This window comes from Nycticebus coucang, chromosome 1 (genome assembly GCF_027406575.1).
Source record: "Nycticebus coucang isolate mNycCou1 chromosome 1, mNycCou1.pri, whole genome shotgun sequence".
In the NCBI taxonomy this organism is placed as follows: Eukaryota; Metazoa; Chordata; class Mammalia; order Primates; family Lorisidae; genus Nycticebus; species Nycticebus coucang.
In genome coordinates this window covers 192,180,340-192,468,697 of record NC_069780.1, presented here as the reverse complement: position 1 = coordinate 192,468,697, position 288,358 = coordinate 192,180,340, and the positions used below count along the sequence as shown (strand labels likewise).

General features: G+C 45.0%; 1 protein-coding gene across 2 annotated transcripts; it reads left to right on the top strand.

Moving 5' to 3' along the window:
* The first annotated feature begins 107,635 nt into the window (after positions 1-107,635).
* ADAMTS16 (ADAM metallopeptidase with thrombospondin type 1 motif 16) lies at positions 107,636-249,720 on the top strand. Of its 2 annotated transcripts, XR_008380568.1 has the most exons (24): positions 107,636-107,804; positions 107,925-108,018; positions 115,883-116,208; positions 142,375-142,636; positions 145,545-145,744; positions 146,458-146,541; positions 149,233-149,392; positions 150,989-151,094; positions 167,672-167,809; positions 181,444-181,597; positions 184,129-184,224; positions 189,872-190,020; positions 191,141-191,313; positions 193,004-193,134; positions 194,955-195,078; positions 195,617-195,861; positions 197,964-198,102; positions 207,691-207,817; positions 242,260-242,461; positions 242,559-242,753; positions 243,776-244,000; positions 247,670-247,817; positions 248,527-248,780; positions 249,547-249,720. XR_008380568.1 is itself a non-coding variant. In XM_053593313.1 (23 exons), exons 1-23 carry the CDS (start codon positions 107,724-107,726, stop codon positions 248,640-248,642), a joined length of 3,675 nt encoding a protein of 1,224 aa, XP_053449288.1. In that variant the 5' UTR covers positions 107,636-107,723; the 3' UTR covers positions 248,643-249,720. The 2 variants fall into 2 exon arrangements, 1 of the variants encoding a protein (XP_053449288.1); XM_053593313.1 differs by having other exon boundaries at positions 248,527-249,720.
* Positions 249,721-288,358: the final 38,638 nt, after the last annotated feature.

Below are 288,358 nucleotides of genomic sequence, written 5' to 3'. Positions count from 1 at the left end.
GTAAGCTCGACTTGATCTTGTCGTAACTCTGGAGTAGAAAGTGGCTCCTGCGTAGTCCTGTAGTGGTTTACAGCGGTCGCATCGTGTTGAAGCCCCCTGCCCCTGGGAGGAGACGTGTCACCCTCCGCTGTGGCATTGTCCTCTCTCAAGACGCCCACTCCTGGGATCTCAGCACTCGGGGCCATGATCCCTGGTTATGGTGTCCTGGTCACACGCGGAGCAGCACCAGGTCACAGGGGCTCAGGGTAACACTCCCCTTACTGTCGGTAATTGTGGTTTATTTCCTTGATAGACAGAAGTTGGAAAGATTGTTCTCACTAAGAACGAGGAAAGGTTTCTGCAGCTGTAAAATCTAACTACAACAGCAAAATGCAAGAGATAAAACAGAGTTTTTCTTGAGTCTAAATATGTTCCTACCTGAAAGTTGGCCCAGGAACTCTGCTTCCCTGTCACCCTGCCAGCTCACACTGTGACTGTCACCCTGCCAGCTCACACTGTGACTGTCACCGGTGCCCAGCTCCGTGGGAAGGTTCCGTACATACCCAGAATGGGGACGGTGATGATGAAGAAGATGTCTTTTATTTTAAAGTTGATGATGATACTTGGCCTGGGATCGAAATAACCCACATGGGTTTAAGCCTAAGAAAGGAGGCCTTTCAGTGCAGGGTTGAGCAAAGCGGGCGAGTTGGAACAAGGCACTGTGTGGAGAGTCTGGGGGGCAGTCAGCATGGGGGTGGGCAGTTAAATGGAGAAGGGACTAATTATCATACACGGGGCTTTCCAGAGGTTGGAATGAGGGGGACAAAAACACAAACATGTGTCACAAGTCGAGTGACAGAGCTAGTGTCCTGCAGAAGTCAGCAGGTGCACGTGCTCACGCCTGTTCCCTGCATCTCCCTCTGATGTCGAGCCATTCTGCTGCTCCCAAATGCTCCTACTCACAGAAGTCTCACTTATTCACGGAGAGCCCTGAGGACAAAGAGGCAGCCTTTGCTTTGGGGTCTGTGTGAGGTGCTGAGAAACGCACAGGAGGCAGGCTGCCACGTGAGGAGCACTCAGCAGCCCTGGGTCCTCACACCTGCACATTCTCAACAAACGTCTCTTTTCAGGACTGGCCTTTGGTCCTTAGGAAGTAAGCTCGGAGCCTTCAAAATGTTCTGCCTAATGTCTGAGGCCTTGGACCCTGTGGCACCCATTGGAATAGACAGTTTATGCTAACAACGTGATTTATGCTGAGAGCTTAATTTTACTCTGAGAGCTGGATTCTGAGTATCTGCAGTTGGTCATATAAATGCCTCAGGTCTACAGGACAGAGCCCGGATGAGAACCGCAGATACCAAGGCTCAGGTGAGCTTCCCTGTTTGACAACACTTGACACTTTTGAGAATTAAGTGAGTTCATGGACACTACCGGAAGAGCGCACCTGGAGCTTGCTCTTGCTGAGCCCGGACACTTTTTTCCCTTTTTGATGTTTTTAATTCCAAACCCTTTACTTCAATGAACTAAAACCGTGAGTATAACAGCTTCCCTGAGTTTGAATCATTGTAAATGACAATGGTCTTGGGAACTGGAGAATTGAAAAGATGCCTTCGTTTAAGGCAGTGGTTCTCAACCTTCCTAATGCCGCGACACTTTAATACAATTCCCCATGTTGTGGTGACCCCCACACATGAGAAGCGGCATCTCGGTTCCCAAGACCATCAGAAATATGTGTTTTCTGATGGTTTTAGGCAGTCCCTGTGAAAAGAGAAAGGGTCATTTGACCCCCAGAGGTGTTGTGACCCACAGGTTGAGAACCACTGGTTTAAGGTAAAAAAAAAAAGAGAGAGAGAGATGGATATTTGGAAATCCTAGGGGCAACTGGCAAGAGAATTGGTTTCTGCTGTGTGGAAGTTTAAGCTTTCTTTTTTATTTTTCCCAAAAATGAAAGATGAAGCTGGGTATATCAGCTCATGCCTGTAATCCCTGCACTTTGGGGAGCCATGGCAGGAGGATTATTTGAGACAAGGAGTTTGAGACAAGCCTAACCAACATAGCAAGACCCAGCCTCTATACACAATAAAAAACAGGTGTGGTGTGCACCTGTAGTCTCAGCTGCTTTGGAGCCTGCGGTAGGAGGATCATGAGCTTCACTGGGCTGTGACCACACCACTGAATTCCAGCCTGGGTAACAGAGCAAGACCCTGTATCTTTAAAAATTAATAATAATAATAATCTCATACAAGGGATGATGGGAGTAGAAATTGTTTCATGTAATCACCCCTTTCTCATTTTTTGGTCTAGATTTTTCGTCACTTATCCAATTTTATTTTTATTTTGTCTTGTTATGTTGACAATAGTTTTGTTAGTTGTCTTAAAACATTGAGGATAAGTTGACTAATCAAGGTTTAAAATTACTGTCTTGACAGAGACCTTGTCACCCCAAATCAGATAAACATGACACAAGAACCCATGACTCAACCTAGTCACACGCAGCCACTGCCACAACGTGCTTCCAAAAACCCAGGAAATTCCAGAGTGATGGAAAGACAGCAGTGCAAACTCTGTCTGGCACCTTATTTTTCTCTCCAGTTTGAGGATGAGCTGGATCTGTCACCTACACCAGGGGGTTTACCCCCTTCATGGTCCGGAATGATGACACACTGTGTGGTCTCAGGGAATGTCCTTACCCAAATGAGGGCAAGTACGTGGATTCCAGAGTGGACTGTCCCAGACTTGCTGGGTGCTGCAGGTTGGGGGGCGCCCCTCTGTGCACCCATGGCTCTCCTGAACAGGCAAACACAGGGCAGGTTTGCAGAGTCCCGGGACCATTGCCGGTTCTTGAGAACCTGTCTTTCATTTGCAGTAAATGCTAATGTGGTTGTGCCTTATGAATCATTCCTTTGAAGTCACCCTAGTACTTTTTGTGTTGCTTTTATATAAATGGATGACTATATGCTGTTATTTATAGTATGTAACAAATCTATGTTGTAAGAGTCTGTTTGCTCCCTTGTTGAGCACACTGTTTAGTCTGAAAATTTGTAGGACAAACTGTTGCATCAGGATAAAATGTCCTTGCAACCAGCCCAGGGTTGAGAAGTGTCTTACAGGTCTGACTCACTGATGCAGCCTTGAAAAAATTGTGGAGCGTTGTGCAGATGGGGCAGATGGCGACCAGCCTGCTCTTCACTCTCCAGACACGATTCCAGCCGGGCGCACACCTGAGTCGGTTTCCCGTAAGACGTGGTTGATGATTCAGTGTGGTCCCCTCATAGATCAGAGGCAGATGCTCCACTGGAAAATATGTCTTGTTTGCAAAAGGCCCAGAAAATCAAGGCAGTTCTCACAGAAACAGAGAATTGCTTATAAATACATTTAAGAAAAATATGGGCTTAGATGGCCTTTACAATTTATTTTTTAGTAGAACACTTTTAAAACTCCATTAGGGCTTCAAACATCTACTCACTTTTGCCAAACTCAATAGGGGGCTTTCTGTGCCACTCTGCAGCAAGGTTTAAATTCACTTCTTTTTTTTCTCCTTTAATTGCAGGAATGAAATTACTCAAGAATAAATTATGTGGATTGGTGGTAGCTATTTCTGAGTAGGGAAATCACCCTACATTTCCTTACAACAGATTTGCTAATCTTAGGTGATTTAGCAATGAGTGTTTATCAAAACCCAATTTACAATCACCAAAATGTGTTTTGCCCAGCAACCCAGGAATGGATTAACAAGCTGTGGTATGTGTATACCATGGAATACTATTCAGCCATAAAAAAGATGGAGACTTTACGTTTTTTGTATTAACCTGGATGATGTTAGAACTTGCCATCTTTAGATAGAGGTAGAGTTTACCATCTTTATTGCTTAAATTTTGGCTTCCCAAAATAAATCAGACATATAGGAAAATGACATCAAATTTAATAGAAAAATGTAGCATGCTTCCATGTGGTTATCTTTGTTTATATTAATTTGCACTAACTGGCCTCCCTCTTCTGCCCACTGACTCCTCCCAAAGAGAGACTGAGTGAATTATTTGATTGGCCAATTTAGAAGTAGGTCCTAACCTATTTACCATTTTGTTCTTTATTCTGTTTGGAAAACTTCTAAAATAGCATCTATTCTCTGTATCATTAATTTTCAAGAGCAGGAGGAGGGTGACGTTTTCAGTTCATCCAATAACTGGTTGGGTTCAACTCAGAACTATTGAACAAGAAGCCCATTTTTTTTTTTTTTTTTTTTTTTTTTTGCAGAGATGGAAGCTGTTCTGTGCAACCAGCCTCATTAGTATAAAGACAGCTATTTTGTTTTCCATCTTTTCAACTTCTCCCCCTACCCATTAATGAATTCCAAAAGCAGGAACAGGGAAGATATTCATTAACTCTTTCAAAATCCTAACAACAGTTTCAGTGAACACATCTCCTTTAACCTACCCAGGCCAGAATCCGGCATCCCTTGCTGGAAACATCAAGCAAAGGAGATGTAAGAGCAAGTGGCTCTTCTTGATCTTTGCAGGGGAAAGGTGGATGTTATTGTGCACTCAAATCTGAGCTGCGTCGCCTTCACTCTGCCTGTGCACACAGGGGACAGGTGGCCCAACCCTCTGAACCCACCCTTGATTCTTGAAAACCAAGGACTTGGCGTCATAGATTCAAAAGTTTCTAGAAGTTTTAACTTTTCTTGATGTTTTTACCTTTTTTGTCTTAAGGAATGAACATCTGGTAGATCACTGCACCAACAGTCATAGCCTCCTCTTGAGCTGAGGAGCGTTCACTGCAGGAGGAAGATGTGGGCAGGAAGGGTAAAGGGCTAGACCACAGTTAAGGGCAACTCTGAGCCAGAAGTGTCATTCTATTTTCTTAGGTATCTAGCCCAAAGACTTCATACTTGAAGAGAAAAATATATATATATAGTTTAAAAAAAAAAAAAAAAAACACCTAGCAAGTTATCATTTTGACCAATTTCTGTGTAAGGAAAACTGATGCCTGTTCTCAGGATCTCAGGATGCCAGTTCCAAAAGCAGGAACAGGAAAGGTATATATTAACTCTTTCAAAATCCTAACAACAGTTTCAGTGTCAAGTAGAAGAATCTCCTGTTGGCGTCCAGCCCGTGTATCCAGTTGGTGTCCAGCCCCCGTATCTGGACAATGGTATTCTAGGTCCTGCCATCTTAGAGGAGCTTGGAAATTCAAATGTAAGATTGAATTGAATGCTAACAGTTATGCTTGAGGTTCTAAGAAAGGAATCTAGAGCTTTTTTGATTTTCTAAAAGAAAATGATTTACCTATGGTAAAATCATCCACCCCCAACACCCCTGCCAAGCATTATCCATGTGCTATTCCCTGGAGATTAGATATATTAGTTTATATGGGGGAAAATGATCCTTGTAGATGTGACTAAGGTAAGAATTTCAAGTTGGGGAGATTATCATGGATTATCTGGAGGGGCCTAAAGGCCACCGCAGGCATCGTCACAGGATGGAGGTAACATACTGATAGGAGTGGAGGAGGTGACATGATCATGGGGCCAGAGTGGAGCGATGTGGCCACAAGCCCAGGAGTGCGACCTCCACCAGGAGCTGAAAAGGCCGAGTGGATCCTTCCCTGGAGCCTCTGGAGGGAGCCCAGCCCCGCCGATGCCTTGATGTTGGTCCAGTGAAACTTACTTCCCACTTCTGGCCTTGAGAAGACAGAGAATAAATTTGGGGTTCTAGCAAGCCAAGTTTATGCCAATTTATTATGACTGCAATAGGAAATTAATATGTAAATTCACTGATTCAGGGTGATGCATGTCCCCTGCGTCCTGCTTAGACATCCAGGGTCAGCTCAGGGCCTCCATTCTACACTGACAGCTGCACACATACCCGGTTCCCGCTGCTCAGGGGCATCCTCTAAACCCACAGTTATCACTTGTTAAAATTGAAATGAAATAAGTTTAGTTTTGACAGACTTTGAAATAAATGGAATTGGTTAAAGTGAATAAGGTAAAAACTATATGATTTTTTAAAAAACTACTCCTTTTTTCAAAACTCCTAATACTTGCAGATAATATTGTGTGTATTGTATGTTTATGGGCATACAATATACATGTACATATATATATAATTTTTTTCCAAAATGGTAAGATGCTGTAATTTATCTTTCACTAGAAATTTCTATTAATTTTTTTAAATGTCCTCTACTTCCCACACATCCTTTTACATCCATTGCAGCCTATGTAGCAAAAATGAGAGATGAAAATCTTTTTTTAGCCATAGAGATCCTTTCAGTCATTGCCTTGGTCTGTTCAGCTGCTGTAAGGGAATGCCATGGACTGGGTGGTTTATACATAACCAAAATTTATTTTTCACAGTTCTCAGGCCTGGGAAGTCCAGGATCACGGCACGAACACATCTGGTGTCTGGTGAGGCCTCTTCCTGTTCCCAAATGGCAAAAGGGGAGAACTCAGGTCTCTTTTGGACACTTGTCCCATTCTTACGGGCTCTGTCCCCATGAGCTCATCTTCTCCCGAAGGTCTCACCTGCTAACACAATCACCCTGGGGGTCAGGATTTCAACATAGGAATTTTGGTGAGTACAAAAACCTTCAGTCCCTAACAATTATTATGATATTTTTACATGCATTCCTTCTAAATTGTTTCGGTATCACATATCATATACTATTTTTTCAAAGATTTTTATGAGTTGCTGTTCTTATTTTATTTGATTATTAACCTTGTGGAAATGTATGTGCTAAGTAGCAAAGCATCAGAATGCACAAAGTAAAACCTCTAGAAAAATAATAAAAAGCCATAAAACTGAAAATCCCAGTGTGAAACTGGAATAAATCAGCAATACCAATGGCTGATAATGTAACTGTGTACTTGAAAAAATAAACAAAATAACTGAAAATGATTAGAGTCCAGTGAGAACGTCAGTGAAGTGAATCTATGCAAAATCAATTTATAAAAGTCAGGGTTTTCATTAGGAAACAAAGCTTAAAAAAATCTTTAATTCAAAATATCTACTAAGATATAAATTATATTAAGTGTGACCACATCTCTCAACATTTTACTCAGGAATATGAAAAATGAGAACTTAATTTGCTTAGAAATGTTTCCAAAGGTAAAATTTTTAAACTATAGTCTGCTCTAATCCACATAATTGCTGAACAGAAAACAGACAAATGTTTATTTCCTCAATAAGCTTCAGAACATTCTCTGAAGCAAATATCACTAATTTGTGCAAATTGTTGACTAATACGCTAAATCTTTTCCATACCTGAGCACGTGTTTTTTTTTAATATGTAGATAGTGGTTTCTCCCTGTCTTTTTTTTTTTTTTCTGAAAAATTCTGGTTGCCTTTTCCTTTGTGCTGTGTAGAAATGTTTAAGTCTCTATCCTCATCCCAACCGGCATCCCTAAACAGAATCCTGATGTTTGGACGCCTAGAGATTTCAGGGTCACTTTTTTCTGGTTTTATTTTATTTTATTTTTTTATTATTAAATCATAGCTGTGTACATTAATGCGATCATGGGGCACCATACACTGGTTTTATAGACCATTTGACACATTTTCATCACACGGGTTAACATAGCCTTCCTGGCATTTTCTTACTTATTGTGTTAAGACATTTATATTCTACATTTACTAAGTTTCACATGTACCCTTGTAAGATGCACCACAGGTGTAATCCCACCAATCACCCTCCCTCTGCCCATCCTCCCCCCTCCATCCCCTCTCCCCCTTCCCCCATTCTTAGGTTTTAACTGGGTTATAGCTTTCATATGAAAGCCACAAATTAGTTTCATAGTAGGGCTGAGTACATTGGATACTTTTTCTTCCATTCTTGAGATACTTTACTAAGAAGAATATGTTCCAGCTCCATCCATGTAAACATGAAAGAGGTAAAGTCTCCATCTTTCTTTAAGGCTGCATAATATTCCATGGTGCACACAATTTATTAATCCATTTGTGGATCCATGGGCACTTGGGCTTTTTCCATGACTTAGCAATTATGAATTGGGCTGCAAAAAACATTCTGGTACAAATATTTTTGTTATAATGTGATTTTTGGTCTTTTGGGTATATACCTAGTAGAGGAATTAAAGAATTGAATGGCAGATCCATTTTTAGATCTCTAAGTGTTCTCCAAACGTCTTTCCAAAAGGAATGCATTAATTTGCATTCCCACCAGCAGTGTATAAGTATTGCCTTTAATCCATATCCACACCAACATCTCTGGTCTTGGGACTTTATGATTTGGACTAATCTTACTGGAGTTAAATGGTATCTCAAAGTAGTTTTGATTTGCATTTCTCTGATGACTAAAGATGCTGATCATTTTTTCATATATCTGTAGGCCATGCACTTGTCTTCTTCAGAGAAGTTTCTCTTAAATCCCTTTCCCAGCCTGCAATGGGATCACTTGTTCTTTTCTTGCTTATATGTTTGAGTTCTCTGTGGATTCTGGTTATTAAACCTTTGTCAGAGACATAACCTGCAAATATCTTCTCCCATTCTGAGGGCTGTCTGCTTGCTTTACTTACTGTGTTCTTGGCTGTGCAGAAGCTTTTTAATTTGATCAGATCCCAGTAATGTATTTTTGAAGTTGCTTCAATTGCCCGGGGTGTCTTTCTCATGAAATACTCACCCAGACCAATTCCTTCAAGGGTTTTCCCTACACTCTCTTCTAGTATTTTTATAGTTTCATGTCTTAAGTTTAAATCTTTGATCCAATGAGAATCTATCTTAGATAATGGTGAAAGATGTGGGTCCAGTTTCAGTCTTCTGCAGGTTGCCAGCCAGTTCACCCAGCACCATTTGTTAAATAGGGAATCTTTTCCCCATTGAATGTTTTTAATTGGCTTGTCAAAGATCAAATAACAGTAAGTAGCTGGACTCATGTCTTGGTTCTCTATTCTGTTCCAGACATCTACTTCTCCATTTTTTGTGCCAGTACCATATTGTTTTGATCACTATCGATTTATATTATAGTCTGAAGTCAGGTAGCATGATTCCTCCTGCATTGTTTTTATTTCTGAGTAATGTCTTGGCTATTCGAGGTTTTTTCTGATTCCATATAAAATGAACTATTATTTTTTTAACATCTTTAAAGTATGCAGTGGAGCTTTAATAGGGATTGCATTAAAATTGTATATTGCTTTGGGTAGTATGGACATTTTAACAATGTTGATTCTTCCCAGCAATGAGCATGGTATGTTTTTCCATTTGTTAACATTTTCAGCTATTTCTTTTCTTAGAGTTTCATAGTTCTGTTTATAGAGATCTTTCATGTCCTTTGTTGGATAAACTCCCAAATATTTCATCTTCTTTGGCACTACTGTGAACCAAATAGTGTCCTTAACTGTTTTTTTCAGTTTGACTATTGTAGGTATATATAAAGGCTACCTATTTATGAATGTTGATTTTGTAATCTGAGATGCTGCTGTATTCCTTGATCACTTCTAAGAGTTTTATAGTAGAATCCCTTGTGTTTTCCAGATATACAATCATATCATCTGCGAAGAGCAAAAGTTTGATCTCTTCTGACCCTATATGGATACCCTTGATTGCCTTTTCTTCCCTAATTGCAATGGCTAAAACTTCCATTACAATGTTAAAGAGCAGTGGAGACAATGGGCAGCCTTGTCTGATTCCTGATCTGAGTGGAAATGATTTCAATTTAATTCCATTCAATATGATATTGGCTGTGGGTTTGCTGTAGATGGCCTCTTATCAGTTTAAGAAATGTCCCTTCTATACCAATTTTCTTAAGTGCTCTGATCATGAAGGGATGCTGGATATTATCAAAAGCTTTTTCGGCATCAATTGAGAGAATCGTATGGTCTTTGTTTTTTAATTTGTTTATGTGCTGAATTATACTTATAGATTTACGGATATTGAACCAGCCTTGAGACCCTGGGATAAAACCGACTTGGTCATGATGTATAATTTGTTTCATGTGTTGCTGGATTCTGTTTGTTAGGATCTTGTTGAATATTTTTGCATCTATATTCATTAGTGATATTGGTCTATAATTTTCTTTTCTTGTTGGGTCTTTTCCTGGTTTGGGGATCAGGGTGATTTTTGCTTCATAGAATGTGTTGGGTAGTCTTCCTTCTTTTTCTACCTTTTGGAACAGGTTGAGTAATATAAGTACTAGTTCCCCTTTAAAGGTTTGGTAGAATTCTGATGTGAAACCATCTGGTCCTGGGCTTTTCTTTTTAGGGAGATTTCGTATGGTTGATGCTATTTCAGAACTTGATATTGGCCCTGTTCAACATTTCCACTTGATTCTGGCTAAATCTTGGAAGGTGACGTGCTTCCAAGTATTGGTCAATTTCCTTCAGATTTTCATATTTCTGAGAATAAAGTTTCTTGTAATATTCATTAAGGATTTTTTGAATTTCTGAGCAGTCTGTTGTTATTTCGTCTTTGTCATTTCTGATTTATGACATTAGAGATTTTACTCTTTTTTTCTGATTAGGTTAGCCAGAGGTTTATCTATTTTATTGACCTTTACAAAAAACCAACTTTTTGATTTATTGATCTAGTGTATAATTCTTTGTTTTCAATTTCATTTAATTCTGCTCTAATTTGGGTTATTTCTTTTCATCTACTGGGTTTGGGGTTGGAATGTTCTTCCTTTTCCAGTTGCTTGAGATGTCCAATTAAGTTGTTAACTTACTGTCTTTCCGTTCTCTTGAGGAAGGCTTAAGTGCTATAAATTTCCCTCTTAGGACTGCCTTTGCAGTGTCCCAGAGGTTCTGATAATTCATGTCTTCATTGTTGTTTTGTTCAAAAAATTTGGTAATTTCCTTCTTAATCTCATCTCTGACCCAGCTATCATTCAGCATAAGGTTATTTAACTTCCATGTTTTTGTATGAGTATGCAGATTCCTGTTGTTACTGAGTTCAACTTTTATTCCATGGTGGTCCGAGAAGATGCACGGAATAATTTTTATTCCTTTAAATTTACTGAGGTTAAACTTGTGACCTAAGATGTGATCAATTTTGGAGTATGTTCTGTGCGCTGATGAGAACTATGTGTATTCAGTTTTGTTGAGATGAAATGTTCTGTAGATGTCTGCTAAATCCATATGTTGGATGGTTAGGTTTAAATCTAAAATTTCTTTTCTCAGCTTCTTATTGGAGGATCTATCCAACACTGCCAAAGGAGTGTTGAAATCTCCAACTATTATGGAACTGGAGGAAATCAAGTTGCTCATGTCTGTTAGAGTTTCTCTTATAAATTGAGGCACATTCTGGTTGGGTGCATAAATATTAATAATTGAGATCTCATCATACTGAGTATTACCCTTAACAAATATGAAGTGACCATTCTTATCCTTCCTTACTTTTTTTGGTTTAAAACCTATTGTGTCTGCAAACAGAATTGTAGCACCTGCTTTTTTATGATTACCATTCGCCTGAAATATGGATGACCATTCTTTCACCCTGAGTTTATATATATCTTTTAAGGTAAGATGTGACTCTTGTAAGCAGCAAATATCTGGCCTGAGTTTTTGTATCCAATAAGCTAACCTGTGCCTCTTTAGAGGACACTTTAAGCCATTCACATTAATGGAGAATATTGATAAATCTGGTAAAATTTGGGGTATCGAGTTTTTCGATGTCACCAGTGGACATTTTTAATCCTTTTGCCATTGTGGAAGTTGGAGTTTGATCAAAAGTTTCTGAATGAGTTTACTTTTGTGGTAGAGGATTGGGCTGGTCTTTATGGATGATATGTCTGAGAATATCCTGAAGAAATGGTTTTGTTATGGCAAATTTCTTCAACATATGCATGTCATTAAAGTATTTAATTTCTCCATCATAAATGAAACTCAGTTTATCTGGATACAGGATCCGGGGTTGAAAGTTATTTTGCTTTAGGAGATTAAAAGTCGATGACCACCCTCTTTGCTTGAAAAGTTTCAGCAGAGAGATATGCAGTCATTCTTATATTCTTCCCTTTGTAGCGAATGAATTTCTTACGTCTGGCTGCTTTGAGAATTTTCTCCTTCATATTAACTTCAGTGAAGTTAATTATGATATGCCTGGGGGATATCTTATTCAGATTGAGTCGTGCTCGGGTTCTGAAACTGTCTGCTATCTGAATTTCAGAATCTCTTGGCATGTCTGGAAAATTCTCTTTCATAATTTCATGGAGAAGGGCCTCTGTGCCTTGCGAGGCCACTTCATCACTTTCAGGGATTCCAATGAGGTGGATATTAGCCTTCTTCAAATTATCCCAGAGCTCTCTGAGAGAATGATCCATTTTTGTTCTCCATTTCTCTTCCTCTTTGAGAGTTTGGGAGTGTTCAAAAGCTTTGTCTTCAATGTCAGAAATCCTTTCTTCTGCTTGCTCCACTCTGTTACTGAGGGATTCTACTGTATTTTTCTGATCTTTGAGGGCTGCAAATTCTTCTTTCAGTGCATCAAAATCTTTGGTGGTTTTGTCTTTAAATTCGTTAAATTCTTGAGACAACTTTTGAATTTCTCCTCGAATTTCTAATTCTGACTTTTGAATTGCCCTTCGAATTTCTAATTCCAAAGTTTCCTCCATTCTATTAATCTTGTTTACAATCCAAATTCTGAATTCGATTTCTGACATCTCGGCCAGCTGTTTATGAATGGGATCTTCAGTTACATCTGCCATATATTTCCTTGGGGGGGTTGATCTATTATGGTTATTCATGTTACCAGAGTTTTTCCGCTGATTCTGCCCCATGATTATTTTACACCATTTGACTTTTCCCCTGGAGCTTTGTCAAGGACCCTTACAGTGCTTTGGCCTGAGAAATTGGGGACCTGTTTGGTGTGGTGGGGCTAAATGATTCTGTCTTGTTTTCAGTTGGTCTCTGTCTTACCCTAGTGAAACAGTTACTCTGGGTTGAAGTCTCAGCTGTGGAGAAATACCAGCAATTAAGTCACCCCGCCCCCCACAGGCAACAACTAGAAAAGGAAAATCAAACCTTCCTACAACCACACACTCAGGACACCACTTGAATAGTCCTCAAGCAATTGGCTCAGTTCAAAAGGTCCAAATCAATTGTCTCAGAGGGTGACTTTTTTTTATCCTTTTAACTGCATGCAATCTGGCATCCTGTTTCCCATAAATGCCATGTCTGTGTTTTATGGGATTTTGAAAAAGTTTAAGAATGTATGTTGGACTTAGCACAGCCTACTAACTGTGAGTTGGAAGGGGCCTGAGGAAAGTGGGAAGGCCGAGAGAGCCAGGGCTGATTCATGGTGTGTGTACACTTCACACACCCCGAGGGGGGACAGCTCTCTGCCAGCAGACTTGAACCGAATTCTTAGACAATCCCAGGATGCCAAAAAGTGTCATCCAGTCTTCCTAAAGAAGCCATGAATTGGACGTCAGTGTCTTTCAGCTAAAAGTAGAGTTTGTATCTGACCATCAGGTCTCCTTAGGCAACTTGTAATCCAATCAAGACTCCTAAGAAAGGAAAACACTGAAGCCTGGGTGTTCTGAGTGGAGAATTTTAGGCCAAGTCAGATTTCACAGAGCAGTTACAAGGGCTCAGGTGTAGTCTCCCCTATCACTCAGTCCACTCTCTGGTTCCACACTTTTGGGGCAGTGTGCGCCCAGCCTGGTTGCCCTGCTCAAACACGGCTCTGCGTGGGGCCAGCACACATAGATCCCCCCAGACACTCCTGCTGTGTCCAGTGCCCTTATGACACATCAATCCCCACAGACACTCCTGCTGTGTCCAGCACCCTCTCGACATATCGACTCCCGCCCTTGACACTCCCGCGGTATCTGGCACCTTCTCTGTTTCATGGCCTTTTATTTCCAAGCTAAAAACTGAAGCTCTTTCCCACACCCTGCACAGGTCGTCCATTTTTAGCCTAAAGAGAGGAAGAAGGGGTTTTACTCCCGACCTCACTGTGTTAATGCCAAACATGCTTGTGCTACTTAGGGGAAGAGAAGTTAATTCTGTCCTGTAAATGTCGTTCAAACAAAAATGGACTCAACTTCACTCTTCAAGACTGAGGGAAGAAACCAGATGAGCATCAGACCAGGAGTGAGTCCACAACCTGCTCCATTTGCCACGTGCTGGGATTTCTGGTTCTTCATTTCCTTTTTTTTTAATCTAGACACCTTTCTAATGTGCTTTCCTCAGGACTGTGTTCAAGACAATTGATTCCCTGGGTGTGCCTGAGCTCATAAAATAGTAGAAGGCCCAGAAGCTTTCAAAGAAATTACAAGTAACTAAAAATGTAGTTCTGAAACTTGCATTTAAAAAATATAGACATGTGAGCATTCAGTGTGAATTTACCTTCTAACATGAGGGAAATAATCACCAATGTTAGATGAAGGATGGCAGAGAGGGCGGGAGAAGTTCCCCCTGTCTGCTGGTCCTTCAGCTGTTGTGTGACAGTGCAGGGGTGTCCCTGCTCTTCAAAAGGAGGGCGCTGCCTCCTGGCTGTGCTGTGTGGCTTTCAGACATCCCACAGAGTTAATAACAAAGTCAGGACATAACTGAAGGGCTCTCTAACTCCTAATCCTTGACCATGGAAAACCACTACACCATGAAGAGGTCTAACTCTGCTGGTGGCCAAGGGGACATTCTGTCATTCACATACACACCCATTCAACATTTATTCCATAGAGACTTCCCAGGTATCTGTTACATATAAGGCATGTGGCTGAGCATTAGAAAACGTTTCCTACCTCTTCTGGACACATAGCACATATTCCTCAAACATTAAGTACCTCATCCCAGGGCTGGGATGAGTGCTGAAGAGATGGAGCTCTTGCTCCCATGGAACATGGGCACTGCTGAGAGGACGATGGAGGCATAAAAAAGTCAATGAAATTGTGTCAGGGAGAGCCAAGTGTTATAAAAATACCAAGCAGGTCAGAGGGTGCCTAGGGAAGGGGTCAGCTGGCCTGACCCATGTCAGGAGAGGACACCACAGGAGCCCTGCAGATCTGGTTCCTCCCACAGGAGCCCAGACGGTAACAACGCAGCAGAAGAGACCAACACATAAAGTGGTCTCAGGCTGTGACAGGTCACCCTGCAGGAAAACCAGGAGTAGGGCAGGGTGGTGCAGGAAGGGCTGCCTGCACAGACGGAGGAGCAGGACAGCGCCAAGCAGCTGAGCACCTGTAGCCCAGATGGACCCAGCCACTCCCATGGAGGAAGGTGCAGCCTACCAGAGTCGGCTTCAACAGTACTGGACAAACACGGGGAGCCACTGGGCCTGTCCAAATATGTGAGAGAAGCCAGCATGGGTGTGGACGATGGCACACAGGCAGGGAGCCAGGGGGCCCCAGGATAGAGCTGAAGATCTGGGTCTGCACCCTACCAGCAGCCCTGGGCTCACCCTGCGATCCTGGGCCCACCCTGCAGCCCTGGGCCCACCCTGCGATCCTGGGCCCACCCTTCAGCCTTGGGCCCAGGTGAATGTTCAGGTCTATCCTAAGGCAGATGAGAAGCCAGGGAAGGGCTTTCGTGGGGACAGCAGGGAAGGGTTTGAGTGGGAACGACAGGGAAGGGCTTGAGTGGGGATGGCAGGGAAGGGCTTTAGTCGTGAAGGCAGGGAAGGGCTTGAGTGGGGATGGCAGGGAAGGGCTTTAGTCGTGAAGGCAGAGAAGGGCTTTAGTCGTGAAGGCAGGGAAGGGCTTTAGTGGGGATGGCAGGAAAGGGCTTTAGTGGGAATGGCAGGGAAGGGTTTAAGTGGGGACGGGAGGCAAGGGTTTTAGTGGGGACAGCACAATCTCACCCATGTTGGAGAAGGTTGCTGCCACTGCCTGGAGCCTAGAGAGAGAAAAAGGGTAGGTCAGGGAAGTTAGGCCCCGAGCAATGGTCTGCAGAGGGTTGAGATTGTTGTGATCGGGGACAGAGGGGAAGAGGTCATGGGTATGTAGTGTGCTTGAGGTGGGGTTGACAGGACAGGTCAGAGCATGGATGGAGCATGTGAAGTGAGTCAGCAGGGCTTTCGATGAAGACAGGAGAGACTTCAGGGGTCAAATTATTTGGGGAATGTGTCAACTTCACTGAGAAATGAGAAGTCTGGAACAGAGGTAGGCCCGTGAATGGGATCTGGAGAAAGTGACTTCCAAGCTCTTTCCCGCCCCCATCACGTCTTCCGGGTCGTCACGCAGCTGTACTCTGAGACTTCCCTGTCTCTGACAAGGTCTCTGTCCTGTCACTCTGGGACCTCCTGTCCCAGAACTTGAGCCTGATGGCTCCTTCAGCCCTGCTGTTTGGGTGACGACACAGCGCTGCTCTATCTGGGACCCACCCAGGGCTGAACAGTAGTAGACTTGACCCTTCTCTGTTCCTCTGAACAGTTTAAGGGCTGTCACTGCCTCCGCCTCCCCTCCGGCATCCTCCGGCCACATGCCCTGACCGTGGCTTTATGACTGTGCTTTGTTTAATACTCTCCAAAGGAGGGATCCAGAACTAAAGTCACACCTGCTAAGGGGGCCAGCGAGTCATCAGGTATTAATCCAGCCCCAGGCCACACCACCGTCAGGCCCCCACATCACACCCACAATTCCATCTACTCTACTCAGCCGAGCACTCCTCATTCACACCCCACTCTGTAAGCCAGCGCTCTGCAGTTCTGCTTTAAAGGGATTGGTTTGAGAGCCCACATCATCTCGGCTACATTCAGAAGCTCTCACAACTGACATCGCAACTGCACTTTGGTTTTGTTGGTTACAAAACATTAACAAACTCAGCTCTTAGTGCTGGGCCTATGGTTAGAGCTGCATCTGTAGACAGTGGTGACCCAGCTTCACCCAGGTTGGTGCTGTCCTTGTGCAGGGGTTGGAGGCCCAGGCAGGACATGGAGCTCCTTTGCAGAGTAAGTTTATAGTGTAGGTCACATGGGAAGCGTGCCGTCCTCCAGGGAAGCCACCCCACGCACTGTGCTTGATCACTGGAGACCAGATTTTAAATCCTGGCCTGAAAGTTCAGAGCTTTATACTGTAGGACTGGAAAGTCATGGAACACAGTATGAAAGAAGAATCTGGAAAGCCTAATGGGTGGAAAGCTTGAGGACGAGCTGAAGATAACACACTTTACTTCTTATAAGCTGAGGAAATCAGTCAATTGGGGATAAACTTGAGTTCCACCATGGGTAAGATGAGAATGAGAATCACGATATGCTTTCAGCAGAAAATGAATTCAGCATCATATCACTTTCGTGTTTCTCCAAAGGAAGACAGCAATTCAAAAGACGTTTTGAACAAAATTATCCCAGTTTGACGTGAGTGTGAGCAAGGTGACACAGTGCAGTGGCCTGGCATCTTGTCACCTTATCATTTCTGTTGATCAATTATTCCTCAGCCTTGAGTAACATGAAATTCATGAGATGACGGGGTTCATATGGACGTCTGGTGTGCACTTCACAAGTCAGAGTGTTATCCCAACCACTCACCTAACATGAGACATAAAGGGAAAGTGTACTCAAACTGGTTGTTTGTGTGTCTATGTGACACACAGTAACATAAGTGAAATGAAAAATAATTTATTTTTACCTTTAAAGATTTCTCTTAATGCCCAACAAAGGATCTGCCTGGGTAACTGCAGGAGCATTTTAATTAATGTAACAAATGAGATCGAAGTATAACTCCTGCTGGACAGGAGACAGTCGCTGTCAGGCAACTGTGAAAACATCCGTAACTTCAGCTAATCAGAGTAACTCAAGCGTGTCTTGTTTTCAGTCCCAGGGAATTCTTGAAGCCCACACTATGGACACAAGTGGCTTAGCTGAAAAGAAAATTTGCCAATATGCAGATTGGCCTGTAATTACCAAACAGAACTAGTCAACTGTCTCTAATAGGTACGGTCTTATTTAACAACCACTCCCAGTCTATAAAAGAACCATAGAATCATTTTGTAACCACAGTGACTTGAGATAGAACTTCAACCTCTTTTCTCCTTCATTACAGTGGGCTAAATAGTATCATCCAAAAAAGATATGTGAGCATCTTACAAGGGTATATGTGAATCCTAGTAAATATGGAATGTAAAGGTCTTAGCAAAATAACTAAGAAAATGCTACAAAAGCTATGTTAACTAATATGATGAAAATGTGTCAAACGATCTATGAACCAAGTGTATGGTGCCCCACGATCATACTAAAGTACACAGCTATGGTTTAATAAAAATAAAATAAATTAAATAAATAAATAAATAAATAAATTTTAAAAAAAGGAAAAAAAAAAAGATATGTGAGTTCACTCTTATTTAGAAATACACTTTCCATTTCAACCAGCATGATAGGAAGTTCCCTTTGCTTTAACCTTACAAGAAATATAACCTTGAATCAACAAAAAAAAAAAAAAAAGAAATACACTTTCCATTCTTGAGACACTTTACTAAGAAGAATATGTTCTTCTTAGTAAAGTGTCTCAAGAATGGAAGAAAAAGTACCCAATGTACTCACACTTATTATGAAACTAATTTAGGACCTTCACATGAAAGCTATAACCCAGTTACAACCTAAGAATAGGGGAAAGGGGGAAAGGGTGGGGAGGGAGGGGAGGGAGGGGGGAGATGGGTAGAGGGAAGGGGATTGATAGGATTACACCTGTGGTGCATCTTACAAGGGTATATGTGAAACTTAGTAAATGTGGAATGTAATTGTCTTAGCAAAATAAGAAAATGCCAGGAAGGCTATGTTAACTAGTGTGATGAAAATGTGTCAAACGGTCTGTGAACCAAGTGTATGGTGCCCCATGATCATATTAATGTACACAGCTATGATTTAATAAAAAAAAAATAGAAATACACTTTCGCAGACTTAATCAAGTTAAAATGAGGTCAGACTGGATTAAGTAGACCCCAAATCCAGTGACTGCTGTTCTTATAAAGAGAAGAATCACAAAGACACACACAAGGAAGAAGGCTGTCTTTTTATTCACCGTTCCAACTTTCTTCTACCTGTTCAACCCCCATTATTTGTAAACCAAATAAATACTCTCAGCTTTATTCCTCAGTGCTGGGTCCTGAAATCTTACACCAAGCACTGCTAAGTCAGGTGCTGAATAAGAAGGAGGCTGAGTCCAGACAGAGCTGCTGCCTCTTCCCCCATGGTTCACTCTGGCTACACATTCTTCACTCTGAGGATTTATGGATCTGAATGATCTTTTTTGTTTGTTGTTTGTTTGTTCAGGGAGGCTTGGATTGCTTAGTTCAGGGTGTCAGCCCAGGAAATCTTCCTAGCTTCCATTACTCCCTGGCGATGTAAACTTGACACTGGGAAATCTTCGTGCCTGCCTCAGCTCCCTCATGAGAAAAATGAAGCACATTTCACCCATCCCAGTGGGGTTGCTCCATCACTGCGTTCACAGGCTTACGGTCAGCACACACACCTGCCACTGATCCTTGTTAATCACACTCCAAAAAAGTGAACATAGTCTGAGTCTGTGAGCCAGGCCCCAGGGTAGAGGCCGAAGAACCCGAACTCACATGGACATCACGGGACCGTTGATGTGTGCTCACCCCAGACCAAGGGCGTGGACAGTACGCCCACCCTGCCCACTTCCTTGCCAGTATTCACTGAGCTCACGCTTTTCCAAAAGGCCAGACTGAAGAGAACAGTGAGTTCTCACCAAGAGTGAGTATTAAACTGAGGGAGATTTCACCCAGCAGCACAGCCCACAGGAGCATGTGCACTGTGGGATGTCGCCTGGCCCCAGAGTCGGGAATGTGGGATGAGACAAGGTGAAGGCAGGCACCAGGAAACCTGTGAAAGAAGCAACAGTCTGGAGAACCCAGGAAAAAATGGAGCATCCAGGAAACTCAACAGAACACAGAAGACCAGGTTAGAGGCTCGTTTCGATAGTGGAGTTATTGGGAGTGGTCCGGGAGGAGGACAGCTCCACCAGGCGTGCTCCCAGACCTAACTCAGATGACTGCCGTGCAGCTGAGAAAGGAGTTGGACTGGCTGGGATGTGTGGTCATATTTGCTTTTAATTATGTATATAAGTATTATACCTAATGACCATTACTATAACCAATCATTATATTTAATACTAAACCTTTGATAAATGCAGAAAAGTACAAGGGAAAACCTAACAATTACCCCACAGTGACACCACTTGAGGATTTAAATATTTAAATATTTAGTTATCATCTGATTCTACAAAATCAATATCATGCTATTTAAAAAACAAATTTTAAGGAAAGTTTTTCCAGGCAATGGAATCTTTTCCTACAGACCTATTTTAAATGGCCCTGAAGTGTCACACCATACACAGAGCAAGGCCTTCTCCAGGTTCCCCTATCCTGACAGAGGTGAGTCGTTTTTAGGTGTTAACACCGAAAACAACATTAAGTTGCCTGAGCTGCAAGTCGCAACACGTCTGCTCTCTGTTGCCAGGTTCCTCAGACTGTCCCCAGAGGCGACACCTGCATGCCCCAGCTGTGTTTACCAATGGACAGGACATCTTGAACTTTTCAACTTTTTAAATCTTTTCCAAGTGGGTAGGTGGAAACAGGTTTCCATTTATATTTTAAGTCTATGTCCCATTGGTCATTACTCAGATTAATCAACTTCAAGATCAATGACATTTGTATCAGTTTTATTTATTTCTGAAATTCTGAATTGCTCATTCTCAGGGGTGTGTCTTTCTTAATTATTTGTAGAAGTTCTTTGTGTTTTAAGGATGCAAACATTTACACACATACATCACATATATATCATCTGCCTTTGTATTTGATTTTGGACGATGTAACTATTAATAATTGCAAATTTCTGTAGATAAGTCTCTAAATCATTTGCCATATAGTTTCTAGTTTGGGCTTCATACTTGGCCTTCTGTAACTCAAAGTTCTAGTACATAAACTCTATTTTCTTGTTATTTTTTTCAATTTCCCAGTAAAACAGCTAATCCGTTTGCAAATCATGCCTGACTGGGGAAGAGGAGGAGACAGGAAACCTAACTTATTTTCTTCCCACCCCCCAGATTGCAATCTGTCTGGGCAGTTTTTTTTTTTCTTGTTTAAGATAAATTTTATAATTATATTTTTGAAAACATATTCCTTTAGATATTTGTAAAGAGTTACATCACAGCCATAAATTCATTTGTAAGATTTCAAATTATTAGACTTCCCTTTCAAGAATGGGGGATTTTCATCTTTATCAGTTATTTCTTGCAATCCTAATGCACAGGCTGGTCCCCTGGGAAGCAGCCTGTGAGGCAGAGATGAACACGCAGGACCTTTACTGGGGAGTGACCACAGGTCAGTGCTGTGAATGAAGGGGCGGGCGGAGCACTGGGCAGAGGGAGAAGCTGGGTTGAGGTACAGCCCCACGATCTCTGCGGAGCCCCCAGGCAGCAGACTTTGCATCTGGGATGGCCCTGAAGTGTGGTCCAAACATATCTATGAGGAGACAGAGACTTTTCCTAACACATTAACCAGTCATTGTGGGAGGGCTGCCTGAGAAGGGAGCAGGACCTTAGGCGAGGGCCTCTGTCATCCGCGGCAGCGCCTCCTGGCCCAGAGTTTCAGCAGTGGTGGAAATGGCATACTCTGCCTGGAATGGGAGTCCAGGAGGTGCAGCTGGGCATCCCAGAGGGTCCACTGCTTTGGCCCATAACATGGGCTGACTACCTGCAGGCCCTGGGGTTCTGGGAGCTGCTTCTCCTGGGGAAATTTGGCAGAGAAAAGTTAGGGAAATAAACTCTATACTCTTGGCTGCTACAGCCATCTCAAATCTACCAACAATGTGTATGGCCCCTCTGCCATCCACAGGAAGCTGCCCCCGTCTCTGGCCAGCGCCTCTGCTGGTTAGCCTGGGCCATGAGCCACGCCCATTCCGGGGGTCTGAGTCTCTTTACCACTCTCCTCTCAGGGGATGGCCGGTGCATGTGTCCATTTGTTGCCAAAAGAAAGTTCTAAGATACACCGACAAGGATTCCAGGTGTCAAGTTGATGCTCCCGGCTCAGCAGAGAGGTGGCCACACGCCCACATTTTGACGGCGAGAAAAGTTAACTGTCTAACGATGGCAAGTCCTCATCTAGGTGGTGTGCGATGTGCCCACGGTGGGCTCTCTTTTTCTCCACAGCGGGACTCTTGTCCTGACGTGATGTTGCAGGGAACCCCATACTGTAGGTCATTCATTCTGTGAGGGGTCCTCTCCTTTAGCAAAGGACATCTGAAGCCCACAGGTGGAGGCTGGAGTTTCAGGTGCAGTGAGCTCCCAGTGTGGACTGTCCCCTCTGGGCAGGTGGAGGCTGGAGTCTCAGGTGCAGTGGGCTCCTCCTGTGCGGTTTGCCCTCTGGGCAGCAGGCCTTCTAATCCATATGGACCCTACATGTCGAGACGGAAGTCACATGTTCACAAGTGGCTGATAGTCAACAATGCCACTACTACTGTAACCCAGTGATTTTATTTTACTTTTTTTGCTTTTTTTATTTTTTGAAACAGAGTCTGACTCCTTCACTGTGGGTATAGTGCCATGACATAATAGCTCACAGCAACCTGAAACTCCTAAGCTCAAGTGATACTCTTATCTCAGTCTCCTGAGTACCTGGGATGAAGGCATTCACCATGCCCAGCTACTTTTTCTGGTTTTAGTAGAGACAGGGTCTCTCTATTGCTCAGCCTGGTCTTGAACTCCTTAGCTCAAGTGGTCCACCTGCCATGGCCTCTGAGAGTGCTGCGATTACAGGTGTGAGCCACCATGCCCGGCCAGTGATTTTAACTAGTGGTCACCGAGCATGTGAAATGGTTGGTGATTTAGCACCTGCACCCCCTTTAAAGGGGAGACACCTCCTCCTCTCGGGAGGTGCTTCTGATCTAGCCCCACAGAGGCGTCTCTTTGGGCTGGCCCTTTGCTCTGGGCTGGCGGCTTCTCATGGCAGGGACTGCAGTGGGTCAGCTGTGTGGTCCTGTGCTCATGTCCCACTCCCTTTCTGTAAAGTCAGTCCTGATCTATGTGGTGTCCTCAGGAATCCTTACTGTACACTGAGCATTCTGTGAGCACCAGGGCAGGACAGAATACTGAGCTGAGATGCCAGGGTGGGAAAGTCAGGCCCACCCCCATAATAAGGAAGTAGAATGAATGGCCACCCCTTCCAGGAAGGAAGAGCTCTAACAGGGCCAAACTGGGAGCAAGTTGGACCAGCCCCGAATAAAAGCTCTAGTGTATATTCAGTGTTCTGCTTACCGGTCATGAGGGACCCCGTCCTTACATGAGGGACCCCATCTTTATGCTATGTTAATACTGTCCCCAGGATTCCCATCAGGCATTAGATCCTTAATCCTGGGGGAGCACCCATAGCAACGAGTGCTGTAGCAAGGAAGGTGCACTCAGGAGAAAATAGCCCCACAGCCGTTAGGACGGGGCTGTGAAGAGAGCTCCAAGGAACAGCACCAGGCTGAGCTGCATACACAGTGAGGGTGACCTGGGAAAGGAGCCCCACAGCCACGGCCAGGAGTCGGTGCAGAAGCCGGCACAGCCCTGGCTGGCAGAAGAACTTGGCGTGTGAGTTGGTGTGCCGAACCCATACTCAGAAACAGGTGGTTACGCACAAGGATGTGAACTCTAGGAACCTGGGGATCCCCCGCCCCATCTCAGACACCTGCCCGCCACAGTGCTGACCTGTTGTTATATTAGTGTAGACATCACGGTTTCTGAGTAGCTCTTATAATCATAATTTAAATATCTGAATAAATATTCCTTTATCTCCATAAATAAAATTGTATATTCATTGAACCATCTTTTCCTGAAGTGGACAGGTTTGTAACCATTCAGAAATAAATATCGGTGGCACCGGTGCTACACCAGAGACTGTGGCCTGGGCAGTCTTGTCTACAGAAGTCAGATGTAGGAGGTGTTGTTATCCAGAGAACAGGCAGCCCAGTCAGCACTGAGAGATTCTGTGTGCCAAATGCGGACCAAGGCAGACAATCCATCAATGTACAAGGAAATTATGCCTTTTTATGTCTCCCATTGCTCAGAATTGAAGTCAGGCGCAATATCTTAGTTTTTACTGGTGGAGAGCATACGAGAAGAAGCTATAAAATCTATTATTGCATGTTTTAATGAAACTGTGCTATAAAAATGTTGCTTGGGAGCCTCACGTATTATGCTGGTTCACATCCTCCACATCTGTAAATCTCCCATAAAAGAAACTTCTTTTAAAATTTGACTATGAAAACTCTGCAACTCCTACAACTGGATCTGTTTCCTTCTTTCTCATAATTAGAATTCTGGACATAATTTTGTGTTCCTCCCTTCATATAATATCAGGAGGCTCCTAAGACTTATTTACAATTCTCTCATGGAAATTGTGCTAACTCTTGTGATTGATGGATTACATACACCTTTTCCCAGTGTTTTTTAATTTCATTCTTATTTGACCATTTTGACTAATGTTTATTTTGTTATAAGCAGGGCCAAATGTTCTGTGGGGAGAGGTGTGACATGAACATTATACTCAAGACTCACCAACTTACTGTCTTTCCTCTGACGTCAACTGCATGGAGGATGTGAGATCATTTGCTTGCTCTCGGTAAAGGCACCGAGGCTGCTTGCTTCATCACAGCCGGGGATAAACCTACTGTGTGAACTCTCAAGTGATTTTTTTTTTAATAACTCAAAAGTCTGGGGGTATTTGTAGAGCTTCCCCATATGTGACTGTACCAATTTCAAATGATTAACTTTTTAAGTTCATAAAATCATTTAATATATATTCATTACATTTTAAGATAATCACTGTTAAACACAAGTCTATTTTTCCATATTTCCCTTTAATTAGCTCCTTTACTAATTTTATCATTCCAGTTTTTAGCTAACTCAATCTCGCCTAGGTATTTATTCAGCACATATGAAAATAATCACAGCTCAAGTCTCTCCAGTGCAGTGTTGTTAAAAAAAGAAAACACGCTGCATATTCACAAAAAACGGAAACTGGGGTTGCAGAGTCATCTCATGTAATTGCACAGCCACCAGTAACCATATTAACTGGCAAAGTTTGACATCTACGGATGTTTAAGGCAGAGTGCATATCAGACCCTGGTCTGCTTTGCTCCTACAGCATTTCCCAGCCGCACCGGCACCAGGGCTGCGGTGGTTGGGTGGGAGCTGCTGATGGGAGGAGGGGCTGAGGGGAGTGCAGTTTGTGCAGGAGGGAGGATCTGGGTCCAGGCTGCCCTCCTGCCCTAGGGCAATGTCAGCTTTACCTATTTTTGTCACTTGGATCAAATGTCAATAATTTCATAGGAATGACAGAAAACAATAAGTAAAATCCTTATATTTTCTTATTGTCAAGTTTAAAATTAGTCCTAGTGAATCATGAATAGTAGTATCCGTGAGTAAGTGCTAAAGAAAATTTTTAAAATATCTATGATAAAGACACTGTGATTTTTTATTACAGCATTCTTTTTTAATTCTACCTGTGAACCTGTCTAGCTCTTCTCCCTCTCTGCTCCTGCCACGGAGCTGTCCTGTGATGCAGCCGGCTCACCGTCAGCTGTTGGCCAACCCTCCCCCCAACCCTGCTCCCTGCCTTCAGAATTATCTTCAGAAAATGCATCTCAATTTCTATGAGACCTCTTCTTAAGAAACCATTTCTGCCTCTCCTTCAGGATGGAGTCCTGATTCCTCATTATCTTGTAAGAAATACGACCAGAATTTGGCCACAGTCAGTATTCTCAGCCCGATGCTTCTTCGTACCACCCGTGCTCTTGCTAAAACCAACAAAACGCCATTAGACGTGCGTTGGATCGCAGCTCAGCGGGGTGATGCATTCTCGCTCAGTCTGACCTCTAAAACTTATTTCTAGCTTAGAAAATAGAATACAGGATTAATCACAAGTGACAAGTGGAAAAATCATTTTCTATAAAATTATAAATTTGGAGAGCAAAAATAACAATTTTCAGAGCTTCTCTCCAGTGATATTTGGGAAGAACAATTGCCTTACCTTGCCATTGTCATCATAAATTATATTTACAGGTTTTTGGTGACTACCTCGTGTAAATTTTTATCTGTGGAAATACAACAGAATTATAAGCCAGTATAAATAATAAGCATATCCACCTGCATTACACTCTGTTCAGAAACTGAAACTGAATCCTGATGAGTATGTCATAAACCTATAAAAGTGGAACTTTCTGCAACCTAGAGCATAACACTCAGCTGTCTCTAGCCCCGTCCCTGTCTATAGCACACATTTCGCCTCGGCTTTCTTATTTTTATAAATTTGACTTTCTTTCAAGAACTAGAGAATTTCCCCACATTCTGAGATGTACCCCTGTGAGTTTTCAGCCTGATGCTCTTTGGTCAAGAGAGTTCTGTTTTCTATCCCTACCCCTTCCCCAGCGTAGAGAGCCAGTTTTCACAGAATACCAACTAGTCTGGAAATTCTTTCATAATTCTGGGATATTTGAAGAAAGTTTGTACAGTACTTTTTTTTTTCTTTTTCCCTATGGATTTTAGGGAAAAACTAACAGTGTAGGGTAGTGAGTGGGAAATTAGACTATAGCTCTGGTTGATAGAAGGAAACAAAAGTAAAAACAAAAACACTGAAGGACCCCAAAAAGAAAAGTCTGCGAACAGCTTCCAAGCCCTCTGCTTGGCAGTGCCTGTCATGTTTGTGCCCAAACAGTCCTGCTGCATTCAGGGTTTACACGAGTGGGTAGGAGTTCTTCATCCTAAAATAATCAGAGGGAAGCCTTCTGTCAAGAGCTGTTGCCCCTGATCAAATTCCCAGTCTTAGTTCATCGGCTGCACCACTCATTATGAGGCAAATTCTTCAGACTAGAGCTTCGCAGACAATTTTAATTTCTCAGCCCACAATAACTCAAATCTGTAGTCATACACTGTGGGCAGAATAGTGGTCCTCAAGGATGTGAACATCTTAATTCCTGGAGCTTGTGATTATGTAACCTTATGTGACAAAAGAGACTTTGAAGGTATGATTAAAATTAAGGACTTTTAACAAGGAGATTATCCTGGAATATTTGAGTGAGCCCTATATAATGACCTGGATCATGAAAAGCAGAGAATATTTCTCAGGCAGGGCCAGAGGGCGAGACATGATGATGGACACTGGGCCATGGAAATGCTGGGCCACAGAAATGTTGGGCCATGGAAATGCTGGGCCATGGAAATGCTGGGATCCGGAAATGCTGGGCCACAAAAATGCTGGGCCACGGAAATGCTGGGCCACGGAAATGCTGGGTCATGGAAATGCTGAGCCACGGAAATGCTGGGCCATGGAAATGCTGAGCCATGGAAATGCTGAGCCACGGAAACATTGGGCCACGGAAATGCTGGGCCACGGAAATGCTGAGCCATGGAAATGCTGAGCCACAGAAACATTGGGCCATGGAAATTCTGGGCCACGGAAATGCTGGGCCACAGAAATGCTGAGCCATGGAAATACTGGGCCATGGAAATGCTGGGCCACAGAATTGCTGAGCCATGGAAATGCTGAGCCACGGAAACATTGGGCCACGGAAATGCCAGGCCACGGAAATGCTGGGCCCAGGAGAAACTGTGTGCCGACCTGGAGGGTGACAGAAGGGGCTATAAGCCAAGGGACCTGGACCACTTCTAGAAGCTACATGAGATGTGGAGACCAATGTTGTCCTAGATGCTGGAATGGGAATGCTGGCATGAGACCCACCTCAGTCATACAAACCTGCATGGTAATAAATTTGTTTGTTTTAAGGCACTTAATTTGTTGTAATTTGTTATGGCAATAGTAGAAAAGTGATCCACTCTGATTCACTTTTTCTTTTTTAAAAATATTATTTTTGCACTAAATGTTGCTGCTATGGTCTTTTCTCCTAAGGGCCGTGCTGACCCTGGTGTGATCCCAGCTGACTTAGCTTGAAGTGACTGATGGAAACCCTGCTGGAGATACCTCCGAGGTGGGGAGGTAACCAGTTGGAAGGCAGAGTGCTCACGCCTGAGAGAGGGTGTGAGTGGAGCTGGTCACAGGGCGGGCAACATACAGATGCACATTTGATTAACATTTACCTCTCACTGGCTGCTCCGTCAGTGGGGCAGAGGCTAATCTACCATGACCTCCTGTGCTTTGGGCCGTTTGTCCTCCTCAAGCCGCATGTTGCAATTCAGCTTCCAGAGCATGGTGTTGGAGCTGGGGCCTGGAGGGAGCTGTCTGGGTCATGGGGGTGGACGCCTTGGGGATGGTATGGGGCCCTGTCAGCCGTGGTAGGTGACTTCCCACTCTCTCAAGACTGGATCGGCTCCCAGGGTGGTGAATTAGATCTTAGGGGGATAGACTTGTTCTCACAGAGTGGGCTGTCACAAAGCTAGGAGGCCCTTCAGGTCTGGTCCCTCTTTGCAAATGCCAGCTTCCCCTTTTACCCCCTCCCTCCAAGTGTTGACACAGCACAGAGCCCTCCCCAGATGCCACAGGTGCCAGGGGCTCTGCTTCTCATACAGCCTGGTGCTGTGAGTTAAATAAACACCCAGCCTCCAGTTTCCTTCCTAGCAGCACCCACAGACCAAGGCTTCCTGCTTACTCAGCTCTTGGAGAAGAGCAGACATTTTGCCAAAGTGTTCAAGAGTGGGCTCTGGACCTCTGACTGCCGCTTGGCAGTTCCCCAACTGTGTGACCAGGGCAAGTTAGTGTCCTCACCACGCCTCTGTATCCTGTCAGTGCCTTCATAAGAGACAGTTGGGAGGATTAAGTAAGTTAATATAATGGTTTAATATAATTTACTCAATTAGCATGTGCCTAATATATGCTGGGCTCTCTTCCAGGCAGGAGCCATCAGGGAGCAAAGAAGAGAACCCCGTCCTCTGTACACATATTCTAGCATGACACAAAAAATAAACATAATAAACGATAAGTAATAGAACAAAATACAGCAAAGGAAAAAGAACAGCAGCCTCTAGGGCAGCCTGTGATGCCGTAAATGTGGCAGCCAGGATCGGCCTCATGAAGAAGGACATTCTGGAAATGGTGATGAGGCGAGAGTCAGCAGGGAAATACCAGCAAGGTCATGCCAAGCAGGACCCAGTGCAAAGGCCCTGGGGCTGGACGCCGCCTGGTGGCCTGGGGGAGCAGCAGAGGGGCTGGAGCAGCTGCAGGGGAGGAAACTGGGGGATCCTGTTATGATAAGAAGGCGTGGCCAGGTCATGCAGTGTGTGACGACTGTGTCAGAAGAAGGAAGGGGAAGGGTCTCAGCAGTGAAGGGATCAGGGACATGCTGATGCCTGTAATGCTTCTGTATTTGAGGAAGATGCTGGAGGATGTTGGGGGTGTCAAGACTAAGGAACAGGGAGACCAACTCAGAGCCATCATGACGTCACAGGCCTGAGTCCTGGTGTCTCAGAACAAGACACCATTCTGAAGATAGTAAGACATTGTTACACTTCTGGATGAGTTTTTAAAATAAAACTAAAAGGATTCCCTGATGCTAAAAATATGGAATGTATGAGAAAGATAAGAGTTGAGTTGAGAACGACCCCGGGTTTTGGAGGCAGGGACATTGATAGAGCAGAGTGGCTGTCAGCAGAGAAGGGGAGGCTGGGACTGGGCTCCGTGTTGACCGTGAGGGGTGTCAGATGTGGATAAGACACCCAAATGCAGACTGAAAAGAGAGCTAGATGGATGCCTCCAGGACAGAGGGTTGTGGTACACAAGTGTGACATCACAAGAGGTATGGGAGTAGACCCGGGAGGTACGGCCTGAACTCTGAGTCATAGAGAGAGCAGAGAAAAGAAAACATTGTTATGAAAAAAAACACAGTGTTTTGTGGAATTGCGGAATCAAAGAGAAGACGTGGATGGAGAGAGAAGGGGCTGGGCACAGTGGCTCACACCAGTGATCCCCACACTTCTAGGAGGTTTTCTTGAGGCTGAGAATTTGAAACCAGCCTGGGCAACATAGCAAGATCCCATCTTATAATATGCTTTTTTACAGAGAAGAAGGGGTCAGCTGGACAAAATGCAGCTGATCCCACTGGGCTTAGTGTCCTGAGAGCCTCTGTGATGTGAACCAACACTGTTCTGGAGGAGTGGAGGTGACAAGAGCCTGGGGAAGTGGGTGAGTTGAGAAAGGAGGGGAGTAAGTGGAGTCATGAGTACTCCACTTGGCTGTTTAATTGCAAAGGGGTGCTCTGGGTGATAGCAGGGGGAGAACTCAACGACGGGGAAATGGCAGCACACAGATGATGATGATCCCGAGAGGCGAACTCAGCACTGTGGAAAAGAGCCCTGGTGTAGGTGGTGGGAACAGAGGTCAAGGGCATTGCTAGAAAAGGGTATTCCCTGGGAGCCTGTGCAGGTCACCAGGGACAGGTGTAGAGGAAAGAAAGTGGAGGTGCAGAGCTTAGGAGGAGGGACTGGGGCATTACTCCTTCACTATTCCCACTTCCCAGAGAGAGGAAGTGAGTTCAGAGCCAGGAGGACCCTGGGGAGGTGCTGGAGACCAGGGCTGGCACACGGTGGGTGACGGCAGAATGTCTAAACGTCACCCAGCCACAGGCTGGCCCCAGGAGGCAGGCAAAGCCATCTGTTGAATTATCAAAGGAATACATATTGAAATTTTTTTATGCTTTTATTTGAGACAGAGTCTCACTACGTCACAGCTCACAGCAACCTCAAACTCTTGGGCTTAAGCGATTCTCTTGCCTCAGCCTCCCAAGTAGCTGGGACGATGGGTGCCCGCCACAACACCCGGCTATTTTTTGTTGCAGTTGTCATTGTTGATTTTAGTTGACCCAGGCCGGATTCGAACCTGCCAGCCTCAGTGTATGTGGCTGGCGCCCTACTCACTGAGCTACAGGCACCACCTACATGTTGAAATTTTTGTGAGAACAGAAATATTAATTTTAATAGTTCTGTGAATGTCAGCTAAATTATTGATTAAATTAGTCAGAAAAATTTTTGAGTTTGATGTCAATAGACATTGTAAAGAATTGTGGTAATACACAATCATGCATATTTTAGCAGATAAATCTAAGTGGCAAATATGCCAATAGTCTCAAAAAAGAACACGCTAACTTTTCTCTGACCTATGTTGTAATGAAGAGGAAGTGGGGGAAAGCTCGCTCGGATGACCAAAAATGGAATGGACTTGGTGATTATGCAGAGAGCCAGGCATTTGTCACTCAAATTATTTATGAAAATAGATGAGCTATAGAAACAAAAGAGAGAGAAAGAAACAGAAGTGAACAGAGAAAGAAAAATTATAATTTTATAACAAGGAAATTTTGAACTTGAGCCAGGCAAGTTTAGAATACATAAGTGGACGGTTCATCATCACAGAACAGGCGGTAGGATTGTGGAGCTCACCCTTCCAAGATTGATGTGCAAAAAAGTAAAAATGGTTTGATGGAAATAATAAAAAACAGTCTAACAAAGGAACCTCTGGGGTCAGTGTCAGGCTGAATGAATCGGCTGTTTCATAGAGTATCCCTGGACATTTTAGTTGGCAGCAGAACCGTGGGCTTCACGGACTCAGCTCTGACTTAGGAGAGCAACTTCTCTGTGCCTGGGTTGGAATAAACATGAGCTCTCTGGGTTACAGAAATCGGGACAGAGAGTAAGGGTCACGCACTTGATGCTAATAGTGCACATATAGATACAATTGTTTTAAATAAAAATATGCAATAATTTGCTCACCTTCCTTAAAAACTCTGGGCACTTTAAACCCACCCAATGGCTGATCTTTGAATTATCCTCATGGCCTTCTCACTCAGAGCTTGCCAAGCTGAGGGACAGAAGCTGAGGCAATAAACATCTCAGGAATTATTGTGGGATTCAACCTTGTGCATGGAAAATTGGATGATGCAGGGTTCTGAGCTTGAATAACAACACTCTTGAGAAAAGCAACCAGTATGTAAAGGATGTCACAAAAATTCCCAAGCTTCTGTGGAGAAATGCCTCTGGGGAGGTTTTTCACGTTGAACTTTGGTTTATAAATGCCTTCTAAATTTGTCTATCACCCTGGGATTCTTGTGATCCACGAGAGAGGAAACGGCAGGATGCCTTCCGCTTATCTGCTGCCTGGTCAACTCAGGGACAACTGTCCTTCACCCTGACTTGGGGTCCTGCCAGGCTGGCTTCCAGAAACAGCATCGATGCTGAAGAAAATGGCTCTGCAGTTGTCAGCCTGGTTTGGATTTGCAATGTCCTCTGCACATTTGGAGTGATGGTTCCCTCGCACACGAGGTAATACAGACGTAGATACAGATGATAGATAACCATCTATGTGTCCATACATTAATTTTAAAAGAAACGTTCTAATGCATACAGGTAAATTTTTCAGGAAAGTAAAGAAAAAGAGAGAGGAGAGCAGGAGGGGAGGAAGAAATGAGAAGGGGGCATGTTGAGCTGCTCAACTGTAGTAATCACTTCATTATGTGAAGACAAATGTATCCAATCATCATGTATAATACTAAATATAGCATTTAGTATTAAAGTATTATTAGTATTAGTATTAAAGTTTTATTTAATACTTAATATAGTATTTAATACAGGGAAAAAGCAAAAAAGAGAGAAACATTTTAAACTTTAATTTTTGTTTTGAGACAGAGTCTCCCTTTCTTGTCCCCAGTAGAGTGCTGTGGCGTTACAGCTCACAGCAACCTCTAACTCTTGGGATTATGTGATTCTCTTGCCTCAGCCTCCCAAGTAGCTGGGACTACAGGTGCCCACCACAACGCCCGGCTGTTTTTTTGTTGCAGCTGTTTAGCTGTCCTGGGCAGGGTTCGAACCTAGCACCTTCGGTGTATATGGCTGGCGCCATAACCACTGTGCTACAGGCAAAACATTTTAAACTTAGATAGTACAAATAATTGGTTGAGTTTGCCTAGTAATTCAAAATATGTTTGATATTCATTCTAAAACCTGCTAAAATATTAACCTTACTACTTCTTTAGTGATGGGCTGGTTGTAGCGTTACACAATTCATTCATGAAACAAAACACTTGCATCCTCTTAATATGCTGAGTTTTAAAAAAGAGAAAAAACATTGATTTTCCAGTGGCATCAATCCATTTTGCCAGGTACTGAGCCCTGGTCTCCACAACTCATTCATAGCTGGCTCCCCACTGTCAGAACCAGGAGACTGGAGTCCTATGGAGATCACTGCTGTCATCTGAGCTCTGCTGTCACTTCCTGAGCATAAGTTGGTGATCCCCTGTTCGGGGTTTCGTTTTGTCACTGAACTTAGAATTTAAATAACTAGGATCTTGGTAATTAGTGCAGAGTCCTGTGTCTCGGAAAAAAATAAAGAGAAGATCACAGGTCACATAACAGCAGCGTATGGTGCTGCTAAAATGGAAATAACTCCCAGACTTTCATGCAACTTTCATAGGTAGGTACAAAGGATTATGTTATGAAATTACTGATTCGTTAATTCCTTATGCACATGTCTAACAAGCCAGGACAAGATCATGCACCAAGGAGATATGCATCTGTATGTACACATGTGTGTATATGCGTGTATACACATCACACATCTGTGTGTGCAGGTGTGTATATGCATGTATACACATCACACACTTGTGTGTGCACGTGTGTATATGCGTGTCTACACATCACACACCTGTGTGTGCACGTGTGTATATGCGTGTATACATGCCACACACCTGTGTGTGCATGTGTGTGTATATGCGTGTCTACACATCACACACCTGTGTGTGCACGTGTGTATATGCGTGTCTACACATCACACACCTGTGTGTGCACGTGTGTATATGCGTGTCTACACATCACACACCTGTGTGTGCACGTGTGTATATACATATCTACACACCACGCACCTGTGTGTGCATGCATGTTCGTTTCTGCCCTTTGCTCTCTCCATAAATTTATTTTGCTTAATAATCACATGATGAAATTATCAAAAAAGCTGCCCAAAGAGACTGGGTTACTCAAAAACATAGAGGCAGGTGATAAACACAAGTGACAGGAACAGACCCCTGCCCCGTGGAACCAGGTCATGCCCATGCTGAGGCCGTCAGGAGCAGCCTTGCTTTGTACCCCATGGGAAAGCAGCTTTCCAGAGAGAGGCCACTGATGGTCATTGCCTTAATGTAAACTGATGAGCAACAGCTCATCTCATTTACTCAATTCATCTCCCCATTTAATCCTCAAAAAAATCTGCACTTTGGAAGACGGGTTTGAGGCTACTCTCTGCCTCTCGGCCTGGGCCTCATCCTTGAGCAGCACCCAGCTGTGGAGTCCTATGCACACCAGCTACTTCTGTTTTCTAGGGTAAAAATTCAACAACTGAACTCATTCTGTGGGACTTCCTACATTGCACCTCCATGTTGTCAGCCCCACCTCCCTTTTAGTTAAGAAAATGTGGGGAAGATGAATTAAATCAGGCTTTGTCATTTGAAGGCCACGAGGGGCCCGATTGTTTGAGTAACTGTGATTAAGCCGGCAGGTGCCACGCGTTCCTGAGGAACCATCGTCAGTATCTAGTTTGGAGCCACCGTGGTTCTGGCTATACCAGGCCGCCAGGCTTTCCCCTGGGGGGGGAGGAGCTTCCTGTGCTCACTCCCCTCCTGTGAGCAGAACGAAGGTGGATGTCCCCATGTCTGCTCACGGGCCACCACGGGCCACCAAGGGCTGAATAAAGGGTGTGTGATAGCAACCTTTGGCTCCTCAGTTCTTTTTCAGTTTGTCCAAATCCAATGTGAACCTTTTTGGCCTCAACTATTGGAACTACAGAAACTATCATGAATTAACAACAACAAAAAAAAAATCCTGTCCATCTTTATTAATTTTTTCTCTGGCTAAAGCATAGGTAGCCTATTTTGCTATAGGTTTTGCATGAAAATTTTGATGGATGCTAATTTCTTTGAGTTTCAGCGACGGACAAGAGCTGAGAACTGGGAACTGAGACATATACACATCTCTGGTCTAATTGTGTCTATTTCTTTGAAATCCACTCTTCTCTGTTTTCTGAAAAGCTACCTTTTCAACCGCTGAGTTTGTGTTTGAAAATCTCAGTATCCTGAGAACACAAGGGGAATTGATTCAAAGTCTTTACAGACTTTGCACAGAGACCATCATTCAACTGGCTTCCTTTGTTGGGTGCCCGAATCTGATACTGCCCCGTGAAAGGAGCCCAGGGAGCTGGATTTACCTGGAACCCAGCCCCTCTCTGCCCTGCCTGTGAGAAATGATGTAAAGAAAAACCCCACCACACTCAAATCCATAATTGTTCTGGAAAGTGCTTCTCCTAAGATTTCTCCTAAGTCCTTTGTAGGCGAACCTTCCTCACCAACCAATCACCTGTTTGGGTGAGGTGAAATGATTTCCTCGAAGACAATTAACTCTTAATCCAATACAGAACAAACTCCTTCTACTGAGTTCATGACAGAAACGTTTTCAAGCCTTCCTTGTTTGTATGTCTGCAGTAGGAAGGTTTTATATTCGTCAGATTGAGGACTTTTTAAATGCTGGAATGATAGGAAACATTGATGCTCCTCACTCCAACCTTAAATCTGCGGTTTAGACATGGCCGGTAGCTGGAAATATTACCAAAGCAGATCGATTCTTTCCAGGAATTTGGCTCACGCAGGTAGAAGTTATAAAAATCTATACTGTAGGTTTAGAAAATAGATGGGTTATAAAACACCAAAAGTGATCATCAGATTCCCTGTTTATTATACCTGGTTAAAACAAAACAGGCCAGGGAAATTTTGGGAGCATCTATGTGTCAAGGAAAGACATGTTTTGTGTGGTCGCTGGAAGGAGCAGACAGGCTTATGGGGCAGAGAGGTGGAGGGCGGCACACTCTGGGTCCCACGTGCAGTGGGCAACAAAGGCAGGGTCTGCTGCACACAGAGGCCGAGGGTGAGCGTGGGGCTCTCTCGGAAGTCTTTCCCCACACCTCCGGAGAATGCTGGCTGGTGCACGCATTGCTGGTCCTCAAAGGACATCACAGATGCTGGGCTCCTGTGTCTTATTCTCCGGCCCCCTCAAGGCGCTGTACTGTCTGTGTTCCCCACGTTCTGTCAGCTGAGTGACCTCTGGGAGGTGCCCTACATTACACAGACCTGGCTTCTAAGTCCCAAGTCGGACCCACACTGATATGTGACTTGGGGCCAACTACATAAACGCTCCGTGTTTTACAAACAACCTGCAGGAAACACATTCTGTGTGCTTTTCAGCCCCCAAAGGACATCTTTCCAACAGCATATTCTGTCTCCCGAACCCAGCAGTGTCTCCCACCCCACCCTGGTGTCCCACACCTGACCTGACAGAGCCCTCTTGACCCTCCTGTGCCCATCCTCCCTCACGGTCCCATTGCTGGGCCTGGCGCTGCCCAGTAGTCACACTCGTGGTAGAAAGGAAACCATTGCATCTTTGTTTGATATATTGTGTTGAACCCAGCATATCAAAACACTATTACCTCAAGATGTGACCAACATGAGAAACCATTAGTAGCAGGTGGCTCGCTTTGTGCTGCGTCTTTGAGGTCCGGAATGTTCTCTACTTACAGCACATTTCCATGTAAACCAGCCCAGTGCTGAGGGCTCAGTGACCACAGGCAACAGTGATGAGGGCAGAGCCTCAGCGCCTGGCTGGACCTGTTACACACAGCCGCTGTCCTGTCCTCACTAGAAGGACAGCAGTTTATAGGATGTGCTAACAACTGCCACCTCCTATGGACTAACAGGATAAAATTCTCCTCCAGTGGGGAGAGGTTCCCTTACTAACACTGACAGTTTCCTCCTTTTCTCGTCTCCTGTGTCTTAGTCTCTGCTCAAATCTGACCCCAGCCCACCTGACAGCTCCCCCGTCCCTGTCCACCTCATCATCATCTGTCAGCTCCTCAGGAAGAAAAATGTCCAAGTCTCACTGCTGCCGGGCTTCATGGTCTCACCCAGTATCCCTTCTTCTTTGCGTGTCATCGTCAATTTATTATGTGCTTCCAAACCTTTGATGACAGCATGTCTTTTCCTCGTGTTGTAGTGAGCCCTATGACACCATGAGCCCTACATCATCGTGAGCCCTGTGATACCAGGAGCCTTTTGACCCCATGAACTTTACAACACCGTGCGCCCTATGACAGCATAAGCCCTATGACCCTGTGCCCTATGACAGCATAAACTTTACAAAGTTCAGACATTCTAACAACTGTCTGCATTTGCATCTGGGCATTACCCCCACCCATTCCTTTAGGACGGCAGCAGCGGGGTGGCCAAGGGGCCCGGGGCACCCACTGCTGGAGTCAAACATTGCCCAACAAGCAAGTGCTCAGTAATATTCACAGCAATTAAGAGAAAAATGGAGTAGTGTCTTTAGCACATATGGTCCCCAGGTTAGTATTGTTGTAAAGAAAAGGAAAAAGCTGCCCAAACTGCCCTAAAACTTCAATAGTCTAGATTTGTGGTCAGGAGTCTGGGGTGTTTTGCAGGTTTGGTGGAAGGAGATTCTAGAGGGTAGCCCCGGCCCAAGGGCCACTTCTTCCCCCAGGGATTTCACGTACATAGCTTGCCACCATCTCTCTTCAGGGATTTTCTGTCTCCTAGATCAAGCTTTTCTTACAACCTTATCTATTCTGAGAATAAAGCATTCAGGGACTCTATACCAAGAGGGGATCTCTTACCTCACGCTAAATCAGAAGCACGGTAAACACAAATCTTTTCCAACCTCAAAAACGTGGTCTCAGCCAACTCACAGCAACCTCAAACTCCTGGGTTCAAGCAATCCTCCTGCCTCAGCCTTCCTGGTAACTGGGACTATAGGTGCCTGCCACAGCACACACTAGTTTTTCTATTTTTAGTAGAAAAATCTTGCTCAGGCTGGTCTCAAACTCCTGACCTCAAGCAATCCACCCACTTAGGTCTCTGCGAGGCCAGATTATAGGCGTGAACACCACACCTGGACACAACAGGTTCAGACTTTAACAAAGCACTTGATTTGTGTTTGTTCTAAGTCACTCAATGAAGTTGCCAATATTGTTTTCGTTTGAAATGCAATCTGAAAGCAAATTCTATTTGATTGATTGATTGATTGACTACACGTTAATTACAGAGATCTCAGTGTTGTCTCCTGCCCCCGTGATGCCTGGTGGGAGGTGAAGGGGTGGCCAGGACATTTCCAAGCCACGTCAAGTCCACAGACACACGTTCAACCTCAGCAGCTTTTATTCAACCAGGGTGTGTGCAAGTCCTTGACTGCTCTGAGCAAAGCCACAGAGGACAGTGGACTCTGGGCTCCCTGTACGCCCGCCCCACAGGGAGCTCTGGCCCTGGACACTCATGATCAGGCCTGAGGGCCATGTGCTTCTCCCTGGGCGGTAGCATCTGACTGGTCACCCCGCAACTCTGGTCTAATGCTTCCTTGGACCCAGCAGGGAGCCGAGCAGAAGCACCTGGTCTCCAGACACTGAGGGCGGCTGCTGGCAGATGAGCAGGCAGCTGCCCAGGAAAGCAGCAGTTCATGGTCACAACTGGGTATTTCATGCAGAGAAGCGTAGGCATGATGCTATGCCAGGGAGCTCCAGGGTACAGCAAAGCCCCACAGGCAGGTGTGTGCTGATGGTTTGACCAGGAAGGAAAGAGGCTTCAGCACCTGCACCTGCCACCCTGAGGCCTGGGAGCCATGCCTGCCCCCCGGTGCCAAGAGCTCTGAGGGTGTATTGTCCAGTGCACTCTTCCCAATGGGCCTGGCAAGGCAGATACTACCATTAACCCGCACTGCAAACAAGGAACCTGGGTCCTCTGATGGATAAGTGACTTGTTAAATCCACAGCCAGTCAAAGGCAAAACTGGGATTTGAACTTAAGTTTGCTGACCACAACTCATGCTAAGACTCAGCCGCTATTCACTCTCTTACATAACACCCCCTTCACCTTTCTTTAAGCTTCCATTCAATCACCCCCTCCTCTGGGGTGGGCTTCAGTTTGCCCTGTCCAGTCTCACAGGAGAGCTTACTATGGCTACACTCTGTCCCTGATCCTGGTGCTCTGAGGAATCTGGTCTTGAAAGACAGGAGTGATGTATTTTTCCTCGAGGACCTCCAGCCGCTGGCACTGTACAGGTGACATACACTTGATGAAAGGGAGGAAAAAAAGGAAGAGTGAGGAAGGAAGAACTGGGAAAAGCAGACTTCTCCAGTCCCTTGTATGATAACCACAGCTGTCTATCTAAAAAGAATATTCATGATTTCTATTGTATAAATTGAAAAATAAAAAGACAACTCAGCATGGTCTCAATTTTCCATTGTGTGAAATGTACAGGACTTGTCCTATCACATGACTCGCAGGAAGAAAGTATCATAAACCCATCCAAGGAAGGAAAATGCCACAGGGAAATGGGTGTTTCAATCCATGGCCAGCTTCTGGAATTTTAATTACACATTAAAGAGTGACAGCCTGACATTTACATTATTTATCATCACACATTCTTTACCCTGAACCAAGATAATTAAAGTATTTACGTAAAGAAAATATTAGTCCATTTTCTAACCTACTAAAAATTTGGAATAGTCACCCCAGCACAGGGCACAGTGTCAGTAGGTACTTGGTGACTTCCTGCTGAAAGCAGGCAAATCCATGAACTATGGAACCACCAGTAAACGGGTCTCTCCTGACATCCTGTTGTATAAAAGAGCAGACACTAAGGCCTCCGAGCTGGAGATGGAAGCGGAGGACAAGGTGGTGTTGGGCTGCCGGTTACCAAATAGACACACTGAAGGAACACCCTGGACAGGGGTTTGGAAAGTGAGGAAAACCTGGAGATGCAGAAGACAGATTGAGAGATGCAAATAAACTTTTAGAAGAGGAAAGAGAGTGACGGAGCAGCAATGGTCTAAGAGTTGGTGGTTATTTTCCAGCTTAAAAAATTTATATCTTCTCTGAGGACAATTAAGGTCATGGTGGGGGTGGGGGAAAGGGAGAGCAGAGAGAGAAAGAAGGAGGGAGGGGTGGGGAAGGAAGAGCAGAGAGAGGGAAGGAGGGAGGCGGGTGGGGCCTTGGTGTGTGCCAGACCTTCTGGGGGCAAGACATGATTGTAAGAGGGACTTTACCTAACAAATGCAATCAGTGTAACCGGGTTTCCTGTACCCTCAATGAGTCTTCAACATTAAAAAAAAAATTTATATCTTCTCTAGTAAACTTGATATTAGTTCAGAGTGATTTTTTTTAAAAAAAAAAGCATATTGGGACATAAGACAGCAAAATTATGAACATCAAAGCAAAGAAAAAAGTAAAGATCATAAAAAATTAAAAAAGAAATATGTGCTAAAATAATAGACTTATCACTGATGAGATGGATGAAGAAATCAAGAAATGCAAATAACATCTTCAGAATTCTGAGGGAAACAGAATCAACACAGAATTACATGCTCATCCATAGCCATTCCAATCTATGATATAATAAAGACATGTTCAGTCTTAAAATTTTGAGTTTATTAATATTCTACATTAAAAGGAGGAGCTATATACTACTTAAAAAGGGAAAAGGCACCCCGAGACAGGGTGTGGGGTCAAAGAAACCAATCTCGGTAAAGACCTTAGTAACATGTACGTGTTATGGTGATTAAGTCTCACTTTGACTTTTGTGTATTATAAAATTGAAGTTAAAATTCTGTAGCACTTAAGCAGGCCAAGGGGGCTCTTTAGCTCACTTGATAGATAAAGGAGGCAGTGGCTTCTGGTCCTATCAGGGAAGGAGAATAAAAAGCCAAAATAATTTCAGGTATTGCTAAAAAAAATTAGAATGAACCATATTTACTAAAGCATTGATGACATCAAGGAAAACGAGAATGAAGAAGATCTGTTTAACATAGTATAAAGTAATATTAGGAAAAAGTGAGAAAATATTTTAGAAAATAAAGAAAAAAGAGAAAGAGGGAAAAAAGGAAGTAAAGAGAGGAGAAAGAATACTAGGAAGGAAGGAGGGGAAAGCCTGCTGTTAAAAATGATCATTTCTGGAATTCTTCCAACCATCCCTTTCTAGTGGTTGGTGACTTCCTCGCCTTGTGAGCTAGTGCCCTGCCCTCTCAAGGAGGAAACCACATCGCACTTCCCAGACTCTCTTGCAGCTAAGATGCAAGTGAGGACCTTGCTCCACCAGTCAGCGTGTTTGCCTGGGCATGATGAGGCTTTTCTCCAGAAGTCAGTGAACCTAAGGAGTAGATGCCTTGCAGAGTCCACTGTGGAGACGGAGGTCAGAGACCCCTCCACCAATTCCAGCCGTGGTCCCCACACCAGCAGTCCTGGTATTACCTGCAGGGCCTGCGCCCCATGGTGGAGTGTGCCTCCGGTGGGGGCAATCTTGCTGTGTCCTGCAGGTGTTGCCCCCAAGGACACCATCTCAAAGGAGGGTTCTTGGACCCTCTGTAACACACTCTGAGAGCCTCTAATATCTCTTAACAATTATTATGTTTTCTGTTTAAAGCATCAAGACTTGACTGGTAACTTATAATCAACAACCATGAATGGCTTTATGTATGGTGAAGAAAATAGTCTCACTGTAGTAATAATTGCTTCATGCAGACTTCTTGAATGGATGAGAAAAAGTAATGAAGGAAAGTTTGATGCATAATTAATAGCTACATAGATTCAAAATTATTTGTTAATTACAAAGGGAATAGTGATTTTATGATGGATTAACACAATCTTAACCAAGTTTTCGGAGTTAATGTCCTTAATAAGGGGACAAACATCAGCTCCTCCAGATCTGACACCCTGAGACGGAAACACAAGTTCTTCATTATTCCTGCCAATAAAAGGGAGGAAGGATAACCTCATGGCCAGAATTCAATCATGAGGAAACTGGCAGCAAACCCAAACTGAGGGACATCCTGCAAAGTAATTGGGATGAATTCTTAAAGTTAAAATCATAAAAGATAAAGGCTCAGGAAATTTTCTAGATTAGAGGAGACTAACTTGACGTGGCAATTAAATGCAAGCTTGAATTCTGAATTGGATCCTGGCACATAAAAAATTAATGCAGCCACTTCCAACATTATTGAGGAAATTAATAAAATTTGAATATGAACTATGGCTTAGACGAGAATATTATGTCAGTGTTATATTTCCCACTAATGCTTGGTGGCACATAAGAGCCCTTTTTCCTGCTGAGAAGATGCACCAAGGTCAGCAGAAAGGGTCTCACAGGCATATTGGTGATTTCATCTCTATTATAATTGAGAATTTTATCCAGAGAATCTTGTCCCTAATGGATACCCTGGAGGTGAGAACCAATCTTATATCCCAGTGTTGAAAATTCTTGCTCTCCCATATTTCCACTATATTCAGGTATTAAATGCCCCCTCTTCCTTCAGCTCATTTCTCTCTTGTGATGCCTTGTTGTGCTTAGCTAGCAAGAGCCAGCAGACATTCAACATTCTGCCTGCAGATTTAATTGTTCAAATCCAGAGGTTTACTAGGTGCATTTGCTGCCTCCCAAGTTACCACTCATGATGGTTTCGAAAATTGTTCCACCTCTGTGTACTCTGGCCCCATAACTCCAACCTGCTAAATGTTCCTTCCTTTCTCTGGTCCTGGCCACCACCCAGCCCCAATCCCAGGACAGGTTTGTGTTGTGCCAGCACCAGCACCACAATTCCATGTAGCAATTTTGCATACGTTACCTATTGCCATGGTAATGAGGTTTTGCAAACTACCCTAAAATGCAAGGCCTTAAAACATACGCACAGGCTGTGGCTCCTGATCAGTGGCTGGCTGGGCGGTTGTACCAGTCCCCCCTGGCATCTGTGATCAGCTGATCAAGATCGGACTGTGGCCCATGTGTGGGGTCCCCTGTCCATTGCCAGTTTATGGCGGTTTCAGCTGCAATAACATGCCTGGGCTTCCTCTGTGGCCTCCTACAGCCCTCAGTACCTGCTGCACATTTTCAGACTAAGAGAAGCAGAACACGGCAGGCTCAATCACACGAAGGGGCCCGTGGGAATTCAGATGTACTTTGAAGTCCTTGACTGACATCCTATTGGTCAAGATGAGTCAGAGTTGGATGGATGGGAAAGTTATAAAAACAAAGGAGCAATGCAAGGGGGTCCTTGTCAGGATCCTGCAGCTGCCACCTGCCCCAGAGAGTCACCTGGCTTGCAGGGAAGGTTTCATTAAAAATCAATGAGATAAGTCTGATCACAGGTAGTGTGAGGTAAATATGACATTTACATTTTAAAATTTTACTTTGTCCTCTACCTCTTTAACTGGATCACAGAATAAAATTTGCAAGAAAAAAACATGGAAAAAGCTTCCAGTCACACCCCCTCTAATTTATTCCCAACCTTATTATGGGAATTTCCCTTTAAAAAACAGGTCAGTTCATAAACGTCCCTATCTCGGAAATGTGAAAATGGCCCTTCTCTTCTCTCTTCCAAATTGATGTTAGTCCTTTTTTCACAGCCTTCAGTGACCTTCTAAATCTCATCTCAAGCTACATCCCCCCAATTAACCCCCTCCCATGGGTACCAGGAGCTACTCCTTCCAGAAAACGCCTCCTTTCCCAGAAACCTGCTAGGCATTTCCCACTAACCCTGCTGTGGCCTCTGTTCCCTGATCCCACTGTAACTGGTGAACTATGAACAATGATGTCAGGACATCTCTAAAGAAGTGTTCAGGCCACTGAAACTCTCCAGGGCACCCCAATCACAGGCCAGATGACCCCCTCTCTTCCCTGTCCTCACCTAATTTTAAGCACAGCCATGCTTTTTACTGCTGTGTTCTCCTGTGGATGAAACCCAGGGGGAGCCTGCGCGGTAGCCCCAGAATTTGACTTGCTTCCACCCCCATTAGCAAGCCAGTATGTACTTTTTGAAAGAAGAAATTGATGAAAGAGAGAGAAGGAAAGGGAGAGAGTAAAATGGAGAGGATGGAATTTGAAATTCTACAAGGTGTCAGAGCTGAAAAGCACGTAACATCGATTCTTACTAAAACAGAGGAGCTGTTACGCCACGGCCGCTGGGTTAAAACTCAGTCACTGTTACAGCAGAACGTGAGTGTGTTTGATTTGGTCATTGCAATGGCTGTTGCTTTGCTAGAGGCATCCATCTCATCACCATTCTTGGTGTCTTACTTCTGCAAAAATAAAATATATATAGAGAGAGAGGGCCTGTGTGCGTGAGCTTGTTGGGAAAGATGGCAGGAGGGAGAGAGTTTTGAGAATAAAGGTTACAATTTGGATTGGGGAGAAGTGGAAGTTTATTCGAAAGCTCTGTTTACATATATTTCACATTGATAACCATGTTACCAACCCCCCTTACTCTTGGAGATTGCTGGGGTTGGAGGAGCAGGAAAAACGATGTTACATTCAAATCCACCAAGCAATTTCAATTCTAGTAAATGTTTGAACTAGGTTTCCATTGCGCTGCGTTTCAGGTGCTTGTGTCCCTCCAAAATCCACGTTGAAACATCACCCCTACTGCAGTAGTGTTACGAGGCAGGGCCTTTAGGAGGTGACTGGGTCGAGAGGGGCTTTTCTGTCATCAATGGAATTAGTGCCTTATGAAAGGCTGCAGGGAGCTGGCTGGCCCCTTTTGCCCCTGCAGCCGGGTAAAGACACAGCTGGAGGGCATCGTCTTTGAGGCCAGTGGGCCTTCCCCAGACACCAGCTCTGCAGGCACTTTCATCTTGCACTCCCCAGCCTCAAAATTGTGAGCCATACATTTCTATTCTTTATAAATTGCTAAGTCCAAGGTATTTGCTATAGCAGTATAAAAGGCCTGAGACACACTGGGTCTTTTCTTTGTCATTACGGAGAAAAACTCTGTTAAGAGCAGTGGTGAGTGACTATCCAGAGACCTTTCCAGACCTGCTGGCTGAGGCTGGTAGGATGGCCCGGAGGAAGCGCTTTGAACCAACAGGAGCTGTGTGCTCAGGAGACACTCCCAGAAGCCTGTTAAAATGGATTTGCCCCTGGTTACACTATATCCGCCCCAGGCAGCTGGAATCAGTAACACTGTCTATGTCCCTCGCTTAGAAAAAACTGAGATGTATTCCTAGAATATCATTAACCTTGAAGTGACGTTCCCAGGCAACAAATGCCGAGGTTTCTTCGTTTCTAAAGAAGTCCACATGGTATTGACATTTTGCCTCACGTATAATGTATTTTAGGACTGGTTTTATTTCATCCTTTGTTCATGATTTAAATAGTCTGAGATCACTGTATTGGAATCTATACTGACTCATGCCTTAGACTGAGGTTTGCCCTACCTTACTCACTTGTTGGAATTGAAATTCATGCCTCTTCTCTGGGCAAAGGTTAAGATTCCTTTTCCTTCTTGTTACTTGGTTTGATTGGTGATTGGTTCGGTGGTACAGAAGCCACCTCTGGGTGCAAGCACGAGTGACGGATTTCCAAAGAACAGCAAAGGAAGCTCAGCCTCTGGGAACAGAGCTCTCTGCCCTGGCGCCACCCCAGCCCCTCCTGGACCATTAGGGATACTTCCCCCACTGCACAGAGATGACTTAGAGTTGGTGACGCTCATAGTGGAGGGGACAGTGCCTTATCATTTGTTCATGAACACAACACCGACTTCCTAAAAATGATACAGCCGCACTAGTCATGAAGTTCCAGCAATTGTTGGCTAAAACATTCATTGTGCTTGGTGGGTTTATCCTTCTCCTAAAATGGTATTTACATTTTTAGAATTGCTGTTTTAGAGGGTTTCAGGTATTTGATCTTCAAGAACCTGAAGTCCACTCTGGCCTTCACCTGTAGTGAAACATAATGGAGGGTGGTCACCTGATGGTGTCACGGAGTCAGTGAGTACACAGTGACCCAAAAGGCCAGTGGAAGAAAGGAGTGGTGTGGGCAGAAACCTTCTGTGCAGGCAGCACTGTGGGGTGGACAGGAGCTTGACTGGTGGGCAGATCCACCACCAGGTGAGCCTCACATTTTACAGCCCCCACATTTTATAAGATCCCATATTTTACAGAAGAAACAGCAATAATTGTGTCCAATTTGTCTCCTGCAAATTTGATAAAGGATAAGTCTGCAAAGATGCACATGTATTTGAGGGTATTAGATAAACTGTTCAGTGTTCTGAATTTTCGTAGTCCACAATGAATACAAACATATTTGTGTTTCACATTACTCTGATGTGGAATGCAAAAACAGTTGAAGTGACATTTCAATTTATAATACCATATCTAACCACATGAACAATATTATATAAATGGTGATTCTAAAGTGCTATGTTTTAAAAATACTTGAAGGGGTAATTTTTGAAATACTCTAGAAGTATAAGAATCCTTCCCTTTCCCAGTTTCTGGCATAAATATCAAAGCCAATGTACCCAGGAAGAGATGGTAGAATTAATAAAATCTAAGGAGGTCCCAGTTACATGCCTGAAACATGGACCTGATTTTCCAGAAGGCTGCAGAGCTGCACCCTGCTTCCCAGGAGCCCCCATCAGCAGGGAGGGCCAGTGCCTCCAAACCCTGATTTTCCCTGGTCCAGGAGCAGCTCTCGGCTGCCAGGGTCTGAGGACCAGAGCTGAGCTGAGCTGAGCCACAGAAGTTCTCCTGGGTTGTGTTTACCCAGGGTCAGGAGAGGGTGAACTTTGCTCTGTAATCAAAGGAGTGCCTTCAGTTGCCAACACTGTCATCGATTAATACGAGCAAACTTTTGAAAAGCCCTGGTGATCTAAAAAGAGGCTATGAATGTAGGTGGGAAACAAGAAAACTGAAAACATCAAATCCACCTCACGAAGCCTGCTGTCAGCATGACACAATATGAGAGAAAGCAATCACTCCGGGAAATAAAAAAGCAACTTCCAAATTTTAAAATGTAACAAAAGAAGTAAGTAACAGAATCTACCACAGAAAATTTAATTTGTGAATTTAAAAGTCAATCTGAAAGCCTTCTGTTATTTAGAGAAGTGCTGGAAAGAGCTTTTATCTTGTCAACAATTATCATTGTTTGAACGTGGCTACTTGTGTTGAGAACGATTCTGAGTTTCTGTCTGAGTCCCGCAAGAAAGGACGCTCCGATCAATTCGAGATGAATTCTGTGGCACAAATGCTGAATATTAATTAAAAAAAAATCTACTAAGGAACAAATAATATGAAAAAATAATAAAATGTGTGCCTCCATGAAATAGACCATTTTCCTGCAAAGAAACCAGAATTAGATTGGCTTTGATGTCTACAGAGAAATCTTTACATAATTCTGAGAGAAAATTATTGTAACTGCAGAATTCAATACTCAACCAACTTTCATACATATCCACCAGCAAAAAATAAGTAAGTTTAAAAATTAAATAAATAAAATGTTATATAAAATATATTCTCTAATACCTGTTCTTACAAACTAATTTCCTAAAAGTGAACCAGGTTAAAGAAATAAAGAAAGAAGAAAACAAGGAACAGAAAAGTGATAGCTGAGTGATGGGAAACAGTAAAGCGTTTGTGTGAATGGAAACGATTGCTGTGTGTATATTTTTGAAGCTTAATGCAAATATTAAGAAAACATTCTGGCATTATTCTTAAAATCTCTACCAAGAATGTTATATTATCGTAAATTTAGAGATGGTACTGTGGATAATGACAGAGTGACATTCATTCAGGGAGTATTATTTCATTCTTGATGTTCATGGAAAAGTAGAGATTCAACTCTATGTTCTTTCCGATATGTGAGTATAAAATGCAGAATGGGGAAAATATTCCAAAAGGCCTCCCAGGAGGCTGAAAGCAAAGCTTCCATTGTGGATGGGGAGGCAGAGTGGAGGCTCCAGGTGTGGGGACGGCGGGCGGCACCAGCACTCTGAGCACCACCAGCCAGCGCTCCGATGGCTTCTTTCCTTTCAGAGACTTTTTTATGCAGAATTCTTAGTCATCCATTTGGCAAAAAAACAAAACAAAACACCCCTGTCGTTGACAATTGGCATTATCCTGTCTGCGGCCCATTCTGGGATGAAATTCAATGTCCCTGTCACTTTTTAGAGTTTTTTTTTTTTAGGCATTTGCTGTTGTGAATGAAAGGGTTTCTTCTAAAATGGATGCATTACTGACCAGAGGAGAAGAGTTTGGTTTCTTCAGCTACAAAAACCATTTTCACGTACGGTCAGAAAAATGGTTGGGCTTTTTATAAACCCCCAAACAACCTTCACTTATTTGTGCAAATTAACATAGGGCTAAACTCAGAAGCCTGACCTAACAATTTGAAGTAAAATGAAGAAATAAACATGGTTGTGAATTATGAGTAAAATGAAATATTTCATTTTAATTTAACATAGAATGTATTCTACTCAATGTTAATGACACTGGGTTATATTTACAGAAACTGAATGGTAATTATACACGTTAGAAAGAGGAAATCTTCCCTTTCATTTGAGAACCCTGGGTAAATGTCCTTTAGTTGGACGAAGTCAGAAGCTGCAGACCCAAGGCAGCTGGCAGTCTGCCTAGTAACTTCTAGAGACAAAAGGAAATTACTTAATATCTAAACACCGAGAATTGGGGCTTTGGGTAAAGATGATTCCAGTCTCTGACTCCTCCGGGAACTCCTAAGTCCTTTTAGTGCACTCAGGAGGAAAATGCAGAGAGCAATGTGCACCAGGATGTTATTAAAATAATTTAAAAATACAAGCTCCAGGGAGCTACAAAGTGGGAGAGAAGTAATCGACTGATAATAAACATTTTGAAAAGCTTAACATCCAGAACAGGGAAAAATCAGTCGTATCCCTGGGAATGGAGTTGATTGAAATGAAAAACATTTAATTTTTATATTGATCAAGTGATGCTGCAGAATCTGAGAGTATTTGCTCGGCAGAGTGTACACATAATGTGTGTGCACAGACAGACATGCACAGGAGCCTTAACTAGAGAAAAGAGGGACAGAAGCAGAGGAGGCCCTCAGATGTGGGCAGCACGGGCAGAGGGGCAGCTGGACAGAACCAGACAGTGCCTGGGTCGGCTGCAGGGCTTCCAGCAATTCTGGATGAGGTCTGATGTTTCCATTTGAACTTGCTACTCTGTGACACAATATATATACTTTGCTACAATTAACTGAGTACTAGATGTTAAATAAGGCTTTTCTGGACTCAGTGGCAGCCCCAAAGAAGACGCTCAGAGCTGGGTACACAGTACATGTGGTCACCCAAAACGAGCTCTGGGAGTCCCCACTCACCAGCAGAGCATGTGGGAGAATGTTCACAATTTACAGGAAGGGAAAGAGAGAGGATTTATCGAGCAGAGTTATTGGAATGCTCTACATTCCTTCCCACCTCAAACAAACAAGGGTCTTAGAGAAAATTAGAGAGCAAAGATTATCTGCCAGATAGAGACTCATCTGGGCCCCCACTGGGGGCTTTCTGAGCTGTAAATGCTCCCTAGGAAGCCCAAGGGAGGATCTCTGTGGAAAGCATTCAGGGTGGATCTCCTGCAGGGTGTGGGGCACAAACACCGCCCCTGGACTCCCATCTAGGCCGGTGTGAACCTGGGGGATGCTGAGGGCAACCCCTGGTGGGAGGCAAGCTCTGTGCCAATGTTTGGGGCAAGACACTGATCTTTCCCCAGCCAAGTAGATGCTTCCAGAAGTCACTGGGATTGTGTCATGGTAGAAGGCCCTGCCCAGTGCACTGCCTACCAGAGGAAGCAATTCTAGCAAATAGGAGCTATGTGGTGTCCTGGAGAGGAAGCCAAGAGGTGCTACAGTTAAGCATGAGAGCCTGGCTCAGCCCTTACCAGCGAGCTGCAGGCTCAGGGTGGATGGCAGTTGTAGGAAGCATCCACTAGACCCCATAAAACAGAGTGAGCGAGGGCCAGCAGACCTGCCTGCCCTCCAGGCTACCATCACTGCAGACAGCTACCACCTCACCCAGAGGGACCGTTCCACCTCTTACCTCTTCAGCTTCCAGATCCTGGTCCCTGTTGTGGGGAAGGAGCCAGGAAGACCAGGCAGGCCGGCGTCCCCCTGCCCTGGATTCTCAGGCCTGAGCTGCCTCTTCTGCAAGGAAGGGCAGGTGTTCTGAATGTTGTGAGAGAGAGAAGCTTTGCTATAAAACTGTCTTCACTTTATAAATTGCTAAAAATAAAAATGTCCTACTGGAAGTAATAGAAAATGTGGGGAACCTGCTCGAGAGAGCGTCCAGGGGTAAGGTGCAAGACAATGGAGCTAATTTACTGGTTATAATAGAAGTAAAATGTGTCTGATGCTGTCCCCTGCAGTGGTGTCATTCACCTAGACTCCTGTGTCTGTCCTCCTGAGCTCCATGACAACGGTCCTGCCCTCAGAGAGCTGTAGGTACATCTCCTGACTATTTGGGTCCCACCTGACAATGGAAGTGCAGTTCCTACACCCATACTGGGGATCACAGGAGAAGGGCACCCCTCACCCAAAGACATGGTCCAGCCTGTGTTCACCGCACATTCAGTGGGGATGAAATGGTATGGAATCAACTAGGCTGCTCTCTAAGGAGGATGGTTTAAATACAAAGAAAAAAAAAAAGGATGAATCAATGGTTCTGAGCAAATGATGGGTGTGAGAACTGAAGGGAAGTGTGTCAAAACCACCTCCAAGAATTTGGTTTGGAGTAGCAATACCATTAAGGAAATTAGAGAAATCAGTAGGGCCTCGCTTTGAGAGGGATTTCTGAGGCCGTGTTCACATGAGTTGATTGATGCCACAGGCCTCAAGCAGATGACACAGCAGAGGTGACAGAGGTGACACAACTCTGTGTAAGAAGCTGGGACAGAAGCAGGGATTTTCTGAGTTTAGCTGTTTGTGGTAAAACACTATTACTCTCATGTAAACTGTCAAGTGTTACAAATGTTGCAAAAAAATGCTACAGGCTCAGAAAGGAGAGCTGGTGGCTTTTGGTGGGAGGAGCTGGAGCTGAGCTGAGGCTGGAGATGAAGATAGACCCAGGCTGAGCCTCTGTGGGGACCTGTGGGCAGAAGCAGCCATAGCCCCCTGGTGCCAGCTGCAGAGGCAGGAAGGCCCAGGGTCTGACAGGAGGGCACAGGACGGGCGAGTGTCCCCATGCGGGATGGGGGCGGGGACTCCTAGCTGGCACTGATTTTAGTGGATGGGTGGACCTGCCTGTGCGTGGTCCCAGTGAGGGCAGAGGGGTTGATGGGAACTAGACGATTTCCTGGAGCGTGGTAACAGCAGTGAGGCGGGCAGTAGAGGGGGATGGGGAGGAGCCCAGCTCCCGTCCAGGGGGCTCTGTGGGAGCCCACAGTGGGGGTACGTCTGGTGGGAACAGGTTGGTAGCTGGAGGAAGAAGGAACAAATTGAAAGTGGAGAAAACACTCCATTTCCAAATCATGGTGAGAAGTGCAAAAAGCCAGGGACAGGGGGACAAGGCATGGGCCTCGCATTTGATGTGACTGCAGGCAGAGCCGGACAGCAGCCCAAGGGGCTGGCCCAGGGGAGCTGGACATGCAAAGTTTAAACCAGCTCTGAGACCGGGCTTCCCAGCTTTCATCCCATGGTGGCAGCACCTGGCACCTTGGAGCAGAGTCCAGTTGCCCTGGGATCCCTCCTCGGCAGGCTGGCTCGCCTACACCAGAGATATGGGTGCTGCTGGTTGCCTGGGGACCTCACTTTGAGGACCATTGCCTTGGAAAGTACATGGCAAGAGAAAGGACTGCAGGGAAAAAAACCGAAAAGGACCAAACCAAAAAGTTCCTCACCCGCAAGAGGGGAACAAAAAAAAGAGAAAGCTCAGCCTGCTTCCCTGGGAGTTGGCCTGACCCCAGACAATGTCACCGGTGTTTTTAAAGCTCCCCAGGTGCCGTCTCCTGCATCCAGGGTTGGGAGACACTGATTAAGGAGATAAGAAAAGGAAATAATTTATTTAAAATATAAAAAAGAGGCAGATATAGACCTGCCATTCGATCCTATAATTCCTTTACTAGGTTTATACCCAGAAGACCAAAAATCACAATATAACAAAGACATCTGTAGCAGAATGTTTATTGCAGCCCAATTCATAATTGCTAAGTCATGGAAGAAGCCCAAGTGCCCATCGACCCACGAATGGACTAGCAAATTGTGGTACATGTATACCATGGAATACTGTGCAGCCTTAAAGAAAGATGGAGACTTTACCTCTTTCATGTTTACATAGATGGAGCTGGAACATATTCTTCTTAGCAAAGTATCTCAGGAATGGAAGAAAAAGTATCCAATGTACTCAGCCCTACTATGAAGCTAAATTATAGCTTTCTCATGAAGAGTATAACCCAACTATAGCACAAGACTATGAGGAAAGGGCCAAGGAAGGGGAAGGGAGGGGGGAGGTTAGGGTGAAGGGAGGGTAATGGGTGGGGCCACACCTACGGTGCATCTTAAAATGGGTACAGGTGAAACCTACTAAAGGCAGAATACAAATGTCTACATACAATAACTAAGAAAATGCCATGAAGGTTACTTTGAAAAGTTTGATGAGAATATTTCAGATTGTATATGAAACCAGCACATTGTACCCCTTGATTGAACTAATGTACACAGCTATGATTTAACAATAAAAATAAATTAATTAATTTAAAAAAATTAAAAAATAAATAAATAAACAAATAAAAGGCGCAGATGAGGAGTTTCTTGGCACTGCCCACATCTTGTTTCTTCTCTCAGGAAATGTAGTAGAAACTCCATTAGCTAACAGGTTCCAGGGGAGTTCCTGGCACTGGTGGAAAGAAATTACTATCTTGGCACCTGCAAGAGATGGACAGTGGCCGATGCTTCCAAAGCACTCATGTTCATCTCATCCTCAACCTCCTTTTCTCAGAAAGGCATCAGAACATGACGGAAATTCTGCAAGGAAGATGCCTGGTGTGGCCGTCACAATAGACTAGATAGTAAAAGCAACGCAACAATTTCCTGGACAGATACTTGGGTTTAACCTGAAGTTGAATTCAATTTGACTTTAAGAAAAATTATATTTCTTGTACTCCTATGATCATGTACTAAGAATTATTTACCTACAGGCAGGGTGGTTACTTTTTAGAGGGAGGCCTTTAAACATGACCTAGACTCCCTCATTTCAAACATGACCTAGCTTCCTCCTTTTAGAACCAAAATTGATGGCACCCTAGGCTGATAAAGTTGAGCCAAGGTCACCCAGCTAAGGAGGCAGAGCCGCGGCTGGCCGCCAGCCCGCAGCCACCCAGGTCTCACACATCTAATCTCTGTCTCTGCCAAAGGAATTTCTTTCTTTCCATCCATTTTTGGAAACAACAGAGGAAGGTTTAAGTTATATACATGCTGCTAAATGGAGTCTATGATACTAAAGTCAAGTGCACTAACGTGCACTTAAAGTCCTCTATAGTTTCACATTTCTCCTCCAACCCTTGTTTCTGGGTAAGGGCTGCTCAGAAGAAGGAAAGCAGATATTCAGGACCTCCCGGGCGACAGGGCAGTGGCCGTGTATTTGCAGCAATGGGCAGGTCTGCAGGGAGCTGGCAGGTGACAGGCCAAGCTTGGGGACAGAGGCTCCAGTCAAGCTATGTCACCAATGTCGATTCATAATTGCCACAGACAAATCACATGGATAGGAGGGTTCACAGTAGCAAGGAAACTGTGGGAGAGGGGAGGAGATCTCTGTACTTTCTGTGTAATTGTTCCATAAACTTAAAACGGCTTTTAAAAATTCAGTTTATTAATTAAAAAATGAAAAAAGTAAATCATCTATTCTGAGAAAATCATCATATAAATTGACCTACTCACCTACCGACTTCTTCAAAGGTGCTGACGTCACTGAAAATTGCTCCTCATTTGGAACTCCCTGTTCACTGCCTCACAACAGTGTCCTCTCTGCATTTTTTGCTTCCAGCCGTGTACCCGATGACTCCTATTACTACCTCCACAGAAGCTCCCGTCTGAGACCCCCAGCCTAGCCACCCCCCGGAGTGCCTGCCTGCCACAGAGCATGGAGGAGTCTGCCCTAAATAGGACAGGTGCATTTATATACATTTTTTTCAATAAATATGTTGGAAACTTGGGGGGTACTTTTAACAATTTGAAAAAACTTATAGAAAAACTGTGTAGCCTAGAAATATCAAAAAAAAATTTAAAAGTTTTGTGAATATATAAAATATCTTTAAGTCCAACTTTTATGCTGTTGGTAAAGCTTCAAGTCACCACTAGGCTATTACTAGTTCAGTTTTAGGAGGATTAAAAGTTATATGTGGATTTTAACCTGCAGGGGGGATCAGTGCCCTCACCCCCATGTTGTTTGGGGGTTAATGGTACACACTCAAACACACACACGTGCACACACATGCTTTCATCAAGGGCAATTAAACGGGATGAGCTGGGCCCCGCATGTGCTACTCGGGAACAGTACTGGGGCTCTGTATGTGACACTCCAAAGAGTCACACAGCTCACAGAGTATGGAAAGGCATATTCACTTGGGGCATTTTCAGCCTGTTCGACTGGAGTTATGAGAAAGAATTTTAAAAGGCTGCTCATACATGTTGTTTTTTATTAACCCAAACATGGTGGAAGTAGTATTTAAATTTCTACAAAATTCTGTATTTCATGTCTGATCATAGAGTTTTAGGCTCACAAGTAGGGGCTTTGGGAACCCAGCACTCGAGTGCACGCTCACAAGCTGCCCTCTCTCTTTCTCTTTTGCCAAGGAGGGATTTCTCTGTTCAGTGATGCTTTGGAAGGTTCTTTCCTCAGATGTACCCCAAGTCCACCAGAGTACTCAGTCATAGGACTCAGGAGCAAACTGCAGAGCTCGCTCCCTGGCCTGGGAGGCGAGGAGAGGAGGCGTGAGGGAGTAAATCTACAAGCTGACTGCACCATGAACATAGACAGAAATATCCAGAACACCAGCTGAGGAATAAGCCATCAACTTAAATATCAGAACTCAGAGTGAAAACAGAAAGTGCTGATGGTGAGGACAGCCCGGTGTCTTATTAGAAAGCTAGGTTGAAGCAGATGTGAAGGTGGGAAAGGCCATCCAAGTATCTAAGGAGCAGCTCTAAGCGTGTGGAAATCATGCAGGAACCTTGCAAAGCCATCCCAGGGCTGGAGGGAGAGGGACCCCAGGTGGCCCGGCCCGCGCGGCAGGTGCCTGGGGCTCCCCAGCGACCAGCGGGCTGCAGATGACCTCACTGTCAGCTGCTCTGTCTCTGCCCAAGGTTCCTTACCCACAGTAAAAGCTTCCTCAGACAGAAAGCCAGGGAGAAAGAAAGTTGTCCTTGAGAACAATGGCATTTCAGAGGGAAAGGAATCCCACCAGAGGCATGGAAACCCTGACTATTCACGGCAGACCCGGAGCTCAGTATCTCCCATGTCTGCCCGTGAGAGCCGCAGACCTGGGGGGTGGGGGGCAGGGGGCGCGCACAGTGGCCAGCATTGTGCTCCCCTGTTATCAGACACATTTTTCTGAAAGCATAAACTTTGCTGGCTACAGCTGTGCAAACTCAGAGGCATTTTTTGCTTTTTCCTGGAAGGCAATCTGTCTCCCAGTATGACAAAACTTCACAGGGCACTTTCCATCGGAACAGTGCGGCCCCTGGTACCGAGCCCAGCGTGTACGTTTGTGCTGTGTCCTCTCCCCATGTTTCCTCTGAATGCTCCCTCTCTTTCTATAGTCAGTCTAAAAAGATTTTCTCTAATTTCCTTCTTTATCGTCTCCAGCAATGCGATAATTTGCCACATTGCCTGTGATGGTGTCATTTTAATTTGAGCGTAAAGCCTGGAGGTATGAATGCCTGAGGAGAGGCAGGGCCCATGAGCAAGGCCCCCGCCTCAGCCCCCTTCTCACTTTGGTGTCTGCTGTGTGAGGCGTTTGTTACTGGACCCATCTGTGAACCTTTAATGTTAAAGCACATGCCCAAGGGAAACAATTAGTGCCACCAGAGAGAAATGGAAAACCAAAAAGGCTGTTATCAAATAAAGCATCCTCTTCCTTGGACCTGGGAACTGCACTGAGGCATTCAGACAAGTTACCTGAATGTACCACACACAGGGTGTCTCTGTGGCACATCCCAGGTGGCACCTGGGGAGGAGACGCTGTCCACGGCAGAATTGCCAGCATCTCAAACTGTCAAGCCCTTGTGTCCTCTGCCTGAGCCCTGGTCCTCTTGCTGCTCCTCACCCTGGACCCCTCAACACCCCACTCTGCTCCTCACAACTGTTTCACTAACTTGGGGAAATTATGTTTTCCTTTCCGGAACCCTTATGAATTGGCACAATTCTCCACCAAAATCCAGGAATCATTCAGTGCTTCATGCCGTTTATCCAAAACAATGGGTAAGCACACATCTTTGTTAGTCAAATGTTCTCACTAAGCCCTGTGTGTCACGGCTGTTTTCTAGAATGTCAAAGATGAGCAAACAGAAAGCCCTTCAAGGGCCACCTTGAGGCCCCAGCCCTGCGCTCCTCCACTGCCGCCTCCTTCTGTCCTGTGCGCTGTGCTGCCCTGCTCTGGTCACCCTTCCCTCCTGACTCGGGGAGATTCCTGCCCTAGAAGGGACACCTGGAGGCGTGAGGGGGCAGCTCTCCTGGGCAGCAGCAGGTGGGAGGGAGCAGGGCCCAGTGGCCCTGCCTGTCTCCGTCCCTGGGATTTGGTCTCTCCTTCAGCCCCTGGGATGCTGCTCAGCATGGAGTCTGGAGCAAAGACGTGGCAGGAACTTGGGGCCTTTAGCACCCAGGAAGGTTCCCCTCTGAGGAGCAGAGAGGATGGCTGTTGGCACTTGATCCTTTGTCGTGAAGCCCCCTCTGGATGCTGTCTCCTCCTTGTGCACAGCCCGGGGAGCCAGGAGGCCAGTGGGCAGGAGGGAGCCGCCCTGGCTGTGAGCGTGTGCCTCCCACCGAGCCCCATGGAGGTGAGGCAGTGACAGTGGTCCCAAGTGTTGCATGGCACAAAGAAACGTGGCAGGTGTGCTTACAGGAACCCAGTCAGGACGTGTTCCCAGCCTGAGTCTCCGAGGACACGCTTCTCAGGGACACGCTTCAGACCTCTGTGTACTCTGGTGCCTCCCTTGTTTCCTTCCGATGCTTTGCAGTCACAGCCACGTCCTTCAGGGTCCAGATCAGATCAGCTCCCACCAGCAGCCTCCCAGCGCCTGCCTCCTCTGTCCAGGAGGTGTGTCCCCTCCCTTCACTAACGGTGGGGACTGGGTCCCTGCCTTCTTTGTCATTCCTTCTGTGCTGTCATCCTTTTTAATGCTGCCCCTTGTCCCCTTACTGGCACTCCCCGAGCTTATGACTCTGCAGGGGATGTCATGGTCCATGCACAGTTATGCTCATATAAAGCAACTAATCTATATTTAATTAAGAGTCTGATATTTGATATCTATTCCTGACAGTGGTGTCATCTGCCACTTTTTAATATAGTTAAATGTCTTACCTTTTTTGTTAGTTGGAGATCCTGAAAATAAGTCTGTGAAGCATTACTCATATTTGCAGAGTTGATGCCAAACAGCACAGACAGGGAGGGATGGACCTCAGTAATCAGGAATGGTGGCCAGGCAGCAACTTTGCAGAACATTATGACATAATAGCACTCACCAGAAACATTTTGTGGACTTAATTGGCCCCCCTAAAGCTCTTATGTTGATCCCCTAATCTCTGATGAGACGCTATTTGGAAGTACAGCCACAAGGAGCTACATATGTAATTAGGTGTAAATGAGACCTTGAGGATGGGGTCCCCAGGACACAATTAGTGTCCTTATAAGGAGAAACTAAGAGCTTCCTCATCTCCCTGCATGTGAGGACACAGGAGCAAGAAGGTGGCCGTCTGCAGGCCTGGAAGAGAGTCCTCACCAGAAACCAGCATACTCGCAACATGACCTTGAAATTCCAGCCTCCAGAACTGTAAGGAAATAAATCTGTTGATCCTGCCCCTCCCCCACACACACCCATGTGTGGTACTTTGTCATGGCAGCCTGAGCTAACAGAAGCACCTTGCTTCTCAGAAGAGGAATTAAAGCTCTGAGGGGCTTATTAACTTGCCATACAGGCAGTGGAAGATGGGGCCAGCATTGTCATCTATTTCAGCTGACACCTATACAAACAACCAATTATGTTGAGGAGGATGGAAGCATCCAATTTCTGGATTATGTAGATAAAATCACCTGCAGTCACAGATGATCGATTTCATTTATTTACAAACTTTTAAAATTGACTTCTTAAAAAATTCTCATTCTTTCATTAAATGTTTTACATTGAAATAATATTAAATTTATAAAAAAGTTGTAAAGATACATAGAAAATACACAGAGAGCTCCTACCCCACTGCCCCTGATATCAGCAGCTTACATTTGTAGGGGCTCAGAAGATGGTACCCCAGAACACAGGGCTTTGACCTGCGGGGTGCCTTGAGCTACGGAAGTGGGCTCAGATTCAGGAGCGCTCTGATCTTGGGGTCTACTCTGAGATTTCCTTATTATTCTGAGGGAGGTTCCTCCAGAAGATGCAGTCATCTTAAGCCCTCGTATATTCTTATCCAACAGGCAGGATTAACTTACAGGGGAGAAGAATCACAGGCAGAGACTACATGAACCTTGTCTCTGGCTGTCATTTGTTCCTGGATCTATTCATCGCCCCGAATATCATCCACATTCCTCTAGAAGTGCCCGCAGCACCCACCTCCCTCTCTCCCACGAGGACGAGTGTATCATAGCACTGGGCTATCGGTGCTCGCGTCCCTGAGATGCGCCTGTGCACACAGTGAACGTATCTGCCTTTTCTCATGGTAACCTCCTCTTATCAGTCCAGCTCTCAGACCAAATAGCAAACCTCAGCAGTGGGTTTGCTTGTCCCAACACAATTATCATGTATTTATCAATAGTAAAAAAAGTAGAATAATAGGCATACAATAGAGGTATCTCAGCTGCAGGCTGCGCTCAGACCCAGCAGGCTTTCAACAGAGGAGCAGCAGCCTTTGTCCCTGAGGGACCTGAGCCAGGACGTCATGTTGCCCATGACCGGCGCCTCCTGGGCCTGCAGCCGGGGAAGTGCCAGCCCCACAGTTCTTCACGTTTTGTCTCATGGTGTCTCCTTCAGGTCCTCCATCTTGGAAGCTTTTTACTCTTTCCTTGAATTTGAATTATTTGAGGACTATGGTCATGTGTTTTGCTGAACGATGCATGAATTCTATTTGTTTGATGTCTTATGATTCTACTGGAATTATGGGTTTGGAGAGAAGATGTCACATTCACAACCCTGTCACTCCCCGACCTCCCCACACACCATCCCTCGACCGAGTCACTCCCCGACCTTCCCACACACCATCCCTCGACCCAGTCACTCCCCGACCTCCCCACACACCATCCCTCGACCCAGTCCTCCCCGAACTCCCCACACACCATCCCTCGACCCAGTCACTCCCCGACCTCCCCACACACCATCCCTCGACCCAGTCACTCCCCGACCTCCCCACACACCATCACTCGACCCAGTCCTCCCCGAACTCCCCACACACCATCCCTCGACCCAGTCACTCCCTGACCTCCCCACACACCATCCCTCGACCCAGTCACTCCCCGACCTTCCCACACACCATCCCTCGACCCAGTCACTCCCTGACCTCCCCACACACCATCCCTCGACCCAGTCACTCCGCGACCTCCCCACACACCATCCCTCGACCCAGTCACTCCCCGACCTCCCCACACACCATCCCTCGACCCAGTCCTCCCCGAACTCCCCACACACCATCCCTCGACCCAGTCACTCCCTGACCTCCCCACACACCATCCCTCGACCCAGTCACTCCCCGACCTCCCCACACACCATCCCTCGACCCAGTCGTCCCCGAACTCCCCACACACCATCCCTCGACCCAGTCACTCCCCGACCTCCCCACACACCATCCCTCGACCGAGTCACTCCCCGACCTCCCCACACACCATCCCTCGACCCAGTCACTCCCCGACCTCCCCACACACCATCCCTCGACCCAGTCACTCCCCGACCGCCCCACACACCATCCCTCGACCCAGTCACTCCCCGACCTCCCCACACACCATCCCTCGACCCAGTCACTCCCCGACCTCCCCACACACCATCCCTCGACCCAGTCACTCCCCGAACTCCCCACACACCATCCCTCGACCCAGTCATTCCCCGACCTCCCCACACACCATCCCTCGACCCAGTCACTCCCCGACCTCCCCACACACCATCCCTCGACCCAGTCACTCCCCGACCTCCCCACACACCATCCCTCGACCCAGTCGTCCCCGAACTCCCCACACACCATCCCTCGACCCAGTCACTCCCCGACCTCCCCACACACCATCCCTCGACCCAGTCACTCCCCGAACTCCCCACACACCATCCCTCGACCCAGTCACTCCCCGACCTCCCCACACACCATCCCTCGACCCAGTCACTCCCCGACCTCCCCACACACCATCCCTCGACCCAGTCACTCCCCGACCTCCCCACACACCATCCCTCGACCCAGTCATCCCCGACCTCCCCACACACCATCCCTCGATCCAGTCACTCCCCGACCTCCCCACACACCATCCCTCGACCCAGTCACTCCCCGACCTCCCCACACACCATCCCTCGACCCAGTCACTCCCCGACCTCCCCACACACCATCCCTCGACCCAGTCATCCCCGACCTCCCCACACACCATCCCTCGACCCAGTCACTCCCCGACCTCCCCACACACCATCCCTCGACCCAGTCGTCCCCGACCTCCCCACACACCATCCCTCAACCGAGTCACTCCCCGACCTCCCCACACACCATCCCTCGACCCAGTCACTCCCCGACCACCCCACACACCATCCCTCGACCCAGTCACTCCCCGACCTCCCCACACACCATCCCTCGACCCAGTCATCCCCGACCTCCCCACACACCATCCCTCAACCGAGTCACTCCCCGACCTCCCCACACACCATCCCTCGACCCAGTCACTCCCCGACCTCCCCACACACCATCCCTCGACCCAGTCACTCCCCGACCTCCCCACACTCCATCCCTCGACCCAGTCACTCCCCGACCTCCCCACACTCCATCCCTCGACCCAGTCACTCCCCGACCTCCCCACACACCATCCCTCGACCCAGTCACTCCCTGTCCTCCCTGCCCACCATCCTGTCTGCATTCTGTCTCCATGACTTGTGTGCTCTGTGTATTTCACAGGGACAGGATCATTCAGTGCCTTTGGCATCTGGCTCCCTTTCCTTAGCGTGATGGTGCCACCATCCATCTTGTTGGAATGTGGATGGGACCTTCACTGCTCTTGATGGCTGAGTAACATCCACAGGGACAGTTGAGATCCACATCCCTTGTCCACTGATGGACATGGGTGGTGTTTGCACCTGTTGGCTCTTAACAGTATTGCTGCTGCAAACGTGTGTCCAAGTTTTGTGTGAATTCTGTTTCACTTCTTTTGTGTGAGTGTTTGCTGGTTCATATATTAATTCTGTATAATTGTGGATTTTGAGACTTACATCTCACAAAATCATATTGGCCACCCAGTTTCTTGTTTTAACATGTACCTCCCAGAGGCCAGTGTCGAGGCTCTGTGGAAGGGTGAACAGGTGCTCCTTTGCCCCTATTCTGTGATCTTCCATCACTGGGAACCACCCATTGGACTCAGTACTCACTAGAGAGATGACCACGTCTGTGGAGATTAAATTAATCATACTGTGAACTTTTACTCCATGATTTTTGCCAAAGGAAGAAAAAGGCAAATGACAATACAAAGGTGTAATCGTGCCCATTTTAACAAAGTTTCTAGCAGATCTGTTGACTTTAATACTTGTCACAGAATCTGTTTTAAATACTCTATAATCACTGACATCAAAAACACCTTTCTAAGATTCATTCAATAATAATTCCTAAAGTCAATTTTGTTCCCTGCCTTTGCCCTCAGGAAAGGGTATTGATGTATACACAGGAGTTCACAGCAGTCTTTCTATTGAGATTCTGTTTGATTCCTTTTATTGCAAAGGAGGTACAAAGGAAAAGGCCATGCTGATTGAAAATTGGGTTTAAAGAGGTAACACAGAACATCAAATTACATTCAGATGTACTTACAAATTTTACTTTATGAAGTAAGTGGGCAGGAAAAGTGGGAAAACAATTCCTGATCCAAAACGACTTTTAAAACACAGTATCTATTTCTTCTTTTCTCTATATAAAGTGTAAATTATATCTTACCACTACCAAAAAACATGCACTCTCCAGCTCTAGATACGTGTATGTGTGTGTGTATGCATACCTGTACCTACATATATGTGCGGACACATAGGTGAGCTCCAATATGGCCAGCCTTGGCAGACCGATTGCAGAAAACTCTCCTGGTATACCACATCTCTGTGAAGGAAACTGTAAAGGAAACTATAAAGGGAAAATCCCATTGCTGTGGGAAGGAGTAACACGGAAGCATTGTGGAATGGCTTTACAAACAGAAGCCATGAAACCGAGTTCACCTTTACCATCCTAACTCTAGCACATTTTTACTAAAAGATAACTTCACAGACTCTGATCCCCTGCAATGGCTCTCAGGAAAGTGATTCTCTGCCCAGGAAGCCTCATGCTGGCCACAGATGCTGGGTTTCCTCTCAGGGTGCTCCAGACTCCTAAAAACCGCCGGCCCCACCTTGTACTTCTGGAACTAATTGGATCACGCAGTCTTTCCATCAAGAAACAGCTGTTGGCCCTGCCAGGAGCACCTGTGGGGGATGATACTGGAGTTTCCTGTGTAGTGTAGGACCTTGGCTGCTCATCATGATGATTAAAAACACCAAAAATGGGGCGGCGCCTGTGGCTCAGTGAGTAAGGCGCCGGCCCCATATGCTGAGGGTGGCGGGTTCAAACCCAGCCCCGGCCAAACTGCAACAAAGAAAATAGCCGGGCGCTGTGGCGGGCGCCTGTAGTCCCAGCTGTTTGGGAGGCTGAGGCAAGAGAATTGCGTAAGCCCAAGAGGTGCTGTGAGCCGTGTGATGCCACGGCACTCTACCCGAGGGTGGTACAGTGAGACTCTGTCTCTACAAAAAAAAAAAAAAAAAAAAAAAACCACCAAAAATGTTATTTTAAAATTGAGATAAATAAACCCAAAAAGGGCATATGAAATCCAATGAGAAAAAGACATGCAACAGAGTGTAACCACAGGGACAGCAAAGTGTGACCACAGAGACAGCACCAGAAGGTTGAACCCAAGGGCAGCAAGGGGCAAGCCAGCCTTTCCATGTGTGTTGTGGCCACCTTAGCGAAGGTCACTCACTTCCAAGTTTCCCCCACACAGCGGGAGCGTTGGCCCTAGAGAGAAGAGGAGTCGAGTCTTTGCCAAAAAGAAATGTGCGAACGTGAGTCAAGCATTTGTGGATGTGAGTGTTTTGATTAGCAACCTAAGTTGTGTTCTTTAATGTACTGAAAAGAAACCAGACTGCAAACGAGGTGATTCCCTTGTATTTCCTCATTCCTTAGGGGGAAGAACAAAGCAAACTGAAGCCGTGTGTGCAGCACAATCATTGCTAAGGACGACTTTACATCAAAAGGCCTTGCAGGGTAAGTCCTCTCAGGAAGGTGAGGACACCCCCCAAACTGGTCTCAGAGGTGCTGGGGAGTGGCCACGGGTAGCCAAGGTGATCAAGTCACAGAAATCCACCAGACCCCAGTACTGCCTGCCCCTCAGTGGCCTCGAGTTCAGCCCTGCAGAGCTGTCCCTGAAAGCACACTTGGTTGTGGGCGTCTTCTTCACATGCCTTTTGGGGTTCATTCACTATTTCATGAAAATTGTAGGTTTGTAAATCGTGGGCAGAACAACAAGCCACTGGGCTCGGCTGGAGAGAGATGTAGACTGCAGGCTGCCGCTAATCAGTGCCGTAGATGGGCCTTTCTGCTGGGACTGGGGTGTGGAGCTGGACATAGGTGGGCCTCACTAGGACTGCCAGGGGCTGCTACAGACATGCCAGGACCAAGCTCATCTCTTCTGTTCACTCTTCAATATTTATCTAAAATGGTGGCTTTGGAAAAATTGCATCAGTATGGTGGGTCCCATCTGGGGTGCCACTTGTTGGAGCCTGGGGATGCAGGATCTTTGGCCCGAACTGGGGCCTTCATGGAACCGGGACGCTAGGTCTCCAGCTCTGGCCACAAAACTGCATGGATGCGGACCACTGGGCCAGCTTTCTCAGGCTTAGTTTCATTCGGGTCACTGGTGCCAAGGCACCTGTAGAAGTCACAGTCAATATTGGTAGGAGTGAGCATCTCGGCAGCATCTCAGCAGCATCTCAGGAGCATCTCAGCAGCATCTCAGGAGCATCTCAGCAGCATAGCAGCATCTCAGGAGCATCTCTGCAGCATCTCAGCCACATCTCTTCAGCATTCTCAGGAGCATCTCAGCAGCATCTCAGCCACATCTCAGCAGCATCTTGGGAGCATCTCAGCAGCATCTCAGCCGCATCTCAGCAGCATCTCAGCCGCATCTCAGCAGCATCTCAGGGGCATCTCATCAGCATCTCAGCCGCATCTCAACAGCATTCTCAGCAGCAGTCTCAGGAGCATCTCAGCAGCATCTCAGCAGCATCTCAGGAGCATCTCAGCAGCATCTCAGGAGCATCTCAGCAGAATCTCAGCAGCATCTCAGCAGCATCCTGTCAGTCTTAGTTCTCAGATCCCCCGGCCACCTCTCCTGAGGTTGTTAGTAGAAGTAATACACCACAGCTGTGGAGACTGCCACGCTACCATGTACATGTTCTCGTCGCCTGCTCTGAGATGCTCTTGTGCTCCTTAATGAGAGACCAATGATGTTACATGATGCGATGTCCTGCCCCAGTCCCTTATCTCCAAGGTATTTCTCACAGTTATCTCCCACATCAGTCTTTCCAACGTTTAAACAACTTGGGGTTTTAGAAAGTTATGCTCAGGAGCTAGAGTTTCACAAGTACTCCAACACTTAAATTGAAGAGACTGAGCACAGAGGGAAAATTTAGAACATTCTCTCTCTCTTTCTCTCTCCTCCCTTCCCTGTCCCCCCCAAACAGGATGTCCATCTGTACATGTTTTAGGGGAGAGAACTATACCTATTCAGAAAAGATTCCCACAATTCTCTGTTTTGCATGTCACCCATCTGTCCATGCACCTTGGCCAGGGCTGGCAGAGCCAGTCCGCTGTCCTGGGAGTGAGGAGTCCACTCTGTGCAGGAACCGGAACCATGACACTTTCTGCACTGAAGGGAACTTGAATTCCCAACACGAGGTGGCATGGAAGCTGGAGCTGTGCTCCGTGTCACCTCTTGGTTACTCAGTGATGAGGGAAGTCACTGGAACACTAGAAACGCTACCCTGAGTCAGAAATAAGTTATGTACAGAGTGAGCTATTAACCAGGGCTGAGAGGAGGTCTAAACAACACAGGCCTCCCCAACCCCGTCAGTTCTCAAGCAAAGAATGGCATTTCTGGATCTGGCAGAAAGTGATTTCACATGAGCTGTCACTGAACATCACGCCAAAGGGAGCCCCACTTTGTGGGGCCATGTCCCATCTCCCTGCATCTTCAGTGACACTGTCATGGGCTGACAGGCTGAGTGTGAGACGTGACGTTACACACAAGAATATGCAGATGGAACTGGGGACGCTGACATTGACAAGCTGAGCACACGCAGTCCAGGGCTGGACGCTGGACGGTGCTTCAATGTCCAAGAAAACACAATGGCAGCACCCTGGTGCTGAGCTGAGTGCCAGCCACCCAGACCAGATCCCTGCAGTGGGGACAAACACCGGAAACCCATGAATTCATTCAAATGGGGATAATTTATATGAGAACACGAGGAGGAATGAAGGGACAATCTACTGCAGGTACAGTGACCACTAACTAGAGCTCAAAGGGTGCACGCCTCTTCAGTCCTTTCAGAATATCAGGGTTTCCTTAAATGTTTACTTTTTCCTCCTTCTCATCTCTTTCTTTATAAATTACTGAGTCATTCTATAACTAAGTTTCAGTCTCTCTCCTAACCAGGGAGTGACATATAGAACAGTCATTACCTCTGTCCCCAGAAGATTTGAGTTAAATATGTGACCAATGCATATTTCTCTGTCATGAAAGGTAAGTCCTGGCTGGGCATGGGAGGTGAGGGGTGGGAGTCACAGGGTCGTGGGAGGCTCCTGCACCCTGATTACAGCCCCCTCCCAGTACACGCACGCACACGCACGCACACACACACACACACACACACACACACACACACCTGCCATCTCACTGTTCAGGGTCGGCACTGCTGCTCCAGCCACTGGGTGTATTTTCCAGCCAGCAGGAAGGAGGCAGAAAAGAGCGGACGCCCCTTCAAGGAGGTCCCCTGGCCCTGCTCACATTCTACTGTTAGAACTGCTGTCCTGACTTCATCTCCCTTCAGTGGGGACTGGGGATGCAGCCTTTCTTCAGGGCTGCCCTACACCAAACAAGATTAAAAATGGGGGCTTCTGATGGCCAAGAAGAAGGAAGAGCATCTACTGGGAGACCCTTGGCCATACTCACCCTTCTCACCAGGTGAGACGATTATCCAGGTAACCCTAGAGGTGACGTTTGTCAGGGATGCAATTTCCTTTTCCGTTTGTTTCTGGGTTCCTTGCAGCTGAGACTGTGAAGTAATCCTTACTATTTTACCTTGAAATAGTATGCATGAAAGACACAGCTCAAGGCATCTCCAACCGTCACACCACCACCATCACCCCCGCATCTCTTCCAAACCACAGGGTGAAGCTAGCCCCTGAAATTCCCTTCCCTATTTAGAAACCAGACCTCCCAGAGAGAAACACATTTTCCTAAAATTTTGCTAACCAGGGAAGATTAAAACTCGTATCATGGAGAAAAAAGCTGAAAATTAAACCACATCTGAAACCCAGAGGAACTTTGAAATTTGCCGCAATCCCTTGTCTGTTCTCAGGTGCTGTGTCTGCCTCCTGGAGGGTCCGTGTTTCCTGTGGGTCATCAGCACCTGCACCCCGTCCCCGAGAGAGGAGGATGTAAGCGCTTGAACCCCCTTGGGTTATTGCAGCCATTTCCTTGCAGTACCCTCAGGGCAAGCACATTAAATAAACCTGTGTGCCTTTGTCTCCTATTTTTTTTTATTTATTTTTATTAAACTGTGTACATTAGTATGATCGTGGGGCACCATACACTTGGTTCATAGATCGTTTGACACATTTTCATCACATTAGTTAACATAGCTTTTGTAGCATTTTCTTAGTTATTTTGCTAAGACCTTTACATTCCACATTTACTAGGATTCACAACACTTAGAGATCTAAAAATAGATCTGCCATTCAATCCTGTAATCCCCCTACTGGGCATATACCCAGAAGACCAAAAATCACACCATAACAAAGATATTTGTATCAGAATATTTATTGCAGCCCTATTCATGATTGCTAAGTCATGGAAAAAGCCCAAGTGCCCATCTATCCACGAATGGATCAATAAATTGTGGTATATGTACACCATGGAATATTCTGCAGCCTTAAAGAAAGATGGAGACTTTACCTCTTTCATATTTACATGGATGGAGCTGGAACATATTCTTCTTAGTAAAGTGTCTCAAGAATGGAAGAAAAAGTACCCAATGTACTCACCCTTATTATGAAACTAATGTAGGACCTTCACATGAAAGCTATATCCCAGTTACAACCTAAGAATAGGGAGAAAGGGGAAAGGGAGGGGAGGGAGGGGGAGGGAGGGGGAAGGAGGGGGATTAATGGGATTACACCTGTGGTGCACCTTTGTCTCCTATTAATCTGCCTTTTGTCACTTGCTTTTCAGCCGAGGGCAGAGGGGGCTTCCCTGTTCCCCCTGCAGTTTTGCTGCAGTGATCAGATAAACAAAAACCAGATTATTCTTCTGCAACCCACAGTCAAAGGAACCCAGGACCTGCCAAGCCAGGGAAAAAACAAAAGTAAGAATTTCTGGGGGTGGAGCAAGATGGCAGCCGAGTAACAGCTTCCTTGCATCTGGGCACCGTGAGTCTGGGGATATAGGACTCCAGGCATCTCTGGCTGGTGGGATCTGCCTATCATCACCCCTGAGAGGATACAGGGAGTCAGCGAGAGACTTCTGGACCCCAAGAGGAGGACTAAAACAGTGGAAAACCGGCAAGTGGTCGCGTGTGTTCAATCCGCCTAAACCCGCCCGCAACTGTAAGTTCAGTAGCAGCGAGACTGCAAACCAGAAAGGCCTTACCTGTGAACTGTTTTGGTGTCTTTGGACTTGGCACTCAGCTGAACTGCCTTGGGGAGAGCCTGAGCGGGAGTGCGGAGAACTTTGGCCTTTGTCTAGGGCCCCAGTCTGAGCCGCTGAGCCAGACGGAGCTAATAGAGTTTGGCTCTGGGTCACAGGCAGACATTGTGAGCGATCTGCCCTGGCAAGCTCCGCCCTCAGGGTCGCAGAGCTGGAATTGGGTGGGAGCTGGTAACACAGCGACCAAGTAGCCTAAGGGCGGGGTCTGAGCCGCCTTGCAGCCCTAACCCTCGGGGGCAGAGGGAGACCAGTTTTGACACACAGGGTAAGTGGATAGCCACTTCAGCAGTGATTCCAGCAACAAGCACTTCCCTGAGAAAGCTTCTGCTCAGTAAGTGAACAAGTTCAAAGTGCCTTTTAAGTGGGCTGAAGAGAGATTTAGGGTGTCTACCTGCTGGGGTTCGAGAAACTAGCAGCCTCCAGTCGTATCAGAACTGTGATTAACATCTCATACCCCAGAACCACGTGTTGCCCAGACAATATTCAATTCCATATACATACTGCTTTGTTTTTGGTTGCGTGTGTGTTTTTTTTTGTTTGTTTGTTTGGTTTTTTTTTTTGGTTTGGTTGTTTTTTTTGTTTATTTTGACGTTCTAGATTGTTGTTTTGTTTTTTAAGTTCAACCTTTTCCATACAGATCCTTTTTCTTTCTCAATTTTTCTAGTTTAATTATAATTTCCCATTGCTGCCTATTTCAATAATCAGAACTTCATTTTTGTTAGTGTTTCTACCACTATTATTTGGTTTTTCCAGCCAATTTTATCCCGTAAAGTTTTCTGTTTGCTTGTTTTGTTTGTTATAGCATTTTTGTCTTTCCTCTCTACTTGGTGGAGGTGGGGTTCTGTGTCTGATCAGGTTAGCAAAGAGCTGCTGACCTCAAGGGAACCACCCCACTTGGCACCCCCAGAAGGTGTTTTTTTTTTTTTTTTTTTTAAAGTTGTATCAAAGTACCCTACTGTACACCTATATTGCTCTGTCTCCCTCTTTCTGTGCCTCTCTTCTTTTTGTCAATATTCCTTTCACCCAACCACTCTCCTTTCTCTATTTTTCTTTTTTTCATTTTTTTTTTTTTTCTTATCACTCGGTCCTCATTTCTTTCATCGCTTTTTTGCTCTTAAAACTTCTCACCCTTCTGGTCCTGTAACCCTTAGTCCACAGGCACAAGAACTTAAAGAGCAAGAGGAATTGAAAGGAAAACTAGGGCAAGTAAACAGATAAAAGAAATCACCCATGAGGAAGAATCAGCAGAAAACTCCAGGCAACATGAAGAACCAGTCCAGAACTACCCCGCCAAGGGACCATGAGGTAGCTACTGCAGAGGATTCCACCTATACAGAAATGTTAGGAATGACAGAAAGGGAATTTAGAATACACATGTTGAAAACAATGAAGGAAATGATGGAAACAATGAAGGAAACTGTTAATAAAGTGGAAAATAACCAAAAGGAAATTCAAAAACAGAATCAAATAAGAGATGAACGATATGAAGAATATAAAAAGGATATAGCAGAGCTGAAGGAAATGAAACAGTCAATCAGGGAACTTAAAGATGCAATGGAAAGTATCAGCAACAGGTTAGACCATGCAGAAGAAAGAATTTCAGAGGTAGAAGACAAAGTTTTTGAGATAACTCAGATAGTAAAAGAGGCAGAAAAGAAGAGAGAGAAAGCAGAACGTTCACTGTCAGAATTATGGGACTTTATGAAGCGTTCCAACATACGAGTTATAGGAATTCCAGAAGGGGAAGAAGAATGCCCCAGAGGAATGGAAGCCATACTAGAGAATATTATAAAAGAAAATTTCCCAAATATCACCAAAGATTCTGACACACTGCTTTCAGAGGGATATCGGACCCCAGGTCGCCTCAACTCTAACCGAGCTTCTCCAAGACACATTGTGATGAACCTGTCCAAAGTCAAGACCAAAGAAAAGATTCTGCAAGCTGCCAGGAGTAAGCGCCAGTTGACCTACAGGGGCAAATCCATCAGATTGACCGCAGACTTCTCTAATGAAACTTTCCAAGCAAGAAGACAATGGTCATCTACCTTTAATCTACTTAAACAGAACAATTTTCAGCCCAGAATTCTGTACCCTGCTAAGCTAAGCTTCAAAATTGACGGAGAAATCAAATCATTTACGGATATACAAACATTGAGGAAATTCGCCACAACAAGACCAGCTCTACAGGAAATACTTCAACCTGTTCTGCACACTGACCACCACAATGGATCAGCAGCAAAGTAAGAACTCAGAAATTAAAGGACAGAACCTAACCTCCACACTGATGCAAAAGATAAAACTAAGCAATGGACTCTCACAAAATAAGACGAATAGAATACTACCACACTTGTCAATTATCTCAATAAATGTTAATGGCTTGAATTCCCCACTGAAGAGACATAGATTGGTTGACTGGATTAAAAAACACAAGCCATCCATTTGCTGTCTGCAAGAAACACACCTGGCTTCAAAAGACAAATTAAAGCTCCGAGTCAAGGATTGGAAGACAATTTTTCAGGCAAATGGAATTCAGAAGAAAAGAGGAGTTGCAATCTTATTTTCAGACACATGTGGATTTAAAGCAACTAAAGTCAAAAAAGACAAAGATGGTCACTTTATATTGGTCAAGGGAAAAATACAACAAGAAGACATTTCAATTCTAAATATTTATGCACCCAATTTAAATGCTCCCAGATTCTTGAAGCAGACCTTACTCAGTCTGAGCAATATGATATCTGATAATACCATCATAACAGGGGACTTTAACACTCCTCTTACAGAGCTGGACAGATCCTCTAAACAGAAATTAAACAAGGATATAAGAGACTTAAATGAGACTCTAGAACAACTGTGCTTGATAGACGCATATAGAACACTCCACCCCAAAGATAAAGAATATACATTCTTCTCATCACCCCATGGAACATTCTCCAAAATTGATCATATCCTGGGACACAAAACAAATATCAACAGAATCAAAAGAATTGAAATTTTACCTTGTATCTTCTCAGACCATAAGGCACTAAAGGTGGAACTCAACTCTAACAAAAATGCTCGACCCCACCCAAAGGCATGGAAACTAAACAATCTTCTGTTGAATAACAGATGGGTGCAGGAAGAAATAAAACAGGAAATCATTAACTTCCTTGAGCATAACAACAATGAAGACACAAGCTACCAAAACCTGTGGGATACTGCAAAAGCAGTTTTGAGAGGAAAATTCATCGCTTTAGATGCCTACATTCGAAAAACTGAAAGAGAGCACATCAACAATCTCACAAGAGATCTTATGGAATTGGAAAAAGAAGAACAATCTAAGCCTAAACTCAGTAGAAGAAAAGAAATATCCAAAATCAAATCAGAGATCAATGAAATTGAAAACAAAAGAATCATTCAGAAAATTAATGAAACAAGGAGTTGGTTTTTTGAAAAAATAAATAAAATAGATAAACCATTGGCCAGACTAACGAGGAATAGAAAAGTAAAATCTCTAGTAACCTCAATCAGAAATGATAAAGGGGAAATAACAACTGATCCCACAGAGATACAAGAGATCATCTCTGAATACTACCAGAAACTCTATGCCCAGAAATTTGACAATGTGAAAGAAATGGATCAATATTTGGAATCACACCCTCTCCCTAGACTCAGCCAGGAAGAAATAGAGCTCCTGAACAGACCAATTTCAAGCACTGAGATTAAAGAAACAATAAAAAAGCTTCCAACCAAAAAATGCCCTGGTCCAGATGGCTTCACTCCAGAATTCTATCAAACCTTCAAGGAAGAGCTTATTCCTGTACTGCAGAAATTATTCCAGAAAATTGAGGAAGAAGGAATCTTCCCCAACACATTCTATGAAGCAAACATCACCCTGATACCAAAACCAGGAAAAGACCCAAACAAAAAGGAGAATTTCAGACCAATCTCACTCATGAACATAGACGCAAAAATTCTCAACAAAATCCTAGCCAATAGATTACAGCTTATCATCAAAAAAGTCATTCATCATGATCAAGTAGGCTTCATCCCAGGGATGCAAGGCTGGTTTAACATACGCAAGTCTATAAACGTTATCCACCATATTAACAGAGGCAAAAATAAAGATCACATGATCCTCTCAATAGATGCAGAAAAAGCATTTGATAAAATCCAGCATCCTTTTCTAATTAGAACTCTGAAGAGTATAGGCATAGGTGGCACATTTCTAAAACTGATTGAAGCTATCTATGACAAACCCACAGCCAATATTTTACTGAATGGAGTAAAACTGAAAGCTTTTCCTCTTAGAACTGGAACCAGACAAGGTTGTCCTCTGTCACCTTTACTATTCAACATAGTGCTCGAAGTTCTAGCCAATACAATTAGGCAAGACAAGGAAATCAAGGGAATCCAAATGGGAGCAGAGGAGGTCAAACTCTCCCTCTTTGCTGACGACATGATCTTATACTTAGAGAACCCCAAAGACTCAACCACAAGACTCCTAGAAGTCATCAAAAAATACAGTAATGTTTCAGGATATAAAATCAATGTCCACAAGTCAGTAGCCTTTGTGTACACCAATAACAGTCAAGATGAGAAGCTAATTAAGGACACAACTCCCTTCACCATAGTCTCAAAGAAAATCAAAGACCTAGGAATATACCTAACGAAGGAGGTGAAGGACCTGTATAAAGAAAACTATGAAATCCTCAGAAAGGAAATAGCAGAGGATATTAACAAATGGAAGAACATACCATGCTCATGGATGGGAAGAATCAACATTGTTAAAATGTCCATACTTCCCAAAGCAATCTACCTATTCAATGCAATTCCTATCAAAATATCAACATCATACTTTCAAGATTTGGAAAAAATGATTCTGCGTTTTGTATGGAACTGGAAAAAAACCCGTATAGCTAAGGCAGTTCTCTGTAATAAAAATAAAGCTGGGGGCATCAGCATACCAGATTTTAGTCTGTACTACAAAGCCATAGTGCTCAAGACAGCATGGTACTGGCACAAAAACAGAGACATAGACACTTGGAATCGAATGGAAAACCAAGAAATGAAACTAACATCTTACAACCACCTAATCTTTGATAAACCAAACAAGAACATACCTTGGGGGAAAGACTCCCTATTCAATAAATGGTGTTGGGAGAACTGGATGTCTACATGTAAAAGACTGAAACTGGACCCACACCTTTCCCCACTCACAAAAATTGATTCAAGATGGATAAAGGACTTAAACTTAAGGCATGAAACAATAAAAACCCTCCAAGAAAGCATAGGAAAAACACTGGAAGATATTGGCCTGGGGAAAGACTTCATGAAGAAGACTGCCATGGCAATTGCAACAACAACAAAAATAAACAAATGGGACTTCATTAAACTGAAAAGCTTCTGTACAGCTAAGGAGACAATAACCAAAGCAAAGAGACAACCCACACAATGGGAAAGGATATTTGCATATTTTCAATCAGACAAAAGCTTGATAACTAGGATCTATAGAGAACTCAAATTAATCCACATGAAAAAAGCCAACAATCCCTTATATCAATGGGCAAGAGACATGAATAGAACTTTCTCTAAAGACGACAGACGAATGGCTAACAAACACATGAAAAAATGTTCATCATCTCTATATATTAGAGAAATGCAAATCAAAACAACCCTGAGATATCATCTAACCCCAGTGAGAATGGCCCACATCACAAAATCTCAAAACTGCAGATGCTGGCGTGGATGTGGAGAGAAGGGAACACTTTTACACTGCTGGTGGGACTGCAAGCTAGTACAACCTTTCTGGAAGGAAGTATGGAGAATCCTCAAAGCACTCAAGCTAGACCTCCCATTTGATCCTGCAATCCCATTACTGGGCATCTACCCAGAAGGAAAGAAATCCTTTTATCATAAGGACACTTGTACTAGACTGTTTATTGCAGCTCAATTTACAGTCGCCAAAATGTGGAAACAGCCTAAATGCCCACCAACCCAGGAATGGATTAACAAGCTGTGGTATATGTATACCATGGAATACTATTCAGCCATTAAAAAAAATGGAGACTTTACATCCTTCGTATTAACCTGGATGGACGTGGAAGATATTATTCTTAGTAAAGCATCACAAGAATGGAGAAGCATGAATCCTATGTACTCAATTTTGATATGAGGACAATTAATGACAATTATGGTTATGGGGGGGGAAACAGAAAGAGGGAAGGAGGGAGGTGGGTGGGGCCTTGGTGTATGTCACACTTTATGGGGGCAAGACATGATTGCAAGAGGGACTTTACCTAACAATTGCAATCAGTGTAACCTGGCTTATTGTACCCTCAATGAATCCCCAACAATAAAAAAAAAAAAAGAGTCAAAAAAAAAAAAAAAAAAAAAAAAAAAAAAGTAAGAATTTCTTTTTTTTTTTTTTATTTGGCCGGGGCTGAGTTTGAACCTGCCACCTCTGGCATATGGGGCTGGTGCCCTACTCCTTTGAGCCACAGGCACCGCCCAAAAGTAAGAATTTCTTAGTAGTCAGACTCTGCTCTCTGTTCCCCAAATCTGGATGTCGCTGAGTGTCTCTTTTTCCTTTCCATATTCATTACCTCACTTCCTGTTGGCTGGTCAGTGCTGGGGACCGTACAGTTCCAGAAGCACCAGCCTGGGGGGTCAGTGGGTCTGCGGCCGGGGGCACCTGCACTTGTTCCCCTGTTCACATCTCATGAGGGGACCAGAGACATTGTCCCCCTAAACACCATCCCTAACCTCCCATGTCAGCAAAGGTCTTGTGCTACTCAGGCCTCTGGGAGGGAGTTTTTCAGGGCTGCCTCGTCCCTGCCCCTCCAGAGCCACCTCTTGCTTCTATAATGAAAATACACTGGAAGCTAGAAAATCACTCCCTGGTCTCTCCATAAAGAGGCTTGTTGGATGGAGTCACTATTAAAATAAGTACTACATACACCACTGGAAATTCCAATCCTCAGTGGCCAGAGATGGATTCTTTGAATTAGAAAGATTCCAGTGTTTAAAAACGATTTTTGAGATATCTCATCCTAAGCATTTGCTTTTTTTGTATTTATAGGAGGATCAAATTAAAAGAAAGACACAAACCACCGACATGGCTAGCTTTCGAAATTCTCATGAAGAGCAAAAATCTGACCTAAAACAAGTTAAAATCCTCCGCATGCTCCAGCTGCCGGCTCGGACTCCCGTGGGGTTCCCAGAAGATGCTCCGCCCTGCGGACCCAGGGCTCGGGCACTCACTCTCACAGTGAGGCCTGATCTGGAATTTTCTGATTCCCTTCAGGGACTTAGCACCTTGGAAATGTAAATCCTTTAATTTAGGAGAAAAAAGGAAATACTTATAAGCATTATTTTTCTGATTCTTGACCTTTGGGGTACCCACTTCTTTATAATTCTTTCTTTGCCCGTGGATGGCTTTTGATTTCCCATTGTCTGACTGACTCTCTCTTTTAATATTGCATTGTCAGGGGTACTGATGTTGTCAGGTTTTTGTATACAGATGGCTAAGAAAAGGTGAGAACCCTAGACAGGATGGCCAAAGATGTGTGTTGCAGCCCATTTGCTGACAGAGAAACTTCCCATTTTCAGTCTGTCCTTGACAGTGGTCTGTCTTGGAAGAGGTACAGCTTTGCCCCCGCCCCCACTTAGAGACCTTGGTAAAAGGCCCCTAGGCCTCCTGCATGCTTATTTGTTTGGGTTTTGAGTCATTTGCTGAGACCTACCTCTGGTTTAAAATTTAGGATTATATTCAAGTGTGATAGTAACTTTTTTATCATTTAAGCTTCTTTCTCCCCTGGGCCAGAGAGTCATGCCTGTTGTCACCTGTGGGTTCTGAGTGGGGGTCAGGTGAGCTGGGCCCCTCCGGTGGGGAGCACTGGGGCTGACCGCTGCCATGCCCTCAGCTCCTGCAGGGAACTGCTGCTGGCCTGACACAAAGCGTGTTGCTTGTATGTTTAAAAGGGATTGTTTTTAGAGCACTGTGGTCAAAGTCAGCCTGATTAAAGGCTGTTCTTCCCTCTCTTCTCTCTTTAATCCTGTTTCTCCTGCGAGTCCTTCTTCATCAACTGGATCCCCTCTTCTCAAAATCCTGCTTTCTGGAAAGTCATCAGCCAAATCGGCTCCTCTAAGACTTCTTCTCCCGTATATCTTATTCTTTCTTTCTTTTTCTACCTTTGATAAGCACATACAGAAATCCGGAGGGGACTTCCAGTGACAATGGGATGCTTTGGGAAGCTCACAGGAAAGAGGTGCCATTGATGCCCCCCAGGCCTTGTCTTGGCAGCTCTTTCCTCCATCCTGGGCCCTACACCTGACAGGCAACTCCAGGGCCCAGTGGACAGAGCTCTCTCTGCATGTGGGTGCCTGGGGACCAGGATGACTTGAGGGGACATGGGGAGGGGACTTCAGTCCAGTATCTCAAAGGCCTTGCTCAAGATGAGACAGGTTGATACAGGGTGAGCCTGGTTTTGGTTTGTCAAAAGAAAAAAATAAATAAATGACTGGCCTTGTTTTCCGTAAGTGATTCAAATGTAATTGTTAAAAACAAGCAGATTAGGTAAATGTGAATGGGGTAAATTTTCAATAATTTAAAAAACCTTTTCAATAATTTAAAACTTTAGTCATGTTATATTAAATCAAGAAATAGACAATCATGACATGCTTGCATTATTTCCAAGGTGAAATATGAAAATATCAACTATTAAACATAAATTTAAGTTTATATACTTTAAAATTTTGTTTCATATGGTATTTTAAAAAAATGTTATAAAGAGTTATAGAAATCTTGTCAAAGCTCACCAAGATTGAATGGATTTGTTTATAATGTGTTATTAGAACGTTGATAAAAATGTTTTTTGTTTTCTCTTTTAAACAATATCTCTGTGATATTAATAAGAGAAATATTGTTAATCTTTTAAGTAAATTGCAAAACATAAAATAAAAGGCAGGCGAGAAAAACAGATTTTGTGGTCCCCATGCTATCTTGATTAAGTCCTTTAATTATTTGGGAAACTGAGTCTTCTCTCTGTTTAGATTAATTTTATTTTGCTTTTTAAACTCTTTAAATTATGATTTTGGCTAAATAAATGACTATTACTTCATAATAATCTGTAATTCTATTTTGATCAAGTGTTTTAAAACTTAGATATATTTGACAGATATTCTCAAAATCAAATTTCAAATTCTACATTGAGTCCTTTTTTATGTTAAACTGGCTTTGGAATGTTCCAGAGACTCCCAAAGCATCCTAAAGAGAGTCAATAATTAGGCTTACTTGACGTGAAATTACATGAGAACCATTGTCCATTAAAAAAACAAAATTAAACTTCTTTGAGGTGTATTTATAGAAATGTTATTAATACATGTTCCTAAGTACATGAAATTTATAAAAATCTGATATGTTTTGGTATGAATTATGAGTTATAATTATGGGTACTATGTAAGATTGTTGTAGGCCTCAGAAAATAATCAAATTTACTTGTCAATTTTGTCTTTAACTATGGCCATTTTAAGTCTCACTGTCCATTGTAACTAATTTGTTCTGAGGCCTTTTTCTAAAAGCTCTTTGAAAATCCTATAGTGTTATATTTTCAAAGAGATTCCTGAAAGGGATGGAAAGAACTCTTGTAAATATGGATTTCTGACAACTGAGACTGTATCGCTGGAATAGGTAAAATTTCCAGAACTCTGAGAGAAAAAAAGAGAGAGAGAGAGAGCTCATAATAATTGCTATCAGGAAGAAGAAGAATTAATTACATTGGACTGAATTGATGAAGGACTGACTTTTGTGACTTTTTAAAAAAAAATTGCTGATTCTTTTGATGTTTTATTTTTCAGAATTAAGGAAACTAGTCTTTTTTTCTTTAAAGCCATCTATGACTTGCAGCAATTCATAAACAGAAATGAAACATTCACTTTCTTTCTACCTAATCCAGCCAGAATTCAGAATTCAGAGCCTATTCATGAGTATTTTTTATGGGAATATGGTTATTTGCATAAATTCAACAGTGATTTTGTGATGTGGGCCATTCTCGCTGGGCTTAGATGGTATCTCAGGGTGGTTTTGATTTGCATTTCTCTAATAGATAGGGATAATGAACATTTTTTTCATATGTTTGTTAGCCATTCTTCTGTCTTCTTTAAAGAAGGTTCTATTCATGTCTCTTGCCCATTGATATATGGGATGGGATTGATGGCTTTTTTCATGTGGATTAATTTGAGTTCTCTATAGATCCTAGTTATCAAGCTTTTGTCTGATTGAAAATAAGCAAATATCCTTTCCCATTGTGTAGGTTGTCTCTTTGCTTTGGTTATTGTCTCCTTAGCTGTACAGAAGCTTTTCAGTTTAATGAAGTCCCATTTGTTTATTTTTGTTGTTGTTGCAATTGCCATGGCAGTCTTCTTCATGAAGTCTTTCCCCAGGCCAATATCTTCCAGTGTTTTTCCTGTGCTTTCTTTGAGGATTTTTATTGTTTCATGCCTTAAATTTAAGTACTTTATCCATCTTGAATCAATTTTTGTGAGTGGAGAAATGTGTGAGTCCAATTTCAGTCTTTTACATGTGGATATCCAGTTCTCCCAATACCATTTATTGAATAGGGAGTTTTTCCCCCAATGAATGTTCTTGTTTGGTTTATCAGATTAGGTGGTTGTAAGATGTTAGTTTCATTTTTTGGTTTTCTACTCAATTCCAAGTGTCTATGTCTCTATTTTTGTGCCAGTACCATACTGTCTTGACCACTATGACTTTGTAGTACCGCCTAAAAATGGTACGTTGATGCCCCCAGCTTTATTTTTATTACTAAGAACTGCCTTAGCTATACAGGGTTTTGTCTAGTTCCATACAAAACGCAGAATCATTTTTTTCAAATCTTGAAAGTACGATGTTGGTATTTTGATAGGAATGGCATTGAATAGGTAAATTGCTTTAGGAAGTATAGAAATTTTAACAATGTTGATTCTTCCCATCCATGAGCATGGTATGTTCTTCCATTTGTTAATATTCTTTGCTATTTCCTTTCTGAGGATTTCATAATTTTCTTTATAGAGGTCCTTCACCTCCTTCGTTAGGTATATTCCTAGGTATTTCATTTTCTTTGAAACTATGGTGAAGGGAGTTGTGTCCTTAATTAGCATTTCATCTTGACTGTTATTGGCATATACAAAGGCTATTGACTTGTGGACATTGATTTTATTTCCTGAAACATTACTGTATTTTTTGATGACTTCTAAGAGTCTTGTGGTTGAGTCTTTGAGATTCTCTAAGTATAAGATCATGTCGTCAGCAAAGAGGGAGAGTTTGACCTCCTCTGCTCCCATTTGGATTCCCTTTATTTTCTTGTCTTGCCGAATTGTATTGGCTAGAACTTCCAGCACTACGTTGAATAGTAAAGGTGACAGAGGACAACCTTGTCTGGTTCCAGTTTTAAGAGAAAAAGCTTTCAGTTTTACTCCATTTAGTAAAATATTAGCTGTGGGTTTGTCATAGATAGCTTCAATCAGTTTTAGAAATGTGCCACCTATGCCTATACTCTTCAGTGTTCTAATTAGAAAAGGATGCTGGATTTTATCAAATGCTTTTTCTGCATCTATTGAGAGGATCATGTGATCTTTATTTTTGCTTCTGTTAATATGGTGGATAACGTTTATGGACTTGCGTATGTTAAACCAGCCTTGCATCCCTGGGATGAAGCCTACTTGATCATGATTTATGACTTTTTGATGATAAGCTGTAATCTATTGGCTAGAATTTTGTTGAGAATTTTTGCATCTGTATTCATGAGTGAGATTGGTCTGAAATTCTCCTTTTTGTTTGGGTCTTTTCCTGGTTTTGGTATCAGGGTGATGTTTGCTTCATAGAATGTGTTGGGGAAGATTCCTTCTTCCTCAATTTTTTGGAATAATTTCTGCAGTACAAGAATAAGCTTTTCCTGGAAGGTTTGATAGAATTCTGGTGTGAAGCCATCTGGACCAGGACATTTTTTTGTTGGAAGCTTTTTATTGTTTCTTTAATCTCAGTGCTTGAAATTGGTCTGTTCAGGAGCTCTATTTCTTCCTGGCTGAGTCTAGGGAGAGGGTGTGATTCCAAATATTGCTCCATTTCCTTCCCATTGTCAAATTTCTGGGCATAGGTGTCTGGTGGTATTCAGAGATGATCTCTTGTATCTCTGTGGGATCAGTTGTTATTTCCCCTTTATCATTTCTGATTGATGTTACTAGAGATTTTACTTTTCTATTTCTCGTTAGTCTGGCCGGTGGTTTATCTATTTTATTTATTTTTTCAAAAAACCAACTCCTTGTTTCATTAATTTTCTGAATGATTCTTTTGTTTTCAATTTCATTGATCTCTGATTTGATTTTGGATATTTCTTTTCTTCTACTGAGTTTAGGCTTAGATTGTTCTTCTTTTCCCAATTCCATAAGATGGCTTGAGTTTGGTGATGTGCTCTCTTTCTGTTTTTCGAATGTAGGCATCCAAAGCAATAAATTTTCCTCTCAAAACTGCTTTTGCAGTATCCCACAGGTTTTCATAGTTTGTATCTTCATTGTTGTTATGCTCAAGGAAGTTAATGATTTCCTGTTTTATTTCTTCCTGCACCCATCTGTTATTCAACAGAAGGTTGTTTAATTTCCATTCCTTTGTGTGGGGTCGAGCATTTTTGTTAGAGTTGAATTCCACCTTTAGTGCCTTACAGTCTGAGAAAATACAAGGTAAAATTTCAATTCTTTTTATTCTGTTGATATTTTTTTTGTGTCCCAGGATATGATCAATTTTGGAGACTGTTCCATGGGGTGATGAGAGGAATGTATATTCTTTATCTTTGGGATGGAGTGTTCTATATGCATCTATCAAGCACAGTTGTTCTAGGGTCTCATTTAAATCTCTTATATCTTTGTTTAATTGCTGTTTAGAGGATCTGTCCAGCTCTGTAAGAGGAGTGTTAAAGTCCCCTGTTATTATGGTATTATGGGATATCATATTGCTCAGACTGAGTAAGGTCTGTTTCAAGAATCTGGGAGCATTTAAATTGTGTGCATAAATATTTAGAATCGAAATATCTTCTTTTTGTATTTTTTCCTTGACCAATATAAAGTGACCATCTTTGTCTTTTTTTGTTGTTGTCCTCAGAACTAGATGCTCAAAGACTCAGAGATAAGCACTGCACACAGAATGATTATTATAAGAGGGAGATCAAGGCTCGCTCAGGCCTGTGGTGACTTCCCACATTTATTGGGTGTTTTTATACACAGCACTAGTCAAAAGAAAAAAAGGTATAGAAATAGAAAAAGGAACATATAATGGTGAAATCGTAAAGACTCTTAAGAAATTCTTTGTTCAGCACACATGCTGCTAGACACATATATAGCTAATTCTAAATCTAGACCCTTTGCTCAAAGGCTTTGCTGAAGGCTTAACCACAACGGCTTCTAGCTGTCTTGTACTTGATTCATTAGTTCCCTAAAACTTAAGAAAGAATAGTTTGCTAAAAGGACAATAGAGCAGAGCACTATTCCCATAACCTCTGCAGGTGCCCAGCCCCCAGCTGCAACTGTGCGAAGCCCTCCAGTAACTTTCCTTTCTGTGAACATTAACTGATTGTTCTTACTAGCCCAGGCATGTCCACAAAGAAAGAAGTTTTTCCATCTTAGGGCAACGTTCCTCGGGGAGCACATGAGGCCATGTCACTTGCTTTGGTTGGGGTCCAGTACCTCTCCATTTTTTCACTTTAGTTGCTTTAAATCCACATGTATCTGAAAATAAGATTGCAACTTCTCTTTTCTTCTGAATTCCATTTGCCTGATAAATTGTCTTCCAACCCTTGAATCGGAGGGTTTTTTTGTTTGTTTTGTTTTTGTGGTTTTTTGGCTGGGGCTGGGTTTGAACCTGCCACCTCTGGCATATGGGACCGGCGTCCTACTCCTTGAGCCACAGGCACCACCCTTTGAATCGGAGTTTTAATTTGTCTTTTGAAGCCAGGTGTGTTTCTTGCAGACAGCAAATGGATGGCTTGTGTCTTTTAACTCAGTCAGCCAATCTATATCTCTTCAGTGGGCAATTCAAGCCATTAACATTTATTGAGATAATTGATAAGTGTGGTAGTATTCTATTCATCTTATTTTGTGAGAGTCCATTGCTTAGTTTTATCTTTTGCATCAGTATGGAGGTTGGGTTCTGTCCTTTAATTTCTGTGTTCTTACTTTGCTGCTGATCCATTGTGATGGTCAGTGTGTAGAACAGGTTGAAGTATTTCCTGTAGAGCTGGTCTTGTTGTGGCGAATTTCCTCAATGTTTGTATATCTGTAAATGATTTGATTTCTCCATTTATTTTAAAGCTTAGCTTAGCAGGGTACAGAATTCTGGTCTGAAAATTGTTCTGTTTAAGTAGATTGAAAGTAGATGACCATTGTTTTCTTGCTTGGAAAGTTTCATTAGAGAAATCTGCAGTCACTCTGATGGATTTGCCCCAGTAGGTCAACTGGTGCTTACTCCTGGCAGCTTGCAGAATCTTTTCTTTTGTCTTGACTTTGGACAGGTTCATCACAGTTTGTCTTGGAGAAGCTCAGTTAGAGTTGAAGTGACCTGGGGTCCGATATCCCTCTGAAATCAGTGTGTCAGAATCTTTGATGATATTTGGGAAGTTTTCATTTGTAATATTCTCTAGTATGGCTTCCATTCCTCTGGGGCATTCTTCTTCCCCTCCTGGGATTCCTATAACTCATATGTTGGAACACTTCATAAAGTCCCATAATTCTGACAGTGAATGTTCTGCTTTCTCTCTCTTCTTTTCTGCCTCTTTAACTGTCTGAGTTATCTCAAGAACTTTGTCCTCTACCTCTGAAATTCTTTCTTCTGCATGGTCTAACCTGTTGCTGATACTTTCCATTGCATCTTTAAGTTCCCTAATTGACTGCTTCAGTTCCTTGAGCTCTGCTATATCCTTTCTATATTCTTCGTATCATTTATTTCTTATTTAATTCTTTTTTTTGGATTTCCTTTTGGTTATTTTCCACTTTATTAGCAGTTTCCTTCATTGTTTCCATCATTTCCTTCATTGTTTTCATTATGTGTATTCTAAATTCCCTCTCTGTCATTCCTAACATTTCTTTATAGGTGGAATCCTCTGCAGTAGCTACCTTACAGTCCCTTGAGGGGGTTGCTCTGGACTGGTTCTTCATGTTGCCTGGAGTTTTCTGCTGATTCTTCCTCATGAGTGATTTCTTTTATCTGTTTCCTTGCCCTAATTTTCCTTTCACTTCCTCTTGCTCTTTAAGTTCCCATGCCTGTGGACTAAGGTTTCGATGAGTACTTTTGGTACAGGACCAGAAGGATGAGAAGGTTGAAAAGCAAGAAGGGATAAAAGAAAGAAAGAATGAAAATAAAATAGAGAAAGGAGAGGGGGTGGGTAAAAGGGAATAATGACAAAAAGAAGAGAGGCACTGAAAGAGGGAGACAGAGCAATATAGGTGTACAGTAGGGTACTTTGACACAACCTTAAAAAAGCCCCAACCTCTGGGGGTGCCTGGTTGGGTGGTTCCCTTGAGGTCAGCAGCTCTTTGCTAACCTGATCAGACACAATACCCCAACTCCACCAAGTAGAGGGGAAAGACAAAACTGCTATAAATCAAACCAAAACAAGCAAACAGAAAACTTTACTTGATAAAATTGGGTGAAAAAACAAATAATAGGTGTAGAAAACACTAGCAAAAATGAAGTTCTAGTTATTGAAAAAGGCAGCAATGGGAAATTGTATTTAAACTAGAAAAATGAAGAAAGAAAAGAAAGAAAAAAAAGAAAAGAAAAAATCTATACAGAAAAGGTTGAAATTAGCCTGGACCTGCCAAACAACAACGACAACTCTAACCAAAAAAAAATAGCCAGGCATTGTGGTAGGCACCTGTAGTCCCAGCTACTTGGGAGGTTGAGGCAGGAGGATCTCTTAAGCCCAAGAGTTTGAGGTTGCTGTGAACTGTGACGCCACAGCACTCTATCCAGGGCGACAGCTTGAGACTCTGTCTCAAAAATAAATAAATAAATAAAATAAGAAAACAAAACAAACAAAAAAAAAACAACAACATCAAAATAAACCAAAAACAAACAACAACAACAACAACAAAAAAGCAGTATATGTATCTTGTTGAATATTGTCTGGGCAACAGGTGGTCTTCTGGGGTATGAGATATTAATCACAATGCTGATATGACTGGAGGCCTCCACTGATTTCTCAAACCCCACAGGGAGGACACCCTAAATCTCTCTTCAGCCCTCCTTAAAGGCAATTTAAATTTCTAAACTTGGCTAAGCAGAAGCTTTCCCAGGAAAGTGCTTGTCACTGCGATCACTGCTGATGTGGCTATCCACTTAACCAGTGTGCCAGAACCGGTCTCACTCTGCCCCTGAGTGTTAAGGCTGTAAGGTGGCTCAGTCCCCACCTTTAGGCTGCTCAGTCACTAGGTTACCAGCTCCTGCCCAATCCTTGCTCTGCAACCCTGAGGGGGGAGCTTGCAGGGCAGTTCTCTCACAATGGCTCCCTGCGGCCCACAACCAAACACTATTAGCTCCGTCTGGCTCAGCGGCTCAGTCCTGGACCCTAGACAATGCCCAAAGTTCTCCACACTCCTGCTCAAGCTCTCCCCAAGGCAGTTCAACTGAGTGCCAAGTACAAAAACACCAAAACAGTTCACAGGTAAGGCCTTTCCGGTTTGCAGTCTCGCTGCTGCTGTACTTACAGCTGCCGGCAGGATCAGACCAATGGAACACATGCAACCACTTGCCAGTTTTCCACTGCTTTTGTCCTCCTCTTGGGGTCCAGAAGTCTCTTGCTGACTCCCTGTATCCTCAAAGGGATGATTATAGGCAGATCCCACCAGCCAGAGATGTCTGGAGTCTTATCTTCCCAGACTCACAGTACCCAGATGCAGGGAAGCTGTTACTCAGCTGCCATTTTGCTCTGAACACCACCAAGACTAAGTCTTTTTACTCCTTCACCCTGGATAGAGTGTGATGGTGCCATAGCTCACAGCAACCTCAAACTTATGGGCTCAGGTGATAATCCTGCCTCAGCCGCCTCAGGAGCTGGGATGACAGGCACCTGCCACAACACCTAGTTTTTCTATTTTTAGTAGAGATATAGGTCTCACTCTTGCTCAAACTGGTCTGTAACTCCACCCGCCTTAACCTCAGAGTGCTGGAATTATAGGCATGCACCACGGCACCCATCCCAAGATCTTCATTTTGAGAATTACAAAGTATCAAGGAGTTAAACGGACTGGTCACTGCATATACAGAACATGGTTTCCACACACAGACATCTAGGCCCTGCTCACACTGCACCAGCCACTCCACACAGTCTGACACTCTGTCCTGTCAAGCTCCACAGAGCAGGTTGGCAAAGTGAAAGATTCTCAAGTGTCTCTCGTAAAAGAGAGAGATGTCTTCACTATTGCACATTGTAATCCTTGGTATAGAGTGATCTGTTAAGCCATGGGCCATTGTTTGAAAGTATTACAATGTGGGGGCCAGGAGAATCCTGCTGTGGCCTGGCTAAGGCTGACCAGTGGGGGCCCCATGGACACCCCGCCTCCCATACCAGCAGAGAGGTGATATCTAGAAGGTTTCGACACACCCCATGCGGGGAACACACTCCCCATTATGATTCCATTTGTAAGAACATTATGGGGACACTTGGGCTGCATGATTCACAGGTCCATAGCCAGATTCAGCTCACACAGGCCTTCCCGTGTTGAGAAGGATTCTCTTGCAGGAAGCATGTTGTGCAAATTTACCCTGTCTGCTGTCAATTTCCTTTGGTGACTACAAACGCCCCAAGAACCTAGAAATGGAAATGCGTTTCTGCTGGGGCCTCTCCGCATCCCGGGCTCAGACGTGTGGGCGTATGTGTACAGTCACCCTCTGCTTTTATTATTTGTTTGCTTTTAACTTCTTTTACATTCTGCCCCTTTTTCCAAGGAGGTCTTCGTAACATCTACTTGCACACACAAAGACCTTTAAGGCATGCTACTGAGCAGCATTTGAGGACTCTACTTTCATTACTCTACAGCATCTGTGTTTTATGTGATTTTCCACATTAAAGCCTTGCCAGAAATGATGCTGGGACTTAATTATCAAAGGAGAGGGAGAAAATCTGGATCCGACTTTGTCAGACAGCCACATGCTGTGTGAAGAGAGAGCCCCGTTAGTCTCTAGCCAGCCAGGCACGGCCCTGAGTTGGACAGGGCAGCCTCCCCAGGCCCCAGGTGGGGTCTTGCCCAGTTCTTTGTAACTCAGAAAGATGTTTCCTGATGATTTAGTTTCATGAACAAAATAAACAAGAATCCTTTTTTCAAAGAAAATATCTCCATTATATAACTTGGATCTACTTGTAGGTAAATATGGATTTAAAAACATGTCTTAAATCGTCTCTCCTACTAAAAAAAAAACTGTGCTTGGAAAACTGTGCTGGGTGACTTCCTAAAAATAAATAAGTCATAAAGTAGAGGTAAACGGCTTTTATGTATATGACCATTATAAAGAATGTTCCAGTTTCATCCCTTCCAGCCGAGAATGCTGTATTTACTATTCCTGCATGTAGACATGGCGTGTCTACTTGAGCAGCCAATTTGGAGGCAGGGAAAGTGAGCAATGCTCACGGTCACTGGTCTTGATATTTGCTCCTCATCTAACTTGACAAACACTAGCACATGGGTGGATTGTGCTGAATTCCATTGTCCCTATAAAATTCATTGCTTTGGGGTTAGGTATTTTGTTTTATTCATAACAGGAAAGTAGAAGCTTGGAGATTAAGATGACTTAGTAACTAGTATGTAGCAGAACGGGGTGATGCTGGGAGTTGATGCATCCCCTCGTATCCAAGTACCTTTTCACATTATCTCAGGAAATTACGAAGCTGCTCAAGCAACTTTCATCTACCCTTCCCTGAGAAGTGTTTGCAGGTCTCACAGGACTCAATGCAGGCTCCACACATGTAAATTGGAGATTCCAAAACTAAAGGGAAAGGGCCCCGGCCTTTCCCAGTGAGCTATTTTGCACATTCAGTTAAAATACTCACAGATGTGAGAAGACTGAGAGATGTGACCTCTGCATGCAAGGTGGTATCTTGAATAGGATTTTATGCACCAACAATTAGGTAAAACCAAGGCAGTATGGTTAAGGTACCAAGTTCAAATAATGCTAATGCATTATTGTTATTTTATTAGTTGGGGCAGATGTGTGATAACAGCATCAATAGTCACCAACAATATGGGACTCTGGGTGCAGGGTAGCAATAAGCAATTTCATCTTAATAAAAATGTGTTGTAAAATACATTTAGAGTCAAAGAATAATTGTTAAAATAAAAAAAATGAACACTAGATAGCAGGGACTCTAACCCGGCTACAGATAAATAGTTTCTGAACTGGTGGTTACACTAAAGGATCTTCCTAGGGTCCTGGGAAGGGGAACCTAGAGTGGAAATCAAACCTAGAGTGGAAAAAAGTTGAAACAAAATGGAAAACACTAAACAGACATCGGATCTAAAGAGAGAGATAAGGAGATTGTAAAATAGAAAATGTACTTAGGAGATATGGGAAGAAAGCCTGTGTAATATAATACAACAGAAAATATTCTGATTGGTGTTAGTGAGCTCTGTCTGAGCTCATCCCGGCTGCCGTAATGAGCTCCACAAACTGGGTAGTTTCTGAACAACAGAAAGTTCATTCTTGAGCTCTAGAGCCTGGGCAGTCCAGGATGAAGACCCCGCAGATTCAGACTCTGGTGAGGTTCTGGGTCCTGGATCACAGACGGCATCTTCCTGCCCTGTCCTTGTCCTCTCACGGTGGAAGGGCAAGGCGGCCCTCTGGGGCCTCTCTGATCCCTCGGAGCCCGCCTCCTGCTCATATTACCTTGAAGGTCACAGCCTCACTGTATGGATTTGGGGAAGACACAAACATTCAGGCCTTGGCAAACTCTTACAGACGAGTGAGAAAAGGTTATTCTGTTTTAAAAACAGTTTGAACAATTAAATAAACTTCCGACACTCACAGTTCCCCTGGTCTCCTGTCCTTGTCACCTGGGGTCTCACAGGCTTTGCTCCTGCCCTCTACTCGGCCCCCCGCCGGCTCAGGGGCCCTGCAGCTGTGCTTCCTCTCCTCACCGTCCAGGTGCAGGGTCACCCACAGGCCAGCTCTCACATCCCCACCTGTCACCGTTCACTGCTGCCCTCCCCAGTGATCCCAGTCCTCGCTCGCTCAGCTCCAAAGTGTGGGCATTGACCGTGGAAGGTTCCAGCGTATCTCCCCACTCCATCCTGCCCTCCATGCCCTGGTCTTGGCATTCAGACCCTCTCCCTGAGGCCCCTCTAAGCCAACCTCCTGAGTGGGCTCTGGCCTTGGAATTTAAGGGGTCTTTGTCGACCTCAGGGTTTCTCCTCTGCCCCCCACCCCCACCCTGTGCAGTGAAACCCCAAATCCCAAGGCTACCGGTCATGGGTGGTTTCACACTTTAATAAGAGAGGCTCCTGTCTTCTGTGAGCCGTGCCTGATTCTCCTGAGGACAGGAGGGGCTGAGCTGAGGCTGCACCCGGCCAGCAGCTATCCCCAAAGATCAGGATTTCTTTCTTCCACAGACTATTTTTTCTTTATTTTTCATCTCTTCTGTTACCACTAGAATTCAAATTGTCTCCATTAGTGAATTGTGATAAGATGAAATCCAATCCAGAAGCTCTGAGTTCAAGCTCTATATTTGCTCCTCTATAAATGATAAACTGATGCTCTCTGGTTCAGATTTTTAGCTTTTCCACCTAATGGAATTGACACAAACTTATATGAAATAGCACTGGAAATGGGTGATTGACAAGTCTTATGCAAGTCTGAAATCTCTAGAAGATTCTCATGATTCTGCTTGAATTTAATTCTAAAGTTGCACTCCTTAACAAAGGCCAATGGTAGAATGGACACAGGGAGAAACAACCCCTCCTTTAACCCCAGCACACGGCCAGAGCGTCCACCTGGGTGCTCCGAATGACCAGAGATTTCTGTCCTTGCCAACCCTTCTGTCTCTTCAGAAACCATGTATCTGGCAGCTGATGACAAAGGAAGAGAAAGGATATTCGTCTCTATGCAGTGTGATGGGAAAAAATAATAGGCCAAGTTCCGACAGAAAGCCTCTGTCTAAAAGGCAGCATCACTGTTTGACTAGAAGGGAGAGGAGGCTGAGATCAGAAATGAAATAATAAGAATAGTAACACATACAGAACACACATAACCTATTGCCACTGGAAACCATTCAAATGCTTTTCACCTGTTAGCATGAGCACAGCTTACAGCAATCCTATGAGTAGGTGCTACCATTGACCTTATTTTTATGACCGGCACAGTCCCCCAGGCAGTGGGCTCTAATGTCTGTGCTCCCGACAGCTGCTCGAGGCTGCCTCTGTGCCCAGAACTGGCCTGTGGCTGTCACTGGTACTCTGGATTTAGGGACCATTGCTGAGAATAGGAGAATATTGGGCATAGGGCTGGTGCTTAAAGAAAAATATGAGGAGAAGCAGCTCGGCAAGAGAAACTGAGAAAGGCCGCTGTATTTGCTGATCGAGAGGACATGGATGTCCTGTACAGAGATGTTTCTCGGGTCCCTGGAGGTGTGCAAGGTACAGAAGGGGCGATGCTCAGGCTTCTGGCAGTAAGGAGAAGGGCATTATGAGAGTAGGTTAAGTCTGGGATAGACTCAGGAACCTGCTTGTGTGGGAGGTAAGATCTCTGTGTGTTTGAAAGGGACAGATCCACATAGGAGGAAATATGGAAGAAGCTAGAGAAAGATGGAGCAAGAATCTAGAAGAAGCTGGGAGCTGTGAGATTCTCGATCGAGGAAGAATCTAGAGGATGCTGGTAGTGGGGGAGCCAGAGTCTAGAGCAGGGATGGAAGAAACAACATTGACAGGAGGAGAAGCGCTTGTTCATCTAAGACAGAAGCGCACGAGAGACACTCGGGACCCGGGACTCAGGACACCACGGGCAGCACCTCCCACAGGACGTGCTGCAAGGTTTATCCGAGCAGAGATGTTTATGTTGAGCTCATTGTGTTGTCAATATATGAAAAGGCCCCTCCCCAGAATGTGGGGTGTTTTGTAAACATATTTGGGATAACATGGGACTTATTAGCCCCCCATTGTGGATAGTTCTATCAAAAGCTTGTGTTGTGCTTCCTCCTGAAACTCTGTGCCCAGAAAGGAAAGTCAAGTGGCTCCTCACCAGACGATGTCCCAAATCAGAGCAGAGACAACCCGTGTCCAAAACCTGTTTTGTTGTCAAGGTCCGACATTAAAATTGTCTGGCCACCTCCCATGTGTTAATGAGTGTCTTGAGTTTATGATGCTTTGCAGCTGTTAAATGGAGATAGGTCATTAGATTTAACACACACTGGACAAATATTCCATTAGCCTCCAAATTCCCCACTGAGCAAAAGAGGCGTCTGCAAATCTGATTTGAAAGATTGGTTTGAAGCAAAGCTATGGCAAGCTTCCCAGGGTCTTGTGGTTTTCTGGGCGCCTGACCCGGCATCTGTCTCCTGAAGTCGCCTCAGCAGTGCTAGCAATGCCACCGAGCCCGGCCGCAGGGAGCAGCTGGAGATGCCGCTCCAGATTCCTCAGATGAGCAAAGGAAATAAGCACGTGACCGTTCACACTCATCCCACGTCTGTGAAGCACACGGGCATCTTCATGCGGCCTATTTAACTACATTATATTAAAACAAAGAACGTGCTGACCAGCTGGACAAGCCATTGTTATACTCTCCTTGAGTTTGAAAAGAACTTTATAAAGTCTGTATTTGAAACATACTCACCTTCCATCTTTGCAATCAGGGGAAGGACATGAATTTCCACTCTGTCAGGTGCACAGACATGCAGCCGAGAGGGGTTTTGTTTTCTGAAGGTCTATGGTACCGAGGATGCTTTGAATTTCTCAAGACAACTAACACTAGAAGGTTCAGCCTTCCTATAAGTGTATATTTATTGGCTTTTAAATACATCCAATGCACAGTCAGAGCAGTTGATTTACATAAGCAGTGATGGCTTTGACCTGGTAGCCACGTTCCCTGGTCCCAGGCTGTTGTTTCCTCAAAGTTCTTGACACCGTCTTCTTCTGTCCTCTGGACTTGTCATGTCAGGCTTCCATGACCAAATTCCACAGACCAGATACTTAATGACAGGTGTTTATTTCTCATAGCACTGGAGCATGAAGAACCATGTCAGGGTCCCACAGGTTCAATGTCTGGAATCTGACTTGCAGATGGCTGCCTTCTTACTGTGTCCTCACATCACAGAGGGAGTCAAAAAAGAAAAAAGCTCTGGCATTTCTTCTTCTCTTACAGGCACCAAGTGTCATGGTTTATGGCCCTACCCTTATGACCTCTCTTAACCTTTATCACCTCCTCTGAGGCCCTATTTCCAAATATAGCTACATTATGGATTATGGCTTCAACATATGATTTTGTGGGATGAGAGACACAAACTTTCAGTAAATAGGATCCCACCCCCCAAATTCATGACCTGCTTGCATGCAAAACATCTTCATTCCATCCCAATAGCTGCCAATGTCTTAACTCATTTCAGCATCAACTCTAAAGCCTAAAGTGCAAGGTTTCATCTAAATATCATCTAAATAAGACGCAGGTTAGATTTAAAGTATTCTGAGGCAACATGCTTCTCCAGCTGTGGGGCTGTGAAGTCAGAACATAAAGGTGGGACAAATATTCTCATTCTCTTTTTTTTTTTTTTTTTTTTTTGTAGAGACAGAGTCTCACTGTACCGCCCTCTGGTAGAGTGCCGTGGCGTCACACGGCTCACAGCAACCTCTAACTCTTGGGCTTCCGTGATTCTCTTGCCTCAGCCTCCCGAGGAGCTGGGACTACAGGCGCCCGCCACAACGCCCGGCTATTTTTCTGTTGCAGTTTTGCCGGGGCTGGGTCTGAACCCACCACCGTCGGCACATGGGGCCGGCGCCCCACTCACTGAGCCACAGGCGCCGCCCACATCCTCATTCTCAAAGGGAGACCTCAGAAGAAACAGGTGGCAGGTCCTAGTCAAGTCCAAAATCTAGCAATGGCAAGTCCATCAGCCCCTAAGGCCCAGGAATAATCCTGTTTGGTCCTGTGTTCTGTCCTTCAGGTCTGCTCCTGCCTACCTACCAGAAATACCCACTGCAGTCTCCTAGGGTACCAAAGATTTGGAAGCCACATGGACACTTTTTTGGCTTCTCCCTAGGATTCATTTTTTCCCTCAGCTCAAACCCTGCTCTTAACCCCAAAAAGTTGAAAGACAAGAAGGGCTCCTGCCTGGGGTCCTGCCCAGAGTCAGGGAGCTGCACCCAGCCCCACCCAGCCCCACCTAGTGTCTAAATCTCTGCTTGCCTTGGGGAGGGGATTAGACTCAACAGAGTGGAGAACATGAGCCAGAAGAAGGCAAGAAACTCAGACCATCCCAGAAGGCTCTCAGCTCCGAGAGAAAAGAGCTGCCAGGAAGAGAAGCAGAGGAGCAGGATGCTGCTGTCCCAGTGGGAGCCTTAGCATGGATTTTTTGCTGGACGGCTGTCAGCTCAACCACAGCGAAACTCAGAGATGTGTCAGTGACAGAAAATTGAATCAGATAGTTGGCCAATCAGTTCCACCCAATTTTTTTTGAGGAAGGAAGTTGTTAGCAACGTGGCTCAAGTAACCTTTAATCATTGTTTCCCACAAATCTTTGGACTGCTTGGGAAAAGCAGGCATCATTCCTTCAAACATAAAGCATTCGTGAGCCTACTTCTGCCTGCCACTGCTTGATGTTAACAAGTGACACCAAACTCAACAATTTTAATTACATTATTTTAAATGCTGCTAAAATTTAAAAAATGATCTCACAGAAATATGAAATGTATTGACTTATGCCAAATAATTAAAATAATTCACAAAGTAACTACATCAAAGCTTCAAGTGTACAGCACAATAATCTAAGGTGAATGTGTGACATTCCAATTCTGAAAACTAGTTCACTACATATGGCCAGTGAACAATGTGCTGTTCTTTTTACTTTAGAAAAAAAGGTAAAAAGAAATTATGACAGCTGGTGAAAGTGGTGATGAAAAAATGCCACTTCAAAGGTAGAATTTGTGCTGTGGAATTCACCAAGCCGGCCATTTAGAAAGTTAGGGAGGGCCCGGCGCCTGTGGCTCAAGAGGCTAAGGCTCTAGCCACACATACCTGAGCTGGCGGGTTCGAATCCAGCCTGGGCCCACCAAACAACAATGACAGCTGCAACCAAAAAAAAAAAAAAAACAGCCCGGGTGTTGTGTTGTGGTGGGCGCCTATAGTCCCAGCTACTTGGGAAGCAGAGGCAGGAAAATCACTTGAGTCCAGGAGTTGGAGGTTGCTGTGAGCTGTGATGCCACAGCTCTCTACCCAGGGTGACAGCTTGAGGCTCTGTCTCAAAAAAGAAAGAAAGAAAGAAAGAAAGCAAGAAAGCTAGGGAGGAGATGACCCTGAGACCTGTGTTTTCTGGACAGAGACAAAGACACTTTTATGGAGGGTGTCTGGTATGAAGACAAAGGGACTTTATAGTTAGCTCATGGGCGGAATCAGACATACTGCGGCCAGTGCTTCAAAATCCTAGAGCCCTGCTAAAATATGCCAAGGCCAAAAAAATAATAATAAAAATAAAAAAAATGTCGAGTCCCAGACAAGAGAGAATTTAGTCCTTACAGAGAATCCACCCCAGCACGGAGTCTGCAGAGTTAAGGGAATTATTTACCACCACCCAAAATAGCTGAGCAGGGGAGGATGAAGCCGCCCAAGGGCTGGACTCCTGTGAAGAAAGGCATTCCCACAGATCCTGTTGCCAGTCTTTCTTTACTGTCCTGGAAACTATGGAAATGCCCAGTGAAAAATTGTGGAATGTCTCAATGGGTGTCCTTGGGAACATTTTTTTTTTTTCAAGTATATTCTGTGGGAAATTACAGAGGTCGGAAATAGATAAGATTTAAAAGAAAACAAAGTGCATGAGCAGCCAGCTGAACACATCTCCCAGGGTCTTCTAATACTAGAAAGATTCAGAAGAACATTCTGGGGGTGAAGTCCACAGGGCCCCTACAGTGGTGGACAGCAGGAGCTAAAAAAAAAAAAAAAATTCTGATTAAAGCCCAAATCAGTTAAAGCAAAGGGGTCTCTCCCTCCTCACCCTACCACAGGCGAGGACCCACGCAGCCACTGCTCAAGGGATTCGGGGGGAACATTTGGGAACACGGCTACTCCCCAATGTGGGTGAGCTATGACCCCACCCTTCCCACCTGTCTGCTAATCTTTGTGACAGATGAAAAACTACCAGCAATTTCCAAGATATGCAGAAGAAACGTGCCTTTACTTACACTTTGTACCTGAATTCCACCTATGCAGAAGCTCTCATTCTCCCGGAGAACACCACATGTGCCCACACAGGAAACACAGGACAAGTCATAATTAATTCTAGACAATATTGATTCTTTCACTCCATGAGCAGAAATATCTTTCCATTTTTTTATATTTCCAATTTCTTTCATCAATGTTTTATAGTTTTCATTATAGAGATTTTTTTGCTTCCTTGGTTAAGTTTATTCCTAGGTATTTTATTTCATTTTGAGGTAGTATGAATGGGATTACTTTCTTGGTTTCTATTTCAAATTGTTTTCTGTAGGCATATAAAAATACTACTGATTTTTGTATGTTGATTTTGTATCCTGCAAGTTTACTGAATTTATTTATCAGTTCTAATAATTTTGGGGTACAGTATTTAGGTTTTTCTATTTATAAGGTATCATCTGCAAACCAGGATAATTTGCTTCTTCCTTTCCAATTTGGATGCCCTTTATTTCTTTCTCCTGTCTGATTGCTCTAAGTAGAACTCCCAGTACTATGTTGAACAGCATGGTGAAAGTGGGCATCCTCATCTTGTCCCAGATCTTAGAGAAAAGGCTGTCAGCCTCTTCCCTTTCAGTACAATGCTAGCAGTAGGTTTGGCACATATCATCCAGAGATAAAATCAACCAAGAAACATTGGACTCAATCTGCGCTATAAGTGGCCCTAGTAGACATTTACAGAACACTTCATTTAGCAATCACAAAACACACATTCTTCTCATCAGCACATACAAAAATCTTTTTTTTTTTTATTGTTAAATCATAGCTATGTACATTAGTGCAATCGCCTGGGTTGGACCACAAAACAAGTCTCAAAAATTTAAAAAATATAAAATTACATCAAGTTGTTTGGACTATAATGAAATAAAACTAGAAATCAATAACAACGGAAAGGTTGAAAACTACACAATCACATGGAAATGAGACAATATGCTCTTGAATGACCTCTGGGCCAATGAAGAAATCAAAGAGAAAATGTGAAAAATTTTTGAAACAAGTGAAAATAAAAATACAACATACCAAAACCCATGGAGTACAGCAAAAGCAGTACCGAGAAGGAAGTTTGTAGCAATCAACACCTGCATCAGAAAAGTAGAAAAACTTTTTAAATAAACAACCTAATGATGTGTCTTAAAGAATTAAGCAACAATAATCCAAACCCAAAATTAGTAGGAGAAAGAAAGATCAGAGCAGAAATAAACAGAATTGAGACAAAATATTATAAAATATCAATGAGATAAAAAGCCATTTTTAAAAAAAGATAAACAAAATCAAGAATCCATTAGCCAGCCTAGGAAAAGAAAGAAAACCTGAATAAATAAAATCAGAGATTAAAAAGGAGACATTACAACTTATACCACAGACATTCAAAGGATCATTATGGGCTATTACAAGTAACAATATGCCAATAAATTGGAAAATCTAGAAGAAGCGAATAAATCCCTACACCCTTATAACTTACCATGCTTGAATCATGAATAAATATAAAACCTGAACAGATCAATAGCAAGTAATGACATAGAAGCACTAATAAAAAGTCTCCCATCAAAGAAAAGTCTGGGACCTGGCGGCTTTACAGGGGAATTCTACCACATTTGAAGAAGAATTAATACTCAATCTACTCAAAGCATTCCCAAAAATTGAGAGGAGAATACTTCCAAACTCATTCCACAAGGCCTTTATTATTATCCTGATATCATAGCTAGAAGAAAACATAACCAAAAAGAAAACTACAGGCCAATATCTCTGATGAACATAAATACAAAATCCTCAACAAAATACTTGTAAACTGAATTTAACAACACATTACAATAGGTCATTCATCACAATCTAGTCAGATACATCCCAGGGATGCAAGGATGGTTCAACACACACAAATCAGTCAAAGTGATATATCGAAAAATGAAGGACAAAAACTGTATGATCATTTCAATAGACGCAAAAAAATGCATTCAGTAATATTCAACATCCCTTACTAACAAAAACTGTTAATAAACTGGATATAGAAGCAACACATCTCAACACAATAAAAGCAATATGTGAAAAACCCCAGCTAGTATGAGACTGAAGGGGTAAAAACTGAAGGATTAAGCTCTCCTCTCTTAATCTCCTTTTTGCTGATTTTTCTATTGGTCTTTGTGCTTAGCATCTGCCTCTATCCCTCTGTGCACCACCCCAGCCCTTAAACTGGTCCTGTTCCTTGGCTTGGCTGTGTGTCTCTGCTCTGACCTGTCTGTCCTGCAGCCCAGCTCTGCTCTCTGGCAGCCCCAGACCCCTTTCCAGGGCCCATCGGGGTGTACAAGTTTCACCTGGGCCTCTCCTGGTTCAATCTTCCCTTCTAATCATCTCTCCCTAAAACATGACAAAGGTGTAGTCCACATAATTTAAAATATGTGGACGTATTTTGAATGGGGAGGCTTCAACCTTCTTCATGTTCTACACCACCAAGTCCAAACTCCCTTCTCCTCCATGCTAACGGCTGGTGTGGACGACAGAAAGGGTGCCAAGATTAAGCGCCCACAGTTAATACCCACCCCATGGGCAGACAGCTTCCCCCATGCCAGCCACCGTGTTTCTGGGCAGAAAAATAAGGTAATTCTTCCAACAATTTACATGCTAAATACACAATTAGAGCTTGTACTTTCCACCTATTACAAAGGCAGAGTTTGGAGTTTTTGAGGACAGGCTAGAAGATATTAGCTCTTATATTACTATTCCAGGAAAGTAAGAGCTGTGGTTTTTTCTAAATAACATCAAAGGTAAAAGGAAACTTGAATGTAGACCCTTTCCATCCTCCAGGCAACTAACCAGTTTCAGATACCACGATGCGTACTCTGAGCACAAGATATTCAGCAGTGAGGAAGACACTTGGGGGAGAGGGGGGGAACGCAAGTGATATGATTACATGTGTATGACAGGATCCCAGGAGCAGAGTATAGAGACAATCCATTAGGGAAAGGGGACAGGACATGATTATCTGCTCAGAGAAAGGTGTAGAGCTACAGTCAAACCTTTTAATTGGAAGAGATGGGGACAAAAGATGACATTACCCAGGACTATCTGATCAATGGTGCCTTTTTTTAATGAAAAGTGATTTTTCAATGTCTAAAGCAGTGACTCCCTATCATGATGTCCACTCCTGCCAGAGAAATATGTCAAACGTTAGAGTCAGATGGAACACTTTGAAAAGGATAACCTGTATTTCTGTTGATTTATTTTGCTTTTTATTATATGTCTAGTTTATTTTCAAATTCCAAATTGCACACAAGGACATTATCAAATTTGTAAATTTATCAAACTGGATTTGGCCAAGGACATTTCAGAAAAGCTGGTCAGTTCTTTTGAGAGAACAAGTAGAGAAAACTAGAGAGTGTTAGAAGCTTTTATATCAATTATTAAGATGTAAAAATTGAGCATTCAAATATCTCATGAAGAAGTATTGTTTAGTTATCAAGAGTCAATGAAAGCTTTTGTATCTTAGTGATTGTACAGACACAAAATTTTGTTCATAAAAGAAACAATAATGTGATTATAAATACTCTGGTCTTAGTCTGTAAATCGATCATCTGGTTACTAATTTGGAATTTCGTCATTTAGGAACTGGAACTTTTTCATCTCTCAAAGACAGAATGAGACAGCTGAACTAAAATTTCTCCATCATAGAGTCATAATGGTAATTAGCTGGACCTACCAAGGCTTTCCACTTGAATCTATCCCAGGGTTAACCACGTGGTGGTTTGCAACATCGTGGATGGTATTCTTCATGCAGCCTGTCCCCAGATGCTTCTGCAGAGAGTGAGACTGGGTTCCCTTCTCCCATGACTGCTGTGAACTCGATGGCAGAGTTTCCATCTGTTCTAGGTATTCACAAATGACATGTGATATGGGGAAAATGAATCCGATTTGTCACAACAGATTTACTGGGCAGTTTTTGGTCTCCAGGCTGCAGGAATGCTAAACTCTGTTCAAGAGATGCAATCTTCCTCCTGGAAGGATCGCTGCAACTATTTCCCATGTAAATCAATGAGATTTGGAACCCGCATTTAGAGCAAAGGAAATGTTCCTATTTGGGTTGAATTTGGTCTTTACCAGTCTGATCCTAACAATTTTTCTCATTTGTCTTATTTGTTGAAAACAACATGTAATATTTTTAAATGTGTTGGATTTTTTCTGAAGTTCTGCTAAGCTTGCATGCTTCTGCTCTAAGCCTTTACAGATAATTTATTCTCTCCTCACAGCCCTCCGAGGTGGGTTATATTTTATCATGTCCTTTACAAACATGAGAAAATGAAGAGTCTTGGGGGTCAAGAATTATGTCCAGGGTCATGTCCGGTTCTCCATTTTATCTATTTACCTGACAAATATTTTAAATAACCCTAATATTAATGAAATCATTAATTTAATTTAATATTTCAGTTTTTCTTTGCAGAGATGTATATTTTTGTTGTTGCTTTTTATTTTTATTTTTTTTGCAGTTTTTGGCAGGGGCTGGGTTTGAACCCGCCACCTCCGGCATATGAGGCTGGCGCCCTACTCCTTTGAGCCACAGGCACCACCCCAGAGATGTATATTTTTAAGAGTTTACAATTCCATTATAATTCTGTAACAAAATCGAAGACCTTTTTGATAATGATCAAAATTAACCTTTTCCATGTAGGACAGGTGTTTTTACACTCCCGCTCACGCCTCCACCTCCAGCAATGGGGCCAGCGCCCGACTCCTTTGAGCCACAGGCGCAGCCCTGGTGCTTTTCTTTTGTAAATAGTCGAAGTCCCTTTACCTTTTCCTTCTCAGGTATTCTGCTTATTTTTACCATCAGTATTTACTTCTAACTTTTCAAAAGGAGTTTAGCCTATTTCTCTGATATTTAAAGTTATCAATGAAGACATATACGAGGTCTGACAATTAAGTTTGTGAACTCATCCTAGAAAAAGTGTTACATCCCTCATTGCCAAATATCACTACGGTCACGTTAGAAGCTCTCCCTGGAGAAGCTGGGCATCAATGCCAATGCCTCGTCCACCCTTGAAAGCACTGTCATTTTATGCTTTCAGCAGTTATCTAAACTCTTGACTTATCTATTTTAATGCTACTTGTTTAATATTATTAATATCTCCCCCATAATAAACACAGAAGTATATAAATATTTATAAACTGAAAAATATAAACCAAAACTGAGTTTCGGTATCAGAAGAGTTCATATTGTTGCTGGCCAAATTAATGACAAAAATTACAGCCAGACATCCTGAAAACACAAAGTCAAATATATGTGAAGACCCCATGAGGATCCAGTCTGAAGAGCAACACAGGCGACCAGTAAACTAGTAAAACCAAACTTGTCTCCAGGCCTGTCCTCCTCAAAAGTAAATGCCAAATCGCAACGGTGAAATATTTGAGGAAAACACTGTGGTTTGAACTTGTTATTCAAAGTTGACTTTTTTGGTAATGTAGAGAATAGATATAAATTGTCACATATGCACCCCTTGTCCCAAGTGTGCCTCACATGCGCTGGTTTGACTGTGCACAGTCCTCCCTCCTCTTCCTCGGGAACACATCATTACACGTCAGCCTCCATCTCTGTGGGGTGGAGGGTGGGTGGGTGCAGGGGTGAGCTCTTCTCTGCTGAGTAACTGACACAAGCACAGGGACTCACGAGAAATATGGGATGAAACAGAGGAGCAAAATCTAGAGAACGCTGCTGGATAAATAGCGTGGATAAATTTGATCAATTTACTTGCTCAATAAATACTGATTGAAAACAATATGCAGAAGCAAACTGTATACAGTGCAGCAAATTAAAAGGGGAATCAGCATTTTGAAAAAATCAGAAAATAAATTGTAATGAAAATAAAATGATATAGGAAATAAAAAAAGGAGAAAGAACAAATCGATGTCAGAAGATGATGTTTATGTGCGATCAAGTATGCTCAACAAAGCCTGGGGAACTGGTGTCCAGATTAAATGAAACAGAAGCAGAGCTGAGACAGGTGCCAGATAAACTCAGCTCCAGGAGGTCGTCCATGTGCATCCAACATCTAGTGGCGGGGGGTGTATTTGTCGGGGAGGGTGATAGAGAGGAGGAGGATGGAGAGGAAGAGCAGAAAGGCACACTGTTACATCAATGCGCGTTTAGGTTGTAAGGTACAACCTCAATTTAAGAAATATTAAGTTGGGGAAATTAATTTCACAATGGAGGAAGTGGTGTCAAGTTTGAAAAGTTTACTGATCAAAACAGAGAGTGGAAGGGAGGACTACAAACACAGATTGGGAGGCCTAAGAGACCTATACACGGACATTAAAAGGTTCCTCAAGGGGCAGCAAAACCATTAACAGACATATATATATATATATTTTTTTTTTTTTTCAATAGAGTCTCACTCGATTGTCCTGGGTAGAGTGTCATGGCATCATATCTCACAGCAACCTGAGACTCCTGGGCTCAAGCAATCCTCTTGCCTCAGCCTCCCAAGTAGCTAGGACTACACATGCCTGCCACAAAGCTGGGTTGGTTTTTCTATGTGTAGTAGAGATAGGGTCTCGATCTTTCTCAGACTGGTCTCAAACTCCTGAGCTCAAGAAATCCACCCACTTTAACCTTCCAGAGTACTAGGGTTAGAGGTCTGAGCCAAGGCCCTCAGCCAATAGATGCATTCTTAAAAAATAAAAAATAAAAAAAACTGAAGTCAAAAAACAAAGAAGACACTGTAAAAACAATAGTTTGCAGGGCCCTTGTGCATTCCCTCATGATCTACCACTGACATACTCAAAGCAATTGCTCACTGCAATTCAGCTTGGTGAGGAAGGAGCCTCCATGGTGGATTCCCAATGAGGAGATAAATATTTATAACTAAACATGATTAATTAGTGACTTAATAAAAGTAAGCAGGCAAAGAAACTAGTCTAAGGAGATTGAACTACTTGATGAAAGGACCTCTTTTCTAGGAAAGAATAAATTAAAAAATTGCTTCAAGAAGGAAAAAAACACGGTAGGTCATCAACAATGAAATGCGTGGAATAGTCAGTCAAAAAGTTACCTCCAAAAAGCAAACGAGAGTCAAATTATTTTACACGTGTGTTTTATCAAATCTTGAAGGAACAGATAAGTGCCATTTGTTTGGACTGTTCCAGAGCACAGAAGTCATTCAGAAATGTTTCCAGTTAATTTTATCAAGTTGCCGAGACCCTTCAAACAAATCGCAGGACGGAGGCCGGGCTTGTCTTCATCGCCTCTTTCTCGCTTCTCTGGTGGATCTTCCCCACCCAGGGCCGCGGAAAGGGCTGAGTACGTGGTACTAAGCAGGTTACTAGTCACATGTACTCACAGCTGGGCAAGGGGCTCCTGCCCTCCAAGGGGGGCCACGAGGGAACAGCGTGAACAACAGGGTATTCAGGAGGCAGACTTCCTAGTGACTTGGGAGTGAGGTGCCCTGGTTTCCCGGCAAGGATATGATGGGCTTGTTGGAATAATTTTGTGGGCAGGCTGGAAGCTAAAACCTACTCAGTGATACGCAGATGCTGGGGGGGGGGCGTCATCTGCCTGGAGGGGCCTTGTCAGCAGGATCACTGGGGTGAGGGGCATTGAGCTGAAGGCCTGCAAGTTCCCCTAAAGCCAGACGTCCAGGCAGCACATGATACTGGCCCTTGGTTGTAGGTCTCAAACCACATGACCAGGCACTTACAGACACAGGCCACGCTCATCAAACTTACCAATATCTCTTCTTATGTTCATATAAATATCCTCAACATAATACTTCAAACTTGAATTAATCAATACTTTTTTTTTTTTTTTTTTGCAGTTTATGGCTGGGGCTGGGTTTGAACCCGCCACCTCCGGCATATGGGGCTGGCACCCTACTCCTTTGAGCCACAGGTGCTACCCTAATCAATACATTTTTTAAAAATATCTTAAAAGAAAGCAGGAATGATACATACAAAAATAGCATGGCTCACTTTTCTTAAGTAATTACATTAATATGTTAAAGGAAATACTAAAGCTTTTGAGAATTGAATTAAAAAAAAGACACAACTTCCCCCTACACCCATACCAGGGGATACATCACAATCACTTAGCAGGGGTCCTCAAACTTTTTAAACAGGGGGCCAGTTCACTGTCCTCAGACCATTGGAGGGCCGGACTATAGTTAAAAAAACAAACAAACAAACAACTATGAACAAATTCCTATGCACACTGCACATATCTTATTTTGAAGTAAAAAAACAAAACAGGAACAAATACAATCACACCACCTCATGTGGCCCGTGGGCCATAGTTTGAGGACCCCTGAAAAGGCTTAAAAACAGTCTGCTCTATCCCCTGTTGCCCTGTCTCCAGAATGAGAACCACAGTGAGCATTTGGGTTTGTTGGAGAAGAAAACCAGTCCGGAGAGGCACTGCCAAAATCACGTTTCCTGACCATCAGTATTCTTAGTAATCCGGGGAGAACTTTTCTCAGCATGGTAAAATGTATTTACTAGAGACTAAGAGCTAGGATCATCCTTAAGAGCAAAACAGCACAGCCATTCCAACCACAGTCTAGAATAAGGCCGCTGCCTTCCTGATCAGCAGGGTGCCCCATCCTCTGAGAGTCCCATCTGCAGACAGCAGTAGGGATAAAATACGGGATGTAAATATTAGAAAAAAAAGAGACATATCAATTTTTGACACAGTGGAATCATATCTTCCTGGGAAAAGTAAAAGCATGAGCTGAAAATTTATTAGACCTCATGAGAATGAAGGAAACTGCACAACTATGAAATACTTGTACCATTTCTATAAGTTAGTTATTTTATTACAAAGAAAGCCCTGCATATATCAGCCCTATTAATTTACAACCACTGTTCTAAGTTCTTTAAACTATTAACTCACTCCTATCACAGTTATGAGCAGGTTCTGTCATTATCTTTATATCCTCACCCCCATCCCACAGAGGAGGACGCTGCAGCTTGGAGGGGCTGAGGGACTTGTCCAAGTTCACCTGCTCTGTGGATGGCCTGGCTAGGACTCCCATCCTAGACTCCAGACCCACAGCCTGGGCTCTGACCTCTACACCTGCCTGGCTGCCTTTCAGCATTTTGATAAACTGATTAGAAAACAAGTTACAGTAATCCAATTGAATTCAACAAAAAATATGAACACCCTAGGAAAAAACTTAATGACATATGGTAAATCTGTATGAAGAAAAGCACACATTTTTATTGAGAGGCACTTAAAGAAAATGAGAATAAATGAAGAGAAATAAGTCTCTTGGCATAGAACATTGAATATTTTAAAGATTTTGATCCTGTGTAAGTTTGTAAGTTCACAAACCTATACAATTTTGATCAGAATCCCAAAGGGATTTTAATATGATGTAAATAATTTTAAAAGAATGTTGGATGAGTAAACCACCAACAAAAGACAGGAAATTATAGAAAAAGAGCAGAAAGAGAGCACAATACAGCAGGCATTATCTACAGTCCTATGACCCTGACCGTGGCAGCTCTTTGTCTGATCTCAGAAGCTAAGCAGGGTTAAGCCTGGTTAGTACCGGGATGGGAGAAAATTTAGCAGGTTCTTAGGAAGCAAGAATAACTAGGCAACTAAATTTATAAATCAAAACAGTATCTTCATGACAGTAGAAAAACAAAAACAAAAAAGATACAATGTCTAAAAACATGCCCAAAATAGTCTATTATTAAACAAAGTTGGATTTTTAAATAAGTGGTGATAGGAAATTAATTATTCACATATTTGATAAAAATCAGGATATTGTGAATATTTTGAAAACCTGAAAATTAGATCTTTACTTCATTCCTTGTAAGAAAATAAATAATTTAAATTTATGAATTTATAAACTTATTGAAACAATAAAAGTGTTCAGAAGAAAACATAAAAAATTTAAGTGGGAGAAATGTTTCCAATTTAGGGTGCAGACAGAGGATGTTCAAAGAAGGCCATGCAAGGTGAGCACAGACAACACCCACCTGCAAAACCAGACCCCACCCGGCCATAGTCAGTCTGTTGGGAAACCAACCCCCACTCTGTTGGGAAAAGAATTGTGCTGAAAGCTTCACTGTCAAGTTCAAACTAAAAAGTAAGCCAAAGAACAATTGAATTCCAGGAAAGCATTTCAGGTGATTCTCGATAAGTGAGAGAAATCAAAGCACAGAAATGTTGGGGAGGGCCCCTCCGGGCTCAGTCTGGGACTGTCTGTGTATCCCAGGGCTGAACACTGACCAGCAGAGCACAGCCCGGTGCCTGAGAGGAGGTGGAGCCCACCATGGGTTCAACTCATTGGAAAAGCAGAGATGGCTTTAGTGGGCTCAAGGCAGGGAAGTGGTCCTTGTACACCAGGGCTGAGTAGATGAGCAGAGGTGGGAAGGGGGCCTGGGAAACCCTCAGGAGCTGAGGGATGTGGCAGAAGCAGCAAAGTGGGTGGCCTTCCAGAAGTGATGTCATACCAGAAGTGATGTCACCACCCACCTGCCCTGTGCCCTTGCTGTGCACCTGGCTGTTCCTCAGTTTGCTTCTATAGCTTAAGTATGTGCCTGTCTCTGCAGAACCAGATGGGGGGAGGAGGCTGGGAGTCTGGGGAGCAGCAGTTTCTCATCTGCCAGCCTCAGAAGGGCGGGATGGCAGCATGTGTCACCACTAATACCCCACATGACAGCAGTGCAGTGCACCTTTCATGTGAAGGACAACCTGAACTTCCCTCCATGCCATCCTGTTAGAAAGCACGCTTTAATGATCACGGTGCTCTGAGGCTCCTGGGCCCAGCTGAGGCCATTTGCAAATGTCCCTGGCACACTAGACCACACCCAGTCTAGGGGCTGGAGGAAGGCAGGTCTGAGAGGACTGAGGGTGAGGTCACCTGCAGCTACTGTGCTGCTACGCCCACACGAAGGAAGATAATGAAACAGCTCTGGGGCACCCAGTAGGGATTGACCCTTTGTAAAGCTGAGTGCCAGCTTTGTATTTGTACTTATGATATACTGTATCTTAAAGAGTATCCACTATATTGTCAAAATGCTGGGCCACACCAAGCCTAGATCCCCTCCAGAGGGCCACACCAGGGTGCCCTTCTTTGTGACACACAAGGGAGCAGTGTCCTGGGCCCCGGGACAAACTGACATACTGATTGTTTTTTAAATGTGCATAGGAAGAAATGGAATGCTTTAGAAATCAGGAAGGAAAGAGTTTATAGGAATTGATTTTTCCTTTGGAAGCTGGAGGAGGTGGGGGAGGCAGAGTCTGACTGTGAAAGTGGACAGGTGGCTGGATGGAATTTCTCTTCCAAGGGCATCAACTTGGAAAGTACTTGAGGTCCAGGAGCCCCTTCCCCTGTAGGCAGGCTCCCTCGTGGGGGTGAAGTGTGATGCTGAGAGCGTATGCGGGAGTCAGTGGTGTGTGTCTGAGGTCAGGCACCAGAAGGAGAGGGTGCAGCTGAAGGCAGGGCAGGTGTATAGGAACTGGTGACCTTGGTGATGGGGGCTGGGGCTAAGAAGCAGCTGTGAGTTGCTGCATCCTGTTCTGTGGCCATTAGGAAACAGCCCACCGGTATTCCTGTCTCAGCTGGAATGCGCCATCCTCTCTGGGTCACCTGAAGACACAGTCTAGGATGAGACCTGATTCCTGCTCAGCTAAAAGAACAGGGAGGCACATTGTGAAGAATGTTGTTTCTTTTTTCACGATGGAAGGAGACTCATTAAGCTCAGTGCTTTAAAAATACACTGAGGGTGCATCTTTCTTCTGACACCAGCCATCCTTCTTTCACTGCATGTTTGTATTTATTAGAACAAGAGACGCTGTGATCTCCATGTGATCTCCGAGAAAGTCTGTTTCCCTTTGATATTAAACTGGGCACAGTCAGAGGTACTTAGAAAACCCCTTTGTCCAGCATTCAACGTCCTTTACCAGGACAAAGGCAAGTGCTGCCCCCAAAGGAGGGACATTTCAGAGATTCTGCCCTTCCCAGGCAAGTGTAAGCTTCCCCAAGAGGGAACCCGGGCAGACACTTGTCAGGCATCGGGAGGGTGTTCTAGGGCCATTCCCCGTGAAGGCCTTTCTGTGAAAATATTTGCATTTTTTGAGGAAATTTGAAAGAGATAGAGAAGGAGCAGGTCAGCCCCCCGCACAGACGGGGCGTGTGCTGTCCCCGTTCAGGACGCTGCGTTCGCGCCCCGGAGGACCCGGGGAAGGCAAGCGGCCGGTTGTGCACACGCGCGCTCGCTCTCACAGTCGGGCACCACCACGCACGTGCACACACAAGGGCAGGGACCCCGCGGCGCTCACACTCAAACGCGCGCACACCCCACTCAGGAGTGCGCAGTGCGGGCCAGGCCGAAGGCCGCGCACCTGCTGCCTCCCCGGCGCCCTTGTGGGGCCCCCACAGCAGCCCGACCATCCCCGTCATGGAAGCTCCAGCTGCTCCCAACCGCCAGGCACCGGCACTCCAGGCAGGCCAGTCAAGGGGCGCTGTCACCCCATGGCCACTTCCCGGGTCAGTGGTGAGAGACACCAGCTTGTCTCCCGTCACTTCCTCGCTTCGCAAACCGCAGCTGTGCGCTCGCCTTTAGACGCGGGTCGGTACAGCACTAAGAAGGTTCAGGCGCCCGGTTTCCCGCACCCGACCTCCCCCTACAGGTGTGAAGTGGGACCCCAGCGGGCCCCAGGGCGCAGGTCAGGCCAGCCCGAGGACAGAGGGCGAGGAATGCAGGTGTCCCGCGCTTCTGGCTAGGCGGATCCGGCCCTCAGGGTTGGGCGTCCTGCCGCGAGCGAGGGGCGCCTGGAGTCTCCAGCCTTAGACCGCGCGCCGAGGGTGCACGGAGCACAGGGTCAACCTGCCCTTGCCCCAGACCTGGCCGCCCTCACCCGGGCCGCGGGCAGTCCTCTCGCTCAATTCCCTACTCTGCTCCCCGCCTCCCACTTCGTCACTCCTCCCCAAACCCCCTCCCCTCCTCTGACCGCTCCTTCCTCCCTTCCCTCTCCCCTCCTTCGTCCTCCCACCCTGCGCCCACCTCCGTCCCCTCCCATCCCCCTAGCTCTACCTCCTCCCCCCACCTCCCTCCTCCCCCTGCCCTCCCGGGGCTCGGGCTGGTGCTCCGCAGACACCCCCGCCCCCGCGCGGCTCGGGGCCGCGGTAATAACCCGGGCGCGGGCGGTGTAGCCGCTGTGGGGGATCCTCCTGCGCTCCGCCCGGTCGGGTCCTCTCTGCACACCCGCACGCCGCCCGGCTGGGGACCGTCGGTGGTCCCCCCAGGCCCCTCCGAGCGCCCCCGATGAAGCCCTGCGCGTCCCTGTCAGGCGCGCAGCGTCGTGCTCGGGGCTGCGTGGCGCTCTGGGTGCTGCTGTTGGCTCAGGTAGGTGTGCGGGTGAGTCTGGTGAGCGGGAGTCCCCGACGTCAGGAGGCAGGTCCCTCCCGCGGGTCCTCGCCCGCGGTCCCTGCCGCCTCACCGAGGTGTCGCCGCTGTTTCCCGCAGGCACCTGCGTGCGCCGTGGGATCCGCGCACGGGAGCCCGAGCGTCCCGCATCCTCCCTCTCCCGAGGAGCTGCCGGGCTGGATGGAAGCGGGCGGTAAGTGACGAGTTGGGAGCTTCTAATCCCGGGGATTTAGCAGCTTGTCACCCCGGTGCTGGTTTATAAAGTGCCATGGCTGTGCTTACTCCAAGGAACGCCACTCTCAAGACGCTGCTGTATTGGAGCGAGCACACCAAGTGGATTTCCAAAATATTTATATCGTATATCTGGAAAAGGAGCAAATAAGGGTTTTAGCAATTACTGCCCTAACATTAGGAAAAGACGAGGAAATATGTTTTTTAAAAGTTAAAGAACTTAGGACGAAACTAGCGGTTGTGTTAATGTATACATCAAAACCATTAGAGCGTATCAAACCTCCTCCATCCACTCCTCTCCCCGGATCCTCCTCTTCCTCTTTAAATTGAAGTCTTTCTCTGTCCTTTACTATCCTCAGAGCAGAAGATGAAGGGTGGTCGTTTTCCCTCAGCGCTTATCATTTTAGTTAATGCCCTTTGAGAACCGGGGCGTACTTGAAACACAGTAGTGTATGAAGTGGCTGATGAGCGATCGTGACCTTGGAAGCAATGTTCGCGTCCTGCGCCGTGATTTGTCATAAGCCAAGTCTGATCCTTTAGCACTGCGTGGTTTTGCTTCTGCAGCTTACAAGTGGCATTTGCAAATTTAATGTCTTATTGGACTGGATCTCTGTGTCTTGATATTGCATTAGGTAAAGGAGAAAATAGGTGTGCAGCTCTGTTTGCTAGGCTGTTTTTAATCTAAACCCATCTGTTGGCAATCGTTATATGTTACCTCGCATTTCTTCTGACTATAAATTGCCATCTCAACTGTTAATAATTGACCTTTGTAGGAAAAACAAGGTTTGATTTTCTCAATGTATTGTCAAAAAATCTAGAAAATTAAAGAATAATTCAAAATTCCTAAATGCATTTTCTTCATTTGCATAAAATAACACAAAGAATTTAATATTTGCATCCACTGTGGAAATTCTTCCCTGTTGAATTGTGAATAGTACCAAAATCAGATTGACGCTTGCCCATTCGTAAGTACCACCAGAGGGCGCTAGATGCAAATTATATAACCGTTTAGAATAATTTTTCACCATGTGTCTGCAAAAGAAAATTATCTGTTTATTTAAAGTTCACTTAAGTGTGCTTGTTATTCTCTTTTAATATTTGGCTCACAATGCATTCTATTATATAGCATTTTTGTTAGAAGTTAATTGTAATTCACCTTTTTGATAAGATTTTGGTAAGAAATTTTAGTTCCCCAAAATGGTGAAAATTCCAAAGGGACCCAGGCAATTTCCCAAGTACTTTAAGACCATTATACATAGAGAGCCAGTGAGGGAATCAAGTCAGGCTTCCTGCATAAGTGTGCTTTACCCTGAAAACCATTCTCAGCTTCCTTCCCCCCTCCTGTGAGTGGGCTGTTATGCTAATACATTCTGATCAGCTGGGGTCCCAGCACAGAGTTTCCATGACAACCACTCACCTGGCTAGGTCAGAGCCTGAAGGGGAAGGTGCAGACCATCACCAGTGAAGTTCCAACTTAATGGACACAGCGTACCCTCACCCCCTGCGACACACTGGTAAGCACTTTAGTGCCCTAATGAAGAAAGTGAATTGTGAAAGTGGGCATCCACAGCAAACATCCACACTACCAGAGAAAAGACTCTCTCCCGCAGCCTTGCTGGTTTCCATCTGGAATAGTAGCATTAGACTGTCCTTGATGTGATGCTGGGAGCATGTCTAGGTATCCGTTATACAAGTTGGTTTTGATGTCACTGTTTGTGGCCGTATGTTTTGTGTAAAGTAACACATAACACATGACTCAAACTATTATTGCCAGTTCTCCTGGATGTCTGAAGTAATTATGCAATAGGAAAGAAATCACATGTACTTTTTGAAGCAATAAAATGGATAAGTAAATTGAGATAAATTCCATCTTCAGGCAGTGATAAATTCTATCTTCAGCTACGAAGCACACACATTTCATTGTTAGTGATTTCGTGTTGCTTTTCTTTATTCCCTAATAAAAGTCTTGAATGCTTTTTTTTTTTTTTACAAATTTACCTTTCTAGCAAAAATAGTAGCTTCTGCTAAGACAAGAGATGTGTCAGAGATGTGCCAACTTCTTACAAGCCACAGGAAGTTAGCTTCCAGGGTGAGGTTTAGAACTTCCTTAGAACTCCGTGTCACCCATGTAATAGACTTGTGCTGAGTTTGCTTGAAGTTTTCAAACTTTTAAATAACATGAGACAGGGCAGCCTCCTTCAGGTTGGCCAGGTGTACGCTTGCAGGCCCTTCAGGTGGGGTGAGAGGGGCATGGAGCTCTGATTTGTAACATTCTCTGATTCCTAAGGTGTAAATCCCCCACCTGCACTGATTTCAAGCTGTCATTGTGATGTCATTGAACTTATAGTTAGTGTTATCCAAACTCACTGTTGAACACTCAATTAGGGAGCATTGTCCAAGCTCAGCTATCTAAAGCTGGTACAAGGTGCACTGCGGCACACCCCTGAGGTCTCCACCTCATGCCATCCTTTCTATTATAAATCAGCATCTTCCTAGACTTGATTCTGTGGTCAAAACGTCCTCTGGAAACCAAGTAGTTCAGGGTTCTGAACTGAGCAGCCATCTGTAATTATTTTCTCCCTAATAAAAACATCTATAATAGGACCAAGATGCCAAGATGTTATTTAAAGGATTTTCAAAGGTCAGTACTATCCCTAATTTTTTGTGTGTATAATCACAAACCAAGAGCTTTGGGGATTATTACATTAAAACATAAGCTTACAGTTAATTTAAAATGTTCAATTTACTGCAGTTCTTCTGTGACCTCTCTCCAAGTAGCAGTGAGCGTGTAGGAGGGGTGGTGTTTCCTACATTCCCTGAATTCTTCGGCGATGACCTTTCCACAGTCATTTACACGTAACTGAGAGCCTGTGTTTGACTACTCAGGACTTCTCAGCCCTGGCAGTGTGGACAATTGGCTGTGGGGTGTGTCATGTGAATTGTATGGTGCTTAGCAGAGCCCAGGTCCTGCCCACTAGACCCCTGGGGTTTAGCTCTCCCCGCCCACTAGGTGACAACCAAGAAAACCTCTGGACACTCCACCTGGGGGCAGGAGAAGGGGAAATCGCCCCCAGTGGCAAACACTGGACACAGATGGAAGGGGGGTCTCTGTCCCGCAGGCCAGCGCAGGATTGTGGTCACTCCACATGATGAGTGTTCTGACAGAGGGGTGCGGCCACTGCACCAGGCCACTCTTATTTTCAGAGTTAAATATTAAAAGTTCCAATATGTTTTACCCTGTGAGACGTGAGTTCCCTGCTTTGATATATATGTTAATGGTCAGTTTTGTGCCAGCACCTGCCTCTCTGCGAGGGCACGCTGATTCCTAGGAACATGTTGTTATCTTTTCAGGAATTGTTAAGCGAATTGTTAAAAATGAAAATATGTGAATAGAGAGAGAGATAATTTTCATTTAAAAACATTAAAATATTTTGTTTTAAATATATAAAATATAATGTTCATTTTGAACATTAAAATATTCAAACTCTTCAGTTAATAATTATGTTACAAAGAAGGTGGGACAATTAAGTTTGTGAACTCATCATAGAAAAAGTGCTACATACTTCACTGCTGAATATCACTAAGGTCACCTCTGACATGCTCCCCTCGGCCATCTGGTGACTGACTACAGTGTTAGTCAGCAGTGAGGTACGTTGCACTGTTTCTAGGATGAGTTCACTAACTGAACTGTCAGTCCTCATATTTTACTGTAACCTGTGCCTATGAGGTTATTTTCATCTGTTGCACTTGCTTGGTGGACATACTGTCTGGTAGTGGCTACTGACTGAAATCAGCCAGGGGGAGGATTTACACCAGGGAAATTGGCAATGCTCAACACCGGGCCATTTTCCCCAGATATATTGTCAAGAATTTACCAGCACAGCTCTCTGTGTATTTATGTAAAAGAGGCTTACTAGTGGTTATTTTGCAAGATAAATTTGTCTCGCTGATAAAGGACAAGTATCATCTGCCCTCCAAAATAAAGAAAGGTTATAAAAATATGGCTTATACATCATCTGGGAACAATTTGGTTTCTTTAGAACAGTAATCACATTTTTATGTGCAGTGAAACGTGCTAATTAACAGTTTGGAACAAGTCAGTTACTTTTTTTTTTTTTTTTGTAGAGACAGAGTCTCACTTTATGGCCCTCGGTAGAGTGCCATGGCCTCACACAGCTCACAGCAACCTCCAACTCCTGGGCTTAAGCGATTCTCTTGCCTCAGCCTCCCGAGCAGCTGGGACCACCACAGGCGCCCGCCACAACGCCCGGCTATTTTTTGGTTGCAGTTTGGCCGGGGCCGGGTTTGAACCCCCCACCCTCCGTATATGGGGCCGGCGCCTTACTGACTGAGCCACAGGGGCCTCCCTTTCTATCTTCCCTCCACTGCGGCAAGCTGGGCACTGCTGGTGAGGTGGCCCCTCCCCCTGAGTGGCCTGCAGGACAGGGTGGGAGGGTTCACATCCCACATCACCCTGGGTATTCCTTCCAATCCCAAAAGCCAGTCTTGCCTGAGAGGGGCAGGATCCTGCTGTGGGGAAAGGGTTTGAGGACCCAGTGCTTTCTCAGGGGTGCACCTTCTGTGTTGTCTTGAAGAGGGGGCCTGGGATAGCCTAGGATCCACATACCCAAACCAGACTGCTCATTCCTGATGCCCTCGCCCCCTTCTTTCCTTGCATACCCTTTAACCAGACTACTTTAGCTTTCTCATTTTCGGAGTTAAATATTAAAAGTTCCAATGTATTTTACCCTGTGAGACGTGAGTTCCCTGCTTTGATATATATGTTAATGGTCAGTTGTGTGCCAGCACCTGCCTCTCTGCCAGCGACCCTCAGAGGGCACGTTCATATGCCCGGGATGGCCTGTGGGAGAGGGGCAGAGTGCTGGCTTGGGGCTCAGCAGAGTTGCACATCAAAGCTCTGACCTGAGGAAGAGAGAATCCCGGGTCATGGCACCTGCTGGATGAGTTTGTCTGCCTGGCCTTGACCCTCACCTCATCCTGTGTCAGCCCTCCTGGGGGCTCCCCAGGCAGTACCTCTCCACCCATGCCCAGCCCTCTCTGCCTCGCCCGAGCTCCACTTCCTGTCTTTTCTGGCCTTGCTGTGTCTACTTCCTGCTCCAGTCCTGAGCGACCTCCCGTGTAACCACTTGGCCACCTACCGGGACACATGTGAACAAGTGTCTGTGCTAAAAGAGTTTAGGTTGTGAAGAAAACTTTCTTCTTCCAGAAAAAAGAAATGACCTCAGTATTGTCACTGCTGGCCACTGCCATTTCTGTAGGTGCTGTTTTATTTTATCTTGTGATTCCCCAAAGGGTGTCCAGCTCAGGCCAAAGCAGAGAAGGGTCCTGGTTATGAAGCATCTAACAGACCAGTCTCCTACCAGCATATGTGGTAAAAAGAAAAGGGGTAGATGTTCTTAGATATTAGAATCAGCGTCTTACACAAGGAAGAGGAAGTTGAATTTGGGGTCTTTGAAGACTGTCCCTCTTGGTGAAGAGTGAGACCTCTCCGGCCTACTCAGCTGCCTGGGCTTGACATCCTTTCAAAGACAGCTCAGAGTAAGTTTGGAGGAAGTCCTGGTGTCACTCTGAACTGTCGTGTTCTTATGATTTTATCATGCTGGTGATGAAAGCAGGTCAGGATGTAGGCCCTCTCCTAACACACTTGGAGGCCCATGTACCATAAGCTTAAATATTTAAAAGGTAAAAACCAAGCTAACAACTTGTTAACTAAAATATTTTGTAGCCACAGCCTTAACAAAGCCACTGTCACATGGCCTGAAAGCCCAGGGCTGAGCTGAGAATGTGGCATGTGGCAAGATCAGACCCACGGCAGGAGGCCACCCCTGCCCCCCCCCCCCCCCCCGCCAGCCCAGTTCTGGCTCATCTAGGACAGAAACAACCTTTCCCTCAACTCCGCATAGCAGAGATGACACTATTATGGTGGTAATGAGAGAACAAAACCTGCTTACATTGATTAGTGTGATGTAAGCACTCCAGTTTGTACAAATAATCAACACACTGAAATTGGCATAAATGTATTTATAATCTATGTACAAAAGACTTAATAAAAAAAAAAACCTGCTTACAGCTCTGAAAAACAAATGATCATTTTCTCAATGTTTACAGAAAAGCAGCAGGGCCGCCCCCCAGGACCCTGAGGAAGCTTCCTGCCTTTGCTGCAGAGAAGTGGTGGCTCAAATGAACACAGAACATGTTCTGCAGAGATTTCCTGGGTCACTGCCCTGCAGCCCTGTATGGGCCCCTGAAATCTGAGAGCTCCTTGGAGTGCCCTTCACTTACTCTTGTAAAGGAAATAATTTTTTTGACTATGGTTTAGGCCAGCACCTTATACATTACAGTGGAAAGAAGAATGGGGTGCATGTCTCTGAAAGGCCTCAGAGAGTGAAATCTGATCAAGTCCAAGAGCCCAGGCCATGGGCAGGGTCAGTGGGAGCAAACTCACACACGGGCCTTGCTGGATGTCGGCCCCTGGGAAACTCACACACGGGCCTTCTGAGTGTTGGCCCCTGGGAAACCTGGGGCGCGGGTGTCCTGTGTCTCCTTAATTTCTCCTGCATGGGCCATGATTCAGTGACTAAATATTTAAAAAATTCAACAGCAAAGAGTGCTTTGCCTATTTTTCTTTTTAACTATTTTATGACAAATTACAGGTATTTTTAAACTAAAATTTCTTATCAGCTCAATGAAGATACTTATAAAGTGCAGAAAGAATATTGTTAAAGTAAGGTTTTAAAACTATAGGAAGCTAATATTTCCCATTTCTCTTCACTTGGGAACTGGTAAAAACTCTTTTTTTTTAATTGGCTTATTTTATTCTATTGATTTGTTTTTCTGGCAAAAACTCTTTTTTTTTTTTATTGTTGGGGATTCAATGGGGGTACAATAAGCCAGGTTACACTGATTGCAATTGTTAGGTAAAGTCCCTCTTGCAATCATGTCTTGCCCCCATAAAGTGTGACACACACCAAGGCCCCAGTTTTTACCAGTTCCCAAGTGAAGAGAAATGGGAAATATTAGCAGCCTTGTGCACATGTGGGGAAATATATTTGATCTGGCATTCTCTATCACAGCAAAGAATTAGAAACAACGTACATGACCCTTAAGAGGGGATTGTGTAAATGATGGTTTGCACGTCACATGGAATATGGTAGGAGATTTGTAAAATGAGGTCGGTCTCTATGATTTAACATGAAGCGATGCCTATGGGTAGAAGGTAATCCTACCAGAGACAGACAGATTGATTCTACTGGTGCATATAAAAAGCTCTATAAAAAGATTAAAAAAACATGTTGATTGAGGTTACATCTAGGCATAAGGTTATTAGAACCATCTACTTTTGCTATATAAATATTTGGATTCTGATATTTTTGCCATTATATATGTATTATTATTTTATAATAGGAGAATCAAAGAATAAAGTGAACTTTTTCAAAGAGAAAAAAAACTATAGGAAGATTACATATGATAATTGCCTTATCACTAAAATTTACAAAACATAATCCTAAAAGTCCAGTTTTGGTTTTATTTTCCCTGTAAAATAAGGGAGGAAGCTTAGAATATTCTGGATTGGTCCTGACACACTGCAGGGCAGCCTCAACTTCAGTAAAGGCCACATCCTTGGTTTTTCCTTTTAGCTCAGGTGTAGTATTATACACGCTGAACTAAGAATGGATGAGGGGTGCGTTTTCCTCATTTTTTACTAGGTGAAAACGTCACCTGCTAAGTTAGCCTTCTTTTCTAAGACTTCTGATTCTTCTCAGGATCTTGCAGTGGCTCAGTCACTCCTCATCTTCTGATTTCAGAATTTGACCTGGTCTCTGCCTACGAGGTTGACCACAGGGGAGAGCCCATGTCCCGCGAGATCAACCCTCATCAGCGACGCAGGAGGGCGGCCGCCCAGTTAGGAGCTGACTCTCTTCACCTTCACCTGAAAGGCTCCAAACACGATTTCCACATGGATTTGAGAACTTCCAGCAGCCTCGTGGCTCCAGGATTTATCATGCAGACCTTGGGGAAGGGAGGCACCAAGTCTGTGCAGACTCTGCGGCCGGAGGACTTCTGTTTCTACCAAGGCTCTGTGCGAGCCCACAGAAATTCCTCCGTGGCCCTTTCGACCTGCCAAGGTTTGGTGAGTACAGCTCATGGTACCTGTGGAGACGTAGATGGTGCTGTGTGAGTAGGGGACGCATGACCAGAGCTGACCTCGAATGGCGTGGCCGTGCGGGTCAGCAGGGGCCGGGCAGTTCTCTGGAATACATCCTGCTGCCACTTCCACCCACTGAGCAGCAGCGTGCACACCCACCCAGTTGTTGTTTTAAGATAATTGTGAAAGAACTTCTGGCCAGGTCTGAGCACATTAACTTCTTATAAAACATTTTAACCCTAATTTACCTGGCCCATTGTAAAAACTGAAGAAATGTCTTCATTTAACTAGAACAGCTGCAGTATTCACCACATTTTCCATATAGATTATTTGATCAGATTGTTTAAATGACTTTCTGTTTGCATCTGTTATTCTGATAATGATCACATGCTTATAAATTAGAGTGTTCATCTACGGCAGGGCCTCGCAGTCTCACTGGGCCGATGCTGCATTTCCCACGGTCTGGATATCTGAGCTGGACAGCGCCCATCACTTTAGGTGCTCTACTTCACTGGGGTCCTGGCCAACTCGATAATCTCCCTGTATCCCACAGACCTACACAAGCTGAAATTTCAACGGCTTTTCTTAAAATATTTTCATATTGTTATGAGAAAATAATCTTAGGTTATCCTTGAATTCTTGACTACAGAAGAATTATAGACAGATGAATGAAATGTACCTTGGATGGCGGAGTGGAAATGTGTGATCGAAACATATCAAGGTCTTGAGGATGTTAAAGGTTTAGCAACAGGTGTTTGGACATTGCTTCTCTAGGAAATGCTTCCAGTCTGCCTTCAATTTTCTTTCCTCTTTGAGGAGAGGAAAAGCAGGCCCTGGACCTTATAGGGATTTTGTGTGTGTGTGAGAGAGAGGACTGGACATGGATTCATAACCAAGTCCATAAAATATACACAAATGCCAAATCCTATAAAAATATTCTTTTTAACATTAGCATGTTGCTGTTTAGGGGAATTTGATACAAGTTGATCCCATTTCTACTTTCATTTGCAAGAGGCTTTTGGTCTGAGTTGCCAGGGGTGGGGTAGTGGTTATTTGGCACTTTTGTTAAGCACAAAAACAACGTGGCTGATTTTTTCCACACTCCCCTAAGAAAAATAGATCTTCCTCAATTAATGAACCAGAACTCTTCACATAATGCATAAAATGAAGATGACACTCCCTTGGCTTTTTTCCGAGAAGCCTTACCCAGCAGTGGAAGCTTCTGTGTGACAGCGAGGTGGCTGTACCCTCCAGGCTTCAGTAACTTCGATGTGCTCATGAAGTTTGGACCAGGTGCTGCTCATTACCCTGGCAGGCTGTGAGGTTGCCTGTGTCTCTGAGTCCCCCGGAGCCAGGTCTCTCCCATGACAGCTGACCCTGCCCTGCAGTCTGTCCTGTGGTCGAGGCGGGCAGCAGCTGCCTGAAATCTCCAGCTCTCTGTGAACTCGATGTAAGTTAATAGTGAAAGTTAGAACTGGGATATTACATGAAAGATAAAGAAATGAAAAGGCACTGGTGGTGCCGATAGCTCAATGGGTAATGCGCCGGCCACAGACACCCAGGCTGGAAGGTTCAAACCCAGCCCGGGCCAGCTAAACATCAATGACAACTGCAACAACAACAAAAATAGCTGGGCATTGTGGCGGGCGCCTGTAGTCCCAGCTACTTGAGAGACTTAGGCAAGAGAATTGCTTAAGCCCAGGAGCTGGAGGTTGCTGTGAGCTGTGACGCTATGGTACTCTACCGAGGGCGACAACTTGAGACTCTGTCTCAAAAAAAAAAAGCAGGAAAGAAAGAGAAAAAAGAAATGAAAAGAAACAGGAAAAAGTGCTCCTCTGGAGAATAAATGCTGAGATCTAATACTGTGGTCACTGGAATGGAAAGTTGTATCTCTTCACCATCGATCTCCCCAACACGCACACTGCACCCTCACTGATGTTGTGTCTGTAGATGGTCTAGTGTGCGTGACCTTGAGTAGGATTTAGGGTGTGAGGTTTAGGAGTGTTTGCTTTCAGGTAGGATGTACCCAAGGCATTGTAAAGAAGAAAAAGAAAGAATTAACAAGCCCTCTTTCTTAAGTCAAATAATAGAATATGGAATGAGATCCTCCATGAGCTGCCACCTCTGGAAATACTTTCCGAACAGTTACTCATTTCTCATCTTCCCAACCTGTTAACATTTTAAGAAAAACAGTTCATTAGGGAGTAAACACCCTCTTTACATTAGGCTCCTTTTTGTTCTGTTATCGTCATTCTCAGTGATTTCTGCTTCTAATTAAAGTCCATAGTGGATATTCGTTAAGATCCATACAGGGCTTCAAGATGAAGGGCAGCTCGCTAATGATGTCATGGGTTCCTGGGAGTCCCTCCTCTCCATCCTCATCTCTAATGATGTCGTGGTTCCTGGGAGTCCCTCCTCTCCATCCTCATCTCTAATGATGTCGGGGTTCCTGGGAGTCCCTCCTCTCCATCCTCATCTCTAATGATGTCGGGGTTCCTGGGAGTCCCCCCTCTCCATCCTCATCTCTAATGATGTCGGGGTTCCTGGGAGTCCCTCCTGTCCATCCTCATCTCTAATGATGTCGTGGTTCCTGGGAGCCCCTCCTCTCCATCCTCATCTCTAATGATGTCGGGGTTCCTGGGAGTCCCTCCTCTCCATCCTCATCTCTAATGATGTCGGGGTTCCTGGGAGTCCCTCCTCTCCATCCTCATCTCTAATGATGTCAGGGTTCCTGGGAGTCCCTCCTCTCCATCCTCATCTCTAATGATGCCGTGGTTCCTGGGAGTCCCTCCTCTCCATCCTCATCTCTAATGATGTCGGGGTTCCTGGGAGTCCCTCCTCTCCATCCTCATCTCTAATGATGTCGGGGTTCCTGGGAGTCCCCCCTCTCCATCCTCATCTCTAATGATGTCGGGGTTCCTGGGAGTCCCTCCTGTCCATCCTCATCTCTAATGATGTCGTGGTTCCTGGGAGCCCCTCCTCTCCATCCTCATCTCTAATGATGTCGGGGTTCCTGGGAGTCCCTCCTCTCCATCCTCATCTCTAATGATGTCGGGGTTCCTGGGAGTCCCTCCTCTCCATCCTCATCTCTAATGATGTCAGGGTTCCTGGGAGTCCCTCCTCTCCATCCTCATCTCTAATGATGCCGTGGTTCCTGGGAGTCCCTCCTCTCCATCCTCATCTCTAATGATGTCGGGGTTCCTGGGAGTCCCTCCTCTCCTTCCTCATCTCTAATGATGTCGGGGTTCCTGGGAGTCCCTCCTCTCCATCCTCATCTCTAATGATGTCGCGGTTCCTGGGAGTCCCTCCTCTCCATCCTCATCTCTAATGATGTCAGGGTTCCTGGGAGTCCCTCCTCTCCATCCTCATCTCTAATGATGTCAGGGTTCCTGGGAGTCCCTCCTCTCCATCCTCATCTCTAATGATGTCGGGGTTCCTGGGAGTCCCTCCTCTCCATCCTCATCTCTAATGATGTCGGGGTTCCTGGGAGTCCCACCTCTCCATCCTCATCTCTAATGATGTCGGGGTTCCTGGGTGTCCCTCCTCTCCATCCTCATCTCTAATGATGTCGGGGTTCCTGGGAGTTTCTCCTCTCCATCCTCATCTCTAATGATGTCGGGGTTCCTGGGAGTCCCTCCTCTCCATCCTCATCTCTAATGATGTCGGGGTTCCTGGGTGTGCCTCCTCTCCATCCTCATCTCTAATGATGTCGGGGTTCCTGGGTGTCACTCCTTTCCATCCTTATCTCTAATGATGTCGGGGTTCCTGGGAGTTTCTCCTCTCCATCCTCATCTCTAATGATGTCGGGGTTCCTGGGAGTCCCTCCTCTCCATCCTCATCTCTAATGATGTCAGGGTTCCTGGGAGTCCCTCCTCTCCATCCTCATCTCTAATGATGTCGTGGTTCCTGGGAGTCCCTCCTCTCCATCCTCATCTCTAATGATGTCGGGAGACCTGGGAGTCCCTCCTCTCCATCCTCATCTCTAATGATGTCGTGGTTCCTGGGAGTCCCTCCTCTCCATCCTCATCTCTACTGATGTCGTGGTTCCTGGGAGTCCCTCCTCTCCATCCTCATCTCTAATGATGTCAGGGTTCCTGGGAGTCCCTCCTCTCCATCCTCATCTCTAATGATGTCAGGGTTCCTGGGAGCCCCTCCTCTCCATCCTAATCTCTAATGATGTCAGGGTTCCTGGGAGTCCCTCCTCTCTATCCTCATCTCTAATGATGTCGGGGTTCCTGGGAGTCCCTCCTCTCCATCCTCATCTCTAATGATGTCGGGGTTCCTGGGAATCCCTCCTCTCCATCCTCATCTCTAATGATGTCGGGATACCTGCGAGTCCCTCCTCTCCATTCTCATCTCTAATGATGCCATGGTTCCTGGGAGTCTCTCCTCTCCATCCTCATCTCTAATGATGTCGGGATACCTGGGAGTCTCTCCTCTCCATCCTCATCTCTAATGATGTCAGGATACCTGGGAGTCCCTCCTCTCCATTCTCATCTCTAATGATGCCGTGGTTCCTGGGAGTCCCTCCTCTCCATCCTCATCTCTAATGATGTCAGGGTTCCTGGGAGTCCCTCCTCTCCATCCTCATCTCTAATGATGTCGTGGTTCCTGGGAGTCCCTCCTCTCCATCCTCATCTCTAATGATGTCGTCGTTCCTGGGAATCCCTCCTCTCCATCCTCATCTCTAATGATGTCGTGGTTCCTGGGAGTCCCTCCTCTCCATCCTCATCTCTAATGATGTGTGGTTCCTCGGAGTCCCTCCTCTCCATCTTCATCTCTAATGATGTCGGGGTTCCTGGGAGTCCCTCCTCTCCATCCTCATCTCTAATGATGTCAGGCTTCCTGGGAGTTCAGAATTGCACATAGAGAATATATACGGTTTTATATAGTTTTTTGCCTGGCAGGAGAGTGCCATGGCACCCTAGTGGGGGAAGGAGGTCCAGTTTGTAGAGGGTCTCTCCTGTGGAATAAAGTGGGAGGATGCTTGACGTCTGCTCGCCTGTTCATATGGAGCGTACTGCAAGCCCTTCTCTTGGGGGAGGGGACTCCCTTCTGCTTGGTGATGGAAGGTATCCTTGGGGTTGCAGCTCTCCTCAGCAGGGTTCATGTGTGTTCTTCAACCTTCTCTCTGGGCTCACTTTCAAAACAATGGCTTACTTGCCAAACTTCTGTCCTTTAACTCTCCTTCTGGATGAGAGCCGCTGTGGAAAGCTGGCTCCAGTCAGCCATCTTGCCTCTGCCCTTCTGGGGCCGGGTTTGAACCCACCACTCTCAGTATATTGGGCTAGCACCCTACTCACTGAGCCACAGGCACCGCCCAAAGAATCCTTTTTTATTCATCTTAATATTCCTAAATTTGTGTTACACAAAACCTCAATTTACCTTTGCTATGGGAATGAATGATTATATGTTGAATTTACAAACAAAAAGACTATATCTTCTCAACCTTTATTTTTAGATATGAATGGATACAAAATTGGTTTTATAATTTATTTCATCTAATTTCTATCAATAAAGCCAAGCACCATCCATTTTTTGAAATATATACTTTAATAAGAAATGGTTTCATCATTAGCGTTTTTGACAAACTATTTTTAGAAATTCCATTGGTCTGTATTTTCAAATGAAGTTTTTGTCAGAAATACTTTCTGTTACATATGACAAAAATTAATTTCCTTAAAGGGTTTCATGAAGGTTTTGTACTTCCGTTAACACTTTAGCAAAAAAAGAAATAAAGTCTATCAGCTTATCCTTGGCATCAAATCTGCATGAACTTGAACTCTTCTTGTATTAAACATGATGTTTGCTGAGGCATTAATGCATGGGATGGCTACTAGCACTTCTCAAATCTTATTTTTCTCTTGTTTTCAAAACTATTGCAAAACTTATAAATGATGTATTCCTCAGTTTTATTTATTCTCTCACTTGATTCGAAATTCACTCTAGGCTCTGGTTTGAATTGTACTGAGTTTTATTTCCAGCCACAAACTCCAGGGATTCCCTGGAAATCCTACTCATTGAGAGATTTTTCTAAAGCACCTAATAAATCCTAGGAAGCTGTCTGAAATACTGCCAAGTTTTCAAGTGACTTCTTAAAACGCTCTTGAGTTGGGTAAATAAAACAGGAGTAAAAAGGAAGAACCCACGTGGGGGATGGTCAGGAAAGTTAATAGAGTGTTGAAAGAAAGGTGTTGCTCTCTGCAAAGACCAATGATGGCACATGTAGGCAGATGACAGAACCAGTTTTGGGAGGCATGTGAGGAAGAGTTAGGTTCTTGAGATAAAGTATGCCTAAAGTTGGTGGTGATTCGGAAATTTAAGAGGGGGTTGTAAGAATTAATGGAAAGTATGAGAATTTTCATAAACTAATGCTAATTGGTTAAGAATAAATATAATAGTCGAACTTTGAAATTGACAGAAACAAATGTATTTTATCACTAGAAATAGATCAGAGTAACGTGGTATAAGATAAACTTTTATACTTGATGTAACTACAAATTTTTCTGCTAGTTTACAATTGGTTGTAGACACAAATTAGATGATTATCAAGTTTTAACCATAAAATCTATGGTTTTGTGCCAGTTCCCTCATTTTTGAGGTGAGGAAACTAGATCCAAAAGGATATAGAGACTTGAGGATGTTATAAACCCACTGGTGTTAGATGGGTCTAGGATGCACGTCTTTAAATTCTCTGTCCAGTGATGTTATCACTGAAAAGCTGTGGATGATGTTACTTTCATGATAGGGAAAACTGATGGAGTTTAAATGTTAGCATATATGTAGAGATTTAAAAATAAAGCAGATATGTCCTTAGTTTGGAGATCCGGACCCATTCACATGAGAGGACAGAATCACAGGATTTCCTTCTGGTTGTTGTCTGGCACTCCTGACTTCCCTGTGTGATGTCTCTGTCACCAACAACAGTCATCATGGACTCTCATTGTGGTCACTGAATGTCATGAAAGTCATTGGACTGGTGCTCATCATTGTGCTCATCTTCAGAGCAACGTAGCGACGGTTCTTCCTGGCCAAGATCAACCTGAAAACAGCCAGCGTTACCTCCTGGGAGGAGCAGGACGTGATTCCTATGGTCATTGCTGTTGTTGCTTCTAGGCATGACCCAGGCCTAGGACCATCTGGGGACAGGTCTCCTGAAAAAAAAATTTTTGTTTTTTTTTTTAGATTAGGGTATCACTCTGTCTCCTGGGCTAGAGCTCAGTGACATCAACATAGCCTTCTGTAACTTCAAACTCCTGGGCTTGAGTGATCTTCCTCCCTCAGCCTCCCAGGCTGGGACTACGGCAGTGTGCCAGAATGCCTGAATTATCTTCCTGTTTGCTGTAGATTCAGGTTCTTGCTCTTGCTAGGTTAATCTTGAACTTTTGGCCTCAAGTGATTCTCCCATGTAGGATCACAGATATGAGCTGCTGTGTCTGGCCTGAAGCCTACTTTTTAAAAGAATGGCTATTCATACAAAAGTCCAACCCAAACAGACTAAAAGAGTCCCAGTAAAACCAACCTCAAAAGCAAGATCTTTCCTTGCCTGAGATTCAAATTGAGCAACCTGATTGTATCTCCTAAATATACACGTGAAATTTTTTCTTCTTAATCTTCACCCTGACCAACCCACCAAACTTGGCATACACGCACGTACATACACACTTCTTATCCCTGTTTTATTTTTCTGAACATTTGTCACTAATTATCAGTCAGAGTCCCAAGTCAGCAGACAAAAACCACACAATTACTTGAAGGAAGAGAATTAATACACTGCACTAAGTAGTCATTAAAGAATTGAAAAATTAAAAAAGGAATACTAGAGCACCACTATGCAGCAACTGCAAGCAGCAGCTGCACCACCAAGGGCGGGAGAACTAAGGGGGAGTTTGGGGTTATTAAAATTCAGAAGCTTCCCTGCCTGGTGCTAGGACTCTGAGGAGACAGCTGTTGCTCCTGAAGCAAACTCCCCCTGCCAGGGTGAGGCAAGACTAGCAGGAAATGGAAGGAAATAGAAGGCCCATAGGCGCCAGATAGGAAGTCCCTGGGGAGAAAACAGGAAGTTCACAGATAACAGACAGGAAATACACAGGGGCCAGTCAGGAAGTTTACGGGGAACAGACAGGAAGCCCACACGGGCCAGACAGGAGGAAACCCACAAGGAGCAGACAGAAGTCCACCTGGAAGAGACAGGAAGTCTACAGGGAGTAGACAGGAAGTCCACAGGGAAGGACAGGAAGTCCTTCATAAAACAAATTTTAAAGGAGAGTTTGGAGTTAAAAGATGATTGCTTAATAATAATCAAGTCATCTGCTATGCTATGTATTGAGAGTACTACAGGGATGTTTGACTTTTTCTTGATTTAGCTCTAGCCCTTTTAATAGTGCCTGGCACATAGTAAAGCCCTCAATAAAAATGTTTTTAATGAATGAATAATTTTTTTAATGGAAAACCAATATTCTTATTGTTGCTTTACAAAAATCACTTGCACTGGTTTGAACAGGGAAAAGACACCCCAAAACTAAAGTGGGGAATTTCCAGCCTTATCTGTGAAAAGGGACTGCCCTGTAAGACAGGGTGATAAGCTTATTCTTGTATGGGATTGGAGCTGTCAGACCCAATGTAATCAGACATTTCTCTCCAATGGGAGGCGATTCTTGCTTCTTTCACTACTTTGATTAAAATTAAGCCTCTCGTGTAGCATGCTAGAAGGAGACGGAGCACTGTGTCTCCTCAGTAGGCCTGGCTGTTGTATTTCATGACTTACACAGGTATAAATCAGAACTCAGGGGCGTGTGTGTGACAGCAAGTGTTTATATTTTCAGACTGTGAGTTTGGCTGCTCTGAATCACTCCCAAAGAAGAAACTGGGATGTCATCTTTTATATGCCTGAGGCCAGACTCTTTATCAAAGTGAATTTATACACAGAGTATAGCCCTGTTTTTCCTAATTGTGAAAAATAGCTGTTCTCAGTAATTCCCCCACCAACACTCAACAACCAGGAGCCTAAAAGCTGAATAGAAACCACCAGTTGAATTTACTTTTTCCTTAATATTTCTTGCTATCCCTTCAATTATTCTGGGTGTGTATCATTTTTCTGACTTTTGGTCCTTTCGTGTAATAACAACATCCATCCTTTTGTCATTGATTGCACCTATTTTTCACTACTCAAGACTTTAACTTTTTTTTTATTTTAGGAAGAACAGCATATGTTTTAAGGGCATTAAATCAAATGAATCTTAGCATTTTAATTTAGTAGCAACGTCAGTGGCAATCTTATATTGTCTTTTCTATAATTTCTGTAACTCGAAAGTTATAGAACTTTTACTACAAACTAAACGTAATGCCTCATTTGGAAAACTGTAATATAAAATAATGTAAATAGGATTCTTATTTTTTTCTTTTAGAGTTAATTGATAATAAATGAATATGTTCATAAGGCATATACTGTCATGACATCCTAACAGTATTGATGCAAATGTTAAACTAAATTATTATTTGTAAAAAAAAAAAAAAATTCTACGTGCTAATTACTTATGAGCTTTACATAAATGATAAAATGGTTATTTTCCTTTATTTTAGAAATGGTATTAGAATAATAGAAAGCTTCAATAGGTAATGATATGATATATAATTATTCTAATTTTCTGTCACTGAATAATTATATGTATATCCCTTAAAACATTAGATATTGGGAACAAAATATGTAAAGTGAAATGTAGTTTAAGTAATTGGTAATTTTTTTCAATATACAAAGTCATTTTATTGAGATTATAATTTAAACATTCATGCAAGTATATCTTTTCTTCTTTTTTTGATATATATATATATTTTCTTATTAAGTGAAGATGAAAAGACTGTTCCCTAGATATGGTGAATTCCTATCTAAACTCACAGTTTTGGGGAACTTTTTCAAAGAAAACTGTTAATTTTCAGGGGCCTTGCCTCCACTCAATGTAGTTTAAGTTGGGTCCTATGGAACTTTAAGCAAAAACAGAAATGGAAGATTTGAAGGTACTTCAAATTTTAGGGTACTTCCGTATTGATTTGAAGATAGTTCCATGAGCCTTGAGGCAACCTGCTCGCTCCCTGCCTTTCCTCTCCCTCCAGAGAGCAATCTCAGTGAAGTCTGGAAAGCCAAGGTCTGATCCAGTCGTCAGATGCCCCCGTGGCATCTGGATAAGCCCTGCTCCTCCATATGACAGTGATGCCCTGGGCATCTGACCTTGCTTACACCTCCAGCCTCCTTGGGAAACTCTCTAGGCCCAGGACACACCAACGTTTATAGGGTTCAAAATGAAACCGAGCTCTCTCAGTTGAGCCCTGTCAGGGTGTTCACAGACACTGTTCCCTCTGTCTGGAACACCATGCCCAGCCACTTGCACTAGTTAAATGTCATATTCACAGACACTGTTCCCTCTGTCTGGAACACCATGCCCAGCCACTTGCACTACTTAAATGTCATTTTATTCTTTAGATCTCAGTTGAACAGTCACTCCCATAAATAGTGCTTCACTGACGCTCCAAGCCAGGGCAGGTTCCCTTCTTATGCAACTGTATCTCGCTTTAATTCTTGCCTTGTTTATGAGGTTAGTATTTTTCCCTCTATCTCAATAGATAAATAGCTCTAAGGGTAGCACCATGGTTGTCACAATTCCTACCGTATCTCCAGTGCCCAGCAGCTCCTGGCCCAGGAAAGGAACCACATGGATGTGTGGGGGCATGGATGTATGAATAAGTAAGTGAAGGGATGGGTGACCAAATGGATGAGAATTACTTACTCCATCGATGTGGCTGGGGAGAGTCCCCGTATCTACAGAGAGCGTGCAAGGACTGTGGAAAGCTCAGCCTAGACCTGGCCCTTTATAAGTAGAGTTTGGGGGACATGCATTCCCCATTCAACTTGTCACACCAGCTCACAGCTGTTGTGAGGACCAGGCAGCAAATGTCCAAAGCAGTGAAGCAATCAGGCAGGCACATGCTGTTCACCTTGAGAGGGTCTCAGGATGGGCCCTTTGGAAATGAGCACTTCTCCAGCTGTAATCATATTCATGAGCAGTTTTTCTAGTGACAGATAAAGAAAACCTCTAACCAAATTCTAAATAACAAATGTGGAAATACGTTTTGAGTAACAAGATATGATACAATTTATATGATGTACAATTCAGGAACAAGGTGGCATTTGTCCGATCTTAGCCTTTTGTATCTGATGTGTAAGCACAGAGACCTTGTAATCATTATTTCTCCATCCCCTAGACAGATGTCGTCTTTAATTACCAAGTTTATGACAAAGACGGGTCGCCTATTATGTGTGAAGATCCCTGTGAACAGGTTTCCTACCCACCAAATCCTCCACCAACCCTGAGGCAGTGACTTTCTGCACTGACAGTAAGGAGTGAAGAGCTGGCATTTCTCATAAAATAAGAAGCGTATTTGATGTTATTTTGCTTATTTAATTAAAGTAAATTATATATTAAACAACTGCTTTTATCAAATCCAAACCAACTGAGTAATAAGGGAGCACCTACAATGTAAGGTTTCTGAGCGTAGCCTGCAAAACAATAGTTTAAAAGACACGAGCTCTCTCCAGTCAAGGAAAGATATTGATTTAGATAGATATTCAAGCAAGCAGTAGAATAAATTGCATCTTAAGATAAGTAAGTGGAAAAAATATATATATATAAAGGTAAATAAATGGAAAGAAAGATGAGTGAATATGGCTTTTGGAGTCAGACACTTCTTGATCAAATCTAATTTCAAGTGGCTGACTTTCTGAGCTTCGGTTTTCCTGATTTGTGGTTAACACTGTCTCGGGGCTCCATGAGGATGAAGCAAGATGATATCCACGTGCAGGTGTGCGCCTGGGACGTGTACACCGCAAACCTATCAGAAAATCAGCACACGCTTTGTAATGTCAGCAAGTTCAAATGGAGTTACAGAACCACAAGGCAACCTTACGCTGACCTTGAGAGAAGTCCCAGAGCTGGGAGGGGGGTCAGATTAGAGGCAGTTTTATTGATGTGAGGACCTTTAGGGTGACTTGTTGAAAACAAGTGGGATAACGAGACATCATTAGAGCAGCCTGTTTTAAAGTGAAAGGGTGTTTTCCATGCAACACTTTACAGTCACTGCTTCTGCCCACACATTGGGGAGAAAGTCATCGTCCATCGCCAACACTTGGGAGATCACTTTGCACTTAACATGGTGTCATAAGGGAAGACAGTGCCCAGAGTAGCCAACATTTTGGCTTTATATCTGACCCCCAGAAGCCAGAGGAGCCTTCAACCTTGTTTATATGTGCAGATATCGCCCACCTGAAACAGGCAACTCTTGGCTGTTCCCTCTGCAGATCATCTTTAGGTGATAAAGTAACGGGGGACACAGATCACAGAACAATCAGCCAAAAAGAAGAACGGTCTGCTCCAGCCGAGACGTATGAGGATGTCTAGGAGGCTTGGGAGAAAACAGCAAATGTTTCAATACGCACGCGTACACACAAGTACACACACATACACATGGACACACACACATGAGCTGTGCTGAACAAGCACGCCATATGGAGAAACAGAAGTCTGTCTGTTCTTAAGCAGGCCAGTGATGAATTTGGCCTTTTCTTCACACTCAGCATCATTGTTCTGAATCTCTAAAATTGCTTTATGCTGAACATAATTGTATGTTTGCTACTTAAAAACTGTTTCGGACCTGATGGCAATCAGTATTTCCCCAGCCTCCAGAGGTCCAAGAGGATGTTTATTGAGAAATAGCTTATGGGTATATGCATCCTACTAAAATTGAGATTACTGACCCCGACCCCCGACACTTTGAATGGCCGGGTATTACCCCTCTTATGAATATAGCAACACACGTGTTGTGCCTCCCCCACTAGGGAGAGCACCAGAGCTGCTTCATGTGTAACGTTTTTAGAATGGTCATGCCACATCTTTGAAATAGGTTCAGATGTGAGATCTCTAAATACCTGTAACTGGACCTGCAGGCTGTGGCCCGGACTTTATGGGACACCAGTTTCCTCTGAATTTTTGGTTTTAAAATACCAACTGGATCATGTACGTGTTTACATTTACTTAAACTGGTGAAAATACACCTTGTATTGACTTAAAACTTTAAAAACTTAAAAACAAGCAAACAAACAAAACCCCCAGCCTGGCCTTACTCAGGGTCATGTTGTGCACCCAGGGCTGAGAACTGGCCAGCCCAGGTGCCACCAGGCAGCCAAGTGCCTGGGAGCCCTGGGCCTCTGCGTGCAGAATGGGACCCTCTCGTATATAGGTTTGCTACTGAGAATTATTTGCTAATCTCACCAATTGTACAGTTCATATGTGAAAATAGACGAGCTTACTACCTATTTTACTGTGTACACATAGCATTGTCAATACTGGGATAAGATCAGGAGTTAGCATCTGCCCTATTCTGCATCTGTGAGGAGCAAGCAAATTAATTACATCTTGACATTGTATCACATTCCCATGTATAGCTTGGAAATTAATCCTCTGATCTGGCAATTATCCACAGCTTGGGTTTCACCTTTATCTTCTGCACTCTAAAATGGATTAGATTTGGAGACTTCCAGGAGGTCATTTTTGTTTGATCTTGGTTTCAAAGTCAACCTCAACCAACTTCTCCTTTCTCTGGTTTCAGTCTTTCATCTACTTTTTGTCAGAGGTGTGGTTCACTCTGGGCCCTGTCACAGGGTAGAGTGGCCGTGACACAGGATACGGTGCAGTGTGAGCAAAGGGGTAGAGCCCATATGTGTAACAAATAGTTAATTCTTATATTAGGCAAAAATCTCACCGCAGACACAGGTGCGCCAGAAGCATCTGCTTGCTGTTGCCACCACGTGTGGTTAGATACTGCCATAGAATTCCTTTTGGGATGAGCTAAACTTCCCAGTTCCCATCACGTCTTAATTAGCCTTCTGCTCATGTGTCCTTCCCATGATTTTCTCTCTTCCTGCTGATAATGTTCTCGAAGCCCATGTGTATTGCCTTTGCCCAGAAGGGCAGCTTCTACTGCACTCAATAATGTTTTTCTATTATAGAAAAAGTGAAAACTTTCTTAGGATTTGACCTACTTTAGTTACAGCAGTTCTTCAGATGGTGGCTCCTCTGGGACCAGACAATGGGGAGGGCTGGAAGGCTTGATTCAAAGGGCATCATTTATCTTACCTTACCTCTCTCAACTGACTCCATTCTCTCCAACTTTCAAATAAGAGCTTTGGGGGTACAAAAGTCTGAACCTGCAATTCAGAAGGGAATTCTTATTAAAGAAGCACTTGCTGTGTGTCAGGCATTTGTTTTGTAGGCAGATTCTAGGAACTTCTATTGCATTTGATTATATTAACATCATGAGAAAAGTTTCTATTCCATTTCTATTCCACAGAATATTCCATATTCTATTCCATTTTGTATAAGAGGAATCTGTAGGTCAGACACATCGTCTCACTCAACAGAAGCTGATGGCCAGCAAGAAAGCCAGCCTGGATTCCAGACCACAGCCCCCGCGTCTCCTCCTGGGTCGTTCCCATCACTGGGGTTCTAATTGTTTGCTTGTGCAAGGCTGGATCTTGTGAGAAAGATCCCTTTGGTTTGTGCCTAGTGGACAACTGTAATTCTGCACAGACTTGCTCAGAAAGCAGATTCCTTGGGGGGTTTGGGAAGGCTCTGTGACTTGGGCAGCTCAGGTGGTGGGTGGTTATCTGCTCCCCTGATTAGATGATTTAGTGATGAAAGATCAGAGAGAGAAAGAGGGAGAGACTGCAGAGAGCATGCGTGTTCAAAGCATTTAATCAAGGGAGTCCTACAGGAATTTCCAATCATCATGGGTGGTGTCCTTGGTTCAGTCTGACTCACAGCTATCTGGAGCTGTGCGTTGGTGTGACAGCAACATCTCTAACAGTATTAGTTCCTTTTGAAGTGGCTGATGCAAAGGAATGCACATAGAGAAATGACAGAAAGATGGCTTCAGGGAGCATTGTGGTGACAGCTGTCACATGCTGACCAGAAAAAGTGTCTCACCTGGAAATCTGTGAGGGAAGTTATGCTGGAGCATTTCTGTTTCTTTGTATTGTGGGGAAAAAAAAATCTAGCTTGTCATTCCATATATTATACTTGCCAATGAACGACGCAGACATAGGTAGTGATTTCAGAAAATTCTTTTTAGAAACCTTTTTGTTTACATGAATTATTTTATTGGGAGACCTAAGCATAAATAACTTGACTGTCCCAAGAGTTGTGCTATAAGTACCAGGTCCATGGCTGACATGTACATGGAGCCCTGGTCTATTGATCAGCTCCTGTGTTTCAAGATCTTCCCTGTATCTTTGTCATCAGATTGGAGAGTTTGTGCCTCTGCAAACGGACAGGTGGATTTTGAACTTTTGCCTGGGGACAATGGCCATGCCTCAGTCTGTTGGCCGCAGCCTGTAGAAAAGTAAGAGCACACAGGGGCCAGGCCTCTGCCTGTAGCAGTGTTGTTTCATGAGCATGAATTATGGAGAAACGTAGGGGTAAAAGAGTGGACAGATAGCGTGGGGTCCCTGAACAGTAGAGTTTAGGGCACATGAACTTCTCCTTTTAAATCCCATCCTCCATTGCCTAGGAGGATGGGATTTTGCTTGTTCTAAGTAACAAATTGGAAATAATCTATTTGAGAAACTCTTTGAGGCAGAAATATACAAAGGACTCCTATGGATGTGAAGGTTTAAGTGAACCATGATACTCCCTTTGTGAGTTTTTTACGGAAGAACTAACTCCTGCAAGGTTAGAATCATTGTCAGTGAATGTTTATTAAGCACAGACAATTGTAGGATATATGATATAGGTGACCTTCATCAATCTTTGAGGTTATGTGGTGGTTGAGAGAATTAAAATTATTATGACTAACAGAAGACTCAAATAGCAGGAGCCTTCAGTCCACGTGGAAGATGGATGATGTGATTCTGAATAGATGTCAGGTCACTTTTAGGGACACACACTTACTTTATCTTTGCCGGGCTGTTTTCCTGGCTGCGAAGATCATTGTCAGCTGACAGGAAAAGCTGTCCCATGGGTGGCATCGTGGTATGTTAGAGAAATGGGAAGTGAATTTCAATAAGGGACCTGCCTGCTTTCTTTTCATTATTTTTGGATTATGTTTGTGTATTTGTCATGTTTGTTGTTTTCCCTTTCGTTCCTCTAGAAGTGAGAGGAAGATTTTCAGCAGTGAATTATGTGCTGATGATGCCATTTTGGAGACCTGCTGAGGAACATCCTAGATTCTCATGGACCAAATTAGCCATTGTGCTGTAAATGTTTTATTTCTAGAAATAAAACATGATAAATGCATAATATATTCTTGATGACAGCTTGTTAGGAAGGCTTTGGAGAAAAGACCATTTTGAGTATGCGTTGCCACATCATAAAACCATTATGCAATTTGAGCTGGCAGCCTGTAAGTAGGACCAGTCATGATTTTATGATCCTCGTGGGATTAGGATGTATGTGTGAGGATATGCAGTCATATGTGTAACTGAGGCTGGAATTCGTGAGTGGTCAAATGTGGCCCCCATAGTAACAGATGTTTACAGTAACTATCTGGAATGTTGCATGTGATGGAAGTCACAGGGAGAATCATGATTCACTGAAACCTTAATGGTGTTGGTACAAATGACTATCCCAGCTTTATGTCTCAAAAGCCATCATTAGGCTGTGTTTTCACTTTTTTTTTATTATTAAATCATAGCTGTGTACATTAATGCAATCATGGGGTACAATGTGCTGGTTTTATGTACAATTTGAAATGTTTTCATCAAACTGGTGAACATAGCCTTCACAGCATTTTCTTCGTTATTGTGTTAATACATTTATATTCTACACCTAGTAAATTTCACCTGTACCCTTATAAGATGCACCCTAGGTGTGGTCCCACCAATTTCACTCCCTCCACGCATCCTCCCTCCTCCCCTCCCCTCCCTTTTCCCCTGCTTCTTGGTCTATAGTTGGGTTAGAGCCTTCATATGAAAGCCATAAATTAGTTTCATAGTAGGACTGAGTACATTGGATACTTTTTCTTCCATTCTTGAGATACTTTACTCAGAAGAATATGTTCCAGCTCCATCCACGTAAACATGTAAGAGGTAAAGTCTCCATCTTTCTTTAAGGCTGCATAATATTCCATGGTGTACATATACCACAATTTATTAATTCATTCATGGGTCGATAGGCACTTGGGCTTCCTCCATGACTTAGCAATTATGAATTGGGCTGCAACAAACATTCTGGTACATATATCTTTGTTGTAATGTGATTTTTGGTCTTCTGGATATATACCTAGTAGAGGAATTGTAGGATGGACTGGGAAGTCTATTTTTATTTTTTTATTATTATTTTTTTTATTGTTGGGGATTCATTGAGGGTACAATAAGCCAGGTTACATTGATTGCAATTGTTATACAAAGTCCCTCTTGCAATCATGTCTTGCCCCCACAAAGTGTGACACACACCAAGGCCCCACCCCCCTCCCTTTGTCCCTCTTTCTGCTTTTCCTCCCCACCCCGCATAACCTTAATTGTCATTAATTGTCCTCATATCAAAATTGAGTACACAGGATTCATGCTTCTCCATTCTTGTGATGCTTTACTAAGAATAATGTCTTCCACTTCCATCCAGGTTAATACGAAGGATGTAGATCTCTAAGTGTTCTCCAAACATCTTTCCAAAGTATGTTCCTTTTGGAAAGATGTTTGTTTTCACTTTTTGATATTTACCAATTGCCATCGAAAATATCGATGTTTGATGTCAACTTGCCTGATGATAAGGAAACATGAGTTACAACAAACTGCACATAAAGTCAAATTGTATCCTAGCGAGCCATTTAATATATGGTAGACACCCAACAAGCCTTGCTTTCCCACAGAGCTTTTCTAAGAAAATTTAGTGATTTTTTTTTTTTTAAGTAAATGTGCAGAGTTGTATAGCCTTATCCACAATCAAGTTTTACCATTTCCATTGTCCCTAAAAGAGCGCATGTGCTCAGGAGCAGTTGGTCCCCTGTCCTGTTGCAGCCTCAGCAGCCACCAACGGCTCCCCAACTCTGCGTGTCTTGGGGACATTGTGGAGAAACAGTTCTGCAACATGGGGCTCTGCTGTGGCTCCTCTCACTCAGCATAGTGGTTTTAGATTATTTATGAAGTGCTACAGCGTTGTCAGCCCTACGACCCTTCACACTGCTGGGTAGTTTCCACTGTTTGGAGATGTCACCAGCTGATGGTATAGAAGCAGTTAATTCACCAATAGTGGACAGTTGGATTGTTCAGCCTCAATTTGTTATCTACAGAAATCTATCTGCTAACCCCTGCCTTTGCAAATCTGTTCTAAGGATGATAGGTATTAATATAGTAATATAGTGCCTGGAGAAGAGGGAGGAGTATAAGAGGTGATCAATAAATGAACGTGATCAATATCGGTATGAGGAACAGAAATGTGAAGTGACCCTCCTGGACCCTGGAGCTCAAAGGGCCGGGCACGGCACCAGCGCCTGTCATGGCGAGTGGACTAGAGAGCCCTGGAGGAGCTCCCCACGCCGCTTGCTGAGCTCAGCCTACCTGGGCGGGAGGTCGGAGCCAGGAGCTGAACACCAGATGGGTTGAGTGTATGCAGAGAAATGGGGGGATTTCAGGTGATGACACCCTGGGGACAGGAGGCAGCCTTGGGCATATAGGCAGTTTGAGGGACAATGGAAATGGTCTAAAACTTGATTGTGAATAAGGCTGTACAACTGTGCACACTTACTAAAAGAAATAATAATCACTGAATTTTCTTAGAAAAGCTCTGCAGGAAAGCCTGGCTTGTTGGGTGTCTACCACATATTAAAGGCCCACTAGGACAGTGATTCTGATGAGAATCACCTGGGCCTGCCTGGCTTCCTCCGTGTGTCACTGCAGTGGTGACACCCCTGTGATCCCACTCAGGTGGCCCGTGTGGCTCTGTATGGCTCCTGGTTCCAGTACTGCTCTCAGGCCTTTGTCATTTCTCCCAGAAGGGCAGCATGCGCTGTGTCTCCCATGAGCTGCCTGCATTCTTTAGGTTTTCTTTTTTTTTTTTTTTTTTATTTATTTATTTATTTATTTTTCTGTAGAGACAGAGTCTCACTTTATGGCCCTCGGTAGAGTGCCGTGGCATCACAGCTCACAGCAACCTCCAACTCATGGGCTTAGGCCATTCTCTTGCCTCAGCCTCCCGAGCAGCTGGGACTACAGGCGCCCGCCACAACGCCCGGCTATTTTTTTGTTGCAGTTTGGCCGGGGCTGGGTTTGAACCCTCCGCCCCCGGCATATGGGGCCGGCGCCCTACTCACTGAGCCACAGGCGCTGCCCTGCCTGCATTCTTTAAAAACAGGTCCTGCAATCTTGAAGGACAGCTTTAAACTATCTTCTTTGCCATCTTTCAAGCATGTATATTGAATCTGCCCAATCGCCCCTGCATGAAATAGCTGGACACAGAAATAGGTCTGAGGACATCCTCCCACCCTCTCATACACACACTCAGACACCCTGTGAACACACAAGGAACCTGCCCCTTGAAGACAGGCCTGAAGAAGTTGCCACGGGCTGTGTCCTGGGTCTAACATCTGCTTCCCCTTTCATAGTAATGGGAAAGCAAACAAGTCCCTGTGTGTCCCTCCAAACTGATGGGGGACAAAAACCCAGGCACCTGCAGGTCTGGGGGAGGTGTGACCAGGAGGGAGGACCGTGGGTGATCCCTGGTGTTTCTGGGGCAGAAGTGGTGGCTGTTGTGGCAGGAGCATCCCGAGCACTGGCCAGTGAGGATGACAGGAGCCCAGGAGGAACCAACAGGGGCAGAGGCAGAGGCTACAGGCTTCTGGGAGACTTAAAGCAGGTTCTGGGCTGCATTTTAAAGTCAGGGACAGCACTGAAGGATTGTAAGGAGGGGTGATCTGGCTTATGCTTCCCCCTCCCTGAAGAAATGGAGTAAAATTTTCGTGGGGGCTGGAGTGGTAGTAGGGAAAAGGTGAGCACAGCCCTATGGGGAAGATAGTGGTGGTACCTTGAGCCATAAGGAAAACTCCAAAATCTTAAAACTTTCTCTTTTATCGAATAGACTGGAAGAGAATTTCCAGGACAGATTTTCCGGTTTGAACAGGCCCTGCTGAATAGTAATGATAACAGTTACTATTACTATTGGTTGATGAATGTATCATATGTGGACATTTTGCAAAGAACATGAACATTAGCAGCTGCTGTGTAAGGCTGGAGGGCAATTGGTGTCCCCTTCCTGTGCCTGGCCCCCAACTTCTGTGCACTCTGATTACTTTCTCATCCTAAATTATTATTTTTTTTGTAGTGTTCATTACCTTTAACGCCTTATGCTTTATGTTTTATTATGTCTATTGTTTATTATCTGCCCCCTCGACACGCACTGGAATTTAAGCTCCATGAACATGGAGGATTTGGGTTGCTCAGTTTGAGTCTGTCCGTGGTCTTGTCTGGACCCAGTAGAGCACCTGGTAACAGCATTTACTCAGGAGTCACTGAATGACTCACAGAAGAGAATTCAATTCATATCTAAATGTCAGTCTATTACAATGCTTTATCCATGATATTCTGCTCATGTTACCTCAGATAGTAGCCATATATTCAATACCTTGACTAAATGATCATTTGCTTAAATATTTATCTTTGTGTCTTGGTAATGCTTAAGTGCAAGATCTGAGCATCTGGATTGAAGTTGTCCTCCATTCAGACATCCTTGTGATATCCAAGGCAGCCCTGTTAAGTGATCAGATGAGGATAGCATGTTCTAAATATTTTATCTGGGATTATTTTATAAAGATGCTACTGGGTATGATTTATAAGATTTCTCTGTGTTAAAGGTACTATTTATTACCGAGAAATACTACGGCAACTTCTCACCTACTAAACTAGTTTTAAGAAATAAGCTTTCAGAGATGTGTTAATTATCTCATATTCTGGAACAGCCTTCTCCAGCTGCACTCTGTGCCTTGGTGAGAATACCCTCCTTGTTCAATATGGTAGCCAGTAATACAGGTGATCGCTGAGGAACTGAAGAACCAAATTTTAAGTTTTACTTCATATAATTTATTAAAACTTGAATTTGAATATTTATTTGTGGCTATTAAGTGACTGGATAATTGAATTTTTAACTGTATTTGATTTGAATTACTTTAAATTAGATTTTCACACCCATATGTCACTAGTGGTCCCCATATTTGACAGCATAAGTCTGAAACAAGTCTTCTGAGAAAGTTAAATTCTTGTATCAGGTTACTCTGAAAGATGTCATAAAATCAAAATGCACAGCAAATGGAAAGTCAGAATACCTCCTGCAATGATCTTTAATCTCCAGGAGAAGTTTGATGACCCATTGTCAATGTCAACCTATCTCTTTAACTTCCCATGTTCTTGACTTTTTAATATTTTTGATCGCTGCATTTTCATAGGTTACGGCCATTTTGGTCTAATAAGTGTGTCTTGAATTTACAAACTTTTTCAGTTTAATGTTTGCTTTGTTTTACTTATTACTGATTTACTGTTTCTCCTGAATTTATTTCTTTTAGGATTCATTTTGGTTTCTAGATGGTCGTTCCTTGTATTTTTTAAAGTCTTTGATTTAATGTGTAGCTTGTTTGTTTTCTTTATTTTTTAAAAATAAGGCATTTCAGAACTTTGAGTTTTTCAGAAGACAGCATGACCAGATGCTACCATTTTTATAGAGTCCCCGTTTTCCACTCTATAAGCAACTGATCGTTATCTTTTTTTCTCTTTGAACCGGTAGTTACTGATTAGCAAGGAGAACGTATTTTAGCTTTCCACGTTAGTTGTGCTGTTTGTTAACATTTGTGACGGGATGTCCACCGTGGAATTCCTGGAGGGGACCGGCTACCCGCTCCCATCTCCATCACCTTCCTCGCGCTGTTGGGGTCTGGGCCTTCTCTGCTGCCTGCCTTTCCACGTTCAGTGTCAATTCGCTTCGTCACCCTTCGTGTCCTTTCACATACTCACCAAGCATGTGCTGACCTCCTGTGTCTGGGGCAGGAGGTGCTTCGAGCTCCCATTCTTGTCTGTTCACATGCCGGCGGGCCTGCCTGGATGCAGGTGGCCAAACGGCCCTGGAGGAGGAGGGAAGGTTTGATTTATTTAGCTTCTTAGACGGCTTTGGTCCAATTTTAATTTTCAAACTTCACATATAATCATGAGACAAGACACCAAGGTTTGGGGCATAGGTTCATTCTTGTTCTGAAGTTAAAAGAAATAAAAAGCGAAGTTTGGCTTTTATTAAAATTCAAATAAAAATTGAAATTGTCTAGTGTTTCCACAGTGTCAGTAAGAAGACCTAGAATAAGTAAACTGTAACCAAACGACACTTTGGAGAGTAAAAATGAAATTATATAGGGATTAAGATGCCCGTTTCTCATAAGGAACCCAATTGCTTCCCCACTGTGCTTGTAGTTAGCACAACTTTTGTGAAGAGTGTTTATAAATCTCAGTAGGTTCATAATTAATAAAAATCTAATAACTGTTTATTAGAACAATAAATATAAGTAAACCCTACTTTCAAGCTTCAGGATTTTCTTTATTTCCATTGCTCGGAAACAGTGTTTCTCAGCAAAAAGACACGTTCTCCCCTTCTGGGTGAGTTTTCCAGTGCAGAGTTATTTACAAGGTCGGCCATGAGAGGTACAGCTGGAAGCCGGGAGAACAACTGGCCTTGTCTGAACCTGGTTAATGATCCACCCGGCTGGCGTTCCAGGGGTTACAGTGGGCTTCAGGCAGCTCACACGAGACATTTAGTGAGTTTCCAAATATTCTTCATTCAGATAAGAAGAAACATTAATCTTCCGTAATTTACTCAATCTTTTAAATGAGCTTGCAAGCTGATAATGTGATAAGCTAATGGAATAACTTTTATATTTTTTATTTTTTCTCTTGCTTATCAAGGGATATCAAACTATCAGTCTTATCAATTACTACTTGGGGTTGAAATTGGGGTTATTTACATATAGACTGTTGTAACTTGGACTAAATTATCTATGAAACAAGTGTAATGCATCACAACTTTGTTAATGAGAATTGAGAAGCTGCCGGCTCCAACAACACCCTGTCTGCAGTCCTGGCTGGCAGCCCTGACCACGCAGGATGCAGCCTTGAAAACAGGAGAGGGTTCTGAATCTGGAACAGCTGTCAAAGAACACAGGTGTTTGGGTGAGGAAAGACCACAGCAAGGAAAGTAGTAGGTCAAGTTAAAATGAGAAATGAAGACGGGTTTGGGAAGGTTACAGGGCACTAACACTCAGGTGTTGAGCAAATCTGTTTTGAATGTTTGTTGTGGGTCATGAGTTTGAAGTATTTTATGGTTAAATGTTACAAACTCATGGAAGGTGGTTGCCCTGACATCTACTTCCTAGAAGACAAAACAGCACAGAGAGGCTGAGTAAATTATCCAAATTCACACAGCTAACACATGTTGGAACTGGACACTAAAGGCTGGGCTGTGGACTCCCCCGGCCATTCTTCCCAGGCGTCCACTTGGCTTCTGCAGACGTGCTGAGTGACGTCTACTCCAGGTTCTTAAGGAGCTAATGCTCTTCTAAGGGGTGGTTTGAAAGGCAAGGAATTTTTGCCTATCAGAAGAGTGGTTTTTTTAAATCATGCATGAATTATTTCTTCTTCTTTAGTTAATACTTAAACACTTGTTACTTTCAAGACCGGAGACTCCATTTGGATGGCGTTATTTTGACACGTATGCCACTCCTCAGTTAGTTAAAATGCAAAAAGGATGAAACCTAACTGGCTCTAGCCACTGTTTAACTGAACTCCACACAGGCGGTCGCCTGGCAGATTGTGCACTTTAAATTAGACTTCTGCCTCCACTTTGTTGGCAGAGGCCTGGAGGCTGAGAGGTGCCCACAGGCTGCTGACACACATTCCAAGGGCTCACCTCCCACTGCTGGGGGTATCTGGGCCCCGGGAGGTCTGCCCCATCCCCCGTGGCGCTGATGACCTCACCGATAGTTTCTGAGTTTAGCTTTGTACTCCCCACCCCCACCCCCACAGGGAGGAGCACAGAGGCCCAAGCTTAGTCTCCCACAGCTTGATAAACCTGACCTTACCTCCTTCCTGTCTCCCATTCCCAGCCTGTCTTTCCCTCAGAGTTGTGCTTGGCCCTTGTCCAAAAAAGCAAAAATGCTTTTTCACGCCTGTCACTCCACACCATCGAATACTCAGACACAGTCAGGACAGCCCAGCCCCACACAGTACTCCACAGGGGACACGGATGAGAGGGAAGTCTCCCTCAAGTCCCACGTGGCTCCCTAAATCAAAGGCAAATGTAGGGTAGACACCTGTGTGTCAGCGTCTTTGAATACCTCATCAGTGTCTAGGGTGTAGTACTGAATTATCAAGATGTCAGCACAAGAGCCATAGGGAGGGCTCAATACTGGAGAGTCGTAAATGGCACTGTGATTTCCTGTAGTAGTAACTGTACCGTAGGATGATGGCCGTGTGTAAGAACATACTTAAGAACGTCTAACATTCATCTGTTCTCCCATGACTCAGCAATGCACTGTTTTGTTTTTAAAGCAAGAATGCACACAGACTTTAAAAACTTGAATAATACAGAAAGGTGGTGTAGAAATCAATCCTTCTTCCTGAGTGCTCCCCGCTCCTCTGGAAGGTAACCAGCATCCACCATTTCTCCTCAGTCTGCCAGGAAAATCCTTTCTGTGTGGACATACAAAGACAACTGAGATCATGCTATTTGCTCTTTTGTGTACTTAAAAAATAATACCTCTTGGAGACGCTATGATATAAACCTTAAACTTACAGCTCCTGCACTTGTTCTGATTTTGTTCAAACCCTCCACTGTGTCTCCTCACCAGTTGCCCTTGGCAGCACGGCTTACCCCCTCTGCACGTGTTTCCTCACCCACACAGAGGGGTATAAGGAGGCCTCACAGAACTGCAGGGAGATATGTGGGTGTTACAAAGAAAATATTGGCCACAGTTTTGGGAAGTCACGAAAAATTCAATTATGATTGTAATCAGTATCTAATTATCTAATTTTTAGTTTTTATATACTCTCCAGTTATACAAATGTTATTTAAAAACATTTACCCTGAATTCCTTGGTAAACATTTAAATTATTTCTTGTTTATATTGTGTTTTATTCTGTTTTGGTTTGTTGCTATTCCAAACAATGCTATGACACACGTTCACAGACATGTACCAATATTGAGGATGTGCTTAGAGGATGTATTTGGCAAAGCTTCCAAAAGGGTTCTTTGGTGGAGGGATGGCCCGGCTCCAGGAGGGCTGGCCTCCCAAGTGTCACCTCACTGCCCCTTCCCAGAGGGTGAAATTGCCTATTTGTCCTAAGGCTCCCCACAATCCTATCATCAAGCTCTAAAACCCACCTCACTCTAACAGGTGGTCTCTCAAATTTGTTACCTTAAGATATTGTTTAACGTCGCTCATGCAGCTGGTCTGTTGTGTGTTAGCGTCATTTTTAGTGTTTGTGTAACATCACTTTCTTTTAGTGTTTTCCTGGGAAGGAGAGACTTCCTGGTTCCCTAAGAACATTTTCTTGAGCTTTCTTCTGGATTAATGTTAAATTATACTTCTCTAGAAAACATTCCATTTTCCTTAAGTTTTAAAATTCACCTAAACAGAGTTTTACAAATTACTCTATTAGGATTGTACTTTTATCTCGTTCTCTGAGACCCCCACCAATATTCATCCCTAACTCCAAGCACACGTTTCTTCCTGAACCTTTGATACTTTCAGTTTAAACTACCGGAATTTAGCAAGTTGGGGTCCCACTCTCTGTGCCCCAGGGCAGGTCCAGAGCAGTTCCCCACCCATCTTTCCACCAAGACTCAGCCCCTGGAGTGTATGTGTGTGTGTGTGAGCGTGTGTGTGTCTGTGTGTACACGTGTGTGCATGTGTGTTTGTGTGTATGTGTGTGTAGAATCTTTTCCATTTCCTGACTCAGCCTTTGTGGCTGAACTCTTTCCTCCTGTTTCTATTGGAGGAAACATCATGCTTGCAGCAGGGAGGATGGGCCACATCTCCTCCTTGAAACCGTCATTGTGTTTCTCTCTTGCTCTTCCTTTTTTCCAGTCAGGCATGATAAGAACCGAAGAGGCAGATTACTTCCTCCAGCCGCTCCCTGTGCACCTCCAGGGGAAGCTGCGCGGCGCTGTGCGGGGCGGGCCACCCTCCCACGTCCTGTACAAGCGCTCCGCCGACACCCAAGCTCCCCGGGCTGCCCAGCGCGTGGTGACCACCAGGACGTGGGCTCCGGCCAGTCAACCCCTGCACGGTGGCAGCCTCCAGCTCAGGCACCCACAGAAGCAGCATTTCTGTGGAAGACGCAAGAAATGTATGTAAGGGCGATTATTTTTGTGTGTTTAATGATTTGGACGTGTCTGTAAGACCAGGGGGCATTTTAAACTTTCTTTAAAGTACGTCTTTCCACAGGGTAATTCACTGCCACTCAGTGTGCCAGGCTTAAGTGCTGACTGCAGAGAGCCCGTCGCCTCCAGGGGGGCGGTGTCCACCTCCTGTGTCCACCTCTCTCCGGGGGAGATGCAGAGATACTGTGGATGACCTTTGTGTAGGAGCTGTTCTCCGGGCAGATGCAGTGACACTCGGCTCAGTGGTGCAGAATCTCCCAGACATCTTCAAAGGGCTCTGTATATATATACACACACATATATGTACAATACACACGTGCACACACACACACACACATATAAATGTATATTTATATACTTTGCCACATCTAAAGGGCAGATGCCAGGGACCTGGTTTGCCCACACTTTATCCCATGGCTTTAGCAGGGTCTTCTGTTGTCATGGCGACTTAGAGGGTGATTTGTGTTTACATTTCCTGTGGAGGCCTCTCAGTGCAGGAATCCATGTTCAGCATTTGTGGCACTTTCATCCTGTCCCTGGGAGCAGTGTGCCCCTTCACTCTTATCTGAAGGTGTCAGAGTTGCTCAGGCCAGGAGCATGGCCAGGGCATATCTCTGTGAGCAGGGCAGTGGCGATCGCCCTCCGTCTGGTGTATGTATGTATGTGTGTGTGCATAGGTTTGTGTGTGCATAGGTGTGTGGGGTGTGTGTGTGCATAGGTGTGTGGGGGTTTGTGTGTGCATAGGTGTGTGTATGCATAGGTGTGTGGGGGTTTGTGTGTGCATAGGTGTGTGTGTGCATGGGTGTGTGTGTGCATAGGTGTGGGGGGGTTTGTGTGTGCATAGGGGTGTGTGTACATTGGTGTGTGTGAATAGGTGTGTGGGGTGTGTGTGTGCATAGGGGTGTGTGTACATTGGTGTGTGTGTGCATAGGTGTGTGGGGTGTGTGTATGCATAGTTGTGTGGGGGTTTGTGCATAGGGGTGTGTGTACATTGGTGTGTGTGTGCATAGGGGTGTGTGTACATTGGTGTGTGTGTGTACACCATATGTTGCCTGGAGTAGCATTTCAGAGTCTCAGTGGAGGAAGTTAGTGGAAGGCAGTTTTTTGGAAGAGACTACTAAATTGTGCAGTAAATTTTGTACTCAAAAAATAGAGAAAAGTCGCCATTGTTTCCATAAACGGAAGAAAAGGAAGCCTGGGCGACAGCGTCTTGCTGGTGGAAGACAGTGCTGACTCGGTCCTGCTGTTTGCCTTGCCAGATATCCCTGTCCCCTCCCGGCTGTGTGCTTGGTGGCCTGCATGCCTGGGCCCTGAGTGGCTTGGGGGGGTCAGTCCCCAGCCCAGGCCCACCACAGACCCCTGAACCGTGAGCAGCATGGACACCATCTCTTTATTCTCTGGACCTCTCGTTATCCCCTGTGCATATTTCCATGTTGCGAAGGCTGGGTCGGGAGGCTCCTGGTCCCTCTGTTAGAGTCTCCAGGTCAGAAAATGAGTCTTCATTCAGGTACCACCTGTGTGTGGAAAAGGGCAAACTAAGGCAGCCTGAGCCTCAGGCTGCGGTGTGGCCTGTTGCCCCCCAGCTGCAGGTGTCAGCTGGAGGTGGCTGTTTAGCTGGGACTCACCTGTCTCAGGTGTAATGCTACAAGCCCTGTGCTGGGGGCAGCCATCTGCTCTGAAGAGTGGTGGGGACCCTGGCCTGTTAGATTACCACCCACCTCACTCCCACCTCTATACCCAGCACCCAAGTTGCCCCTTGCTGTCATCCTGCACAGGTGTTCCCACCAGCAGGAATTAGGACACTATCTAGATCTGAAATCCATTTTCAACACTTTCTCAAGAAAGTGAGCAGTTAGGCTCATCCCCTCTGCCTGCCTAGTCTGGTGCTCAGCACGTGCTCCGGGCTGGTGTTGGAGGCGTGGGAGTTAGAACAGCTCCCAGGGTGGAGGTCTCACCTAGGCGGAATGCACAGAAGTCAGTGGGGGGTGATGTGTGTTCCTTGAACATCAGACCTGGGGCCCTGATGTGATTAACGTAATCACTATCCTCTGAAAGGGTCTTCAGGTTTGGAAGTATTTTAGCAAAGAGAGAGAAGATGTGTTGGATGTGAGCACACGTATCCATCAAACAAAACAGCCTCTGCTACCCGAGCATCCTGGATCTACCAAATACGTGGGCTTTTCAGAGGCCGCTCTCACAGGAAACCATTCTGATGACGCCGTCAGAGGCATTCACTAAACCTAATTATAAATGCCAAAACTATTTTAAAAGGGTTAGTCTAAGAGGACAGAGAATGTTTTGTCTTCTAAGCAAATTAGATAAATATTTATGGTACTTTCTAGGAAATTAAGCTCTACAGTAAAGTGAAACCAGTCCCAGCAGTTTATAATCCATTTGAAACAGTGTAGACTAACCAGTTGTTTGTCCAGACATTGAAATCAGCTTTAAAGTAGGTCATGTCGTGAAAAGCTTTCGAATAGGAAACAGTGCAAGCGGGGCTCTCTGCGGTGAGTATTAACCCCACAGCCCTGTCTCTGTGGACCCTGCTCCACAGACCCCTGTGCTTCCCAGGCTCTGAACTTTGTGCTTCTAGACCCCAGGATTTCAGAACGACAGGGCGGCCCGCTTGTTGTTTTAAATCAGTTTGGTGTCGCATACATGTAAATACAGCAGTGATTTCCACCTACACTATACAAACTTCAGCTGAATTTAGTGTCCTCACTTAGCACAAATTTTTGCATCACAAAGTCTTAAGACTTGTGTGCTTGTTTCAGGAGTGCTCGGTCTGAAGACCAGATTTCTCCCTGACAGCACGCAGTGCTGGCTCCGTGTGACGACGGTGGCTCTCACTTTCTCTCCATGTGTCCCCCACAGACATGCCCCAGCCACCCAGTGAAGACCTCTTTTTCCTGCCTGACGAGTACAAGTCTTGCGTCCGGCAGAAGCGCTCGCTCCTGAAGTCCCACAGGACTGAAGAGCTGAACGTGGAGACGCTGGTGGTAGTCGACAAAACGATGATGCGAAACCACGGTCATGAAAACATCACCACCTATGTGCTGACCATCCTCAACATGGTAGGGCCCTCCCTGGGTGGCCGCACTTGATGGGTGTAGTGTGGGGAGTGGCAGGGGGCGTCACACTTCACTTGTGCACTGACATCTCATATATGTATAAGAAACGTGGAATAGTTCAGAACTTGAGACAACTAATAGGAGGAAAAATAATTAGGGCCTTTCTGTGAATCTCCATCAGCCTGTGACAGGTTTTGGCTTTTCCGATATCTTTATTTAATAAAAATCCCTAAGAAGATGCCAAAGTCTCAGGGTGCCGAGCACCTGTCAGCATTCGACGAGTGATTTCAGAGGGTGTATGGGAGGGAGCCATCTTCTCAGGAAGAGTCATGTTCAAATGTTGAATATAAATTATTTTATCTATGAAGACAGAAAAAGACAGGACAATCCATTAGCACATTACCTAGAAGCCATTGAAGAGTTGTGAGAGGGCTTCCAGTCTTGTTTCATATCAGTGAAATCTAGACAGCAGAAGACAAAGTCTTGGTCACCAAAGTGTCCCTTTAAAAAAAGTTTTAATGATAATATTTTAAAAGTATATTTTTGTGTCCTTCCCCCTCCATAGCAGAGGGGGAAGGGTCTAAAAATATTTTTAAAAATAGTGTTGCTTCGCACTGGAGCATAAGGGCTTGTCCATCAGCACTGGGCTGCAGGACACCCCCGGGCTGGGAAGTGCTGCTGTCCACAGGGCCCATGTGACTCCCTGTCTTTTTCAGGTGTCTGCTTTATTCAAAGATGGAACAATAGGAGGAAATATCAACATTGCAATTGTAGGTCTGATTCTTCTAGAAGATGAACAGGTATTCTGTCTTTGAAATCATCAGTTACTTTTGGGGGGAGGGGCAGAAAACTAGATTCAAAACAATGTGATTTTTCTTTTCCTTTAATGTAAATGTTCTGTGAGTTCTTTACTTTTCCTCTCTTGGGGACAAAAAGATATTTAATATTTTGTGTCTGGCACAATGAGTTCCTTTTTAATTCTTTTTTTTCTTTTTTTTTTGTAATTTTGTGGGGTTTTTTGTTTTGTGTTTTGCTAATGAGAAAATTGAATAGAAGAGCTACCTTAAACACTTAAATACAAAGTACAAAACGTGTTTTCAGCCCCCATGAACTCTTAAAATGCTAGTTGGAACTAAGGCCCTTCTGCCTCTTGCTAGAAGATTAAAACTGTTTTATAGCCTAAATTAGCAAGGGTCCTCAAACTATGGCCCATGGGTCACATGAGGCAGTGTGATTATATTTGTTCCTGTTTTGTTTTTTTTACTTCAAAATAAGATATGTGCAGTGTGCATAGGAATTTGTTCATAGTTTTTTTGTTTGTTTGTTTGTTTTTTAACTATAGTCCGGCCCACCAACGGTCTGAGGGACAGTGAACTGGCCCCCTGTTTAAAAAGTTTGAGGACCTCTGCTAGGTGCTCCACTGTGCTGAGTGGCATGGTATTGTCTTATTGAATTAACTTCCCAATTAATCCCTCGCCCTCACCACCTTCTGTTTTAGGTTTTTATTTTTCTACAGATTTCTATGGAATGCCAAGTGCATTTCTCTCACTATATACAAAACCCCAAATTACACTGTGTCCTGGTAGCAGTGGGCGAAGGAACCTCTGTGGCTTCCGTTCTGACCCCTGTGCTTTCGTAGAGGTACACCTCTGTCCACAGTGAGGGTGTATATGGATGACGTGTCATGGCATAAGTGATGGGAGCATCTGAGTCAGACAAAATTCCCACTTTTATTTTGCCCCAAGCCAATCATTGACCTGGCCAAGAAGAGTTGGCCCAGGACCAGGCAGCTGCCAGCATTTACTTTCACCCATACTGACATCTCCATGATCTCCTTCTGGCCATAGTTTTTCTTATTTACAAAACACAGAATTTCTAATATGGAATATGAGGTCATTCCTACAGTCGTAAGATGCACTCAGATGTTAAAGTTCTGGGAGGACGTGGGTTGGGCACGGTGGCTCAGACCTGCAATCCCAGCACTCTCAGAGGCCGAGGTGGGAAGATCACTTGAGCTCCGGAGTTCAAGACCACCTGGAGCAAGAGTGAGATTCTTTCTCTACTAAAAAATAGGAAAAAATTAGCCAGGCACTGTTGCGGTGGGCGCCTGTAGTCCCAGCTACTCAGGAGGCTGAGGCAGAAGGATCAATCAAACCTAGGAGTTTGAGGTTGCTATGAACTAGACTGTGTCCCCAGCACTCCAGTGTGTCAACAGAGTGAGAGGGAGACTGTCTGGAAAAAAAAAAAAAGAAAAAGAAAAACAGTTCTGGGATGGGCTCTTTCTCCATGTGGGGTGGTGGGGCCGTTTCTAGCCTGACTGGTCAGGGAAGATGCAGCCTCATTGCCTTTTATGTGAGAGTGTGGCTAGGAGGGGTTTGCTGACCCAGCAGCGCTTCTCAGGTGACAGGTTAATTATTCCTTGCATTAAAATGTTTTCACCTTGGAATTCATCCAAGCTTCAAAGAATAAGCAAGGTTATCGTTTGATCATACACCTGTGTTAACTTTAATTAATGCAGTTTTCCTGGAAATCACCAGCTAAAGAATGTAAGGCACGCCTTGGTGTTTATGGGCAGCATTTAGCTGAGGTGCATTTGACTCTCTGGAAAAGAAAATAAACATTTAAAGAGAAAATATAGTGATTGGGAAATAAACATTTCAATCCACACTATAGTGGTGAAGGCTTTAAACAAGACAGTGTTCTGAAATGGAGGTACTTTACCTGGTTTTCTCTGATCATCCATAGGAAAATATAGCAGACCTACAAATAATAATTACTCAGGGCATCCTCCTCTGATGAGTTTTCTGGCTACCGCCCAAATTCCTCAGTTTCCAACAGTCCCTGAGTTCTCTGCTCTGCTGTTTCCCTGTTGCTCTGTTAGGGCGTGGGATATGTAGGTAAGGCTGACTGTCTTCTACACAAGTTTCCTTCTAGCTGCAGTTTAATTTCTAGAAATAAAGCTTTGCCATTTGTCAAAATGTTGTCTCTGTCAGAAAGTTACTTAACACCGTACAGATAAAAGAGTTGCTAAGTAGAAATCTCAGCTGCCCAGCCAGGTTACAAAACAAACACATTATCCAGGTGTGTCTTTTTGTGCATGCATGTGCAAAGCCATGTGTAAATGATTGTGTGACCTCATCTAAATTTAAAAGGTGTTTTCCCAAGACTTTGAAGGCAAACAATTCATGCATAGAAGCAATCTTTTGTGGGTCATTTTACAGGCATTCAGGGGTAGACAGATACGTTCCAATTGTTTATGTGCACAACTAGCGAAAGATGTCTAAGTATCTACACTGGATCTGTCCAGATTGTGTATAATATACCCGCCTTTGGAGTTTCACACCACAAATGGGTGTGTTGGCTTATGTGTCATCAGAGCCATCCATGTAGTTGAAATCCAAGTCAAAGCCAATGATAGTTTACTATGATGGCAATGAACTACAGCATGTGTTCTCTCCATTGTCATGGGGTCCTTGGTCTCTCTTGCACAGCCGGGGCTAGTGATAAGCCACCACGCGGACCACACCTTGACTAGTTTCTGCCAGTGGCAATCTGGATTGCGGGGGAAAGATGGGACCCGCCATGACCATGCCATCTTACTGACCGGTCTGGATATCTGCTCCTGGAAGAATGAGCCCTGTGATACTTTGGGTAAGACCCTCCTGTGGAATTTTGAGGACCAAGTGTAGGGTGTGCACCTGTGGTGCATGGTACCCGGTACTCAGTATTTCTGCTATTGCTGCAGTTCCTAAGCAGTAGCCACTGAGCAGAACAGACTCTCTTCCCTGCGTAAACTTAGGCCAAACATAAAGGGATGGTCTTACCCATCAAGAGTGATCATGTAACAAGGATAAGTCCCTCGCAGATTCCAGACGTCCTGTCGCTCCTAACGCAGGAATAACTGCTTCCATTTCTTCTATCATTTGTGAAAATAAAGTTGACAGGCCCAAGGGTGTCTCATTATGTGACAGAAATCGTATATTGGTGAATATTTATAGAGACACTACAACAATATCTTTCCATTTTTCCATTTCTTTATAAATATTTTAATATTAACAGTTCTTAGGTATTTGGGTAGCCTGGGGGTACTGCTTTGTCCTTTTTCCACGTAGTCAGTGTTGAGCAGGGCACCACTGTCCAGGACTCTGCTAGTCAGTGTTGAGCAGGGCACCACTGTCCAGGACTCTGCTAGTCAGTGTTGAGCAGGGTACCACTGTCCAGGACTCTGCTAGTCAGTGTTGAGCAAGGCACCCCTGTCCAGGACTCTGCTGCACATTATTGTTTTCTAACTCTCCATTTCTTCCCAAGATTTTAAAGAGAAAGGGTTTTTATTGTAAAACCTTTCAGATAGGACCCGTTAAATAGAGGGTGGTCTTATTATGCAGGAAAGAGATAACATAGTGGCCTCACTGCCGGCCCTTCCAAAGGCCTGCACAGGAGCGTGGCCCTGGGCTGGCTTATGAGAACTCATATTCTGGGTTGGCTCCCACCACTTTACTTGACAAGAGTGCTCGCTGTGCCTAAACTGTCGGCACAAACCATGTGGCTCATGCCTTCCACCTGCTTTCCTCCTACAAGGTTGGAATTTTATTACGTCTGGACACGAGGTATCCAGCCCCCCATAAACGCTTTGGACACCAAGTCCCTAATGAGCTTCCCTGGTTGACAACACTCAGCGCTCTTTGCCACAGCTCATTGCTGGGGGAGTAAACACGTCTGTGTGACTCCATCAGGGGAGGGTCTTGGAAGCTCATGCCTGTATTAAAGGCTTGATTTGCTGCATTAAAGCTTACCTGTAGGTATGACAAATGGGCAGAGTGATAAACTCAAACCCCAAAGCCTGGAGGTGGTCTTGGGGACCTCCCAACACACCTATTCTCTGCCTTACTTTTTCACAAGGCTTTTCAGGACATATATGTTTATAGAAAAAGACAAAATACTGCTTAACTTGCAGTAAACTTCCACTTCTATTTTGCCCCAGTTAGAGCTTATAAAAGGAAAATTACATGGTGCTGGGTTTTTATTTTCTTTCCATCAGACATAGGGTCTCTGAGCTCCTAGGAACAAATCCTCTTCCTCCACAGAATGAAGTGCCCTTCATGTGGTTATCTAAGCATTTCCTATTCTATATTTCCCCAAGTGAAGACAAGAACCGAATTTCACTAAAGGAAAAGAAATAAAGGTACAGCTCCTTCATTTCATGACAACAGCTTCGCTGCATAATCTCTGATCTTTATGCTCCCATAGGATTTGCACCCATAAGTGGAATGTGCAGCAAATACCGCAGCTGCACGATTAATGAAGACTCAGGTCTCGGACTGGCCTTCACCATCGCCCACGAGTCTGGACACAAGTAAGTGCCTGTGCATGGGAGGGCAGAGCCTGGGGCCTTCCCCTGCAAGGGAATCACCAGAGGAGCGTGGATGCCTTGAGTTAGATCTGTAAAGGGAGTTCACATGTACCCAGCGGGAATGTCACCGGGAGCTATACTGCTATCACTTAGATCCCCACTCATTCTAGCACCTCTCTGTGCGTAGTTTAAAGCCATAGCAAGGCCCATGTTTACATTTGCATCGTCTGTTCCCTGACTTTCCTGTTCACACATGAGCCTAAGACTGAAGGTAGCTGTGTCTGTCTCTATTCCCCTGTCCTATATATTGAACTTGATCCTGTGAGTTAAGCTCATTCCACAGTTAGCTGCTGTTGGGCAATCCCAAATGACAGTGGCAAGCCCTCCTGTTAACTGTTTACCACCAGGCTCCTGGTACATATTGTTACTCTCAAGTTTGTGTATGTGTGCGCATATATCTCTGTAACGTGCAGGATGCTGTTGTTTGGGGTGGTGTGCTGAGCGGTTTGGGGAGTGTGGGTGTGGACAGGAGCTCCGACAGGCCAGGTAGAGCCTGGTCTGCTCCCTCACTTCCCAACTTCAGTGTTGCTGGTTTTGAAATGAAGCAGCATCTGATTTTACTGGCAATAGGAAAACAAAGGCAGCATTTGTGATTGTATTTTTGCTAAGCTGACTTTTCCATTCACTACTGGAAAATGGGCTGAGGTCATAGGCTCAAGTCACCCAGCCCTGCCCAAAGCACTGAGATGTGTGTGCACATGCATGCATGTGCGTGTATGTGTGCATGTGTACACATGTGTGTATGTGTGTTCATGCACATGTGTGTGCGTGTGTATATATGTGTGTGCATGTGTGCTCATGTGTGTGTGCATGTGTATATGTGTGTGCATGTGTGCTCGTGTGTGTGCTCAAGTGTGTGCATGTGTATATGTGTGTGCATGTGTGGTCATGTGTGTGCATGTGTATATGTGTGTGCATGTGTGGTCATGTGTGTATATGTGTGTGTGCTCATGCGTGTGTGTGTGTGCATGTGTGCTCATGTGTGTGCATGTGTATATGTGTGTGTGCTCATGTGTGTGCGTGTGTATATGCATGTGCATGTGTGCTCGTGTGTGCATGTGTATGTGTGTGTGTGCTCATGTGTATGCATGTGTATATGTGTGTGCATGTGTGCTCATGTGTGTGCGTGTGTATATGTGTGTGCATGTGTGGTCGTGTGTGCATGTGTATATGCGTGTGCATGTGTGCTCATGTGTGTGCATGTGTATATGTGCACGTGTGTGCTCATGTGTGTGCATGTGTTTATGCGTGCATGTGTGCTCATGTGTGTGCGTGTGTTTATGTTTGCATGTGTGCTCATGTGTGTGCGTGTGTATATGTGTGCATGTGTGCTCGTGTGTGTGCGTGTGTATATGCATGTGCATGTGTGCTCATGTGTGTGCACATGTGTGCTGTGCTTAATGGAAGCTCGAGGCCTTCAGGCTTCTCCTGTGTGAACTGACGACCTGAAAATGAGGCTGCATGTCCCCTTGCTTATGTAATGATTGACCTTTTCATTGCTTAGAAAATTACACCTGCACTTTATAAAGCTTTTAGTTGAATCATAATTATATTTTTAATAGTCTGACAGAGTTAAAACTTCAAAAACTCTCATTATTATAGTGACATGAGGCCCTTGCTGTCCTCTGAACCATACCTGAATTTAATTGAACAATCAAGGCAGAAATATTTAAGTTGCTCAGAGCTGAGCGAGTCCATGTCTGATGGCAGTTGAGATAAGGGCCTGGCAGTGCTGGCGGCTGCAGGAGGCGACTCAACCGGCCTCGCACTTGCGGCGTCCCAGGGGAGGCTCTCAAGCTCTCACTGATCTTCCGTGCCAGTGGGATTGGTGCTTGCACTTCGGATTAAAAGTCAATCACTGATATTTCCTTTCCACACTCAGATGGGTCTAGATGGAAAAAGGATTTCCTCAAAACAAGAAAAAAGTGTTTTTACTTGAAAGTGGGAATACAGATGGGAGTGAAGAAAAGTCTCCTTGCTAATAGACTTACCTCTGAAATTACCAGGCCCTTCTGGAACCTGCTGTTCAACAGACATTGTGCAAAACACAGAGAACAGGGGGCTCATCAGGGAAATAGTTTGTGATCATGTTAAGAAGATAAGAACTATGTCTGCCTTTATGGATGGCGAATGCTGAGATGGGTGATGCAAACAGTGACAGCCATGTCGGGAGAACAGTGACACCTGCTCTTTACACAGAACTTTTTATAAAACTTGCCAAGCAATTGCACATACAGCTCAGAGGGTAAAGGCTGTGGGGACCCTCCCTTCTGTTGCCTTCGCTGACCTGGGGAACTAGGCTGAGTACACGGCAGATGTGTGTAAATAGAACCAGGAAAGAGGTGGCCAGGCAGTGAGCAGGTAAACACGGGAAGAGCAGATATTTCAGATGAGTGGTCCACTGTGACCACCTGACTCGATAAGAAAGCTTCAGGTTTGATTGAACTCCATCAAAGATAAATAAACACATTTGTTCAGCTCACTTATTTAAGAAGTATTATTTGTCGAAGAAGGAATTGTAAGTTTGATGTGTGGATCCAATGTCATGACATAACTAGTGTCCCAGGGTCTAGGACAGGCGTCCTCAAACTTTTTAAGCAGGTGGCCAATTTACTGTCCCTTAGACCGTTGGAGGGCCGGACTATAGTTTAAAAAAAAAAAGTATGAACAAATTCCTATGCACACTGCACATATCTTATTTTGAAGTAAAAAACAAAACGGGAACAAATACAATTCACACCACTTCATGTGGCCCACGGGCCGCAATTTGAGGACACCTAGTCTAGGACAATGAGCTTCAAGTAGAGTCACATGTTTGAGTTCTGTACTTTAAGAATTAAAAAGTAGTTTGCATCTGTGAGAGATGCAGAAAGCATCTTTTCAAGGAAGACTCCTACTTCCTCAGTCCTGTGTGTGTTCAGAGGACACAGGAACGGGCGCTTCTCCAGGCCCAGAGTCACAGGTCTGCTAATCCTTAATGCAAAGAAATATTTCAGTTAATGCCTGTCCAGTGTCTCCTACTAAGTTCAGTTGTTTTCATCTCAAAACATCTCATAGCTTATACTGAAGAATCTAACCTAAAAAACAGAAATTGCAGAGAACAAGTATTTGGATGTCTGAAGAGGGGAGGAGGGACTGGAACCAGACCAATGTGAGTTCTTTTCCAGGCCTTGATCTCGAATCAGGATCTTTCTGGCAGGAGGAGAGTTTCTGGGTTATATGATGTCACTGGACACAGGAGGTGTGGTTTGCTAGTTGCAGGTGGCCAGGAATCAGCGCAGACATACCAAGGGACCCCCTGCTCATTTTGAAGAATATATCAACTCAGCATGAATCCATTTGAAAAATTCCCTTCTGCTAAGAGAAGTTAGGCCCCTGGATGAGTAGGGTCCTAGGGCTCTGACCGCAGATGCCCACAGCACCCCCAGAGCCTGGCAGGGTGCAGGGGCATCACCCTGTCAACGCTCACCTAGCGTTCCGGTCTGTCAAGCCAGCAGAGCTTGACCCGTGTTCCTGCAACCGGTTTAAGATATATTATTTAGCTGAACAATATCATGTAAAATAAGTGTAACTAGTAAGTAGCATTGTCACTTCGGGCCATGAGGACACCAGTTAAGCACAATGATTGTTCGCAGAAGTGTTCATAATCCTTTGTTCTAGCTCCTGTTTGCCCTAAATTTCCAGGCTCTTTCACTGGGCACAGCCTTCACCAACAAGGCTTTACATAAGAGTCTGTCAAAACAGGAAGTGTCGATGAGGAGAGACAAGATGGCGGACTGAAGCCAGCTTTCAACAAAGGCTCCCGTCCAGAAGGAGAGTTAAGGGACAGGAATTTAGTAAGTATCCTGGTGGACTTGAGCCTCACCAAGAGAGAAGGCTGAAGAACGCACATCAACACCGCTGAGGCAAGTTGTGATCACAAGGACGCAAACAAAAGGTACAAAATCCACCACCAAGCGGACGGGAGTCCCCCTCCCCCATGAGACCGGCTCTGTAGCCCCACAATTGAACAAGTGGGCAGAAATTAAAGCCCCTCCCACTACACTCCACGGGAGAGACCTTCTAAAAACTGGACCTACCTCCCCTACTGGGGTGCCGTGGCGTTCTCCTGCCGGACATAGGGCTGAATAAAACTTTGGGAATCCTTTGCCGGCAACCCTGAATCCCCGGCGCTCCCCTCCCGCCCACTGAGGTCTGGAGGCCTGTCCCCCAGGACTTCGGATCCTTGGGTGATTTCTCAAGGGGAGTGGACAGTCCCCGAGTTGCGTCTGGTCAGCATTGACTCTGAGGCGCGCCGAGTGAGGAGAGGGCACCGGGCTGAGGGGGAGTCACGCCTCGCGGCACTTCCCTGCGGTGCAGTGCACCAACCCTCCCCGGGCATACGGGGCCCAAGACTGAATCAGACTCTGGCCTCCCCGCTGAGAGCTGAGAACCCCTACTCTCACTCGGGGTCTGAGGGCCTATCCCCCAGGAGTTCGGATCCTTGGGTGATTTCTCGAGGGGAGTGCACAGTGCCTGAGCTGCGTCAGGTCAGCGCTGACTCTGGGATACGTGAGCGAGGAGAGGGCACTCCGCTGAGGGGAAATCAAGCCTTGGCGGCACTTCCCTGCAGTGCAGTGCAGGAGCCCTCCCCGGGCACAAGACTGAATAAGACTCTGGCCTCCCCGCTGAGAGCTGAGAGCCCCTACTCTCACTCGGGGTCTGAGGGCCTATCCCTCCGGAGTTCGGCTCCTTGGGTGATTTCTCGAGGGGAGTGCACAGTGCCGGAGCTGCGTCAGGTCAGCGCTGACTCTGGGATACGTGAGCGAGGAGAGGGCACTCCGCTGAGGGGAAATCAAGCCTTGGCGGCACTTCCCTGCGGTGCAGTGCAGGAGCCCTCCCCGGACCGTAGTATTGCGTGAAACTGAATGAAACTCTAGCTTCCCCCCGCCCCACTCCCAATCCGGGTCTGGGCGCCCATCCCCCAAGAGTTCTGATTCTTGGGGGATCTCTTAAGGGGTGTGGACCCAGCACAAACTGCGGCCGCTCAGTGCTGACTCTGGGGCGCGGGACAGAGGAGAAAAGGGTCGCCTGAGTGCCCACACCAGAGCAGCAGTTCCCTGGAGGTAGATCAACAGCCGTTTTTTCTTTAACGGCAGAACGCTCACTTCTGGATATTCTGAGGCCACACCCCCTGTCTCCCTGGGCAACCAGAGGAGGCCACCTGTGTCACGACTCACAAACCCAGAAGCCTCCAGGGCGGGGCCGACCCAGAGAGGTGTTCAGACGCAATTCTCCAGCAGCAAAGACGTTTGAACTCAAAACAGCCCGTCTCCTGTAGGCGACGACAGGAACAGAGACAGAACCTCACAAAGTTGTCTGTTCTGTTCTGTTCTGTTAGCAGCATCCATCAGGGACGGGGCTAAGCCTGAGTGAACACCTCCTTCCCATCACCTGCATCAAACACTCAAAGATGTCAGGCCCCATCTCCTCCTGCTAGATAGCGGCAGTCTGCGGGGGCCTGGCAGACTTCCTCGCGATTCAGGCAGGTGCAAACCCCTGGAGTGTCTGTTCACTGCAGGCAACTGGGTTAGCCATCTGCAGAGATACCAGTGACTGGGTCCGACGGAGGGGCAAAGTGGGGAAGGAGACGTTAACCTTCCCAGACTGCTCTGTTTGCGGGGTGGCTCCTCCTGACTCCACGCTGCACTGGAGTGAGCTGTCTCAGAGGAGTCACCAGGCCCCTGTGATCCAGTTCCCAGAGACCTCTTGAACCCTTCCACCTGAGACAAGTGCCGATTGAGACAGTTGATTCGGACCTTTTGAACTGGGCTAATAGACTGAGGACTTTTCAGGTGGTGCCCTGGGTGTGCGATTGTAGGAAGGTTTGATTCTCCTTTTCCAACTGGGGCCAGAGGTGGGCAGGCGGGGTGACTTAATTGCTGATTTTTCCACACAACTGAGACTTCAAGCCAGAGTAGAAGTTGCAATAGGATAGAACAGAAACCAGCTGAAAACAAGACAGAACCACTTTGCTCCACCACACCAGACAGGGCCCCAGTTTCTCAGGCCACAACACTGTACGGGCCCTCGATAAAACCCCAGGGGAAAAACCAAAGGGAGTAAACCATGGGGCGGAATCAGCGGAAAAACTCTGGTAACATGAATAACCAGAATAGATCAACCCCCCCAAGAAAAGATACGGCAGATGTGATTGAAGATCCCATTCATAAACAACTGGCTGAGATGTCAGAAGTCGAATTCAGAATTTGGTTTGCAGACAAGATTAATAAAATGGAATTAGGAATTCGTGGAGAAATTCAAAAACTGTCTCAAGAATTTAACGAATTTAAAGACAAAACCACCAAAGACTTAGACACACTGAAACAAGAACTTACAGCCCTCAAAGATATGAAAAATACAGTAGAATCCCTCAGTAACAGAATGGAGCAAGCAGAAGAAAGGATTTCTGACATTGAAGATAAAGTCTTCGAACGCTCCCAATCTCTCAAAGAGGAAGAGAAATGGAGAGCAAAAACGGATCACTCACTCAGAGAGCTCTCAGATAATTCGAAAAAACATAACATAAGGGTTATAGGAATTTCGGAGGCTGATGACGTGGCAGCCAAGGGCACAGAGGCCCTTCTACATGAAATTATGAAAGAAAATTTTCCAGACATGCCTAGAGAATCTGAAATTCAGATAGCAGACAGCTTCAGAACCCCAGCACGATTCAACCCCAAAAAGCCATCTCCCAGACATATCATAATTAGCTTCACTAAAGTTAACATGAAAGAGAAGATTCTCAAAGCAGCCCGGCGAAAGAAAACTATAACATACAAAGGTAAGAATATTAGAATAACTGCAGATCTCTCTGCTGAAACTTTTCAAGCAAGAAGAGGCTGGTCATCAACTTTTAATCTCCTAAAGCAAAAAAACTTTCAACCCAGGATCTTGTATCCAGCTAAACTGAGTTTCATCTACGATGGAGAAATTAAATACTTCAATGACATTCATATGTTGAAAAAATTTGCCATAAGTAAACCAGCTCTTCAGGATGTTCTCAGACCTATCCTCCACAATGACCAACCCAATCCTATACCACAAAAGTAAACTCACTCAGAAACTTCGGATCAAACTCCAACTTCCACACTGGCGAAAGGATTAAAAATGTCCATTGGACCTTTGAAAAACTCGATACCCAAAATTCCACCAGACTTATCCTTACTCTCCATCAATGTGAATGGCTTAAACTGTCCTCTAAAGAGGCATAGGTTAGCTGACTGGATACAAAAACTTAAGCCAGATATTTGTTGCATACAAGAGTCACATCTCAACTTAAAAGACAAATACAGACTCAGGGTGAAAGGATGGTCATCCATATTTCAGGCAAATGGTAATCAGAAAAAAGCAGGTGTTGCAATTTTATTTGCAGATACGGTAGGCTTTAAACCATCAAAAGTAAGGAAGGACAAGAATGGTCACTTCATATTTGTTAAGGGTAATACTCAATATGACGAGATCTCAATTATTAATATCTATGCACCCAACCAGAATGCACCTCAATTTATAAGAGAAACTCTAACAGACATGAGTAACTTGATTTCCTCCAGCTCCATAATCGTTGGAGATTTCAACACTCCCTTGGCAGTGTTGGATCGATCCTCCAGAAAGAAGCTGAGCAAAGAAATCTTAGATTTAAACCTAACCATCCAATATTTAGATTTAGCAGACATCTACAGAACATTTCATCCCAACAAAACTGAATACACATACTTCTCATCAGCCCACGGAACTTACTCCAAAATTGATCACATTTTAGGTCACAAGTCTAACCTCAGTAAATTTAAAGGAATAGAAATTATTCCGTGCATCTTCTCGGACCATCATGGAATAAAACTTGAATTGAGTAACAACAGGAATCTGCATACCCATACAAAAACATGGAAGTTAAATAACCTTATGCTGAATGATAGCTGGGTCAGAGATGAGATTAAGAAAGAAATCACCAATTTTTTGGAACAAAATGACAATGAAGACACAAGCTATCAGAACCTCTGGGACACCGCAAAGGCAGTTCTAAGAGGGAAATTTATAGCACTGCAAGCCTTCCTCAAGAGAACGGAAAGAGAGGAAGTTAACAACTTAATGGGACATCTCACGCAACTGGAAAAGGAAGAACATTCCAACCCCAAACCCAGTAGAAGAAAAGAAATAACCAAAATTAGAGCAGAATTAAATGAAATTGAAAACAAAAGAATAATACAACAGATCAATAAATCAAAAAGCTGGTTTTTTGAAAAGGTCAATAAAATAGATAAACCTCTGGCCAACCTAATCAGGAAAAAAAGAGTAAAATCTCTAATATCATCAATCAGAAACAACAAAGACAAAATAACCACAGACTCATCAGAAATCCAAAAAATCCTTAATGAATATTACAAGAAACTTTATTCTCAGAAATATGAAAATCTGAAGGAAATAGACCGATACTTGGAAGCACGCCACCTTCCAAGACTTAACCAGAATCAAGTGGAAATGTTGAACAGACCCATATCAAGTTCAGAAATAGCATCAACTATACAAAACCTCCCTAAAAAGAAAAGCCCGGGACCAGATGGTTTCACGTCAGAATTCTACCAAACCTTTAAAGAGGAATTAGTACCTATATTACTCAACCTGTTCCAAAATGTAGAAAAAGAAGGAAGACTACCCAACACGTTCTATGAAGCAAATATCACCCTGATCCCCAAACCAGGAAAAGACCCAACAAGAAAAGAAAATTATAGACCAATATCACTAATGAATATAGATGCAAAAATATTCAACAAGATCCTAACAAACAGAATCCAGCAACACATCAAACAAATTATACATCATGACCAAGTTGGTTTTATCCCAGGGTCTCAAGGCTGGTTCAATATACGTAAATCTATAAATGTAATTCAGCACATAAACAAATTAAAAAACAAAGACCATATGATTCTCTCAATTGATGCAGAAAAAGCTTTTGATAATATCCAGCATCCCTTCATGATCAGAACACTCAAGAAAATTGGTCTAGAAGGGACTTTTCTTAAACTGATAGAGGCTATCTACAGCAAACCCACAGCCAATATCATATTGAATGGAGTTAAATTGGAATCATTTCCACTCAGATCAGGAACCAGACAAGGCTGCCCATTGTCTCCATTGCTTTTCAACATTGTAATGGAAGTTTTAGCCACCGCAATTAGGGAAGAAAAGGCGATCAAGGGTATCCATATAGGGTCAGAAGAGATCAAACTCTCGCTCTTCGCAGATGATATGATTGTGTATCTGGAAAACACTAGGGACTCTACTACAAAACTCCTAGAAGTGATCAAGGAATACAGCAGCGTCTCAGGTTACAAAATCAACATTCATAAATCGGTAGCCTTTATATACACCAACAACAGTCAAATTGAAAAAGCAGTTAAGGACTCTATCCCATTCACAGTAGTGCCAAAGAAGATGAAATATTTGGGAATTTACCTAACAAAAGACGTGAAAGATCTCTATAAAGAGAACTATGAAACTCTAAGAAAAGAAATAGCTGAAAATGTTAACAAATGGAAAAACATACCATGCTCATGGCTAGGAAGAATCAACATTATCAAAATGTCCATACTACCCAAAGCAATATATACTTTCAACGCACTCCCTATTAAAGCTCCACTGTCATATTTTAAAGATCTTGAAAAAACATTACTTCGTTTTATATGGAATCAGAAAAAACCTCGAATAGCCAAGACATTACTCAGAAATAAAAACAAAACAGGAGGAATCACACTACCAGACCTCAGACTTTACTACAAATCGACAGTGATCAAAACAGCATGGTATTGGCACAAAAACAGAGAAGTAGATATCTGGAATAGAATAGAGAACCAAGAGATGAATCCAGCTACTTACCGCTATTTGATTTTTGACAAGCCAATTAAAAACATTCAGTGGGGAAAAGATTCCCTATTTAACAAATGGTGCTGGGTGAACTGGCTGGCAACCTGCAGAAGACTGAAATTAGACCCACACCTTTCACCATTAACTAAGATAGACTCTCATTGGATTAAAGATTTAAACTTAAGACATGAAACTATAAAAATACTAGAGGAGAATGCAGGGAAAACCCTTGAAGAAATTGGTCTGGGTGAGTATTTCATGAGGAGAACCCCCCGGGCAATTGAAGCAGCTTCAAAAATACACTACTGGGACTTGATCAAACTAAAAAGCTTCTGCACAGCTAAGAACACAGAAAGCAGAGCAAGCAGACAGCCCTCAGAATGGGAGAAGATATTTGCAGGGTATAACTCTGACAAAGGTTTAATAACCAGAATCCACAGAGAACTCAAACGCATCAGCAAGAAAAAAACAAGGGATCCCATCGCAGGCTGGGCAAGGGATTTGAAGAGAAACTTCTCTGAAGAAGACAGGCGCACGGCCTTCAGACATATGAAAAAATGCTCATCATCTTTAATCATCAGAGAAATGCAAATCAAAACTACTTTGAGATATCATCTAACTCCAATGAGACTAGCCTATATCACAAAATCTCAAGACCAGAGATGTTGGCGTGGATGCGGAGAAAAGGGAACACTTCTGCACTGCTGGTGGGAATGCAAATTAATACATTCCTTTTGGAGGGATATATGGAGAACACTCAGAGATCTAAAAATAGATCTGCCATTCAATCCTGTAATTCCTCTGCTGGGCATATACCCAGAAGACCAAAAATCACAACATAACAAAGATATTTGTACCAGAATGTTTATTGCAGCCCAATTCATAATTGCTAAGTCATGGAAAAAGCCGAAGTGCCCATCGATCCACGAATGGATTAATAAATTGTGGTATATGTATACCATGGAATACTATGCAGCCTTAAAGAAAGATGGAGACTTTACCTCTTTCATGTTTACATGGATGGAGCTGGAACATATTCTTCTTAGTAAAGTATCCCAAGAATGGAAGAAAAAATATCCAATGTACACAGCCCTACTATGAAACTAATTTGGGACTCTCACATGAAAGCTATAACCCAGCTACAACTTAACAATAGGGGGAAGTGGGAAAGGGGGGGGTGGGTAGAGGGAGGGGAATCGGTGGGATCACACCTGTGGTGCATATTACAGGGGTATTTGCGAAACTTGGTAAATGTAGAATATAAATGTTTTGGCACAGTAACTGAGATAACGCCGGAAAGGCTATGTTAACCACTGGGATAAAAATGTGTCAAATGGTTTATGAAGTGAGTGTATGATGCCCCATAATCATATCATTGTATACACTTATGATTTAATAAAAAAATTAAAAAAAAAAAAAAAAAAAAAAAAAAAACAGGAAGTGTCCACGTCCTCCCGCAGTGCAAAGAGAAAGATAAGATGGGCGTGCCATGCACAGGCGCACCAATGAGGGCTACACGCGTGGTACGAGGGCACACGGGGCCACGGGGAGGTCTTCAGGAAGGAAGCAGAGGAGGCGTCACCACCAGTGGGCTTCACAGCACCGTCCAGCTTGATCCCACCCCTGGTGTGTGCGTCCCCTTTCTGTGAGCCTACGGTGGTGTTGGAGATGCTGTGTGCGTCCCCTTTCTGTGAGCCCACGGTGGTGTTGGAGGATGCTGTGTGCATCCCCTTTCTGTGAGCCCACGGTGGTGTTGGAGATGCTGTGTGTGTCCCCTTTCTGTGAGCCCACGGTGGTGTTGGAGGATGCTGTGTGCGTCCCCTTTCTGTGAGCCCACGGTGGTGTTGGAGGATGCTGTGTGCGTCCCCTTTCTGTGAGCCCACGGTGGTGTTGGAGATGCTGTGTGTGTCCCCTTTCTGTGAGCCCACGGTGGTGTTGGAGGATGCTGTGTGCGTCCCCTTTCTGTGAGCCCACGGTGGTGTTGGAGGATGCTGTGTGCGTCCCCTTTCTGTGAGCCCACGGTGGTGTTGGAGATGCTGTGTGCGTCCCCTTTCTGTGAGCCCACGGTGGTGTTGGAGGATGCTGTGTGCGTCCCCTTTCTGTGAGCCCACGGTGGTGTTGGAGGATGCTGTGTGCGTCCCCTTTCTGTGAGCCCACGGTGGTGTTGGAGGATGCTGTGTGCATCCCCTTTCTGTGAGCCCACGGTGGTGTTGGAGGATGCTGTGTGCGTCCCCTTTCTGTGAGCCCACGGTGGTGTTGGAGATGCTGTGTGCGTCCCCTTTCTGTGAGCCCACGGTGGTGTTGGAGGATGCTGTGTGCATCCCCTTTCTGTGAGCCCACGGTGGTGTTGGAGGATGCTGTGTGCATACCCTTTCTGTGAGCCCACGGTGGTGTTGGAGATGCTGTGTGTGTCCCCTTTCTGTGAGCCCACGGTGGTGTTGGAGATGCTGTGTGCGTCCCCTTTCTGTGAGCCCACGGTGGTGTTGGAGGATGCTGTGTGCGTCCCCTTTCTGTGAGCCCACGGTGGTGTTGGAGGATGCTGTGTGCGTCCCCTTTCTGTGAGCCCACGGTGGTGTTGGAGGATGCTGTGTGCGTCCCCTTTCTGTGAGCCCACGGTGGTGTTGGAGATGCTGTGTGCGTCCCCTTTCTGTGAGCCCACGGTGGTGTTGGAGGATGCTGTGTGCGTCCCCTTTCTGTGAGCCCACGGTGGTGTTGGAGGATGCTGTGTGCGTCCCCTTTCTGTGAGCCCACGGTGGTGTTGGAGGATGCTGTGTGCGTCCCCTTTCTGTGAGCCCACGGTGGTGTTGGAGGATGCTGTGTGCGTCCCCTTTCTGTGAGCCCACGGTGGTGTTGGAGGATGCTGTGTGCGTCCCCTTTCTGTGAGCCCACGGTGGTGTTGGAGATGCTGTGTGCGTCCCCTTTCTGTGAGCCCACGGTGGTGTTGGAGGATGCTGTGTGCGTCCCCTTTCTGTGAGCCCACGGTGGTGTTGGAGGATGCTGTGTGCGTCCCCTTTCTGTGAGCCCACGGTGGTGTTGGAGATGCTGTGTACGTCCCCAGAGCTCAGCTGTGCTCAGCCTCCTGCTGGTTCTCCTGCTACCAGTCAGGGAGGCTCCAGCTAATTCTGAAGACTTGTAGAATATTGGAGAAAACCAGTCCCTCTCCATCCCCTGGCCTGGTGATGGTCACACTGCCATCGGGGGAGCCCCAGGTTTATTTATCGTCATTCCTATTAGAATGTCTAGTTTGTTTCTGTTTCCAAAGAGGATTTGCAGTTCATTTGAAACCTATTGGCATCTGCCTCCTGCACACACACTTACATCATAAGTGCGTCAATGGCATTTAGGGGGTGGATGATTTGAGCAGGGCCTCATTTAAATCGAGAAATGGGATGGAAGGTTTGAATCTCCCTTGTGTATCACAGAACCAGGCATTCTATACAGTTTATGAGGAAGGTTTGGTTATCCCATTTTATATATGAGGAAACAGAGGCTTGGAGGTTAAATAATTTGCCCAATGTCAAGCAGCTTGTGAGTGACAAGAGCCCAGGCCCTGACTGGGTCCCTACCAGCACAGGCCACTCTCTCGAGTTATCCGCCCCATCCAGGTCCCCCCACTGCTTTCTCTAGCTCAGCCCCCACCTCTCACAGAGGACAAATTGTGCTTCTCAAGGAGCCTGTGCCAGGGCTCTGTCATCCTTCTCCTACCTGTGGTCATCTTCATCAAGTCCACGGTGGAATTTACCGTCAAGGGCACATTGGTGCAGGCTCCTTCGTTAGCTGTCTCATTTCCTTAATCACCGCAGTCTAACTGCCTGAAATCCGCATAATTGACACACCCTCTGAGACTCCTGGCCTGCTATTTATCGCTCTATTTATGTCATTAGTAATAAATAATTACTTGCTGGTAGGAATTGAATCACTCAAGAAAATATTATAGAAGACATTAAAAGCACTGACACTGATTATAATTGTCAAATCCCATTTAATTTGAAATTAGTTTTATATTTGAGTATTTGAATTAATGTTACAGCTGGAAATGTCCTGAGCACGGGGAAGAGGAATCTTTGTCTTTTAGAAACATAGAGGCTACTAAGGGGTGACGAGATAAAACATATTTGTTATTTTAACATGTGAGATGATAATCACAAAATGCTATGGGACATAGGAGCAAAAAAATTATCTTGGTCACATAGCTTGTATGGTAGTCATATGTCTTGATTGCCAGATACTAACCTTATCCTCAAAATACGTTCTAGTCACTCACCTGTGATGCTGCAAATGTTAATATGAAGTGTGATTCCCATGTGGTACTGTCATGGCCTGTGTTGGCACCTGAGCTTCACAACATGTGAACTTTCCGTTTGCCAGAGACACAACTTGTAAAACTGTGCACTGAGATTTTGGAGAGCATCAGGGTCACCTGAGGTGTAACTCAAAACCCAGATGCTAACTGTAACCTACGGAACCAGAAATCCTCCAAGGAAGACGTGGACAGCCACCCTGTGCTGTCTGCTTCTCAGACCCACAGCAGAGTCTGAGCCTGTGTGAAAAAGTTTAAGACCAAGTTGTGTCCAGTCCTGGGACATTGTGACTTTGATTTCCTTAGAAATACAGGCGGAAGCGGCAGCAAGTGTATTAAGAGCAACAGCTGGACAAGGGTGTGTCTATGTCATGAGCATCTTGACAGCCCCGGGACGGGAGATTGCCATTTCATTCTCTTCCTTTTCTCTCCAAGGCAGCCCTACCCCCAACCCCTCAGGGATTTCAGCCTGAATCCTTCCACAGCCTCGACACGTACCCCTGCCATGTGGTTATTCTGGCCTTGGTTAATTGCCTTCAATGAAACATCAGGGAATGGGTGGAGACTAACGTGCCAACGTCTGTGTCGTCCTTGGTACAGATCAGGAACTGTGCAGAAATTCGGCAGTCCTTGCAGGCCAGGTTTCCTGGGCACACCCTTCCATCCCCCAGTCCCCCAGGTTGCCCACAGCAGGGCTTGCCTGGGCTCTGGTATCTGAGCATCTGGCTTCTAGCTTTGATTCTGTGACCCTGAACAAAGTCCTCCGTCTGCTGTCACTGATATAATGACATACCTGACGGGGTTGTAGTGAATTAAGTTAGAAAATATAGGTCACATGCTTAATGCCATCTCTGTAAAATAGTGTGTGCTTACACTTGGCAATTACTTTTTTACTCATATTATCAAATAGCTGTAAGCCAAGCAGGGTGGTGGGCAAATGTGCCTCAGCCTTGGCCACAAGGCAGATTCTCTTGTCTGCTTTGGGGGCCCAGGTTGGGGTCATCCTCTCTTTGCCGCCTTCCCCTGACTTGTGGGTTGTTTAACAGCAGAAATGTCCCCAGATCCGGTCACATCTTGTCCTCCCTTCCTCCCATCTCCCCCCCTTTACCCTTTTTCTGATCTTCCTCCTGGGGACACTGCTTCCAGGGAGTGCATGCAGTGTCTGGCAGCCCCACATTCCCAGCTGGTCACTTGGCTCTCCAAGAATGTATTTACTTCCGTGGGAGGTCCCCAGAGCCACCTAGGGCTCCCAGCTCCCCTAGACGCTCTTCCCTGGACACTCTGTCCTACCCCTCTGAGGCAGTGGGAGGTGGTGATGCCAAGTGCTCCTACTGGCAAAGCTATTGGAAGTTAGGAAGTAGACTTGACCTTGAGGGAGGTAACAACTCCGTCAACACAGTCCTCAGCTTCCTCCAGAGTCAGTAAACAGGTACTGACCAGTGCTGGGCGGCTGTGTCCTGATGGACACTACTAGAGTTCCTAGAGCCAGTGTCCCTATAGCTGAGACGCTCCCACATGCCAAGCTGAGTGTGGCTCCCCTGAGAGGTCTGCTTTTCACACAAGAGTAACCAGTGCTGCTTCAAAGGACTCCCACAGTACAGCCAGCCACACTCACGCACTGGGCTTCTGTGCGCTGCTCCCTCCAAAGGGTGCAGGGATTCGGCTCAAGTGCTGCCCTCCGGCTGTGTGCCGGCCTCCAGTGGTGCCACCAGATGGGCTGAGGTGGAGCAGGCCCAGGAGTGTGGGACAGAGCATCAGCCCCACCAGGAGCCCCAGTAGCTGTTCGGTGGTTGGAATGGCTTTAAGCATCACAGTTACTGGGGCTTTCACTTGAAAACTCAGATGCTTGGATCTCTCTTCTCTGAATCAACAATTCCTGGCCCAGAGCCTGGCAACTGTGTGTCTAACAAACACCCTTGGAAGTTCTGACAGTCGTGGTGAGCAGAAGAGAGGTCCCCCAGAAGGAGGTGAGCCACACAGCTGTGCTGGCTTTAAAGACCACCAGTCCCCGCCACACACTTGAAAGACCTCCTGTTCTTAAGTAATTGGAACGTCAGCCCTCAGCAGCGTCTGGACAGTTACTGTAATTTAACATTGGTATATACTCTCCAGCAATTCGATGGATGGCCCGTTCCTCAGAAAAGGGCTATGAATACATGAATTTGCTCAGCAAAGTGGCTGGTTTTTGTTTTATTTTTCTGCCTAGTGCGCTGAGGTAGGGAAGTCTTCATAGCATTGCCTTGTGTTTGTCAGAGTAAATGATTTAAACTATTCTTTCCTTTGACAGAACGTTCTCTCTCTGTCTCCCCCACTCCCACAGCTTTGGCATGGTCCACGATGGAGAAGGGAATATGTGTAAAAAGTCAGCGGGCAGCATCATGTCCCCGACATTAGCCGGTCGGAATGGAGTCTTCTCCTGGTCACCCTGCAGCCGCCAGTATCTGCACAAATTTTTAAGGTATGGCCCGCTGGAGCCTCCAGCCACCTCCTGGGGCATTTGAAGCTTGATGCCCCAGGCTGCCATTCTGGATGTGTTTCCCCTTCAAAGCATCTTGAGACATTCAGTTGACCAAGGAGTTAGCTCATCAGAACAGCCCGGCGCCTGCTGGCTCACTTCAACAGCAAGCTTTAGACTCGAGGGGAGCCATCAACCTTACCAAAGCATTTGTCCCTAACATTTATTTATTTTTTAATTCTCACTTCTCTTATGATGCATATTCAGACAATGAATAGGAAGATATGGAAAGTATACACCTGTAAGCCCAGCGGGACAGCATGGCCAAGGTGTTTCTTTTTGTTTTTTCTTTCTTTTTCGTTTTTGTCTGTTTTTACAAAATGCATTTCCCATTAGGTGGAAAAACTTTATATATAAACTTGAACCTGAATCTAAATCCTGTAATTTTAAGTAGTAGTTTTAGATACTTTATTTTAACACTAATTTATTTAGGTTATAAAACATCGGGGAGATGGAGTTTGACCCTGGACCGCAAGGTAGTCAGCAGATTTTAAAAGACATGGGGGCCTTTAAGAAATGTCTGTAGACCTGCTAGTGGAGTGGACGGTCCTCCCAAATCTCCCTGGCTTTGCCTTTGCAGCCTGGTATGAGTCGTGTCTTAGTCTGTGTCTTTTGTGATGCTGTAAAGAAATGTCTGAGGCTGGTGCTTTATAAACAAGAGAGGTTGATATGGTTCACAGTTCTGTAGGCTGTGCAAGAAACCCGGATCCAGCACCTGCTTCTAATGAGGACTTCAGGAAGCTTCTGTTCAGGGCGTGAGGTGCAGGGGCAATAGAGGAAGGAAGGGACGGGAGGGAGGTGCCAGGCCCTTTCTAACAATCAGGTCTCAGAACTAGTACTGTCTTCCTGGAGGCCTCTGGAAGGCCCTGCATCCCACCTTCTGAGCCAGCGCATGGGTCATCAGTTTTCAGGGTCTTCCTGCCTTGTGTTCATGGGGTTACGTCTCAGTGGACATGTTCTAAAACCTTAAGAAAAGATGTCTGTTGTCCGTATTTTATGCCACCGGTTGTGAGCATTTTGTGGACAATGTCTGTATCTTCAGAACATAAATAAATATTCTAGGAATATACAGTCAACCAGCTTTTTAAAAATTTCTATCACCAAAAAAGACAAAGCTAATATTATTCTGAAGCTGACATGACCCTGGGGCATGTTTCACATTTGTCATTCCCAGTATGATATTCTCAAGCAGTCAGGTGGGGGGCTGTTAATGTTGTTTTTAGCTGTTTCTCGCAGCTCTTCCATTTTTCATGGTATGTATGGAGAACTCTGTTTTTAGTAATAAAGAAGCCCCTTCATGTCAAGCTCACCATCCTCTTATTTGTATTAACAAGGGAAATTTGGAGGTTTCTGCAGCTCAGATCTTTTCTATAATTTTCTAGATTCAGAAATTGTTTCAATTTCTTTTTCATCTTTATGGTCATAAGAAAGATTTATCAACATTTTTTAATATTTTGAAATATGCTCTGACAGCTTAGAAAATGAAGGGATGCAAATTTGGATGTGTGGTGAGAATTGGAGTCATGGAAACGTCTCCCCCAAATTTGGAAACTGACAAGAAATATAGGAAGACCCATAGAAAGAAAATAGTTATATGCTTAGAAAAGAATTAGTTGAGGACACGGAAAATAGGCTATAATTTTCAAAGCAGAATAGAATCCTAAGAATGATGATTAAGATACTAGAATTAAAAGCCATTTTTGTTCTGTGATTCTAGAACAATTAAACTATACCCTGAAGCATGCCAGTTTGTTTTTGTGCTAATCCAGGCATTTCAATAATAAACCTTTATTTTCAGGGACTTCACTGATTTCCACGGATAGTATGATTACAAATAAATATGTAATGTTTTAGATGCTTACGTATTTGTTTTCTTGAAAGATCAAATTTTCCAAGAAAGTCTCTTGCTGTCAAATTTACTATTAAGTTTTATTTTGCTTGAAAACTGGTTGCAAATTGGACGCTTCTCTAGTATGTTGAATTTTTGTTTTTCAGTGACCTCATGAATCTGAGAGAAATTTTGTTGAACATGTTTGCTGACTTTCTGATTTCAAAGTAATAAAAATATTGTGATATTCTCCACCATTAGGTGGCTTTTGAGATATGATCCCAAGAATGAGTAAGGTAGATGGCGAACTTTTAAAGATGAATCTGCTCTCCATTTTTAGAAGTCTTACATTTGGTAGATGGAAAAACATATATCATTAGGGAACTCCAATGGCCCGCAGTTGTCAGCACAGCTTTTTTCTGTCTTGGTAGAGTCACGAAGGACAGATGCTTGCTTGGAGTCAATTCATCAACCTACTCAGTAAAGTCATTTCCTACTCACAGATGCAAACTTCATCACAATTACTCATGTCTGCATCTAGGAGCCTATGACTTAGGGAAATTTTTAACTCATTATTTTAAATTGAATGACAATATGGGTTCATCTTCAATTTACTTTTTAAAAATTTGAATCGTGCCCTGCAGATCAGTGACTGTGCCTGCCTGGTGACCATGTGAAGCTCATGTCCCTTAGTATACAGGGAAGGTGATGCCACAGTGGGCTGGGAGTCTGTGACATGCATGGGTCTCTCTGCCTCTGTTAGTGTAAAAATGGGATTAAACCTGTGCACGCATTAAGCATGTTTTTGCACAGAACGGAAATGACACGTTTCTGTTTGCATCTTGCTCATCTTAAGGAAGACAAAGCGACAGGCCACAGCCCGTTGTTGATTCTTGAGGGCAGGTGCAACTGTAAGACTGGGGAATAGGTACTGCCCCCTGGTGGGAAAAGGAGTTGACAAACGCATCATGTCTTCACCACTTGTGTCTGGAAGGTCTTCACTTGACAAGTAATATAGCCTTTTCTGGAGCCTCCATTTTCATACTTGGAAAATGTGGGGCATAACTCAAAAACCTCTCAAACCTTTTACCATTTTATGGTTCACTACTTACAGTGGGAGAAGATTTTGAAATGTTATCCTGGTATTTTCAACCTGCCTTGTTTTCATTCTTGTTTTCATTCATGTTATTTTTGTTGTGGTACAAGATAATATGTAGAAATGTATGAAATTATAAGGGTACAATTCAATAAATTTTCACACAGTGAACCCTGCAGTGGGACTCCTGCCGATCTGAGAGGTCCCCAGAACTTCCCCCACATCCATCCTCCCCTACCTCCTCCCCAAAAGTAACCACTCTCCCGACATGGAACACTGTAGATTGGAAGTGTGAGTTGTGTACTGTTCTGTGGTTATGAAACTCGCCCTGGTTACCAAGAAACATAGAATTAGTTTGATTGTTTTTATTATACGAATATACTGTAATTCTATTAATCCATTCTGTTAGAGATAGGCATTTGAGTTGCTAATGTTTGGCTGTTTTAATGTTTCTGTGAATATTCTGCTGGCTTCCATGTGGATTTGTGAGTAGGCAGGGATGTGGGATTTCAGGGACATAAATGCATCTACACAATTTCAGTGGATATGTAAAGTCACAGTCCCAGAAACAGTTATATGAAACATTCTGATGGCTTCAATTCCTTGCCAGCACTGAGTCATGTGGGCACTTTTCACTTTAGTCACTCTGATGAGTGTGTCCTGTGTTATCTGTGTGGTGATTAGTGATACTGAATACCTTTTAGATGTTTAATGTCCACTTGAATAAGCTTTTTAGTAAAGCACCTGCTCAGATCTCTTGCTCATATTAAAATATTAGACTGTCTTTTTCCTAACTCTTGGTGGAAGTCCTTTATAAATTCTGAGTATGTCCCTTTCTGTAATTCATGTATTGTAAATATCCTCTCTCATGCCATAATTTTCTGTATACACTTTTATAAACATGTCTTCTGATAAACAGAAGGCTTAATTTTTGGGGTGGAGACCACGTTATCCTCATTTTTCATTAGGGTTAGTACCTATGAAACTGCTAAGGGGAAAAAAAAAAAAAAAAAAACCTCTGCTCATCCCAAAGAGGCGAATTTATTCACCCCCCATGATCTGCAGATGTAACCATTTGCTTCTCTCTCATAGACTACTTGAGTTTTGTGTGCGGCATGCAACAAAGTCAACATGAATATTTTTTCTGTGGTTATGGGGATAGCTCATTTGTGAAATGGCTGTGGTGATTTTCTGTCTTGCACACACACCTTCAGTGGCTGCACATTTTGGGATCTCACTGGCAGTCAGTGGGAGTTCCTGTTGCCCCAGTTATCACCGCATTTGACATTGTCAACGTTTAGGATTTTAGCAATTTTAAGAGGTATAAAGTAATATCTTGCTGATGTCTTCTGTAATTCCTTGATGACAGGTGATATTGGGCACCTCTGTATATGTTTATTTGCCATCTATAGACATTCTCTAATAAAGTATTTGTTCAGATTTTTTGCCCATTTTTGTTTCTCTTCTGACTGTCTAACTTTAAGTGTCATTTATACATCTTATGTAACAGCCCTTTGTTATATTTGTCTTTTACAAATATTTTCTCCTAGTATGTGTCTGTTCTTCTCATTTTCTGGACAGCGTCTTCACAGAGCAGAAGTTGTTAATTTTAATGACATTCTGCTTAACAATTATTTCTCTTATGGAAATAATTCTCTTGCGTCTTAAGTGTCCTGTCTATAAAAGTCATCACCATCCCCAAGGTCACCTCACTTTTCTTCTATGTTATTTTCCAGGAGTTTTATATTTTTTTAATATATATTTAGATTTATGATCCATTTTGAGTTAATTTTTGTGAAGTATAAGGTTTTTGTTTAGATTTATTTTTATTGTAGATTTGATCTATGTATTTCATTTCAGGGATGCTAACACAGATGATATTATATTTTAAATTTAAAATTTTTTTTATTAAATCATAGCTGTGTACATTGATATGATCATGGGGCATCATTCACTAGCTTCACAGACTGTTTACCAAGTTTCACATATACCCTTGTAAGATGTACCGCTGGTGTAATCCCACCAATCCCCTTCCCTCTACCCACCTCCCCCCCCCTCCCTTTTCCCCTTCCTCCTATTCTTAGGTTGTAACTGGGTTATAGCTTTCATGTGAAAACCCTAAATTAGTTTCATAGTAGGGCTGAGTACATTGGGTACTTTTTCTTCCATTCTTGAGATACTTTACTAAGAAGAATATGTTCCAGCTCCATCCATGTAAACATGAAAGAGGTAAAGTCTCCATTTTCTTTAAGGCTGCATAATATTCCATGGTGTACATGTACCACAATTTATTAATCCATTCGTGGATCGATGGGCACTTGGGCTTCTTCCATGACTTAGCAATTATGAATTGAGCTGCATTAAACATTCTGGTACAAATATCTTTGTTATGATGTGCTTTTTGGTCTTCTGGGTATATGCCCAGCAGAGGGATTACAGGATTGAATGGCAGATCTATTTTTAGATCTCTAAGTGTTCTCCATATCTCTTTCCAAAAGGAATGTATTAATTTGCATTCCCACCAGCAGTGCAAAAGTGATCCTTTTTCTCCACATCCACGCCAACATCTCTGGTCTTGGGATTTTGTGATATAGGCTTCAGTCTATAGGCTGAAGTTAGATGGTATCTCAAAGTAGTTGTGATTTGCATTTCTCTGATGATTAAAGATGATGAGCATTTTTTCATATGTCTGAAGGCCACGCGCCTGTCTTCTTCAGAGAAGTTTCTCTTCAAATCCCTTGCCCAGCCTGCGATGGGATCCCTTGTTCTTTTCTTGCTAATGTGTTTGAATTCTCTGTGGATTCTGGTTATTAAAGCTTTGTCGGAGACATAACCTGCAAATATCTTCTCCCATTCTGAAGGCTGTTTGCTTGCTTTACTTACTGTGTTCTTGGCTGTGCAGAAGCTTTTTAGTTTGATCAAGTCCCAGTAGTGTATTTTTGAAGCTGCTTCAATTGCCCAGGGGGTCCTCCTCATAAAATACTCGCCCAGCCCGATTTCTTCAAGGGTTTTCCCTGCACTCTCTTCTAGTATTTTTATAGTTTCATGTCTTAAGTTTAAATCTTTGATCCAGTGAGAGTCTATCTTAGTTAATGGTGAAAGGTGTGGGTCCAGTTTAAGTCTTCTACAGGTTGCCAGCCAGTTCACCCAGCACCATTTGTTAAATAGGGAATCTTTTCCCCACTGAATGTTTTTAATTGGCTTGTCAAAGATTAAATAACGGTAAGTAGCTGGGTTCATCTCTTGGTTCTCTATTCTGTTCCAGACATCTACTTCTCTGTTTTTGTGCCAGTACCATGCTGTTTTGATCACTATTGATTTGTAGTATAGTCTGAGGTCTGGTAGCATAATTCCTCCTGCTTTGTTTTTATTTCTGAGTAATGTCTTGGCTATTCGAGGTTTTTTCTGATTCCATATAAAACGAAGTATTGTTTTTTTCAAGATCTTTAAAGTATGACAGTGGAGCTTTAATAGGGATTGCATTGAAATTATATATTGCTTTGGGTAGTATAGACATTTTAACAATGTTGATTCTTCCCAGCCATGAGCATGGTATGTTTTTCCATTTGTTAATATTTACAGCTATTTCTTTTCTTAGTGTTTCATAGTTCTCTTTATAGAGATCTTTCACATCCTTTGTTAGATAAATTCCCAAATATTTCATCTTCTTTGGCACTACTGTGAATGGGATAGAGTCCTTAACTGTTTTTTCAGTCCTTGACTGTCGTTGGTATATATAAAGGCTACCGATTTATGAATGTTGATTTTGTACCCTGAGACACTGCTGTATTCCTTGATCACTTCTAAGAGTTTTGTAGTAGAGTCCCTAGTGTTTTCCAGATATACTATCATATCATCCGCGAAGAGCGAAAGTTTGATTTCTTCTGACCCTATATGGATGCCCTTGATCACCTTTTCTTCCCTAATTGCAGTGGCTAAAATTTCCATTACAATGTTAAAAAGCAATGGGCAGCCTTGTCTGGTTCCTGATCTGAGTGGAAATGATTCCAATTTAACTCCATTCAATATGATATTGGCTGTGGGTTTGCTGTAGATGGTGTCTATCAGTTTAGGAAATGTCCCTTCTCTACCGATTTTCTTAAGTGTTCTAATCATGAAGGGATGCTGGATATTATCAAAAGCTTTTTCTGCATCGATTGAGAGAATCATATGGTCTTTGTTTTTTAATTTGTTTATGTGCTGGATTACATTTATAGATTTACGTATATTGAACCAGCCTAGAGATCCTGGGATAAAACCAACTTGGTCATGATGTATAATTTGTTTGATGTGTTGCTGGATTCTGTTTGTTAGGATCTTGTTGAATATTTTTGCATCTATATTCATTAGTGATATCGGTCTATAATTTTCTTTTCTTGTTGGGTATTTTCCTGGTTTAGGGATCAGGGTGATGTTTGCTTCATAGAACGTGTTGGGTAGTCTTCCTTCTTTTTCTACCTTTTGGAACAGGTTGAGTAATATAAGTACTAATTCCTCTTTAAAAGTTTGGTAGAATTCAGACGTGAAACCATCTGGTCCTGGGCTTTTCTTTTTAGGGAGGTTTTGTATGGTTGATGCTATTTCCGAACTTGATATGGGCCTGTTCAACATTTCCACTTGATTCTGGCTAAGTCTTGGAAGGTGACGTGCTTCCAAGTATCAGTCAATTTCCTTCAGATGTTCATATTTCTAAGAATAAAGTTTCTTGTAATATTCATTAAGGATTTTTTGGATTTCTGAGGAGTCTGTTGTTATTTCGTCTTTGTTGTTTCTGATTGATGAGATTAGAGATTTTACTCTTTTTTTCCTGATTAGGTAGGCCAAAGGTTTATCTATTTTATTGACCTTTTCGAAAAACCAGCTTTTTGATTTATTGATCTGTTGTATTATTCTTTTGTTTTCAATTTCATTTAATTCTGCTCTAATTTTGGTTATTTCTTTTCTTCTACTGGGTTTGGGGTTGGAATGTTCTTCCTTTTCCAGTTGCTTGAGATGTCCCATTAAGTTGTTAGCTTCCTCTCTTTCTGTTCTCTTGAGGAAGGCTTGCAGTGCTATAAATTTCCCTCTTAGAACTGCCTTTGTGGTGTCCCAGAGGTTCTGATAGTTCGTGTCTTCATTGTTGTTTTGTTCCAAAAAATTGGTAATTTCTTTCTTAATCTCATCTCTGACCCAGCTATCATTCAGCATAAGGTTATTTAACTTCCATGTTTTTGTATGAGTATGCAGATTCCTGTTGTTACTCAGCTCAAGTTTTATTCCATGGTGGTCCGAGAAGATGCATGGAATAATTTCTATTCCTTTAAATTTACTGAGGTTAGACTTGTGACTTAAGATGTGATCGATTTTGGAGTAAGTTCCATGGGCTGATGAGAAGTATGTGTATTCAGTTTTGTTGGGATGAAATGTTCTGTAGATGTCTGCTAAATCTAAATATTGGATGGTTAGGTTTAAATCTAAGATTTCTTTGCTCAGCTTCTTGTTGGAGGATCGATCCAACACTGCCAAAGGAGTGTTGAAATCTCCGACGATTATGGAGCTGGAGGAAATCAAGTTGCTCATGTCTGTTAGAGTTTCTCTTATAAATTGAGGTGCATTCTGGTTGGGTGCATAGATATTAATAATTGAGATCTCATCATATTGAGTATTACCCTTAACAAATATGAAGTGACAATTCTTGTCCTTCCTTACTTTTGTTGGTTTAAAGCCTATTGTATCTGCAAATAAAATTGCAACACCTGCTTTTTTCTGATTACCATTTGCCTGAAATATGGACGACCATCCTTTCACCCTGAGTCTGTATTTGTCTTTTAAGTTAAGATGTGACTCTTGTATGCAACAAATATCTGGCCTGAGTTTTTGTATCCAATCATCTAACCTATGCCTCTTTAGAGGACAGTTTAAGCCATTCACATTAATGGAGAATATTGATAAGTCTGGTGAAGTTTTGGGTATCGAGTTTTTCAAAAGTCCAGTGGGCATTTTTAATCCTTTTGCCAGCGTGGAAATTGGAGTTTGATCCGAAGTTTCTGAGTGAGTTTACTTTTGTGGTATAAGATTGGGTTGGTCATTATGGAGGATAGGTCTGAGAATATCCTGAAGAGCTGCTTTGGTTATGGCAAATTTCTTCAACATATGAATGTCATTAAAGTATTTAATTTCTCCATCATAAATGAAACTCAGTTTAGCTGGATACAAGATCTGGGGTTGAAAGTTATTTTGCTTTAGGAGATTAAAAGTCAGTGACCACCCTCTTCTGAATTGAAAAGTTTCAGCAGAGAGATCTGCAGTCATTCTAATATTCTTCCCTTTGGAGGTAATGGTTTTCTTTCTCCTGGCAGCTTTGAGGATTTTCTCCTTCATATTAACTTTAGTGAAGTTAATTATGATATGCCTGGGGGATGTCTTATTGGGGTTGAGTTGTGCTGGGGTTCTGAAACTGTCTGCTGTCTGAATTTCAGAATCTCTTGGCATGTCTGGAAAATTCTCTTTCATAATTTCATGCAGAAGGGCCTCTGTGCCCAGCGAGGCCACTTCATCTGTTTCTGGAACTCCTATGATTCGGATATTCACCTTCTTCGAATTATCCCAGATGTCTCTGAGACAGTGATCCGTTTTTTCTCTCCATTTCTCTTCCTCTTTGAGAGTTTTGGAGAGTTCAAAGGCTTTATCTTCGATGTCAGAAGTCCTTTCTTCTACTTGCTTCATTCTGTTGCTGAGGGATTCTACTGTATTTTTCATATCTTTGAGGGCTGCAAATTCTTGCTTCAGTGTGTCTAAGTCTTTGGTGGTTTTGTCTTTAAATTCGTTAAATTCTTGAGACAACTTTTGAATTTCTCCTCGAATTCCTAATTCCACTTTGTTAATCTTGTCTGCAATCCAAATTCTGAATTCTATTTCTGGCATCTCAGCCAGTTGTTTATGAATGGGATCTTCAATTGCATCTGCCATATCTTTCCTTGGGGGGTGTTGATCTATTCTGGTTATTCATGTTACCAGAGTTTTTCCGCTGTTTCTGCCCCATGGTTGTTTTCCTCCCTCTGATTTTTTTCCCTGGGGCTTTGTTGAGGGCCTGTACAGTGTTGTGGCCTGAGAAACTGGGGCCCTTTCTGGTGTGGTGGGGCTAAGTGGTTCTGTCTTGTTTTCAGCTGGTTTCTGTTCCACCCTAGTGAAACAGATACTTTGGATTGAAGTCTCAGCTGTGGAGAAATATCAGCAATTAAGTCACCCTGCCCCCCACCGGCAAACAATTGGGAAAAAAAAAATCAAACCTTCCTACCACTGTGTACCCAGGGCACCACCTGATTTGTCCTCAGGTGATTGGTTCAGTTCAAATAGGTCCAAATCAATTGTCTCAGTCTGCACCTGTCTCGGGTAAGAGAGTTTTAGAGGTCTCTGGGAACTGGATCACAGGGGTCTGGTGACTACTCTGGTGTGGCTTGCTCCAGTGCTGCATGGAGTCAGGAGAAGCCACCCAGCCAATAAATCAGTCTGGGAAGGTTTCTGCCTCCTTCCCCACCTTGTACCACTTCACACCCAGTCACTGATAGCCCTGCAGTTGGCTGACCCAGTTGCCTGTAGTGAATCTGTACTCCAGGAGTTTGTACCCGCCTGAATCACAAGGAAGTCTGCCAGGCTGCTGCGCTCTGCCTCTCTCCAGCAGGAGGAGGTGAGGCCTGACAACCTCGGGCACTTGATGAAGGTTGAGGGGTTTTCACTCAGGTCCAGTTTCACCCCTGATTAATGTTACTGACAGAAAAGAACAGAACAACTCTGCAGTTCCCCTGCAGAAGAGAAGCTGAATTGAGTTCCAAATCAGCTTGTCTTTGCTCTTGTATTGTCTATAGGCTGACGATCCCCTGAGGGCCAGGTCCGTCTTAGGTTTAGTAAAGCGGACCTCTGGGTCAGCCCCGCCCTGGAAGTTTCCCTGGTTTGCAAGTTGGAGTTGCCTCAGGCAAACTCGGAGTCTCTGGTTGCCCAGGGAGACAGGGGGTGTGGCTTCAGAATATTCAGTAGTGAGCCATATTGCTAGCAAAAGAGGGCTGCCGCTTTATGGCTCAGGCAACTGCTGCTCTGGTGTAGCTCGCCTCCAGCCAACCGTCCTCTCTCTGCTCCCATACCCCAGAGTCTGCACCTACCGGCTGCAGCCCAGCACTGTCTACACCCCTCGAGCAATCGCCTAAGAGTCTGGACCCCTGGGGGACAGGCCTCCAGACCTTGGAGTGAGAGCAGAGGGGAGTGCGGGGAGCGCAGGAAGCCTGGGGTTGCGGGCAGAGAACACACACAGCTTTACACAGTTTCACGCCTGGCCGTATTGTCACCAAAAGACGGCTGTCGCACTGTACCTCAGGGAACTGCCACTCCGTTGCAGTCCCCTCTCCACTGACCCACCAGGACTGGCCTCCAGACCCCAGTGTGAGCGAAGGGGAGCGTTGGGAGCTCAGAATTCCAGGTAGAGACTATATACAGTTTATACAGTTTTATGCCTGGCAGGAGGACGCCGTGGCACCCTAGTAGGGGAGGTAGGTCCAGTTTTTAGAGGGTCTGTCCCATGGAGTGTAGTAGGAGGACCTTTGAACTCTGACCGGTTGTTTGTGGGGCACTCTGAGCCGTTCCCATGGGGGAGGGGACTCCCGTCCGCTTGGTGATGGATTTTGTACCTTTTGTTTGTATCCTTGTGGTCGCAGCTCGCCTCAGCGGGGTCGACGTGCGTTCTACAACCTTCTCTCTTAGTGCAGCTCAAATCCACCAGGTTACTTGCTGAATTTTTGTCCTTTAACTCTCCTTCTGGATGGGAGCCTCTGTGGAAAGCTGGCTTCAGTCAGCCATCTTGTCTCCTCTCCCCCTTAAATTTTAAATTAATTCCACCTGTTCATTGCTAGTCTATTAAAAAAATGGCTTTTGCATATTAACCTTTAATCCCGCAACTTTGCTATAAACACAAGTTCCAGGAGATTTTTGGTTCATTCTTTTAAATTTCTATGTAGACAATCACATTTTCTGTTAACAAAGATAATTGTATTCATTCTTTTCCAGTCTGTACCTTTTATTTCTGCACACGCATGTGTGTGGTGTGTCTTACTGAACTGACGGGGACTCTTTGCGCTTTCAGCACAATGTTGGAAAGCATGGTGAGAGGAGTCGCTCTTCCATGTTTCCAGCTTTGGTGGAAAAGCTTTGTGTTTCTTACCATTTATTGTGATGTTAGTTGTAGATTTTTTCACAGATGTTCTTTATCGAGTTGAGGAAAGTCCCCACTATTCCTAGTTTGCTGGGAGTTTTTATCATAAATGACAGTTAAATTCTGTCAAATGCTTTTGTGTGGTTTTTCTGTCAATGTAATGGATAAATTAATTGACTTTCTAATGTTGAGCCAGCCTTCCATACCTAGGATTACTCCCACTTGATCATGATGCATAATACTTTTATCTGTTGTTGGATTTGATTTGCTCATATTCTGTTGCAGATTTTTGCATCTATGTTCATGAGAGATGCTGCTCTCCAGCTTCATTTTCTTGCAAGGTCTTTTTGCATCTATATTCATGAGAGATTCTGCTCTACAGTTTTATCTTCTTGTACCGTCTTTGGTTTGGCATCAGGGTGATCCTGGCCTCAGCAAACGAGTCAGAAAAGATTCCCTTTGCTTCTGTCTTCTGAAAGAGATGGTAGAGATTTGGCATATTTTCTTCCCCTTAATTCTAGAGGTTCAGTAGAATTCAAAGGGACCTCTCTGAGCTAATTGTTGCTTTTTATGCACAGAACCTGAGATCCAAAACAGTGAAGCCTGGGCTTGGGCCCTGGAGAGTGGAGGCAAAGATATTTCCATCAAAGTGGACAGCCACTCAAAGCCAAGTCTGAGGGATGGTCTTCCATTTTCAATTTATTGTGATTATATACTTTCGTTTTCTGTTTTTAGGCAGGGAGAGCTTATTGAAATTTGTAGGTAGGATTTAGTTGCTATTTGTGAATACACAAATGTTTAAATATTCCTCTCCAAAATGCATACGTTATACCAAAGGACATCCCCATAGGAAATAGGATACTCTGATGTGGAGGAGGGAATCAGTAGTTGGTCTTTAGCCATCTATTAGTGAATTTTAGCAGAACTAATTTTTTTCTTCTTCACCTGGGGGTGTAATCTGAAATTAGCCTGGGGGAAAATCCAGTGTTCCATAGAGAACCTCTGGTAGCTGGAAGGTAATGAACAAGTGTCCCTCAGCCTAAGAAAAACAATAAATGAAAGTAAAAGAAAGAAAGAAAACTCCAGTCTTTGAAACAGATGGATCATGTTGTACTTTTACAAAGCTCATTCCTTCTTTTGGTTGTTTCTGGGGAGAATTGAGCATATATGGTGCCTGGGATAGGAACTTGTCACATTTGGTGGTGATTATTCAATTTCACTTTTCCTCCTGATAAGTTTGAGGATTCTAATGAAAAATAAATCATCTTCCTGAAAAAAAAGAAAAGATATTATGAATAATTTCAGAAAATAAGAAATGTATTTAAATTATTAAGATAAATATTATATTAGATCTCAGGAGAAAAATTTCCTCTTTCTCTATACAAAATATGTAGTAAGATTGCATGAGGAAAAAAAGGTGTGATTGATTGTGCGTCCTGTGGCAGTCACCAGCAGCCTCACGCCCTCTGTTTCAGCACGGCTCAGGCAGTGTGCCTGGCTGACCCACCTAAGCCCGTGACGGAATACAAGTACCCTGACAAGCTGCCTGGACAGCTGTATGACGCAAACACGCAGTGCAAGTGGCAATTCGGAGAGAAAGCCAAGCTCTGCATGCTGGACTTCAAAAAGGCAAGTGATTACTGGCAAAAGCCCAGTGAGATATGATTCATAAAACTGTTTTATTCAATGCAACTGACACTGATGCATTTATTGGGTGCCTAACAAATGTGAAATCCTGTATGTTAAGCCTGGTCCTCTATAACAGGGAACACGTGTTTTACTGGTATAGAAGGTGATGGTGGATACTGTTGTGGGTATCACATTTCACTTGAGCACTGACTTGGCCTGTTGGGTCAGATCTTTTTTTCTGATTGATCTCGTGGGAGTTCAGTCAGTGCGAGTCAGACGATTAATACTCGACACCTTCTAAATGGTATTAAGAAAACAAGGTCATGCTCCCTCCTCCCCGTATGAGCCTAATTTACTATGAAGCCATCACCTATCCAGGGCTTCTGATTAGTAAATCCCCCCTAATAAAGTGGTATTTATAGAGCAGTTTCTCATAGAAGGTGAGATCTACTCTAGGGGACCCCACCAGAATGATTTCCTAACATTAATTCCTCATGTACCACAGACGCATAGGCTCTTCTTGGTTAAAAAAAATCAAGATTTAAGAACTTTCTCTACTGAGCCATAAGAAAAGCTGCCCATAAATTAAATGAATGTAACTATTTTTGAGGTTTCTTTTATTAATGACATCAAGAGTGAAATAGATAGTTTTGTAGAAACTTATAAACATTTCAGAATGCACTGGGAATACTCCCAACGTCAATCTAACATGATAATCTTCTTTCTTCCGAGCTCGAGTAGAGCTTCCCCAAAGATCAATTGCAGCCATGTGCCAGAACTGGATTATTATCTCCTTGGCTGGGTAAGCTCAGCTTGAACAAGAATAATAAATCAGTCAACATCAGCATGGATTCCTAATGTTGCCTTTTCCTGTGGGCAGAAGATATAAATTCTCTAAGAATTTTTTTTGTTTGTTTGTTTTAGCGTTACTCTTCTATTTGTTAAGCAAAAGAGGCATAAAATTAGTGTTTTCTTTCAAAGATGAGATCTACTAAAACATACTTCTGGTTTCCACAGTAGTTTGCTTTGTGATCGGCCATTGGCCATGTCAATTATGGGACTCTAGTGACCCTTGGAAAATGCAAGCAATAATTAATTAAGCACACAGTATTGCCTAATTATTGAGGAAATACTTATAGGCAGTAAAATGCATTCATCTTCAGTCTACAATTTGAAATTTAACAAATATATTCACCCATTGGTTAGAATCCCAAACAATATACGGCTTATTTCCTCAAAGCTACAAAGTCCCCTGGGTCACTTCACACAACCTTCCCCACGGCCACCAAGCAACCCTTCCTCTGATTTGTATCACCAGTAGTGAGTTTTGCCTATTCTTAAACCTTATAATTACTTTTTTGATATGTTTAAAGTAAAATCTATGCTATTTCATCATTAAGTATGATATTAGCTGTTGGTTATTACACAAATGTCCTTTATCAAGCTAAGTAAGTTCATTTCTAATTCTGGTTTGTTGAGAAGTTTTATCACAAAATTCTGTCGAATTTTGTAAAATGCATATTTTCCTATGTCTATTGATATAGTTATATTGTTTTCTTTTTTATTGTATTAGTGTGGTGAGTTATACTGATTGCTCTTTAATGTTTATTTCATTGGATTTTGAATATAAGTCAACCCACATTCCTAGAATAACCCAGTTTGGTCTATGACTCATAATTTGCTGATTTGAGTGTATATTTTCTTCAAGAGTTTTGCATCTGTGTTTTTGAATGATATTACCAAGACATCTTATTCTTGTAATTTTTTTTCAAGAATTGCTATCAGGGCTGGGTGTGGTGGCTCACACCTGTAACCCCAGTTCTCCAAGAGGATGACAGACTCCTCTTGCTCGAGAACTGCTGTAGATCTCAAACCTCCTATTCTGTGCTGAGTGGCCCCTCTCTTCCCATTAGGGCACCACTTTCCACATGCACCTTGCGATGATTTACAGTGGATTTTCTCTTTGCTCATTAAGGCCAAGCTCAGTGTATAGGCGTGGGTCTTATTCACCATGGAGCCTCTGCCTAGCAAGATGCCTCACATACTTCAACTTTTTATCCCGAGTTTGGGGCAAGAAGATACATGGATGGATGGATGGATGGATGGGTGGATGGATAGATGGATGGATAAGTGAACAAGTATTTAATAATCCTTAATTCAAAAATCAGGATTCAGAGAAGATGTTATTTGAAGGTGGGATTGAAAAAAATATGCTAAATACAGGGTTTGTTTTCCATTTTAATTTTTTTTAATTTCTGAAATGCCTGGATCAAGCACATTTTACTTTTCTAACTTAGTGAAATTTACCTTGAATGTATAATGAATAAGTACAACTAAAGTTTCAGGGGTGGAATTCATTTGAACCGACTCTGTAACAGGGGTCTCCTCACTTTATCAGGTGAATCTATTGCTAAGTAAACATCCACTTTTAACTTAATGTCAGTTGTTTTTCCCTTAAACTTTTTAATGATATTTATCATAGATATATGGGCAACATGTAATACTAATAACCCCCCTTTTTTTTCCTTTAGGACATCTGTAAAGCTCTGTGGTGCCACCGGATTGGGAGGAAATGTGAAACTAAATTTATGCCAGCAGCAGAAGGCACCGCGTGTGGGTACGACATGGTAAGATGCCCAGCCGGGCACAGCGTCACCCTCAGAGGCCAATGTCTCCATCCACCTGCCTTTCTCCTCTTGCACTGGTACTTTTAAACCTGAACTTCTCATACATGTATGTCAAACACTGTTGCTATTTTATGTCGATGCTCTGAAAAGGGCTCGTTTTCTCACTTACGTGAAAATAGAATTGATGAGCTATCTGGAATTCACAGAGACCTAGTGGTGACTAAATCGATTTAATCAGAGGAAATGCTAAAACAGAGACCGCGTTTAGCTACGTAAAGGACCAGCATTAAGTAGCCCTGTGAAGGCCTCAGAGTGTCAGTGTGACGACTCTGGAGCAGACCATTTTGAGCTATGTCATTCCCATGACAAAAAAGAGGGTGCTGTGATGGGGAATACTGGAAAGACAGAAGGCGGTGAGTGTATTCATCATGCTGGAGAGTGACAATTTTATCTTTACAACTTAAGAAATAAATTATCTTAACACTCAAGGGTAACATTTTACTTCTTTGATCTGACAATTACATTGTTTCTTTTAGAATATGAGAGATTACTGATAAAGACAGAAACGTACTGAGCCCAAATTATCACTGTGACCATTTTTGCTTTCTCTGATTTCTTTAGTGACACTAATGAGTATGAAAGAGAAAAACAAGCCTAGATACCACTGATCTCTTGTGTTTAAACTCCAAAGAAAGTACTTCCTAGACATATCTGTGAGTCAAGGCAAAAGGGATCTCAGACGATAGTAAGTGGTGCTGACGGTGTTCCGTTAAATTCTGGCGATGCTGACTGAGGAGTCTCGCAGGGCAGGAGGGGCCGCTGGGGAACGGCACCGCCCCAGTCCCTGCCAGGCCTCTTGTTAATGTGCCTTATTTTTCAGTCCGGGAGTGAGATTGAGAATTGAATTCCTTTAGTGGCATAGGCAGCAATCGTTCAGTTCATTAGTAAAAAAAAAAAAAAAAATGTGATTAAAATGCTTTCAGTTTCTCGAAAGAGAAAAGGGGGTTTGCTGAGATCCTGCCGTGTGGAAATTCTGACGAGCAAGGGATGTGAGGTGACTGACTTAGGGTCATGCTGCGGAGAATCTGTTTTTCTGCCCTTATCCGAGTAAAAGGTATCCTTTGGGTGATCCTTCACAAAAGCTGTGCTATTTCCTGAAAGCCTGGCCAGCGTTCTGCTGTTGCACTGAGTTCCCACTGGGGGGTCTCCTGGCATCCGCCTTTCTCTCTGGTCACATCCTGTCTTTTCCTGGGTGACACCACTGTCACCATGCCCCTCAAAAAAGCCCACGTGTTCCTGTTACGTGGTATTTACCTTGAAAGTGCTCTTAAATTTTCATCTGCATTTAAATTATTTTCCCTTGTATTTAAAATATGCCTTTTTCCTTCATGTTGGAAAGAATTAGGATGTGGTAGGATTGCAGAGGTTCCTGCAGATTACACGGAGGAGCCCTGGGCAGAGCTGCCACTGTTCTGTCCAGGGCCACGTAGCTCTGGCATCCGAGTCTCACATACACCCCTGTATGCAGTTGTCCCCGTGCTGTTCCCTTTGTTGGGGTCTCATCTCCCTCCCCTGCTGAGGCTCCTGTGGAGGCCCCATGGTAAGGGCGCGAGGAGGTGACATTGGCTGGTATTTGTTTCATCTCTTAATGCCAATTCTATACTTAATATGTCCCGTCCATTCACCTTCACAACAACCCTGTGGGAGCCTGCCACCCTCCCAGTACCCCTAAGGACTCTGCTAGGACCAGGTTCCTCTGTGCAGCCCCCATGAGAAGTCCAGGGTGAAACAGGTACACAGCCTGATGTGTGCTGCTGCCGAGTCCAGCTGTGGACAGGAATGAGGGACGCGGCTATACACTCTGTGAAATGATGGGTGAGCAGCCTGGTGGAGAAGAGAGATGGGAAACACTTGATGCGGCACGTTGTCAATCACCAAAGGAAAAGAGATTCTACCTGGGGCAGCTATTTCCTTACATTAAAAAATAAAAGGATAAGCCCTAAATGTTGGAAAAAATATGTAAACCTTTTAAGTAATTTGATGTTTTATTAAAGTAGTTGGCAAATATCAAAAGCAAAATGAAACAATTTAATCGTAATTATTGAAAGGGACTTCAAAACCCCATAATTTGACCCTGTATCTCAAGTGGATCATATCCAGTGGTGAAAATGGTACTACAAATAATTATAAACTCTTTTCAGCAATCGTATTACTATTGGTGGATTGGTTTTGCTCTTGTAAAATTATTAAATGTATAGTACGGAACAGGGAAAGAGTAAATATGCTGCGTACAGAATCGAGACTTTTAACATGTGAGAGAAAAGAGATACATATATAAAATCAAACAAGTGAAGTAACATTTATGACCTTGAATTTGAATTAGATAAATTATTATGAACTAATAAAGCATTTGCATTCACCAACTCAGTGGCAGTGACCACCCCTGGAGCATGTGACAGCCTTTTAGTCCAGTTCTTCCTGCTAAAGGATCCAGGTCATGTGAGAACGGGCAATTCCAGGTCTGTAACAAGGATGTACCAGGAAGCCTGAGATCCCTGTGGAGTCAGAAAGCTGGAAGCCTATCAGGGAGCCCTGAGTGTTATCAAAGAACCCTGGAGCCAGGGTCCCCAGAAGCAGCGTATGGCATTAGCATGTCTCAACATACAGAGAAAGCATCACGGTTTTCCTGTATGAACTTGAACTCATGGTATCTAGACACTCGATGAAGACTGTATTCTCCCAAAAGAAGTAATACCACTAGTCATGAAAATGAATAAAAGAGGAAAGAATTATAATATTATTTTTTCAACATAATAAATATAATATTCTTTCAAATATGTAAAGGATCTAAGAAATTTTTTTCTTTTTTTCTTGTCTTTTTTTCTTTTCTTTTTTTTTTTTTTTTTGCAGTTTTTGGCCAGGGCTGGGTTGGAACCCACCACCTCCAGCATATGGGGCCGGCACCCTACTCTGTTGAGCCACAGGTGCTGCCCAGAAATTATTTTTTTCAATGGTTACTGAAATTATTAGGTATGAGGCGAATGGAGAAGTAGGCAAGTCAGCCCAGCAGTCCCCAGATCACTGAAACATCTTAACATCAAGTTGCAGGTGTCAAGAGTTGTATGTTCACATATGTAAAGCTACCCGTGGTGCAGTCTTGTTAACAGTTCACCGCTGGACCTGTCCACGTCTCTAGATCCAACTACCTGACCACAGCAAATCCAGGGGACAAAAGAACGGACTTGTAGAACCATTGAGATGCAGCCAGGAAGACCTGGAAGTTCGGAAATTCTGCCAGACAAACAGATCCACTCCTTACCAAGTGAATTTAGGAAAAAGAGATCAAGGAAGACCTTAAACATTGCGACATTAGACACATAACTGCCCAATTCAAGAGCTGCGCCTTATGTCAACTGTGATTCTCACATGTCAGCTCAAAAAAATAAAAGGAAGCAAACTGGAATTTTGGATACCCACTAGACAGGGAGACTTTACTGTAAGTTTCAAGGCACAATAATCATATTGTGGTTCTGTTTTTTAAAGTCCTTGATTTGGGGCTGGGCTCGTTCTCTCACACCCGTGATCCCAAAACATTGGGAGACTGAGGAGGAGAATCACTTGAGCCTGAGAGTTGGAGACCAGTGTGAGCAATACAGCAAGACCCGATGTCTACAAAAAAACTAAAGCAAGGATGGAAAGAAAGAGAGTCCTTGATTTTTGGAACCCATGACTGAATAGCTGTGAAGAAATGATATTAGTCTGGGAGTCAGGATTGTGGGGAGAGAAAGTGGCAGGCCGGAGAGAGTGCGCCGGACGTGAGCTGGTGACTGCTGAAGCCAGGGCTGGTTTTCAGAGAGCCGTGTGCTGTCTCCTGCACCTGTGTATATTCCTGAGATTTTCTGTTTCGAAAAGTTTATTGTACAGAGAGACAGTGAAGCTCTCAGAATGTCACTACCCCTTGGAGCGTCTATGACAGCAATGTCAGCACCCACACTGAGTTTGCTCACAGGTTCCCAGGAAAAGCAGTGGCTTTTCAATAAATTAAACATACTTGGTTTCAAGACAGAATGCCCCCCTTCCACTTACCTGCCCTCCTTCTGGAGCTCCCAATTCTGTCCTTCATCTTGAAATCAAGATAGATTTTTGTAGAAATGCTTTCTGAGTTATTCAGCTTATGATTCTTGCTTTCATATTTGTTATGTCTTGCATTAGAAAGTGAGGACCAGGTGATTTTTTAAAAAACAAAATGGGGTGGCACCTGTGGCTCAAAGGAGTAGGGCGCCGGCCCCATATGCCGGAGGTGGCGGGTTCAAACCCAGCCCCGGCCAGAAAGTGCAATAAAAAAACAATGAACAACAATAACAAGCACACTCCTGGCCTCCCCGTCCCTTGGTGGCCCTGTGTGCTGCCCCTGAGAGCTGACCTGGTCCCTGTCCCTTCTCTCATTCGGGGGCCCTCCCAGAGCAGGTGCCTTTTCCCGGCCACAGCCCCTGGTTAAGCTGAGCAGGGCTGCAAATGTGGCTCTCCACCTGGGACAAGGACAGGAGGTTGCAGGAGAGTGTTGCTTTGTTCATAGGAAATAATCAAGTAATTGAATGGATGAGGCTTTAGTCCTCACAATTATTTCTGCTTTTAAACTCAATTTTTCTTCCTTAAGTAGTATACAATTGAACAGTTTGAAGTGGTATTGAAACAGTGGTCAAATATCAGTGGGTTGATATGTCTGATCCTTTTCTCTTATGAGGGCGACATCATTTTTTCTCAGTGCAAAGCTGGTGACTCTTACCTTAGAGATGGAAAGGAGTGATGCAGCCCACAGGCCAGGCTTTGCAGGCCTCACTGCAGGCCAATGGCACAGGGCAAGCCTCTTTCTTCCTCCTCCCAGCAGACAGCCTTGACCTATAAGATCTTTGAGATCTAAGCCAAACCACAGTGGGACGCAATGCCATGGGACACGGTGACATAGTGCACAGCATTAACCAGTGGCGAGGGAGGAAGGCTGTGGGATTTAGTGTGCAGTGAGAGTGGTGGGCACCTCTTTTCAGACAGAGGGGCAGCTGACATCGCCAGCCTTATGGGGACAGGTGGAACCCCACGTGGGCTGTTTCATCTTCTTGGAGAGCTGCGTGACCTCTGACGTGCCGTCAGGTAATCTCAAGGCTGCAAGCCCAGGTGCTTCAGGGTGACAGCTGGAAGCGCTGGCCAGAAATGACAAGGTGTTGAGCCCCATGGAGCCTCCGGCTGGACCTGCCTCTGAGAGTCCCTCAGACCTGGAACTCAGACGTGAAAAGCACCTGTGTTCAGAGTCCACCTACTCAGGTGTTGACAGTCAGACTGACGTTCAGGTAACACTCCTTCATTAAACATGGTGTTTCCAGGAGCTCAGGCATTGGAAAGTGATTTTTCTGTTCATCTCCGTGTGTGGATTTATAGAAAGATGCTAGATTTGAAAAGGTGAAAGGAAGCTGTATTAAAGGTACTGTATTTTTAGTGGATGTACTTGGGGACAGGGATGTTGATGTCTGCAGATCTGATGAAATTTCCCACTGTTCAGCCTTACTACTTACAGTAGTGATGGAAATGAACCCACCTCCATGTGCATGAGTCAAGTAAACTTTTTTTATGCATGTATTTTTCAAATCTTCAGTGGTGCCGTGGAGGGCAGTGCGTGAAGTATGGTGATGAAGGCCCAAAGCCCACCCATGGCCACTGGTCAGACTGGTCTCCTTGGGCCCCGTGCTCCAGGACCTGCGGGGGAGGCGTGTCCCACAGGGACCGTCTCTGTTCCAATCCCAGGTGTGTATGACCCGCCTCGAGCTGCTCTCCACCCTACCCGCTCGCCAACAGCATGCCCTCACCTCAGCTCCCTTCATTCTGCTCTTATGGGGCATTGTAAGAAATTTTAAAGGAATTATCTCTCTTTGATATAATTGGAGATTGTTGTGACTTCCTGACCACAGCAAAAAATAACAGACCCTACAGTGGGACCCAGGAATTGGATTTTAACCGCACTTGCTTGCAACATCAAGGCTGTGTTTAAAACAAGTAAATAAATCATGAGAAGAGTGTACAGAACACAAATAAATAAGAATCAATAAGGACAGTTGTTTCATGTGAAAAAATGTGGGCGTTTTCATCAAATAGGAATCGTCAGCTTCACAGCAGGTGGTCTGTGTGTGCGCTTCTGTAAGAAGGAAGACAGAAATGTGAGAGGCAGTCGCTGAAGTGGTGAAGGAAAGAGGCTTTTAAATCCCCCTTTTGCTCCTGGGTTTGATCTTAATCACTTCATGTTACTCATTTAGACCTGGCTTTAAAACCTGAGGCCCAAAGGGCCCTGCCCTGTGCCCTCAGAACACCCGCCCCAGGTGTGTATGTGGGATTCTCAGGGCAAGCAGGCATTGCCTGCCAGTGCCACCAGCAAAAGGGGACAGGTTCTTCTGACTCGTTCCCAGGACCTGACCTCATCACCAGGAGGCCAGTAGCAGAAAGAAGTTGAGGTGTGGGAAGTGACGTCGTTGAATTTCAGTCTGAGTTCTGCTTTGCTCCACTGTGCCATCCTGGGGGCAGGGTCCAAGGTTTCATCAGTCACACACACACCCCAGGGAGTGTACGGAGACCTGGGCCCACCTGCTTCCTCCACGGAGCTGGGGACACAAGGACAAGTCCGTGCCAGTCTCTTGTCATATTCCACCAGTCCTGCCTTTGTTGTTTATGATACCCTCAAAGTAAAGGAAGCAGGACCAGTCTCATTCACATGTGAGAAAATGTGTGTGACTACGGAGAAACCCACCTGTCTTAATTACCCACTCCAAGTAGTTTAACTTTGCCAGCTCTGTCTTTCTAGTTAGCCCACTTGCAAGGGCAGGCTGAGTAGCTACTAAACGATACATTTCTAACTATGAATTATACCTTCCAGACCTTCGCAGGGAGGGAAGTTTTGCGTGGGCTCACCTCGTACCCTGAAGCTTTGCAACAGTCAGAAATGTCCCCAGGACAGTGTTGACTTCCGCGCGGCTCAGTGTGCTAAGCACAACAGCAGGCGGTTCCGAGGGCGGCACTACACGTGGAAGCCGTACACACACGTGGAAGGTAAATCTCCAGGCTCTCTCCAATCTGCAGCTTGTAGGTTACCGTCTTGTCTTCACTTTTAAAAGAATTAGGTAATTGACGGTGTCAGATAAACTAGACCTCCTTCCACGGGGTCAACGTTACACTTTTTCCTGGTGGTTGCTTTAGTTTTTCCCACCCCATTGTCCTGGTTTCCTGTCTAAACTTGACCACTGTGCTGTCAGAAGTCAACACACAAGATAGAGAGTGTGCAGAGTATGGTGAAACAGGCGCAGGAGGTGATAAAAATCGCAGAGCAGGCAATGTGTTGACATCGGATCAACGTGTGAGTTTAAATTTAGAATCACAGGGGTTGATGCTGATGTTGCTACATACGTGTTACCTGTAGGATACTTAACTCTCAAAGCATGAAAGAAAAATTCTCGTACCTTTTGTAAAATTGAATACTATTTCAGTGTTCAAGCATGCTATATTCAGAAATCTTCGTCATTAACTATAAACCAAGAAGTTTAGTTGTGGCAGATGTAAGATTTTACTCTCCAATGGGAAAGAAGTGTGTTTCTCTCATGATTATAGCAACATGAAGTCAGTTAGCACAAGTGGCATACTTAAGGAGAAATTTAAAGAACATTTAATCATCTCACTTTTCAAAACTGGGAATATTATCTAAGAGAGTGACAGAGGTACCTTGGAAGTGCAGCCGCTGGGTTATTCCCCTGACACTGACTATCATCATCTCAAAGTCATGTTTTCATGGTTTACAATGTTACCAAACTCTCGACGGAAAATTGCAGGTAATCCCATATAAATCACATTTGGTTGTACTTTTAAATCTGTAAAAATTAAGCCAGCAGGGCAATTAGGGAAGAAAAAGTGGAAGGAATGTGGAAATCAGGGTCCACAGATTTCAGTAAATAAATTCATTAATCATGGAATCACACACTAAGTTTGATTCTTGGAATTATTCAGTTGATGTTATCTTGAACAGTAAGGAAAATGTCTGCAGATGAGTCTTTGTCTATTAATATTTATAAAGCAGAAAATATCATCAACTGTTCCATCAAGAGGAGAACAAAAGGAAACACTTTCTACAAACAGTTCCCGTTAAATAGAAACCATAAGACCTTGAAATGGATTATTGAAGAAAGAAGTTAAACTTCCTATCTCTGCATGTATCAATATTTTTAACAATCTATATATTTATAGGAAACATTATACTCTGGAGATTTTATCTAAAAGTTATTCTTTTTTATTAGTTTAACATTTTTAGTTATTTCATGAAATACATTAAGAAATTTAGTGACTGTTCTTTTATTACATTTTATTTGTAAGTGTTTTATGTATTGCTACAATATAATAGTGACTTTTTGTACATTTCTACAAAATAGTAAAGTATACTAGCAAAAGAGTAAAACATTAATGTTGTAGTTAAGTCAACAAATATTTATTGAATGCCTTCTATGTGCCAACCACTGTGTAAAAAGGATCGTAAAGGATGCTGTGGAGTAAAATTTAACAGAGAAGCAATAAAAAGTAATAACAACAAATTGGGGGGAACCTAGTGAGTCAACCATTAAAAATGTCATTGCAATATATTATTGTGTGGGAGTTATTTTATGGGGTGGGGAAGTCTATCTAAAATTCAGAAAAAAAATGATCAGAGCTTTAAGTATCTTTCTTATTTGTGTTTGTGTGTGTATTTCTTTTTAAGATCAGGACTTATGCAAACTCTACTGTATCGCAGAAGGATTTGATTTCTTCTTTTCTTTGTCAAATAAAGTCAAAGATGGGACTCCATGCTCGGAGGATAGCCGTAATATTTGTGTAGATGGGATATGTGAGGTAATCATGATCCTTCATTTGTTCAACAAATGTCTCCAGACAGTGTGCTACATGCCAGGCACCCTCTGGGGTAGAAAGGCCCACAGAGCTGCCAACCTCCTCCCCTCCCAGGCACAGCCCCTGGAGTGACAGGCAGGGCTGGTGACACAGCCCTCTGTCACAGTGGAGGTGTGCGTGGGGGACAAGCAGAGAGGAAGAGCCGGTTCCTTCTTAGACGTGGGACTAGAACACTGGCAGGGCTCCTGGGAGAAGGCAGCATCATCGCCTCTGAGCTAGGTCTGGACAAGGTGGCTGGGAAAAGAGGCAGGAGTGTGGTAGTGTCAGAAGCAGGGTCTGGAGGAGCTGACTCATTAGTCACCAGAATACCCAGAAGGCAGGCGGGGGCTGGGCTTGCTCAGAGAAGCTCCTGCGGGGAGAAGAGGCTCTCCCAAGGGACTCCGTAGCCAGGATGAGGGAGTGGGACGCTTATCCAGGGAGCAGGGACTTGGGAGTCATGGAATCAGGTTGCAGTTTCTGGGCGGTTGTGTGGACAGCCAGTGTAGGCAAGGGTGGCTGAGAGCCTGGCCCCTGTGCAGCTCCTGGGGAGGCCTCCACAAGCTCCAGCAGCTTCAACTTCCCCTGGGGAGGGCGGGCGGAAAGAGGCAGAGGCTCAGTGAGCATCATGTACTCAGCTTGTCGCCATCGGCAGAAACAAGGTGTGGAAAGAATTTTATTATCAGCAAAGTGAAGGTGTTATCAGATTAGATGCATTGCATGAAAACAATGGGGTTTTAATGAGGTTAATAAATAGCATATTCTGTGGAGTCCAAAGATCTGGGTCCTGGTTGTAGCTCGCCCGTGTCACCATTGAAAGATGTACTGAGATCGTAGTGTAACAGTCCAGTGATGATTCCACTAAGCATCACTGTCACAATCTCTTATTTGTAAATGAAACACAAACAACCAAAGTCCATGAAGCTGTGAAAGCTTTTTAGGACCTTAACTTGCTTGGTGGCAAAACCTGCCTTGAACAGATATGAAATCATTGATCAGTTTCATTTATCCTGCTTAGTGTAAACAAGCATGTTTTCCGCCATGGAAACATAACTGAGCTTATTACGGGATTCTAGCCCAGGCCCTTCTGGGGCTCCCAGATGAATTGGAAGCATAATCCCTGTTACTTTTCTTCAATTAGAAAAAACTCTTAGTTCTGAAATGTATCTGGCCTTAACGATTTCCAGCAAAGGACTGTGGACTATAGTTACTTTGTTTCTGAATGGATTTTTTTAATATAGAAAGTCTATTCTCTTTGTTAGGAAATGTAAAATACACAAGCATCATAGATGTTGTAAGGAATGCCCAACATTCTAAGGTGCTGGACGTCATGCCCTTTGCACAGTTAGACTGCGGGGAATTTCCGTTATGTCTTCTGTTCCTTCTCTGTCATGGCACAAGACGGTTCAAAAGCACATGGCGTATTTTACTGGACACTTGTGTAGACACCTTGCTCATCACTGTAGCCCTTGACGCCCATCTGAAATTCACCGAGGTCTCCACCGTGACGACCTCTAGGTCTGGGCTAAAGCTCAAGATAACTACAGTGGGTAGCAGGGCTGACCAGTGCCGAGGACAGGTTCTGTCTCCATTTCAAAGCTCCCCGCTTTGGATATGCAGAGTAGCATTGCCGCCCAGCTGTGCACATACTGGGTATCCAATAAATATTTGCTAACTATCCTGAGGTGGTGAAAGTCTCAGCCCTCGTGGGGAGGTGAGATTGGTGACATCAGTGCTTGTGTTGTCCTTTCTTTCATGAATGACATGTGACCTCGTGGGTTCTCCAGAGAGTTGGCTGTGACAATGTCCTTGGGTCTGACGCTGTTGAAGATGCCTGCGGGGTGTGCAGGGGGAATAACTCAGACTGCACGACTCACAGGGGCCTGTACACCAAGCATCACCACACCAACCGTGAGTACTTCGGAGTCACCCCAAGGCTTGGGCAAGGGAGATTCTCATGGGAGCTCCTTAGAGGGAGGAGCTAGGGTGGCAGCAGAGACGCAGGTGCTCAGAGTCCTGGACAAGCTCCTCCTGGCTCATTTCCTGCCTCAGGTGGCTCTGTGCTGTGCCTCAAGCCTTTCATTCCGATCCTAAGTGGTTACTTGAATTAAAATCTCCTTTAGGGGGCAGCGCCTGTGGCGCAAAGGACGAGGGCGCCGGCCCCATATGCCGGAGGTGGCGGGTTCAAACGCAGCCCTGGCCAAAAACTGCAAAAAAAAAAGAAAAAAAAGATCTCCCTTAGGACTAGTGGTATCACGAGATACCACTCTGCTCTAATTAATGCTTATGGAGCTGTTGGAACTGACCCATGACAGTTGCCAAAACAGGTCTTCTCCTAGTTCCAAGTGTGGATTCCCCTCGTTTGGTTACTCAGAACTAAAGCTGCTAGGGGATTTGGCCTTGGCATGATCGAATGAAATGCTGTGTTTTCCCTCATCCCTTCACCTAGAGTATTATCACGTGGTCACCATTCCTTCTGGAGCCCGGAGTATCCGCGTCTATGAAATGAACGTATCTACCTCCTACATCTCTGTTTGCAATGCCCTCAAAAGATACTACCTGAATGGGCACTGGACCGTGGACTGGCCTGGCCGATACAAGTTTTCCGGCACTGCCTTCAACTACAGACGGTCCTATAACAAGCCCGAGAGCCTAATCTCTCCTGGACCCACCAATGAGACGCTGATAGTGGAGGTAGAGGCCACCTGTTCATGTCAGGGCTTGGATCTGGGGTCTTCTGGTGGTGTCCTGGGTCCATGGTTGTTGGCATGAGTTTCAGTACTTAGAACGTTTGCAGTCAACAAAAGCAGGAGTAATCCTCCCATGAGCTCCACGGGGCCATAGACTTTTTTTGATCATCTTTCATTTTGGGGAGTGTATGATTAAGTTTGTATTTAAGTGCTCAAAAATGTTCTTGTTTGGGGTTATTTATCAGTTTTTTCATAAGTCTTCCCTTCTGTAAGCTCTATGTCTGTGAGAAGTAACCCCATATTTTTGCAGTGGGAGACTGCACTCAGAGCTACCTGAGGCAGGACATGAGCCAGGAGAGCTTGTTTATGCCTGGGGTGGGATCAGCTGCTGTGTCCTGGGACAACGGGAGCAGATGCGCCTCCCTCCTGCCGGCCGCTCAGCATCACCCCGGCCCTGTGCCCTCCTGTGTTGCAGCCTGCACTCCTGCTGGCTGCTCAGTGTCACCCTGACCCTGTGCCCTCTTGACCCAAACTCGTCTGTTTTCTCTCTGTGGGTGCTGAGCCCCTCAAAGCACAATCAGGCTTCTTCTGGAGTAGCCAACTAGCCCATGGGACTGGGCAAGGGGTAGGGGCAGGTGGGGATGTGCACCCCCTGGCTCTGTCACATCTCAATGCACAGTTCAAGAAAAGCACTGGTTCTAAAGTTGCCCCATTAACCCACACCTTGCTATGGAGGTCACAGCCACACCGACGGCCCTGCCTGCTCTCTGGGACTGTCAAACCTGTCCTATCCTGTTGTGTCTTCCCAGGAGATGCTTCCCCGGCTTGTCTGCTGTGGCTGAGGTGCCAGGAAGTTGTGGTGTCTTCACGACTCCCACCTCCCTCTTCTTCATTCTGCCCCTTTTTAGATGTTTTTGTCCTGAACTTTTTCTTTTTTTGTAGAGACAGAGTCTCACTTTATGGCCCTCGGTAGAGTGCTGTGGCATCACACAGCTCACAGCAACCTCCAACTCCTGGGCTTAAGCAACTCTCTTGCCTCAGCCTCCTGAGTAGCTGGGACTACAGGCGCCCGCCACAACGCCCAGCTATTTTTTGGTTGCAGTTCAGCCGGGGCCGGGTTTGAACCCGCCACCCTCGGTATATGGGGCCGGTGCCTTACCGACTGAGCCACAGGCGCCGCCCTGTCCTGAACTTTTTCGATCTAAGGCTTGCAGCTTTAATAATCAGAGAGAAAGAGAGATAGGTCAGTGTTGAACATGAGTGGAGGCTTAATAGGAAACTGCTGTTGGAGGAAGAGGAGTTGCAAAGGCTCAGAATGTCAGGAATGGGAGCATCTCAGAGACCTTCCAGGGCAGCCACCTGTCCTGGGCTTGTAGCTGTCCCACCGTTTCTGCACCAACCAAGACTTGAGTTGTATCATCAGCCGGGGGTGGAGCATGGTCCCAGGAGAGTCGGGGAAGGGCAGGTGTCCTTGTGTACAGGAGCCTTACAGTAAGGACAGCAAAGGTTCCGAGGCCTGGGCCTGAGACTTGTATCAACAGACTGATGCTGAAGTCCAAGATCTCATAGATATTATGAAAGAAGTGGCAACTGGTCCATTTTACTGTGTAGAGTCCAAATCCAGTCCCATGACCTCAACTGTGACTTGCAGGGATGCTAGTGCTGGGTCTGAGCAATCTCTGCTAATACGAGAATCTTTTCCCCAGTAGGCAAGAGCCTCTGTCACCTCTGACTGTACTGAGTGCGTTAATCGAATGTTGATCAAGCAGGGACAGTGTTCTGGGTTATTTGGAACTCACTAGAAAGTGCAACAGCGCTTAGTAGGTGTCAGTGTAATGTTTCGTAGAAAGGACACACTAAGTACAAGGCGAGGCAGGATGAGAATGCCTCTGGACACGTTTCTGGGTTTGCTTGAGTCTAGATGAGGGTGTTATTTCTACCTAGAAAGTGGATGGGAATTTTAGAGAATAGGCTGAGGTCATGTTATCATCATACCCAACGTTTTGTCAATATCATTGTTTTAAGCATTTTAAAGCAAATTAGCAGGTATTTAGCGGTCCCACAATAACATTAATTCATTTTATCTTTCCGCTTTTTATTTCCCAGCTTCTGTTTCAGGGCAGGAACCCGGGCATTGCCTGGGAATACTCGGTGCCTCGGTCGGAGGCCGAGAAGAAGCCCATTACTCAGCCCCACTACACATGGGCTGTGCTGCGCTCCGAGTGCTCCGTCTCCTGTGGAGGGGGTAGGTACCGCCCTGCTGCCCCTGGAGGTGGGCACACGGGTCCCCAGGCCCATCCCAGCCAAAGGCTATCCTGCACTGCTCACTGGGTGACAGCGAAATTCCCAGAGACAGAGAGGGGAAGGCGGACCTGAGCATCACCTGTAAGCCCAAGCTACCTTCTCCTACTTAGGAATGTGGCTTTGAGGAAGTTTGGGGGGGTGCTTATTTCTGATTTTTACCTAAATTAACATTTTCTAAAAGGATAATTTTGACATGAGATTATTTGAATGGAAGTCACCATCATTATTAGAAATATTTTATTGTTGATGAGAAACAGAAAACAGGTGATACAGAGTGAACTTTGTTGTTGTCATCATTGTTGCTCTTCACTAGTGTTTTTCAAAAAATTTACTGGAAAGAAATTTGCACCAAGTCCTGTGCTCAAATTCACCCAGAGAATGTAAGAATTTTATAAAAGGGGAGGTGAGAATGTTAAGAAAAGGCATGTTAAGCAGAACTTCACGTGACAATAGAAGGATCTGTCATCCTAATACCATGGAAATATTAAGTTCATGTGCAGATTAGTAGAGCTAGTTCTATAAAAGTCTTCAGCCAGGGCCAATAGGTACTATTTGATGAAAGGCAGCTAGTAAATATTTGCAAATTTAGAAACAAAATAGTAAATTCTACCTGGATATTTATAGAACAGACAAGCTTCCACCTGGACAGTGGACTTCAGCTTTGTGCACTCCAAGTTTTAATAATTAAGAAGCAATTGCCAAAATGTAGAAATGTCCTAAATGCCCACCAATCCAGGAATGGATTAAAGAGCTGTGGTATATGTATACCATGGAATATTATTCAGCCACTAAAAAAGATGGAGACTATACATCTTTTGTACTAACTTGAATGTGGAACACATTCTTCTTAGTAAAGCATCATAAGAAGGGAGAAGCAAGAATCAAGTGTACTCAACTTTGATATGAGGACAATTGACAACCATGTACCTGGTAGGGAGTAGGGGAGTGGAAGAGCCGGGAGAGGGAAAAAGTGAGGGGGATGGGGAGTAAAGGTGTTCGTCACACCTCTGCGGGGAGGAGCACATTTATAAGAGGGACTTTGCTTGACAAATATAATTAGTGTAACCTGGATCTTTGTATCCTCAATGAATCCCCAATAATAAACAACAACAACAACAAAAACCTAAATTTCGATAGTACAATGTGTAAATGAGAACTTGCATAAAGTAAGATTGTCATGAAGAAAAAAATAATTCATACATTCTGAATAATTCCTCTAAATAAGTGAGGAAGAAAATAAAGACAGACAGAAAGATGAACAGAGAAACATAATGGTCCTAAAAGTTAACACGATGCGCCTGACATATATTATTCTTCCCAGTACAAATGAAGAATAAACTATTTAAATCATGAGTTAGAAAAGCTAATGGTTCAGACATTAAAAAATTCCAGAGGAAAATGTGATTCCCTGTGCACAGAAGGATCGGGAGGTAACACCACTGATGGCAACATGAGAGACGTGTGCAGGCAAATCCCTCACGGGCCACGGCAGGTGGATGCAAGCAGGCATTGCCCTCTGTCTCCCTTTCCGACAGCTGCTTCTGTTTTGTCTCCTCTCACTTTCATGGTGTCACAGTTTTTTGTTTGTTTTTTGAGACAGAGTCTTACTCTGTCGCTCTGGGTTATTTATAGGTCACAGCAACCTCAAACCCTTGGGCCTGAGCATCCTCGTGCCTCAGTCTCTGTGCCCACCTGTCAGGGCCCGGGACTGGCCAGGTCTCGGGCCTGGCTTAACTAGGTTCCAGATGCAGACGGCTAAGTTACCTTGCTCAGGAACAATTTTCTTAGGTGCCTGCGTAGGAGAGAGAGAGAGACAGAGAGTCTTAGAGTAAAGCAGTCTTAGAATAGATAGATCTTAGTCTTTAGCAGAGAATGGTAATCTTCAGCAGAGACGCCGTGCTGGCGTTCTGCGGGCAGGAGAGGAGACAGAGTCAGAGCAAGCGGGCCTGTGATAGAATGCGCATGCACTCTACTGCCTGCTCCTCCAGCCTAACATAAGGCTGATCTCGTGCCTCTCAACACCACAGGTGTAGAGACTGCCAATTCACCAATGCTTGTTAGGAGACCTAAATCCCTCTCTCCGTGCCCTTTTCACCAAGGTGTTCCATTATTGAGCTATACAGACATTTCTTATAACTCTCACTCCTCCTAGCCGTAGACTATACAGCATTTGAACAGGAACACACTACTCTGCTTTGCTAGAGCTCTCTTCCCTCTTCTGTTTCCACGTCCCGTTAAGCTCAGGTCTGAACCCCACAGTACTGTGAGCACAACCAGGAGAAACATCGTGTGCTTCTTGGGAGAGTGCACACACTTGTGCATTGGCAAAATATTTTCCAGTTTTCTCTGTAGTTCAGTTTTTTCTTTTCCATTATAATAAAAAAAAAAAAAGGGTACAGCTTTGGCTCCAGCTGGAATTCATTCTACAGTTAGAATTATTGAGCACTTGGAGATTCTTTGATAACAAATCATAGTCTTTCAGACTGAATATTCTTCTTCCAGATACTTTGGCAAAATATGAAGATTCTTAAGTGGTTTCCAGAGACCTGGGCAGAGGTGGTTTCTGTGAATAGATAAAAGTAGTTCCTGGGCTCAGTGCTCAGTGAACTCACCGCTGTCTGTGGGCGGGACTCATCTTTCTGCAGTTAATGGGCTGTTCTCTGGACTTTCTTACTTTATCCTTTAAATTTTCTTCTCTTCTCGCTTATCTATTAATATGGATCATTTTACAAAATTGGCCGGCAGGATCCTGGCATTCTCGTGGATTATGTGATTTTTCTTTCTGACAAGGTTAAGTGATTATAAGCACTGTTGAAAAATTCCTTCACAGATGTGCCATTAGTCAGAGAAATAATACCTGGATCTCCATAAATGCTTAGCTAAATGGCTTAGGAGAACCCATTCCATCACATGAATGTGATTTTCCACACACTGGTATAAAAATAGCCCTCGGAGAACCAAAATACTGTTGGAAATATGAATGTCTATATATATTTTTATTTTCTCAGAATATTTGGACATTTGAAGTCAGTCAATGGAAGAAACATTTAAATTCGCTTTTATGTCTGTTATTGTTGACAGAAAAGAAAGTAAAGAGGTATATTTTAAAGAGGTTTATTCTGAGCCAAATTTGAGAACCGTGGCCTGGAGCCAGGCCCAAGAAACCTTGAGCATGTGGACTGGCTATAGTAGGGTTAGAGTTTGGTCTTATACATTTCAGGAAGACAGGGATTACTTGTTAAGTTGTAAATTAATACACAAAAGGCATATATTGGTTTGTGGACATCTCAAAGTGGGGGCTTATACATTGTAGGTGGTTTAAAGACTCTGATTCATAATTAAAGAAATGAAGCTTTGTCTAAGCTAAGAGTTGCAATTCTGTAAATTAAGGTAAGGTTCTGTTAGTTAGAGACAAGCCACTGGACCTATACCCTGACTCAAGTAATTTGTGGTGTATATTGAGGACCTGCAGGTAGGTCTTGCAGAGCCTTAAGCCTGTTAATCAGTCACAAAGGATGTCTCCAAGAAGGGAGGGGGACATGATGAGGCATGCCTACTCCCTCTCAGGGCTAGCCACTCAGCTTGAGGGGATCCCCTTGGCCAAGATGGGGGGTCTATGCAGCCAGCTCATGGGGGGGACTTCAGATTGTTAGTTCACAGATTTTATAGGGTACTGTATTAGAGTTCCCCACAGAAACAGAACCAAAAAGAAACATCTGTCTGTCTGTGTTTCCATGTTTCTGTCAGTCTACCTGCCTATCTATCTGGATAGGAAGAGAATTATTAGGAGAGAGTGGCTCACATAATAATAGGGACTGTGAAGTCCTGCTGTCCACTGACTACAGAACCACAAAAATAAGAAATGCTGTTCCTTCAGCCTGGGAACGTGAGGGGTGCCAAAGCAGGGTCTAGGCACAGAGTCTGAAAGCCAAGCACCAGGAGTGCTGATGTCGAGTACAAGAGCTCAGCACAGCAGGTCCAAGTGGGTGAACCCAACATCGTGAGCATGCAAAGTACATGCATATTGTGAGCAAAAGTTTCTGATTGAAAACACAAGAAAAACAGTTTATAAAAAAAGAAGACATAGTGTGCAAAAACTTAAATGTGATTATTTAATTTTTAATTCTTGCCATTTTTTTTACATGTGTGGTTGACAGATGAGCAGAACATGGGTTAGCACAGTGTTCTGAATACACAACAGTACAGTGAAAGTTTGAGAGCAGCTAATGTTTTACATAATGCCAGCTTCTAAGTCTAAATCCACATACAAATATCTATATGTACTTCTGTGGACACGTGGACATAAATGCACACATACTGACACAAACTCATACAAACACAAATTCACACAAATATACAGATGTATTGATATGAGTAAATTTTCATCTGTTGCCAGTTTTCACTAACATTTTTATCAAAAATGGACGTAAAATTTATCACATGCTGAATTTTTTTACATTTAAAGTATGTTTCCCCCTTTGATTCATTAAATGGTGGTATAACTTAACTGATTTTTCTAATATTGAACCATCCTTGCATTCTTGCAATGAGTCATTACTGAGACATGTATCTTTTTTCAGTGAGCTACTTGATTCTGTCTCCTCTTAATTTATTCAGTATTTTTCACATTTATACATCTAAGTATTATATTTATGTATTTATTTATTTGAGACAGAGCCTCAATCTGTCGCCCTGAGTAGAGTGCTGTGGCATCACAGCTCACAGCAACCTCCAACTCCTGGGCTTAAGTGATTCTCTTGCCTTAGCCTCCCAAGTGGCTGGGACTACAGGTGCCCACCACAAGGCCTGGGTATTTTTTGGTTGTAGTTGTCATTGTCATTGTTGTTTGGCAGGTCTGGGCTGGATTTGAACCCACCAGCTCCTGTGTATGTGGCTGGCTCCTTAGCTGCTTGAGCTACAGGTGCCAAGCCCATCTAAGTATTATTAACATGTAGTTTCCCATTATGTGCTAATATGTACAAAATTTATTTCTTTAAATGTTGGAGACTTTTCTTATCTTTTATGCTCTTGAGTAATTTAAATAGCTTTAATGTTATCTGTTTTTTTAACATGTGGTGGGATTTATTTGAAGCATCAGAATGCGTTGCTTTGTTTAGAAGTTAGATCTTTGATAATGTTATGCATAGTAATTGGACCACTTAGATTATTCATATTTTCAGTTCCTGTTTCTTATTAAGAAAACCCCCTTTTTCTATAGGATTTAAAATTTCATTTTTATTTATTCAAAAAGAGCACTCCAATAGGTGACTGTCATTTCTTCTCCATGTAAATATTTTCTTATTCTCATTTCATATCTTACATATTTTTGCTTATCATTTTCATTATTAAGTCAAAATATCAGTGACCATTTCACTAACAAAACAGAAACCATTCTAGGTATGGCAAACTGGAAGTTATTTAATATAGATAATAAGATAGATATTTCATTTAGTTGTTTACAAAATGAAAATTCAAGGAGTAAAGACAGATACCGATAGCTTTCATCATCACTCTGACTTTGACAAAACCAGGAACTTCTAAAAATCACTGGTGATGATTAAAGCTAAGACAACATTGGTGCAGGTGATTTGCAGGAGAATGTGGGAAGAGTACTGCAGACTTTTGTTCTGTCAAAGCCCGTGCTTATGTCCACTGCTTCCAGAGATGAGCTAACCTGGCTTCTGACTCTTGTCTGCTCAAGTCCTATGCTAGAGCCTCCGCTGATAGGATCTAACTGAAACCATCATAGACAAGAGGTTCAGGAAAGGCAGTGGCAAGGACCAGCCCCTGCAATTCAGAGGAGGGCATGAAAGAAGGGAGTGCATGGGGTTGTATTTGGTTATGGTCATTTTCATTTGAAAGTACTGACTTCTGTTTCTAACCTTTTGACTTCTGTTTCTATATTAATTCCCTCTGTCTACCTCCTCATTCCACCCCTTCTTCTCACATCCTAATTAGACATGTGGGTCACATATTTCCATTCTTATTTATCAATAAAAATATTTATTTATTGCATTTATCAATACAAATAAAATTTGTATTTACAATACAAATAAAATCATGAATTATCCTCTGCATATTGCTTTAGAAAATCCCACAAATTCTGTTCTTTAGCATGTTAATCATTATTTTCTTAAGTAAATATTTTTTGAACTTCCTAAACACCCTTTTTTATACTCTGTTTCCATGAGTTGTTAAAATTTTCAAACTTACATTCCCACTTTCTCTCCTAACTATATCCATTCTTCCTTATCTGCTTGTGGTCTATCAGTGTTCTCAACCTAAGACTGTGCTGTCCTTTGTAAGAGGCATTTGGGAACCAATGGCATTGTTTTAGTTGTCATGATGATGGGAGTGGAATGCTCTGACACTTAGTGGACAGAATCCAGGAATGCTAAACTCTTGCAATATGTGTAACTTGCTAGACAGTCAAGAATATTGTCTAAAATGCCAATTGTGCCTCATTAAAAAAATGAAAAGTCTCCAAAGTCACAGTTGAAAATAATTGGCAGAATCAGAATTTGCACATACATCTGACAAATCTAATGCTGTTTTGGAGGGTTACACACACACAGTTCCAAAAAATATATACATATTTTAAGGGGAAAAAACTGTGTTAAAATTGTAATACTCAAGTCACATTAGACTTTTCAATTACGATAAGTGTTCAGTGTGACTTATATTCATCTCCCTATCAGTATGTACTGAGTAGCCTCTCCTCCCTCCATCACACCTGCCCAGAAGGACTGTGGAATGCCAAGGGCAGTCACTAGACCCCCCCCCCCACCTTGAGGTTTTCAAATCCTGCTATATCAAATGTCAGGCTGTAGATTCACCAGCGCACTGGAAATACTCATTTTCATCACCTTTTTGTTGCCCCAAGGGATCGAGGTACATCTTTAATGGATGCCAACTTGACCTTCTTATTTTAGTGAAAATGTGTGTGATCTAATCTTGTTCTTTCATAGAAATATACATTTCTATAGAGTATTTATCAAAGTTGAATTTTTAAATAAACGATTCCTGACCAGACATCATTAAAATAGAGAATGAATAATTACAAAATTTACACTAAGGGAGCATAAAATGCAAATCGCTGACCTCGGCAACATGTGATTGTGTCAATTTAGCAGAGAAATGAACGATTTTACAAAACCACAGGGTCCTGTGTAATCTCCCCTTCTCCTCTATCAAGACTGAAAGGGCCAAAGACCAGGAAGTGGGAGGTTGGGCTCAGACCCAGAGGTGTGCACTGCGATTTCCTGCTTTGGGACTCAGGAAAGCTGTCCTCATCTTGACTTGTAAGAAAAGTGATTCTCTAAAAAAATATATAATTTTCCCTCCTGAATGGTCTTCTTTCTCATGACAGTGCCAAAATGTCTCATGACAGTGAAAACAGTGCCCAAATGTCACACTTATTTCTAATGTACATTGAAGTACACATCATCTTTAAATGATGAAGGGTTTGACCTCCTATGGAACTGTCTGGTGCTAGAGAGTTTCTCCTAGTTTGCTCCTCTGAAGCATCTCTTTGGTTTATTCCCTTGTGAGTACACCCTGCTAACACACAGGATGATAGGAATGCAGGTAAAGGGCACTCTGAGGAAGCCAATCTGAGCCCCAACAAGGCTTGGGCTGCAGTGGAATGAGGGCAAACTGTACAATGCCCTCATCAGAATCTCCAAGTGCAGTGACAAAATTGTGCTATATCTTAATCTGTTTTAATTGTGTTCATTTTAAGTCAATATTTGTGGCCAAGCCCAATGGCTCACGCTTGTAATCCTAGCACTCTGGGAGGCCTTGGCAGGAGGACAGTTTGAAATCAGGAGTTTGAGATCAGCCTGAGCAAGAGTGAGACTTTATCTCGACCAAAAATAGAAAGACTACCATGGCGGTGGCCTGTAGTCTTAGATCACTTGAAGGTGCAGTGAGCTACGATGATGTCACTGAATTCTAGCCTGGGACAACATAGTGAGACTCTGAATCAAAAATGAATAACTAAATAATTTTAAAGAATAAATCAATATTCTTTGGGTTCTTTTTCTTTATTTTTTCTCATTATAGAATGAACTCTTCTAGATCATTCTTCAAAATATATCTCTAGTTACAGTCCCTTTCTATATGGCAACATATACGTCCCATACAATTTGCCACGCTAACCATTTCTTGAGAGTGCAGCTCCTTGGCAATAAGCACGGCACAGGGTCGGGCTTGGTGCATCCGCCTCCTCCGCTGAAACGCCTTTCCCCTCCCTAGCCTCAGGCGACCCCACACCTGATTTTCTGTATCTGGGAATTTGACTGTTCTTGGTACCTCAGATAGGTAATAGTTCCTCTGGGGTAACTTGAATTAATTGAAGCCTCAGAACTTGAATGTAGATGGAGGCTAAGATTACAAGCAGCTTTCATCCCCACAGGTTTCCTTTCATACAGCACCTCACTCGTGGCTGTGAAGTGTCACCTTTGATGACCCCACAATATCTGCTTATCATTTTATCATATGCTTTTCTTGCTGATTTATTGAAACTCTTCTTGTTGGCACCTCTCAAATGAAAACATGGTATAGGTAGATCTAATATTGGTGTTTCTTTTGAGAAATGATTGGTGCTCCTAGCTCTGAAACAATAGAAAAGTATTGATACATTTCATCAAGTATGCAATGGTATCAATTGCAAGACATATGCTGATAAAGACATTAAAATATAGGAAATGGGCTTGGTGCCCGTAGCACGTGGTTATGGTGCCAGCCACGTACACCAAGGCTGGAGGGTTCAAACCCAGCCCGGGGCCAGCTGAACAACAACGACAACCCCAACAACAACAACAACAAAAAATAGCCTGGCATTGTGGAGGACATCTGTGGTCCCAGCTACTTGGGAGGCTGAGGCAAGAGAATCACTTAAACCCTAGAGATTGAGGTTGCTGTGAGCTGTGACACCACAGCACTCTACCAAGGGCAAATGGTGAGATTCTGTCTCAAAAAAAAAAAAATGTAGGGAAAATATGTGTCTCTTAGAACTGATGAAATTTATTAATTAAAAATTATGGTCTGAGAAGAGTAGCTCATGCATGTTATCCTAGTACTCAGGGAGGTGAGGCAGATGGATTGCTTGAGCTCAGGAGTTTAAGACTAGTCCAAGCAAGAGCGAGACCCTGTCTATAAAAAAAAAAGAAAGAAAGAAAAAATAGCTGAGTGTTGCAAGGGGTACCTGTAGTCCCAGCTACTTGGGAGGCTAAGGCAAGAGGATCACTTGAGCCTAAGAGTTTGAGGTTGCTGTGAACTATGACACCCCATCCCTCTATCCAGAGGGACAAAGCAAGACTCTGTCTTAAAAATAAATAAATTAGTTAATTAAATAAAATAAAAATAAAAATTATGGTCAGCAAATTAGAATATCAGTTGACCGGTCGGTCGTTAACACAAAGACGTACACATACTCTTAAGATTTTTTAAAAGAGATTTCCTTTGCTGCCTTTCACCACAGGGAGTGTCTGTGAGTCTTCATTCCACATTTCACTCTTTCTTACAGGGCACATGACCACAAGAGAGGGCTGCTACAGAGACCTGAAGTTTCCCGTAAATACATCCTTCTGCAATCCCAAGACTCGCCCTGTCACAGGGCTGGTGTCCTGCAGAACAGCTGCCTGTCCTCCCAGGTAAGAAGTACTGTGTCAGTCTCAGGGCTTCCCCGCAGGGAGCCTCAGCGAGTAGGTGGCAACCCCGAGGGTGCCCACTCCAGCCACATAACTCACAACAACAAAGATGCAGAAGGGGCAGGAGCTGCCTGGACAGGGCCTGCACAGCACGTCTGTGCCGAGTGGTCAGAGCCCTCTGACTGGGGGGGGGGGGCGTCCCCATCATGGCGTCCTGTTTGTTCTATTTGTGGTTCAAACAGTTGTGGGCCGACAGGAGTGACACCACACCATGGGTGGGTGACGTGGTCTCTCTTAGCCAAAGCAGATAAGATAGGGGCCACTGACCAACTCTGAGGAAGGGCTGAGGGGCTCAGGAGAGTTAGGGAAATGAAAAATTACAAAAAGACAGGAGGTGGCTTGGTTCTTGTGAAACTCCTGTGGGTTTGCCAACCAGTGCTTGGAGGAGTTAAGCCCCAGCCTCCCACGGAGACCCTGAGACCAGAAGACAGGTGAGTGTCTTCAGATGCTGGCTGGAACAATAGAAACCCTGCCCAGGGCCATGAGCTGTCTCAGGCATGCACTGACAGGGGGGTCCATCATCCTACGGGAGCCATTGGAAACTAAGTTGGTATTTGCTCAAGACTTCACAGGCCCGGGTCAAAGCCTCATGGAGGGGAGGGCTCAGGACTGGTGGAGAACAGAGTCTTGGTCAGCTATTGCACCAACTTACTCCTCCCAGACAGCTGGGTCCCAATTTGTGCTATCACTGATGCTGACATCACCATGACTTTCCATCACGGATCTCTGAGGGACTTCATGAGACATGGTGGGGTCACTCCGCGTATGAGTCCTGCTGTCGATAGTCTGGTGTCCGCATTCGCTAGAGTCATTTCTGGCTCCTCAAGAGACCCAGCTGCCTGTGTTATGGTGATACCACCAACGTACACTGGAAGAAATGAACCTTAACACTATGTGTGCTTGTGTTCGTGTGTTTTAGAGAGAGATTTTCACATGCACGAGAAACTAGGCTTACTAGTTGTGTGCAAGTATATCAACCAGAATGTCAAAACTCAGAATAAACGGAGATCTTGAGCGTTGGAATTGTTGGGAGTTGGAAGTCCTGGTTCCCCAAACCCAGCTGACCTGGTTCGCTGAGGTGCGGAGGATTCAAAAAGTAGGAGTGTGTGGAAACCCGAGTAAAACTGGAGCAAGAGTGTGTGGAAACCCGAGTAAAACTGGAGCAAGAGTGTGTGGAAACCCGAGTAAAACTGGAGCAAGAGTGTGTGGAAACCCGAGTAAAACTGGAGCAAGAGTGTGTGGAAACCCGAGTAAAACTGGAGCAAGAGTGTGTGGAAACCGGAGCAAAACTGGAGCAAGAGTGTGTGGAAACCGGAGCAAAACTGGAGCAAGAGTGTGTGGAAACCGGAGCAAAACTGGAGCAAGAGTGTGTGGAAACCGGAGCAAAACTGGAGCAAGAGTGTGTGGAAACCGGAGCAAAACTGGAGCAAGAGTGTGTGGAAACCCGAGTAAAACTGGAGCAAGAGTGTGTGGAAACCGGAGCAAAACTGGAGCAAGAGTGTGTGGAAACCGGAGCAAAACTGGAGCAAGAGTGTGTGGAAACCGGAGCAAAACTGGAGCAAGAGTGTGTGGAAACCCGAGTAAAACTGGAGCAAGAGTGTGTGGAAACCCGAGTAAAACTGGAACAAGAGTGTGTGGAAACCCGAGTAAAACTGGAGCAAGAGTGTGTGGAAACCGGAGCAAAACTGGAGCAAGAGTGTGTGGAAACCGGAGCAAAACTGGAGCAAGAGTGTGTGGAAACCCGAGTAAAACTGGAGCAAGAGTGTGTGGAAACCCGAGTAAAACTGGAGCAAGAGTGTGTGGAAACCCGAGTAAAACTGGAGCAAGAGTGTGTGGAAACCGGAGCAAAACTGGAGCAAGAGTGTGTGGAAACCCGAGTAAAACTGGAGCAAGAGTGTGTGGAAACCCGAGCAAAACTGGAGCAAGAGTGTGTGGAAACCCGAGTAAAACTGGAGCAAGAGTGTGTGGAAACCCGAGTAAAACTGGAGCAAGAGTGTGTGGAAACCCGAGTAAAACTGGAGCAAGAGTGTGTGGAAACCCGAGTAAAACTGGAGCAAGAGTGTGTGGAAACCCGAGTAAAACTGGAGCAAGAGTGTGTGGAAACCGGAGCAAAACTGGAGCAAGAGTGTGTGGAAACCCGAGTAAAACTGGAGCAAGAGTGTGTGGAAACCCGAGTAAAACTGGAGCAAGAGTGTGTGGAAACCCGAGTAAAACTGGAGCAAGAGTGTGTGGAAACCCGAGTAAAACTGGAGCAAGAGTGTGTGGAAACCCGAGTAAAACTGGAGCAAGAGTGTGTGGAAACCCGAGTAAAACTGGAGCAAGAGTGTGCGGAAACCGGAGCAAAACTGGAGCAAGAGTGTGTGGAAACCGGAGCAAAACTGGAGCAAGAGTGTGTGGAAACCGGAGCAAAACTGGAGCAAGAGTGTGTGGAAACCGGAGCAAAACTGGAGCAAGAGTGTGTGGAAACCGGAGCAAAACTGGAGCAAGAGTGTGTGGAAACCCGAGTAAAACTGGAGCAAGAGTGTGTGGAAACCGGAGCAAAACTGGAGCAAGAGTGTGTGGAAACCGGAGCAAAACTGGAGCAAGAGTGTGTGGAAACCGGAGCAAAACTGGAGCAAGAGTGTGTGGAAACCCGAGTAAAACTGGAGCAAGAGTGTGTGGAAACCCGAGTAAAACTGGAACAAGAGTGTGTGGAAACCCGAGTAAAACTGGAGCAAGAGTGTGTGGAAACCGGAGCAAAACTGGAGCAAGAGTGTGTGGAAACCGGAGCAAAACTGGAGCAAGAGTGTGTGGAAACCCGAGTAAAACTGGAGCAAGAGTGTGTGGAAACCCGAGTAAAACTGGAGCAAGAGTGTGTGGAAACCCGAGTAAAACTGGAGCAAGAGTGTGTGGAAACCGGAGCAAAACTGGAGCAAGAGTGTGTGGAAACCCGAGTAAAACTGGAGCAAGAGTGTGTGGAAACCCGAGCAAAACTGGAGCAAGAGTGTGTGGAAACCCGAGTAAAACTGGAGCAAGAGTGTGTGGAAACCCGAGTAAAACTGGAGCAAGAGTGTGTGGAAACCCGAGTAAAACTGGAGCAAGAGTGTGTGGAAACCCGAGTAAAACTGGAGCAAGAGTGTGTGGAAACCCGAGTAAAACTGGAGCAAGAGTGTGTGGAAACCGGAGCAAAACTGGAGCAAGAGTGTGTGGAAACCCGAGTAAAACTGGAGCAAGAGTGTGTGGAAACCCGAGTAAAACTGGAGCAAGAGTGTGTGGAAACCCGAGTAAAACTGGAGCAAGAGTGTGTGGAAACCCGAGTAAAACTGGAGCAAGAGTGTGTGGAAACCCGAGTAAAACTGGAGCAAGAGTGTGTGGAAACCCGAGTAAAACTGGAGCAAGAGTGTGCGGAAACCGGAGCAAAACTGGAGCAAGAGTGTGTGGAAACCGGAGCAAAACTGGAGCAAGAGTGTGTGGAAACCCGAGTAAAACTGGAGCAAGAGTGTGTGGAAACCCGAGTAAAACTGGAGCAAGAGTGTGTGGAAACCCGAGTAAAACTGGAGCAAGAGTGTGTGGAAACCCGAGTAAAACTGGAGCAAGAGTGTGCGGAAACCGGAGCAAAACTGGAGCAAGAGTGTGTGGAAACCGGAGCAAAACTGGAGCAAGAGTGTGTGGAAACCCGAGTAAAACTGGAGCAAGAGTGTGTGGAAACCCGAGTAAAACTGGAGCAGCACAGGCAGCACAAATAGAAAGCAAAAGCCACTTCCCACAGGCTTCAGCATGACAAGGAGAAATTTCATTCAAAAACAAAGAGAAAGTTTAGAGCACTTCCAAGGATAGCTGGGAGTGGGTCCCTCTTCAGGAAAAGAGGCAACAGAGAGAGAGAGACCCGCCCAGGCTGTGCAGAGTATAAGTGGCCTCTTCCTCTCTGTTTGCAATTGGCTGCAAGCCTTTCCTCTGCATCTCCGTACCTCCAGGCAGTGTTGTCCTTTTTACTGGTCCTGGTTGCCTAGGTTACCTCTTACCCACATTCTTTCCCCTTTTGTTGCCGTGACCTGCTGGGTGGTGAATGTCCCTAAGTCCTGGTTCAGCAGGCCCGGCTTCCCACCCATCCCCCTTGAAGCCCCTTTCCTCATGTCCCTTCTCAGTAATGATTATTTCTCACTCTAGGAGAGTTAGTGGGTCAGGCACATCCAGTCAGGGCAGTCCAGTCTGCCCTGGCCCACTCGGCCCACCCACAGAGAACGCTGGAGAAAACTCACCCAACCCTAGCCTGGTTTACCAATGCCTAGGTTTCTCCCTGTGTGGTTTTCAGCATCACATAATTCAGAAATAGACTGACAATTGGAACAACCCCAAGTAAGCCCCCTCGAGTCTTCAGACCCTGTAGGAGCCACGCTGGGAAGCACACAGGGGTGGGAGCAGCCCCGTGCTTTCCATGGTGGCCTCAGCCCTTCAGCGGGGACAGAGCGGGCCGCTGCTGCTTCAGTTCCTGCTCTGAGAGAGTTCACGTACATCGTGATTTCTCATCTTTGCAGTTTGTGGGTTGGCTGCTTGGTGTTTTTTCCCTTCCTCCCCACATCTGTACTGCCTCTAGACACATCCTCCCTGGAGGCTCCTGCCGGAGGCGGCCCAAGCTGGTGGGAAGGGAGCCCTGCTCCACTGTACCCCCTCTTCCTGGTGCCAGCAGACTTGTGCTTTTCACCAAACCTGAAGATAGCAGCGCTCAGCAGGAGGCGCGGTGTCGCCCGCCCTTCAGTGTTCCTGGCTGCTTCTGGGTTGTCTGGCCCATTCCCAAGGGAGACCGTAGGCAGTTACCCCATGTCGGTAAGGGAAATCTAACCTGGCACGGTCAGGTGACACTACCCTGCCCTCAACCATCACACGCTCCTGTCTGTCATCGACATCTCTTAGGTCCATTTAGATAAATCCTTGTTCCTGGTGTGTTTTCAGACTTACTATGTGGAGCAATCTCTTTGGTACCTTGTTTCCCTCCAACATATGGAGGGGGGAACCTCAGTAGCACTCGTAGGGTACAGGGATGAACCAGGGTCCCACTAGGGCAGGTGAGGAAGCTCCAGGCTTGTGATACAGATTTGGGAAAAAGGTTTCATCTCTTTGTGCCTCAGTTTCACAAGATATAAGATGACAAAAAGAATATACATGCAGTTGCAAATCGCGACTGTGAAGTTCTGGGACCTCAGTGGGGCCCCTGCACCATCCTTGCCGCAGACAAGTAAGTGCCTGCCCTCCCACGGCTCTCCCGCCTCCGTCTGCATTTTAGCATGAATCAGGTGTTTTTATCCCTTGGTTCTGAAACATGAATTATAAATCACGCAAGTGTTCGCTTCCTTTATCCGCTTTGGCTTATCTGAATGGAGCGGCTCTTGGCGCCATTTATCTTCCCACTCTAATTTTCTAAGTGTAAATACTTCCCTGGACAGTGGATGGAAGTTGCCAGAGGAATTGCTTCCAGATGGTCACTGGACACTTTTCCTCCCTTTCAGTATCCTTCTAGGAGTGCAGAATAAGAGTTTGAGTAAAACATAGCCTGACCAAACGCTTCGTTTTGGCCTCTTAGGAGTCCGAAAAGTGGAGCCCCCCCTCCACTTGGTATCCAGGTGGTGAATTGCCTATACCTTGGTGGTTTCCTACAAACCTGTTAGCAGAATTGTTCCTTTTACAATCAAGGTATGCAGCTCAGTAACCACGTCCCCCTGCGGACAGGCTGCAGAAACAGGAGACAGCTGAGCACAGCCGCCCTGTCTCCAGGGCTCTCCTGCAGCGAGGCGCTCACACTCTCAGCAAAGGGAGCGGGAAGAGTGGCATCTCCTTTGACATTTTTTTTCTCTTGTCTCTTTTAGATGTGAGCCTTGAAAATACTGAGCAGCCTGGTTCCTTAGGCGGGATCTACACAGGAAAGGGTTTTGCTCACAAAAGGGCTGCCATGAACAATTCAGGCATCTGGTCGCCCAGTAACTGAGAGTGTGCGCCTGTCAGGATGGCCCTGCACTGAGGCTTCACAGCCCCATCTGCCCCAGGCTAGAAGAGTGACTTTTAAGAAGGGGCCCAGTGTATGCAGTCTGTGCTGGGTCCCATGAAGGGTAGCCAGTGCCCCCGCAGCCCCACTCGGGGGATTATATTAGAATGTTTCCAGTTTTAGCAAATCAGCTCTATACCCGTTCCTCTTGAAGCTGTCCCACAGTGACATCAGACCCTGGCTGAGAGCCGCAGGGGACAGTGAGTGGCACTTCTCTGCTCTTCCTTTCTTTTTGCTCAGGGACGGTGGGCGCTGGTTTTGCGGGGCTTTAGCACACTTGCCCGTGAATTGTGGAGCTGTTCCAGTTCCTTCTCCAGGTCCTAGTGCTCCCCCCTGTTGCACTGGGGGGGAGCACGGCTACAGGGAGTGGAACCCTGAGGGACATCCTCTCCCTTGGATGGCCTTTCCCCATCACCGTGCCCCACCGAAGGCGCATCCAGCCCTTCTCCATTTAATCAGGGACACCAGAATTACAATGGCATCTTAAAAAGGAAGGGTCTTTAGAGAGCTTCGCAGCCATGGTGCGCCATCTCCTGATCAGGTAGCAGTCCCAGGTGTGAGAGAAGCGTCCTGCTCTGTCTCTCCTGAGAGGAGTGTCACTCCACACCCACCCAGCAAATCTGCAAAGTATTGACACAGGTACAGACATTGCTAACATGTACCTCTACTGACAGGGACAGGCGCAGACAGACAAAAGCAACCATGAGCCAGACTAATTTGGTTGCTTTCATGCATTACTGAAGGGTCACCATGGAAATCTCGGTAGAAGGCGCAGGGCTGTAGACGGTCCCTTGCTAGATACGAATGTGTCATTTCACGCTTAGGAGTTTCCGTGTGTGGTTTTATAAAATATTTTGTACTTTGGCTTTTCTTTGTTTACTTGTTTGTTTTTCTTTGTTTGGTTTGTGAGCGGGTGTGCTTGTGTTATTTATTGACTTACTTATTTTTAAACACTATTTTTTCCCAGAAGTTTTAGATTCATAGCAAAATTGAGCAGAAAGTAGAGAGAGTCCCCGTATACTTCCTGGGCCCAAACGCTGCCCCCCTCGACACCCCCCACCAGATGTCCACGTGTTACAGTTGGTGACAAGTCACCTGTGTCCGGAGTCCATAATTTACATGATGGCTTGTTCTTGGTGCCGCACATTGCATGGGCTTTGACAAATGTGTAGTGATAAGTATCCACCATGCACTGTCCCTCAGAGCAGCGTCACCATCCTCAAAATCCTCAGTGCTCCACCTGCCCAACTCCCCCACCCCATAGCCACTGAGCTGTAACTGTCTGCATAGTTTAAATTCCAGAACACTGTATCCTGGGACTCACACGCTGTGTAGCCTTTCCCGGCTGACTTCTCTCAGTTAGTGACAGGTGTGTAGGGACACTGTTGTGTCTTTTTATAGCTCATTTCTGCTTAGGCCTGAATAATAGACCATTGTCTGGAGGCACCACAGTTTCATTTATCCAGTCACCTACTCAAGGACGTCCTGGTTGCTTTATCCTTAGTATATTTTCAGGATTACATACATATATATAATATATATAACCTTTTATCTATATGAGTGAAGGCAGAAAGTTACCTTGGGAACTTAGAAATACTTCTGCTTTTTAGGAAACTTAGCTTGTTATTTGGGCTAAGTAACTAAAACTTTAATAATAATTTCATTATTCTGGTCTCCAGGGCTCATTGCAATTGACTTCAAAATCCCCCAAGTTCTCCCACACTCAGTGTAACTGTCCTCCAAGAATTCCAACCATGGCTTGTGCTTCACATGCTTTAGAATAGGAATGTCAAGCAGGTAGATGAGAGATAAAGGAAATTACAAATATCCGTTCCCATAGCGTCACTGGAAGTGTAATAATAAGTGCTTTCAGAAGCATTTTTTGAAAACTGAAAAGCAGAAGCTTCATTCAGAATCAGGACCTTTTTTCTGTGGGGGAGGACACAGTATGTTGTTTGTAGATAACAATTAAGGACTGTTGCTTTATTCCTGATCCATGAACTATTTGGAAGAGTGGTTCTGCATTTCCAAAGGTATGGAAGCTTTAGGGTAATTTTTCTGTTATTTCAAATGTTCATGTATTGAGATCAAAGGAAGAGTTAAAATTATCTCATTTTTGCCTTTTTTGAGACTTCCTTTGTGGCTGAGGGAGAGGACTTTTTGTAAATATTTCCCGTGGGAATAAAGAAGTGTGTGTTCTGAGTAAGGTTATTTGTATGACAATTAGATCAAATTCCTTAGTTGTTTATTTAAATCTGTTAAGTTTAAATTTTGTCTATTTTGTATATCTGTTTCTAAGAGAAGTTTATTAAAATCTCATTCAGCTTGGTTATTTTCAATTTCTTCTCTAATTTTACTTTATAATTTAAATTTCCACTGAATGCTGTTAGACAGGATTCCAGTTTACACCTGAATTGTTCTGATTATCAGTAATGGCATCCTTACCTCTAATGTTGCTTTCCAATCACAGTCTACTTTGTCTGAAATTAACATTATGGTACCAGCTTCTGTTTATATTTTTTAGCGGCCTGGTTGACATTTCTTTATTCTTTTTATTTTTAACTGTGTCATTAGGTTTTTCTGTGCCTTGAGTAAATAGTATTGTGCTGGATTTTGATTTTGTCAAGTCCAGAATGTATCTTTTATGCATGTGCGTAATCTTGTTTATGAAGAGGGGTTTCTGTTTCGTCTGGACTCAGGTCCACCAGTTCCCGTGTGTCTTCTGATCATGTCCTCTCTTCATATCCTAGTGGTTGATGTCTTTCCATTTCCTAATGTATTTATAGAGTTGGTAGAATCCCTTTTATTCTTTTTCATTCCCTCTACTGCTGGAAGTGACACCACCGCTTTCTGGTAAACATAAATAGAAGAGACCACAATATAAATTAGTATAACTTCTGAAATATCTAAGCCCAATGACACATGGTTATCTTAAAACGCTTAGAAATAAGTCATTTATACAAAATGCTAAGTGAACTATGATGAGCTTACACTGGAGTTTAAACCATTTTCAGACCAAGTCTGTATATGGCTAGCGTTTTCCATGTATATTCTTCCAGGAGTCTTAGATAAAGTTTGGGGTGAGGCTGCAGACAGCACGCAGGAGACACATGGGAGTGGACAGTCTGGGGGAGGACAGGCCCAGCACTCCAGGGAAGGGCCCTGACTGGCACAGTGGGGCATCTGCACCTGGGGCGCTAAGCCCTGACACAGGACCTGCATAAGCAGCCCCCAAAAGAGAGAACACTTCCCTAAGGGGTAAGAATACTAGTTTTATTTTTCTTTTCTTTTGCCAAAAAAAAAAAAAAAAATCCAGAGCAAGACAAAACATAAAACAGAAAGGACACAATTGCTTCATTAGTCCTATGTTTATTAAGAATAAATGTTTCAGCATCCTTTTTTTTTTTTTTTTGAGATATCCTTCTATACCTCATGCCGAGAGTGCTACAGTCTGTTGAGGAGAATTGGCTGGATTCTGCAGTCTCTGGAATCAGGCTTTCATTCTGAACATCCTGGATCCTAAATGTGCCAGACATACTTGCACACAAAGTAGTGTAAAATTGATTAAGATTTAATGTAGAACTTGTGGCTTTAACAGAGTTGAGCCGAGCTCTCCCTTGGTGCTATCTGCATACATGAGGTTGGCTAATAGAATTAAAAAAAATAATTGAGCAGCAGTGAAGGGTGAATACTTCAGCTGTATCGCAAGGAAAGAGAAGCACATTTCTCCTGTATTCACAAAGTCGGCCTTTTGTCTGGGAGGCTGTGATACTGCAATGTACGTGCCACCATTCAGCAGAGACTTGTGCAGTGATGGCCGATACCTGCCACTGTTCCAGAAGGTTTGGAACTGGCCCCTGACCCCCTGTGCTGAAGTGCTAGAGAGGAAGATGACCAGCGGGCTGACCAGCCAGTGTGAGGTGCACGTAAGGGGCACAAGGGAAGCCCAGGCCCGCCCGGGATATAGAGCTCAGTCTGGACGCAGTGCAAGGTGGGATCCACACGAGACATCCCTCACATCCTCTCAACGGAGGATTTTGCTTTTAAGTCAAATGAAATTCCAACAATTAGGACTGTTAATTCTTTTGATGCATTCATTACATATTTCCTTGCTTTAAAAAGAGGACTAGCAAGAAGAATCTGTTTTAATTCTCAAAATTCAATATTTAAACTGAATCTAGGGCCAGGTGCTGTGACTCCCACCTGAAATCCTAGCACTTTGTGAGGCTGAGCCAGGTGGATTGCCTGTGCTTAGGAGTTGGAGACCAGCCTGGGCATTGTGGCCCCTGTAGTCCTGCCTAGGAAGCAGGATGGGGCAATAGAATCTCAGGAGTTTGAGGTTGCTGTGAACTATGACACCACAGCACTCTACCCCAGGGCAACAGAGTGAGACTGTCTCCAAAAGAATAAAACAAAATAAACTGAATCTAGGTTTTTGCTTCTTCCACATATTATTTTGATTAATTTTTGTTTTATGTATGCACATAGGGCCATGTTGCACACTAAAGCTCGCTGGGACATAGCCTGATTCCCTCCCCCCGTCCCACCCAACTCCACTGACAGGACCAACAGGTGCGGTGACTTGGGCTCTCTCTTCTGGTACCTATCTCCGTATTTCTAAACACCATGCGTGATAGCCATTTTCCTACCTAATGGTTTTAAAGATCATCTGTTATCCATCACAGGGAGAGCGTGGCCCTTGGGCTTCACATCGCTCAGCTCTCTCGCCACCGACTGCCTTTCCTCTGTCCTGCATTAGCGAGGATTTCCCAGGCAGTCGCTGTCACACCAGTATTCACTTACTATTCCTGCTGAGCAAGTAGAGTAGCCTGACGCTGCTCCCGCTCAGGGATGAAGTGGGGTCTGTCTGAAGTTAATAATTTCTAGACTTCTGTTTGCTTAGATTCCTTTTCCTTGTTCTTTTTTGAGACAAGGTCTGCTCTGTCACCCAGGCTGGAGTGCAGTGGCCCAGTCATAGTTTGCTATACCCTGGAACTCCTGGGTTCGAGCCATCCTCTCCCTACAGCCTCTGGAGCAGCAGGGATTGCGAGTGGGCGCCACCGTGCCTGGCTAACTGTTTTATTATTTGTAGAGGCAGCGTGTGAGGTAGCTATGTTGCCCAGGCTGGTCTGGAGCTCCTGTGCTCCAATAATCCTCTCACCCCAGCCTTCCAAAGTGCTGCGATTACAGACCTCAGCCACCACACCAGCCTGCTTAGGTTTCTTTACATAAACTCCAGAAGACATATTAAGTTCATCAATTCCTTCAACAAGTATAAATTGACCGCCTATCGTGTGCCTGGTACTCGAGACAAATCCGTGAATACACAGGGACAGGACGCTGTCCGGGGAGCTGGTGTTCACGCTGAGGTAGACACAGAGTCAACAAGAAGTCTGTTGTTTATTTTGGTCTTTGGTTTATTCATGTCTTGGTTTATACCTTGTTTTGTTATGTATTTCATATTAATAATTTCTTCCTTAATGCCAGTGTATTTAGGTGATAAATGCCACGGACAAAAAGAAAGAAAAAAAAGCAGAGGGAGAGAGGAGCTGTGAGCACAGAGGTGAGGTTTGGGCTGCGGGTGGAGCTCGTGAGGAAAGCCGCTTTTGAAGGAAGATTAGGAGGAGGAGAGGATGGGAAAGGGCCCTCACGGTGCTTCCCACCTGTGGAGCACACCGCACACTCTCTCGGTCCCCACCTCCCTGGGAGTCTCGTGGTCCCACCTGGCCCCGTCATCACCCTGGAGCTTCCTGTATTGCTCTGCCGTGCTCAGCACCCTCTTCCTCCCAGGCCAGGCATCGTCTGTCTGGTTGACACCACGGTATTTGGAAAGCGCAGCCTCTTCTAGCAGCCTGGGAAGGTTTCAGGGAAGTTGAATTTTCTGGGGCTTAACAGATGACAGAGTGTTTGAGAACAGAACTCTGGGGTGGAATCCACCCTCCCGGGAGTGGGACGTTATGGGTGGCGTGACATCCTGCCTCCCGGGTGGCTGCTCAGACATCTGCTGCTACTCGGGTCCCCAGTCCTCCATCTGGGAACTGTCTTTGGTTTTTCCTTCTCCCCTTTCTGGAAGCATCAGCTTCTACCTTCTTCTATTTAGTTCTAGTTTCTGATGTGCTTTAATGGCATAGCGTTTTCATTTGTTTGCTGAGCTCACAGTGCTTCCTTATGGTCTGGGAGGAAAAGACGTGAATAACATTCACCTGAGGCAGGTGGACATTTCAGATTGTAGTGAAAAAAATATAAAGAAAATGCTCAACCCACCATATCAGGTGGTGATATAAATTTCGAATATAAATGAATCCATATAAAAATATATTTCACAACTTCTTATTAACTTTTCATATGTTTGTGTGTATGTATTAGGAAATTATATAAATGCCTATACATCTGTGTGCAATAAAAATTAATAATACATGTTTATGTCTGTTGTGCAAAACATAGAAAACTAAAGCTCTCAAATTAGGTGTAATAGTATGCCCCCATTTGCTCAGAACAATTATAGTTCATGTTCTTGTTATCCCTTTGTTAGAAGTGACCTCCCTCACTCAGAAATGTCCTAGCTGGGTGACTTTTTGATCGCTGAATCTGTAGGCCCTGCTCTCTGGGTAATCACCCAGGGCAGTTTGTTGTAGCTTCTCATCAGACGCGTTGGTTGCTGTTGTCGCATGATGAGTTTATATTTTCCTTTGGTAGACCCTTGTTTATGCGACATACTTGGGACGTTTTTTGTTCTCTAGTATTGTGAAACATGGACTCATATTCTTTTCTAACATGTGGATTACTTTAAATATTTGATTTTGCTTCAAATGTGATTTATTCTCTTGCAAAGAATCAAGTGTTAGGTTTTACAATTACTCTCCTAATGTCTAGCAATCTCTTCCAATGTATTTATTGAAAAACTCTTGCTCCTCACTCACGTTCAAGGCCAGCTGCGTCTCAGGACAAACTCGCGCCCGTCCCAGTGTCACTGATGTGCCGTCCTCGGCAACCTCAGCTGCTTTCTTCCTGCACCATTTCAGAACTTCACTCCCGTCAGGGAAAGTTCACATTCAACACTTGTCCTCCTTAGATTACCTGAGGTTTGTTTTTTTTTTTTTTTTTTTTCCAGATGAACATTGTATTCATGCTGCAAGTTAAAAAATTAAAAATAATCTTTTTTGAAATTTTGATTGAGAGTGCATTGCATTGTTGGGTTAATTTAGGCAAAATTAGAATCTTGAAAACTTGGAAGCCACCTGTCAAAGCCACGTTTTCCATCATGACTTCATCTGACCACTGTGTTCTTCAGGAGCAGCTGACACATTTATTCACACAAGTGACTATAAGAGTTTCTATTTTCTCCTAAATAGGTAACAATGTTTGTTAATTATTGTGAATGAAATTTTTTCTTTTATTCAGTATTATTTTAATAGGGTAAAACGTTAATGTTGTAGCCAAACACTAAAATGTTATATTTTCCATTTTTTTTCCTGTCGATAATCTTATATTTTTAATATCACGAACCAGTAATGGTGTAACTGGCCCTAGTTTAATGGCAAGGGCATATATTCCTAGAACAATACTAAACTATCTTCCTTCTTGTTACTGATCCCAGCTGAAATGCTTCTCCACTTTCAGGACTGAGCGGGGCTCTTGATTGGATCCGTGCTGCCCACTGTGTTCTGATTTTTCTTATTATGGGAACATTCGTGTATTTCTATTTTCTCAAGCATGACTGAACTTGAGCTAAGGCCTTTTATCCTGCGTAACTGTTTCATCACTGCCTTGGAGAGATTTTAAGAGAAAAAGTTGACAAATCTAATTTTTAAAGTTTGTGATCTTCTATACACAGCACAGTACAATGAGAGGCATATCCACAGCTCCCACCACACTCCCGGAAGGCTGCAGGACACTGTCAATCATGCTGTGCAGGCACAGATCTGTGGTGACTCTGTGATTAAGAATATTGGTCCTGGGCAGCACCTGTGGCTCAAAGGAGTAGGGCGCAGGCCCTATATGCCAGAGATGGCGGGTTCAAACCCAGGCCCGGCCAAAAACTGCAGAGAAAAAAAAAAAAAAAGAATATGGGTCCTGTCCAGTCACACAGGATATTGGGTTTTATAAGAAAAAAAAAAAAAAAACCCTCAGGGGAGCCCAGGGTCAAGAGGATGCCTGGTGTTCACTGGTGTCCTGTGTGTCTGAGTAAATGACAGTGTGTCACCCTCAGAATCACTGGAGGACACTTGAACCCATTCACATCTCCACTGTTAAAAAAAGTCATCAATCTCAAATTTAAATTTGGGAAGAAAAGACAAGCCATCTCCTTGTGCTAGGGCAGTGGATGAATGAGGCCTGGGACGCGTGATCAATGGCTCCATCTTTGCCTTCCTGTAATGACCCCCGCTGATCACTGTGTATTCTTTAATGCTCTGAGACCTTTAATTTGATAGTATTTTCTTTATAATTTTGCATACATTTCATAAGCTTGGTTTACGTTAGTATTTGCTTGCTACTATTCAAAAGATAAATCTTAGAATCTTTCAACTAATTGGTGTGCTGCTTTTCCTTATTTTGCAGTTTTCCATCGTTACTTTCCATCGTGGCTTTCTTCCCTTTTGTATCCCTGGATTAGTTAAAAAACATACAGTACATTTCCAATACTACGATAGTTATCGCTACGACTTAACATCCTATGTTTAAGCCACTCATTCTGGATTTATTAACATTACAAATTAAACTAAATCCATAAACTGACGAGGGGACAGATAAAGCAAACAGTATATTTCTATTTCTTTCATTCTGTATTTCTTTCACTTGAGGTTCTGATCTTATAATTGCTTGCCGTTTTCTCATTTGGGTTTAGGATTAGTATTATTATTAACCTTATATTCTTATACCTCTCTTTTTTCAATAGTTACAGCGTTTAAATTCTGTTTTATAATGCTGACCGCAGTTGCTCATGCTTGATTTTCTACTTGAATGGATCTAGCGTCCTGGCCCGTTCATTCACGCTGCAGCTTTCCACCCTTGAGCTTGACGGTGTGTGTCGCTTTCTGGTCGGGGGCGTGTCTTTTCAGAAGGATGATCCGCCCAGCGTTTCCTGACTGAATCCCCTCTGCTGTTCACACTAGCTCCTGTTACTGTGATTCTGTCTTCTTTTCTCTTTCTTGGTGTCTTGCTTCATAGTATTTTTACTGTTTCACATTTCATGACAGTGAGATTAGATTTTGTGAAATTTTATTTATTTATTTATTTTGAGACAGAGTCTTATTATATCGCCCTCAGTTGAGTGCTATGGCATCACAGCTCACAGCAACCTCCAACTCTTGGGCTCAAGCGATTCTCTTGCCTCAGCCTCCCAAGTACCTGGGACTACAGGCTATTTTTGTGTAGTAGTTGTCATTGTTATTTAGCAGGCCCGGGTTGGGTTCGAACCCACCAGACCCAGTGTATGTGGCTGGCAATAACCATTGAGGTAAGGACACCAAGCTGATTTTGTGAAATTATATTTGCCCAAGTCAGGCTTCCTCAAAATATTTTAAAATGTTTATGAATGCTATCTATATACCTTTTTCACATATGCATTTCTGTGAGGAGAGTCTCTATGTCATCTTCACATAGGTTCCGTGTAAGCTTTCTTTTTCCTAATTCATCCTTTCCACACAGTTATTTATAGATCAAACTGAAGCAGGCCTCCTGGCTGCCAGCCTGGATCCTCCTCTGCTGAACCTTGTCTGAGTGCTCTGAGTTACCGCTGCTGGTGGCTTGCCATGTGAGCAGTGGTTTTGTTTTGGTTCTTTTGAGATGTTCACAGTTTCTCAGCTCTTTAATGTGGAGGAAAAGGAATGTCTGTACTACCTCACTTGGACTGTCTTTCCAAAAATCCCCACTATAATTTTTAAGATTAAAAAAAAAAGTTTTGGAGAGATGTGCATTCCTTATAAAGCTATTAAAGTGTGTTGCACACCCCTCCAGTCATGTGGCCAGTAGTTACCGGAGACGTGAAGTCAGAGTTGGTTTGCTAAGTAGGAGCATTGAGCACAATTTCTTTCTATAGAAAATGCTGCTTGTCTGCCTGGGCAGAGTGTGCTTGTGGTGAAGGGTTTCCCCAGAGCTGGCCTCTGGCCACATTGTCCAGTGGCCATTGTGACCCGCAGTTGAGACCAGCCTCCAGTCCACCTCTGGTTGAGGATCCTACAATAGCCCAGAGCACGGGTGCGGCCCAGGCTCCACCACGTGCCCCTGCCTCTCCTTGGCACATTAGTTAGTATTTCTGCACCTGAGCTGCTTCATCTGGAAAAAGGGCCCAATAATCATACCTGCCATACAGACCTGTTGTGAGAATTAAAGATTTCATACAGGGAACGCACCTCATTGACCTCATTGGATACCAGCTACTGTCATTAGCATGATAGGAACGCAATGGACAAGAGGGATCTGGGCTGTGGACTTCTCGGCAGACACCCTCTGACTGTCCACTGATTGCAGACTTGGAGGAGACGTGGGTTTCTTCATGACAGGGAGGTTTGGTGCCGCCTGCTCACTGGTGTCTAAAGCCTACTAGACCATAACACCAAAATGGCCCACACCTTAGACATGTGCCCTCCACAGGTCTCAGCATTTCAGACACTTTTGCTGCCTCTTTCCCAGGAGAACCTTTTATTTAGTTGAAAGCAGTGAATTTCCAGATTGTTTTCCCATGTCTGTGAATGCTAATGCGATTGTCTCGTGGGTCCCTGCACAGATGCAGACCTTACATCATGCGGGCGGTTGAGAGAGACATCACAGGACTCCTAACAGGCCCAGGCGCTGTTTCTCGGCTCTGCACATGATACTTGGGGATGAGTTATTACAAAGGCGGCACTGATTGGCTGCCTGCCCAATCGAGTCATTTAAACCAGCTGAACGAGGGAATGAGGCCTTTAAATATGGGCTTTGTCTACTTCAACTCTATGTAAGGATAGTGAGCATATGAAAAACCATTTAAACATAAAGTAGAATATCTTCTGATGTCTATATATAGAAAGTAAACACCACTGAATCATTAGAGTCTTTTGCAAAATAGACTAATAAATTATACCAATTCTACTATAGCTGGTATTATTCATGAGATAACAGCATAGTACTTTATTCTTTATGTTCTCTTAGTTTTCTGCACCTGTGTCTTTGAGAGCAATAGATGAGCATGATGTTTACAACAGGATTCATTTGATAAGTTTTGCATTGTAATGACTGAAGCTTTACATTAGAAGGTTGATTCCAAAGAATGAAACACCAATAATAATTTAATCATTTAGTCAACTAACTAAATATCTAAGTATACTAATTAAATATTTTTAAAAGTTTTTATAGCCGTTCATACCTTCTAATATATACAAACCACTTTTTGGGAAAACATTCAACCAAGAGGCACATAGACTTAATAAGGAAATGAGATGTAAGGAGTCTGCAGGTGTCGTGAAGAAGAAAGCAGGTGTCTGAAGAGGGCATTTCAGAAGAACGGGAGCCAGGAGGTTACAGAAACATTATTCTACCTACTCCGTGTGTTCATTTCCTGGATGCGATTAATCTCCCTGAAGAGCCAAAGTGAGAGTCCTCCCTGAGGGAGGGAGATTGCTCCAGCCCTGTAAAGAGCGATGACTCCAGCCTCAAATGGGAGCTGTTTATTCCTGGCAGGCACCAGTCTAACAGCGTCTACTGGCCGGAAAGAGCCAACTACGGCAGGGGCTGGCGTCACACCTGGCTCTCAGCTCCACAGCCACTTGAAAGCTTATAAGATGAAACTTACAGACTCTCAGAAATCATTGTAAAACCCACGTCCTGTGGCTGTTGTGTGGACAGTGAGTATTCCTGGGAGGGCTGCCATTTCTGCCCTTCACTTCTGAATGCTTTGCCTGGACCCCTCTGCTCACACACCGTCATTCTCTCCTCACGGATGGCTTTCCTACATTTTTTAAAAAGCAGGAAAAGGAGAGTCCTCGTTTTGTCCATCATAAGCAAGCTAACTGCTGAGAAAGGGACGTGGAGAGTGTGCAGACATGGTGCTGTCACCCGGATGTTCTCACCTCCGTCTTTGTCACTGACAGTCAGGAGTGTGACCCACACTCCGGGCGGGATTTCATTGTGGATTTCATGCAGGGCAGCAGTTTGCTGGTGGATTTGATCTGTGTAAAATATGATTCATCCACTTCTTCTGTTTCTGTCTTAAAATTCATTGGATTTATGGCAGTTGCTGGTGACCGTGTCACTTCAGACAGTACACAAAACTTTTGTGATGGCGCTCACTGGCCAGCCCTGCTTGGCCCGGCCCTTTCATTCCTCCTTGGTGCTGTCCACAGCTGCAGCCCGACTCCAACAGCCCTGACACTGGACAAGGAGACCTGGGGAGGTCCTCAGAGAGACTCCATTCAGGAGCTGCAACAGTGTCATTTCTACACATTTACTGCAGAGTGACGTCTAAGAAACCCCAATGCAAAAATGCCAGAAGAGCCTGAAAGGGCAGGAGGAGCAAGGCCATCATCTTCACATCCTTGTCATAAAGGGAGGAGGTCCCAGTGGGAGGTAAGCCCTCTGCAATAGAAGGGGCAGCCGGCACCCCTGGTCAAGAAATCGAGGCTCCACACAAAGGAAGCTGGTCCATCAGAAAGTCCAAGTGACATGTTGGATCTTGAGAAATCATTAAAGTTTAATGATTGTTTAGTGATCAGACAAGCTTGTGTTGGAAGGTCATTCAATTCAGAAGGAAGAAAAAACCAACCTAATACAGCCATGAAATGTTTTTGTTGTTGTTGTTGTTGTTTTTTTGTAGAGACAGAGTCTCACTTTATGGCCCTCGGTAGAGTGTCGTGGCCTCACACAGCTCACAGCAACCTCCAACTCCTGGGCTTAAGCGACTCTCTTGCCTCAGCCTCCTGAGTAGCTGGGACTACAGGCTCCCACCACAACGCCCGGCTATTTTTTTTTTGGTTGCAGTTTGGCCGGGGCTGGGCTTGAACCCGCCACCCTCGGTATATGGGGCCGGCGCCCTACGGACTGAGCCACAGGCGCCGCCCAGCCATGAAATGTTTAAATACACAACACACACACACAAACACACACACACACACACACACACACACACACACGGGCTTTCCCTAGCGCACCACAGCAGCTTGCAGGCTCCCTCAAGAGGCAGAGAGAGATATTTCAGATGGTGCAGAAAACCTGGACTCCCATGACAAAATTAACTGAGGTTAGACTTGTGACCTAAGATGTGATCGATTTTGGAGTATGTTCTGTGGGCTGAAGAGAACTATGTGTATTCAGTTTTGGGGGGATGAAATGTTCTGTAGATGTCTGCTAAATCCAAATGTTGAATGGTTAGGTTTAAATCTAAAATTTCTTTGTCTATATCTTTAACAGTACCCTCTGTACATGCGTTTTTCCTAGGACATTTTACAGCAAAGCTACATTAAGTTACTAACCCAAATCAGGTTTCTCTCAGCCTTGTAGACACCTCACTTACTTGGCAGCAATGCAACACAGCAGGTAAGGGCCCGGGCTCCTGGGCTTGCTTCCTGCTCCAGATGCTCCAGCCGTGTGTTGACCATCAAGGGCCAGAGCGGCTGCAGCCAAGGTTGTCAGTGTCTCTGGGCTCCACTTTCCTCATCTGTAAAATGGAAATTGTAGAGGCACCTGCTCCCAGGGCTGTTCAGGGGTTAGTGTGTGTGACAGGTGAACTGGCACAAGTGTGCTTTATAAAAGGACAGAACTAGCCATGAGAGCCCCCGCCCTGGAGCCAGACTTCCTGGGTTCAAATCCCATCCCACACTACTACTTAAACTTTCTGCTCTTCACTTTTAGAGCATAACACCATCTACCTCATTGTTTTGAGGGAGGGGTTAAACCATTTACTAGATGAAAGAGAAAAAAAAGTTCTGAGCTCTACCTGGTGGTCGGCTTGTCCTGCAAAGGCTGTCACTAAATGTGGCTGTTGTTTAATCAGAGTCACATCCTACAGTGGGTGCATCTGGTTTTCTCTCTTCCTGGCTACGGTATTTGAAGCCTTCTGCACAAGCCTTAGTTTGTCCTTTTAAGATTTTCAAACATTTTGCTACAACCTCAAGATTTAATATGTGGGACTTGCTGTTTATCATTGCTTTTTATTGTTAAGATCTCCCACAATGGGATAGTTTTTCTTACTCTCCCAAATAATCTTCTTTGGCTGTGCTCAAAATAGGTCTCCAACTCCAGCAGGCCTGTCTTTTAAGGCGTCTCAGCTGCTATAAAAATACCAGTTGCTCCCAGGGTTCTGTAGTTTCAATCCTATTATTCATAAGTGGAATTGGTTGAATCAGGGGGTGGCAAACCTTGGGGCGTGGGCCCCGTGCAGCCTGCCGCTTGAGTTTGTAAATACAGCCCTCAGAGCACAGTCTGGCCGCCTCACTCCTCCAGCTGCTTTCTCTCTGCCTCAGCAGTAGGGGTGGGGGTGGGGTCCCTGCAACAGAGATCACAGGGCCCACCAGTCTGAAATATTCACTATCTGGCCCTTGACTAAGAGATTTGTCAACTCTTAGGCAAGATGAAAGCATTTCCCAGCAATATGAGTGTTGTCTCTATCTCACCTTTTTCTCAGGGCAAAGTGACAGTCTTTATGCTATTACAGCCACAGATTCCAAGTAATTCAGAAAACCTAACCCTGCCTTTAGTCTGCAGTCTTCCTATTATCAGTGTTTGAGTATGTGTTATATACTCAACCCATGTGCACACTGATGTACCGTGAGAGTAGCTTAGGTGTGCTACAAAGATTTATAAAGTTCATTAATTAAATTATTTTTGAAGGAAGTTCAAAGCACAGTAAGTATATTCTTTTTTTAATTATTTTTTTATCAACATAATTCAAGTGTGGCACGGAAGTTTAACTATAGATTCAAGTGGTGACATTAGATTTAAAAAAGGCTGAAAAACCCTATTTTGGAGTGATTTAGAATTCAGGGCGTCCAACCTTGTTTTGTTTGTCTATTTTTCTGCTGCATAATGGAGGAAGAAGAGTTGTGTTGGGCCACAAATTAAATAAACAAACACTAACAAAAGCTGATGAACAAAACAAAAGCTCCATGAATAATTTTCAAGACGTCGGATACCACAGATAAGCAAAAATTTCCCATGTGGCCTGTGGGCCACAAGTTGGACACTACTGATTAGATAATGTCTTTATTAGCAGGGTTATCTTCTCGGCGACTTAGGCATAAATACTAAAGGGTTAATTTTTCAGTTAAGAAATAGCATCTTTTCAAGATCAGAAAATTTCCCAAAGTAAAGAGGCAGGTTAGATTTGAAATCTTTAGGTCTATGTAATGTTAAAGTTCACATTCATGTGGCTGGTTTCCACCCAAGTTGTCTAAGAAACATATTTCCTAGCCAGCTGCTAAAGTTCTAAGCAGAGCTGGTGGTCTCCTGGTCACCCATGAATAGGCCACTTCCCTCTTGGGAATGTTAACGAGGTGTTACCCTAAAGGAGATCAATATTCTCCTCATTTCCATGACTCAAAGTAGCAATTCAGCGCTTCTCCGGGGAGTCACTCCGAGTGTTTAATTATGGTCCCGCTACTGCTTTCTCTTTGAAAGGCTGAATTTGTAAGAGGCACCAGCTGCCTTTTCTTTCCCCTCGCCACGCTGCCCCACACCCCCACCCCACCCCGTGTAGGACCTACTGTCTGCTCCCTCGGAGACCCTGTTTCCTTTTGTCCTGGGTTCAGGTGGGATGGGAACACCTGTGCACAGCTCTCCTGGACTCTCTAATTCAGTTTGGTAATGGAGATAACGTCCACTTTCCTTTCTTCCGGTATAAATAAAGGTACCCAGTTACAGTTTCCTGGGGAACTGTCTTCCATAGCCTTTCATTCTCCCCACCCTTCAAGTTTTAGAGCCCTATTCTAAAGTTTCTCGTTCATTCTCAAAAAAGTAAGTATTTAACAATTGCATAATTTCAACATCACAAATCTTTTACTAATAATTGTACCCATGTCAGAGAGTCACTGAGAGATAATACAACAAAATAAATGTTCATGTCCCCGTGATTTTGTTTTTCTTTTTAAAAATTCATGTTTATTTATCATGCCTTTGGTGGTTTTTAGCTGGTTTTCAAAAAGTGCATATAAAGTCGATGCAGTGGGAAAACAAGGTTTTCCCTCCTCCTTTGTGCATGGAGCAGGTAGACGGAGGGACTGAATTTGCTGAGTCCTGGGGAGTACATGTGCATGACCTCCCTTTGCAGGTGAGAGTGAGGAGGAGCAGAGGAGGGGAAAGATGAGGGAGAGATAAAGGAATGAAATGCTGGTGACTACAGGCCGCCCTGTGTGGAGAAGGCACTCACCATCTTTACCTGAAAGATGAGGGAATGGAGACAGTGGAGTTCAGAGATTTCACAAAGGCCACCCAGCTGGCCAGGGTGGAGCTGAGGTCGGAGCACAGGCCCCTGCCCACAGAGCCTGTGCTGTACCACCTGGCCTCAGACCAGGAAGGATGGTCTTAGGATCGTCTGGCAGGGACCATGGACGGGGCCTCAGACCGGGAAGGATGGTCTGAGGATTGTCAGGCAGGGACCATGGATGGGGCCTCAGACCGGGAAGGATGGTCTGAGGATCATCTGGCAGGGACCATGGACGGGGCCTCAGACCGGGAAGGATGGTCTTAGGATCATCTGGCAGGGACCATGGATGGGGCAGTGCTCCGCAGAGCACTCTGCTGGGTGTTGCCCTTTGTTGGTTCTAATTTTGTGGATTTCCATATCCACAGGCAAAAGTGAATCCTCTGAAAGGTAGATTTATTGTGGTGAACTTAAATGGGAAGTTTTAGTGATATTACTGAATTTAACAAATACCTGCTCTATGTCCATAAATAGAGGATGATGGTGTTCATTCTCATTTCATCAGCAAATGGCCAGTGTGTGCTTATGCAAAGGCATTGATTAGATGTCAACTTATGAAACATAGGCTTTGTGGCCAGACGGAAGGAACCTGCTCTAACAGGATGAGTCCACCACCTTGTCCACAGCTGGATCGCCAGCTCTTATCCTTGAAGCCTTTCCTATCTGTGGTCTGGCTCCCTCCACTGTCTTACCTGTTCTGTGGTAGCAATGACCTTCGTGAAACATAGACCCAGTGTAGATGCTCCTCCAGGGATGACCTTCCATCTCCTTCCATTGTCGTCTCTGGGACCCCAAACGCCCACGAGGCCCTGCCGCCTCGTTTCTCACTCCTGCCTTGTGGACGCCCTCCATGCCTTGCTGCTGCTGTCCACTCACCTCTGACCTCCTGTTCAGCCTGTCTGGGGATGTATCTGCTGGTTCATCTCTTCACCACTCCTGATTTCTGGGAGGCTGAGATGGGCCCAGCTTGGCACATGCCTGCAGGAACAGGTAAGAGGCTTCCCTCATTCCTTTAAGCAATGCCAGTGCCTGCCTGAGGCAAGTTAGCATGTCCCCAAGGAATGTGAGGCCACATCCTGAGAGCAAGAGAGGACCTGGGGTGGGGAGCTGAAGACACCCAGAAGGCCACTTCCTAGTCCCTGGGTAGGTTGCAGAATGAGCCTCGACCTAGTCACGGTTTTCTTGCTGGTTCTCATGTGATTCCTCCCATGCGTTTCTCTGAAGATGGCGGCAGACACATTCTTAGTTCAATGGCTGTGAAATGCAAGCTAAGGACAATTCAGTATCCTGTCTACTTCCTTCACTGGAGTCCTTTGTGTGAGGAGAGAATATTCCTGGGGGAAGGAGGCCTCCCTCCTGACCCCTCAGATCTCTCTCTCTCTCTCTCTCTCTCATTTCCTTTTTGTCGATGAAATGGTCTCTCTCATTCCTTTAAAATGTGCGATTTTGGCTACAATTTGATTCTTGCCATTTCTGCACTGAGATTTCTCCTTTTGGCCCCCTCAGAAGGGGACCAGGAGGGGAGTCACCAGGCTGGGCCTCGAGAGTTGACAGGAGGTGACCTGCCCTGGGGCGTCTCTAGGTCCTGAGAACCTGGAGTGTCTTTGTTTCTTCCCTGTTTGTGACTTTCCGCTGTGTCTGCAGTTGCTTACATTCCTTTCCTTTAAAAAGGTAAGACGTTTTAAACATCGCTAAGGCAGGGTCCGCACACAGGGCAGGACTACAAACTAAACAGTAGGGGAAGAGAACAGGGGTGATGCTAGTGAGGCTCTGGGAGTGACCAAATGCATCCTGAGGGGGAGAGTAAGTGACATGACTGGGGAGTTGTCTCATTCCAGGGGCCCTGACCAAGACAGACCCTCTTTACTCTAGAAGCCACGGAAGCCCTCCTCGGGGTCCTAAACTTCTGGCACCCAGCCTCTGCATGCTCCTGGGCCTGTGGGACGGAGGGCAGCAGGCATAGCAGGTCCACGTGAGTGAGCCACATGTCCTCGGAGCGGGGAGCCGCGGAGGCCTGTGGTCAGTGACAGGGTGTGTCTGTGTTGGCGCTGACAGTACGCTGGGAAGAAGGGTAGGACCACTGCAGGGAGGCAGGTGAGAGGGATTCATGAGAGCAACAGTGGGCATCATCAGGGTGCTCCAGAGAGACAGAACTAATGGGGGTGCTGCCTGGGGACGGAGAGAGAGACAGAGACAAAGACAGAGGGAGATTTATTTTAAGGAATTGGCTCAACATGGCTCTGGGGACTCACAGGTTCAAAATCTAGAGAACAGGCCAGCAAGCTGGAGACTTAGGGAAGAGATGCAGTTTTGCAGTCCAAGTCCACACTCTGCCAGCAGATTCCCTGCTTCCCCTCCTCCTCCCACTCCCCCTCCCTGACTCCTCCTCCTTCTCCCCCTCCCCGCTTCCCCTTCGGGCTCCTCGTTTCGTCTTTTCCGACTTTCATCTAACTGGATGAGGCCCACTCACACTGAGGCACAATCCACTTTACTAACAGTCCATGGGTTTAAATGTTAATCTCATCTAAAGATACTTTCACAGAAACATCTAGAATAATGTCTGGCTAAATATCTGGGCACAGTAGCCTTAGCCCCGTTGACACATGAGATTGACCTGACTCAGTTGACCTGGGTGTTAGTTGCATAGGAGGCTGTGGCCGGGCTGGTGAGTGAGGAAAGGGCTGCAGGAAGGAAGCTGGGGGGTCCCATTGGGAAGGGCATGGGGGCCAAGACAGGGACCTCTGGCTCAGGGTGCCCATCACCCATCAGAGGGAGGCATCAGTAAGTAAGCTCTGGCTTCTGCAGGTGTGAGACTCAGCAGGGAGGGTACAGGAGTCACCCCAGATGACAGAGACTCTTCCTACACAACCCATTGATGAAAGCAGATGAAGGGACAAAATCATTTTTAAAAGCACACACACAAACACATATGTTAAATGTTTACTTTTACTTAAAATACATAAATGTCCATCCATTTGATAATCCTTTCTGTCATGGCCCCCAATTTTTTTTTTTGTGTTTGTGTGTGTAGGGATCCACCTAGCAGAGGCTCCAAGCTGATCGTTTGCATGATGGTCTCCCTAAGTGATTTCCAGTCTGAGGGTTCTTTAAAGAATGGTGAAATTTGTCCCATTTTACATGAGTATAAAATCATTTCAGATTTTTTACTTTGTCCTCCATATTTTACTTTTGTCTTGGCCACACCTAATTTGATGACAATCTCATTTAATGACACGTCTGTACTTACTCATCCCAGAGACTTAACTTTGTTTTCATAGAAACAAGCTTTTCCTTTTTGATGCTCATGTTTCATAGAACTATGCCAAATTCAATTATATTACATAATTCCGATTGTGAGTTCAGCTGGCATAAACAGATGTGGGTGCAGGCTCAGTGCCCTGGGAGCCTGGGAGCTGCGGCAGGGTGATGCTGACATCCCCGGGCAAGGCGGGCACCTCCCCCATGCTCAGTGTGGTGTGGGTGATGGCCAACCTGCTCTGCTGAGGGAATGTGGAGGCAGAAAAGGCCTACGGTGTCAGTTCAGAGTGAGTAAAGAGGAGTTTCTAATGTAGCCGGAATGAACAGTAGGCAGGGAGGGGCCCGTCCAGCCATCCAGTGTGCAGACAATGGAGCGGACGGGTAGGGAGCCAGGAGACAGAAGCAAACCCAGGAATGTTCCACTGCTTTGTCCTCCTGACAAAGAGGTAGAAAGTAAAAATCAGAAAACAGGAGTCCTTCCTGGGAAGCCACCTGGGCCCTGTCCAGTGGGAAAGCAATTGTGTCCCGAGGTAACGGCTGGTGTGTAAGAGGAGTGTTTGTAACCTGAACAGGGCCTCCACTTAGGAGCACACCCATTATTCCATGAAGATGACCGTCCAAGTCCAAGTAAACTGTAAGTTCAAGAAGACCTTGCACCATGGAGACAGACATCCTTGGATAGCAGTCTTCCCGGTTGTTAAATGGGATTGTTTGAGAGGCTTGGAAGAGTATAAGTAAGGGAGACAGTGACCTTCACTTCTCAGCTGTCTTTATTTCAGTGTTGAAGAGGCAGTGTAGACAGGAGCAGCCACGCCCTCCAGCCCAGCTCGGAAACCACTTGGGCTCTAGAACAGTCCTTCTTTAGGATGGAGCTCCACCTTCCTGGCTTTGCACATGCAAGAGCTAAGTCTCCAAGTTGGGGCCAGGAACCCACTGTAGGACATAATCTTAAATCTTCGAGGGCTGTGCACAGCCAGGGAGGCCGCTCTATGGAGGAGCCCAGATGGCCTTTCCTGCTGTGCTCACAACAAGAATGAAGGCATCTGTTTCCCTCCAGAAGACTCGATTCCCCAGACCTCTTCCAGCCCAGTTTTTTATTGGAAGGTCCTAGTTAATCAGGGCGGCGCCTGTGGCTCAGTCGGTAGGGTGCCGGCCCCATATGCCGAGGGTGATGGGTTCAAACCCGGGCCCCGGCCAAACTGCAACCAAAAAATAGCCAGGCGTTGCGGTGGGCGCCTGTAGTCCCAGCTACTTGGGAGGCTGAGGCAAGAGAATCGCTTAAGCCCAGGAGTTGGAGGTTGCTGTGAGCTGTGTGACACCACGGCACTCTACCGAGGGCCATAAAGTGAGACTCTGTCTCTACAAAAAAAAAAAAAAAAAAAAAAGAAATAAAATCAGTACAACTTTAAAGTGAGTACTAGAGTCCAAAAAGGGAGGACAAGTGTAGTTCAGAGCTCCAGTGGCCAGTCCCTGGGTCCACCTGGAGAAGCCTTATTGCATTTCTCGGTCCTGGGGTCCCAAAGCCGCTGCTACTCCAGCCGCCAGCAGTTGGGTGGGCAGGGCTTTGCAAAGCTCCAGATTCCTACCTGCTACTGTAATATCCTGTAACATAAGGCCATCAGATTCTGATTCAGCAGGACTGCAGATGTCTGAGAGCCCCTCCAGCAGCTATAGTTTGGAAAATACTGTCTTGGTCACAGGTGAATGGTCCAGGGTCCTCCCAGCCCCGTGTGCCATTGCTGGGCATGATGATTGTGGCTGTTACACCTGGCGCAGTGGAGGGGTTACCGCACATGCAGGCAGCTCTCTATCTTAGGTGCAGTCTGGTCTAGATGGCTGATTTACCCCCATGTCTGTGTTCCCACCCCTGTATCTTTTGAGGCATAACAGAGTTGTCTGTAATATGCACAGCCGGCTTTGTGGCTGGGTATTAAAAGGTTACAGAAGTGGGCAAGAGGGGTCGCCCTCCCAACATTGAAGATGGAATAGGAAAATCTCCCTTTCTTTCAGTAAAGGAGAGACGATTCTGTTTCAGGGGTGCTGAAACAAGTCCTCTTCTGTTTGCATGTTCTCCAAACTCAAGATGCCCTGGCTTCTTGGAGCTCAGCTTCCCCATATGTGAGACAAGATTGGTAAACACGGTCAGCTCTGGAGTCCTTCCTGCTTCCCTGTCCCAGCCTTCCCTGCAGAGCTGATGGAGGGGCAGCCCGCAAAGGACCCCCACTATCATCACTGGAATGGAATGTTTCCCCTCTTAACTTCCACGAGCTAAAATCTTTTATGTATAGAAATAAATACAAACTCCCCCAGAGCTCTGCAGAGAGGAGACCCTCAGATGAAGGATTTTTGTCAAAACAGGGAATTAAGGCCGTTTTGAACATTGATGTCCGTTTCCTTGTCTGTCCGCTGTAATTCCATTTTCCCTGTTTTTCCCCAGAGAGAATGCTCTGTAGACCTGACGATTCTTTTTAAGATAAAATCTGCTGACAGAACAGTGAGGCATGAAACCCTGGCGGAAGTAGCAGGTCCACCTCTGCAGAGTAACACTCCACACACCTTTGGCTTTTCACAGTCAGTAAAATTAACAGTCAGGGCACTGCCTGCTTGGGTGAGGGTTTGATGTCTTACTGATTTGGCTTCGTTTCGTGTGCTTCGGCAGAGAGTTAGACAGGGAAACAACTCCATGTCCGTGTCTGCCTCGGTATAAACCTCTCCTTCAGTTTCCCAAGTCGAACAAAGTGGTTCGGCTGTTGAAGACAATGAAGCAACTGTGAAACTGCGAGCTCCGAAGTGCTGACGGCAAGGCCCAGTCTCCAGGCCCCGCTCCTTGCCAAACACTTTCAGAAATGGGCTTTCCCTTCCCATGTGGAAAGCCATCCAGACCCAGGGTCCTGGCCTGCCCAGACAGCATCCCACCGTGGTAGAGAGGGGATGAGACTGTGTGACATGTTGCCGTCACTTTTGATGCACTTACTGCTGGTCTTAGAGGGATTTGGAGCCGTTAAGTGCGTTGCTGCCAAGGGTGACGTATGCCAGCACAGTGCTGTCTACCTCACAACCCCGAACAGGGAGTCGCACCTCTGGTTACCAAGATCACTGTATCTTTCAGAGCTGGACTGTGTCTCGTTCAACTGCCTCTGAACTTGCTGGGAGTGCAGCTGGCACCAAGTGATACTGATGAAATGTCCTTTGACACAGATCAATGATAAATTCCCCAGTCAGTGGTAGTTCATATGCCAGGGGGGCTTAGGATGTCAGCGTCTCTCTTCCACTTTTCCCCACATTCTGCTAACCTTGGCCACTGTCCTATCAGCTGATATCCACTCTGTATGCCTAAAGTTAATTTTTATAGCACCTTTTATTTTTCCTATGGAAAAGGAAGCCTTTTCAAAGTGGCATCTGTTTATTGTCGAATGTCCATTATTATCTCTAAAACATTTAATTTAAAAGAAGAGCATGGTAGATCTCAGATTACTACTTACACACATAACGATGCTGCTGTTTCACATGAAGGGAAGGTTGCTGTGTCTTTAGAACTCACATACTACCTGTCCTCTCAGGTCACGTAGGCAGCTGTCCTAACCCCTGAGCCATCTGGGAATTGAGCATGTGCACAGTCACAAAAGTCACAAAAGTGACTGGCGTTATTACGAGAAGCTACTGGAGCCCTATGACAGATGTGCTGAGGGTCCAAAAGCCAGGTGTAACCAAGCCTGACCGGTGCAGATAGGGAAAGCTGTGCCCTGGGCCATCTCCCATACCACCCCTCTGGAACTAAGTCCAGCTGTGCGTTCCTGATCAGGAGCCTGGCCTCTTGCAGGTCTGTGCCGTGACAAGGTTGCTACCCATAGTTACTATACATCTTTATTGGGCTGAGAGGCCTCTATCTAGAAGGCCAAGAGTTATTCTTTTTTTTTTTTTTTTTTTATTGTTGGGGATTCATTGAGGGTACAATAAGCCAGGTTACACTGATTGCAATTGATAGGTAAAGTCCCTCTTGCAATCATGTCTTGCCCCCATAAAGTGTGACACACACCAAGGCCCCACCCCCCTCCCTCCGTCCCTCTTTCTGCTTCCCCCCCATAACCTTAATTGTCATTAATTGTCCTCATATCAAAATTGAGTACATAGGATTCAAGCTTCTCCATTCTTGTGAAGCTTTACTAAGAATAATGTCTTCCATAAAGCGGTAGAGTGCTGGATCTTGAAAATTCAGAAAGCATTAACAGGCAAAAGAAACTGAAGCTAAATTTTGCAGAGACTGATGTTAAATCCATCAGCAGAGCTCGGATGGCCCTGGGTGGGGCTCAGCTCTGAGCAGCATGAGGCTCGGGTCCAGGCCAGGGCTGGCCTCTGGTTCAGAACCATTGTCACAACACATCAGCTGCTTGTGTGGTGCTTAATGACAAGGTATTTTATCCTTGTTGGGTAAAAGGAAACATTACACACCCAAATCAAAATGTTATTTTTTATTTTCTAAAAATTGAAGAGTCATTTTATTAAGAAATCGCCAATGACTGCTGACCATTAAGTATATTAAGAATTGAACAAATGATACCAGAAAATACCACCTAAACTGTTGAGTGGGAACTTTAAATTCCATCGCTTCTTCCAGCAGCACGGAGGGTTAGAAAGGCATGCACCATGGATGGGCCCTGGGCAGCGGGAATACTGAGTTGCTGAGTGCTGAGCCCTGCCGTGCCCTGCCTCGGAGACTGACTGAGCTGGGTAATACCAGCCCTGGTGTTGTTCCAAATGGTGGACTCAGGAAAACCCAAACAAAGCAGTGATCCTATTGCAAGCAACTGACCAGCTACTGAACACAGCTTATTACTGTTCATAGAAGTCTCAGACATTGGCACTGAACCTTGTATGGATTTTGACTTGCTCATGATCTGAAATGAAGACATTTCCCTAGAGCTCAGTTTGTGAAACAGAACAGACACTTGGCATGTGGTACGAATGATGTGGTATGCATGACCTCTGTTCGGGAGGACTTAGTAATGACTTGTGGTTGCGAGAGAAGGGCAGAGAATGGACTAGCCCAGTTGGAACATCTTGAGATCCTGGGGAAGGAGGCTTAACGAGATGGTGTGAAAAGCCTCCAGGCTGCCAAAATGTCTTTCACAGCTTGATGTGGACACAACGATTATAATTTATAAGGCTGCAGGATTGAGAAAGCAAATGTAAGAAAGGAGAGGAGACATAAAAACAACACAAAAGCACAAGAGGTGGCAATGGAGCAACTGGAGGCTCCAGATGCAGAATTATCACTGCCATGGAGCCAAACACTGAACTTACACAGGAAGAATGCATAATTTAGATGGTTTAGCATGTAATAAGAAACACTAATCTTGTTGAGACTGAAAAATGGAAGCATTTCCCCAGTTAATATGAACAGTTCCTACAACACTGACATATTTTCTTTTTATGTACATAAAAATTCATATTATAGATTTTCATATTTTTTTAAAAAACATAGTGGAATCTCTTCAGGAAAAACACTTGGTATAAAATAGCTTACTTATGAACAAAAGTAAGTGTGAGGTCTGACAAGTGATTTGAGAACTTGTCATTGTAAGCTTACATTTGCAGCACTGTACAAACAACTCGGTAAAGTTCCCTAACCTTGGTATATCAGTGTCTCACAGCTGTGTTCTTGTTGATGTGTGGTGGTGTCTTGCTGAGTGGTATTCATTATTGTTGTGTGTACTTGTGTGTTGTCCTGAGAATGAGCTTGAATTAGAGCAATGAACAAACACTCAAAAATTTTTCATTAAACTTGGCAAGAGTGGAAGTAAAATCAGGGATATGTTAGTCTAAGTTTATGAGGATAATGCCATGAGGAAAAAGCCAGTGGATTAAATGTTTCTCAGAGGAGGGAAGGCATCACTGATGAAGAGAGGCCAGGGTAACCAGTAATGAGCAGAACTGACAAAAACATTGTAAAAGTTTGTCAAATTGTCTTCAAAGTCATAGGCTGACTGTGAGAAACACAGCATACCAAATAAAAATCAATAGAGAAATAAGAAAATCTTAACTGAAAATCATGGCCAACACCACATGGCTCTTGCATCACGACAATGCACCAGCTCACCAGCACAGTCTGGGAGGGAGTGTTAGCCAGTAAACAAATTACTTTTGGAACACCCTTCCTGCTCACCTTATCTAGCCCTCAATTACGTTTTTCTTTACCTAAAGATAAAGGAAGTATTGAAAGAAATATATTTTGATGACATTCAGGATATCAAGAGTAATACAATGACAACTTTGATGGACATTCCAGAAAAAGAGTTCTAAAATAGCTTTGACTAGGCGCTGGCATAGGTGCATAGTTTCCCAAGGGGAGCACTTCAAAGGTGACACAGTGATATTCACTAATGACATGTGTAGTGCTTTTTGTGGGATGAGTTTGTGAACTTAACTGTCAGGCCTTATAAAAAGACTATGGTGCAACTCAACGTAAAGGCACCCAGCAATCTGGTGAGGCTGTCAAGAGTATGGATGGGACGGCTTCCATTTCCACTGAGAAATAGCATTAGTTCCTCTCCCACCACCAAATTTATCTTAAGGACTTTTCAAGAGTCCCAAACTTGGCTCCAAAATTACTTGTTCATGCTGCATTTGAGAACGTAAGGAAGGGTACTGATGGTTTTACTCAGAAATCTTGACAGACAGGGCATACAGGGAACCAGCGCAATTTCAGGATGCTGCTGGTCTCCTGGACTTGACAGTTCACCCGTTTTTACTGTGGCTCTATACTCAGATACTTATGTTCCATTGTTCATATCATGAAATCAGATACTGAAAATATGTGTGCAAAGCGTTGCACTGTGAGAAGATGCTTGTTTTAGACACTGTTTTTAAAATCCTGAATAAAAAGTTGCATATCTGCAACTGCTCTTAACCATGTTAAAAAATATATTTACACACACAGGAAGTGCTGGAAGCAAATTTGAGGAAGTAATTGTGGTGGTTACCTCTAATGGGTTGGATTCTGGCTGTTTGCCATCTCCACATATAACTTGGGTCCACAAAGTCACCACTCCCAGTCCCGTGAGTGAGGGTAGCAGGAGCCTCAGGAGATCCTGGCTGGGCTCTGTGGCTGTTGCTTTGCCTCCTCTACCTGACGATGACTCTCAGGGTTTGGAGTAGGATGGTGAAAAAGCCAAAGCCCAAACCTCAGATCTTTGCAAATCCTGTCTCGCCTCAAGATTCAGGAGAAACTCAGTGCTCTCCTAACCCACCCTTGGAAAGGCTGAGCAGCTGAAGACCAAAGGTGATAGACATAGCCAAGGGCAAAGCCTCTCAGGCAGCCCAGGGCTCCAAGACTCAGGACTGGCCAGAGGAAGCCGGCTGGGCAGCCCATGGTCAACCTACCTCATCTTCACACTGCTGCTACCTGAGAATGAGGATTGGCTTCTCCTTACCCTTGAGAGGTGTCTTTTACAAAGACAGCTCTTTGTCTTTGCCAAAGTCTTGCACAGAATTTTCGGTTTTTGCAAATACACCTCCCCTCCCCTCCCGTCTTGGCTCATGGGAGCTAAGCAGGGAGATAAATGTGAGTGAAGATCCTCAAGTCCTCTTATACTCCAGATGGTTGCTGAGTCCTGTAGGGAGCTCGGGCCCTCCAGCTTGTTGAGTCCCATTTGACCTCCTGGGTGTCCCCTCTTCCCAATGTGCTCTTCACCAGGCCCCCACGCACATTAAGCCCCCCTGTAGCTGAACATGTGCAAAGCCAGCCTCGAGGTGCCCGTAGGGCTGAGCCCAGACCTGACCCCGACCCTCTTCCCATCGCCTGCTGTCTGCCAACATTCATGCTTGATGGATGTTGATTTTTTTGGTTATTATCAAGGAAAAAAAGATGGCTTTGAGACCAAATGTTAATGAGCATCAGTAGTAGCTGCTAAAAGATTGAGAGAAAAATGAACAGACATCAGGAGCCTCCCATTGGAAGAATGCATCATCATTTAGGAAACTGTCATATGAAAACTTGAACCATAATCTGATAAAGCCTCTGGATCCAGCTCCAAATAATAGGAAGACAGAGGACAGGGAGAGATGGAGGTGCCAAAATCCAGTACTCAGCAAAAAGTGCTATGAGCGCTAGGTAAGGTATTCTGAAACAAATAAAGTGAATAGAACAATGATGGGACTAAGGGAATTTATAGACAAGAGGGCAGGACACCCGCCTGCAAAGTGTGGGCTTTATTTGGAGTCTTCAAATGAGCAGATAGTTAAGTTCTGCAATTATAACACAATTGGAATTGGGACACTGAATATTTAGTGAGGTTAATGAATTATCATTCATTTTTTAGATTTTATAATCATATTATGGTTATGTTCAAAAACAACAAAGAATTCTTATGTTTTAGACATGCAGATCAAAATATCTACGTGTCTGAGATTTACTTGAAATACCCTGATAACTGATGAAGTTGGGTGGATGGGCACACAAAGGGTATCTTGCTTTTTCAATTTTTATATGTTTGAAATACTCTATTTAAACACACCCTCTGCTGACACGGTTCATTTCCAAGGACACTGGAACCCAGAAGCCAGGGGCAAGAAAGAACGACAGACCCCCCACTCCCACCCCGAGCCCAAATCAAAGCGGCAGGGCTAGGGCGAGCCTTGCAGAGCGGGAACCAAAAGGATACCCCGACGTGGTGGGGACCCTCTCTGGCCATGGCCCTCACGCCCCTCTCTATGCCCTCCCAGCTGGTCGGCGGGGAACTGGAGCGCCTGCAGCCGAACGTGTGGCGGGGGCGTCCAGACCCGGACCGTGCGCTGCACGCGGCGCGCTCCCCACCACGCAGAGCCGGTCCCCGCCGGCCTGTGCCCGCAGCCCGCGCCCCCAGGTCGCCAGGCCTGCAACCCGCAGCGCTGCCCGCCGGCCTGGAGCACCGGGCCCTGGGCCGAGGTAAGAGCGCTGGTGGGGGACGGCGGGGGCGGCCGGGCCCCGTGGTGTGACCTGCCCACGAGGCCCCTACCCGGCTCTGAGCGGACTCCTCCCCTAGTGCTCCCGAACCTGCGGGAAGGGCTGGAGGAAGCGCGTGGTGACCTGTAAGAGCACCGACCCTGGGCCCAAAGCGCAGCTGCTGCCGGACGCCGCCTGTACCTCAGAGCCCAAGCCCAGGACGCACGAGGTCTGCCTGCTGCAGCGCTGCCATGGCCACAAGAAGCTGCAGTGGCTTGTGTCTGCCTGGTCCCAGGTAGGTGGGGTCCCAGGTGAGCGCACCCCGCGCCCAGAGCTTCCCCCTTAAGCCTGGTACAGCGATGAAGGGGAACCTTCCAGCTCCCTCTCCCTTAAGGTGCAGAAAACACACCTTTAAGCCTGAGGGCACCAGTGCAAGCTGGGAATGCGCACAGGTGTTGCCCCGGACTTGTCTGCCTAGGAAAAACAGTCCAGCAGTCTATGTGGGGGACCCCCACCATGAGTCAGCAGTCCCAGAGCCAAGCCTCTCTCCTAAAGACCCTCCACGCCTGGAGGTTCAACCGTGTGCTTTGCTCCTGTGTGTCCCTCCGCCTGGGCATCTGGTTTGCTCAGGGCACCTCTGCACAGGCCAGAGTGTTTGGCAGCCCCGCTGGGGCTGGGAGCCACCTCCGAGCGGAGCCAGTGGGTTTCCCTGCGTACTTGCTTTCTGCACAGGCTGCTCATGTTTCTGGGGGAGATTTGTGAGCCCTGGCTTTCCTCTGCCTGCCCCTGCTTTAGGGCCAAGCATTATGCCCGAAGTTGGGTGGATTCATCCATGGAGCTGTGGTGTTTCCCCTCTGCCCTTGAGTATTAATTTCAGTACATCGGGCGGAGCCTGTGGCTCAAAGGAGTAGGGCGCCAGCACCATATACGGAGGTGGTGGGTTCGAACCTGCTCCGGCCAAAAGCGGCCAAAAAAAAAAAAAAAAAAAAATTAAGTACACCCTAATAATATCAGTGACAGCCCAACAGTTGAATTTTCCAGGGAAATGGTAGCTTTAGAATTTCACCCTTCATGGCTTCTAACTGCCCGGTCCCTGCTTACACCCCATGGTTTTGTGCCACTGTGACCTCCAGATCTCCCTTTCCTTATGATAAAAACTATAATGCCTTTTTTAAAAATGTTAAGGTCCAGTAAATGTCATTTAATGTATACACATATAAATGTCCAAGCCCGCATCTTTGGGGAACATTGTGACCCCCCTAATTTTTCAAGGGAACTAAGGCACTTTTCACTCACAGCTTTGCTCCCTGTTTTCAGTGCCCTGTGACATGTGAAAGAGGAACGCAGAAACGTTTCTTACGGTGTGCGGAAAAGTACGTTTCTGGGAAGTATCGAGAGCTGGCCTCCAAGAAGTGTTTGCATCTGCCCAAGCCCGACCTGGAGCTGGACCGCGCCTGCGCCCTGTTTCCATGCCCCAAGCACCCCCTGTATGCAGCCTCGGCCCCCTCAAGGGGCAGCTGGTTTGCCTCACCCTGGTCTCAGGTACGGGAAGGTGGACACAGCTTCCTGCCCCACCAGTCGGCAGCTGGCTTGTGGGCAAGTATTCCGCCAGGGCTTGTGTTCCCCCACGGACAGAGCGCCTTGGTCAGGGTTTTCTCCCAGACAGTGTGTGCCCAGCCCTGTTCCTGGCTGTGGTTTCTGATGGTCTCCAAATGTTACTGACTCTCTTTAAGGTTCATGTGTTTTGTTCTAAATGTCACCCAGTTAGGTATGAAGAAAAACAATGCTTTCAGTAAATCTGGGCAGAATTCCGCAGAGGTGCGTGTGAAGGGGGAAGGAGTGTGGGACGTGGGGTGAGCAGGTGATGGCAAGTTTCTGGGCTGCCTGTAGCCCACCTGCCTTCCTCCCCAGCCCCTACCTGGCTCCTGCCAGGGCCACACACGCCCTCTGGGCAGGTGTCCTGTGGCTCTGGCTCTTGGTTTCTGGCTTCCTGCTTGTCCCAGGTCTGCACCCTCCCTCCTGTCACTCCCCCTGGTATTTCTGCTCTCACAGCAGGTGGGCCCCAACCGCTAGGCCATCTAGGGGTTGATGGGCAGCCCATGCTCTTCAGGCCAGCCCTGAGCTTCCACACTGCCTGCCCCTGCCCAGGAGAGGGGCCCTTCATTCCTCGTGGCTGGCAGAGCGAGCCTCTTTTCTAGGTGCAGAGGTGTCCTGGCTGCTGCAGGAGCCACTCTGATGCTTTCCTCTCCATGGAGATGAAGGCAGAAGGAAGCAGCCTGGGATAAGAGTGTTGTGTGGCAGGGACAGCCTGTGCACACACCCCCAGCCACGCCCAGCTCTGCCAGGGTCCTCTGTGCTCCCTCCCTGAATGTCCTCACCATTCCTGGCTGGGTGCCACATAGGAACACACAGGAATGCAGGTAGTGACAGCAGCTAACCCCGAGGAAAGTCCTGGTACCGACCCTCCTCTGCGCCAAGTCCTTTATCTCTTTTAGCAGCCTCTTAGGGAGGTAACATTATCATCCCCATTCCACAGATGAGGAAACTGAGGCACAGAGAGTCTGCCTCACAGGAGCTCTCCTGCTCAGTGAGGCCCACGTGTACCATGTGACCCTAGAGCATGGCCACCATGTCGGTGTCCTCGGGTCCTACAGTGGTCCTGTGCCAGAGCTCATTGCACTGCACCCTCCTTCTGGGCAGCAGAACAAAGGCCCTCCTGGAGCCCATCATCATCATGGGCTGAATGTTGGCTTTTTGAAAGCAAATCATGGAAAGGAGGCTCTGTCAGTACCTGAGGCTGGGGCCACGTGCTATGTCCACCCCTTGGTGTCCAAAGCCCAGTAGAATGCCTGCTCTACACCTGGAGGCAAGAGACCAGTAGCTGTTGAGTAAGAGAATCAGTGACAAAAAAAAAAAATCAAATCACATATTAATTATTTTGGAACCATTTACACGATTTGAAAAATGGCAAAATCTCTTCTTTTTCAATTGAGGCATAAAATCCTCAGCAAGAATGAAATTTTTCCCCAGATGCTGATTATGAAAAGAATTTAGCTCAAGTTTCTGTTTGCTGGAGACATTAAAAAGAAAGAAAGAAAGAAATTCAACCAGAGGCACAGGGGCAGCTGCGGAGTTCTGTGAGCTGCACTCTCCAGCACCAGCCCCCTGGGAAGCTCCTGGAGCACCAGGGCAGCTGAGGAGTTACCTACATGCAGGCTGCAGGGACAAAGGCCAGAACTGTGGTTTGAGGGAATGTTCAGGAAGATAAATACAGATAAAACATCTGCCTCTAGAATGTGACCCTGATAACTCAGAAATCAGACGTCAATCTGCCCACTTCTTTCCTGGTTGCCATAGTCACATATCAAAACTGAATTATTGACAACTTTGGCTGAAATTGGGTTTGAAGCATAGCAGGGAAGCCTCTCTGATGTCCCAGATGCAGTCACAGAGCCCAGCCACCCCTTATCCAAAGAGAGAAAAAGAAAGAAGAACAAACCACGCCCTCAGCTTGCAGTTTTCAGGACTCTGTGTTTCCAACTTCTCTGCTCTGGCGGGGCGGGGCGGGGCGGGTGGAGGCCTGTGAGTCCTGTGGCACTTATGCCCTGTCCCAGGGGGGTTAAGTCACTTTGCAAGTCTGATGGAAGCAGGTCCTGGAAAGAAGCCAGCAGGTTTGGTGGCTGCTGGCTCACTGGCCGGCAGGTTGGGTCTGGCCTGGGGAGCTGCCTCCCCTGCAGGGATGGGCCTGAGGTGCTGTCCTGTAAGCCTGGGCATGTGAGGCCCCAGTGTTTCACAGTATTACCTTTGCATTTTTAAAGCAGCCATTTAGTTTATCCACCAGGCAGGGGACTTCCAAAATGGCACCTGACCCCATCTTCCTGCAGGTGCTCATTTAAATGCTCACATTCTTTACATTCTTGAACTGATAGCCCTTTGAGCACAATTTACATAACTTAGTCTAGACTGTGGGTGCAGGCTCAGATTCCTCTGGTCTCTGCAGTTTCTTATCTGCTGGTTTCTCCACCCAACTTGGCCTCCTGGGTCCCACTTGTATTTTGTGGCATGTGCACCTGGCAGTCTAACCAGCCTGTGCCCCTCCCTCCTGTGTCCCCCCTGTATGCTACTCAGAGTACTGGGGCCCTAGAAGATGCCACTGTCTCAGCAAAATGAGCCCCAGCTGCTGGTCACCTCCCTCAGCATGGACAGCCCTGAAACTCAGGGTTTAGAAGGGACTTATTTTTATGATACCTGTCATGAAGATTTTGCCGGTCAGGACTGCCAGAAAGGGGGGCCCAGGGAGGGCATCCACCAAGTGGCGCTATTTCTCTCATGCCAGGCTCAGAGAATAACCCTGGCACCCCCAGATATGCATCAGTTTCCTTGTCTATCAAACCATCAGTGACTCACTCAAGAGCATTCTAGACTCCTGGGCATTTCTCCCTTCAACCCTAACTCTGAGTTTAATCCAGAATTTGACCAACTACCTGCAATCAGAGGGAGACCACCTTGGAGGGTCCGGTTGCAGGTAGCAGGGAGATGTGTGCAAGAGGGCAGGGGGCAAGAAGAAAGGAGGGGTTGCCTCACCCAGCGGTGTCAAAGGCCAGCCCGCGGGACTGTAGTTAGGGAAGAAGCCAGCACCGGTGTCATCAGCAATCTCATGCTCTGAAGTGCCTTAAGTGGAAACCAACACTGGAAGGCCTGTCTTGGTATCTGATCAGAGGCTGACTTGGAGAGAGCCTTATAGGGGCTCGTAGTTTTTTTCAGCACTACCTATAGTTTGAGGAGATAATACACCAATCCATGATTATCACTTTTTTTTTACTGTATTTACTCCCTTTTTTATAAAGTATACTTTGCCCCTAAGAGCCCAGTGCCAGGAACCCTCAGATAAGACCTTGGCCTCAGACCCCAGCAGTTCAAGCCTGAGCATGTCCTGTCACATCAAAGGCTCTCCCATCTGAACAGCATTTAGGGTCACTGTGGCTATGTCACTGGCCAGTTGAGAAGGCTCTGAGGGGGCCTGGCCCAGGGCAGGCTGATGCAGGCTCAGGGGCAGGGTGAACAGGGACGGTTGCCACCAGCGTCAGGGCGTGTGTGACTCTAACTCAGCAAAGATGCTCTTCTCCCCCTGGCTCATGGCAACTGCACTGATAGCTGAACATGTGTCCAGGAGCCTGGCGGCCTCACTGACCCATATATGTCTCCCTGCAGTGCACAGCCAGCTGTGGGGGTGGCGTCCAGACCAGGTCCGTGCAGTGCCTGGCTGGGGGCCGGCCAGCATCGGGCTGCATCCTGCACCAGAAGCCCACAGCCTCCCTGGCCTGCAACACCCACTTCTGCCCCATAGCAGAGAAGAAAGGTGAGCATGGGGGCCCCTGGGCTGGGCCTGGGTCTTGGGAGCTGTCAGGTTTCTGGAGCAGGTCCCCGGAGGGCCTCGATTTCGGGTCTTGTGCCCCACCCCCACCCCTCCACCACACATATTGTCCCTTCGCATCTCTTCCTCCAGTCCTGCGATGAAATGGCCACAAATCAGACGCTACCACCTCTCGGCCATGCAGAATGTCATGGTGACATGTCTAGCTTTAGGAAAGCCTATTTTGATGCTATCACTGTGTTTAAAGAAGGCGACCTTAGGCCTAAGGAGCCTTTCCCCCGAGTTAAACCAAAGCCCTTACCCACTGGATACTCTCGAAGTGCCACCCTGCACACACAACACAGAATGCCTCTGGTGCTGCAGGGACGGGGCCACCAGGCTTTTCACAGTGAGCTAGCGGTTTGGCTGAACCAGAGAATTAGACATTGGAATTCTGTCCGCAGAGGCTCCATTGCCTCAGGGTGGAGAGTGGTCGGGAGGGTGGGTTTGGCACAAGAAGAACATTTTGGTTTTTCCCAGGAACCATCCAAGAAAGGTCCTGTGACAAGAGCAGGTTGCGCAGGGCTGGCACTGCTCAGCAGCTTCAGGACAGGACAGATCTGCTCTCTTTGCTAACCATCACTGGCTGACAGTGTGAGGGGAGACACTGTGCCCGGGAGCACTCACTGACTCTAGTGGGTTTGCTCATTTTCAGACGCCTTCTGCAAAGACTCCTTCCACTGGTGCTACCTGGTGCCCCAGCACGGAATGTGCACCCACAAGTTCTATGGCCGCCAGTGCTGCAGAGCCTGCTCCAAGTCCAACCTGTGAGCCACCAGCTCCCCATGCACGAGCGCACCTGCAGGGCAGGGGTGCCCACAAAAGGACCTATGCCTTCTCCACTGGAACACATCCCAGGAAGACCCATGCAGGAAGAAAAAAGACTGAGGCTCTCTTCCCAAGAGTGTGGTGTGTACTCGTGTCGCCCCTGAGCCTGAGGGCACACCTGTGCCCATGTGCACAGCTGCGGTGTGGCAGACAGAGGGGGCCCATGGAGCAGGAGGTGGGATGCTTGCCCTCACTGGCCCCACAGCCAAATCAAGAAAGACACTTGGAGGCCAACTTGCTAAACACTAAACATCCGATGCTTTATACTAAGAAGGAAAGTCCATGAAATAAGGAAATGTACAAATACCTGCCCCTGAGTGAGTCAGCCCCTGCTCCCATGTGGGAGGCCGCTGGCGGTCAGGGATGACCAGTGAGAGGGGGGCAGGAGCCAGGAGCTCCAGGGCTGCCCCATGCTCTGCCTGCAACCCAGCTGCATTTTTTGTCCCTCACAGGGACCTGGAGCTGCCGTAGAGCTGGTGTCATCTCTAGGGGCACCTGCCAGGGGCTGCATTTGGCTCTGGGACTTAGCATATGGAAATGGAAAAAAATGAAATCCTTGCTACAGCGCTCCTGTCCACTTCAGATTCTTGAGATAGGGGACAGACTTTTGATATCTTCTGTTTTATCTTTCTCAGTTATTTGCAAGCGAGTGTTCCCGTTGAAATCAATTCCTTAACGCTTTTCTTTACAAAACAGCGGTTGAGATGTATAGTTTACGTTACAGCCCTGCGATCTTAAGAGTCGTTCTCCTGTAACAGACAGGAGCCACCTAGCCAACGTGGTAATAACCTTAGAGTCCCAAGTGTTATTTTGTGTGTTGTAAGGTTTGTAAAATTTTCTCCCTAAGTTTGTTCACGTCTGCATTGCCGGCTGAGAAGGAAGGTCAGGGATGCTGGGTAGTGAGCTGCCACAGGCCCCAGCATCCCGGCATGTTTGGTGCTGGTTTTCTCACACCTCTCCTGTGGCCTGGCTCTGATCTGATGAGTACCTGGATATTTATATTTACTGAAGTTTTATAATAAATTTTATATGATATGGTGTGCTCGGAACTATTTCATGGTTCTTTACAAAGTCTACTTTTGAGAGTGAGGGCTGGCAATCGCCAGTGCCAGGCAATGGTCTCAAAGAGGGAGAAAGGGGGCTCTGAGATGTCAAAGAAACAGCGGGACCTGGTCCAGGAGGGAGGAAGTGTCCTAGAGGGCAGAGGAGGCTGCAGGGGCCAGTGATGGTGGCCTTGTGCTCATTTAATTAAAAAGAGGGGGCCCTCACCCATGCTCCTTCATGTGTTACAGTTCTCTACAAAAGCAGTACATAGAGAGGGCTAGGGGATTTACTTTAGGGAATCGGCTCACCTACATGTGAAGCTTGGCAGTTCTGACGTCTATAGGAAGGACTGGCATTGCTGTCTCTAGTCCGAATTCCACAGAACGGCAGGTTTGGAGGTCAGGCAGAGTTCCATGTTGCCATTTAAAGCAGAATTGCAGGCTTTGCTCTTAAGGTCTTCAACTGCTTGCATGAGGCCCTCTACATTGTGACATGTCATCGCTTTACTCAAAGTATACTGCTTTAGATGTTAATCAATCTAAAAAAAATATTTGCACAGCAACACCTAGTCAATGTTTGACCCACGACTAGCATCTCGCCACAATAACAGAAAACCACTCCCCCTTGAATTGCTTTTAACCAGCCCCACCTGCAGCCCTCGTGACTGGGGTGGACACCTGCACATCCAACCACCTGCCTCATGTGACCCACCTGTACAGCTCACCTGCCATCACACACGACCTCCCTGCACGCCCAGCACACCTGCACACACAATGTACCCTTCACTGGCATTACTTCCACAAGGGAGATGGTGTACTCAGCACACCCTCCAAGGGCCCAGCACTGCCAAGAATGGCAGCAACAGAAGCCAATGCCCTCAGTGGTCAAATGGCTAAAGCTGGCCATCTGCACAGCCATGCGATGTGCACGTTTTAGGCAGCTTCCCCAAGCCAGCTGTGTACACACTTCATGCCATATTCTCAGAATGCTCCATTATCTTGGTAATCCTTGTCTGCGTTCAGATTCTTCCAGTTCAGCCTTGCTTATCACACCATCAACTTATGAAAGTAGTGGCCAGAAATGCTGGTGAGCACAGCCGCCCAGAGGGCATTGAAAGAAATGGATCTCATCTGGAGACATTTCTCCTTCCTCTCATTCAACCTACAGTCAGCGAGCCCCAGCTGTATCAGCCAGCAAGGGCTTACAATAACAAAGGTTTACTTCTTGATCATATCTACTCTGTCCCAAAGCATTGCCCCTTCCCTGAGGGTTCCACAGTATGACAGTCAGGTTATGTTAACCACCTGGGTGGCCTCGGGAAGGTCAGTTCACCTCTCTGGCTATGGGATGTATTGTCTGTGATTAGATCCCTCAGGATCCTCAAAGCCTTTCCATTCCACTTATGTTATTAAGCTAATTTTTTACTTAAAGTCATGCACTGACCTTGAAAATAGGATCTCACCTCATGCAGCATAGTTGACAGAGGGCAAGGTCTGGTCTGCATTACCAACCAGAGAAAAGGGGCCCCGGGGAATTGTTAGGGCTCGTGGTGGTGATGCCTGTTGAAACCTTGACAACTACGTTCACAGACTCCAGGTGGTCGGCCTAGCAGAAACCATCTGGAACGCGCAACACACCTGCACACATGACAGGCTAGGTGGGTAGCGTGCAGGTCAGGGGTGCAGGGTCCTGCCTTTCTGCATTCCCTCCTACCCTACCGACAGTCCTTCGCAGGAGCTCGCCCTAGCCCCGTGCTCCTGCCTGACTCACTCTGCAGCAACCCACTTCCTTCCAGAGCCTGATGCCTGAGCAGAGCCCCCCAGGGCTCCCACCTGAGCACGCATCTGGGCATGACTCACAGAGGCAGAAATTTCTTCCTCTGACCTCAGCGTTCTTGGCTGGGCCAGGCAGCTGATTCCCCAGCTGGATGCTGAAAACTACAAAGAACCCATGGCGTACAATCCTAAGAGCCTTAATCTGAAGTCTGGAAAGAGAGTGGCGCCCCTTGTGTGCCCTGTTGCGAAGAGATCTGGCAGGAACCCCGCCTCACCGGTTGGGCAGCCCACAGCCTGGAGGGGGCGGTGCACGTTCTGCCCACTTTGCTCGCTCATCTGGCAGTCCCTGTCCTCTTCTGAGGGCTGAGGAAGGCACACTGATGTCCCCAAGAACAGCAGGCTCACAACCCGCAGGATACGTGGAAGGCCTGCCCGCTGTGTCTCTGTAACCCGGTGCTGCACCTTTTCTGACCCTCTGCCACCGTGTGCCGCAGGCCTCCAGTCCTCAGTCTAGGGCAAACCACACCTTCCCACAAGGCATTTGAAGGTCACAAAGCTGTCCTACAAATGCAGATGGGGACTCTACAGATGTAGATGGGTCTCCTAGGTGTATGCGCCTTCTGCAGCTGAGCAGCCTGACTCTCCCATTGCTACACCTTGGGGCCAGCCCCGATGGGAAATAGACCAAACATCTGTTCAGCTGTAACTCTGTCCCGTTGTTTTGGGGTGAGTGCAGTAGTTCTGAGATGTGCTCTGCTTTGTCACACGTCTGCGCACATTAAGCTTATTTCCAGACCCTTAAGTACCCAAAAATTTATACTACAAATTACAGACTGAATTGTGTCCTCCCACTGTGATGGTGTTTGGCACCAGCATCCAGGACTTCCTGTCTCCAGCACTGTGAGAAGATCAGTTTCTGCCGTTTAAGCCAGTCAGGGTGTATGAGGCTTTATATTTCTCTCTCACACGCAGAAGAATTTTCTTATTCCTTTTCCCATTTCTGTTTTTAAAAGGAGGCTTGTATATTCCCCTCTGGCTTTCTCAGCTCTCAGCAGATTTAAATGAAGGGGAGAAGGGAGGAAGAAAATAACAACTGCTGTTTTTAGAGATTCAAATAGTGTGTAAGGTCGTAGGTACACCGTTCACTGCTCCAAGTTCCATCAAGGTAGAGCGACCTGCATGAATAAGTTAAAAGTGAACAAACACGTGCACACACACACATACATGAACGTGCGCGTGCACACACAGTAGTTTTAATTTCACTCATCTCTTCCCTGAGGGCACAACATATGAAGACTGTCCATGACAAGCTGCATTCTTTCCAGTTTTCAGAAACATGAAACACAGTTATCAGCTGGGCATCACTCCTTCCTTCCCAGTGCCCCTTGGCAGCAGGACACACGTCTCCAGACCATGGTGAGTGGCTCTGGACACTGCTTACCTTTCTGTCTGTGGCACTTTGGCGTCTGTGCTCCCCCAGGCATGGTGATTTTCAAATGGGGTCAGTCCGAGACTCTGTTTCACTTCCAAGTCTTTTTTCCTTTAATAAGCTCATGGCTCTCCAGGCTCAGGGAAGAAGTTTGGGTTTGGGAGCCTGTAGAGTTAAAATGCAGACCAGGGTCAAGGGTGAAGGGGCGTGTTGGGGCACTGTCAGCACTTGTGTTTTGCTGGTCAGGGGGGTTGTCGGGGCCTCAGTGCTTGCCCCATCCCAGGGCTGCAGATGAGAATGTCTGTGACCTGGGCAGTTCTCAGGCCTTTAGAGAGCGTGCAGGCCCTTCCTGGACCTCCCTGGAGCACCCCCTGAATACCTTTCCATTTGTCTTCTGAGTTTTCACCACAGTACATGGTGATATGGGGAGCTGGCTTGGCCTTAATATTTTTGTCTGTTTCGATCCAGCTGAGTCAAAGATGGAAAACACCGGAAGCCCTATCCTGATTGCTCGTGGCTCCTCCCCGGAGGTCTGCAGTGGCCAGTTGCCTCACCTGTCCAGCTGCAGAGTCCTCCCAACATCTGCATCTCTTGTCTACTCCTTTCCTGAACAACCCTGGCCATTCCCAGGGGATCCCTGCACCCTCATACTCTACACTTGGCCTTCAGCCACAGAGTTTTTCTCACACCAGCTCTTGTTTCCAACTGGCCCCCAAGACTTGGGCCTCTACGTGTCCTGACGGGACCTCCCAGTCAAGACGTCCAAGCCTGAGCCTGTCACCTGCTCCCAGCTCCTGCCTGGCACTACTGCTTCTCAGCACACGGCCCCACACCTGTCACCCATCCTCCCAGCTTCAGTCACTCCAGGGTGCAGACAGGGGCCCAACACCCTCCCTCCTTTCCACCCGCCAAAGAACGACCTGGCTGTAACCTTCAGTCTAAACAGCATTAGACTAGACTGAATGTGCTTTTAGCTTCTCAGAAAGACACTCTGTGGACAGAGAAGTGGCTGAAATGAACACAGCCCCTGTCTCCACGAGGTATCCAGCCCTGAGACAGTGCAGTCCCTGATGAGGATGAACTGGTTCCTTAGGGCGGGGAGCGGTGGGGGCTAGTTTTGTTCTAGGCTCAAGAAAGCCTGACTGCTTAGGGTTTCTCCTCAGCTTACTAGAAAGAGGGAGGAGAAAAGCCAGGTGGCCCAGCCCGGAAGACCAGGGAGGGCGCCATGGGAGCCTGGAGCAAGAGTCTCCACGAGGCAGCAGAGACCAGAAGCATCGTCTGACCTCTTGGTGTCACTGAACATCACACTGTCAGTGTCGCAAAATACGCAGAGTGTGTAGAGCTGGGTCACAGGGAGAAAAACAAAGAGAAATGGGAACCAGGGGCATTCTGGGAGAGGTTTCTGCTGGGTCACAGGGAGAAAAACAAAGAGAAATGGGAACCAGGGGCATTCTGGGAGAGGTTTCTGGAATGAAAAGTTTCTTGAGGGTTGTAACCCTAGAAACCACAAACTCTGGGGTCCTGGCATTAGGGACAGACCTACAGAGCCCTGAGATGGACAGTCCACACCGAGGCATCTTGCCCTCCAAATCTCTCAGGCACTGAGTTTGCCAGAAATGAAAGGGTGAGAAACTTTGTCAGGCCTTCCACAAACATCATAAACAGATAATATGTACAGGGTGGAACCACAGAGATTGTCTTCCAAACAGGGCCAAATTTTCTTGAATGTCAGTTTGGTGGGGGAGGTCAGGAAATACTGGGGAGAAAGTGGACATATATGTTTGAACCATATTTCCCGTCAATGCAATAGGAAACGTAAAGATGATTAACAAAGGTTAAGTATTTACCAAAGATTGTTTGAAATTCAATGGGAACCAAATTACATACTTCTGCAAACAAAACCATAGTGAAGAGCAGGGCCTGGGAAGCTAGTGTGCTGGATCAGGCTTCCTCTTGAAAAGTAAATTTATGATAAAAGACATAAAAATACTTGAAGAAGTTGAAGCTCTATAAAACGTCAGATACTGTTTCAGCAGAGCCGTCTGTGACTCAGGCATGATTAATTACCATTTTAAAAAGAGACCTTAAGCACATACTTCTCAGGGCTTCTTAAATCACCCGTCCATTTTTTCATCTTCTGACAAAGGAAAGCTCAACTGATCACAGAGGACACTTTTTCTTTTCTCCTCCTCAACCGTGACATCTGACAAGCCAGGGTTAACTGAACAGTGAGGATGAAAGCAGGCCCGGCTGGGCTTTCTCCCTCAGTGTCAAGACACTTTCAAGGAAAGACCCCCTTTGCTGGGAGTTTGCTTTAAGCTGCTCCGGGCCTGGAGCCTCCACCCCAGAGGTCATGCTTTGGTTTTAATCACATGAGACATTCTCTGCAGATGCTCTCAGGTCACGGCTCTCAGGGGCCAGTGTGTGCACATTCCTCAGGGCTCAGCAGTCTGTCCTTAATGCCAGGACCACAAAGTTTGTGGTTTCTTGGGTCACGAACCCCAAGAAAGCTTTCATTCCAGAAACCTCTCTGGGAATCTCCTCCTATTTCTCTGTTTCCCTCCCTTTTGCCCAAGTCTACATGCCCCGAGGCACTCGAGACAGTAAAGCTTTCCAATGTCCAGGAACACTGTGAGGTTGGACAACATTGTCCCCCAAATCACAGAGACTGAAGATATTAGAGGTTTAGGAACTGTGTAGATAAACCCATCCAACCCACCCGTCAGCAGCCAGTCTGAGCTCCTGGTGTGCGCAGCGTAGGGTGCCAGGCGGCAGGTTGAAAACCGGAAGGTGCAAGTAGTCCAGCCCCGGCCCTGTCTCCTGTGAGCAGAAGTGGTGCAGACATGGAGCTGGCCACACCCATCATAACAAGTGTGGGAAAAGGTGTGTTGAGGTCAAAACTGTTGTGCAGATGTCGAGTTGGGAGTGAAGGTGGGAAGGGAGCCCCTGATCCCATCAGGCCTGGAGGAAGAGAGTAGAAACGCTCCAGGCTGAGGCCCCAGAGTGAGTAAATAAATAGAACATCACAAGTGCATACAGAGCGTGTGACCCATGTACACAGACCGGGGCCAAGGTGGGGACAGGGGCAGGAGAGGGGCTGGGTGGCAAGGTGTCTTTCTCTCCTGCAGGGCCACAACCACAGGCTGGAACTCATTGTGAAGGACATGCTAAGGCTGCCAGCCATTGAGTGAGGGCTGGACCACTGTGGAGGCCGGATCATGTGCGGGGAGCACACCACGTGTGATACTCGTCAGGCGTCCTCCGTGCCGTGGTGTAGGGCTGGGGACTGGAATAGGAATGGGCAACAGGAAGAGGAAGGAGGACTGGTCGACGGAGGGAGGGAGGAGGAAGAGAGGAGGACACAGCGAGGGCCGAGACAGCGCTGGGAGGGGCTGAGGGCTGGGGCAGCACCCCCCTCCTCCCCCAGAGCACAGGGCTGCGGCAGCCCAGCTGCCCATCTGACTCTTTTCCTCCTGCTTTGACTATGTGACACAGGATTTCTCCCAATCACTAACTGACACTTTTGGGATTTTTCTGAAAAGCAGTAAGTTTTCCTTTAGGAGTTGAGATGTCCCAAAGCAGGCACCACGTTGGCGGGGGCAGGATACTTGCCCTGCACATGTTAGGATCCTGTGTGCAGTGTGCCTCTCCTCCCTGACACAGCCCTGGGCACATCCCCACCAGAGAGCAGGAGCACGGGGCATCCCCAGGACTCCCTGGGGACAGTAGCACCCCTGCTGCACACACGTTATAGATGGAAGTGTGGCCTGAACCCATGCCCTACTCCTATCCTGACCTGCTCAATTTTCATCTGTTCAGAGGAAAAACGGGAGAAAAGGACAAAAATACATTAATCAATTATTAGAAAAGTGTTAATAGTAGCCCCTTGGTCCACAGAGGGGACTTGGGTGACTTCCCCACACTGGACCTGGGTCTCAGATGGCAACGACATGACCACTACACACAGAGAGCCTGGGGTCACGGTAAAAATACACGTTTCCTTGCAGAGGTCTCATTGGGAATGTTTCAACACTCAGCCTTCGTGTCTCTTTTCGGATCATTTTGAACATGACAGTGAAACCAACAAAAGTTTTAAGAGAAGCTGTCTAGTATAAAACCAGCAGACATGACTCTGAGGAAACTCAAACTAAAAAAAATTAAGTCAGATAATAGACTTCAACTTTTTATTTACTATGAAAGTTCAGCCAAGATAATTCAATGAGAAAGAACAGGCTTTTTAACAGTGGTGCTGGGACATGCAGATACCCACATGTGTGAGAATGAGGTCAGACTCCCTACCTCACCCTCATATTCAAACTCAAGTCAAAACGGAACAAAGATACAAAGTTAAGAGCTAGACTTTTAAACCGGAATGATATATGAATCTGTGACCTTGGATTCATCACCGTTGTCCTGGATAGGATGCTGAAAGTGCACACAACAAAAGGGAAAAAATGAACTGGGCTTGGCCGAAGTGCAGACTTTCACTCACGTCAAAAGGTGAAAAGATAGTACACAGATTAAGAGAAGACCCTTTCAAGTCCATTATCTGATAAAGCTTAGTACACGGATTAAGAGAAGACGCTTTCAAGTCCATTATCTGATAAAGCTTAGTACACAGATTAAGAGAAGACCCTTTCAAGTCCATTATCTGGTAAAGCTTGGCTACAGTATGAATGCTGATGTTCCCCAAAATCTAAGTGTCGACCTAATATCAGTGTGGCAGTATGAGGGTGTGAGGCCTGTGGGAAGCAATGAAGTCATGGAAGCTCCACCTGCAGGAACAGAGTTAGTGTCCTCCCAGAAAAGGCTCCCAGGAGCCTGCGGCCCCTTCTGCCCATGAGGATACATCAGGCCGGCAGAGGGCCAGCCTCCACCAGACAGCAGTCTGCTGGGGACATGATCTTAGACTTCTCAGCCTCCAGAACTGTGTGCAATAAATTTCTGTTACTCAACAATAAAAAGGTAGATAACTCAGATTAAAAATCTTCAAAATAGGCTGGGCCCTGGGGCCCACACCTGTAATCCTAGCACTCTGGGAGGCTGAGGCAGGTAGATTGCTTGAGCTGACAGGTACAAGACCAGCCTGAGCTAGAGCGAGACCCCATCTCTAAAAAGTAGCCAAGCATCATGGCAGGCACCTTAGTCCCAGCTACTCAGGAGGCTGAGGGAAGAGAATTGTTTAAGCCCAAGAGTTTGAGATTGCTGTGAGTTTGAGATTGCTGTGAGCTATGATGCCATAGCACTCTACCCAGGATGACAAAGTGAGACTCTGTCTCAAAAAAAAAAAAAAAAAAAATCTTTAAGATATAACTTTGACTTAAGAAATACAAAACAATGTATCCAAAATATCTGCACCCCCATAATAGTCTAAAGTTATAAAATAAAATAGACATTTCTCAAAAGAAGATATTTCATGGCCTATAAGGACATGAAAAGTTGTTAAATATTATTGCTCACGAGAAAATGCAAACCCACACTGAAATGAGATGGTACCTCACACCTGCTAGTGTAGCTGTGATTAAAAAAATGTAAAATGTAAAATACCAAGTGCTAATGAGGACATGGAGAAATTATTACCCTCAAAACATGCCTTTGGGAAGTTAAATTGCCACAGCTGCTATGGAAAAGTTTGGCAGATCCTTGAAAGTTAAACATAGAATTACCACACGACACAGCAATTCCATTCTTAGGTGTAAACCCAAGAAAATTGAAAACATGTTCACTTAAACACTGGAGCATGAATATTCATAGCAGCATTATTCATAGTGGCTAAGCCTAGACCTGAGGGCCAGTCACACACTGGAGTTTGGGAAGTGGATTTTAATTCTCTCTCCCCATGAGGCAATCTGTAGACCAGTAATCATCACCCTTTCTCAGACGTCAAGGAAGAGTCACTTTTGTCAGGCAGAGAAATCCTTGGCCTGTGGTCAGCCTGGAGCCCTGTGTCACTGTGTGGTGTCCCCTGGCAGGGCTCTCAGATGTGCACTGAGTAAGGGGTGAGGTGTCGGAAAAGTACCCTGTCCTCTTCCTCTCTGCATTGTCGAGAGCCCAGGGCTCAGTAGCAGACCAGCCCTGGCACAGCCCTGGGGTGGCGGGGCACCCACATTCCCTCCTTGATTTGGCCAACTCAGGACCTGGAACAAACAGGCTCCAATTTCCCCTGTGACATTTTTGTTAGCCACATCCCGCAGTGAAGCTCAGGACTCACAGGCAAACGCACCACTGTGTGTGTTTCTTGTCTTTTCAGAGATGTTGAGCTGTTTCTGGGTGGGGTCTCTTTTGTTTTAATTTCTGTGTTTTATGATTGATCCCAAACTGTTCACATTGAATCCAGATTTATGAAACAGTTTGCATTTGGCTCTTTGATTTGTATTCATACGATCTGCTAGGAAGTTGATTGAGCTTGGCAGCCTCATCTTGGTACCTCCCTCTACCCTACTAGGATCTGGGGCCAGAAGAAAACTGCGTCTCCAGGGAGCCACATCCTTGGCCCTGGGGCCGGGGGAGGTAGGGCCGACTCTCAAAGGCAAACAGCTGAGGAAGGCAATTAATCTGCTGACCACTTAGGCAAAATTTATTGTGATGAGACAATGTAAAGAGATTGTAATTAGCAGCTAGGGAATACTGGGAAAGATGATCCTCACCATTAGAGAGCTTTTCCCAGACCTCCCACCCACTCCCACCACACCAGGTCCCTGCAGGCCCCAGCCAGGCCCCTCTTGCTGTGGAATCCTCCACACATTTGTCTGCTCTTAGCATTACTCATTTGGGGATTACTCAGCCTTACACGCATGAGCCTCCCCTGCGTCCCCAAGGACCAGAAGATCACCCTTTCCTGTCTCTTTTTCTTAATAGACTCTGATCGATTTATCTCAGAATGTCTGAAGAATCAATTGCAGATGGAGTTTTCCAGCAATGCGCCTCTTTCCGGCTCCATCTTTCCTGTGTTCAGATCTGGCTGCCCGGAAGTGATTCCCCAACTGTGCTCACAGCAACGGGGCCCTGGGTCCACATCGCTACCCAGATATTCAATCCTTAAAATTGACGGAGCACCTTATGTGCAGGAGTGCAAGCCTTGAGCAGACTTGAAAGCTGAATCTTGTAGTGACATTTTGAATGTCACCCTGCACTCTGAGTGTCTCTGTAGGGAGAGGAAGGGCAGACTCTGCCAACACTGTCATATGCACGTCAAATATAGCAGCCGAGCAGGAACACAGACCTGCTGGGAGATGCCGTGTTTCTTGGGACGGTGCTGGGGAGGGATAAACATAAACTGTTTTCCCTCCTTCTGTGTTGTGGATTCTGTGTGTTTGTGGCTCCCTGACTGGGGACCCTGCTCTGCCCAGGCTGGGCAATCACTAGAGTGAGCCCAGGGACTGCCCTGGGCACACTTTTTGTCTCCAACCCCTTCTTTATGGCAAGTCAATAATATTCCCAGTCTTTAATCACCCCAGGGCCAGGCGCCAGGCAATTCTGGGAGCCCTGAGCCTGCTGACACCATTCCATGGGTTGAGTCAGTCTCAAGACCTTTCCCCTGTGGGCCCTGCCTGTCCCACAGAAACACAAAAGCACTGGAGCCTGGCTCACTCCCATCTGCTCGTAGGAGCCACGTGTGGCCCCATGTGGCCCTGCATGGCACAGCATGGCCCCTCCTTTCAGAAAATGTAAGTCACTCCAGTCTCTCAATGCACTGGCCTCTCTGTGCCAACACGTGCAGCCACCTTTGCAATTGAAGTCCTGCCACATCCCACCTGACTGACTGAGCTCCCTGGCTCCTGACGCACTTGACAGTGACAATACTACAGGCTCAGGAACCCACCAGAGGCAGGTCAGGAGCTGGTAGCCGGTAACCCCTTCGAGGTCTTGGGCGCAGCTCCTGCACCTTTCAGGAATTCAGGGGGCACATGATTCAGGGTGGCCTCCACACTGACGCACAGCTCGGCTCCCTGCTTCTGCCAACATCTTATCTACAAATGGCTCATGCCTTCTTTCTCTTTGCTTTTTTTTTTTTTCCAAAATTAAGACATAATTCATGCACTGGTATAAAATTCACCCTTTTAAAGTGCACAATTCAATGTGAGTTTTAAAGTATATTCACAAAGCTGTGCAATCCTCGCCACTATCTAATTTCAGATGTTTTCATCTCCCAAAAAGGAACTCCAGGCTCTTAGCAGTCAGTCTCAGCCTCCTGTAGCCACCATGTCTACTCAGAATATGTCACATCATTGGAAATTGTACAATATGTGGCCATTTGATGTCTTTCACTTAGTATACACGGGTCACTATGAAAGTTTGGAGACAGACTGGTTGGAATGGGTCATAATTCCACTTCCAATAATCCTAGTCCACAGCGTCCTTTCTGAGTCACCTGTACAGGGGGCACCTTGCTCAGCTTATCAGTGTTGCTGGGAGGGCTCCATTTGTTTCTGTCCGAGCAGACTTTACGTTTCTGGACTTTTGTGTATGTCAAACTTTCATAATGACATAAACATTTTTATTGCAAATAATGAAAGTCTCACTTTTCCTTATGTATTCATCGGTTTGTGAACATGTGGGTTACCTTTATGTTTTGGCTGTTACAAGTAATGCTGCTGTGGACAAAGGCGTGTGCGTGCTCTGCGACATTACTGGAGGTGACGGGTTTTTTTCTTCTGGGATTTTACCTAGGGATGAAATGCCTGGGTCGCATGGCAACTCTATGTTTGACATTTTAAGGGACTCCACGCTGGTTTCCAAAGGAGCCGCGCTGTTCTACATGTTTCTACACGTTCACGGGCGATGTGTGAGAATGTCGTTTTCTCTACATTTTGTTGCCGTCCAACTTTTTTACTATGCCCTTGGTCGTGGGTAGGAAGAGGTATTTCACCGTGGTATTAGTGTGTATTTCTCTAAGGACTAATGACTATTTGCATATGCTAAGAAGATATTCGTATTTTTATTTGAATAAATGACTTTACAAGTCCTTTGCCAATTGTTTAATTGAGTTATCTGTCCTTTTATTGTTGCATTGGGAGTTTTTTTAATATGTATTAGGATGCAAGTCTCTTATCAGATATGTGATTTCCATATATTTTTTTTCCTATTCTGTGGCGTTTATTTCCCCACTCTGCTGATAGTGTCCTTTGAAAGACAGAAGTTAGTTTTGATGACGTCTAATTTATCTATTTTTTTCTTTTGTGGCTTATGCTTTTGGTATTATCTCTAAATATGATTGACTAATCTGAGGTCATGAAAAGGTATGCCCGTTTTCTTCTGAGGGTTTAATCCTCATCTGTATTTGATGACTCTGGCAAGCATCTACAGTCTTCAAAGAGGACAAGATGGGAGGAAGAGGCCGCAGGACAGGGACGCCACTGACTCATTCCTCCATAGTAATCCTCAGAGATTAATGCCAGACACTGTGGAGAAGCCCAGTACCTAAGGCCAAATAGAAATAGTTTAATTGTATATTTGGGGGAGACTCCTGTTCCCTCCTCCCCTCCCCGACCCCGTGTAGGTAGGTGTGGTAGAGTCCTTCCCAGATCTCTCAGCCTGTCACTCCACAACTGCAGACCCACCCCCGCCCCAGCCATTTGGGGCTCACAACTGTTGCCTACACATTCAGGAAATTAAGAAAAAAATAAAATAAAAACCTATTCAACCCACACTTCCTGCCCTGAAAAAATCCAACCATTGTTCTTTCCTAGGCAACGTCCTTAAAGCCCCACATTTTCCCAGAGTTTATCACGTCTGCCCCTGGAGGCCAGAGTTGCTCATGGATACACAGTTTTCTGGAGTGTGTTTGCTTTGGTTCTCTGCTGCCAAGCCTGTGGGGGGTGGTACTGAAAACCAACTCCTGGCATTTAATCCCTCTTTGCATTTTACTCCTCAGCCCTTTTACTAACTCACTTTTGATGGGAAAAAGGAGAAATTAATTTTAAACACACCCCTCCACAGTGGTAACAAGATGACCAATAGATTTGGACCTCAGCTTAGAAATTGTAATTATAACGCCTGTAAATTTGCAAATGCTGCATATTCCAATGTGCAGATTTAATGTTGAAAGATTAGACATTGCTTATCTCAGCCTGTTCCGTTAGGCAGCTGTTTGCTTTCTAGCCGGAATGGGCTCCGTGGCCAACATACACGACTTCGCTGGGCAGATTTGAGATAACGCAAATGATAAACCACTTCTTGGAGCTAGTGTAGGAACAGACTCTCCACCTTTCAACAAAAATTACAACCAAAATCAAGCAAGTCATTTAAAAGGTAAAGGCACTAGGTGAGCTTTGTATGAAGTAGATAGTAAACAAGAGGTCTACTCAAGTGGAAAAAGGCAAAAATCTCCCAAATATCAACCGAAAATGTCCCAGGCCTTTGGGAAATAAAGAACTATGATAATTTTTCATATAATTCTTCTGTAGTTTGGACGATAAACTATCAAAATCTTTATTTTGATTTTTTAGGGCATATAAGTTATCAGAGGGATATTCAGTTACTACTGATGTATAGTAATAACAGATCTCTAACTATAATCCAGGCAAAATGCTAAGTGTTTATCCACAGTAATATAAATTTATAAAGTAATATGAGCATGTTAATTTATAGAAGAGTAAAATCAAGTCAAAAGTATTGTAAGTAAGTGACACAAGTTCACACACATACTCAGAAGGACTCAAGCTGGTTTCCTTGACTCCAAAGCCAACTTGTCCATCCTCGGAGCTGGTGTTCAAGTCCAAATAGACTTCAGATTACACTATAAGACACTTTGAGTTTTTTTAAGTGAACACGAATATATTTTGCACCAAACTGAACAAAATTAAACCTAAGTATATCTTTAAGCTTAGCTATCTCCTGCTCAGGTTTGTAACTCACAACTATAATCCTAACATGTTGGGAGGCCGAGGAAGGACTCTACTTGAGCCCAGGAGCTCAAAGCTACAGTGAGCTATGCGCACGCCACTGCACTCCAGCCTGGGTGAGACTCTCAATCTTAATAATCAATCAAGAATAAACTGAGCTATCTCATGTGTATGAGGGTCAATCATCAAAGATCAGAAAGCAAGGGATTGTTCTGACACTAACAATTTTATAGATGTAGTTTATAAATTGTGACTGCATTTAATCTTGCTCTCAGGCTTACTTAATGGTAAAAATGATAATTTTGCCATGAGCAGGCCTTGCTGAAGCAGGGTTTCCTACTCAGTCACTTGTCAGGTACAGTCAGATTATAAATTCACAGCAAGGCAGAGTAGGGAAGCTGGGGAGGCCGTGGCAAATTTGAGCATGCAGAGATTAGTGAAAATTACTGAATAACGTTTTCTAAAAAATAAAAACTGCATAGGCCAAACAAAGATTCTTTGTTGCTACAGAGGAAACTTTGTATCCCCCCAAAATTCACAGGTTGAAACTTAATCTTCGAAGTGATAGAAGTGAGGCCTGGGATGAATGACAGGTCATGAGGGTGATGGGGGTGAAACCCTCCTGAGTGGGGTTAGTGCCATGATAATGGTGACCCAGGAGAGCTTCGTCCCCCCTTCACTGTGTGAGATTGCAGGGAGAAGGCACTGCCTGGGACCCAGGAAACAGGTCTTCACCAGACACTGAATGTGCTGGAGCCTTGATCTGGGACTCTCCAGCCCCCACAACTGTGAATGATAAATGGTTGTTGCTTCAGCCATCCACTGTATGGTTTTCTGTTTATAGCAGCTCAAACAGACATCTGCAAGTGAGGTACAGCCCTGGTGACAGCAATATGTGACGTCTTAGATGCCAAGGCAAACCGCCCATTCATTTAGTATTTGTGCATACTAACTAATAAATAGCTATAAGATTTGACATCACTTAGCACCAACCAAGGCAAGTCTTTCAGTGTATGTGTGTGGCTGACACCCTTCCAGGTCGGACTAGCTAACCAAGCAGAGGATTTTCTCTACTCTTTTTGGCTACAGACTTGAGACGAAGATTTCCACTCAGGGCTTGTGATGCTACCTTGGAATGTAATCCACCAGCTCAGGAGGTGCGGACCAGGAGGCATCCAGCAGAAGTCTCTGCAGGCCGCACGCCACTCATCCTGGTTTCCATAATTCAGTGGCTCCACTGCTCCTGGACACATTAGAGGCAAGCCACTCAGACAGCCCCAGGGCTGGGAGAGGATGCTGTGATTTCATTTAGGCCCACTCAGAGAATCTCCCCATTTGCAGGCCCTTGATCACAGCTGCAAAGTCTATTTTGTCTTATGAAAGGTGACACACAGGGATTAGGACCTGGTGTCTTTGGGAGCCACTGGCATCCAGTGTGACTGGGAGGAAGACATCTGGATTAGAACAGGGCAGCACCCCTGGAGCTCATGGGGAAGCGAACAGAGAGCAGCTCAGCTCCGAGCACAGCCTCCCTCAGCACAGGACTGAAGTCCACACTGACTTCTTTTCTCTCCTGGCTGCCCTGAGCAGAAGAGACGAGGAGAAGGAAGGACAGAAGCAGAGGACCAACTGTGGGACGATCATGATGGTCCACTAGGGAGAGGGTGGCCAGGGTGGCCACCCTGGAGGGGGAGGTGATGAGAAAGGGGCCACACCAGGAGGTGGCATGAGAAGCCTTCCTGGTGGGGGATTTGCAAGTGGGCAGGAAAGAAGGGCCTCCAGGACTCGAGGTTTGGGGGCCAAGGCTCCCCCCACTGACAGAGCAGGACTGCAGGCCGAACCAGCCAGCTTCGAGCACAGCACAGGGGCTGGGCAGCGCAGGGTCTGCAGCATTTTTGAGGAAAACTAAGGTTTCCTTTATAGTTCTTACTTGGCAGAACACTTTACACCTCTACTGTCTTTTCTTGGCAGTTAAACAGCTTCTCCCCAGCGCCTGCTGGAGGGTTTGATGAACAATGCTGGAGCTTCTCCCAGCTGCCCTCACTCCCACGCCTCTGCCGCCCATCCCAGGAGACCAGGAGGTCCCTTCCGCCTGCCTGGGGTTGAATGGCCCATCAGTGACAGCAGTCACCTGGGAACACACATAGTTTCTTCTTCCAGCAGCAACAGGGCCAATCGTTTTAGGACAAATGAAGCAACAATTTGGCACCCAAAACTGTGAGTTAAAATGCAGTGGTAGGAGCTGCTGCCCATGGAGAAAAAAAAAACTGGATAAGTAGGTTGCACGCCTCACATGCACAAGTCCACACTCCAATAACAACAATAGTAACAACAGAGAAAGTGAAGCCGTGGGACTCATGCTGGTTGTGTATGAACCACTAGACTCCGTGAAGTAGAGTTTACTACATTTGAACCTTTTGCAGAACTCGTGTGTTTGTGAAGAAGCCGTGTCATCTGACAGAATCTTTAAGAGGAGAGGCTGCGGCCCCCGACCCATCTATGTTATAGGTCAGATCACCGAGAGCCGGAGTTTCAGTGACCGGCCAAGGCCACACAATGGGGCACGGTCGAGGGCCACCTCCTCACAATACAGCCTCTCTGTCCATTGTTCCAGAAAGCAGCCAGTGCCTTCCTTCCCATGGGAAAAGCTCCAGAGAGCCCAAATTCCTTGTTGTCCACGCTCAGGAGCCACCCAAGACCTATCCGAGAACTTGGCATTGGAAGAAAAGCTTAGGAGGCCAAGGCAGATTGGAGCACGGCCTCCCTGCCACGGTGGCCCCTCTGTCCATGGGGACCCCCTGGCACTGCTGTGGGTGCCGTTTCTTGCCACGAATGCCCACTCCTGGTGGTTCCTATGCAACGTCAGCACTGCACTGAGGCAGCCGGAGAAAATGTTCTGAGGGACAGAAAGGTAAGAACCCACGGGGCAGTTCTGGTGTGAGTAGGAGACGGCAAGACTGAAAACACTCGTCACAAAGCAGGGGCGGGCTAACCCTGGGAGCTCCTCCCGGGGTCACGGGGCACCCGAAGTTAAGTGGGGGGTGAGGGCAAAAGATGAGAGGCAAGAAAGAAAGCTGCACTGCCCTGGACTCCAGCACAACCACGGGGGATCCCCCAAGGCTCCCCCGCATCCCACAGTAATGGTTCTTTTTCTTTTATCTTTTTAATTAAAGTTCATGATACAAATATCCATTGTATACCATTAACAATTAGAGAATTAAAGTTAACCTGACAACACAAAATACATTGTTCAGAAGTCTATAGTATTTCTGCACGGAAAACTTCTAACTATGATTGAAAATATAAAAAGATACATGTCTGTATATATTGCAAATTTGTTATTAATGATTTTTTTTTACTTGTTCAGGTATTCCTTCTGTTTTAACTCAAGTTATTGTCTTTCTAGGGATATCAATATACCACATAGCAAATTCATTTTGCTCTGGGCGTTCAGAAGGATTATAGTAAACAGCTGGCCCACGGGGGGGCACACATCTCTGATATTGGATGTTATTATATGTGCAAATACCTTCAGGCTTTCCTTTACATTCGTAATAAGAGTAAACCAATAACACAATTTTGACAGTTTGCCTAGTTTGGGTTACCTTTTGGATACATTTTTCACAACCTTCATCATGTCTAAAATCTAAGATTAAAGAAGGAAGGTGAAAAAAGTCCAAAGCAAAGAATCAGCCTTCAGTTCCACACCGCTGCTGCTCATCCCCCAGCTTCTGCTGTGCGCAGACTGGTCAGCTCCTGGGATGTAACTGGGGCAGGGCGGGGATGCTCTGGGTGTTGTTGGACTGTCCACTCCACATCACTGGCTGGTTTCACATGTGAGTGATGTATCCAGGCAGGAATGAAATTCCCTTCACTGCAGTTGGTGTGGACGGGATCACCAAATAGAGGCCTTTTCACGATGGTTTCAGGGGACGCAGGCTCTGATCTTTAATCTGGGAATAGTTATTTTTCTTCCCAAGTCTCACTTTGTGGTTGCCTTCCAAGTGTCCTAGGGAAATACTGCGTAAGTCACTGTGCCCAAATAGCCCACCATTGTCTCCATGGTGGGTTTTTTTATTTTCTTTTTGTGCCCATGCTTTGATTCCCAGGTCTAGTAAACTTTCTCAGGCACTGTGATCTTAGCGACGGGCTGCAGCGGTTGTCAAGCTGAGTGATAAATGGCGTACCAGGCTGACGTGGTGTATGTCAACCAGCACTGAATGTCTGTCGGGGCTGTGAACGCCTCAGGGCTCCTTCACTCCACCCTGCAAGGCAGTGTAAATAGTGCACATGTGCTTGTCTGACCTGTCCTTGGTCCTGCCGAGTCCAGGCTGGCAAATTGGGGGTGCCTGTGTCGGGTCAGTGCCCTGCTCTGTGGGGCACCACCAGTCTCCCCGCCCACTGCACATGTCGGAGTATCCCACTGACTCATCTCCTGCAGAGCACACAGGGGCACTCTCACCCTGAATGGTGAGCTCCTCTTCTGCAAGGGAATTAAGGGGAGGCAGCGATACACTTGGAAATTGCTAAGAAGGTAGATTTTTAAGTGTTGTCATCGTAAAAAAAAAAAAAAATGGTAAGAATATGGGATGACACAATACGAATTAGCCTGATTTAGCTGTGCTGTGTCCCTACATCAAAATATCACGTGGGGTACCACAAATAGATTTTTTTTCCCTTTGGAGACAAAGTTTCTCTGTGTTTCCCAGGTTGGAGAGCAGTGGCGCAATCGTAGCTCACTGCAGCTTTGAGCTCATGAACTCGATCGATCCTCCCATCTCAGCCTCCTAAATAGCTGGGACTCACAGGTGTGGGCTGCCAAGCCTGGCTATTTTTTTTTTTTTAATTTTTTATATAAATGGGGTCTCACTATGTTGCCAAGGCTGGCCTTGTATTCCTGGGCTCAAGTGATCCTCCTGCCTAAGACTCCCGAAGTGATAGGATGACAGGCATAAGCCACCACTCACCATCCATAAATATATACAAATTTTATGTGTCAACTAAAAAACATAAATAAAAGACCCAAAACAACCATATATAAACACGCACCAGCAGGTCTAGTCATCAGGGGGAGATATCACACTTGGACTAGGCTAACAATGATGATAATAAGGAGATAGTGGATCCTCAAGTTCTTCTCAAAATAAAAATTGTGATTCTAAACAATTTAGAAAAAAATACACAAGACCCTGAAGACATCTCTGAGCCACATAGAAAAGGCTTTATGCATAAAGTATAAGGATTTAAGATTAACAAATCTTCCAGGGAGATATGCTTACAAAATGGGGGGTGGGTGGGCATTTTCTGGCCCCTATTCTCCTGACGTGGTCCGCAGTCTGCAGAGCGGGCCGCAGCCACTTTGGAGCCAGTGATCTGTGGTGTGTGAGCAGTGTTCCTGGCTCTCTCCTCTCCAACAGGCATGCTGTTTGCAAGCAGATGAGGACCAAAAATAAAAATTCTCTCTCAGGACAACTGGGTGAGAGGGTCCTGGACGCTCAAGGTCTTCTGCGGGGTCTACAATCATTGACAAGACCGAAAAAGGCTTTGGAACAGAACTTTATCAGACAAAGATGATGGTTTTCCTCATTGTCAAATTCCAACACATTACAGAAGAGTAGGGGGTGGGAAGATTGTTAATGACAAACCTACATGAGAAACTTCAGGTGTTTACTCTTAATAAGGAAGACATGACCCACCCACTAATCCCACAGGCTTTTAGGGAGACCTACCCTATGTCTCCTGCCTTCAAAGAGGAGAAGAGAAAGACTTACATGAACTGGGCAGAGCGAGGGAGGGATGAGGGGCCTGTCCCCGCCTTGGTGCCTGCAGAGAGAAGTGAGAGGGCAGAGCAGCAGCGAGCTTCTGAAATGGAAAGACGGCAGCTCTTCTGCGAAAAAGCTGTGAAGACGAACTGTTTCTGGAAGAATTTCCCATCTGATGATGTCATTCCTTAGTAATCCTTAATTATTTTAAACTCATACTTTGTTACACTTCTGTGCTCCTGTGCACCCAAAACATCCAAATTTATTTAAATGAACACGAAAAAGGTCAACAGTCTCTGAGAGAGGCTGCAGCAATATCCTGCTTTCAACCATCTAATTATTTTCCAGAAAGATCTAGATTAGAGGACTATTTAGTAATTAAATTAAAATCAGTCCCCATTTTCCCCCTTACTTTTATCACGAACACTGTGAAGTGTTGTATGCAGGGCCAGGTTGGCAGAGAGACCTGTGCCGAGCCCCCCGGACCTGCGTGCAGGGTGCGCGGCGCAATGAGAGAAGGTACTGGGTCTTGGTCTCCATTCCTGGCGCAGGGCTCCTAAACCCCTGGAACTTTCTGTGTGACACGGGTGATAGAAATGTGTTGTTCTACCAAGGTGACTCTCTGTGGCCCCTGGCCAGGTGGGGGGCTGGTCACCAGAAGGACCAAGCTTGGCTTAGAAGTTTGGGGATTTGAGCCCTTGGGTTACTGACTGAGTTTGTCACCATAGCCAGATTTAATCGGTCACGCCTATGTTAAGAAACCTTCAGGGAAACCATGGAATCCTGGGTTCTGAGCAAGGGCCCCTTTGGGGAGCACATCCACGTTGCTGGAGGGTGTTGCTCCCCAACTTGGCAGGACAGAAGCTCCTGCACTGGAGACGTTTCTGGACCTGGCTGTTCATTTGTTGCCTTTATAACAAACCAGCAATCACAAGAAAAATGGTGTTGCGAGTTCTGTGAGCCACATTATCACACCCAGTTATTACACCTGAGGAGCGATGGCAGGACCTATTGCAGCCACAGCCTGCAGTGTGGGGGACGCAACATGTGTGACTGCATTTGAAGGGAGGGCAGAGTGTCCAGACTCAGCCCTCCCCATGGGATCTGATGCCATCTGGGGTAAACAGTGCCAGGATTGCACTGGATGGGTGGATGCCCAGTTGATGTTGAAGTGCTGGAGAAATGAGACTGGAAAAGACACCACACATGGTGTCAGGAGGGAAGAAAACCTCCCACGCTCCCCCCGGCGAGGGTGCCAAGTGGTGCAGATTAAATCAGCGGAAGCCAGTGGACTGCTCTTTTGGGAAACTAAAATCCCACACAAAGTCTCAGGAAGGAAAAGACTCTCTCTCTCTCTCTCACACACACACACACACACACACAAACACTCTTATTCCAGGATAGTTTCACTCAGTTTTTCATCTTCAGAAATGAAAACCACTTCAAATGTTTCTGCTCACTGAACATTCATAGTCAGTAGACTTATCTCACATCAGTGATTATATTCTTGGCAAGTCTAGAAAATATGATTTTCTTAGATCCCTCTATTCTGTAAAAATAAAAGCAGACCCTAGGATTATTTTTCCTCTCCTGATAAATGCTTAGGGGAAATAATTCTCTCTCTCTGTACACACACACACACACACACACACAGATTTTTTACCCCCAGAGAGAGGGAAGGTGGATAAAAAGAGTCAACTCTAAACTAAGTGGATGATGACAGTCCTAACTGAACACTCCCTGGATCATTCTATCCTTCCAGTGAACCGGGCCCTGCCCTGTTTCTGGAACATTCATGGAGGGAGCAGGGGGCACAGGAGGACAGGAGCCGAGACAGCACGAGTCTTCCACACCCCACTCACCTGTGCACACGGGAGCCTCCCTGGCAAGCCTCATCCTCAGAAGGAAAGAACGTAGAGAATGATAGATAGATAGATAGATAGATAGACAGACAGACAGATGATAGGCTGCCTGGCACACCGCCTGTGAGGTCAGCCCTCCACCAAGCAGAGAGCAGAGTTAGGGCTACCCACGCACCCGCTCTATAAAGTGGGCATAATGACAGCTGCCTCCCCAAAGGCTGCTGTGAGCAGTGAGGGGCACAGCCCTCTGGAGCATTCTGAAGCTGGGGACACAGGACATGCCCACTAAGGACTGCTTCCTGTTGGCCTAGTGTTGGTTTAGCTTATTACTCAATAATGAGACCCAGCTCCTTTAGTTCCGCTTGCCTGTGGCAGAGAGTGAGACAAGCAGCCTTTTGTTTGTTGTTATTAATGACATAAAACTCACTTGCCAGATGTGTCTGTGCATATAAACAGGTGTGGTTTAAACGCTTTTGGTCTGTGGAATGACAAAACTGGTTTTGATTGATATCTACCGGTTTGGGCATCATGGAAATATAGTCATGGAAACATTAGATGGATGGTCACTGAATCACCCTCCCTTGGTTTCTAAGGAAATTAAGGCACCAGTCTGGTGAGAAGAGGGTCAAGGTGAGGTGCTCCCCACCATCACAGCAAACATCCTTTTTGATAAACACGTATGCTCACAAGAATCAATGGTGGGCCCTGAAGAGCTGCTGGTGGGAACTACCAGTTAGGAAGCACCATGCTATATAAGAGGCCCCTCAGTGGACACTAGAAACCAGCCCCCTGCGTGCTCAAGGAGAAAGAGGGCCTGGAACGGTGGCTCACGCCTATAACCCCAGGACTCCGGCAGGCCAAGGCCAGGGTATCCCTTGAGCTCAGGAGTTTGAGACCAGCCTGAGCAAGAACTAGACCCTGTTTCTACTAAAAATAGAAAAATTAACTGGGCATTGTGGTGGGCCAGGCTCTGGAGGCTGAGGCTGGAGATCACTTGAGCTCAAGAATTTGAGGTTACTATGAGCTAGGCTGAAGCCACTACACTGTGGCCTGGGCAACAGAGTGAGACCCTGTCTCAGAAAACAAACAAAATAAAAGGCAAAAAGACATAGAATGTTTTTGATTTCCAGTTTTATTCAGGCACTTATTTGCCCTGCAAACACATATGTCCATTGTATTTTATAACAAAAATAATAATATCTTACCTGCATTCTCTCACTGATCCTGGGAGAAACCAGGTGACTTGGGCAGGGTGGGGACACTGCTGTCTCTTGTACAGATGGGAACAGCGAGGCGCAAGGTGGGCAGGTGATGTGCCTGTGAACTTAGCTAGTCAGGGGTATAGGTGAGTCGGGCCTTCCGAGCGCGCAGGCCCTGCATGCAGCTCAGTCCAAAAAGGTGGCAAATTTCCTGAAAGTCACCGGCAAGGTGGAGTCCACCCTCACCCCACCCCCAGCTGTAAGGAGTATTTAACTTTGGGCCCCTTCCTTTCAGATGAGGGTGAAAGCACACACCAAGACACACGCAGACATGACCACTACCACAATAAATATAAAAACAAAGCTTCTGTAGGGATAATTTTTTACCAAAACATTTTGGTAAAACATTATTAACATGTGGGGTTCACATTTTACTCAGTAGAAAGCTAAGGCTAATGTCTTCTTTTCTAAAGATGTTTCCATTGGTTGCCAATTTAAAAAATGAGTCCTTCAGAGAATTTTTCAGTGTAAAATGACCATTTGTTTGGAGCAAAACTGGACTGTAAGAGAGACCTCATCTTGTCCCAGCAGCTCGCCTGAGGTGGCCAAGCCTCCCACTTTGCATTGGCGTGCCCAGTGGGTGTCATCTGCCAAATAACGCAGCCCGCTCCGCTTTTCCCCTAATTATAAAATTATCACCTACTCACCTTCGCCCAACATGGAAAGTACAGGCCCAATGTGGAAAGTACAGAAGAGGAATTTTAAAAAGGTTTTGGCTAATCCCACCAGCTGGAAATAATCACTGTTAACATTTAGTACATTTCCTTCCAGCCTTTAAAAAGATATTTTGAGGTTGTAACCATTCAATGTCAAGGCTCTTGCTGCTTTCCCAAAGAAAACACAGACCTGGTAATGAATGGACAGAACCTCATGGTGAAGCCGTGAGGGAGGCCGCTGGTTTCCAAGTCATTCGCTGGGTGGGAGGGTTGGACCCGGCTGTGGAGGGGAGGGGAATTATAATCGTAATGTATAGATTTGGGGAAAAGGATGCTGGTGCTTTATAAAACCCCACTGCAGTAGAGTGTGTAAAAGGCTGCCCACTTCCGCAGAAGACAGCTGGCCCTTCACGGTGCCCCTGTGTGGTTTCATCCAACCTGTTCCCACGCTCAGGACACACCTCCCAGCACCTGTGAGCTGGGCGTCACAGTCAGGGGGGCTGGGTTCCCGGCTTCCTAGTGATTTAGTTTTGTGAAAAGAGTATACAATATCCTCAAGGTGCTGACAAACTCCGTGTCATGCAGGGGGAACAGAATTTACACACTACAGCTCACAGTTTTAAAACATAGATGTGGTACTCTTATTTCTTTAGAGTTTAACTCAGTAAACTTCTTTGAGTATTGAGTATCCCTTATGCTGCAGATGGCAGAGAACACTTAAGCTTAGTTAACTGTAGCCCAGTAATTCTGGAGGCACCATGGTGTTTCCAACCCTCTCCTGGCCTCTGTGTGCCCAGTTAACTGGGGTGTGCACAGCTGGTGGGCCTGGTGGCCTGAAGATGTTTTGTCTGCACCTTCCAATAGAAATGAGCATACTGGCCTCTCCTTGTGGTTTTCATTGGCTTTTCCCTGGTGACTACCGATGCTGAGTTCTTTCCTATGTGCCAATTTTCCACCCAAATATCTTCTTCAGCAAGCTATCTTTCAAATCTCTTGCCCATTTTTTATTGCATTGTTTCCTTATTATTAAGTTTAGATTTTTTGGTATCCGAGTGACATTATTTGGTATCACACTTGGTTTGCCAACGTTTTCTACCTCTCTGCAGCCTGCAAAGGTTAAACCCTGGCAGCAGGTTTACAAAGCACAAATGCTCAGTGTTGATGTTGTTTTCAAATTGTATGAATTGTGCTTTTGGTGTTGTATCTGAAAGATACTTGCCAAACCAAAAGTCATAGGTATTTTCTCCTATTTTTTCTAGAAGCTTCACAGTACTAGGTTTTACATTTAAGGCTATGATCCAGTCTGAGATGCCAGTCTGATGTGAGGGTCATTTTATTCACATATGGATGTCCAGTGGGTCCAACACAATTTGTTGAAATAGCTTATTTCTCTTATGGACAAGGAGCTTCCTCACTGAATTTTCATGACAATCCCGTGGTGATCAGAGCTGGTGCTATTGAGAGAACCAGACCAACACCATTTTAGGGGTTCACCATTTTGTTGTAAAAGTTTAACTTTCCTGCAAAGACAGGCATTTCTCAAAACCGATGAGTCACCGTGAGTCGCCAGTTTCCACCTTGAGTCACCAGCTTTCAATCAGAAACCACCTTCTGGATTAGGCCATATGGCAGCCAATCCAGAAGCAGTCCCTTTGTTTAAATTGTATACACCCACTTTGCTGTGCTACACCATAAAATACCCCTGTTACAGAGCTCGGGGCTCCTGGCTTGGATCCGTTGTAGCGGAGTCCCTGGGAGCCCAAGCTCGAGCTTGCAATACAACGGCTCTTTTGCTTTTGCATGGGAATCTGCTCCCTGGTGGTCTTTGGGGACTTCATGATCTGGGCATAACACTATCGTCTCCATCTGTGACAGTCAAGGAAACCAAGGCAAAGAGTGCAAGCACTTGGCACACACTTAGGTCCCCCAAGCACCCAGGCTGAGCTGAGACCTGATGGTATCTCAGCAGCCCCCAGTCTGGAGGAGGGAGGGGATGTGGTCAGCCTTGGGCAGTCCCTGTTAGCCTGTGAGCAGTGGCCCCTCCAAGGCTTCCTCAATTTTGATGGTGCCTGCAAGTGGCCAACTTGCCATGGGGCAGAACTGGACTCAAAGTTTCAATGTGTGCTTAACCTGCAAACCCCACAGGCATTGCCTTCCTCCAAGCAGACCACTTGGCCTGGGGGAGAGTGGAGAGGGAGTGGCTCCTTGAGGCCAAACAACCTTTCACATAGAGAAAGGGACTCAGAAGCAGAACACAGAGGGCCCCTCTGTTGGCACAGCTTCTTTTTCAGAAGAAAGGAGACTGGATCTCACCAGGGTAAACGTCTTGGTGTGGTCCCACCTGGTATAAACATCTTAATAAAAAAGCCAAGGGGCTCGTGTTTTGTTGCATTTGGGGGCTTCCTTTATCCTATTCTAAACATTAGTTTTGGACCGCATGCTAAAGCCCCAGTCCTATTTGATCTAATCCTTTGTAAAATTATGACCATCCCAAGGGTTTAATATTCCTTTTAAGTTTTCAATAAATAAACACAGTCTGGTACAGTTACCCCTTGGGGTGACACTCCAGTGCCCCCAAAGGCTCTCATCAATCAGAGGTTGGGGAAACACCACTGATTTGAAAATGGCCTTGTAATTCTACGTGCTTCTGATATTTCTTTAAGAAAACCATGAACAAAGCTATTTTAAATGCTTTTCATCTTAGATCTCTCTAGAGAAATGCTTGCCCATGGAGGCATTGAAATATGTAAGGTCTTTAATTTTAGATCTTTGATGTATTGAAGAGAAGTATAACTAACATTAGCCACTAATATTACCCCTTGTAGGACAAAGGTGTATGTTCAACATTAGACTAACTTTGTTTTTGCATGAGAAGATAAACCACTTCATCTGCTTACCATAATTTGGTGATAATGCTGATGAGACCATCTTATCAATCACTCAATTATCCTGCCACTCTGCACTATGACTTTGACCATGACTAACAGCACCTGGTTATATGTAACTTTCTCACGTCCTTGCCATTGATAAGAATCGGCTCCTTTGTGCAAATCCAGGCCTTACGAGCTACACAAGTTGCTCTTACTGAGTCACTGCAGGTCACCAGGATTGCAGCATGGTCCTTAACATCTCCAGGGTGTGAGAAACTGAAGCTGGTCCAGCCAGAATCATACCTTCCTTCCAGACTGTCTTCCAACTCTGTGAGTCAAACTGTAAGAGGCATGGTTAGTCCCCCTGCTCAGACAGTCCCTGTCCTGGTACCAAGCACTTCAGGAAATCCTCCAAAGCCCCCTGTTTTTCTAACTTTGCATTTCTTTCAACCCCTGAAAATGAATTAACTGACCTGAAAAAGGGAAAGAAGTCAAGCTGTAGGGAGTGCGTGCACACCTGGAGTTCCCCGTTCCCAGCCCAAAGTCAAGCTGCAGGGACACTTATAATGCCCTGTGCTGTTCTCCAGCCCAGAAGGAAACCCCAAGTTGCTCATGTGAGGGGGCAAAGCCAAGAAGAGGTGGGCAGGCGAAGGGCTGACAGAGGAGGGCTGCAGGGATGGGTGAGTGCAGCCACCAAATTTGGTATTGCTAAAAAATCAGTTCTGCTTTGTTTCACACGGCCAGAATATTTGGAAGTTAAGGTCATAGAGGTTTAAATTACTCAATTAGCAGAAATGTGAGGCTGAAATTAATTTTTGCTTTTCTTTGACAATCACTTCACCAAATTCCACAGTCACTCCTGTAATGATAAATTAGGTTCAGTGTTACTAAATTATGGAAAACGGGCTATGCTTTACTCGAGTGTTGTAAATGATTTGTAAAGTAGATTAGACATGCACTTTTAAATAAAAATCTAATTTTTCAAGAATAAAGTGGAAATAGAAGTTGTGAATATTTGTGTATATTTATATGTGTATGTTTCTATAGTCTTCTTAGCAGTAAGTGAAAATTGTAATGTTCTATTTGATTCTTTGTAGAATACAAAATAAAATTAGCTACCTTGTATGTTAAGCCTGCAGCCTTGAGACATTTACCTTCAGAAACAAGTGGGTGTTGCTACCTCCTGTGAATACTTATGACAGTAAAACTTTTGGACTTTTCTCAAGCTGGAGGCCATAAGTATTACAGATGACAAATAGGGTGGCATTTTTAAGGCCTGGAGTGAACTTTACTCATTGAATTGTTTTAAAAATGTAAACAGCCTGTGATCATGAATCAGAGACTCACTGTTGCACATGGAATAGTCCCACACCTAAAAACCAAATAAATCAGCTCAAAATACACAAACACAAAGCACAATGTTACCAAGGAGGCACTAAAAGATTTCTTACCCTGCTGCAGATCATAAAAGAAATAGCCATGAACACCACCTTGTCCGTGGATGGGATCTGAACAGCCCTGGGGTCCTGGAGTGCCCCTGTCAGGGTAAGGAAAAGGCCTGGACCATCGAGCTCTCCAGACAAGAGGAAGTAACTTTCGTTATCCTGGCTAACAAAACAACTTCTCTCAGGTCACATTAAGGTGAAATATCTACATTCTCTGACTTTCCAAGGAGACAATTAAAAAAGCACAGTATAGAATTAATATTTCCAATTTTTTAATGTTTCCAGTTGCCTTTTTAAGAACTTTAACTCATGAGTCAGTTAATAGCAGATAAATCATGTTCAGTGCTTAGCCACGCCCTGAGTTAATGTCCTTCTAACACGATTCATTGAAGAAGAGACAGACCACAAGCCTGGCCAGGACCCGGCACCAGGTGTGGGTCTGACCGACGGGCACAGCACGTTTCAGGCCTCATTACTTTCCAGAAAACAGCATCTCAGTGACAGCACACGGATATGACCAAATTTTTAAATCTGAAGCTCTATATAAAACTGAGTCAAACGTGTCCAGCTCTTCCTGTGGACATAGCTTGGAAGACACCCGCAGACCCCGCAGCCATGGGCACTGTTCCGCAGCTTCGGTTAAGAGCCAAAACTCTGGTAACAAAGCTTCAGGTAGATTCAGACAACATAAAACCTTTCCTTCGAAAGAACCGTAGGATTCTGAAGAACCAACACAGCCCAGCGGTGAGTACTAAATCCTTCTGGTTCAGCAGTTCTCAACCTTCCTTATGCAGTGACCCTTTAATACAGTTCCTGATGTTGTGGTGACCCCCAACCATAAAATTATTTTCATTGCTACTTCACAACTGTAATTTTGCTACTGTTATGAATCGTAATGTAAATATCTGATATACAGGAGACCCCCAAAGGGGTCGCTACCCACAGGTTGAGAACCTCTTTTCTATTCATCACCCCGCCTCCAAAGCCTTAGTTTTTTAACATTAGGTAGCCATATAATTTAGCCCTAGGCTAATTAATGACAAAATGATTAATTCTGTTGAATTTGACTTTTCTATGGGGAGCATTATTATTCTGTGTTTACTTTTCATCAAGACTTCTATGGGCCCCAGGAAATGGCTGGTGTGAACCTCAAACCAGAATGAAGAACAGGTGTGACTGGGATGCACTGAGCACAGAAGGTGATCGAAATAATGTGCGGGGCGGCCTACAGACATATGAAAAAATGCTCATCATCCTAATCATCAGAGAAATGCAAATCAAAACTACTTTGAGATATCATCTAACTCCAGTAAGATTAGTCCATATCACAAAATCCCAAGGCCAGAGATGTTGGCGTGGATGTGGAGAAAAGGGAACACTTCTACACTGCTGGTGGGAATGCAAATTAATACATTCCTTTTAGAAAGATGTTTGGAGAGGGCGGCGCCTGTGGCTCAAGGAGTAGGGCGCCGGTCCCATATGCCGGAGGTGGCGGGTTCAAACCCAGCCCCGGCAAAAAAAAAAGATGTTTGGAAAACACTAAAAATAGATCTGCCATTCAATCCTATAATTCCTCTACTAGGTATATACCCAGAAGACCAAAAATCACATCATAACAAAGATATTTGTACCAGAATGTTTATTGCAGCCCAATTCATAATTGCTAAGTCATAGAAAAAGCCCAAGTGCCCATCGATACACGAATGGATTAATAAATTGTGGTATATGTACACCATGGAATATTATGCAGCCTTAAAGAAAGATGGAGACTTTATCTTTCATGTTTACATGGATGGAGCTGGAAGATATTCTTCTTAGCGAAGTATCTCAAGAATGGAAGAAAATGTATCCAATGTACTCAGCCCTACTATGAAACTAATTTATGGCTTTCATATGAAAGCTATAACCCAGTTATAACCTAAGAATATGGGGAAGGGGGACAGGGAGGGAGGGAGGAAGATGGGCGGAGGGAGGATAAGGGTGGGGCCACACCTACGGTGCATCTTAGAATGGGTACAGGCGAAACCTACTAAATGCAGAATACAAATGTCTGCATACAATAACTAAGCAAATGCCATGAAGGCTATGTTGAACAGTTTGATGAGAATAGTTCAGATTGTACATAAAACCAGCACATTGTACCCCTTGATTGCACTAATGTACACAGCTACGATTTAACAATAATTAAAAAAATAAAAAAAAAAAAGAGAGACAGAGCCTTGTGCAAGGTATGTGGGTAAAAGGAGCCGCTCATCAACTTAGATACACTTGTGTTTTTCTATAGCAAAGTTTGTTTTGTTTTGCAAGGTGGGCTTACTTGGTAGGTCATGTATTCTAAGCACCTGCAGGCCAGGTGCTCGCAGGGGGAGAACAGACTGGACCAGTGCCCTGGGGCTTCCACGGGGAGGAAAGGGGCTGACCCGGGAAGGTGCCACCAGGACAATTCCCTACTGAGAGGGATGTGGTGCTCTCCTGGGGTAGGATAAGGGGTGCTCAGATTTCAGCAGAGGCTGAAATCATGAATCTGGGGTGCTTTCCTTTCCCCAGGGAAGAGGCCCCTCCTGCCGAAGTCTGACCCCGGCGGAGAGGCCCTGCCTCTTGGCTGGTTTAGTAACTTGCTATTCCCATGGCGCTCTACCATGAGAGGGTGCGAAGTTCTTTAGCCCATGGCTGCTCCTCAGACAGTGAGGAACGGAGCCTCTGCTTTCTCAGATGGACCGCAGAGGACTCCTCACAGGTCACTGTGGGCACCCTTTGTCCCATGGGCTCCCCAAGACAAAGGTGAGCTGGACCCTAAGCCTAACTTCTCTGTGACCCAATAGCTAATCCTACTTCTGTTCACTTCAGAATGAGAATGGCTGGAGTCTTGGGATCTAAGACATTGTTCTTTTTTATTTTTCCTCTTACCTCCGGGGCTTAGTTCTTAGTTGTGGGTTCCTTTCAACTGATTTCCTCTAATACTGGGTGGTATCCCACCCTCTAAATCACTCTGTAAAGCCCCTCACCCCCAGTATTTAAAATACCTTTTGTTTCTAACATCCTGAAATACTTAACTAACCTTTTTACAGATCACATCCATCCCATTTTTGTTCATTTAGTTTTTCACAGGTGGCAAGAGAGCTGAACCTAATTGTTGGCACACAGCTGGGGTGTTTTCGTCCTCTGCGACCTGGAGGGTAGAAAAAGTAGCCAAATAGGAGGAAGGCACAAAACCGCCCGACCTAAGGTCCAGCCTGGTGCTGCACTGCTGAATACAAACAGCAGAGCCCCAGACTGAGATTGCCCAGGCCCCGGGCCGTGCCTGTGTGCCCCCACCAGCCAGGCAGGGTCTGGGCTCACTGAACACCGCTTTTGTTATTATTTTTAACATTTTATAATAAACATCAAAGAAAAGGTTACAAAAACAGAGCAAGAACCCATACAACCATCTCTTTGCCCATCTGCTTTTGTATCTACCTGTCTCTGTGCGTATGTGTGGATTTTGCAACCTATACACTTACACACCACATATATCTGTGTACATGTAAGTGTACACATGCACACGAATACTCTCCAAACCATTTGAGAATGACTTACACACGTTTATGTCTCTGTACTCCTAAGACTGGCTATTCTTTTATAGCGTTTATATAACCATAGTACAGTTATCGACTTTGTTAAATTTAACATTAATAACAATACTTTCATCTAACCCACCATTTAGAGCCCCAATTTTGACAAGTTACCCAATAAGGTACTGGTTAGTATTTCTGCCTTCTGGAAAGGGATCCAGGCTAAGATTACATATCACATTTACATATCATGCTGTTTTTGATCTCTAATTTCTTGACTTTTCTTTATCTTTTTTAACCCTGACCTTTAAGAAGAATCCCACCCTTTTCAGAGTGTGTCTCTCTGCCTCCAGCTCCCTTCTTCCTCCCGCAGGTCTGGTGCCCATGCCCTGGCACAGGCTAGTCTGCCCCTCTCTGAGGCCAGTTCTGATCACCCAGTCAAGGTTTGTCTGATGTCTCCCCTATGTGGTTACTGGGTTTTCTTTCTCGTCTAACAAGAAATCAGTGAGGAGGCCCTTGATGCCTTGAGGCTCTCGCTCCTTACAAAAGAGGCCCCACCCCAGACAGACTGGGCATTCCTTAGTGACTCTAGGGCAGGGGTCTTCAAACTTTTTAAACAGGGGGCCAGTTCACTGTCCCTCAGACCGTTGGAGGGCTGGACTATAGTTTTAAAAAAAAAAACTATGAACAAATTTCTATGCACACTGCACATATCTTATTTTGAAGTAAAATAAAACAAAACGGGAACAAATACAATATTAAAAATGAAGAACAAGTAAAGTTGCCGACCTCTGATCACTCTAGAGATCTAGGCAGGTACTTGGTCCTCTGCCACTCACAGGGATGTCAGGTCACCTTGGTGTCTTCAGGAATAGCCCTGACTTCTGACATGGCCCGGCAGTGTGTGAGCTCCTTGGCTGTAAATTACTACTTTTCCTTATTTCTGAAATGAGCTCATTTCTCTAGTGAGGTTTCTTTTCCCTTATACTGATAGTCTTTCTGGATAAAATCTGTTATTGCCACTTTAACTAACTGCCAACTTTCCTTTTTCTTTGACAAAGCTCATCTGTTCTCCTCACACCATCCCTGGGTTCTGACATTTGTGTGCCTGACACGAGGCACCTGGCACCTGGCTGGTTTGCTTTCGTGCTCTGGAGTGAAAGGCTGATGGTCAGATCATGACTTCTTTGGTGGTAAGAGACAGAAAATCTGCCCTGAATGAACTAAGCAGAACATCAGTGTCGGCTGACAGAATGCAAAGCGGAGCTGAACAACAAACCCGAGAAGAGAAGGTGCCAACTGCCAGGATGCAGGAACCATGAGGCAGTCTCATTTTGGGGGGTTCATCTTTGCTTCTTTCAATGGGCTGCCATAGCCCCAGACCTCGCCCTCCAGTGACAGAAAGCAGCGTGTGGTACCCCTGGCTTACGTGGCTCAGCTCCCACCATCAGGAATTCCTACTCAAAAACCCTGGGGCAGAAACTCTTTTCTGACTTAGATCGGGCTGTCATGCCTGGATTGATCAAGAGGGCCACGGGTAGAGGGAGCCCCCAAGTTATGAACAAGGTAGGGTCTGTAAGTTTGTTCTTAACAAGTTACATTCAAGTTCTTGGAGCTTGAACGTAAGTGGGATCAGGTACACTTACCTATTACCTGTAACAGCCTCCATTCCTAAGAGTGAGTCATATATAAGTTGGATGTTTGTAACTTGGGGACTGCTTTTATAGGCTCATAAAAGAAGAGGACAGTTTCTCATCTGGCCAGGTGGAAGGAAGAGGAGGTGGAGGGGGACAGGAGTTGGGGCAGGCCAGCCTGTGCTGTCCCCGTCAGATGCAGTGACACTTTGTTGGCTTCCTGGTCACTATTTTCAGATGCCACAAATGAGTCATTCTTTCTTCTGAGTGATGCTGGAATGTGACATTTCCAACAACCCCAAGACCACATGATGCTCCGGACAAAGTTTCACGGCCAGTGGCAGTGAAGCCTTTAATGTCCTCCCTGTATTTACCCATCTGGTCTGTGGCATCGCACATGGCAGAGGGAGCTTCCCACATGCTGGAAGGAGGGAGCGTAGAGACTGATCCTAGCTCACTGTGACCTTGGCCCCACTGGCCCGGCCTCTTTCTGCGGGAACATCCATGACTGTGTCTGTGTCCAGCAGACTTATTATGTCGACAGCTTTGGCCCTGCCTTCATTTGGAGCTCAGTCAACTCATGCCTGCCTGTTACCACAGACGGAGACAACCCAGTCCTGCACTAGCCTCCTTCCCTCCCTATGACATCATTTCCAGCTCCCTCCTGGCATGCCGTGACAGGCTCCCGGTCTAGACCTGATCCGGGGGTCCTGCTTCACCCATCACATTCCAAACTAGGTGTGTCCACTGCCGTGGTAAGAAGCGTAGGTAATCACACCGCCAGGCTCCTCCACACGACATGCAGCCCCTGTGCTCATCGTCTCAGGAACAGAGCCCCATGCACAGTCAACCCCACAGCCACAGACCTCACTGTCACCAGCCCTGGTGGCCCTAACAACTGCCACTCCCAGCACTAAGTGAGAGGAACTCCAGGAGGGCTCCGGGACCTGAAGAAAGACACTTGGAAGTAGGTCCTGGGCCCAGCGGGGTTAGGCGACTCGTGTTTTGACTTTATTATGAATGTGTCATGTTTCTAGGGGTATGGACAAGCCTAGAAAGTGGAATCGAGGCTAAACTACTTGCTCTGCCATGCAGGATGGGATTAGTGGTGCCTGGGCCGTGCCAGAAATGCAGCTGTGTAGACAGGCCGCAGTGACCTCATCTCCCTGGCCCACTCCAGCTGTGCTGGGGCAGTTCTGGTTAGCGTGGTGCAGGGATTGTCATGCTCTGGGAAGGTCTGTGAGTGCCTGTGGATTTGGGGGGACCAGGAGATGACTGCTTTAAAGAGAAAGACATACACACACGATTACAGGGGCCGTGTGGGCAGGTGAGTGCTCCCATACTCAGGAAGGGGAGAAAGATGGAGAGAAGAAGGAAGTCTGCGCCTCTGAGAGAGACAGAAGCAGGAAAGGGATGAACCACCACTGTCAAAGGAAGGGAGTCATGTTCCATTTCCAGAAAAGCGGTGGCTAATAAAAAGAAATAGTTGGCAGAATCAGTCAATTTTACAGTATTTGGTTATTTTCACAAAGAGATTACAGAGAGGTTGTAGCCTCCTGCTGACCTGGGTTGTTCCTGGTGGTAAGAGTGGCCCAGCTCACGTCGTCCCGCCCTGTGACTTCAGCACCCTGGCGAGTGGCGTCCTCATGACATTTCTTCCATTAACTTAGCTGGTATCTGCCAAGCACTCTATTCCAACGGTAGTTAGAGTGGTAATCATAAAATTGTTGATTCACAGAATGAGCAACAGCTGAAAGTAACAGAGTTTCATTGAGTCTTTAGCCCATTTTAACCAACCCTTTCCTTTTATGTCTGGATAGTTGATAAATCAATAAGGCATTACGGAAGACATGTTTTTTCCAGTTCCTTTGGAGCCCGAATTAAAAATGATGTCCCAAGAGAAAGATGCAGCTGAAATTTTTAGATGACAAACTTCAAACATTCATATTTTTATAGAGTTCTTTATATCAAGCTAAAGTGAATGTCACACCAGCGTGGACCGCTGCCCACACCAGCAGAGAGGGTTCTAGGCCCCCACGCAAGAAGGAATTCAAACCCAGGGCTGCAACTGAAGAACATAATTCAGACCTAGATGTAGAACAAACAGGTATGTTTGTTGAAAAGTATTTTAGGTCAGTTACGCACTTTCAGAGTACATTCTAAAGGAAATATGAATAATGATTTTTCCAAGAATGAACAATGGGACCCCAGTGTTTGAGTCTGCCCTTTTATGCTAAACCCTAATCATATGCTGAACTGGGGATAGAATATTCATAGGTTTCCTGGGAAGCCTCTCCTTCTCCGACCTTATAGGGTCTCTTCTGAGCTATTCTGGCAGGAGTGGGTGTGTTTTTTATCATGCTAAAGAGGACAGTTCATTTAGGGCCCCAACTGTGCAATTCAAGGACTTCCCCTTCTGCATGAGATGATGATGTTGTACTCGGAGCAGCATGACTGGATCCTGCTGGCTGCAGGTCTTGGCCAAGCACCTTCACACTCCCAGGGCCGCTCTTCCCGTGCCTTCCCCTTCAGGGCTGCCCACCTGCCTGCAGGCTCTCTGACTCCTGCCTCAAATGCTAAAACTAGAACAATACAGACGTAAATCTGAGCACAAACATAAGTGATTCCATCAAAAGTGGACATTTTTGTGGTTCAGTGCCCACAGCTCATCTGTTGGGGCGCTGGCCACATACATGGGGCCTGGCAGGTTCAAACCTGGCCCCAGCCTGCTAAACAACAATGACAACTACAACAAAAATCCAGGCATTGTGGCAGGCACCTGTAGCCCCAGCTACTTGGGAGGCAGAGGCAAGAGAATCGCTTGCGCCCAAGAGTTTGACGTTGCTGTGACACCACGGCACTCTACTGAGGGCTACATAGTGAGACTCTGTCTCAAAAAAACAAACAAAAAAAGTAGACATTTTAGCAGGATATGGCACAAATTTAGAAAGTCCAAACTTTAGTCCCAAAGTGGGCCACTAACTCCTGTAAAGTTAGCATATTTTAGACAAATGGATTAATCCAACAAATAACACGAGGTCTGCGCGTTCTTCCGTTCTGCTTCCTGCTACGTGTCCTGTGTCTTTGTGTCCATCAGGGCTGCATCTGTGGTGCTGCGGGGTGGGGACACATATGGCAGTGACTTTGCCAGATGTGTGGCCTGTCTTTGCCCCACCCCCCACACATCCCCTGCGAGTCCCTTGGCCGGTGGACCAGGTGGGTGCACACGTGGGGAGTGGACTCCACCCGAGGCAGTGTGGCTCAGAGGGAGCCTTTCTAGGGGCCCGGATCCCGGAGTGACACGCCCAGCTCAGGGAGATGCACCCAGGACTGACTCCCTGTCCAAAACTTTTAGGTCAGTTACACATTTGGGGTCATCTAAGCATGAATAATACCACCAAGGTGGACTTTTCTTCAGGATATGCCAATCTAAGGCAGTACTCAAACCGCAATGCAGAGAGCAAATCTGACTTAGGAGACGGACGCTCATTCACTGCCATGGCCTGAACCAGCACTCAGGCGATTTCCACGCTCACCCCACCCTGGGCTTGCACTGCAGTCCCGGTGTGCCAGTTACTTTACAGATGTCTCAGAAAGTACATTAATCCTCACTTCATACTCAGGTTTCTTTTGCTTTGATTTTCTGTCACCACAAAGAAAGCCTGAATGAAAAATTTTTTTCGGAGTATAAAATTTACAGAGTCAGAGCAGTTCCCTCAAAACCAAGTGATGTCACACTCTGTTAAATCATGACTAACTCACCTGTTTGAGAAGAAAAGACATTGTTTATTCTAACGGCCACAAATCTGTTGACAATAAATAGTCCTTTCAATAAATAGTCCTTTCAAAAGTGAGGAATTTGGGGGTAGAGTAGCAGTGTCTGGTCTGTGGGGTCTAGTGGCACATTTAGCCTTTACTGGAAAGATCCTGAATACAGGTGCCTGAAGTGCTGTTCTCCTGAGATGCACGGGAGCCCAGGAGAGGTGGCTGGGGATGGCAGGGGCTTGGGGCCAGCAGGCAGCTTTGAACTGTGGTGGAGCTCAATCACCCTGTTCTTAGGATGCACAGTCCGGGAGGATGCTGCCCTATGAAGTGGTCCCAACTTCCACGCAGGAAAGTCACAAACCCAGGAGGGAAGGAGTCCAACCAATTTGGGTGATGGAGGATAAATGTGTGAGAAGCGTTTGGTGCTCCCATTTCAGTGAAGCTTTAAGCATCTGAGTATCTACTATAGCTACAGTTTTGTTCCCTGTAAATTTGGTGTTAATACACAAATCTGATTCCACAAAGACTTATCGAATCGAACTTCTGCCAGACTTTCACGTCTAGCGAGGTAGGAAAGCAGAGGTGCGTGACACTGAGATTAAGGACAGCCAGGACAGGAGGTCAGGGCTTATGCAACTGTAAAATGCTGCACGTCCTGGCCTCTAGGTCTGTCAACTTTCAAATAAAATAACAACTCTCTCTCCTGTCAGTTTTTTAGGCTTCTTGGTAAAGGTTACATTTGCAAAGAGAAAAACAATTCAAACCTTTTAAATTGACAGGAGTTGGGGAAGTGCAGAGGACCAGGCTGAAGTCTGTGATGTCAGGTAGTGGGAGCTGATCACAAACCCTTTTGGAAATCCAGTGACTTCGGTGCTTCTTCCGGAACAATGAAGAGAAATTCAGAAAGTGTTTTTGCGAGGCTTCCACAGATTTTTCCCTAGACATATTTGAGCTTTTCCCCTAGTTTAGCTGCCTGACAACTTGCCTCATAGTGTGAACTCTTACAAAGTAAAAAGGCAGACTTAAGAAGACAAAAAGATAAAACTGCTTATCCAGAGTGAGATCAAATCCGAAGCTGGATTCTACTTAATTGATGTTATTAATCCAAAGACTCCACTGGGCTCTAGGAGTGAAGTATCTCCAGCTGCTCGATTTCCAGCCATCACTCTCTCAGACTGCAGTCAGGCTTGTAAGAATGGGCCAAATTCATTAGAGACAGACATCTAAGAATAAAAAAAACTCATTTCACTTAAAACTTCATTTTGTTAAACTCAAGGTATTTGTCTCTGGTTGATCTGGTGACTCCAAGGTTTCATGCTGGCCTCCTTTGAGGGCTTTGGAAAGCCTGGCATGCCCACAGAGGATGCAGCTGATCAAACAGAGACGGCCACGCATCCCGACATCAATGACGCTTTCAGTGGATTCACATGTAATTGAAATGCCCCCCTGGCATTGAGGTCGCCAGTGCAGGAAAACACAGAAGAGGGGTGTCACCCTCCTCACCGCGGGTTGTGAGCACTGTCCTGGTTTTTATCAGCCATATCTTACAACTGTTTCTAAATTTGAGAAAATTATGGGCCACCAACATGTGTAGATCTCGGTTCACCTTCTTGGAACATCCACTTGGCAGACCGATGATAAAAAACGAAGTCACAAATGGACAAAATACATCACCAGCAGAGAGCAACCTGCAGCTAAAGGTAAGGCCTCCCCGCAGAGAAGAAGGCCTGCCTGCCAGAACAGAGCCCTCATAACCCCACCAC

Coding starts and splice junctions, on each gene's coding strand:
- ADAMTS16 (XM_053593313.1), top strand. CDS start 107,724: ATGAAGCCCTGCGCGTCCCTGTCAGGCGCGCAGCGTCGTGCTCGGGGC. Junction 149,393..150,988: donor TGAGCCCTGTGATACTTTGG/GTAAGACCCTCC, acceptor ATGCTCCCATAG/GATTTGCACCCATAAGTGGA. Junction 242,462..242,558: donor GCACCGGGCCCTGGGCCGAG/GTAAGAGCGCTG, acceptor CTCCTCCCCTAG/TGCTCCCGAACCTGCGGGAA.